The sequence below is a fragment of the Pestalotiopsis fici genome (assembly GCF_000516985.1).
Source record: "Pestalotiopsis fici W106-1 unplaced genomic scaffold PFICI_Scf_5, whole genome shotgun sequence".
Classification (NCBI taxonomy): Eukaryota; Fungi; Ascomycota; class Sordariomycetes; order Amphisphaeriales; family Sporocadaceae; genus Pestalotiopsis; species Pestalotiopsis fici.
The window spans coordinates 986,077-1,220,013 of record NW_006917095.1 but is presented as its reverse complement, the minus strand read 5'-3'; the positions used below and the strand labels follow the sequence as shown (position 1 = coordinate 1,220,013).

The following is a 233,937-nucleotide window of genomic DNA, read 5'->3' as shown; positions in this document are numbered from 1 at the left end:
GGGGGGGGCCGGGCCAAGGTTGCTACAGGTCCTGGCGCTGGTTGACGACGAGGGTGGTCTGGCAATTCTGGGTTTGTCCTCGGGTCGGCCTGTGGTTACGCCGTCTGGCCAGTGGTCAACCTGTGGTGAAAGCTGGGGTCGGGCTGGAGGGCAATGTCGATGTGCGAGACACGGCTCGCTGTCAGTGGTCAGCTGGGTGCAGACAAGCTGCAAGAGCTGCAGGGTCTTTGAGGCACAGGGGAGTCGATGCTCCACTAGCAATCCATTTGGGCGATGGCGCTGCTTACGGAGGGCCGATCTCTTTTGAGGATCTTCTCCATGTGATAGCGCTTCTTCAGTTCTTGGGCGTGGAAGTCCCAGTCAGTGAGTAGTCAAGTTTTGCTGGTGATGACGCCTGTTATTACTATGCCATCCGTCAGTCGCCCTGAAGCATCGGCAGATTATGCGACGGCAATATCGCCTACGCGGGCCACACCGCACCAGAGTTGATAGTCGACAGTCGCTAAATACGATGTCGCCGCCGGCAGTATAATTCACACCATCATTCAACACAAGATGAAGGAATTATTCAATTAAAGGAGGGCCACATGAGCATCAAATTTGCCCTTGATGAGTAAATGCAATGCGACGGGCGCGATCTCGTTTCTTGCCAAGGGTGTGCTGATTGAACTGGCGCCCCAAGCCGGTGCTGCTTCTCCATTAACCATCAGCCAAAGGGGAGCACCCAGCGAGAGATGACGGAACCACTTTGGTAGAACCTGGAAAGCACGTGTCAGTGAAAATGGCACGTACCGACCACCCAAGCCATGTCGGGCTCCTCCATTCCCACTTTGACTGCCCGCAAAAACTCAAACAGGCGCGGGCGGGTTTATGGTTGTCATTGGCCGAGTCCTTTGGCGTCTGGAAGCCAAGCCAGCAACCAAGTCTACTGCGTATTAGCATATTTTCCGTCAGACAATTCACATGCAAAGAAGCAAGCACAGAAAACGAAGAACGCGCTGGCTTGGCGGCTGGCTGGTGCTACGACACGAGGGCTGGCTAAACAGCCCAGCAACCCGGCTTCAGATCCCTCGCAATCCGATCCGCATCCTCCTGCTGCTACGCCGCCAGTCACAAGCAAATTGTATCATCAATCTGAGGTGCTGAGTTTTCTCTGTGCCGCGGAAGCACGTCGTCGTCGTCCTAATTTTCAAAAGTCGAAACAATCATCAGACGAACAAGGTAAAAGCCCTATGGATATGTAGTCCCAGGACAAGCTTTGAAGCTTCGGCGTCGGACAATATCTGATCATACATAACAAGCCTTGGTGGATGCAAATTCTACCAGCGAGCCGGTCTCGCGGATCCCGTAGCCGTGTGCCAATCTCCTATGCACCTGCATTGGATAGGGGCACACGCAAGACGCTTCGAATCCGAAGATCGATACTTCAAGGGGTGGGCAGACATGTTTGCACTTGACATCATGTCCATCATGTGAAAGTTGCGGATATCGGCAAATATGTCCCAGACCTAAAGCCAACACGAACCTAATGCGCTCTTGCGAGGACTAGATTGCATGTATGTAGCATCGCGTGAAGAATAATTCTTCAGTCTGCGAACCAGGACTCAATTGTGCCTGTTTTCATAATCCAAGACCACGATTAGCAAGCAAATAAGCTGTCGCGCGACCTCATGTCAAAATTGCCTGCTCCGTAATGTACCTGGATCATGATGATGCTTCGACCAGCATTTGCTCTTGGCTGCCAGTCTAGACTCTATTGCTGGAATCTTGCGCCATCATCGATCGTAGCATTTCCGGTCAGTCACTATCGTGGCATCGATTTGAGAGTTGCGACCTCGTGGATCCGTCCCAAATGAGTGCTACAGTAAATCATGTCTACTTCATGGAATGTCCGACACCTCTGACACCGCCCGAGCAACAAGAATTTTGCCAATTACGGCGCACTCGGGCAGTTCTTATGGTATCTATTTCATACGAATCCTTCTTTGCGTTGCTAAATCGAATGGAACCAACGGCGAACACAGTCGGAACCAGCAGAATGCCAGTTCCAGTCGTGTGATGAATACCATCTACTGTCTAATGAACGCATGATGTAGAAGGGAAAAACTAACCATCACGAAGCTGCCCACGACGATTTTTATTCAGAGCCGCTGGTGGGGAGCTCCCCGCTTTACATGGTCCAAGCGCCTTCTTTTGATCTTGGTTACGGAATGCGGGACCCAATTGTTCCGCTGTCCTGGCTCCCCTGGGCCCAGGCTCTCTCCTTTCCAGCTTAGCCAGCTGCCATAATGTCCAGCAGACCGCCAAGCTACAGCTCAACCCATTGAACGAGGGGTGGCCAGGTACCGACTCCGTGATCTGTACATACGTATCGCCTTAACTGTAATCACGTCGACCTCCAGGCTTCAGGATTTCTCGCCCATTGCATTGTCCAACGACCACAGCGCATGCGCATACTGGTCTGAATCGCCCCGTCTGGCCTCAGTGCCACTTGAACTCAGCTCTTGCATTATTCCAGCCGTCCTGTATAATTAGCTGCCCGACAAGATGACTTCGGCGCTCTTCTTCCTCGACCTCAAGGGCAAGGTGAGCTATGCATTTCAAATTGACTCTATACTGAGCACGCCAAGCGCTTATTCAACTAACACAAAATGCCCAGACCCTTCTTGCCCGCAACTACAGAGGTGACATTCCCATGTCAGCAGTTGAGAAGTTCCCTATTCTCCTGAGTGAAGCCGAAGAGGAATCATCCGCTGTCCCGCCATGCTTCTCCCACGAGGGCATCAACGTAGGCAAATAAGACAATCTCGAATGCATGCAGAGTACCTAACAAGCCTGTAGTATCTCTACATCAGACACAACAACCTCTATCTGCTTGCATTGACGAAACGAAACACAAACGCGGCCGAGATATTGCTTTTCCTACATAAGATTGTCGAAGTGTTCACAGAATATTTCAAGGCACTAGAGGAAGAATCTATCCGCGACAACTTTGTCATCATATACGAGTTACTTGATGAAATGATGGACTTTGGATATCCACAGACAACCGAAAGCAAGATCCTACAAGAGTACATCACGCAAGAGTCGCACAAGCTCGAAGTACAGGCCAGGCCACCAATCGCAGTCACTAATGCTGTGTCATGGCGGTCCGAGGGTATTAGGTACCGAAAGAACGAGGTCTTCTTGGACGTCGTCGAGAGCTTGAACCTCATGGTTGCTGCAAACGGCAACGTCTTGCGATCAGAAATCCTCGGTGCTATCAAGATGAAGTGCTACTTGTCCGGAATGCCTGAACTGCGTCTGGGATTGAACGACAAGGTCATGTTTGAATCGACTGGAAGGACGACGAGAGGCAAGGCTATCGAGATGGAAGACGTCAAATTCCACCAATGCGTGCGGTTGGCCCGTTTCGAGAACGACAGAACAATCTCCTTTATCCCACCCGATGGCGAGTTCGAGCTCATGAGCTACCGTTTGAACACACAAGTCAAGCCCTTGATCTGGGTAGAGTGCATGGTAGAGAGCCATTCTGGATCAAGGATAGAGTACATGGTCAAGGCCAGGGCTCATTTCAAGAGGAGGAGCACGGCGAATAATGTTGAAATCATCGTGCCTGTACCCGACGACGCAGATTCGCCCCGTTTCAGGACAAACATCGGCAGTGTCCACTACGCACCGGAGAAGAGCGCCATTGTGTGGAAGATTAAGCAATTTGGTGGCAGCAAGGAGTTCTTGATGCGCGCTGAGCTTGGTCTGCCCAGTGTCCGCGGTGATGATGAGCACGGAGGCGGCATGACGGGTGGTTTTGGTGGAAGTATGGGTGGCGTCTCTGCTGGCAAGGGCGCCAAGAGACCCATTCAGGTCAAATTCGAGATTCCGTACTTTACGACGAGTGGTATTCAAGTGAGGTACTTGAAGATCTCGGAACCAAAGGTATGTCATTATTCCGTCAAGTGCCCCTTTCGATGCAGATGACTAATTTTTCTCCCTTTTTTTCAGCTGCAATATCCCTCACTTCCTTGGGTACGATACATCACTCAGTCAGGCGATATCGCGGTCAGAATGCCGGATGTAGCTTAAACAGACAATGAAGATAGTAATCGACCAACCTGGGCAGTGGTCGTGGCTAGAAAAAAGTGAGCGATCTGGGATTGGCATTGCGTAATACGAGAATAGAATCATGATCACTTAATGCTCTCGGTCGATATATCAAATATTACCATGAACCAGCCACAACTTCCAGGCTTACCGACAGTGAAGACAAAGAACGCTTTGGCGGTGGCTACGTTTTATGATGGCCAGGCTGGGGATCTTCACGCAACAAGCCGCTTCCTGAATTTGTGATCCTTGCAAAGCCTTTTCCTGCTCCATTCTATTCATGCAGCCATAGGTATCATCATGCTGGATTCTTTGTTGCCAGGTCGTCATTCGCTTCAGAGTCGCTCAGCCGTAACAGCCCAAAATTCAATGGACCATGATAGACTGATTGGCAGTGAAATGCATGGAGGAATGGTCATTCTCGATATGTCAAGGATGGTGGATCAATGATATGTGAAGGTGATAGCTGAGTCCATGTGCCTACGTCTCGGGTAACATGGGATGGTGAGAAATGAATTTCATATACACATGTAAAAGTCATTCTATCCCATGTCTAGGAAAATCTTTCTTATTTTTTCCCTAGTTCTTCTGAATTTTTACATCTGTTCTTTTACAGATATTCTCTCTAACAGTTTATCTGATATTACACATTTACTCCATTTCTTCTCCATTTTCATCCAAACATTAGGCTGGTGTTAACATACATCACTACAGCATTAGGCCAGCATCAGAGTATCACCAACAGGCATATTCCAAAGTCGCCATGCGTCTCATCGATACCCAGACTCACCTCCTGCTCGAGCCTTGGAAGGCCGCCGGCAAAGAGTACGCCATTCTCTCGCACACTTGGGGCGACCAAGAGGTTATCTTTCAGGAGTGGGAGCAGCTCTACCCTTCGGGTGCCATTAAGGGCCAGTGTCCTCACGTCCGTCATCGTGGTATCGACCAGAAGGCCGGCTACCACAAGGTTATGCAGGCTTGTGAGCAGGCCCGCCGCGACGGTATTCGTTATCTTTGGTGTGATACCATGTGTATCAACAAGGAAAGCTCGGCTGAGTTGAGCGAGGCCATTAATTCCATGTTGTAAGTCGGACGAATTTCACCTCATTTATCGCAATTATCTCCTAATTTATTTGAAATAGTAAATGGTATCGTGACGCCAAGGTCTGCTACGTCTACCTCGCAGATGTGACCTTTCCAAACAAGAAGACACGGAACGGTGTAGGTCTCACCCACTCCAACGTCCCTGGCTGGTTTCCGTATGCCATGGAGCGCAAGAGAGACGAAGATGTTCGTGAAATGAAGTCCCGATTCATGGCTAGTCGATGGTGGACTCGTGGCTGGACTCTTCAAGAGCTCCTTGCACCGGAGGACGTTGTCTTCTTCACTCAGGATTGGACTCCCCTTGGCCACAAGATTGGCATCGCTCATTGGATCTCTGCTTGGACCCGCATTCACAAGGAAGCACTGGAGGATCACTCAACCATCAGCAACTTTTCGATTGCTCAACGGATGTCTTGGGCAGCAGACCGCACAACCACTGTTCCAGAGGACCTGGCATATTGTCTTCTGGGAATATTCAGTATCAACATGCCAATGCTTTACGGTCAGGGGGATAATGCATTCCAAAAGCTTCAACATGAGATAATCAAAGCCTCTGCCGATCAAAGTATCTTTGCCTGGACTGCAAGTCCTGGTGACCCCACAGCAGGAACCGGAGCTCTAGCAAAGTCCCCAGCCTTCTTCAAGCACTGTGGCTCCATTGTGCGCAGTTTCGACTCTCCACAGGAGCCGTATTCTCTCACCAACGTCGGGTTCAAGATGCGAGTTGCGATGATTAACAATTCCTTCGCGACACAGTCTTTCATCGGGCTGAGTTGCTTCCTAGAGCTACATGGAGAGTCAACTCGACAAGAATCAGTCACCGGGACAGTCGAAAAGAACCGGAGAAGAGTTCAAATCTGGATTCCGGTCCGTAAAAGAGGCTATGGAAGCTCTTATGAGCGGATTCATTTTCCAACTTCACATGTATATTTCCAGAACTCTTACCCTATAAACAAGGTCTCAGGAGGCCCCGAAATTCTCCTCTGTGAGTCTCCCTTCCGCGCGTCTCTGACCCAACCCTTTGGCGGCCCAAGCCCAAAGGAGTTATACCAGACAGGAATCGCCGTGGCAGTCGGTTTTGGCAACATGAGCAAGATCAGCAGGGCTTACAAGAACTTGTGGCAACCAAGAAAGTTCCAAACGATCCCCATTGGTACTCGTGGGGCGCGCCGGTGGTCGCACGAAGTGGTTGTTAGCGGAAGCTTTTGTATTATCCTTTCCGTAACTTGGAACGAATTCCAAAAGCCAAAGATGCACATATACACGACACTACGCGATGCCGACATACAAGCCGTCTTATCATGGCTCCATCAGCTGGACCAAACGAAACAGTCCGGGGAACACTTCGATGATGCTGAAATGCTGCACAAGGCGATAAGATCTACGAATCATAGTTCTGTCGTCGCCGTGGAAACCAATCAATCTCCTATGATTATTGTGGAGGATGAGCCCCTCTACGATATGCATCAGTCAGCGTTTGTTATGGTGGATATTATTTTCAAAGAAGACCGTATTCTAGCGGGTGAGCGGGAGCAGGCCGGTCAAGATATCGTTTTCTAGTGATTGAGTCTTCATCTGATTCCTAATTCGAGAAGTTTAGAAAATACTTGTTCTATACTATGCACTCATGAACTTATTCTACATCCATCAATTTTGGGAAGAAGTCTCCTCTCGGGCCCTCCGCACCCCCTAATTGTCGCAGTACAGAAAGCAGGTAGTACGCCTGGTTGCCCGCGTCATCAAGCATGGCCGTTGCGCGCTCAAAACTCCCAAGTTCAGACGCAGCCTCATCGAATGTAGCATGGGGTTGACCTCCGTATCGCAAGCGCCACAGTACCTCGAGGTCGAGAAGAACTACGGGTGAAGGCGATGTCCATTGTTTTTCCAGTTTCTTTGCAGATTCTCTGCCGAATATAACGAGACATAACTGATCACATTGACCAGAAAGGCTCAATATCCAGTCATCTAAGACTGTCTTGATATCATCTGCCGTGATTGTTTGCGTTTTCCCGAAGGCAAATGAGTCGGGGTTCCCAAAGGTGACAACATCCTCTGTCTGGATCTCGAAGTTTTCTTGGACATGCCAATGATACGACATGTTCTCCGAAAGAATATGTTTCGACCAAACGGATAAACCTATATCCTCTATAACACAGGAGGAAGTCGCAGAAGGTTGAATTACGACCGATACGAAAGTGATACGCTGGCCATCTTCCTGGCCGCTCCAGAGGCGTTCGAACGTTTTCAGCGTTTTCTCCTCTGCTTTGGCTTTTGTCTGAAACCAATCAGTGATCAGGTTCAGCCAATTACTCATGGTTGTTGAATTATTTTGGAATTTGAAAAGAGATTACGCTTGCTGTCGTGAGTTGAGAATCGACGTTTCAGGCGTATGTTCGATAAGCTGTCGTTGCAAAGACTACAAGTTTGCAATTTTTCTGTTCTATGATTAGGTCCAGATTCTGGAACATTATCATGATTTAGAGAGTAGTGCAGTCTATATATTCTTGAGTATTTTATCATAACTATTGTCTGCTTTGTTTTCGACTTTGGGGTAGTATTGTTAAGTGGCCATTGTGTTCGGCAGTTAAGCGCCGATGCAAGACATCAATGCCCTCGACGCATTTGGCTTGGTGTCAATGGTCAACAAAGGAGCTGTGCAAGCGCTGGTGTAACAATACTAAAGGTCACAAAAGTCATGTTCAGCCCCATCCAACATGTGTTGTTCAAAGCCGCACAGGCACAGGAGACGGATAAACGTCAATGCAACGTGTTGGATGGTACATCACTAACCTAGCAATTGTGGGGACATGTTCTAACAGCATTACAAGTCACATTCGTTCAATGGCAAGCACCTCAAGTTCACAAACGCCTCCTTTGTATGTAATGGTCGCATTGGGACCATAAAATCTTTTTGTCAGGAGAGAAATGCGGCCAAGGCGATAACCCCCTACCAACACTCTCTCTCCAAAAATAAAAAAATAAAGATAGAGTTAATTCTGATGTGAGCATTCTCCTTTTGAAGTGCACGGATTTGGACCTCGGCGGATCGAAAACACTGTGGTCTTGAGATAGTCAAACACAGTTGTTCTGGACAATAGGACCCGAATTGCTTCTGGCAATTGTTGGAGAACTACCACAAATCCTGATCGGAGGACGAAGTCAAATGAATACTTTTCATATCAACAATAGCTTGGCTGGTCGGCCACATGCCCATGCCTCTAAAAGAATATTTGTCAGTCGATGCCGATGCCTTGACTTTTTATCTGATCCCAGGCCCTGCCTCGCTGTGCCTTCTCCTCGCGTCGTTACGTGGACTAACTTTATCGAAGACCTTCATACATAGTATGCCCCTTTTCTTCAGCGCAACGGTCCAAGTCTCTCACGTTGAATGAGGATGTGTCAATGCGCCCGATAACAATCACCAAACAATTGTGCTTGCTCCACAAACACCATCGAGTTTGCAGATCGATCCCGGCTCGGCGTACGCCGGGTGGTACATACTTGAGATCGATAAAGTGCTCCATGATACACCAAGATTTCAAACCATCGGCCTTGTGCTCCGGTCTTGTATGGCTTCTACGTGAACTGTGGGCTGCGAAAGCGTAACATCCGTGAAAAGGACCGAGATTTGTCGGATCAGACGCCAGGATGTACAAACTTTGCATCGGTCACCTATTTGAACAAATTCATTTAAATCAGCCATTCATCTGGCGACAGCCACATGTTAATGCCAAATAAACACTGATAACCACCCTCAACAGGTGTTCGATGTCCAGAACCCCTTTTAGAAACTAATCGAGCCATGCAAAAGAACCTGTTCATCGGCGCCGTAGCACTTTTCAAATTGGTGGCGGCTTGGAGTTTGATGAGCGACGCAGACAATGGGATATGGTACATGAATCGCGACGGGAATGGGGACCTCAACCTTACAACTCGTCTCGATTTTGAGTACAAGCCAGAACCCTCAAAGAATCACCTTCGCATAAGACAACCATCGAGCCAAGATGAAGATCATAGAAGGCCGGAAGAGGGCTTCTGGCCATGGAAACAATCCGGCTCGTCCTTGTCAGACAGTACCACCAGCACCAGCACCGCAAGATTTAGATTGAGCCCCCAACGCTCAGCAGCCGCCGACACACCCAGCCTCCCCGTCAAACAATCAGAATGCGGAAACCTGGAGCTCAACCCAGCCGACGCATACTACGCCGAGCAGATGATGGCAGCCTACTGCGCCGCCGTCGGGTACGTGGACGCCTACCAGCACCTGGCGTCCAAGTTCAACTCGGTCATTGTCTACATTTGCGCGCGCGGCCACCCGGAAACGTGCTCCTCGGCGGACATGCTGAGCGCCATGCAGTGGTTGGACACCGAGTGCTATACCGCCAAGTCTGGGTGGGTGTATAATAATTACATCCACAAAGACGCACCGGGCAACAAGTATGGTCGAGATGACCAGGGGGCCAACTTTTGCTAGGACATGGGGGAAATGCCGTGTATAGTGCGTGGTGAAAGGGGAGGATGGCAATCGTTCTGAAGGCCCAAATCGATTGAATCTTGGAGAGGTTTTCTTTTGTTGAATTGAAATAGGGTGCCCATGTGTGTTGGTAGAGACTTTGCTAAATACAATGTATACTGCATTTTGATATTTTTCTACTTGGTCATGGCAAACTTCATGCAATCACTCAATCCATTTACTGAATAATTTCTCCGATCAGAGATATATTCTACGCAGGGTTGGAAAGTTGCGGTATCTCATGGAAAGCTCCATTGAAATAGGGTAGATCTGTTACTGTATACCTATTTCCTGACGTTCCGATTCATCTATGTGATGACATCAGTCTCGAAGCTTAGATCTACAGGTGTCATGAGGATCATGTATGTGATGAGTATTAATTGCAATAAGTATGCCAGTCGTCCATGAATTGTGGTTTGTCGTGGTATCCAGCATATGGACTCAAAGTCAACATGGATGCACCCAAGCAGAAATACATGAGCAAAGATACATGAGAGGTTGATGAGTGGCATAATTCACAACTACCTAAGCCAAGTGTATTGCGACGACTGAAATTCTTTTTTTTTTTTTTTTTTTAGTATTTCCGAAAGTTGATGAAAAGAAAATACACAAACATATTGTGCTTCCATCTGTCAATCCTCCTTCGTACGGGATACCAACCAATTTCCAATAGACATTCGGCAGCCAACCATTAAACATTCCATCCGCAAGGCTAGTATAGCACCATGTGCTCACTACTTATAAGGGCTAGGCCTCTTTCGACCCGTGCGGTTCATCCACGGCTGACACTCCGGTCTATCCCACATACCCTGATCGCCAAGGTCTAGATCAGCCGTAGGTCTGTTGACCAGTAAGCGGTTCGCCGTATTGGGGAACCATTTTGGATGGGCCATGTTGCCCCAGCATTGGAGGGTCTCACACATGTCGGCCAGTTTGATCTGGTGGACCAAGGTGGCCGCGACGCCTGCAACGTGTGCCGCCGCAGCGTCGGAGCCGCCGATCTTGTGGTAGCGATTATAACTTCCGACACTGCCAGGCTGGGACGTCCTGATTCTCGAGCCTGGGGCAAATATATCAATGTCAGGATCACCGGCCTCTTCGCCATCCCATTGCCGGCCCTGCCAATATTCGCCCACGGTGCAAACCGATTTCGCGTTCCCTGGCCAAACGGTCGCGGTGTCTCCCACTTTGTAACCATTAGCCGCGGCGACAAAGACGCCGGCCTTGACCGCATCGGCTACCGCTCGCGTAGCAGGCGCACCATCTATACCTTCTGCCCGGCATCCCCACTGCCCAAGGCTGAGGATGGCGCGTCCGAAACCTACAGCGATGGTCAGTCACGGAAACAGGGGATGCCTTGGTGTGGAGAGACTTACGGTTCCTCGTTCTGATATCATTCATTACCCAGTCCATTGCCTGAAGGAACAAGTCCAAATAGACTATATTATCTTTTCCAAAAACATTGACGGCGACAATGCGAGCGTTTCGTGCCACTCCCATGGTCGATCCAGCAGCGATCCCGGCCATCGCCGTTCCATGCTTGCCGTTCCTCTTTGGATGATGGCTGTTACATGGTTAGAAACTTCAAGATCACCATAGCATGCGGAGGCGTCATTGTGCCCTCACAATCGCTCAATTCGCCGAGAGATCAGGGTGTCAACTTACTGGTATGGTCCTTTATGAATGTGCTCCACATGCTCAATGCGGCCTTTGAATTCGGGATGACCCTCGTCGATACCGTCATCAATGATGTAGATCCAAGTTCCTTTTCCACAGCCATCAGGACAGTGGTATTTCAAAGAATCATTTCCAGATATGGCCTCCAAGTTCCAACTCTTGTATTTTTTCTGTAGGTCATAGGTTTCTTCTCTTCGGGCAAGATGAGGATGGATTGACTTGGCTTCCGTAATGTCGTCGTCTTCGTCTTCATCTTCATCTTCGTCGTCGTCGCCGTCGTCATCGTCAGGCGGCGGGCGATGGACCTTTATGTTAGGCACAATGTTTGCTACCCACTGGGAGTCGCTAAGGGCCATGATTGAATCTGCCGGGCCATCCAAGGTGAATCCTCTCATCAGACCAGGCCCCAGGTTAAACTCGTGTGTAATCTGAACGCTAGCATTCTCGGCTCGTTTGCGGAAGTGATGCTTGAAGTTGGAGAGGGCATTGTCGGATACGTTGCTTCTAAATTCCAGGATCCAACTAGGTGGGAGTTCCTCGACGTGACAACCATTCCACTTCCCTGGATAAGCTGTAGAAAACGCCACGAGGAGCGCTGAAAGTAATGCAAAGCGAAGAAGGTCCATTATGCAGAAGGATCAGGCTGGGGAACACCACAATGTTCCAAATAGAAGATAGTGAAGAGAATAGTCGAGCTAGAGAACCAGCCTTGACAGAACACAAAACATTTCAAAGGAAGCGTGGGGGTTTCGGAGGGTTTGATGGTCTTTTATCAACATCTTTTGTTCCAAAGGGGTCCTCAGAACTTCAACAAAACGACAATCAACCCTATAAATTTGAGTTTGCTGCGGAGGGACAGACATGGAACCTATACCAAACGGTGGGGTTGAAATGCTATGCTGCCGTAGCTCAATTCTACCACCAAGATCTTTATTCCGTAGCTGCAGTTTCAAGTTGAAGCGCTGTTGTCGGTTTCTCTAACATCTCCTTCTGTGCTTTCATCGGGATAGTCCTTCTCGCTCGCCGCTGGCAAAAAGCGAGCAGCAACCGTGAAGCCGATGGCAATGAACACAATGATCAGCCATGCAAGATAACCCCAAAGAATTTGCGATCGTACGCCGATAGCGTATAAGCTTGTGATCAGCGCAGGGGAAAAGCTTCGAAGTCCACTGGTGCATGTGAGCGCCAATGCATTCAAGGTTCCGAGCAATTGTGGCGACGGTGATACTATCAAAGTTAGCTCATTCAGTCATCCGGGCCCAAAAAGGTCTGTCCCAGCTGCACGTACCGTCATTTAAACATAATTGAACAGCCGTAAACGCCATGGAAATTCCGGGTGCGGTAAGGCAAAAGATTGGAACAAGCAACCAAAAGACTGATTCGGCTCCTGAGCGTAGTATCACACTCAGGAGAGGGTTGGCAGCCATGGCAAAGGGGTATGCCACACTACAAAGACGCAAAACTCCATTTGTGCCCAAGCGGTGTTGCAATGGGGGAAAGAATACAAGGAGCCAAACTGCTTGGGAGAAGCCCGTTAACCCCATGAATATGCTGATTTGGAACGGGGTAAAACCAAACCCGCCAAGGGAAATAGGTGTGAACCAAAACACGGGCATTACAGCCGTGTATACGATAGCAAGCAGCATGACGTGCCCGTAAATGTACAGGGCCATTGGTACGCTAGAGCTCTTCAAGAGCTGCCTCGTGCTCGTCACCGAAGACTTGGCAGAATCCGATGCGCCGCCCTCGGCGCTGTCGGCCCTTCCATCACTAGGTTGCTTCTTGAGCGTCTCCTTCACGAACAGGGCTGTTGTGATCACAGCCGTCAGGCCAATGCCGCCCACAGCGAAACTCGGCAGCGCATAAGGAAACTCTTTGAAGAAGGCGATATTCCCAAAGACGCCCGGATACTGGGTTGCGGGCTCTGCTAGGGCACCACCAACCAGGGGTCCAAAGAGTATACCCAGATTCCCTGCAAAGGCAAACCAAGCAAAACTTCGAGCTTGAGTTTTTGGCGAGCTGTGTTCCGAAATCATGGTTCTGATGGTAACAATGGTACCAGCAAAGACGCCGGCAAGACACCTAAAGAGGATCATCTGCCACAAGTTCCTGGCCAACCCGAATATGCCCGTGGAAATGGACACGCCAACCAAGCTGGAAACGAGTACCGGTTTGCGTCCGATACGATCAGACGCCAGACCCCACAGAAGCATGACGGACATTTGCGTGAGGCTGAAGAGTGATTCAATCAGGCCCGAATAGAAGCCGACGTCGGATGCTGGAAGGTCCGAGTTGGCCTGAAGCATATTATTGATGTACGGAAAGATTGAGAAGAATGCAATGGGTTCAACGACTCTTGTGTAGCATAGCAAGACGATCTGCGTCTTGTCCAACGGCTTCTCGTGATGCTCTGCCTCGGCACCAGGCGTGGAGTCCGAGAGTGTCGCCGGCGGTGCTACCAGAGTGTCTGCGATTTCTGCATCCTGTGTGGGTGCAATGGACGATGACGCCAGAAGTGGTGTCGTTTCGTCTGCTGCCGCTTTGGGCTTGTCTTGATTCCGGAACATCTTGACAGCCTGAACGTAGCAAAACACACAAAAAACAGTCAACAAGAAAGAAGTTAATGGAGCCGAGAATATGGATTGGCGAGAAAAAGGAGCGAGCTCTGCACAGTAAAGTAGGGAACAATTGAAAGACCTACGCTTACTTGAGAACCAAAAGTATTAACCTAATGTAGGTACTACACATAAACGGTAAGTCCGCGCGTCTTCCGGTATGCCATTAGCGGGCGATCAGTTGGCGAGGTAGCTTACTGGCACCAGCTACAGCACCTAATGTACGTACCTAAGGTTAGTGACCTAGCATCATATCAACAGCAGATTCGCAATGTACAATGCATACACACACATCAGGTCATTATACCTGAAAAATTCAACACTCGCTTATTGTGGGATATTGGATGCAATGTTGCACACTGGTAGGTTACGAGATCACTGATTAGAGCAAAAACGAGTGGTTGATGATAGTATTTGATTCTTGATTTTCTCGGTAGGAGAGTGCAGCCTTTGTTCTGCTGCATATACAATGTACTATACATAACCACGTCTCCCTACGAAGTGGCCAAAAACAACATCTTGTACATCTCATCAATCTCTGTTACGATTGATCAGCCAACGCCTTATCATTACCTCTCGGATCTTGTATTGTTTCAACAGCGAGGGTATGTCAAGCTTCTCTTCCGCTGGTGCAGGAATGTCAACATAGACAAGGACCAATGTCTTCAAGGCGGTACTCTGAACACGGTTCACCATGTGAAGCCAATGCCACGATTTGTCGGTTGTGTCACGGCCCTGTTTGCGCCAGTAGGAACCCGAGTAGGACGGTAGCACAATAACGGCGAATTCGGCATGGCTAAAGGCCGGGCCACGATGGTACAGTAACCAGTCGCAGCCGAATTTGATGCCTGGACGAGTGACCCAGCCAAGAGAACGGAAGTGGTGGTACACAGCGTAATGAACCAGGAATGGGTCGTCTGGCTGCAGATGCGATGATTGTGGAGGGCAATGAGAGAACTCTCTACCGATTTGGAACAGAGAGTCGACAGAAATGGATTCACCAGACTCCTCGTCTTTGACGTCCAACACACCCATACCAAAACTGAGCCACATTGCTTCCTCGAGGGTCAGCTGGAGATGCTCCTTATCAACTAGCTCTTTAGGCTCCGATGCAACTGCAATATGGCTGTTGATCATCTGCAAGATGGCATGTTCCTGGGTTGGGGCTTGACTAGAATCCTGAGATACTGCTGATCGACTGGACAAGATACCATCAGGCATTTTACCATTGCCATTGCCGAGTATCGTCTGACTTGGACTCGGTGGATCTGATAGTTGGAACGTGGTGGATTCTACTTTTGGCGAGAAGCGCACACTTTTTCTGCGCTTGATAGATGCTTGGCGGTCACTGCTGATATCTTGGAGGTCAAGAACAAGCTTGTCCTTTTCCTGTGGCGTTGTGGGTCGCTGGACATCACCGTTTTGTCGTGGAGCAAACGGGGTCTTCTGGTCAATGGCAATGGCAGGGTCAACATCGCTTGAAGTGACGACACGTATGGAATCACTGAGAATGGACTCATCAACACCATAGATCAGCACGTTTAGTTCGCGCTGAGAGTTGGGAAGAGCCAGCAGTCCAGCAACTTCAACAGGTGCAATACGAGCTTCCTCGTACCGCGTCCTAAGAATCGCACCTTGCTCTTTCCGCGCACGCTCCCACTTCATCTGAATTCGCTCCTCACGTCTCTTGTTCGTGAAGACTTCAGCGACATGGTCACTGTGAGCACCTTTTCGGGCTTGCTCTCGCCTGAGCCAGTTTGGCTCACTGCGACTCAAATGTCCTTTGCCATAAAAGCCCTGCTCCCACAGTGCCCGGATAGACTTTGGATCCCTGATCAGCACTGATCTGTGAGCCGGCGACCACACACCCTCGTACACCGCGGCAGGTTCTCGGGGTGGCGAGAGGACCTGTCGAATCCAAGCATACGCGACGTGGAGAAACGACAGCGGGTTACTTGGATAGAACGAGGGCAGAGGAAAGGTGCGGATGGGAGCAGGTAGCTCATGAACCTTCCAGAGGGGAGGGCCTCGAGGGACAGCAGGTGCCTTGGCAGCGTTTGCTGCAGGCGGCATCTGGTCAGCAGATGCTGTTACGGGTGGTGTCAAGGCCCCATTTTGTGTAGTAGATATTTTCGCGTCAGCCATTGCGGCCTCTCAACCAGGACTAGAGAAGGATTAGCAATAAGCTCCAAAACCACGAGTGCAATGCAAAAGGTTTTTGTTGAGAAATTGCAAAATCTGTCGCTCAGATACCGTTGTAGTCTATATTGGTAACACTCATCGAGGGTTTGACGCCCCATAGTTCCAAAAAATAAAAAAGTTGTCATCACCGCGACGTGATATATCAAGATGGGCGAAAATGCCACGGCATAGAAAGAAAGAATAGGACTTACTCGGATGAGGGATATTGTTCCCGTTGCCACCGGGAATGATTGCTTGGCCAGGCCATCCAATGGACAGGTTCAAACAAGACAGCAACCAGCTTGCCTGAATGGCCGGATGCGCGAGGTTGTGAAGGAGGGAAGCCTTTGAAGTCTCTGTCTGGTGAACAGGTTTAAGGGAAAAAAAATATTGCAGCAAAAAAATTCAAGCTAACGAAATGACCCATGCGCCAGCCCTCAATGGTCAGCAAGCCCGGAAAATCTCGGCGGGCTTTTGGGTGGGTGGCCTGAGCTTTAGTACCGCCCACGGCGCGTCCCGCTAAGTCACGTCCAGTGCCAAAGGCCAACAGCCCACTATCCGTTCCCCTGGACTCGCCTGTCGCAAACGCGCTTCGGGGATAACGCGGTGAAAACCCCGAACTTTCTCTAAGGGACCGTGGTCAGGGGACAAGGAGCAACACTGGACTTTTGACATTGCGATCGTAGTGGACCCCCCTGGTGCCGACTGCGCTGCTTACGGAGGACAAGGCTGTTGTTATTCTTGCCAGTCTTTTTGATCTTTGGCATCCTGTCGTTCATTCTGACTTCTTTGCTTGCTCATTTTCCCTCTTTACCGATACACGGTGCACACTACACTAACCAGTCAGTCCTTGCACTCCTGCACAAACCGCCTGGTATCGTACAATGTCGAGATGATTCCCGTGACCCAGGCATTTGGATACGCCTGGTTGTGCTGGGGGTCGATAGTACTTGTTGTACAAGGCATAGGAACATATGGAATGTAAGTACCATTTCGCCCACCCGGTGTTGTCGCTTTTGCTGACCTGCCTTGTTTGCAGCTTCAAGTACTTTTCGTCCGTACCCAAGAAAGCAATCTCACCGACACTTCCAGAAGATGAAGTTCCTCACGTCACTATACTGCGACCTGCCAAGGGCTTAGAACCTTACCTCTACGAATGTCTCAAGTCAACGTTCCAGCAAAATTATCCCAAGAACAAGTTCACAATACACTTTTGTGTATCTTCCAAAGATGATGCTGCATATCCAGTCATGCAGCAGGTGGTCAAAGAGTTCCCGACTCACGATGCCAGGATCTTTATCGAGAATGAGGACCCCATGTTGAACGGGCGCGAGGGCACTATTGAGAACATGGGACCGAACCCCAAGATCCGAAACCTAAGTCACGCCTACAGAGAGGTCAAGGGAGACATTGTCTGGATTGCAGACTGCAATGTGTGGCTGTCGAAAAGCGCCGCTGGAAAAATGGTCGACCGTCTCTGTGGATTCGCCCCTGATGGCAGACAAGAAAAGCCCTGCAAGCTGGCTCACCAGTTGCCCATCGTCGTTGACACGGTATCTTCGCTTGAGCGCAACAGCTCCGAGTCACAGGCACTTCTCTCTGGCGCCATGGATGTGGAACACCGCAAGGAGATTGACAACTCGCTATTGGCTCAGGGCGGCGGTCGGCTTGATGAGATGTTCATGTGTACTACCCACGCCAAGTTCTACTCAGCAATCAACACTGTCGGTGTCGCTCCCTGCGTTGTGGGCAAGAGCACCATGTTCCGCAAGTCGCAGCTGGATTACGCTACAGACCCTGCGCAAAACCCCATCCTCAGCGCGTCCACTCCGCCTTTGCCTACTGGTCTGAATTACTTTTCCCACTTCATTTGCGAAGATCATTTGATTGGTGATTTGCTTTGGAAAACCAAATTCGCGGGCTTCAGAAACCATGGACTGAACTGGGGCAATCTGGTTGTTCAACCTGTCGCTGGAATGTCGGTCGCAGCATATGTTGCTCGTCGTGTCAGATGGCTTCGAGCACGAAAATGGACAGTGCTTTTGGCGACACTCGTGGAGCCTGGTGTCGAGTCTCTACTCTGCTGCTTCCAAATCTCCTTTACCCTGACGAGCGTTCCCTGGCTCAACCAGTATTTGGGTATTGGACAGACATGGGGGACATTGTTCAAATGCTGGGCTGTCGGTGTCTTTCTCTGGATGATCCTTGATAGGCTCGTCTCGAACAGATTGCACGCTGGCTACAGTATAGACATTGACGAGGACACACCCCCATTCGCCAAGGGAGCCAAGCGTGGAGGTACAGAGAGGCGACCTTTTGGCCAGTGGCTCCTTGCTTGGCTGGGACGAGAGCTACTGGCCCTCCCCATCTGGACCTGGGCAGTCTTGCTGGGAACCACCGTGAACTGGAGAGGACGGCAGTTCCGTGTCAGATCCGACATGAGTGTGGTGTCTGACGAACCGGATCGCTCTCCATCCACTTCTTCAGGTGCGCGAACACCCAATAAAATAGATTAGACAGGTAGATCATTTACGCAGTCATGACCACCCATAGACATGAAATTCATAATAATACGATAATCGATAGCAAACACTACAAAATCAACCATAGGATGGCGGTGCTAATGAGCAGAACCGTGCACTTATATGTATAGTGATAGCCTACCCATGTATCCAGTACTGTCGTGGGGTGAAGAATGAAAAGAGTTATGATACATCACTTGGCAGTGCAGAAATTCTGCATCGTCCTCGAATGATAATCGATATGTTTGCAATGTTCTCCAGAGAAGCTTTGGACCATGTCGAAGGATTCTTCAATCAGACAGGTCGTCATCTCGCATGCCAGCTGCCGCAGTTCTTCACTGCAGGGTATTCGGCAGACATATATGATCTGACTGGTATTCTCCATTAAAGTTCACCGTGCCGCATGCAGGTCGCCTTGGTCATGTACTATGTAAAATCGAGTGTACTTTGTCTAATATGGCTTGTTTCAAAAGCTGGATGCCAAAGTCCAGGTCACAACAGCCTCATAGTATCTCGTGATAGTCTCTCATGACGAGACTTTCACGTAAAAGAGAAAATGTTTTCAGAGAAAATGCAGGCAAGGAAATGCGCAAGATTGGGGCACATTGCATACAACCCCCAGTTGTGGGTCAGCCTGAAGGATGTCAACCCATGTGTTGTTGAAGCTGACTGGTTCGTTATACTGGGGCCCCCATGAATTATTGCCAAGAGTATCTACAATATGCATGTTGGTTGCATCACATCATGCTGTACTGCAGAAAACAGAAAATTTGGCGAGGCCCGGGAGTTGTCCAAACTTTCCATCATGTCCAAAAAAAATACAAATGTTTGGTAGAATAGTTACCTGACTAGATTTATGTTTCAGTGTAATTATTCGTCTGGATCATTATAGTGACGATTTTATACTCATCAACTTTCGAGTCACTCCTTTACTCTCGCGCAGGATCACTCCTGGATGACTAGGAATCTGATAGAAATCTCGCTTCTATCATTGATAGTCGTACCTTGCTTGTAACTCATCAAAGACCTGCAAGTATGCCGTAAGCACTCAAAATTTTACCCTGGGGCACTGCCGATGCGACAAGGAAAGGCAAACCGATCGACACAACTCTCACCACATCTGGTCTGTTTCCTGCAGCTCGCGATGTATGCTGTTTCTTTCTGGATAGGACTTCATGAGATTCGGTAGACCGACCTTGCATCCGTTGACCTGTCAAATCTTAACTACCATGTGTTCCGTACTTTTCGTGCTTCCCCAGATTTCGTAAGGGGAAGGCGCGGCAGTAGGATGCCGTTTCTAGACGAGGACTTCTAGATTAAGAAAACCTCGTCCATGGTCTGCTCTGTCTTGTTTCTGGTCCTGTCAGATCAGACTGAATGGTCTCTATTCTCATCTTGAGTCCCTCTTTCAATTCACAAGATGCGTGTTCAGTCCCCTGCCCTGTCGCTGGCCTCTTCGGCAATCCTTCTTGGCAGTCTTCCTACCAGTAATGCCCTCGATGTACCAATCTTGAGCGATCTTGGCGATTTACTCAGTGGTATTGGTGTCTCCATCACGAATCCCATCCTCTCGGCAGTTCAAGCTGTGCTGAATGGCGATGGGATCGTCCAGGGCGTCCTCGGAGCCGTCGAGGGTGCTCTGGGCATGGAGGCAACATATGACTATGTCGTCGTAGGCGGAGGTACAGCTGGAAATGCTATTGGCTACCGACTTGCTGAAGCTGGATACTCGGTCGCTATCGTCGAGGCCGGACTATATTATGAAATCGCCAAGCCCGTGCTGGGATCCACTCCGGGTGGTGATATAATCGGCATCGGATCCAGCATACTCGACTCCATTCCGACCGTCGACTGGGAGTTCCTGACGGAACCTCAGGCTGGCGCCAACAACCGCGAGGTGCACTACGCTCGTGGCAAGTGCCTTGGAGGTAGTTCGGCCCTCAACTTTATGATCCATCACCGTGGTAGCAAAGGAAGTTACGACATGTGGGCCGACGAAGTTGGCGACGATAGTTACCAGTAAGAAAGAACTCCTGCTTTCGTTGCCGTGTGAAATGCTAACCTTTTAATTCCAGATTCGATTCATTCTTACCTTATTTTGAAAAGTCTGTCAACTTTACCCCTCCCGACACAACCAAGCGCCGCGCCAACGCTTCCACCCAATACGATCCCAATGCGTTCGCGACGCCCGGTGGTCCAGTCCAGATTGGATACACCAACTGGGTGTCTGACTGGGCGACTTGGTTGGAGAAGGGAATGCAGGCCATTGGTATGAACAGAACTATTGGTTTCAGCAGTGGAAGTTTGCTCGGATACCACTACTCACAGTCTACCATCCGTGCATCCGACCAGACCCGTAGCAGCTCGGCAGAGTATATCTACACTGCCGTAAACGAGGGTCTCGACAACCTCAAGGTCTACACACAAACTCTGGCGAGGAAGGTCTTGTTTGATGGCAACAACACTGCCACAGGAGTCCAGGTCACTAGTCTAGGCGTCACCTACAACATCAACGCCGCAAAAGAAGTCATCTTGTCGGCTGGCTCTTTTCAGTCTCCTCAACTGCTCATGGTATCTGGTATTGGCCCCAGAGATACACTGGAGGAATACGACATTGATGTCATCGTCGATGCCCCAGGTGTTGGACAAAATATGTGGGATCACATCATGTTTGGCCCAGCCTACCAGGTTAACTTTGACACCTTAGATCGTGTGCTTCACGATCCCGTCGTTCTGGCCGAGACTCTGGCGGAATACGTCGCCGATGGCACCGGTGCTCTTTCCTCCAACGTGGTAGAGTTCATCGGCTGGGAAAAACTTCCTGAAAAGTATCGCGAGACATGGTCCGCCGAAACCCAAGAGGCACTTGCCCAATTTCCCGACGATTGGCCAGAGGTTGAACACATCTCTGGCAATGGCTACATTGGAAACTTCCGCTTCCCTGCTCTTCAACAACCACTTGACGGAAAACAGTATGCGACCATTCTCGGTGCCATGGTAGCTCCAGTTTCTAGGGGCAACGTGACTATCAAGTCGTCTTCGACTACAGATCTGCCTCTGGTCAACCCCAACTGGCTCAGTGCCAAAGCGGACCAAGAGGTAGCAATTTCCTGGTGGCGCCGCATGCGTGAAGTATGGAACACAGATGCTGTACAAGAAATTGTCATTGGTGACGAATACTGGCCAGGCACAGACACGGACACGGACGAGGAGATTCTGGCAGTGATTCAGGACGCTCTCATGACTGTATGGCATGCGGCGGGCACTTGTAAGATGGGCAAGGCGGGAGACGAGACGGCCGTCATTGACAACGAGGCCAAGGTATTCGGTGTCCAGAGCTTGAGGGTTGTGGATGCCAGCAGCTTCCCCATCCTGCCGCCAGGTCACCCTACGAGCACGATCTACGCACTGGCGGAGAAGATTGCGGATGGTATCATCAATGCATAAATGTGAGTGCCTCATAAAATGTTTATATTTATTTAGTTGTACGTAGAAAATAATATCTTTAATCGATTATCTCGGTTACTATTCAATCCTTTTTGGTCTATCCTTTGACAAACATCTTAAAAAATTCTATCCAGGAGCAAATTGTAACATGATAATGGGGCGTACGATCAAGTAGGCCGATTATAATGTGGTGAGTAGGCAGAAAGGGAGTCCCAGAACCTTCAGCCATCATGTCTTCCTTCAGACTTCTTGGAACGTCTGCCAGATGGCCCGGACGATGATCACCGGATCATAGAATATCAAGTAATCAGAATCGTGAGCAAATGGAAAGGCTGGAATTACCAGCGATTTTCTTGTATAATAATAATGCACCATGTCCTCGATCACATGGTTAAGATGTTTGTGACACAAGTGAATTTCATGCAGTTCGCCAGCGGGTATTTGCAGTAGATACGATGAGTTGTTCAAACATTTTTCCCGACCAACCTTGAAAACTGCACCAGAGGGGCACAAGAGTCAAATTATGCCCAAAATTATTGGCTGCTAACATCTCATGAATAAAGGAAGGAGAGAATGGATTAGACAAACAAGGCCGGCGCGTCCATTCAGTCATGCAGTAATGATTCTATTGTAGAGCAGAAAGTATCCGTTGCACAGAATGACTAGGAACGCAGGCAAATCCTAGAGTGTTGCGTTCTAGACAATTGATGGTATGGTGGCAGTCTCAATGAGTATAGTAATAGTAGTTGATTTGCGATTCGTGCCATATGACCTCCATGGTTGAAATTCACGGCGGCAAGACCGGCACAAGACAAATTATTCTCTGAAAACCGCTGCACATCCCATCTCTGATCCATGGAGTTCTTTCCCTGCGACAAGATGACGATGCGTTGCGTTTTCGTTGGTGTTACATCCCATCGATCGCACCATGTCGGAATTTCGGACTGCGAATATCACATCCTCGGTCGATAAAAATCTGTACATTGCCGCCAAAGGCAAGCGACTCGGCATGAGGAATCAAGAGTGCACTTATCCAGTTACAAGTCGAATAACTTGCCAGAAGACTGCTCTTCAAATCCCTGACTTTTTCTTTTCATGGGCGGCGAATGGCAGACACAACGGTCCATATTATAGGCTCGCCTAAGCATGTTTGTGGTGTGTGAAGAGAGGAATTATTGGAGACGCCCATCAATGCCTTAATGGCAACAAAAGACCGGGCGGCCCGTCCCGGAGCTGAAAACCAGAATTGTGCTTTGCATGCATCCAATGAGAAAGCGGCAGTGTACGCTTTTCTTGTAGGACAACGCCGATGGATGCAACCCAATCGCCCCAGTACTCGATGTCTTGATCCGGGCTGATCATGCAAATATCGTGGTCACGACTTTTTGCGATGTATGTGAGGGTGGAATCTAGTTGTATACATGGACAAATGCCTCGGATGCTGCTGCAAGACTGCTTGCTGTGATTTACCAACTATGGATGGTTACATACCCTCTAGACCCCACTGATCTCTTCCCCTGCTTTTGTTCTCTTGAATTTCCAACGGTTGTGCATGTGCTAAAGATTGACCACAGTCTACCCACCTAACTACTATCGTCCAAGCTATCTCTGAGGGTGAAAGGGCGAGGACAAGTCACCTCTGGGGCGATATAGCCCTTGAGTAGTAAAAAAAATTGATTGTTTGGGGTTGTATATGGTGGCACTCCATCGTAAAGTCTGCCAGATCTGGGCGTGGCAGACAGCATAGAAATTGGGGGTGGGGGAATGGACAGCTGGGGCATAGAGACGATTCCGGTACATCGAGGGAAGCTGCTTCGGATCCCTGCCCCCATCTCAGACTCGGGGAAGGAGAATATTGCATGCAGCTCTGGGCGCTACCTGTGCCTGCCCTTTGGTCACACTTCTAGAACCCATGTCGATTCTCTTGAAATGTATTTGCCTGAGAGTGTGTGAATACTGCACTGAATCACGGAGAACACGAATATGATACTCCACACACCTATATCATCTCCCCCGTCTGCCGTCGAGTCAGATGCCTCGAGGCGTCTTTCTTGGCCCACTTTCTCGTCCTCTTTTCAGAACCGTTGACACTAGAAATAAACATGTCATTCGCAGCATAAGACCATGGCTTTCTACCGAGATAGTATTATTGCCGCCCTCGTCACCTTGTTCCTCCTCGATGGCGCCGCAGTGGCTGCCCGCCTCTATACTCGTACCAAGCTCGTCGCTAGAGGATTCGGGTGGGACGATGCGGCGTTGTGCCTGACCTATGTAAGATATCTTGTAATAAATACAAAATTGAACTATTTTCTAATTAGCCTTTACCGATATTAGTTGGGCTTTGTGCTCGTCTGCATTACGTGCTGGACATCGATGAGCTATGGTTTTGCTGCCGAAGATGAGCAACCATACTATAACAAGAAGAAAGCAACAGAGGTAACCATTTCCAAATCTATTGACTATATACGTTTACTAAGAAGATGACTAGTTCTACTTTGCTACTCAGCTTTGCTGCTACATCTCGTCCGGACTCGTCAAACTTGCCGTTGCCCTAGTACTTGTCCGCCTGGCCAACACGAAGGTCTTACGGTGGTCGCTCTATATCTCCATGGTCATTTGCGGAATATGGACAGTAGTCATGACGCTGTTCACATCATGGTTGTGTGCTTCAGGCGGCACCAGCAACTACGCAGGATCACAGACGTGTGGTGTTGTCGGACAGTTTCGCACGATTTCAAACATCTTCATCGACTATTTCTATGCGCTTCTGCCCGTCTGGATGCTCTGGAAAGTCCAGATGAGTCTTCGACTCAAGCTTACGGCCATGTTTCTTTTGAGCCTTGGAATATTGTGAGTTTCTTGTACAGGAATCGTGTAATGAAGCAGATGCAGTGACTAACAGATCGTGATTTACAGTGCCAGTTCAGCAACAATCGTCAAGCTCGTCATCATTACCAGACTCCGCACTGCAAAAGGCGTCGAGGAGAAGAACTTGCACTACCAGCTCCTCCTCTGGGCGGTTATCGAACTTGGTCTCGCTATATTTGCCGCCTCAGCTGCAGCATTACGACCTCTGCTCAAGCGCTACTCCAAATTCTGGGGCTCGTCGCATGGCCATAGCCACGACAAGAGCCATGGCAGCAATCATGAACCTGCAGGACCCTTTCACCTCTTTGACATGAACAGCCATGACAAGGATCGACGCATTACACCGCAGCGGTCTCGCGAAGCAGAGGAGGCAGCCGAGCATGAAAGCTGGACCGAAGCTGAAAAAGGGTGGTCGAATGAGGGATTGGTCCGTGTACATGAATCAAAGGTCTAAATGTTTAGCGAGCGCGCAATAATTTGAATTCTTGACGTTATGACTATAACGCTCCCTCTGTGCGATCAATCGCCAACCTTGCGGTTATGCGTGAAAAATAACTTCACTGGACCATGTGTAAAAATGCCGATCAGTTGATCATGCGACAGTGCATACACAGTCAGGGTTTCTCCAAGCATAAACGACAATATATTGAGTGCGGCTGAGCGCTTCTTGGAGGGTCAGAAAAAATCCGCCCAGGAAAGCCGGGGGGATGCGCGGGTCGGATTGCGATAACCCGTGAACAAGAAGATGCAGGTCGCCTATAAACCGTTGTCATTTGACGCCGCCCCCCGAACAAGCAACAAGCTCTCATGGCAGCGTTGCGCTGGATCCTACCCCCCCTTGCATTTAGGTCGTGTTCCAGTGCATGAAATGCGTGCTGCCCCTCAGCTCAGCCGCAGTGCTACTATCTGGTTGGAGACAACGCATTCCTACCTACATATCGGTCACTACTTTGGGCGTTGGTGGGCAAGATAGGTGTATATACTGGATATGCCGGGCAAAGCATCGTTCGATATGATACGTCGATAGTGGTTTTACGTGGACAATGGCCACCACGAGTACCAACATTTCGAGCCCCTGGATATGGTTTTGAAAAACAGCTTGCGTCTCGCTCGCTAGAAACTGACGAGTAACAAAACAGAAGCAAACTCAATAGCCGCGGTCAAGGTTTGACCGGTCCTGGAAATTATTGTCAAGAAAGCGACGTGATTGCGTAATACGATGTAGATTTAGAGGGACAAGGAATAATAATTAAGCTGCTGCAGCTCAAGACTAATATATCAAGTTGTGAGAAACTGCCATGCTGCCAGTGTATGAATATGACACAATTGATGCAGTTCAGCCACCTCAATATACTCGTCAGGCCCGCCCATGTTGTTGGGCGTCAATCCTACGACTACCGACGGTATATTTTTTGCACGGAACAGTCTGGTGTCCGAAGCGCCGACACGGTTATTGATGGTCGTCTCTGTCGGCACCATGTCCTCTACAACCTTGCAGACATCTTGAACAATCTTCTCGGACGGATTGGTCCATGTCGCGTCATATTTTTGCACAACTTGAAAGGATATACCCTCGAGACGCTGCAGGCGAGACTGCACCGCTTCGAGCAGGGTGGCCGCCGAGACACCAATAGGTAACCGAATGTCGATGGAAGCTTGAGCGTTGTCTGGGACCAGATTTGCAGACACTCCACCTGATATCTTGCCGATATTAACCGTCACTCTTTGCAAGGTTTCCCATTCACCTGCACCACCGAGAGGCTCAGAGATGGGCTTGGCATCTGCCATGACCTGCTCTACCTCGTCCGGTGCCTCAGTTTGTAGCTTCTCCAGGTCTTTGAGTACCATGAGTGCCTCCATGAGTCTCTCGATTGCATTCTTGCCGCGATGCACGTGCGCACCGTGGCAGGCGACTCCCTCTGCCGTGACCTCAAGCCAAACTAGACCTTTTTCTCCGATTCGAACAACGCTCGGTGAGCCAGCATCACCACATATGACCGCATCCGCTTGACGAACAGGCTCTACATGCTCTAGAAGATATGCAGAACCCAGTGATCCCATTGTCTCCTCGTCTCCAGCAAGCGCAATGACGACTTCTCCACTCCACTTGTCGGAGAACTTCGAGAGAACACTGGCAGCCACAATTGATGCAGCTATTCCGCCCTTCATGTCTGATGACCCGCGTCCATATAGACGGGTACCTTGATCATTCAAGCTGCCTCCAAGCGGCGGCATGCTCCATTGCTCCGGGACAAATGGGTAAGCATCCAAGTGTCCGCTGAACAATAGTCTCCGACCTGGGCCGTCAGCTGTCCCTTTAATGACGGCTACAACATTGCGTACATGAGGTGCTGTCTGGTATGTAGTCATTTCTGCTGTCGGGATGCATTCTCGGATGACTTGGAGTGCGGTCGTTGCAATTGCGCAGACATCGCCTGGCGGATTGCTCGAGTCTTCTCGGACCAAGGCTTGAGTAATCTGGACGGACGCATCCAAGTAGCTCTCGATGGCGTCAATAATATGATCCCGTGCACTTATATCCATGTTTGGTGTTTCAACATCCATTTGCTCCGGAAGAAGTGACGGGATGATGCATTCCGAGCGGAGATCTTGTTCGCATGACCCTGCCCTCCTACTCCGACTCCGGCCCGCACGTCAGCACAAGTTTAGTGGAGAATGGAATCGGCAGGGACCGACGGAGGATGGGTGATAAGAGGACCTGCGCGCCGTGGGGGCAGACCGGAGCCGAAATGATCTTACTTTTTTGAGACTGGCTTCTTCTTTGTCTTTCTCTGGTAAACCTTGGCCTTTGAAACCTTGGTGTCTCCTTTGGCGAGAATCTTCTCCCTGTTATACCACCAGCTGATGATTGTAGTGGAAGGAATACCAAAGAAAATGGAAGCGTCCTGAGCAGAGGGTGGTCTATAGGTCTTGCCGTCAATGACTTCATGTGGTGGGCTGCCAGGCAGTGATCTAATGGGATTCTTGGGTCTCATTTCAATTCTGTGGCATTGAAGATAGGCGATCACGTCGCGTTTCGTCTGGAACGTAGATTTGAGGTATCTGCCTCTTTTGAAGAGTCCCCGATTGTCTGCAAGGGCGGACTCGACGGATTTAGACATGCTCATTTGATCCAGTGGTTTGGGCGGCCGGCCTCGTCCTCGCCCCGGTTGGCTGGCCACCAGTGGTGCTGCATTAGGGATATTTGACGATCCTCCAGAAGAAGCAGCGTGAGGTGACTGTGGTATCGGGGTGGGAGACGCAGTGTGCAAGGTTAGTAATGAGGTAGGAGCCTGAATTACATCGTTTGGTCGAGGAGCGCCAAGTGCGGCATTCCCAGAGATGCTCGGGTACCGGGAATTCTGTTGAGGCTGCTGCTGCTGCTGCTGCTGGACTGGCCTTGGCTGCACGGCTGCAGTTGCGATTATAGGCTGTGATGGCAAGTCATGACGGCCCGTGTTCTCACTACGTGGCGCAACGAATGTTGTACTTGGAGTTGGTATGGCTACTGGCATCCATGTTATCTGCTGGGGGGCTGTCGGTTGAAAAGACATTATCAAGACTCTTGGGTTCTCTTCCCACGATGGTGGCAGGCCCAAGATTATCGTAGTCGCGTCTTTGCGCTCGTTAACTTTGCTGTGTAGAGTTCGCGATTCTACCTGTTAGCCCACCCCCGAATTGTTGGCAACTTTTCGCAGACCCATAGAAGCCAGTAGCCCTAATGTGATTCGCCTGTCCGCCAACCCTTTCCGCAAATGGAGCCCAGCAATTGATACGATTGGTTGTTCATCACTAAGCAGCTCAACGAAAAGCCCGGAATTCCCCAGATACTCCCAGTCACCTCTTAAGCAGATTTATGAATGAGCAGGTATACTATTGTGTTTGTCGTATCATGAGGAAAACTATGACTTTCCAAAGTATTCCATCTTAGAATGAGGATATCAACATTATACAATTCCATGCTGCATAAATCGTATCAAATATGAATCACAATCTACCAGACTAATTGACTACTTTCTCAAACCAATCCATGGTCTTCTGAGCCAGGACTGCGACAGCTCCGACCTGGCAATGAGCATCAGAATCATCTGCCTTTGAAAAGACATGGTATGTCGCCTTGTCACCCAGTGCATCGGCCAACTTCTTGGGCTGTCCCATGAAGAAGATGTCATCGTCTGCGTCTCCAACAAAGACCTTGCAAGTCACCTGATTGACAACACCGTCTAGGTTAAACTTTCGAAACTTGTCGACGAGCGCCTTGATGTCGTCTGGGCTCTGCAGGCCCCGTGGGAGCTGCTTCTCGTCAAACATGACCCAGGACCCATGGGTCATTACCCAGCGAAGGCCCGTTTCCGCGTTGCCGCCTTTGATATCCTTCAGAAGTTGATCGGCGTGTCCTTCATCGAGGCGCGCCAATAATGGTCTGGGGATGATGCTATCCACATTCCACACTCCGTCGCATGCAATAAACGCCTTGATGCGGTGCTCGAATGCAACGGCTCGCAAGCCCAGCATGCCTCCCATGCTGTGACCCCAAAGTCCAAGCTTGTCGACGTCCACATTCAGGTCTTTCTGGTGTGCATACAGATAGTCGACTACAGGAGTGACCACCTTCTCCCATTCTGGGATAAATCCAAGGCTTTGATATCGTCTCACAGTTGGCTGGCCCGGCCCTTCGTAGGAAAAAACATTGAATCCTCTCTCTAGTGCTGGCCATCCAATTACATGCAGCATCTCTTCTTGGCTGCCGTCAAAGCCGTTTCCGATAATGAGTGTAGGCCTCGGGCCCTTTTTGCCATCAGATGCCTTGTAGAATGTGGCTGGGACATGAAAACCATGAGGCGTCGGAATCCTCAATCGTTGGGTCTCATAAGGCATGAGGGCAATCCCAGCCTCGAACATCTCTAGATGCTTTGCCCAGAGGCTCATGATGCGAGAGTCTGTAGGGTTTCCATGCAGAAAGAAATCGGCAGTTCGATAATATGTCGCGGCTCTGAGATATGCATTTCTTGCGGAGGCTTTGCCGCTGCTGGTGGAAGGGTCTGATTCGCGTGCTTGCTTCTCAACTCTTTCTGCCAGCTCTGTCCATGCGGAAGCCCAAGACTCAAAGTCACCTGGCCTGATCTTGGGACATCTTGCGAGGACTTCGGCAATGTCAGCGCCGTTTGATGTCGCGCAGCTCAAGACTCTAAGAATCTCAAAATGGAAATTCTCATCAGCGTTGAGCTGGAAGTGATTCGACTCTGCTGTTGAGGCTGACGTCTCAAGAGTGACTGTATCGCGGGCTACTGTTGCCATGGTTCTATGTGAGTTCTTGAAAAATCTTGTTGTTTAATGTTCCTCAAATGGACATCTGAAATTTTGATTGTGTCGGATCATTTGCAGCCTGGAGTACAGGCTACAAGCTGCTTTAATAGATCTTGATGGTTTTTAGCTTTCAGAGTTCTTGCGAGATTCTGATAATTCCTTGTCATGCTATAGGCCGTCTTTGTCACTACACTCATACTTCGCGTTCATGTGCATCACGCGAACAGCCAGCAAGATTTTGACGCTCAAAATTGTGCGATGATACTTGTTCGGCCGCTCGCGCTTACTAGCAACTCAATCCCATCCGCAAAGGTACATGAATTGCCATCGTCGCATAAGAATACCTAAAAATTCCTTTGACTTTCGCTATATTGCGCTTGACGCATGTCATCCAGCTCCAAGTGCGCGGGGCCGATAGCCTAGGAGCTATATGCTGACTGCTATGTTTGTCTCGCCCATTTTCGCACGCAAGGCTCCGGGTAGAGTTTGAACGGATCAGCATTTCGGCCCTCGCTTTTTGATACTGTATCAATTAGTAACTAACCTAGTCTATTCCGAGACATTGCTAATGTTTCAACGGAGACACATCGGGTTTCGCGATATTTCGATACAATTACTTGAGCGACACATTCTTTTGTCCAAAAGATGGGAGCTGGAAGAAATGATCGGGTGAATTGCAATAGACATAATTCAAGTGATGCTAGTCGAAACTCAATATCTCATTGATTTGAAAAAGCTCAACAATACTACATGTGCAATCCACTTATGCTACAAAACCGAACACCGATCCAATAAAAGACAGAGTATTAATCACTTTACGCCTTGATCTCGGGCCAAGAGCCCAGAGTAAACTGCGAATTACACATATTCGTAAGCTCCCAGTCCTCGGCACCCATCTCTCCAGGAATGTTCTCATCTCCGCGACCACCGCAAAGTCCCGCGACAAACATAGTGGCCATGAAGTGGTCATCGGTAGCGTGGGCATCGCGGTACTGAGGGTGCTTCATGAGACTAGTAGCCCGCCTCCGCAGCAACGGACCTCCCGCGCCCTTGGTGCTGCGGACAGCACGGTTGCAGGCGGCCTCGTGCGCCGGCAAGACCTCTTCGTGGCCGGGACAAAGCGCCGAGATGACTTCCTGGCGGAAATCGACAGCCCACGGCTCCGGCGGCGTCGGCTGGGCAAAGTTGTCGCGGTAGCGCAGCATGGGGCCCCAGACGTTGCGGTATAGGTTGTGCACTGATCCGCCCGAGCCGATGAAGAGCGTCTTGTGCTGTTTTGCGCGCAGCGGTCGCAGCGCTGCGCCCACGGCCATGTGAAAGTGCGGGTCGTACTTTTGGTTCATGCTAATGAGCGTCGTCGGCGGGCAGCCCCGCGGGAACATGCGGATGAGAACGAGATAGGTGTCGTGGATCCAGTCAAACTTGGGGTCGGCCTCGGACGGGATACCGGCTGCGGCGAGGTATTCCTGTATGGTCGGCACAAAGGCCAAATCTGGGTTCAGGGCATAGTTCTTGTACTTTGATGGGTGGACGTATGCCACGGGTGACTTTTCTGGGTTCGGGTTGGATGAGATGAGAACTCCCGGTAGCGATGTTGCCCAGTGTGCGCCCTGCAGTGGGTTAGTATACCGGACTGAGAGTATTGTTTACAAATATCATGGGGCTTACCATCATGACTACGTGCTCTATACCATTCTCCAATGCTGCATTTCCGCATTTCTCCCAGTAGTCTGCCGACGCGTGCTCCTCGCCCAACATCATGGTTGATCCATGGGAAAAGAGATGGACGGGAGCCATGGGCTCCTCCTTACTCCCAACAGCCATTGCGAGTTGTGATTATTCTGGACTGTAGATGGTAGATGAGCTGAGGTGGCAGTCACCCAGATTCAGAGGTTAGGAACAGAGCAGGTGGTTTAGCGGATTATAGTCAGATCTGGTGGCTTGAATTGCTTCTTAGGATATATCGAAATGTTGCATATGAAAATAAAGAAAGGAGCTGTGGAATTACCAAGATCTACTTCCGAATATGTCAAAATCATGTAACAATGACTGAATGGGCATTTGCCATCCAGTTAGCAAAGTGCACCCCCAAATTTCCATGTGCTGTCTCGTTTCGGCAGAAGTGGGCGAAGGCGAAGCGAGCAGATGATGGTCGCGGCAGTTCCCCCACCCCGTCCCGGTCCCCGCTCAGCCTCCCCGAGCTTATCGCTAGAGCCTAGCACCAGCGAGAGAGAATGCATGCATGGGCTTTGCTTTTTTTTACCTCTATTTTCTTCTTGTTTTTCGCGCTGGTTTTCTTAATTTTGTGTATGCAATGACCGGTTTATGATTCGTTCATGCATTGGTAGGTTGGGTGTGATTAGGTGAGCGAACAATTTATTCGACTTTGCTCTATTGTTTTACGCTGATCAAATTCTGAGATGGGCTATGGCAATAGTATCTATTCGAAAGACAGGCTCTTGGTTGTGAGGTCGTAGTTCCTAAGCAGACCGACCCACGATACATTAAATAAGTAGTTCTGAGCCGAAAAAAAGAAGACAAAAAGAAAGGAAAGGGTGGAACAAGTGCAAAATTGGCAATTTTCAAAGACCCCCAGAATTTCACTGCATTTTTTTTCACTGCAAGTTTAGCCCCGCCAGAGGGGATTGGCAAGTTTGTTGCATAATAAACCTGGTCACATACTTATCACAGCAGGACTGATTGGTATCAACAGCACCAAAAAAAAAAAAAAAAAAAAAAAAGTCCTTGTGTATACATATTACATTGACCTGGGTCAAGTCGTAAAAATAAATGTGCTCCTCTTTTTCATCATATCTCAATGTCTCCAACGCAACGCCGACTCGAACCCTTTCCGTCCCACCATCCACGAGCTGTAAGCAAGAATGGGCAGTAATCCAAAGAAGGTGATGCTGGCCATGGTCACAAAGCCGGCCTCGAAGAAACCAAGCGACGCGTTTCCAGGCTGCCCTGTAGGCTTGAGCGGCTTGACCGCCAACGCCCGAATGGTCGATGTTGTGGTCTTCTTGGATCCCAAAAGCAGCTCCTCTGCTTTTGTAAAAGTCTCTGCTGGCGGCTCGATAAACTGTGGACGTGCGGCAGAGAACATGTCCTTGTTGTACCGGTAGTAAAAGTCGGCATCGTGTGCTATCGGCGCAGCAGGCCCGACGAGTAATTGAACAGGAATCTGGTTGATGCAGGAGATGTGGCAGGGTAGGTGTTGGGCAATGTACTTGGCGGATCCGGGAGAGGCAAAGAAATATCCTGCTAGTAGTGGATTTCTATGAAAGATTAGTAAATGCATTTTTATTTGTTGTGCGCTTGTCAACTTACTCGAATTGCTCTGTAAAAATGGCATCTACCAAGCCAGAGACACTGGCAATGGGAAGGATACGGCCGCTAACCTTGAGCTGTGTAAGTGGCGATGACCTGGGATTGTCGTTAATATAGGCGTAGCCATCAGTGTCGGTGAAATTCTATAGCCTTACCTCACGGAGACATCCACCAGCTTATACTCGTTTGAGCCAAAACTCGACACTTGCTTCCTGTCCTCTGCCTCTTTGACGGCCTTTCGCGTCGCCTCATTCTGGTTACCACTGACTTTCTTGATTCCAGAGTCCTTGGCAAATGCCAACGTAGCGTACTTGGAGCAAGCCTCGAAAAACTCTTGCTTGACAAACTCATTGACCAATACCAAATCAGGCGCATACGGCGATGTTCCTCCAAAGCTAAACCTTGCGTTTGTAATAGCCTTGGCAGCCAGATCTACATCTGCTGTGCGGTCCACGATAGCCACGGCTCGGGTCGAGGAGGCAGAGAGAAGTTGGTTTGTGAGGCTGGTGGCACTTGCGCTGCTCGTCTGGTCGACAAGTGTTGCGCTCTCGAGTATCGACGAGTCCTTGATTGTCTTTGTCAAGCAAAAAGTATTGAAATCTAGTGCAGCGGGCAGCACTTTGCGAAGGATGGCGTCGACTTGGAGAAGGGTGTCCTCAAGCTTGTGACTCTGTCAGCGCAATGAGACACACATGGAGTTTATAACAGACTTACCTCCACCGCAATGCAATTACCAGCGCTCATGGCAGCGGCCAATGGTGCAATGATGGAATACAGCCGGGTGTGGCTGGTGGGACGGATAATCACCAGACCAACACCCACCCTGCGCGTCGCATTGTCTTTGCCCTCGACAACAGGCGCATATTCCTTCTTGTGTTCTTCGGGAAAGTCGAGAGTCTCGTACCAATGCCTTACAGTGTCCATGGCAAGGTAGTACTCTGTCTCAACCTCTGCACTCGAAGTCTGGGAATCCTTTGCCAAAGCATTGCAAATTGCACCCGCATCGTTGCGCAGAGCGGCATGGAGAGCTTGGAGTTGGTCCTGGCGATATCGAATGTTTTCTGTCCGGCCGTCAATCACGACCATTTGCAGCCGATCGATAGCTGCTTGTTGCGACGCCATGTTTGAAATGCTCGCTTGTAGCTCTTCGTATAGTGGTATACTCAACAACAATGTATAAGCAAACTAGACTTGAACTCTGGAGTGTATACGTTGCAAACACAAAATAAATTCACAATACTCTTGAAGGAATTCATTTACAAAAGAAATCACAAGCGGACAACTTTCTGAGACCGACGTCCCGTTCTAGTGATGCGACCAGGTAGGAGTTAGTAGCTTTGCTGCAATTTACCCTGAGCTACCCCAAACGATAAGAAACTGGGGGATTTCAAGATCAGCGCTTCGGTAAGTGGGGGAGTGTGGAGAAATCCCCTACTATGTACAGCACTTCAACGGAGCTGTCATCCTTGTCTCAACCTGGGCACACGGCTCGAATCCGAGGAATCTTGTCTCGTCTTTCCGGGACCATGGACTAGGTACTGCTACTATTCTTGTCTGACCATGGTCGAATGAGTTTTGTGCATTTGTGGCCAGTTGCAGCAGCAGATCCGATCGTTCCAGGATCAAAATTCCAGTATCGCCATTTCCGTCGACTTCTTTTTCCCAGGCACTTACACACTGGGATTCCGGGAGCGCCCACCATCTTACAACAGCTATTCTTGTTACAACTTCCTCTCGAATCAGCAAACAGATTCGCCAAGAGCGCATCACGGCCTCAAACATGTCGGTGACGACGACAGATAACCCGGTGACCACCACCATTGCCGAGACGTTGCAAGACTATGAAATTCACCTGACTGGCGAGCGCGATCTGCCGCCGCGACACGTCTGGGTCCCTCTAAACGACCACAGAGCACCACCAGCAGACAACCCAGAGGGCTGGTTGAATACCTACCGCGGGGTGCCCAACTACCGTCCCATCAACACCGAGCTGGATAGAACTGCGAGGCCGTGGGGATCCAATGGTGTCGAAAACTGCTTTGTGTTTCTCATGCTGAATGGGGTCTGGTTGACGGGTGTAAGTGGCCGTTTTGCCCAACCTGATTTTGATCCTGCAAAGTGCGACTTTCTCAGGTTTGCAAGTACTAATTAATCTGGGTTAGATCTCAAACTGGCTGTGGAGGACAACTGGCGGGCGATTCAACAAGACTTTTTGGAGATGGAAGGTTGGAGGCGAGTTTTAGGCTCTCATTAGACACTTTCAGCACATCGATTGGGGGAATTTGGGTGATGATCGAGATGGAATTACAGGGCAAGATATGTGACATTTACTGGGCGCATTTACTATAACACAGACTACGAAGAGGCTTTCATTGTATCATCACATCGTAAAAAATAAAACAATCATGATCAATTATTTCAAAGCAAAGTCGCGTTTCGAATTTTGAATGTGAAATCCCCATAGTAACTGCCGGATACTGTGGACCCTCAGGCCTGGGAATGCCTCGTTGGTGTTGCCCGAACCTGGTAGCTATGATCTTGTTAGCGGTTTAGCAAAGTCACATCCCAACCGACGTGATACAGAATGAAAATCCAATAAAATCGTCAAGGACATTTCGGACAATTCGCGACATGCTGCCGGTACTCGTAAGTCCGACAAAAGGCGCCGAAGCCCCGATCAAATATCAATTAGGGGACCTGGAAGTAGGTGGACAAGTATATGCCGGCTTAAGAAGAAGCGCCCCTCCCCCACCTGCGTTCCGGACGGCCTGCGATGAGGGGACTTGTGCAACATCCGGCGACGACAATACGCAATGCCGCGAAATTCTCTGAGACGTTTGGGACTATACCCTCATTTCTTTTGACTTTTTCTTCATCTTCTGCTTCTTGTTCTTATTGCTTCTTCTTGAACTGCTAGTACATACGAGCAATCCCCAAGAAGACGCATCGCGGGCATCACCAATCTCTAGCAACAATGGAAGTCCAGACACCCCCGATCCGTGACATTTCGTCCACTATCGAAGACACGGAGAACAATTTGATCTTCCACAAGAACGTCTCGATTCCGCTCAAGGCATCGAAACTTCCCATTCGTGCCAATGTCTACTTGCCGCTCTCTGCCAAGTCCGGCGACAAGTTCCCCGTCCTGGTCACGTATGGTCCCTACGGAAAGGACATTCCCTACGAGACCTTCTTCAATGGCTCCTTCAACCAGGTGAACCCGGAGCACCGCTCCAAATACAGCTGCTGGGAGACGCCAGACCCCGTCTTTTGGACCAAGCAGGGCTATGCCATTGTGAGAGCCGACGAGCGTGGTCTGGGTCAAAGCCCCGGTTTCCTCGACACCATGAGCAAGGGCACCAGCGAGTGCTTCTTTGACGTGGTCGAGTGGGCTGCTGAGCAGTCGTGGAGCAGCGGCAAAGTCGGCCTGCTAGGTATTTCTTATTATGCCGGCACACAATGGCGTGTCGCTGCCAGAAAACCCAAGGGTCTAGCTGCCATCATTCCTTGGTAAGTTCACATTGTGCGATTACCTTATGACCAAGCCATACTGATTAATTTGACACAGGGAGGGAATGTCCGACTACTACAGAGATCGCTGCCAGCACGGTGGTATTCTGTCCAACAAGTTTATTGGCTTCTGGTGGAACCGCCAGGTCCTGGTCAACCAGTACGGCAAGCCCGGCCGATCCAAGCTGCAGTTCCCTCCAGATGGACCCGGTGCTCGTGGCCAAGAAGACACAATCGAGGGTGACCTCCCCAATGATGTTCTGGTTCAGAACCGCCAGGACCAGACCATTGACAACGCCAAGTACAAGTTCAGAGACCAGGACTACTACGCTAGCAAAGAGTTCAAGCTCGAGGACATTGAGGTGCCTCTCCTGAGTGTAGCCAACTGGGGCGGTATCCTGCTGCACCTTCGCGGAAACGTTGAGGGCTATACCCACGCCGGCTCCAAGTTCAAGTACCTCCGCTTCATCACTGGTCGTCACGACCTGCCTTTCTACTACAAGGAGGAGGTTGAGCTGCAAAAGAGTTTCTTGGACGCTTTCCTCAAGGGCGATGACCGTGTTGGCTGGACCCAGCCTGGCAAGGTTGCTCCAGTCACAGTGACGCTACGAAAGGGCGATGTTGGCTTCAACGATGCTGAAAAGGAAAAGGTTTACGAGAAGCGTGAGGAAGAGGCATGGCCTATTCCCAGAACCCAATACACCAACTTTTATCTGTCGCCAGACCAAGGTCTCGCCAAGTCAAAGCCCACTGTGTCAGAACCGGCAAAGGTTTCATACAAAGCTCTGGGTAATCTCGAAAAGCCAGAGCTCGTCCAATTCACCACGGCGCCATTCGAGCAAGAGACGGAGATCACTGGCCACATTACGGCTCACCTCAATGTATCTCTCACCGCCGAGCAGGCTGCCGGCGAAAAAGACATTGACGTGTTCGTCACTCTGCGATACATTAGTCCCGAGGGCAAAGAGGTTCACTACACGGGCACGGCCGGCGACCCCATCCCACTGACCAAGGGTTGGCTGCGCGCCAGCTTCCGCAAGGTGCACACGGATAACCCCAAGAACCGCCCGTGGCTGCCGCACCGCGAGTACTTTTCCACCGACGTCCTCCCCGTCAAGGAGGGCGAGGTCTACCCCCTCGATATTGAGATTTGGCCTTCCAACGTGGTGGTGGAAAAGGGTGGTAAGCTCGTCTTTGAAGTTGCCAGTGGTGATACCCAGGGTTCTGGTATCTTCCAGCACAACTCTGAGACAGACAGGTATGTTGGCCCTAAATCTCACCTCTCGTGATTGTAAAAGCTAACGTTGTTGAATAGAACAAGTGAGAAATTCGCCGGACAAAACCACATCCACTTTGGAGAGGGTCTCGAAAATTATGTTACCCTGCCTGTCATTCCTCCCAAATAAGAAAGCTATGCTGTTATAGCATTGGATCAATTTGGCTGCGCGGATACCGAACAATATTATAGAATAAAAGAATTGCCAAAATATGTATATACCATGTAGTTCTGTGATATATTGCCAAGTTACGTGACGAGAAGAAAGCATATTGTGAGTGACGTGCTTTGAGATTATAAATTATTTAGCTATAGCAAAGTGTTTTCATAAGGTGATGATTTAATAGACGCGCTATCCGCCAAAAATCAGTTATTAATACATTGGTGCATATTCCGTTCATAGGTACCTATTGCACGTCAAGAACAACCTTGTAGATCAAAACCACCGCACAATGATGCCAGAAAATGTCAGTGCTTGGAGTGTATAATGATATTACAGCATAAAATTCTGGTTTGTAAGCATAAAGTTTCGTCCTTAATCATGAATGGATTTGAAACGCGTTCAGTTCGGTTGGTAATAGGTGTATCTCGGCCTGCTCGGTTCCTGGATCTAGTGCTCCGTAGCAGAAGTAGGGGTAGTGTCTGGCGGAACAGCGGGGGCGGGGCACTGGCTCAAGCCCCAGCCGGGGGTTCTTGTTGAACCGCGATGGGCAGATAGATGGAGGGGATAGAGGAGAGGAGTATTATCTCGTCGCTGGCATCTTCAATCTGACGATTCTCAGCTCATAATCGTGAAATTCTCACAAGGATTGTAGGCCCTTCATTTTCATCATGGCATACTCGGACCACTTTTCGCTTGCCAATATCCCATATGGTATCGCAAGCACCGTTGGTGACGCCCACCGGGAGAGAGCAGTAGTCACCCGGCTAGCAGACAAGGTTGTGTTTCTATCCGATCTGACTTTGGACGTTACCGATCAAGTCAAATCAGCCCTCAAACAAGTTCGTCTGTCTGAAAATATCCTTGTTCTCGAGCACAGAGCTGATTTGTATCCCAGTGCACACTCAACGACCTTGCTGGTTTAAGCAAACCAGAACTACAGCAGCTCAGAAAGCAATTGGGATCGATTCTGGCTGACAAGGCGGTCCTGGACAAATATGGATTTAAATTAGAAGACGTCGAACTTCATTTACCCATCAAGGTCGCCGGGTTCACGGACTTTTCCTGCTCAAAAGAACATGTCTTGAACGCTGGAGAGGCCGTCTTTGGAAAACGTTCAATGCCACCAGCGTTTCTCCACTATCCAGTCGGCTATTCAGGAACCTCTTCGACAATTGTCGTGTCGGGTACACCAGTACAGAGGCCCAATGGAATGTACCGAGCTGGCGAGACGGTGGAGTTTGGGGCTAGCAGAGCCATGGACTATGAGCTTGAATTCGCTGCCATTGTAGGCAAGCCTACCAAGATGGGCGAGAGCGTCAAGCTCGAGGATGCGGATGATCACATTTTTGGTCTGGTCTTGCTCAACGACTGGAGTGGTAAGTCGCCTTGAAAAGAAACTTACCCTTCTTGTCGGACATGGTGATTGACAATAATTCTTTAGCCCGCGATATCCAAGGTCTCGAGATGGTTCCACTCGGACCGATGAACGGAAAGAGCTTCTCCACCTCGATATCTCCATGGGTCATTCCGCTGGATGCCCTGGAGCCATTTGCGACGGAGGCTCCCGCCAAAGAAATCCCGGCGCCGGTGTTCCTTCACGAAAAGAAGGCAAAGCCGAGCTACAACATCAAGCTCGAGGCGGAGCTCCTTCGGGATGGCACATCGACCAAACTATGCACGGCCAATGTTTCCTGGATGTACTGGACCTTTCGAGACTTGGTGGTGCAAAAGACTGTCAATGGCTGCAATCTCAACACGGGTGACGTTCTCGCAACCGGCACCGTTTCCGGCGTTGGCGATGATGAGCATGGCTGTTTGTTGGAGATGACCAAGGGCGGCAAGGTCGAGTTTGCCCTGTCGGACGGAGCAAAGAGAACATATCTACAGGATGGAGATGGTGTGCGGATGACGGCATTTTGTGGTGATGGTGTTGGCTTTGGTGAATGTACTGGCTTCATCACCCCAGCCAAGCCATTATAGTTGCATTGCCATACTGGTGAGCGTTCAGTGAGCATCTATACATTAGTATACCACCTATTATTGATGGACTTTCGAGCAAAAGGGAAACTTTCGTGCCGATGGCTGTTGTCATGAATATCGCCAAATCACGTATCAAACAATGGTAATTGATCAGTGTCAATGGATATCATTGTATCGGTCATCCCTCCGATGCGGCGGATATTGGGACCCTGGTGATCATTCTAGAAGCTCCAACGTTTTTGGGAGGGTGCTCAGCTCTGGACATATTGGAGCTAAGCTTATGTCGAGGCCCCTAAGCGGCCAGTCGGCCAAGCTGAGCGGGATCCACTCTCAGCGTCCAGATTATCGCCGCCTATTGGCCAGACCTTGTCGACCTCCAGGGGGTCAATGGCCACGTTCACACAATAACTTTTTGATGAGGGAGAGCTCCCATATGTAATAAGGCGTCACTTTACTAACCTACTACTGACCTGTCCGTATCCTCTCCGCACTCTTGTCCCGGGTCAATTGACTTATTTCATTGACTCCTTTCCTTCCTCCGTCTTCTTCTTTCTCCCTGACTGCTCCGTCCCAATCTCACTGGTCAATCTCCATCCCAACATGGTCGCTCTCAAGTACTCGGCTCTTGCCGCTCTGGCGCTTCGTGTTGCCTCCGTCTTCGCCCAGGAACACTCTGTAGGTTGCCTCTTCCCCAGCGAAGCTATACCCATCACTATAGTTCGTAAGTGTCAGTGCATTGTGTCGTAGCTAACATGTTTGATTTCACCATAGCCTATCGACGAGGACGCCGGTAACCCTGAGAACACCCCCGAGCTCCGTGCCGATATCTCTGCCACCTTCCCCGAGGCCGACATCTTTGGCGTCAAGCTGGTCAACGGACGTCCCACCAAGGCCGTGATCGAGATTGCCAACCACGAGGACGAGCCCATCCAGTTCGCCTTTGTCGGTGGCTCGCTTCACACCCTGCAGCCTCTGCCCGAGAATGCCCACCCCTCGGTCGGCATTGTCCGCAACCTGAGCACTGTCCGCTACGATGCCATCATCCCCGCTGGCGAGACCCAGTCGCTGCCTTACTCGTTCGTTCTGGACATGAACCCCCAGGACCTTCGTCTCTCCCTTGGTGCCGTCGTTTCTACCCAGAGCGGCAACATCTTCCAGATTGGCGTTACCGAGCAGACCGTCAGCATTGTCGAGGCCCCCACCAGCATCTTTGACCCCCAGATGTAAGTACTTGACAACAGAATGTTGATCCTAAGCTGTCACTAATGGTAAAACTAGCATCTTCTTGTACCTCGTCCTCGGTGCCGCTTTCTCTGGTGTCTCTTACTTTGTCTACAAGACTTACATTGAGGCCTTCTTCCCCCAGGCCAAGAAGCAGAGAGCTCCCAAGAAGGCCAAGGTTGTCGAGGCCGAGCCTCTGTCTGGCGGCGAGGGTGTTGCCACCGGTGCCGAGAAGTTCGACGCCAGCTGGATTCCCGAGGACCACATCAACCGCCCTGTCGCCAAGCGTGTCAAGAGCGGTGCCAGCCAGAAGAAGAAGACTGCCGAGTAGAGCCAGCAGTCTGAACTTGAACAAGGCACCGTTCCTCCCACACCAGTCCCAACCCCAGTGGCGGGCTCCGGGGTGGTGCGGAACAAGAGGAACGCGCATAGACTGGGGAGCAGCAACTAGCTCAAAAAAGAGCTCCGGGACCGGGTTGTACTATTTTATACAATAACGATAGGGGAACGGAAAAGCATGACCAGGCCATGGTTTTTGTGGGCTGGTTTGTATTGGTGTACGATATTATATATAATATGAGCCAAAATCAATCACGACTGCCATGAATGTACAAAGCGACCCCTCTTACTTGCTCTACTGTGCCGTTGCATGTCAATTCAATTTTTGGCAAAGTCTACGTCAGTATAACAGCTTTGTCACAAGTGTTAGTGCTTCTCCTGCCGTTTCGTGCTGGGGATAGCCGGAGCTCCTCTAATGACCGCATAGCTGGAGTATATCTAATATCCACTCGTGCGGCACGAAAGGAAATTCCACAATTTGTGCTCACTTTAATTTTACCTATATTCTAGCCAGCTCACGTCCACTGGACGGGATTTACTCTGGCCGAGCAACTAGAGGGATGGTCGGAATTGTCTCAGGTCTCGGCTGAACATCGCAATGTATCTCACTGGCACCCGTACCGCGCACATATCGAAACATTTTTTTCTCTTGAAGCTTGTTTCATTAGATTTCAGATTAACGCTACTCTCAAAAATGACTCCTCTCATATGGCGGCGAGTACGGCGAATGCGTGCCCGGCGGACTCTGGTACCTGTCTGGCTCCGGCGTGGACGTCCCCGGCAACTCGGCATGGTATGACGAGGGACTGCTCCGTCCATAGGTTGCCGCCGTGTTGGGCGAGAGGGTACTGCTTCCTTCGTGCGGCGCATATAGCTCGACGGGCGCCACCTGCTGCACGCCCTCGCTGCTCAGCTCCGCCAGCAGAGGCTGCCCTGCCCCCGGCACCTGCGCGTCCTGTGGCTTGTAGTACATGCCCGACGCCGCAGACGGCGAGGGCGAGTTCCATCCTGATGTGGCCGAAAGCGGGATCGCACTCTCGGGGTGTGGGCTCGGATGGTGTTGTCCAAAGGCGCTCGTATACTCGCTCGGCGCGGTGCTCGCGGCGGCGTAGGCGCCGTTGCTATCCCCAGCCGCCTTTTGACCCTTTTGATTGCTGCGGCGTCGGTACCACCATATAAAGACGCCAATGAGTCCTAGTCCCACCGCCGCAATGCCAATACCCGCGCCAATACCTGCCTTGGCGCCCGTCGATAATCCCGAGTCGGCCGTCGCCGTGCTGCTCGCCGATGACGTCGTGCTGGTGCTCGTCTGGCTCGCGGTAGAGCTCGCCGTGGCCGCGCTGCTCGTGGCCGCCGAGGCCTGGGCCAGAAAGGCGGCCTCGCCGACGCTGATGGTGACGCCCGTGCCGGCGCAGTTGTTCTCGAGGGTGGCGTAGACGGTCTCGAGGTCCGAGGGGCTTTCTAGGGCCACGCACGATGCCGTGTTGTAGATGAAGTTGCCGCCATTCTTGCATAGACACTCGTTCATCTCGGTACCCGTATCGCCCGTGCAGCCGCTCGAATCGGCCGATTGGGTCAAGCAGGCTTGTGAGCCTGATGGGTAGGCGCTAAAGTCATTCTCGATAGCTGATACGAGACGCGGCGATGTGGTGAGAAGGAGCAGGACTAGAGCCTGGAGTGATTGTGGCAATGCCCTCATGATGTTGAGTGCTACCCGAATTGGTAGCGATTCCCTCCTCCTTTATATGGTAGCAGGTGTTCGGTATGTCCAGGAAGTAATAGTCGATCGCGGTATATGCGGGCCCTTTTGGGCAACAAATTGTTGGTATCGTGTCTCTGGTAGAAAATCGTCTACGATGTGACGTTGAATAATACCATTATACACAAGAGTATAGATGATTTTGATTGGAGTATAAGACAGTGGGGTATATAATGCAACCTCTTGAAAAAGCCAATGCTAGAATTATGCTGTCATGTACTGCCAAGGAAAAAGATAGAGAAAACGAGTGTGTCTAAAAAGTTGTTTTGATTCCTCTCCCCAGATCTAGGAGACGGGCGGCGTGCACAAGGTTTAAGGTTGAAATTTACACTGGAGGGAGAGAGCTGAAAAGAATTGACTGACTGCCCTGACTGCTGGCAGAGGCAACCTTTAGTTTAGGTTGCCAGCTAATCAATCGACCCAAGTGCAAATCGGGAATCTCATCGTTTCCATGACGAAGGAGTGGGGAGGCTTGGGTGTGCAAAAGGGGGGGCTCCCCGGTCTGAATCATGGTCAGCGAAAGGAAAAAAAGCAGATCGCAGCCAATGAATTGCGGCGCCGTGTGTTGGTCGCGATCATGGTACCTGCTTTTGGTGCAACGTAGTCCACGATCTAAGACGGTCTGGGCATGCTGGGTCGTCTCCTCTTTGCACTAAATTGCCATGTCCCAGCCTGTTTGGAGCCACTGTAGCTTGCCCCGGGCGTCTAGATTAGAGGAATGGTTGGTTTGTTATCCCACCCGGCCGCTCGTCTGTTCCAAGGACAAGGCGAGAGGGGAGAGGAAGAAACCAAGCTGAAGGGCAGTGCAGTCAGTGCAGTGACAAACCTGGATATTTGGAAGAGCTTCAATACACGTGTCCGAATTGGAGGTTGCTCATTCTTGGGGAGTGATGTTGCTGGTCAAATCTTCTTACGACAGTTGCAGCAATTTGGACACCTGCTAATATCGCGTGTGTAAGACACTAACGGAGGCTAGCGGACCACTATGATGCCCTTTTTTTTGGTTCTATTTTTGGCTTGTCTTACCTAGCCAAAGGAATTGGCCATGAGGCTCTTAACGTGCGACCTAGCCTCCCTCTTTTCTTCGTCGTCTTCGACTCTATGACCAGATGCAGAAAGTTCTCATCATCAAGTCATGAGAGTACTGAGACACTTGCCAACGGAGATATTGGGCGGCCGTATTTACTCCCAATCCGGATCTGCAAGGCCACGCTTATTTAAGTTTAGATCCGAGATTGTCTTGATATTTGCAATACGAATCCGCTTCGTCTCCTCTAATCTACACTCTTGATTCGAGATCACGGACATGTCACTTATGATTTGCACAGATTCTTTGCACAGGAAGAGAAAAATCCGCAAAACAATCCGACCGCAAATGGAACTCACAGGGCTGACATGGGCAGGACCTATAACGGATCTAGCATGTCGATGGAGCGTCTCCGCAAATCTATTGCTCACAACCGCGCCTGCTGACAATTATGAATGAAACGTGTTAGCTCAAGCGTCAGGTGACCTGTGTATGAGGCATTACTGTACTTGAACTAAACATTTATTTTAATCAATCCGGCTGTGCTTGTCCGCAATTGATGACTGGGAACAGCCGCCGAAACAACGGTATGTCAAGATGGAAAGATATTGGGCATATACCGCCCGAATCGCCTTTTTGAATAGCGAGAAGGTTGGGCATTTTCCCACATCATGTTTGTTTGGGTCGAATATTCATATCGCAAGAAGACTGATCGTCGAGACTTGGTAAGAAGTATTCGCAGCGCACCAATGATATATCCCCGTGCCATCTTTCGACTATGGTTCTCTTGCGTGGGATCATTTCGTATGAGGGCTGCCTAGAAACTGACTTTGCCATCATACTGGTAAATATAGTCGCTTACGCAGGGACTTGATCGGTCGGCAGGGTTTCCGATCCTGGCAAGTTATGGATTCCAACTGACAGGTCAAAACCGTTGCTACGTGCGGCTCAAGTGATCCTTCTTGCCACCGATCCTCTTCAATACAAATATAAATTCAAGCCGCTGTCGTCTGCACCTCCGACCTTGCACAGGTTTCTTGATGTAACATGACATTTGTCGGTGGTTTATGGCAGTAAATATCATCTTAGCTTTTCCTCGTCAGCTACACATATATGCGGGTACAAAAGTGATGATCACAGCTCTATCAAGATATACTCGTGGCCATTTTGGGAACAATTGCCCAATCGGAGGTTTTGCCTTTGAGCGTTGTGTAACTGAGTCAAAAGCCTCAAATATGGAAACTCCACGTGCAAGCCCTGCAGAGAAGGAAAGCCCCTGCGAATAGCGACACCATCGCACGTGGCGCTAGACACAATCAATGCGCATTCCACAAATGACTAAACCGCATGATCATGTTGGCATAAGAAGGGACGTGAAATCGTAATAAGGAAATGATTGATTGGACATTTGCTAGCGTCGGCCTGGAGGTCCGAGGCGACCATTCAGATGACAACAGCCGTTGCATAATCCACTATCAAACCAGTCTTCTGGAGCCGCTAAGGGAGTCTGTTTTGAGACCACCTATAAGATTGTCACCCTCCCTGCGGCACAGCACGCACAGCTATACCTTTTCGAAGAGCATCACCGAAATCAATTTCAGCTGGATTTGCCGTGATTCCCATTGACTCAGCATCAACTGCCGAGGCATCCTCGCATCTGCACGGAAATAATGCTGAAGAATTCTGGGCAAAGGCAGAGCTGAAGTGCCATGTAACACAGGCTATCTGATTGATCAATTCAGCAGCGGAAAATATGTCAAAGCTATGGTACATTGGGTCTTTCTCCTGAACAGTGCATGTCCTTGAACTAGTCTGGGTATTGCTGCATATCGCCCCAGGATCGAGACCCTCTGAAGAAGTGTTGATGGGCGCTTGAAACGGGTCTTGCCGCACCAGGTGGAGTTTTAGAGTTCGCATCTTATGATTTTATAGTTGGCAAGCTCTGCCTGCCCTTCCCTCTTTGTAACCCCCCATTAACTCAAAATTAGAGATTTGGAAGTCGTGAGAGATCCGGCAATGGACATGAAACTGGGCGATATCACGGCCTCTCAGGTCGTGATAGGCTTCGCTGGGGTATGGCTGCTCTACAATATTCTTCAGATGCTTTACAACATCTCTCCGCTTCATCCCCTCCACAAGATCCCTGGTCCCAAGCTCGCCGCCGCTAGCTATCTGCCGGAATTCTACCACGACGTTGTCCTGGGCGGCAGATACACACATGCTATCCAACGCATGCACGAGAAATATGGTATGTGTCGAGCTCGTCGAAAAAAAAATGGCTCACTAGTACTGATGACACACACTAGGTCCTATTGTGCGCATCAATCCCGGCGAGACACATTGCAACGATGTAGCCTTTTCCGATGAGATTTACGCCGTTGGTGGCAGGAAGAGAGACAAGCCTCTTCACCAGATCAACGGTGGCGCGTAAGTATGCCATGACTTCGGCTCAAAGGTGACCGTTTACTTACCAATCCTTCTTTCTTCTCCCTCCTGCAGGACAACTAGCAATGCATTCGGAACTGTGGATCATGATTTGCATCGTGCTCGCCGTGGTCCCGTGGCCAAGTTCTTCTCCCACAACATGATTGCCCGCCTCGAGGGAGACATCCACAAGCTGTGCCATCATCTGTGTGATAAGCTTCTGGCTCGGTCTGGCACCAAGGAGGTCATTGACATTGCCATGGCCTACAGCTGCTTCACCTCTGATACCATCTTTGGCTACAGCTTTGGCGAATCTCAAGGATTCCTGGATCAGGAGAGCTGGTACCCAAACTACCGCATGGCTCTGCTTGCCGTCTTGAAGCCAGTCTTTTGGTTCCGCTTCTTCCCCATTCTCAATGCTGCGCAGGATTTGGGCGTATAGTGAGTCAAGCTGTGGTGTCATTGGGAAGTAACTATGTTAACTCTTTGTTCCTAGCATCGTGGATATTCTCCCCGCAGATATGGCACTGCTCATCCGGTCTCTCAAGATCATGATTCCAAGCCTCGTCACAAAGGCCAAGTCTGGTCTCGAGTCCGGGATCCGGCCTGAGCGCCCCACCATTTTCCACACGATTCTCGAGTCCGATGGCAGCAGCTTACAGCCAAAGACCATGACCTGGATGTCGGAAGAGGCGGCCGCCGTGGTGGGTGCCGGCACCGAGACCACGAGCTGGGCCCTGGCTGTCATTACGTTTAATTTGCTCGACAAGCCCGAGCAGCTGGCCAAGCTGCGCGCCGAACTCAGCGAGGTCGTAAAGGACCCCAACGAGCTGCCAGCCTGGACGGTGCTGGAAAAGCTTCCCTACCTAGGCGGCGTCATCCAGGAGGGTCTACGTCTCTCGTACGGTGTGTCGGGACGAACGGCGCGCGTTCCAACGGGAGAAGACCTCGTCTACCGTGGCGAATTCAACAAGAAGCCCGTCGAGCTTGTGCTCCCGCGGGGCTACGCCATTGGCATGTCGGCCGCCATTACGCACCATGATGAGAGCTTCTTTCCGGATTCGCATGCTTTCCTGCCGGAGCGCTGGATTGACGAGGACGGCAAGCGGAGAAAGGAGCTGGAGAGGGCCATGCTTGCATTTAGCAAGGGCAACAGAGCTTGCCTGGGGATGAAGTAAGTCTTGGTATCCCATTTGCCCTTCAAATACAGTGGGCGAAATCATAATTGAACAATCAAACTGACTTACTGTTTAGCCTTGCTCTATGTGAGCTTCACTTGAGTCTTACCGCACTGGCGCTCCGTGTCATCCCACGCATGGCGCTATATGAGACATCGCTTCGGGATGTAGCATACGATCATGACATGTTCATTCCCCGACCGGTTGCTGAAAGCAAGGGTGTGCGTGTGGTTATTAACTAGATCGTAAGCTGGTTCGGCTCACTTTGGTATCACGAGCACAAGTATACATTGCATACACAATCTGCAGGAGTGGGCAATTCGTAAAATTATAGCAACACATTTGAGGAATTCCTTCTAAGATTCGAGTCGAAAGAATATGAGCTATCGGAAAGGACAGTCTCTAGTTAGCCCCAAAGTACTTGCATTTATCAAGCAGTATTTCGAGCACTACCAAATATACTGACAAGGATTGATGACCTCCGATGGATGCGAATAACCACCCTACCCTTATTTGGCTTGCTGCTAAAGGCCCTTGAGAATATCCAGCGTGGCAGCGCTGTCGACAAACTCTTTAATTTTTTAAATTGATTTTCCGTCGTCGGTTATCTTAAGTGGTTTATTAAGTTCCGCGGTTATACTGCTCAAATTAGAAGTCTACGCATAAGTATTATATGAGATAGCGAGTTGGAAGATTTTCCCAATGTTACACTACTTACTAGGATGTGGTCTACCTAAGCGCCTCCGGATGAGGATGGTTTTCAAGATTCTGCAACTAATCTACTTCATATGGTCGAAGTCCTCCTCTGTTCTGTATTAGAAAGGAAAGAATTATTTTCTCGACTGAATCATCATGACCAGAGGATAAAGACTCAAATGAACCGAACTGTCCATCACATAACTACAGCGAAGAAGGTCTACAAACCGAAGTAGTGTGACTGATCCGCAATGAAGTGATAATAAGCGAGGTGCGAACTACGTTATTGTGTCAAGCGGCTGAGTGGGTGGCGTTGGGGTTGTATGGTGGAAACAATATGGTGGCACTTTTCCAGTTCTCCTAGGAATATGCTGCTATTATCCTATTATACACAAGATTGCCCCTCTTTTCCTTTAAAAGGACACTGTGTTGGCAATAGTAAGGCTCTCAAGGCCTTATATTAATCGTGAAACTTGGAACTTATCCTTTTCTGGTCTGCTTGAGGTTGGGGGCGATAGGCTTGGCAGCTGTTCTGAACACCGCAAGTCCTACCCCGCCTATGTATGATGGCTCAGCTCTGATAATTGCAGGTCTCAACGTTAGGGAGTCCTCAGTGATGGAACCATGACTGAGAAAATGAGGCATTCAAATAGCCTATGAAGCGGCTGAAGCAGAGGCACATTCAGGTCAGTCAGAATACTGTTCAACTTCCGCACATCGTCGACTGATCAGTTCCCTTCAGGCATCTGGAGACCGGCCCCGTGCCATTCACCTATTAGACTCCAGATCCGAAGCGTCTGCACCTCGCTGGCGATACATATACCAACTCTTGCATATGCATGAGTATCTCAAGAAGCATGTTCTGTCAACCCGTCACAACGAACTGATTCTGCGACTGAATCAACTATGTCGCCAATTCCCGAGACTCTCCCGCGAGAGGCTGCTAAGCCCATGCGAAACTCAACCCCTCGACCAAGTCCGTCCCCTTCGGTGGCTAGCATAGAACCTGACAAAGACCTCGCTTTGCCAAGTGAGAGCAATACCGCCAAATATCCTGCTTTTCGGAATAACGACCCTACCTTACACGCCAGCGCCGAAATTGATCAGGATTTAAAGAACAGAATTGATAGAATAGTCGAAGTTTTAGATAAGAAGCCTACCCAGAAGGAAAGTCTAATACGTCCTACCCTCCAAGCCCAAGCCCACGACCCTGACGCATCAACCATATTATGGAATACTCACTTTCCCACGCGAGAGGCGGGGGATCCCCAGCGAAAGCTCAATCCTCGATCGATTCCTTCCTCTTCCGTAGCCGATATGGAAGATGGACTCACAGACTTGGCTTTGGCATCTGAGAGCAATATCACTCGATATCCTCCATCTCTTGATACAGATTCTACCTTAAGCTTTGATACCGCTATCAATCAACAACTAATGGCACAGATTGACTCTATGGATTGGCTTCTGGATAATACGCCTATTCAAATGCCGGGGCTAACACACCTTGCCCTCCAAGCTCATGATTTCAACACCGGAGACTCTGGCTACCACCGTGATCTAGCAGGCTGGTGCTACGGTAATCTTCTTGATCGTTTTGATCACCATGTCGGACTAGCGGACTCGATACTCGTCACTAAAAGTTCAAAAAGCCTTGCTGCATCATACACTAGCTCTTCGTATGATATGCTCTCCGACATTGACCCCGCTGCCGACATGGATCACGACGTTAGTGGAACAGGCGCAGCTTTTATTGACATCCCCGTCCCTGTGCTGGATGAATTGCTAGTGCTGGACGACGACCCAGTAATGGAAGACAACCCAAGCTCCAAGCTCCAAGCAGAATCTGTGAGACTTGTCGAAGAAGATCCCAATGCCCAACCAACCACCAATTGGATCCTCGATAAGGATACAAACCAGCAAGCAGTGATTACTCAAGCAGGACCACCGTATCTCGAGCATGAATACCCTGACCTGCGTGAGCAATACGAGGACGTGGGGCCGCCGCATCGTCTGTGGATTGCCAAAATCTGGTACTGGCTTGCAGCAGTGCTAGATCCTCCACAAGCGGGGGCTTATAGAGCAACTTATACATGTGTAAGTTCAGAGATGGCTCATTTGTAATCAAACAATTGAAACTCAGGATCTAATTTCCCCAGGGTTGCGGTGCGCTCTGTTATATAGATATAGATGATCTGGTACCAGGGGAAGCAGCAAAGTTAGAACAGGACATAAGAAAAGAGGCAGACTCAGTTCGTTGTCGTAATCCTAGCGTTCGTACTTCGCCACACGACAACGTTCAACCGCCAGTACCGGCACATTTGGCCACCTCAACTTCGTCACACATTGGTGGACAGGGAGTGCCGATTCAAGGTCTCCCTTCCTTGGAGGAACACCCAGAAGGTTCCGTCGTGGCAGAAATCACAGCCCAGGAACCAGCAGTTACCATTGCAAACACGGCAAAAAGGTACTTGTTGCTTTGCGTGAATACGAAGCACGGCCTGGTGAAGCTCGTGCATATCGACGTGTCAACTCTTACGAATGATCAATTCCTGTTCCAAGAGATCAGAAACGAGTATAGGATCGCTAGGCAAGGCCACGATTGGAATTTGGCGACGCTTATTCCGGGTACAAACAATTTTCTGCAATCAACGCTGGCATGGATATCGAAAGTTTCTCCTCGCAACATCAAACTCCCCCAATGGATAACCAACGCTCTCCAAGACTGTAGGATATTTTTACCACGGAAGATAGAGTTTATCAAGGTACCCGCTCCTTCGTCGATCATACCTGACTACAAGCACCTAACAGTCCTCCTTACCTAGTTCGAATTGATGCCTGTCCGGTTGACGATATGTGCTGGCAACATTGAAAAACCAGAGATCCCGGGGGTGGAAGAAGTTCAGGTCAAGAGGACCTATATATACGAGCCGATTACTATAAAGGCGAAGATTCAAAGCGTACCCGTTCACGAACTTCTCAAGCCAGGCCCGCATTTCAACCGGTTCTGGTTGAGACGATTTCCGAAGAAGCTTGATACTCCTCTTACCTTTGACGAGGACTTGGACTGTTGCGGGTGGGGAATCCTCATCACTGAGGGCTGGAATAGACCGTTTGTGCTTTTTCTCTCTCTTCTGGCGATGATTATTTTTGTCGTCTTTGTCATATTTTACAGCGTTTTTACAAATAACGGGTCGACTGGAGCTGGAATTGGGTCATTCATGATGGCCATCCTTACATTATACTGCACGTTGAAATACGAGCAGTGGAAGGAGCAATGAATTGTTCCATTTCATGTAGGACTCGAACGCCAACTGAATGATATTCTCTTGACAGCGCTTTTGTGCCCTTTCGTCGCACTTCAGCGCACTGTCATCCCAAAGTCCTAAAGCTCTTCCTCGCCAAAGCCGTGCTCATTGCATTGCTCTGATTTGGTCTGCTGCTAAAAGTCCTCGAAAGTATCACGCGTGGCAACGCCGTCGAAGAACTCCTTGATCTCTTTAATCAACTTTCTCTCGTCGGTCATCTGAAGCAGTTTGATCAAATTACGCGACTATACTGACCAAATGAGAAGTCTACGCACAAGTATTACACGAGACAGCGTCTCGGAATAGTATGGACAAATAATAGATCTGGGACTCATGTAAAGTCATCTCTATTCGTGGTGGAGTGGGACATTATCATTGAAGATGACCCAGAATCCTTCCAGACGACATCCTAGTCAAAGTTGCATATACCCTTGATGAATAGGAAGACGGCACGGAGGATTATCACCAATCGGATCCTTCACGTCAGCTGGCTGAGTTCGCCTTACTATGGTTTAGCTGCTTTTTCGCAAAACTAGTCTTACTATAACGCTGACCAGATAGTAATGACCTATCTCAAACTGCAATCCTTTTTCACCGCAAACATTCGCGGCCGCATCTTCCAGCTGCAGTCCTTCATCCTACAATTTCAAAATCAACTGCAGAATACACCATGATGGAGATAGGATCTGAATTGGGAAAACAGCCAAACTCGATGTCGGGGAGAATAAATAGCGACGCTTGGCACAATGATTGAGCCTCTTTCTCGGCATCACCATTCGAGCTTGGCGCACATCACTTTCCTTTATACGCGGAGCTTGGCAAACCACCACGATGAGACTGTCCACTCTTTCGAGTCCCAAGGCATTGTCAGCCGTCTTCTTGGCACTCCTTTCCTCGGCCGAGCTGGCCCAGGCACGACCGGATCCGAAGATATACTCCAAGACGGAATGGTCCCACAACCGCGGCAAGAAAGTGGCACGCACCGCGATCCGACGTGCCCTCGAGAAACACTCTGTCAATGAGACGATCGTGAGCCCTGGTTTCAACGGAGTCACACCATATGAGACTACGGCCCCATACGAAAATGTCTGGGGAGGGCTGGCAGATGAAGAGGCTGCCTCTGTCATTGCCTGGCTTTTCTCCCAGACTGCGCTCAACCTGACGGTCTCTGAAAATGCCACGAATTGGGACAACTCCATGTAAGACACCCCCTTGCCACTTATTCAACTCGCTCGAATCCCGCACTAATTGACCTCCAATAGTGTCCTCATCGAATTGCAAGTCCCTAACAAGACCGACGTACTCGCCCACATTGACGGAGGCGCTGAAGCACCCGCTCGATTTGCACACGTTGTTCTTGATACCCGTGCTACAGTCGATCCCTACTTCCAGGACCTTCTCGTCGGGCCGCTGCCCATTGACAACACCACCACTTACCAGCCCTTGGAGTTTCCTCTCACGCGCAAGACCGAGGGCAAGGTCCGGAACCTTGCGGCAGACGAGGCCAGGTTGTACCCCGACTGGCTGTGGGTAGTCAGTGCCCAGGTGGCCGACATTACTCTCGACCTTTGGAACGCCACTGCTCTTGGCCTCGATAACGATACCCTAGCCATCCACGGCATCGATCCCATGTGGCAGGACGATGGCCACGTTGTGCGCTGGGACTGCTTCTCCTTTTACCCTGCAGGTCAGTTCGACACCTCGACCCTGCTGCCGACCGGACTGTACTTCAAGAGCGACGTGACGGGCCGCGACTCGAGCGAGTGGAAGGTCCTGGGCTGGCTCTACGACGACCAGTACTTTGAGACCACCGAGGCCTTTCGGGAAGCGTACTGGAGCGGCGCCCTGCCCAAGATGCTGCCCAACGTCGAGGGCGCCTGGGCCCGCACCGACCCCATCGACCCGGGTCTGCCCTACGACACCAGCTACCCGCCGACCATGATTGCGCCGTCGGGCCCGCGGTTCGCCGTCGACTCGGAGCGCAAGTACGTCGAGTGGATGGGCTTTTCCTTCTTTATTGGCTTCTCGCGCGACACGGGCATGGCTCTGTATGATATCCGCTACAAGGGCGAGCGCATATTGTACGAGATTGGCCTGCAGGAGGCGTTGGCACACTATGCTGCCAGCGATCCCGTGCAGTCGGGTGTCGCGTATCTGGACTCGTATTATGGTTTCGGCCCCTATGCATTTGAGCTTGTACCCGAGTACGACTGTCCCGCCTATGCCACGTATCTCAACTCGACTTTTTACGTCGACGAGACGACCCATACACACTTGAATAGCATCTGTCTGTTCGAGTATACTGCCGACTACCCGATCCAGCGTCACAGTACCGCCGATTACGTGAGCGCCACCAAGAACACGTATTTCGCCGTCCGATCGGTTTCGACAGTGGGCAACTACGATTACATGTTCACTTATAGTTTCTTCCTGGATGGCTCTATTTCCGTCGAAGTCCGGGCTTCGGGTTATATCCAAGCCACCTACTCCACGACTGGCTCTGAAGACTTTGGATTCAAGATCCAGCAAGCGCTCAGCGGAAGTATGCACGACCACGTGTTGAACTTCAAGGCCGATTTTGATATTGCCGGGACCGACAACACGGTCCAGCTCATGACCAATGTCCCCGTCTCGCGCGTGTATCCGTGGTCCAACGGCCAGGTCCGGAATACAATGCAGGTACAGCGGACTTTTATCGAGGACGAGTCCGAGTCTCGCTTCAACTGGGCTCCCAACTCGGCCCAGCAGGTTCTGGTCGTGAACCAGGACCAGCCGAACCAGTGGGGCGAGTACAGAGGCTACCGCGTAGCCCCCATGTCTGGTGGTCTTCACTTGACCGTGGAAAACTCTAGTGATTTGGTCAACGCGGCTCACTGGGCTGAATACGATATCCAGGTTACCAGACAGCACGATTACGAACCTAGATCTGCACACCCGTACGCTTCGCAGGACCTGTACAATCCACCCATTGATTTCTCTGAGTTCTTCAATGGCGAAAGCTTGAACCAAGAGGACTTGGTCCTGTGGTTAAATCTGGGAATGCACCACGTACCGCACACTGGAGACTTGCCCAACTCCATGTTTACAGTCGCCCACGCCGGAGCAATCTTCTCGCCGAGCAACTACTTCGACACCGACCAGAGCCGGCAGACAGTGAACCAGGTGCGCATCAACTACGCCGATGGGGCCGCAGCCGAGGTGCAGACCTTTGGGCAGAAGGATGATTCTTTCGAGCTCGACTTTACCCCCGTCGAGTACGACCTTTGGCAATATAAGGGCGACGTGGTGGTCCGCAAGTTCCCTTACGATCCTAACAACCCCTTTTTCGAGACGGACGGCGAGTAAAATCTTATTGTTGTAATATATAATTCGTTCTGGGCTAGAAAGGCAGGATATTAGATATGAGATCTTTGGCTGGAGAGACGCCTAAAGGACGAGGAGGAGGACTTACCATGAGAGATTAATTTTACTACATTTTTTATATCACGTCGCAGAAGTAAATGGTTGTACTCGATATCATGGTAGCTGCTATGACTTCAGATAAATTGGCCCACTTCACGGGACGCACTGTGCTTGTTTGCCTTGTAAAAATGCAGTATGTCGCCAAGGTTATGGAGTTCGCCTCAGATTTACCGACACAGAAGACGTCAGTTGGGGATAAGGTAAGCTGATTTTTTATCTTTTTGTCAACCGCTACCAAACATGATGTATTATGAAGCTCGGCAGATGTCTCTAAGGCCAACCACTTGGTTGGACACATCCCGTCCGTCTTCGAGCAAGGGGTCGCGAGCAGCTGTTCTGCCACTAGCAGTTACAGCGTTCGACCACCAGGAGTCCAGAGTCTTCAACACGACCGACGGATGACGCAAAATGTGTCAATTCTCGACCGCCGCGTTCAATGAGATACTCCTCACATATCTCGTGACACATGACCCAGAGGGTTGGAGCTTTCAAGCTACCATTTATGACCCTCAACCTGTTCAAACATATCCATTCTCTTTTACAGCCACTCTTGCTGTGCTCATCAGGCTGGAGCTTTCAAGCTACCAAAGGACCTGTCCACCATCTCTCTCATGCATGTCAAAGCCATACCCTTTCATCTCCTCGTGTCGCGGTGAGTCTCGTGTGGTATAAGGGGGAAAACGGTGATGTTAATGCAGAAGCTGTGATGCGTGTCGCTGGGGAGTAAATTGGTGTTGTGATCTACTTCATTGATCCGAAAGGATTGGTGTGGAATAGTCGCCAGACCAGCGTGCAAAAAATAATGATACAGCGCACTGGGATATGCACCGCTCGGGATGAGGCGTCGAGTCTGTCATATCAGCCACTCGTTGCGCGCATCCACGATGCCACCACAAAAAGAAAATCGTGGAAAACGCAGAGATCCTCTACATATCCATGGAGTCGCCTCCGTTGGCGAAGTTGAAACCGCCCTGAGCGCCGTTGGTTCCGAAACCGAAAGTTCCATTGGCACCTTGGGCCTGGGGAGCCATGCCCTCATCGGCGTTTTCGTCCTCGTCAGAGAAGTACTTCTCGATGATGTTGTATGACTTCATGTAGATCTCCTCGTTGGCATTGGTCTGGCAGTCGTGGATCTTCTCCATACCACCGCACTCCTCGATGAAGAGAGCATAGCGGTTGATCGACTCAGGACCGTCGCCAGCGGCCTGCTTATCCAGGTCACCAACCTTAAGAATGTTCTCAAGGCCATCAAGAGCAACCTGAATGATCTTGTTGTCAGGGCAGCTAAGGAGGTCGCAAAGTGGACGGATGCAGTTCTGGGAAACCAGGTAGCGGATTTGCTCGGGCTTTTGCAAACCTCCGCTAGTCGCGTTGCTAATGGCCCAGCAGGCCTCCTTTCTCGTCTTAAGGTCGCCGTTCGACAGCAGGTGGATCAGAGGCGGGATAATGTTGGCATCAATGACGGACTGGATCTGCTGGCTGTTGCCGGCAGTGATGTTCGAGATTGTCCAGCAGGCTTCCTTACGGATTCCGTCCTTGTTGGAGCTTAGAAGGGACAGAAGGCAAGGGAGAGCACCGCAGTTGATGATGACCTGAGTCTGGACGTCATCGCCGGTCACGATGTTACCGACCGAACGCAGAGCGGGTGTTTGAACGGATGTTGATGCGTGCATCAACAGCTCTACAAGACGACGGGGGATGCCGGCTTCGATGACAGCCTGGATCTTGTCGTTGGAACCGTCGCTAAGGTACGAGATGGCCCAGCAAGCATCGATCAGGACCTCATCATCCAAAGAGTACACAAGCTTGGCGAGAACAGGGAGAGCAGGTGCAATCTGTATATAATTCAGTCAGTACAAGTCCGGCATCAACGGGGGAAGGTTCAAAATGACTAACCGTGTTCCAGTCAGGCTGGGGGGTTTTGCCTCGACAGAAATTGCTCAGAGTCCATGTGGCGTTCCTGAGCATGCTCAGCTTGCGGCTGTCTCCCAAGAGGGCGAGAAGCGGCTTCAGTGCACCGCAGCTCAGGACATAGTCACGGCACGAGGGGCTATCGCCAGCAATATTGCCAAGAGCCCAAACAGCCTGCTCACGAACATCGGGCTCGGGGCTTCCCAACAGCTCAACGAAAATGGGCACGGCACCGGCCTCGATGACGACCTGGGTTTGTGTGGCAGATCCAGAGGCGATGTTGGTTAGAGCCCAAGCAGCCTCGAACTGGACTAGAGTGTGCGGGGAGCGCAGGAACTCGACGAATCGGGAAACGACGCCAGTCTTGATAACTTCCTCGATAGGAGGGTTGCGCTCCTTGGAGAGAAGCTTTCTGAATTTGGTGGTGGCCTGGATTTGAAGATCGATTTGTTCCGAGAAGACACCTTGGCACATCTGAGGCAGGTCCTCGTTGAGCTATAGCACAATCTTGGTTAGCGCATGATGACCAGTACGAATTTGCAAGTGGCGGAGAGGGTCTGGTATCAAGGTTTGAGTTGGCTGTGGGGTGAGGAATGTGTGGAAAAAAAACATGAATAGACAGTGTGTCATGGCAGCCACTGGTAGGTGGCAGCCAAAGGAAAGCTTCGTTCTGGAATGGTACGGCAGTGGAAGTCAAGGGCAAATGTATGCGCCGGCGGGCAAAAGGCAGCTTGGAAAGCGCATTAAAATTCAACAAGAACTTGACATACCTGAGACTCCGAGGGAGCAGTGTCATCATCGCTATCAGGAGCAGCGCCCAGAGATGCACCGGGTCGCTGGTCGCCAGAGCCAATACCACGACGCTTGGCCAAGTTCTCCTCTCTCTTGGCCTTTCTAATCTCGACTTGCTGCTCTTCGCGGCGACGTCGGAGTTCGTCGGGCTTGAAAGTGTTCTTCGCCTTGAACTGAGTTCGGCGATGCTCGGGGATGTACCGGTCAGCCATGGTTGCGATGGAGTTTGCGCGATGCTGATGCGACGACGAAACCAGTACCAGCGAGATGCTGAAAAGGGAAGAGTTGGCGGTAGTGGTGTTTGATCTGGGAGGTGGCAGTAATTTGTTTTTGCTGGATGCCCAGGAGACCCTTAAAAGGCGGGGTGGTTTGTTTTGATTAACGACGGAACGGGCCTAGAGAAATTGATGAAGGAAGAATTCTTCTCAAGTGGAGACAGTCAAGTCGGCTTGTAAAGTAAAATACTTGTCTCGGTGTGCTGATTTTTTATCTCTGTGGTTTATAATGGCTCAGAAAAAGAAGCCGGAGGACGGTTGGTTGGAATGGATGGTAAATGTAGGAAAGGAAAAGAAAAATTGACCCCAAGCGCTGCTGCAAGGCGAAATTATGATGAGGGGAAAGCCGCAGCGGCAATGCGCATTCACTGAGAGCGCAGTCACTTGGAAAGCTCAACTAGGTGATGCACGTAGGAACGCAGGTGATAGGTACAGTACCTAATGTGGTGCTGTAGGTTGCTGCAACAAAGTCGATAAATGGTTATTAAGTACCTTGATCTACCTGTACCTAGGCGGGGGCTCTACCAAATCTGTATCATGCTACAGGCGGCTGTAGGGGTTAGATTTATTCTACTTGATTGTTTGCTCCTGAGCCCTTGTTCGCCATTTTCAGCTCAAGCAAGCATGCTCATCTCTCGCCTGCTCTTGTCTTCCACTGGCTTCTACAAACCCTCCCAAAAAAGGCGATGAATCCTGTTTAAACACAAATGGTACATCGATGAAGGGGTGTGGGGACGAGACGAGCCGCTCAGCAATGAATTGGACAGATGGTGGCAACCTGGAACGTGGACGCCCCGCGCATAATGGAAAACCCGAAAACTGCTGCAAAATTCCATTTCCCAAGCTCAAGACTTGCCTTTAGTGCTTGTTGCTGACCGAGACACAGAGTGCGTGAAGGTGAGACTGCTCTCGTCGTAAATGGCAATCTTATTGTTCTTGCTTCCATCTATCCCATTCTTACCATTCTCATATAACTGCAAAGGTGCAAGCTATCATCGTCACTGCTAATTGCCCGGTAGGGGCCGAAGGTATTCACCTACGTAGTCCTTGGAGCTAGAGACTGCGTACTCAAACCTATCGACTCAGATAAAGGCAATCTCTAATCCACAATATATAGCGGCACAACTCTGCAACAAGCCATTCTGCGTCCAGTGCTCTGTTTGTCAAAAAGGAAGAAAAAGTAAAAATATGAATCCACCGCGGCGGAAACCGATGCAGTCAAATGCAAAGAATTTGAGAGTCCAGACTATGACAACGGACTCCATTGACACGTGCCAAACTCATGAATTGAAAAACCTGTGTGCAAATCGTAACCCCCACCATGTTAGGTTGCTTGGCCTCTTTTCTCATGTGGTGTATCGAGCGGAGTGCACGGGCCAATCGATCTACCCCTCCTCAAACGGAAGACACCCCTTACCCAGTGCCTGTGCTCAGTGCTGTGGGCTGTGCCTGTCCTGCTGCGTGTGAGGCCTCTACCTTAAGGCTTTAGGTAGGGCCCCCCCCTGTCGCGGCATGTTCTGCCCTATCAGTGCAACGTGATTTGGCGCCGCCGTCGTGACACCTGTCAGGCAGCCAGCACCCGTCAAAGCCAGAAAGTCGCGTCTGCCACTTTAATGAAGACGCGTTACCACGTGTATATTCCGTAGATCAATCAGATACACGAGCCTGGAGCTACAACCACGCCATGTGCAGTCGACAAGACCGCATCTAAAATCCCCCTTTTTTGGAATTGTCAGGACGAGGCGTCATCAGTGGAACTGACACCAAGATGTCGCAATATGGACGTTCCACCTCTCGCCGCTACGGAGCTGAAAAGAGCCTCCCCGACGGTATTGACAGCATCAGATACATCCTTGAGAATCAACGTGGCCATCGCGGCAGATCCGCAAGCGTCATTGGTCTGGTCAAGGACTTCCGGGCACCAATAGCAACTAGAGGATCAGGTAAAACCTCGAATATTTCCTCTTGAAGTGCGGCCCCCGACTAACACTAGGCCAAGATTATAAATCTAATCTCACTCTAGTGGACAAGTCCATCGAGGACGAGTATGAGAGTGGCATAAAATTCAACGTATTTCGACCTGAGGATGAACAACCTCAGGTAGGAGTTGGCGACGTGGTCTTGGTCACCAATGCCAAAGTAGACGATTGGGGTGGTAATACCTGCCTATGCACTGAACCTGGAAAGTCGACAGAAATCATCATTTTTCCTGCTGATGAGATCCCGAGACCTCCCACTTCGGCCATTCACGCAGCGAAACCCACCAGGAAATTGCATAGGGGCAAACCGTCCAGGGCACCAACAGATGCAGAGTGCGACTATGTCTCCTGGATTTATCATTCAAGTAACAAGAGCACGCTGCCAACTGTGTCCGAATTCCAGCAAAGCACTGAGCGCTCTCTCAATATCAGAGACAAGTCAAGTCTCCTCAAAAATGTTGAAGAGGGCAAGTTTTACGACTTTGTTGTCCAGGTCATCAAAGAGCCGTATGATCAGATGGACAGGACCACCATTTGGATCACTGACTATACCGAGCACAACAATTTCTACAATTTTGCTTGGGACGGAAGTGACATGCCAGGAGGACAGGATGGTGATCCGTTTGGCTACATTGCCTCCAGGACAAGCATGGAATCTCGTAGCTGGCCTGGGCCATTCGGAAAACGTTCAATGCAACTCAGCTGTTTTGAACCACATGCTTCCGAAATTCGGGCAAACATCAAGGCAGGTGATTGGGTCAAATTGAGGAATGTACAAGTGAAATTCGGCCGCAACGGAAATAACATGGAAGGATTCCTAAGAGAAGATCGAAACAGCTTCGGTGGGAGGAAAACCGTCGAGATCCTTGATGTACACGGCGACGAACCCCCAGATGAGCTGCTCAAAGAAGCCATTCGACGAAAACGGGACTATGAAAAGACAGCCAAACAGCAGAAGAAGTCATTCGCTGCCGCCAATGGCAACAAGCGGAAAGCAGAGCAGCCCGTGGATGACACAAAACTAAACTCCAGGCAACGCCGCGATGCGAGGAGAGCTGCGAAGAACAAGCAGCTTGTAGAGGCTGAGACTAAAAGGGAAGGGCTGCTCGGCCTTAACGAACTTATAAAGAGCGCGAGCATCGACGAGCCAGTATTTCCGCTGTCCACAATTGTCGAGCAGGTTTCGTTGACGACGAATATTGATGGCGAGCAAGTGCAAATGACGCTACCCTTCACCAATGCCAGATATCGCGCGCATGTGCGGGTTGTCGATTATCGCCCGCGCAAACTCCATAATTTCGCCGTTTGGCGAAAGGCTACCGAGTACGACATGCTTTCAGATGGAGAGTCTGATCCGGACTCGGGAGATGACGATAGGGACACTTTGGACGCCTTTGCCGGAAAAAAGACCTGGGAGTGGCGGTTTGCCCTCCAGCTCGAAGATGCGGGACCCAATGCCGGGAAGAATGGCCCGCCGAAACGATTATGGGCAGTGGTGAATAATCCAGAAGCTCAATACCTTACCAATATGGACGCTTGTGATCTTCTCGCAAATCCCGAAGAGTGTTTTCAATTGTCGGAACAACTCTTCAAGCTTTGGGGCAATCTCCAAGAATACAAGGAGCAGGAGTCCAAGGCGCAGAGTCAGTCGCGCAGACGCCTGGCTGCTAACCAGGCGCCCCCTGACAGCTCAGATGATGAGAATGGAGCTCATCAACAAGATGATGCCTCGAAACAGGTTGCACCTGGAATATCGAATAAGCCTTTTGCGTGTTGTCTGCGCCAATATGGCGTCGAAATAAGCGAGAGCGACCCTAGGAAATGTAATGCTGGCCATGGCAAGCGATATCAGCGAATGTTTGGTCTTTTTGGAACGAGAATAAGTTGATGCCTTCGAAACTAGAGTTCTAGGCTATCACGAAACTGCGATGCACCCAAGCGATTATTGTCAGTGGTAACGTCTTGAGTCATGCCATTATTGGTGAGATCAAAATTGGACATGTATATCTTTTTGGGGGCATTGATACCCGGCTCCGAGGAAGTCATTCAATTTTATCCTTGCAAATAGACCGTTAATGATAATGAGTAATGGCAATGCATTATGTCGCATTTCCACATGGAGTTCACTTGTTTCATACTAACCTGGCCCAGTGAATTAAGCATTCAACTAAAAGTAGGAAAGACTGCCTTCGTACAAACTGCCGGCCGTCCCACCTCAAGTTCTTGTTATCCTCGGAGCTTTGGTCGCATTGATACGACTTCGCTTATTTTCTTCTCTTATGAATCACGGGACTCGAGCTAGGCAGGAATAAACATGACTATCCGAACCACGGCCTCGCAGCCTGTCTTCTTTCGCTCAAAATAGGATGGATCCCTATAAATAGAACGAATCCCTTTACTCCACGGACTGACCTCGACTCCATATCCCATTGGCATTCGCACTAGGCCATAAAACATATGCCCATTATAAAATCAAGGTATAAAGCAACATATAACAGGCTCTAGTTTCTCGGTACTTGTTGCATTTCGTTCCCGCTTGCCTTTTTCTTCCACTTTGCGCATCTAAAATATCAATGCGGTATCACTGATATAGAGATTACCCAGTCCGGCCTGCGATCGACTGGCAGTCTTGCCGGCCCTGCCCCTTGCCATGGCGGTACGGAGCCGACGGTTAATGTCAACGTCGAGCTCGGCAATACGCATCTTTTCACAGGCAGCGCGCTGAGGATCCCAGAGCTCCAGCCAAAAGCCGCGGCGGGCGAGCATATCTCGGCGCTGCCTCCAGAGGGTGTGGAACTCGTCCTTGTCGGTCTGGTCCGCGAAGCAGACGCCGTACATGCGGCAAAACGTCTTCCACTCGACGGGGCAATCGGTCGCTTCGCCCTTGAATAGAAAGCTCCACATGTGTTCCCAGACCCGTCCGGTAATGTAGTCGCTCAAGTCCGTTTCGACAAACCACTGCATGGCACGGGCGTAGACGGCGCGGTCACGACTGCGGATGGCCTCGCGCGTAACGGCAAACTGGGAGCAGCACGGCCCACCCACGGTCTCAGGTACCTCGACGTCTTCGCCAAAGATGGCCCGGAACGCCGGCACCATCCATGGCTCCTCCTGCTTCTTTTTGTATGTCTGGCCGTGCGTGCTGGTGTGGGTGGTGTTGATCCAGTCCGGACAGGCAGCGTGCCAGCTGACGCGCAAGCTGGCGTAGCCACGCTCGACCACGGCTTCGAGGTCCAAGTTGGACAGCGTAAAGAGCATTGATGACCAGAGCTCTGGGTCCGTGTGCCAGCTCTGCTCCTGCGAGTGTACGAATATGCTCACGTCTGGCAGCTCGTCGTAAAACTCGTAGAGGTAGGTGTGGTACATGAGAGCTTCGCGGCCCTTGGCGAGGGGTGGGTGATAGGGCGCCTGAGGATCGTCAGACACGTAGCGTATGATATTGAGGTTTGGTATCCGCAAATGTTCCGTCCAAGAAATGTCTTCCTTGCGGGTGGTGGCAACGACGAGGTTGACAGACAGGTTGCTCCCATAGCTATACGGGTACTCGGCGAGATCAACCTGCTCAAGTATCCTATCTTCGCCCTTTGGCGTGTGTGCGACAATCTTGTCAGCGTCATTGGCGTTGGTAACAGGGATCAACTCATTGCGCAGTGCTGGAAGGAGTTGGTATAACCACATGACAATGGACGGCAGCAGAACCAGGGCAACTACGAGGTTCTTTTTAGTCGAGGGCATCAGGGCAAAAAGCCCGCGACGGGGATGCACAGTGATCATGCTTCTACATAGGTAGCTATTTGATCACGGGCCAATCGAATTGTCTTGATATGTTTGTATTCTGCCATAAAACAGACAAAGAGTCGTTGCCTGCTATGGTGTGTTGAGGCAAATGAGGCGGATTGTTCTCAAGACTAATTGGGCTGTGGTCTAGATGTCGACTGTAAACAAGTGAATTAGTTTCTTGGATAGAGGAGTGAGGTAGCGAGAATAAGTACAAGAAATGGGGAAACGACGAGCGTGTTGTCGTATGTCTTGACATTGTGTAAAAAGAGAGGACGACGCTTGCTTCGCATACATGTAGTTGTACACCAAACTCATGGCAACCCCCTCAATCACTTCAAGACTCAAGGGATTTTTATTAAGAGCCGAGCACAAAGAGATCTGGGGGGGGGGCGCAAATCATTTCATACGGTCATTACTCAGGAAGATGATCAAATCCGAGGCCACACAACGGTCATCCCCAACACACAAACCACTTACATAGCCGAACCTGAGCCACCCCACTCTTAGTAAAGCGTTAAGATGGAGCGAGAAGAAAAGCCAGTGTCAATCGATATGTATATGTGCAACAATGTACACGCTGATTGGCGTTTGGCATGGTAATGCACATGGCATGAATGCTACCTCCTGCTTCTATTAATGTACAGCCCACCTTTGGATTGATTTTCAGTGGTTCTTTCCCCTGAAAGATCGCCGCGCTTGCACTCACGACAGCATTCGAGTCGTTGGCTGGGACTGAATGACGTTATACTACTCCCGGGGATGCAACCTGTTCTTCAACAGACATGTCTCAATATATCGGGCCTGGACCCAGTGTGGAGATTCATACCCCTTGTTATTTTCTCTAGGTTTATAGGGTCTCACTCGAGTCGGGCAGGCCCAAGATCGTGATTGGCGAATCTTTCAATATGGACCTGGGCTTCATACTCGGCCAATGGTAGCTTGATGTTTACCTGGGATGAGTGATGGGGGTGCGAGAATGCAGTGTGCATACCAGTGATACCTAGTTTTTGCCGTTTGCTTGTGTGTCATTAGTTGAAGCCCTTCACAAACAGATGAATCCAGAGAATCGATTCAGTAACCAGCTACATTACACAATACGTCAGACGTAGTTTGTTGTGGGGCCAAGCCTCACACTTTTGTCAATCCCCCTCGTTGCTAATTGAAGATCAGCAAAATTGCCCAAGCTGCCGGTTAATCGCATCCAAAGGCAAATCGAACAACGAAGGACTGAAACGTACCCACATGTGCCTCAAAGCTTGGCAATGCAACCAGTCAACATTTGAATCCCCGAAGCATAGTGCTGCTCAATAGATGATGGGAAAGCCGGACAGCAAATGTCTGGGGTGGGCTCCTTTATACCATACAGCAACAACCGCCAAATATATCTAGACTGGACAAGCCAGGAGCATCATGGACTTTGAATCCTATAAAAATAATGAAACACGGCCCTCTATACAGCAACACCTCATCCCCGGCCAGTGATGGATTCATGATAGCAATAGTTTTCTTTCATCATACACAAATATGCATTGCAACAATGCTGGCTCATAAGTAGCTGCCATCAAGCAAAAAAAGGGCTACAAGATTATCAATGAATCCGGCATTCGCCATTCCTTTCATAGAAGTTGGCCTTCAAACCATTTGTACTCCTGTCGTAACACGAAATCCACTCATCCCTCAACAACGCCTTCCTCACATTCAGTCACCTATCACGCTATCCTCCTCCATTGGCTCTGGTGGCCTCTCATCGTCCTCATCGTCGTCTTCGATTGGGTCATCAAGTAATTCTCTGTTCCGAAGATCCTGCTCCGTACCTTCCTCTGGTTCGTCTTCGCCAAACGGATTGTCGCTTTCGTCATCTTCGTCGATTACCAGCTCTGCACTCTTTGCAGGCTTCTGTGTGCCTTCCTTCTTCTTTGGTGCAGACCTTTTCTTGCCCTCTCCACGCATCTCCTTGAGGTGATCTTCATCCAGGAAGGCAACGACTTCCTTGAAATTGGGGCCCAACTTAGTCTTGTTGCGGAGGATGCGCTTCTTTAGTTTTCCAGCATGAGGGCCTGTAGCATCGACGACTTTGGCAATTATGCCTAGCACAAGTCTGCCTGTTAAGTCGCAAAGGATCTTTTCCGCTTTGAGCTCTGCTGCCTGCTTCTCTTGTCCAGTGAGCTCCTCATCCTCGTCATCCTCCGGCGGCGCATCATCATCGTTGACTGAATCCTCATCGTCGGCCGTCGCGAGGTTTTTGGCTTTATTGGCGCGTTGCGCATATGCCCGTTCAGCAGCATCAAAAATCGGAATGATCTCAGCAGGTATCAAGCCCGAGGGCAGTTCCTCTAAGAGACCCTTCAGCTTTCCATACTTGGCGGCTTGTGGACCCTTGATGTAAGGTCGAAGGAAGACGAAGAGGGCGCAAGTATCGCAGGCTGTTCCCGTGGCAGAGAGACGGAGGTCGTCATTGAATCCACGAGAAGAAAACGTATGGATCAAGTTGGTCACAAACGTCTTGCGTAAATGAACGAGGTTGCTGGCCTCTTCGTTCGGAATGTCCTCCTCTTTTTGTAACGCAGTCTTCAATCTTGACACTTTCCACATGAAATAGACAAGGCAGGACTTGATGGCAAATGCTACGACCTCATCTTCCGGGTCATCAAGGTGGTCATCGGGCTCCTTCAGAAGGCCTCGATGTACAATGTCAACCAGAATCTTGATGATTGGGTCGTTGAAGTCATCAGCAGTTCCTGGAGCTTCAAGAACATCAACGCAATCCGATATGGCAGTCAGACTGCTGATCTTTTTCAAAACGTTGGCCAGTTCAGCGAGACCAGCGCGATCCAGGTTTCCGCGCACTGATAGCTCGCAGGTCTTTTCAAACGTCCTCAAGGCATTCAAGCTGTTGTCCCAGAGAACAGCCAGCTTGCTATCCGTCAGTTCCTCTAGCTCGTCGTAACGTCTTGCGTGTAGCAGTGCAGTGGCTGCCTCGTTGAGGACCGCCTGATCTACGTGGCGATTAAACTGGACCGTGACTGCATCTAGCAGCTTGTCGTATGTTGCCGAATTTTGGCGAAGTTGCCGGAATACATCCAGATCGAGATAGTGCTCCAATCGCAGGATTACGCTAGCAAGATGGGGATCCGAACCATACTTATTGAGCAATCTGGGGATGATATCTGCAAGTTGCACGCCTGTGTCCTCTTGCCCGTCGATATCAAGGCGTCCAGTCCGCTTCCTGGATCGGTCATGTTCGTTCGACTGTGTGAGGCTTTCCTTGACAGCAGTAGCAAGAACCTCGACGAGAATTGACTCTTCTTCAGACGTAGGTGCAACCGCCTTGCGAGTTGCCGCCTCGATTGAGTTGCCCTTGGATTTGGATCTGGATTTTGAGCTCGTCGTATGGTCGAATAGAAGATAACCGGCAAGACTTTGCCAGTTGCTGATCTCTGGCATCTTCTCATATAGAGCTTGAGTTGCTAGGATAATTCGACTCTCGGGTATGTTGGCATTGACAACCTCGGCTGCCACATCCAGGCCATGGCGAAGTTCGTCTTGCTCTTCATCCAATTGTGCATTGTACACCGCCAAATTCTCTGCCAGGGCTTTGACGTTGATCCAGACCTTGTGCAGTTGATCGTAATCTGCCTCTGATCCGTCACCAAAAACCTCATCAAGGGCCTCACTTCCGCCTATTTCGTCGATCTTGTTGACAATTACCTCTTCTATCAGTTCAACAAAGAAAGGAACGACGGCTTTGCGGACCCTTGGTTCAGCTTCGAAAAGCAGCTTGCAAATGCTGTCAATCTCCTGTGGCTCGAGCATGCCTGATGATCGCAAAATGTCAACGACGCTAACAGCGGCAACGCGGACTGATAGATCGTGGTCCTTGGTTGCCATCTCTACCAAGCGGGGTCTGAACCTGTCGATGAAGTGCGCAAGTTTTCCGGCATCGCGCTTAAGGACACGACCCAGTTGCTTCAGCACCTCCAAGCGTGTCGTAGGAGCTACATCAGAAAGAAGCCATCCCAAGTACCGTAGGTACTCTGGGGCCATATAAACCGTGGGCAAGGTACAAATCCAGTCACCAAGCGCCTCGATACATTCGGCCCGAATCTTGGCATCGATGTCACGATAACGGTGGACAAAAATGATGTCGAAAAATTCCTTGACCTTCTCATCAATCAATTGGCGGTTTTCATTTGCCGTATCCAGGGCCTTTTGCGTGTTCGCTATTAGCCCCTTGTTCTTGCCTCTTCGGCTGGATTCGGCTTGGAGAGCTTGACTCGACTTGCTAATTCGATCGTCTAATTGTCTCGTCACCGTGACCATTGCGCCCAGCAAAGCAAGTCCGATAGTTGTGGCGGTATGCCGGAATGGGCGGAGGGAGGAGGATGACATGATACCAATCCAACGCTGAATGTTGTCCAATAGCTCGGTGTCTTGATAGAGCGTGTCGGTTTGGTGAAGCAGAGCGATAAGCGAATCAAAGAATGCAATCAACTGCTGCCGGAAGTCCTTGCTGCTCTTGGCTCTGGAGATCAGGGGGTACTCCGATATACTTGTCTGTGGTGCAGGCTAGTTAGCAGAGTTCAACGTCATAGAAAGTACGCAAGTTGTCCTACCTGCTCGAAGGCTTCCTCCAGTTCTGAGAGCTTATTTGCTGAGTTCTCTGGATCACGAATATCATCCTCGGTCAAGGACTGGTCGCAACCTGTTGCAAGCAACACGCAGTTAACCAAGTCCGTCAAGGCTGCAGCGTCGTTCTCAACATATCGCTGGAACCAATGGGCGGCCACATCGTTGGGTGTGTCTCCAGAGCTGAAGATCTCGGCTTCTGCGGTGTTAGCACAAATTCGTAAGAAGGAAGTGCGAATGGGCATTTCGAGATGCTCACCATAAAGGCCATCGCCGTCTTTTCGCGCAATCGCGACGCGTACTGATTTCTTGGGTCGTTGTGGCAATTGCAAGGCTTTCGCTTGCGCGGGTGCAGCTTCGGCGGGCGCATCGCCATTGATCTTTGGCTTCTTTGCGGCGGGTTTCTTTGTTCTGGACTTTGACTTCTTCTGTCTGGGCACGAGGTCGGCATCGCTGTCTTCAGCGGGTTCTTCGTCGCTGGCTTCCTCCAGGGAATCGTTTGGCTCATGGTTCTCGGCGTCTTCATCATGGTCGCGCGCCCGCTTGCGCTTGGACGACGTGTCGGTATGGACTTCTTCAATGTATTTTTGAGGAGCTCTCACGACGCGTCCCGAGCGGCGGCGCGCCTCAGCCGCTGAGGGCGAGGGAGTCGCGTTGTTATCTTCACTCTCCATGAGGGGCGCTCTAGCTGTTGACATTTACGTGAAGCTTCAGTGATGGGCGACCATAATCCTGGCGGCGACGGATCAAACAGAGGCCTTGGTGGTGAAGTGGCTCAGCGCGTTCTGGGGTTGGTGGTGTGGTAAGTTGGTTGATAATTTGAGGATGGGACCGCGTGTTTGGGGTAGTCAACCTTGAATTTGGCTGGATGCACCGATTCGCTAGGTAGCACTTGCTTCCCAAGCTTGCTGGGTGTTCCTACTGTTGACCCCTGACACGCTAGCAACCCATCACAGTTTAGTGCACGGTCGCCAGGTTTTTAGGCGGCCAGCGGGGGGGAAATGGGGTTTTGCTGTCCGAAATAGTATACATAGATCTCTACCCAATTCGCGTGATTGACTACACAGATAAACAGAGCAATGCGCCTACCTCTTCAAGACATTGAATTCTTCTTGGAACTGTTACGTGTTTTTCTGTCTAAGATATAATTTAAAGAAGAACATGATGCGGATGTATATGCATGACAATCTGGATGACCAGCCATTGAGAGCCTGCGTCCCTCCATTCACTTCTACTCCTCGCAGCTAAATACATGCATATGCAGCTGAATGAATGTGCCACATTGCTCCTCAGTGTGATCAGAATTGGGACACCTCGACATCTTCCCATATCCGGCCATGGTGAACACTGAGGACCAAGCAGCAGGGCAATAATACCCTTGTAAGTCCCTCAAAATGCCACACTCCATAGTCGAACCTTTTCTCTGGGTCTGTCAACAAGACCTTGTTAACCACTTTATATGCTTGCAGTTTTATCGCCGGCGTTATTGTCATTCTCTTATTTATAATGTCCGATCGTTGAATTATGTCATGAAAGATTTTTGCTTTTCTATTCGATATCTCGGAATCTTCGCTATATTTCTGGAATTGCCCCAAATTCGGCATGCTCTGCAACAACAGCCTCTGCGGATTAGCATCAGTAAACTGTTCATCGGAATTCTTGGCCAAACTATCATCTGAGCAATGAACTCTCCCTTCCCCAAGTCCTTGTCCGCAGCCGGAGAAGGACGAATAGTCGTTAGACTTCTGCCCAGCCAAGTTTCAGCACTCGAAAGCATTACGTATCAGTATCCGCTGAAACTTATATCACCCGCATTCAAGGCCGATCAGAAGAGTGTCCTGGTCTTTCTTCTGTCATATGGCGGTGGTTTGGTCGGCGGAGATCAAATCAACCTTGCAATTGATATCGAGCAAAATGCCAGGCTGACTCTTGTCACACAAGGTCATACCAAGATATTCAAGCCGACGACGTCGGGTATCGTGACCAGGCAAGCCTTGCACGTGGACATACAGGACGGCGGTGCCCTCTGTCTTCTACCGGACCCGGTGCAACCCTTTGAAGGAAGCAACTATGAGCAGACGCAGATATTTACCTTGCATGGAACGGCATCCTTGTGTATGTTGGACTGGGTGACTCATGGGCGCTCGGCTCGTGGTGAAAACTGGGACCTTGACAGATGGATCGGTCGCAATGAAATCTGGGCGGCCAGCTCGTCCAAGTCCGTGAAGAACAGGCTACTCGTGCGCGATACTGTCAACCTGGACGGGACGGGAGGCTCGGCACACCCGAAGCCACTCCGAGATATCATGCACTGCCATGCCATCTTCGGCACACTGCTACTTCGAGGTCCTTTGACCCAGGCCCTCGGAGAATTTTTCTTATCGGAGTTTGCTGCGCTGCCCAGACTTGGGTCCAGAGACTTCCGGTCTGCAAAAGAAAAGGCGGAAGAGGCGACTCGCTCTCCGCTTGAGAAGTGGCGTGCAGTCAGACTTCAGCAGGAGTCAATAGACAAGGTTCTTTGGTCTGCAGCACAAGTCAGAGGCTGCGTGATCGTCAAGTTCGGGTCAGCGACCGTCGAAGGTGGCAGAAACTGGATCGGTTCCATGCTCATGCAACAAGGCAGTGTCGTGTCTGAATTCGGCGACGATGCCTTGATGTGTGTTCGATGAGGTATTATCTCGCGAGGACTCATTAATTGTTTTCCAACTTCAAACGAAGATATTCTATCAAGAATGCCTCTCATATCTGGAACAGAATCGCTACGGCCTTGGATGATCATTGAGAAAATTTACCCCGGGTCAACATTTTCGACTGTCTCATGGGGACTTGAACACGTGGCCACTGCTTATTATCTACATAAAGTGCACTCTATATTGTTTAAGTGGTTTCTATGCTCAAAGGGAGAGGCACCCGGGAATAGCATCGAAAGCGAGACCAGTGCCGCCGCTGATCAGACGATGACCGCTTCATGAAAAAGAAGCCGAGAATGCGATGCAAAAGGCCTATATCGGTCCTGAAAAACTCAAATACAGACGAACCAAGTCTTGGATCGGAAAGAGACATTAGAACTGCCGCAATTCATAAGCATGGTCCAGGTTTGCCAGTTTACATGCACTAAATCACTCGCGATGAATAGACAACACTGTTCGTCCTAGTTGTACGATTGAAGAAGATATTTGCTGATGGAACTCAATCTATATATAGTTGTATAGTAGTTTGTTGAGAAAACCATCTGAGTTGAAACTCGCCAGGTATATTATATATAGGTAGTCAGTTACCAAGCATCATCGCATTTACCCTCAGTATCAGGAACTATCGCTCCGCGGTAAATGTTGGAAAGTGCGATCAATTGGAGAGGTGTACAATGACTGACCAATCATTTAAACGTCGGTAGCAAGATAACAAGGACGTCTTTTCTTTTACAAGAATCGACAATGTACCCATATGGTAGTGTTTTCTTTACTTGGACTTGTCTTTCCTCTCTTATCATATCCATTTCCAGTGTCTTTCTGTAAGTGATTACTAGTAATAACACATCTCGTCCCCCACCAAAAAGTTTCTAGAGCGATGACGAACCCCACATCTATCGAGTCACCCCACCGATAAGTCTTTTGCTTCTAACATTTGCGCCCCGATACCGAAAAAAGATCGGTTGCAGCAACAGCTTTCTCAGTACCAATGGTCAGCCACAATGTCTTCTCGCGGTAGCACACGGGGAGGCAGGGGCGCTCGCTCAGGCCGCGGCGCTCGCGGTGCCTCGGCGACAGCAGCAGCTCCTTCAACTCGTCCTTCAATTGAAGGCGGCGATGACGGCGCATCCATTCCCGGCAGCGTGCCTGCGTTGGCACCAGGAAGCTCGGCAGCGCGCGCCGTCACGATAGAATCCAGCCAGTCTGCGCCCAACTCTGCCGCCTCCACACCCGCTCCGTCGCTTCGCGGCGCGAGATTCAAACCCAAAGCCGTCAGAAGAGACGCTGCCGAGCGGCAGAAGCTCGAGGATGAGCGGACCCGAGACTTGGCCGCCAAGATCAAGGTTGAGGAAAAGGAACAAAGGGCGGCTGATCGCAGAGCTCGACGAGGCGCCGGAGGCCGCGGCAGAGGTGATGCTGGATTCATGCGGAGAACCGTTACTGGCCATGGTGTCTTTTCAGGTGTTGGTCAAGGTATGTCTGACTCGACTGTGCCTGTTCATCTTGATCCGTCCGAGTTGCTGACTGACTATTTGGCAGATATGCTTAAACAGGGCGGCGGTTCATGGGGAGGACATGGAGCTAAAAGCGAAGGTGGCTCAAACTGGGGGCCTAGGTATCACGATCGCCGAGTCAACGATTTACGAGTCAATGTCGACACACTGCGGGCCAGTGCAACCCCCGAAGTCAGCCTTGCAAACGGTTCCAAGTCCCCTGGCTTTCTGCCGGTCGGTATCGTTAGAGTCGAACATAAGCAAGAAGAGCTCAAAGTCGCTACGAGCGCTGAGCTTGAGGCTGATGAGCAAGAAGACGATGACGATGACGAATTGTTCGTCAGCGAGCAAATTGGTGCTCTGCCACGCGATATGCAAATGACCGACGACAATGAAGTGTGGAACGAGGGTCCCAAGACCGCTGAAGAGGATAGTGTCAAGGTTAAGCCAGAGCCAGGTTCAGCAGAAGACGATGTCATGGACATTGATGCCATACCAGCCAAGCCCAAGGCGCCGCCCTCGCCAGAGTTACAGAAGAAGCCGCTCGCACAACAAGACCCCGAATTGGATGCTAAGATCAAGGCTAAGGAAAGGAAACGGGCAAAGGCAATGCAAGATACAGAGCTACAGTCGGCAGCACTCGACGCCGCAACACTCCTCGAAGCACTTACTCTCAAAGAGGGTGAAACACAAGCCAAAGACAATCAGCTATTCCTATTTCAGTTTCCGCCAGTACTTCCGCCATTGCTATATGTCAACGAGGACGGAACAGAGGTGGTAGAAGCCGAGGATGAGTCCATGTCAAACGGTCTAAGAATCAAGGCAGAGCCGGGTACATCAGGGGCCGTCGCAACCAACTCCGCTCTTCCACCCCAGGGTGGTTACATTGGAAGACTCAACGTCAGAAAGTCTGGCAAGATAGAATTGGATTGGGGTGGCAGGATATTGGACTTGGGCATCGCTGCCGATACGGATTGTTTGACGACAGCAATCATTGTGGACGAGCAGGATGGCGAGAATCCAGGAAAGGCTACAGGTATGGGCAACGTGTATGGCAAATTTGTCGCCACCCCAGTCTTCCAGGAAGAAGACGAATGGAACCCGGACCTGGACTCTCTGGGTCTTTGGGTATAAGTGGTCCATGCCCCTATGCTATGGAAATATCGGTTCACATGCCATTTCAGCAACGGCTGTGCAACATCCTAGCAGAATCCTGGTGCTTGTGACGACTACGAACTCGCCATCATATACCAGTGACGAGCATCACATAGAACAACGTTTTTGCTGCGCCAGCTCCTCGACTTGGATGACGATTACAACCAGTACGCCACTAGAAACAAGGGGTCTCGGCATGCAGCATACAATTTAAAAGTACCCAGGAAAATCGACATAGGACAATACCCATATCATGTCTGCCTGTCCGCTCGCGGCTCGCATGCCCTGAAACAGCCCTCTTCAGCCATGGCAGATCCGCAAGTCATCTTCTCCACTAAGCCGGTAGCCTATTCCAGCCTGAGGTTTTCTCGGTGCCGTATTTGTGTTGGCCATCAGACCTCGATTTACGATTTGCGGCTAGGCTACATGTTTAGACAAGTAGCTGTCAGAAAACAAAAATACCCACCTGACATAATACCCACAAGCACTGCACCTGCAAGACCTGAATCCCAAGCAAGTCAAGCATGAGGCTTGCGTTGACATGGTTGCATCACGATACGGGGTTCTCTGATGTATGTGTGTAGGCGCCAGGGTTCGCAAACACGCAGTCGTCAGTCATTGTCGAGTTTCTAGAGATTACTGCGTAGTATACAATCTACATATTCTCCACAAATTACCAACCAGCCCAGTCGTTAATTGATTTGTGAATAAACACCCTGTGGCATATCTGATTACCTCCGAAATAAACAAAGCAGAGAAAGGCTGAAACGGTAACCACAGAAGATCTTGCTTCTCTTTGGCTTGCCCCTGCATCTGTTTGTTATTGTTGTCCCCAGTATAAAATCTGTAAAGGGACGACTGCTCCGCGAAACCTCTAGTTTTTTGTGGACAAACAGCCCAGGCCAGTAAGCCAGACCATCTCCACTTTCTTGTTGGGCGGAGCGCGTTTCTTCATCGTCAAGGTAGAATACCTGAGAGTTCTCGGTCAGGGATGGACATTTGTAAGAATACAGTCATTGAAAATCTCTCGTCTTTCCGCTCTGGAGCCACGCATAGACATTACCGCCGCACCGTTTTGAAACTAGTAAGTACTACGACACGTTTTTCTTTTGGTTGCTTTGACATTTGTTGACATGCAGATTTGGCGTTCTTCTTTGCATGTCTGTTGTGGAGTCAATGGAGACTCTTGCATCGCTCCCAGGTCCTTGTCATCAACTGGGGACGTATACTAGGTATTTTGCCAATTATGTACTCATGCAGGTGTAATAGCACGTCAAGCCGGAACCTTGGCCGCCTCTTTGAAGGAAGAAAAAAAAAAAAAAGGAAAAAGCATTGGCCATGGCCCCCATTCTGAAGTGGATGTATAAATGCTGGCCAAGGTTTATTTTCGGTATACTCTTCGGAAAGTGCAACGTGACATTGTCATGCAGATCTTTTTATTTTTTTTTTTTTTTTTTTTTCTTCTCTTCCTTCCCTGCTCCGTACATAGTATAGCTCGTTGGAGTTGAAAGTGGGCAAAGCCAGGTACAAACTCAGCAAAGACTTTCATGGGCGGAGTGAAAGGGCCGTGGAGTCGACAGAATTATTCATTTGTGTTCTTTGCTGGTCATTCGCTATTTCTTCTCATCTCTAAATTGAGAAATTCCATACCTTGTTCTCAACTCTTGGGGTATCTATAACCTTTCTGGTACGCCGCCTCTCCAAGTCCTTGATTCGATCCCTTGCCCACTGCTTTTATAACGCGTCCCTGTAAATATCTAGACATTTATTACGTAATTGAAGCCTCATTGAAAGAAAAAAAAAAGACCTTGTGATTCCGCTCTTGCTCTTGATTTTATTTTTCTCCATCCACTTTATTAGCGCGGAGATCCGAGGCCGATGCGGCCGTCGGATTGCTTTACGGGCTCCATTGTTGCAAGCTCCACATCGGAAGAGGTCGCCGAGTGTCGTGAAGACCAGGTATCGTTATACATGGTGTGTCCTGGCATTTGCGGTGACGGCGGCCCTTCAATGATGTACATTTCGCTGGGCACTTCTGAACGGCGATGATGTAGGCCAATCGTGAGCTTGGCAGTCGCCGAGTCATCCGCGATATCGAAATCTTTGTGACTTGCTTCGGCAATGGGTGACAAGAATCTGGGATTTGGCTTCTGGTCATCCATCTCTGTGCCCGAGGACAGTTCATCTCGGCTGCTCTGAGCAGCTTCGACGTCTATAGTCGTCCCGTTCTTTGAGCCAAAGCCTGGCATCACGCCTGACCTGTTCATGTGCCCATTCGATATGCCACCGGTTCGTTTGGTATTTTCCGTACTTTGGAAACCCCTTACCCTCCACGCGCGGAGAAGGGGTCGAATCGTAATGAGGCTTGACGCGATAATGGCCACGCCCGGTTCGACAATCGTCCATATCATCGTGTCGGTCGTGGCAACTTGGGAGTTGTTAGCTTTGTTATTTCCTGGTTGGCCAGAGAGGACATTGTAGACTTGCATAAAAGATCGTCAAGCTGAGTTAAATCAGCGAGAAACTTGATCCGGATCAGTGTCGCAACGCTGGCAAACACTCCCAACCCGAGAACCATTACTACCGTCGTCTTGGCCTGTTTTGTCATCTTGACATGCCAAACCATGGGGATCGGTATAAGTGCAAAGAACCAGTCCGACAGGATCGACATGACGCTGAGAGAATATGCAGCGTCGACAATTTGGTCGGCTGACACACAAAACGCCGTTTTGTCGTTGTCTAAGATCCTATAGTCCCATTGTGCCTCGACAGGGTGGCATTGGAACAGATTCCAAAAGAAGAGCACGATGCTCCAAATGCTGACGACGAATATACTCCCGTAGATGGTGAACTTGTACCGCCGTTGGGTCGCCAGCCGCAAAAGAAAGATTGCTATTGATAGCTTGATGAACATCATGTTTGCGACGTAGGTCGCCGTAGCCAAGGCTTGGTATTTGAGGCCCTCGATCTCGTCAAGCTGATCGAGAGACTTGTTATGCCGTCCAATGCCATAATAAGCGCCTTTAAATATGAATATACAGCTTATTGTAAAGTTGATCTATCGGTAACAAGGAATGAGTATGTCTAAGCGCTGCAGTCGAGAGAAATAAGCCGACGTACCTGTGCAATCACCATGAACCAGTCGTCGGCCTGGAATCCCTTCAACATTATGGCCCGCACATATGTTCGCAGAAGGACCGACACCCAACTGAGAGCAAGAAAGGCGGCGGCGGTGCTAACGAGAGGGCCGCCATTACTCTCAGTCGATAGACTGGGGTCCTGAGCCGCCATCGAGGCGAGAAAATGGGAAAAAAGAAAATACAACGAAACCTACCAGAGGCGCGTTGACGGGTTGCGACAAGGAAGCGGCTTGCTAATATGTTGCAACAATGAGAGACGTCTGATACAACGCGGCTTCCGAAGAGACCATTTGGCAATGACGGGTGGCCGAGCCCAGACTTCGGTCTGGTGGTGCCGATATGGGCAGGCTCTCTTGTTATGACTATTACCATGTATTACAACAAGCCCTCCGGGGGGAGGGGGAGACAGACATTTGGGCAGAAAAGCGCTTGGCCCCCTGTGGGTTGCCGTAATAAATGACCCTGCCATTCATTGTGGCTACGGGTTCACTAATATGAACATTATCGCCAAGACATGTACATAGATTCGTAAAACGCAGGACTCGGTAGAGTTCCGCTGCCGGTGTGAGACGTATTTTTGCCTGTTTATGCTTGACAGGTTCTTAACTCGTGTCCCCCGACCCCGACCCGCGACACACGATCTACCCTGGTCCTAGCAATGGATGGAGGGTGCTCCGTACCAGCTTTGACGTGATCGTGGTTCTCGAACACAAGCTTGGAGAGGGCACTTTTGGTCGGTACCGGGGAGTCGGCCCACGTTCGCGAACTCGGGAGCTACCGTACAATGTGACGGGAAGTGCTAATCCCATGCAGAGATCATGTTAAAAAGGATCTACTCCCTTACCCCAACCCCTTGCAAGAGAGCGCCCTTGCATATGAACTGCCACACCAATTGCATTGTGCTGGGGTACTGGGCAGCCGTTCAGGAGTAGTAGGTATCAGGACAAGTCGGGAGGCGTCTTTCTTCCAATGCAGCTCATGGCGACATACGTACTGGAGTAGAGCCAAGCCTTCTTCTCTTGGCTGGACTGATCACGTCGACCAAAAGAAGGAGAATAACAACAAGCTCTTGAAAAAGTTGATATGTCTGAGCGCAACAATAGGTATCCATCCATCAGTGGGGGTGAATTACGGAATACAGCCAAGACTATGCCGCAACGGGTATCGAGTAGCTGGCAACCTTGCTGCCGCTGTGGAGAGCTGCCCCATCAGTTCACGTCGTCGAGACCTTAGACTGTGACAGTATGCGGAGATTCAACACCAACAGGACTGGCGAGCAATATATGCCACCGGGAGGCGTCGAGGTCGGCGAATGGTGGGTTCCATATCCAGGAGTGGTCCGTTGGAGACAGACACCAGCCAGGGTCTACAACAAGCCCATACTCCAGTGGCTTGCCAGGCATCTTCATCCTGAGATTCAACTCTGGGACAGGCTGATTTGGGAAGAAAGGTTAGCTTGGTGTTTCACACTAAACTCAATAAACCTCGCGGCTAAGCTATGTAAGTCGGTATGCATACATGCATGCAGGCACCTGGGTAATAGGTAGGTAGTATCTCGATCCACCACCCCTTCTCTCGTTGCAATTGATGGAGCCTTTGTAGAGAATGACAGCGCCGATCTTCTACCTAGAACCTGGTATTAGGGCAAGTGTATATCCATAGTGTCAAATGCGGCATGAATCCATGACGGGATGATATCAGACTAAGAGCCCGCGACCGATGAAACACAATACAACCGTGCTGCGCGCACCCTTTCCGACACGCGCTGTCGACGCAAACCTGATGAACAATAGCAAAACTAACTAACTAACTACTTAGTGTACATGCGGCTAAAGACCTCACCCTTCAGCTGTGCTCGCGTAATTCAGATGATATGCCAGAACAACTGGACTATATCCTTTGTAGAAGTTGCCCGAATTAGTGCATTCAGTTGCACCGGCGCGATAAGACAGAATTGGGGTGTGACTCTGGTAGCCGACTGTGACAGCGGCCCAGCAGTCGGGGGCTGTCAGGGTCGGTCAGCTCATCAATCACGACCTGCCTCGGTTCGCAAGCCAGCTAATATACAGAGATGTTCTAGAATCGCCCAGCGTCCAATTATAGCGCGATGCCTGTGCATCGGCGAATTATGGGCATCCTGCATATGATGATAAACCGGAGGAGCAACGCGTCCGGAATTTATTACCTACCAGGACTACTACTAGCACGTCACCATACTTTGTGCTATCGCTCCCTTCACACGACAGCATAAATGCCCCCCTTGTCAGTAAATGGCAGCCATAGACCACCATAACGCTCGCACGCATGAGAAAACTCCACGGATCGCCGCCGCTACATTTCCATCACATCCCCCATGGTTTATGCCATTTGCATGTAAAACCTCGGTCGCAATCATTGGAAAGGCTGATGGGGTTTTGTTATTTCAGTATGCGCCAACTCTGTCATCTCTCCTGGTTACCATGTTTGATAATTGAATTTCCTCGCAAACACATTGAAGATTTTGCGTTTCGGTGACATGAACAAAAGGAAATATCAAGACTAGGAAAGAGAACGGTGTTGTTAAAAAAAAAAAAAAAAAAAAAACGTCAAAAAGTCAATCATATTGGGGAGACACAAGTGAACAAGCAGGTTTGGGAAAACGAGAAACTGCTAGGAGTTGTGAACTGACTGCGCGCAGACTTATTAATCTGCTTTATAGAAGTCGCACCTCACACCTGTGGCCTCCTTTGTTGTTGAAGACTTTTGAGACTTTCGTGTTCCATCCGGCCGTAGACAAAAGCAAAGTTTCTTGTGGTACACGGAAACTATCCTAATTACTTCTTCTACCAGCCTGACGCCCAATGAGCAGAGGTACCTTGGCTGATCAAAAGTACATTTCGTTACTTCCTGAGTGATCGTTGGCTTAACAACAAACTTGCCTCTATCTTGTCTCAATGAATCTCATGTACGTAAGCAACCATCAGACGATCGGTATATATCAACATGGAGACTAGTCTGAGCTCATGACCTTTCCTGGACTCATCTTCGGGATGTGGCAAAGAGCGATCAACCTCTGTGACAAGTTTGATTGATGACCATCCACTACATATTTTCTAGAAGATCTGCTATGACAGCCGGACAGAACTGATCGATGTAGTCTTCTGATGCAGCCTCCCACGTATGGGCGGTGGGCGGTGGGCGGTGGGATAAGCACGAGAAACCCCAATCAGATTCCTCCATGACCATATAGAGTATTTGCAGAATAGACTGCATCAAATGCACACATGCGCATCCGTTTGGGGAGTCGTACCAGTCAAAGATCTGTACGACGAACATGTTGCCCGAGACATCATGTACTACCAACGCAGCTTATTGCCCTATTTTTCATAATGTCTATTTTCTTTTTCTTCAGGGCTTGGCCTCCTTTTTGAAATGTGGCTGTTCGATTATATATTCTTCTGTAAGCTGACCTGGCAGCCACATCCTCCTGTTCTTTGAGTGATCCAATCCTCTTTGGCGTGTCTATTTCCATGGGAGAGGGTGAGTCTGCACTTTTCTTGCTGCTGTCCAAAGGGCTGCCTTCTTCTAGTGGACGTATTCCAGTCACCGACGGAACGAATATATCTGGACCAACAGATCCTCATCATTAGTACCAAGCGTCTTTTGGCTCGCCATTTATTTGCTTATGCACACAATGAACTAGAAATTTACCAGCGACATGGCCACCGCGACTACAACTACGAACGCAAAGCCCGCTCAGTTCAATCTTGGGCCTCTAACGACCCCATTCGTAGCGCCCAGCTATTGCAACGACGTCATTTCCAAATGCGATAATTGTACATACGGCTGGCTCGCTCAGACATGCGATGGCGACGGCCGCAAGAGCCAGATAGACGATTCCGCGTGCTGGCCACCAACCGCTTTCTATGCACGATCAACATCTCAACCATTCGCTGGCTGGGGTTTCTACTCTCCAGGCACTATATGCCCCAGTGGATATACGCCGAGCTGTTCGAGTACCGCTGGGCAGGCTGATCCTCAAGCATTTGACTTTCAATTCAGCTTGTCTTTGCTAGAAACCGCCGTCGGATGCTGTCCAACGTATGTCTTTCAGCTTCAGGCACAGTAAAATGAGTCCGTGTGATGCTGACAGAATCGACAAAGAGGATTTACTTGTACTCATACATGGGACTCGAATATACAAACCTGCTTGGCTATATTGAGTTCCACCTCGATTCGTACGGGGATTTGTAATGGCCAAGGAGCGACTAGCGTGGCATATATGTACAAGACATTGCCTTCTACCATTAGTACCACCGTGAGCCTTTCTGATGGTACCGATTTCATCACCTCCAGCTCTGTTATCGACAAGTACACCGTCTACGCGCCATTATTTCAGCTCGTACATAAATCGTCAGACTTGACAGGCTCTCCAACAGTGTCTACCGCTACCATTTTGCCTACAAGTACCTCGAACACGACCGGTGGGGATTCATCTCAGGACGCCACAGACCGTATACCGACCAGTGTAGCTGTGGGCATCGGTATTGGAGGGACCTCAGGCTTCATCATTCTCCTTGTCTTGGCGTATTATACATTGAGATGGAAGCGTAAAAGGGACGCAAACAGCAATTCACAAATATATCCGCCACCCAAGTCTGACTCGAATGTTGAGGGCCTTTTATCGACAGATTTCACCCTCACTTATTTAGAGCTTTCTGGTCAGGCGCGTTCCGAGCTCTCGGCGCAAACGCCAGGATCGCGAGAACTATCTGGTCATTCTCGGCCGGTTGAGCTCGCAAACTGGCCACAAAGGTAGCCAAAGTAATTTCCAATGAACCAGGCTTTCATCCGAAATAGGCTTTAGAATAAGGCATGTCCGCACAACATGCTCAAACTGATTATTTAGGCCAGCATGAGTTTAGGCCAGACACGCCGATTTTCCAGCCGAGTACCGTCTTACCAGAGTCTGATTGACACCATAGCAGGCTTTTATATGAATACAAAGGGTCTGAAAACAAGAAAAAAGCTATACAGAGTACTGTTGGCATTATTTGGATCAACTCGACTTCCGCTTCCGAATCCCGTCCTTCCGCTGATTGGTGGCGGCCGATCCGCTCCGGCCGATTTGAGCCCCGCACAACTCCGAGTGGATAATTTGAATCCATGGACTTCAAGGACATAAGTCACTCAGTCGAACAGTTTTTGGAAGAAAAATACATGAACCGAATGGAAAGGGATAGGCACATGACTGTCAACTATCAAATTCTTGCGATATTTTCCTTATTTCTTTATTTGGTACACTACATTATCTCTTGCATATATAGATCGTGGCGTGTTGGCAAAAACATGTCGTCCTCACTAACTTATGAGGCCCACCGTTATGGAAAAGACCATGAGCTGCAGAGAGTAGGCGTCTGGACATTGCCAGACACGGGGTCGCAAAGCAAAGAGCCTTGGATCATGTAAACACCCTCACATCAAGTCAACTGCTGCCGCATCGTTCTGACGCTTTCACTCAGTTACATTCATGGCGGCGCATGGAGGGACTTTCGCATCGACCACAAGACCTTTGGCCCTACCATTGACGCCACCTCTTCGTCTCCCGCCTTTGCGGGATTTGCTTCCGTCGACTACCGGCTAAGCCCGCACCCCAGCTTCCCCCAGGACCCCGCCACCACGCCCGCGGAAGAGTACCGCAACGCCCGGCACCCGGACCACATTTGCGACGTGTGGTCGGCGCTGGCCTTTTTGCAGGGCCGGTACGGCTTTGGCAGCAATTATGTGCTCGTCGGCCACTCGGCGGGTGCCACGCTGGCCCTGCAGCTGCTCATGGGCGCGACGGCGCTGCGGGGCTCGGCACCCCCGGCCGACGCGGCGCTGCCCCGGGCCATTGTCGGCCTCGAGGGTATTTACGATCTGCAGGGACTGGTGGACAGGCTCGGCCCCGCGTATGGGGAGCTCTTTGAGGGCGCCTTTGGCGGGCCCGAGACATGGGCTCATGTCTCGCCGCTGCGGTTCCAGGGCGACTTTGGCGGCAGGGGCTGGAAGGCTGGGGAGCTGGTTGTCTTGGGTTGGGGCCCCCAGGATGAGCTCATTGATGAGCCCGAGATTGACGGCATGGCGAGACGGCTCGAGAAGGACAAGGTTCGAATGCTCGTGCTCAAGGACCTCGAGGGGACGCATGATGGCATGTGGGAGGATGGTCGACCTTTTGCTGATGTAGTGCTCAAGACCCTTGCCGAGCTAAAGAGGTAGGAATAGATAGCAACGGATTAACTCGGTATATGGAGTAGCAATCTTTGGGCATATCATTTCGAGCCAAAGGCTGGTTTACGCGGTCACGATTATGTACGGTGATACCAGAAGAGTTGCAGACTCTGCTTAAAATCATTACTTCTAAATACCCTAGACAATCATTCATGAACAATGACAAACTATGTACCTACTCGCACGGCTGTTCCAATATCGAAAGATTTCGGGGCCCCGATTACCCAACAAACACCTCAAGCAATATATCTAAACTCGGGATGTCTGTATCCAAGATCGGCCTGTTCCTGCTCCGTCAGCCCTTCCAGTCTATAGTCACGACCACCCCGAGCCCGCAGCCGATTTTCCCACTTGCAATACGCGATTCCAGAAAGCGACAGACCCAGCACAAGGAACTGGGCGACAAGATTGATGGTATGGCCAATATGAAAGTCGGGGCCGTCGCGGGCGAGATATGCCCAGACGGCCAAGATACCGCCAGCAGTGCCAATCGAGACAATGTAGCCACCCGAGACAGCGCGAACAGCGGGACCGGCCGAATTGTTGAGACCCCAGGCTAGGAAGCCAGGGCCACCGGGAAAGGCACCGATGGTAACAAAGTAGATGCTCATGTACTTGAGGTTGGCATTGTCGCTCCAGCGCAGGATGGAGAAGCCGACAATGCCAATCAGAGTGAAGCCAGCAAGGTAGATGCCGCGGCGGGCCGTCTTGTCGCTGACAAAGGCAATGCCAATAGCAACGAGCGAAGCCAGAACATAGGGGGGAACGCTGTACAGCTGGGCCTTGGTCGAGGTCCAGCCCAGCTCGGCCAGCAGCGTCGGCATGAAGACGGAGACGCCCTGGACCGTGACGTTGATGAGGAAGAAGCCGCCGGCGCAAATGTAGTTCATAATGTTGAGAACAGCGCGCTTGACGTGCTTGGGTTTGACGTTCTCGTTGGAGTCGGACCGGTGTTCGCGGCGCAGACGCTCCTCGGCGATCCACTGCTCGCGGGGAGTCAGGCGCTTGGAGCTGGATGGGCTCTGAGGGAGGATGATGGGCGCCAGAATGCCTGCAATCATGGTGATGATGCCCTCAAAGAAGAAAATATTGCGCCAGGTTCCGATCCTTGTTGATGCGATTCCCCAAGTCGGGATTCGAGTCAAGCCAGTAGCGAGGAGGCCTAGAGGTTATTGTCAGTCACCAGGTAAAAAAAAGGATGGATTATGTGCGTCTATAATCTCACCTCCAAAAGCACCAGCCATCGAGGCGGCCGAGACATAGATTCCGACGCGAAAGTACAACTCCTTGCGCTTGTAGAAGGAGCTGAGAAAGAATGCGATGCCAGGCATGGCGCCGCCCTCAAAAATACCCAGAAGGGCGCGCATTGCACACAGTTGCTCAAAAGTCTTGATGAATGCCGTGCACATGGAGATGAAGCCGAAACCGACGACGAGACCTGGTATGAAGTAACGAGGGCCAACCTTCTTCAAGATGATGTTACTAGGCACCTCGAAGCACAGGTAGACAATATAAAAGATCGAAAGAGCCCAGTTGAAGCGGTAGCCGCTCAGGTCAAGTTCCTTATCCATGCCCTGAATGCGAGCATTACCAATGTTGGCACTAGAGGAGTCAAAATTAGTACAGGTTCTCAATTTCTTTCTTGCTTGTCGAGTTCATCACTTGACTATCACGACCTGTGAAAGAACAACGACCAACAACCAGTGAGAAGTAAGAAACAAGAATGACATACCGATCAAGGAAGCAGAGAAGATATAGGATGGTCACGGTCGGGACGATTTGCCAATCGAGCTTGTGCCGTAGAGCAGTCTCCTCGGCCTCGGTCCATGATGGTCCTTCGACAGAGTCATCACTTTTTTCAGCAGCCTCAACCTCTGCCGGCGAGTCGGACTTTTCGACGGACATGATTGCGCAGTGATCGAAAGGACCGTTCAGACAGATGAACGGTTTGTCCAAGTCACGGGTTGCGGTGCGCACAAGAAGAAGAAAAAGGGTTTGCCAAAGGGAACAAAGTTATGATGCGGCGACGAGTAGGAAGAGCTTCCAAGGTATGTATTTAAGAAAGTCCCCTCTGCAAGCCTGCAAGGGGCACAGGGATTCGATTGGATTGGCCGCGATTCACGGTTTCCAAATGCTTGGAAAAGGTTGTGAATCTCGTTAGTCCAAGTGTCTGCAGGAGCCTGGACTACCTAGAACAAACGTTGTGTCGCATTCGAGCTCCTCGTCCCCTACCTACTCTGAGCCTGTCAACTGTCTATGCGCTGCTTGCAGTCACTCTGTCGACAAGCTTATTCTACCCACTTCTCTCCGCGGCTGTTTGTCCTCTTTTCTCCAAGATTGCCAGAATACATCCCTCCACGAGGATGAAGGGTAACGCTTGGCAGGTCTCGGCAAATATCACCGGGAACCCATTTTGACCTGTACTTTTAGTTGTCAGTCTCCTCATTCGGCGCCCAGAGTAAAAGTGTCATCCTAGATGGATTCTGCCGTGGCCGAGCAAATGCTACCTGTCCAGGGCTAAAGTGCCACGACTTGTGTCGACGGCAATTGGTCATTTGGCCTCGTCTTGACATGCTTGACAGGGTACCCCGCGATACCAAGCCATTAGTTGGATCACTCGACGGGGCCAACTACCCATGTTGAGTATGGGGTATTATCGTTCAGGGAATCCCTTTATTTTCTTTCAAATCTCTTTGTAATTTGTCTTGTGAGTGGACAAAAAAGTAGACCACTTTTCCACCACAAGACACAAGTCTATTACTATTGAAACAGAGGGGATTTGCCGACTTGACACCAGAGGTGAGAGACACTGGGAACACACAAATTACCGTGCATGTCTTTTGTTGTCTCGGTAGAAGTCATGGTGTTTCGATTATCTGCAAGTGAAAGGCCATTGTTGGCCAGCGTTTGGTTGCCTTGGTAACACATGATGTCTCTCTACTTGCTTTGCGCCACATGGAAAAACCAGTATGCTCTACAGGTGTTGTCGGGCGCGTAAGAGCTGGTTATTGCGTTCGATTGTTCCGCCTTGTTAGGGAAAGTCCTTGTTGCCGTTGACTTTATCCGGGCACCGCATATTGCAGACCAAAGCAATACATTAAAATCCCTCCTTTGCCGCCGGTTGGTCGGTATTGGCTGCTTTGACTGACACAAATCCATGTACACTCGTGGTTGGTGTATTCGCTGAGACAAGTAGGTATAAATTGTTTTTATCGTTATTCAATGATATTGATATCTCTTGATCACGATCTTGTTGATCGATAACTCTGAAGAATAACTCCACATACCAAACACCTTTGGCTGAGAGATTGACATATCGTAACCTGATTAACCCAGGCCACTAATAGACACTATACAATAAGCTTTCAAACCCATGTATTTCTTGGTCCTTACTTTGTCTTGACAGTCTTGGCTTGTCTAATCTAATCTTCTCTCGTCCTCACCTCGTTCAAGGAGAGCCTCTCTCTCCCCTTTGGCACCGTTGCTACCGCGGTAGAGGACGTAGTGCTGCGTCATGAAGCAAATATCGTACAGCATGGACACATTGCCAAGGGCAAACTTGACAGGGTTGCCAGTGATGCCGGTCCAGTCGCCCTGGAGGTACGAGTCGATGCCCTGCTGGGCAATGCTGAGGATACCGCCGGCAAAATCGAGCAGGATCTGCCAGATGCTCCAGCCCTTGGTACTCTGGTTCTGCGCATTATAGTACAGCTGCGGCGCGTACTTGATGAGCGTCACAAAGAGCTTGACGTACGAGATGGCGTAGACGACATCGAGCCAGGCCCAGGAGTGCCGCGGGTCTGCCGCAGAAGACGGGTCCTGTCCGGCCACCAGGGCAATCATACCGGCGACCGTCAGCAAGGAGCCCGTAGCCACACCGAGGATCAGGCGAGATGGCCTGGTACCTGGTGCGCGCTCAAAGCCCCAAAGGGACGGCAGCATATATTGCGACGTCGTGATGGTGCAGACAATCACGGCGTGTAGTGCGAAGATAACGTCATTGAACGCGACGGTCGGCACATGGCCCTCGCCATGGCGGAGCGCATATTGATGTCGAATCACGGGGGAGTAGTAGAATGCCAAATTGGAGGTCAGATATGCGCAAAAGCCTAGAAAGCGATTGACTTGTTAGCAAAGTGTTTGTACATGATCTGCATCTACTCTCGAATGGCCTCGACCTCGAGAGGATCGTCCAAGCGCAGGTACCGGGAACTACTAGCGGGCGCATGGGAAAGGGGCAATAGGTATGTGTGTACCAAATGTGTTGATCAACGGAAAGTCTACAGTCGTCCCAGAGGTGGACTTTCTCCGATAGCTCAGAAGCGGTTGACTATAGAATGAGGCGGACCAGCAGAAGGTGTAGACCCAGCCGAAGACGCCCGAGAGAAAGACGAGAAACTGCATAATGTACGTTGTTGAAGAAGTCCCACACAGGTATCGGGTTGTTGCGGGTCTGACGGGATGATGGCTGTTGGTGTCGCTGTCGCCGTCGAATCAATTGCGCCGTGCTGTAACGGATTTGCTGACATTCAAGAAGCGGATTGATATCCCAGGTCTTGTTGTTTTTTTGGTCAGCGCGACGACATGAATTGGCTGGCGACCGGGGAAATGCCTCCGTATGACAAAGACGACCAGAAGACCACCCTTTTGGCGATGGGGAAATGACCTCGTGGAAGGCGACTTGAGTCGTCGGCTGAGAGACTTAGAGTTTAACGATCTTCTGGCGGCCCATGGCGCCGGATCCGAGGGGTCGCCAAGGCGCGATTCAGTCGCTAGATCACGTCTACGATAAGATAAGAGGGAGGAAAGTAGGAAGGAAAAGAAAAAAAAAAAAAAAGAACAAGCAAAGAGCTTTGTTCCCGCTAGAAGCCTGTCATTGAATGGGCTGTTCAAGCCCTGCGCCCTCTGAACCACCTGCGCGGCAGCTACCGGAGAGGCGCTCCGGGTTTACATCGTCTCGGTACCTCGTTCTTAGCCCCCAACAAAGGCTTGTCTCGTCTCGTCTCGCTTCCAACTTCGGGACTTAAAAAAAAGCCAATCTCGATGATCTTCTTGTTGGGTCGCCTTAAAGCGCGTCTAGTTCAAGAGCGAGCCGTCCTGCAAGGGGCACTTCAATGCGACGCTGCTTTGCAAAGTGCAGTGCGGCGGCTCGCAGCTGGGTGCTGGTCAACAATGGATCGACTGACTATGATGATATGATGCCTCATGAAAGTCCAGGGGTCCAGGAGAGTGAGTATATGTGGGCCACGGGCGGTGGTGGGTCTTGTCGCTAGACTTGATCTTCTTGTACAACGCCTTGAACACCATCTGTCGATGGACAGTCGAGCATGTGTAACCGACTCGGCAGAAAAGAAATCATCAATTTGCCAACACGATCTGAGAATGCAATAGTACAGAGTCCAAGCAACCTCGCCGTCGCCCTGTACTCTTGCCCAGGATCAGTTAGATCTCCGATGGCGGGTTGGGCTGAATAGGTCATAGCATAAGTCAACTATGTAGACATGGCCGTCCATGACTCGGCGAGGTACGGGTTTAATGCTCAAGCACAAAAGACACCAAGATATCACCGGCACTTTGCTAGTCAAGTGCTCAGATCAACAACAACAACTAGAAAGTAGGTAGTTATTTTCTCTACTTTTTATTTCAAGTCTCGCAACGGTCTGTTCTAGCCTTATTCCCCTGTTCCTGAACGGAAATCCCAAGCGGAAACGTTGCGTAGTTGCTTTAATCTAGACCGGGAGACCTGGGCTTTGGGCGCCTCGAGATCCCACTTCTTATCGGCGCGACTGAGGAAATGTCACACCACATTCTGCTGATATTCTACAACAACACACCGTAGACACCCGTATGTCCCACTTTATCCAAAGAAGATATAATTATAGAGTATTTGCCATGTCTGAAGTTGTCTTGTTGTTCTCGTCCATTTTATTACCCAAAGACACTGCTATCGATTACCATATTTCCACCTATACTGAACACGGCGATATCCTATATCACGCCTCCAGTAAGACACAACAAGCACAACATCAATCAGATTACCCAACGTTCTTGCAGTCCTTGTATCTCAAATTCTTACATACACCATGGACGATAATAGTGAGACCAAATCACTCGTCCAACATGACACACACCGGCCCCGGATAGGATTCCTATCTCTTCCCCTCGAGATGAGATGGGAAATCTACACCTACCTCCTCTTCCTAGTCGACCCCATTAACACAGCCGGCCACAGCCATCCATCCAACCCCAAGGTGTATCCGCAAATCCTGTCCGTATGCCGGCAAACCCACTGGGAAGCGCACGAGATGCTCTACCGCCTCAACACCTTTCTAGCACACCCGTCGCTCCTCACGTCGTTCCCACGGCTGCGCGAGGACTACAGCCCCGTGGTCTCGTCCGCCATGGCCTCGCTGGTGCGCCGCGCCGTCCTCCGGGTACGTCTGGACATCAAGCCGGGCTTCACGCGGGCGGCGGCCGCCGAGTCGCTCAGCGGCCTCGAGCACCTGGAGGTCGAGGTCTGGCAGGCCGATTACCGCTGTGCCGGGCGCGAGGTGCTCGAGCTGCTCGAGGATGTGCGGGGCTGCCGGTCTGCCGTGGTGTCGGGAAGCACTGGCGGGTTCCAGTGCTATGCGCGCTGGCTCGAGGAGACCATGATGAAGCCCCTCGGTGCGCCACACGAAGATTACGACGGCGAGGTTGGAGACGTCAGTCCAGTCAGCCCCTTGAGAGACTGATCGAGTCTTTCCAGGAAGGCGACAGATTGCGAAGGAGCCAGAGTAATGAAAAGTGGTTTTCCGTCAGTCGACAAGCTACTTTTTGGCGAAATTGATTATTTTTCGGGAGCGTTCAGAGGATTGTCATGTACAAGGCAAATCCAGCTGGAGAAAGAAAAAAGACAGGCGTGGCGTTTGGCGTTATGGGGCTTTACCATTATTATAACCAATTGTTTGAAAGACGGGCTAGAGAAGACACTCTCGGATAGCATAGAGGCCATGCTATGGCACACTATATATGAATACCTGAATGATATCATAATCATAACCCCTCGCACTCAAGAACGTATTTATAGCATACTAGAGACGGGATGATAAAATATTATTCAAGTCATATTCCCATGCCCAGAACCTTGGCTATCATCATTGGGCCCCAAATGTGTGGATCTGAATGTAGAAAGCCACTGATTGTTGTCGGCAATGGTTTGATCCCATCCATCCTGGCTGCCGTACACCAGTCGTCTCGATTCATTCTGAAACATTTCATCTGATGGAACAACGCCGAGGCTCATTTGTTGACGAGCAAATCGTGCGAGCCCTGACGTGAGGAAATGCACAAAATTCTTGGATACCGCAGATTCAGATTGCTGAGCCCCGGTCTCGTCAACTTGTTCCTGATTTGGTATCGGGTTCGACTGATGGCTCTCACCCCCTCCCAGCTCGGCTGCCCATTCATCATGAGATTTCATAATTTGGTGCAAATGATCTTTGGTACGGGAGGATGTGGCAGAGAATGGCACCAGACTGCGGGATTCCGCTCCGATCAGATATGGGGGTATCGCATTGTTCACCTGTGAGGCGATTGGCTTTTCGAACCCGTGATCTCCTTGCCAGTCGTCCATGGTTGACCCATCCCGAAAATGACGGGCGAGATGATCCGCCCGCTCTTTCCAGCTGTTTAACTGTGTGTTGCAAAAACCGCAGCGGCAGGCAATGGGAGGAGCGTCAACCTTCCAGTCGTCAATGCATGCCGGGGCTGCATCTATCTTGTGGATTTGCCTCAGGTGTTGGACGAGATGATCTCTCCGACCAAATTCTCGTACCTGGTTTTCGCCTTCACAACTGCCATGTGCATGTGTTTTCACAAGATGCTCCTGGGACACATCAGGCAGGTTGCAGTACACGCAGTGGTTCTGGCCAGTCAATGGCGACACAATAGCGCCCCCGAATGGTGTGCAAATCCATCTCTCGACCGAGAGATGCAAGGACTTTTCGTGCCGGGACCAGTCATACTTGTTCTTGAATGTGTCGCAACAAAAGGTGCACTGGAATATGCGACCGTTTTGGGCACCGGATTTGGACCGGTTGAGTGTTGTTCGTGCCCTCGATGCATGCCTCGATCTTGGCTTTTCTCTCCGTGATGTAGTTGACCTAGATGAGGCAATAGACTGGGAAGAGCAGCCCGTGTCGGCACTGTCGAGGCTTGTATCTGAAGTTGCTACACTCCATCTCTTGGTTTTCAACCTTTCTGCAGACCTGGTGTGCCGGGGACTATTTCTCAAGGCCCCGGCAATGGCGAGTAAGGAAGCGCCCTCGGTTTCTGGCGGAGATTCCTGCCATCGCTGCATCGGGTTGAGGCTCGATTGAGCAGGAGTGACTGGCTCGCTAGATGCATTGCGTGCACTTCCATTGCGTAGATACCGGCTTCTCCGGCGCGGCAAGGTCTGGTTGGAGGCCAGCGCCGGGACAGGAATCGCTTGAGATTCGACGAGAGGAGCGTGTGCCTGCCACGGCGCTATCATCTCCAGCGGTTGACTTGGATAGTCTGACAGGCTGTTGTATTGCACATCATGCTCAGTCGGAAGCACATTTTCATCTACGAGCAAGTTTTGCAGGTTCTCAAGCTCCTCTGTAGTGATGCTGGAGTGGTAGCCGAGCGATGTTGTCTGCAGTGAGTTGAGCAAATCTGCTTCGGAATAGCCAAGGTCTATTCACATTGGGCGTTAGAGAGTCCCACCTTGTGATAGGGGTGGGTATGTGGCTTTCAACTGACCGTGCGAGCTCTCCATGTTTACTTTTAGACGGCTCTCAATTTGCTTCAGCGATTCTTCAGTCCATGTACGAAGTACACGCCCAGCAGACAAGGAATCGTATGAAGTCAGATAAAACCACCCCGCGATATCGGCAGCAGACGGAACCGCATGTGTGGTGGGGTCTCTGCTTATGAGACTAGATAAAAGTCTAATGATAGCAGCACTATGAATTACCTATTCCGTATACTAATAAGTGGATTGAATTAAAACAAGTACCCAAGTACTAATGAAATCTATATCATAAACAGTCATCATGCTTCACGTGATCCAAGTTCGCGGACTCTGTAGCAATTCAGTTATGGTTGATCAAGACTGTAATTGAATTGGAGTTTGTAGTGGCTCAGTATGGAAAAGTTGTCTTGTGAAACCGACTTCATGGTCACTATTCATTGACTACGACGCAAGAGCATTCACGATAGAGGCGATTCCGTAGACAAGATCAACCATTCAAGTCTCCATGACACCTTTCACGACCTGTCATTCAAGGATAGAGATATTGAAGGGAGCTTGCCATGACTATATGCCCATGTTGCTCGATTAGGCCCGAGGTCGGCACAGCATCAAAGTCAAAAGTGCCATTTTGGCAGGGTCAATATTAATCGGCTTGCGTTGAATTGAGCTGGTGACTTGCCTCGTTGGCTCCATTGATAAGTTCTCATCAGGGTTTCTGGGTTCAGAGCGCAAGGCACCATGTTTAGGGCGTAGGGCGTAAGGGCGTTGTGTAAGGGCGTAGGGCGTGGCGGGTGTAGTCGTAAGTGGGTACATCCATATCTACCCCGGTGAGTCAAGTTGCGCGGTATACTGCAGAGAGATTGAGAATGGATTTGCTGATGTGATTATTAGTCTTTCGACTCATCGGCCGAAGTCGCTACAAATAGCAATGGATATATCATACCTATTTAGATGCTCATGTAAATTCACTGTAAACTTGCCTGATATTGCGTTTACCATTACCCACGAACCGTGTGCCTATAACAATGGAGTCTTACGAAGCTTTATTGGCCAGAATCCAGGCAAAAAGAGTCCAGGATGGACGCATGTCTGTCGGATTTGCTGCATACTCGGATAGTGATATGTTCAAAACCAATGTACGCCATCCCCAGGGAAGTCCTTTATGTCTGACTAACATATCACAGACTTCCACTAAGCCTTTGGCAAAAGACTTTAGCGGTATGTACACTGATACGCGATTTGATGATAAAATACCTGCTTACTTTTGCAAAAACAGCGCATTTTAGTGCAGAGAGCAGTCTGCGTACTCATTCCGTGTTAAAGCAAGCGGCGGCAAAGCACCTCAAGACTCCCGGACTAGTATCGCTTGGAGGTGGGCTTCCATCTAGCGAATACTTTCCTTTTTCAGAGATCTCTTTGCGTATTCCAGATCCATCTACAGACTCGTGTGCCCCAGATCATGATGTAACAATCTCCAAGCACGACAGCAGGATAGGTGCCTCCGAATATGATCTTTCGCTTGCCCTCAACTATGGGCAGCCAATGGGATCGCCACAGATGCTTCGATGGATCACGGAGCATACCGAGATGCTGTTCAATCCCCCATATGCAGATTGGCGGGCCTGCCAGACTGTCGGAAACACGGGCGCCCTCGAACAGGCTATTCGTTTGTTGTGTGACCGTGAGCGAGGCGACTCCATCCTGATGGAAGAATATTCGTTTTCCACAGCCATTGAGACAATTGCACCACAAGGCATCAAGATGTTTGGCGTAAAAATGGACGCAGAAGGTCTCTTGCCTGACTCCATGGACCAAATGTTGAGAAACTGGGATGCAAAGACTCGTGGTGCGAGAAAACCTCACGTCCTGTACACGATTCCCACGGGGCAGAACCCGACAGGGACAACCATGAGCCTGGAGCGTCGCCAAGCCGTGTATGCGGTTTGCCAAGAGCATGATATCTTCATTATCGAAGATGACCCCTACTACTTTCTGCAAATGCAAGATCAGTTCGACGGCCGCGGGATCGATGACGACGACAAAAGTGCGCAAAAGTACTTCGAGAATCTGGTGCCGACTTTTCTGAGTCTCGACACAGACGGCCGTGTATTGCGCATGGACTCGTTTTCCAAAGTCGTAGTACCAGGTGCAAGACTCGGATGGGTCACAGCGAGTGCACAAGTCATTGAGCGTTTCCTCGCCCATGCTGAAGTTGCGAATCAGGGACCTGGAGGCTTCTCGCAGCTCATGTTGTGGAAATTGCTGGATGAGACTTGGGGCCACGACGGATATATGAAATGGCTTTGTCAGATGAGCAAGCACTACCAGAGACGGCGCGATGTGCTGTTGAATGCCTGTGAGGAGTTTTTGCCTCGAGACATTGTCACTTGGGATGTTCCACAGGCAGGAATGTTTGTAAGTCCTATAATTTCTTTCCAACATTCCTTTCTATAGTGACTGTTGGTTACTTCAGTCGTCTCTCTGATGGGGGGTCTCATATCTTTTCCCAGTATGATTCCACCCTGGTTTGTTGTCTGGGTGAAATCATAACAGTATTCGGTGGCGCATTTCATAGCCAGCTCGAGCTAAGACATGTTACAGATATGGATCAAGGTGCAACACCAAAAGTGCTCAAACACCATCGAGTCGACAGCAATAGAGCTGGAAGAGAAGATATTTGACCATGCTATTGCAAACGGTGTACTTTGTGCTCGGGGCTCATGGTTCCGGGTTGATTCACAGAAGCCACTTCAGGAGATATTCTTCCGCATCACGTTTGCCAGTGCAGAGGAGGAGACTATGAAGGTAGCAATACAGCGACTAAGTGCAGCTATTCGCCAGTCCTTTGGAACGGAGAAATAGTGAGCGAGGCGGGAGGCTCCAAAGACCGAACACAGTATAAGTCTACTCCTATGAAGAATATGTATAGACTGAAGAATGATAGTCCATCTGGCTGTTGGTTGAGCAGAGCAACACAACGACTCGACTTTTTCAGCTTGGTGCCACAACGCAACCTAGTTCTTCAACATGTGCCTGTTCCTGGACTTCCACGTGGCTTTGCGTTGCCCATCTAATCAACTCTGCTTCCTTTGCCGTGTAACGGTCGCGCCAAAAACTCAAATTTCGCAAATAATGTGCAGCAAATGTTACACACAAACGTGTTGAGGTGGAGATGGAAAACCTAAAAACACCTACAAGGGATATATGGTCGCTTCGAATTTCTCTTTTCAATAATGTATTGAATCAAGCATGTATCAAGTATTTCAATAAGTTTCTTGAGTCATCCTGGATGGTTTGTAATCCCAGTCCACCGACATTTGAAATCGTACTTGATCTGTTGCTTCTTATACTCATCCTGGTAATTTCAGTCATATCACCTAGGTACTGCCTGGTAGTACAGAACATGCCAACTGGCATCCACCCGTATACCCACGTTGCCCGCAGCGGCAGCCCAGAAGTTGTGCATTGTGTTTTAAGTTTTGCTTAGCGCAGTAGTATGTCGAGCGGAACATGTAGATAGTCTTCAACACCCATAAGAAGAGACAAAATTTCTTTACCAGACTACATACCTAACCTAGGCTACATAAGTCGCCAGCTAGGTACGTACCTAGTGCCTAGTGATACGTAGTTTAGATGAACTTTGGGGGCGGGGAGCGATCCCGGCAATGACAGTTGGGCCCCACTCGCCATTTCCCAGGGTCTCAGTGTCCGATCTCAACCAATCACGTCATAGTTTGGCCGATTGTCGTCAGTCAGCCTTGCTGGGTCGCAGCTCCTCTCAGCTGTCCCTTGGCTCTCATCCCGCTCTCCGAAATCTGGCCGGTTCAATCGTGCATACGCTAAACAAGGCAGGCACTCGCCAAACAAAAGCTGCTTGCTGCTCGCTGCGCGCCCAAATTCAGCGCTGTCGTCAGACCATCTAAAATAGCCAAACTTCTGAGTCGACATCAAACGGCGCTGCGGGCAAAAAAAGAAAAACGCACACGCGAAACAGCACAAAAACACTATTCAAAGAAACCTAAAAACCCAAAACCAAACAGAAGACAATATACAATAAACCACCGAAACCCCATTTGTTTGCTTGGATCCTCATCCCCTTGATCGACAGACGAAAACACCAAATACGTCCTACCAAACTTGCTCGCGGTCCCCCTTTCTCTTCCCTGCGAGCTAGATCTATGGCGACTTTAGTCGACCCCTCGATATTGTCACGATAGTATCACATCCTGGTACTTTTCTCCTTCTTTCTACCTTTTGTTCCAGGTAGAAGATAATCTACCAACTCCAGCCCATCGCCATGTGTCGCTTTCTCGTGAGTCATCCTATCTGGTCGCGTGCTCGTTCCTTGTTGGCTTGCCAGACCATTATACTGACCACTCCTCGGCAACTTATAGTTATACCGGGGCAGCGACGAGATTCTGCTCTCCAAGCTCATTCTCGACCCGACTCATTCAATTCTCAAGCAGTCCTTTGATTCTCGTTTGCGACTTGTAAGCATGACCTGCTCCGCACCGGCCTCGATCGATTGTACACACAGCTGACAGCTCATACGTGACATAGGACACGAGAAGAGGCCAGAACAATGCTGATGGGTTCGGCATTGGTTGGTATACCGACCCAAAGCTCGGCGAAGCTCCCTGTTTATTTACATCCATCATTCCCGCTTGGAATTGCACCAACCTACACCGACTGGCTACGAAGACAGCCTCCCGACTCATATTCGCACATGTCCGGGCTACCACCGAGGGTTCGTTGAGCGAGGATAATTGCCATCCCTTCACCCACGGCAGTCTCATGTGGATGCATAATGGCGGCCTCGGAGGTTGGAAATACATCAAGCGCAGACTGGGCGAGAAGCTTCACGACAAGTGGTATCTCTCCGTCCAGGGTGGCACCGACAGTGAATGGGCTTTTGCCCTATTCTTGGATCGTCTGGAGAGATTGGGTGTTGATCCGAGTTCGTCGCCTGCCGAAGGCTTCAGTCCCGCCACACTGCGAAAGGCGCTCCTGCAGACCATTGAAGAGATCAATGAGCTTACCACAAGCATCCCCGAAAGTCTCATTCAGAGTGAGAACATTGACACCAGAAGCTTGCTCAACTTTGCCGTCACCGATGGACACAGTGTCATATGCACCAGATACGTGAGCAGTAAAACAGACGAGGCCGCCAGTTTGTACTACTCGTCTGGAACACAATGGGAGAGCAAATCAACACCAACGCCAAACTCGTCGAGCGGTCACGATTACCAGATGCAGCGGCGCGACAAGGGCGCCGATATCGTGCTTGTCGCCAGCGAACCTCTCACTTTTGAACGAGGTGAGTTTCATGTCTTCCTATTGCATATATAATTCCAATGTTATACTTTATACTAACATATGCACAGAAAACTGGGTTAACGTACCCACCAACTCTATACTGACGATCCATCACCAATCCGTCATGGTCCATCCCATCGAAGACGGCTTCCTCTCAAGAGATCCTTACCACACGCGATCTTCTGCTTTTGCAACCACGAAGGGTCTCACAACCAACGAAAAGTCGGCCCCCAGAGTCCCAGAGAGTGGCTTGGCCACACCGGGCCTCGAGTCTGAGCCTGAGCCTGAACTCCAGAAACGGTCTTTTGCCCCTACGATACCGACCAATGGTCGAAGTCGCGCCAAGACTGCCGAAGACGATAATCTTCTTGTTCCAGTGGTGCCGTACGCCAGATCGCCTCTTGGAGCAGGCTCGTCACTGAGCGCAGACGGGCGACCAAGAACAAAATCGTCTGGCGCGCGACCCGATCTGGGCTCGAAACAAATTAGTCAAGGCAATATCAAGAAGAAGCGCCGCACCTTAATGACCGGCGAATGGCCCCATCCGACGGAGATCCTCGACTCGGAGGGCCAGCAGCTCATCATACCCGATAGTCCACCCTTGCGAGGTACAGAATATGGTAACAACGAAAAAGCCGCCAGAATTCTAGGTTTGACCATTTAGGAAACGCAAAGTGATCAGGGTTCATCACGCTCTCAGTCCCGAGCGCATGACACAAGCAAGAAAAGAAATACAATATAAATACAACAAAGCGAATAGATTTCTCGGCGTTCAGCGTTTGATATCAAAGGAGATGGTCTGCTTTTCGGCTTCATTTTCTTACGATTTACAAATTCATACTGTATGAATTTGAGGCACGGCGAAGGCGTTCATGGCGAGATGAAAGTATGATAGACTTAAACATAGCGGAAATCATATTATAACTTGATGATGACATGATTATTCAAAATGATTACATGATGTCGCATGCACCAGACCTAGCTGTGGCTCCGGAGATGAGAGAATCCGATTGAATGACTTTCTTACACAATGATTATTCATACAAGAGGGATAGTCGACAGGGACACCGCTAATAAGGCGCGTGGCAATCATCAATATGTACATTGTATTCTTAGGGAGGATATGGGAAGCTCGAGAAGGCCAACACCAAGGGCAACTCCTGGAGAGACTGTCATTGTAAGGCGTAGGTAGACTTTCATCACCCAGAAGAAGTCAGGGAGTGGTCATAGTCCATCATGATTACATAAAATTGTGTTGCAGATTCGTTCTAGAATATGAGAAAGAGAATAGAGGCTCAGTGTTGATACGATGACTCCAAATGAGAAGCCGCTTGACTACAGGCATGACCTCAACGGGCACCATCTAGATGGATTCACCCAATCATGTTGATTGTACTTTATATTTGATTTTAGTTCAGCCATCTTCTCCCAGGGAGAATTGAGACAATTGTCGACCGACAAGTAACTATACCTTGATATACTGTCTCTGGCTACGAGAATAATCCATGTACTCTCGATGTGCTGTCCTTCAAAGCCTTCAAAGTTGAATATATCGACCATGAATATAAGATTTGCCACAACTGATGGATCGTCATGAATTGGGCCCCTCTGGCCATGTACGTGCAGAACTAGATTGACATCTCATCCCACAGAGTCGCAATAGTGCAGAGCCAATGGTCTGATGGTCGTGGTAAGGAAATACCAACCCACAATTTTTTTTGGATCGTATAATACGGGCTTGACGAGCTAATAATGACGAGCCATCATCAGCTGAGATTTTCAGGCAGGCATAACATCATGTCAGATCTCATTGTGGCTCCCGCGTCTTCCCGTGGACAAAATCTCTGGAGAAGGGTTCATTGCGGGACGACCCCATGTCATACGTTCCAACGATGCTGCAAGGCATGGAAGAAGAAAAACACAGCACATTCAAAGAGGATCACTGCTGAGCGGGGTTGGGTAACCGCTTCATAGAATCTAGTGTTTGTAGACCCTGAAATAAACAAAGACAATATCGAGCTGGATGGGCTATGGTGCTTTGCTTTGTTTTCGGTGAACCATATGGCGCACAGCTTGCGCGATTGGATGCAGGCCAAGCAATATGCGAGCACCAGATGCGCCTCAAGCGGCATGGTTGATTCGTACAAGAGCCGCAGGGCCGCTCTGTCGCTCTCTCAACCAACTTTCTACCTATTGCATTAGCATCGACATATGGGACCAAGACGGCAAAAAATAGCTAGTATTGTTCGTTTTTCTTGCGCTACCGAGTCATGGATCGTTGTTCTGCGTGTTTCATTTTAGTTGTTCCCAGTGCCCGCAAGGGGATGATCATAAACCAAGAGTGAGGATCCACGGAGAGGATTCCCCCCCATCCCCCTTGCTCCCTTCCTCCCATGTAAGACGCTGTTCTCTCACTGTTCTAGTGCTTCGAGAGAATTTCCCAGCTCGCTTGTAAGAGAGCGGGAAAGAGGGCGAGTCCACTCACCGCTCTAGATCTCCTACCACTAACAACCGGACGACTTCTTCCTAAACCCATTGCTCTCGCTCTCTCTGATGATCGGACGCAGTCGACGGCACCAGTGGCGAAATCAAGTACGTGCAAATCGTGATTTCTCTTTTCTTAAAAAAAAAAACACACACCCTGGTCGTGATGCCTGGTCTTCGTACATGTCAACCTTTGAAACAACAAGCTATTCGATGGAAATCGGCCAACGAATACACTGTCCCATAAATGCACTACATGATATCTCCACTACTCTACTACTGCACTTATTACTCCGCGATACGGTGTGCACCACTTTAGTAGGTGACGTGGTCCGCAGTGGCGCTGGGAGAGAGAGAGAGAGAGGGAAGAATGAAGGCCTGAGGGGAAAGAAAAGGTCATGGCTTACCATCTGAAGTGGATTCGCAAAAGACTAGTTTTACGCAGTAGGTTAGAAAATCAGGAGGAGCCACAGACGGTCTTTCACCGTGAGAGGGGGGGGAGAAAAGCGCAAGACGGCCGCGTCGCAAATCTGTTGCGACGCTAGCGTGAGCGCTGAATGCGACAGATATTCCTGAAAACTATCATGGAGAATCTGTCGACTTTGAATGTGTTTGGATTATACGCAGCAGACAAGTTTGTTTATTGGTTGGACGAAGTTCGCTGGCTGTATTTGCGGTTGGCGCATTTCCAGTAGGGACAGCATTGAGGCTCCGTGGTCACGAATGGTAGCAGGTATATAAGCAAATAGCACAGACGATATTACGTTGGTCGCAACCTGCAAGTCCTTAGTATCTCTCGACTGCGCATTCGTCTGCCACCCCTTTAGTTTGAAATGGAACAAAAGCGATCCAGATGACTTCTTCTTTCTTCACACCATCTTGAATAAATCAATTGATGCGACGCGATTCAAGCAATCAAGCGCTAGGCCCGGGCCCTGGTTGGTAGCTGGTAGGTAGGTACCTAGGGAATGATGGGGCAGCAATTGCTGTCAAAGAAAAAGAATCACCAAGCAAAAGGGCAGGTTCGGGTGTGCCCGCCTTGCGCTAGAGTCAGGGAGCTTGAAAGTGCTTGCCAAGTGCTTCTCCGACTGGCCCCTCCTTGCCCTCCAGCAGTTGAAAGCCTCATTTTGATTCGTCGCGGTGGGTCCGATTATACACTTTCCCCGTCCCTGTGGCTCGTGCCCAGAGTTCCCCGTTTTGGCAACTGGCGTTAATCCGCCAAGCCCGTCCTCTTGCCCCCCTCCATCCCGTTGGGAAGACGGAGAGGGACATAGAGAAATAGGTAGACCAGACAAAAAGTTCAAGCCCGCCGAGACAGGGCGGGAGCTATACACAGGTGGGATTCTGTTTTAGTGGGTAGTAGAAGATAGTCGGAAAGAGAGGAAAAGAAAAACAAGTCCGTTGAAAAGGACCGGTACGGTGCGTCCCTCTCCTTCCCATCTAAGCTTGTTTGCGCTTGTAGATTGGACTGGATCCCCCTTTTGGTAGGTTCTGGTCCTTCTGCGACGCACACACTTTTTTTTTGTGCCCTTTTCTTCTTCTTCTTTTCTGCTTCCATGGGCGCGCAAGGGAACTGCGCTAAGCCTAAAGGAGAGGGGCTTTTTCCAAAACTCGCCTACCCCCCCGGCCGCACCGCAGAAGTTTAGTTCAACGTCAATACAAGAACGTCATTTTGAGGTTTTCCTTGTCGCAAACTGTCGCGCATCGCTATTCACCACTAAACATGTTGCGCAATTGTACCGTAGGGCGGACGAGACCCGTAGGCGTGGTTGGAATCTACTTGCGACAAAAGGCGCTGCCGAAAACCCGGGTTTAAGCACTCCGTCGCGGCAGCTTTATTTCGTTGGGGGAGCAAACCATTGGCTGAGCTGGGCTCCCATTTGATGGCCACGATGGCCGCCTTGCAGTTTGCTGCGCTGGCTGGTAACTTGAATCGCGCGCACAGTCTTGGCTGAATAGCTTCAGAAAATTTGCCGCGTTGATTGAAATGCCCGTTTTGTAGTCCGCCCTCAGCGGTATCACCGTTAATGAGATGAGACGCACCACCCACCCATTGATACAAAGTTTCAGGAGTTGCTGTGATCATAAGGCGCTTCTTGATAATGGATGACATACAGGTTGTATAGTCGCAATGATCTAGGACGCTGCGCTTAGGGTGACCAAACACTCCCTTGGAAACAAGCAAAAACCATCTGAATACAAGCACAGGCGAAAACATGGAAGCAGTGGCAATAAGCAGGCAGGCTAAACATCTTCAAATCACAACTATTTACCTTTCAACATAGGAGATGAGAGAACGACAACGTCCTCTCGAGCGACTTTTTAGCTGTAGAAGCCATTTCTAGAGAGATTCAAAGTCGCAACAGCTTTCCCTTCCAATCCTAACCACCCGCTCGGGCCAAGAAATGTCCTCTTCGTAGCTTCCCTCGCTAGTCCACCATGTATCTTGACACCATTCTTTCTTCTCATATTTTATTCTTGATAAGCGTTTTCCAATACAGCATTTGCTCAACGACTTGGTTGCTTTGGTTCGTCGTGCAGCACTAGGACGTGCGTAGTGGCCTTTGGAAATTAAAATAAACCAAGCCAAACGCCTCAAAGACCAAGTCTGAGTATGAAGGAGCGGATGGCCATTCCAAAAGGGCCGTTTCAAAAATTCCGATCGCCAATACGCCAGCCACCTATCTGAACTCCAGTAAAAAGACCATGTTAAAACAAGTGATGGGCCGGACGCAGATAGATGCAATACACGAGCACTTATGAAACCCAATTCGGAGTTCCTCGAAATGCAAGATGACCGGATTGTGGGGCGACCCGGACATGGTTTGGTTGGACTCGAGTGCTATCGAGTGTCACGCCTCAGCTGACCACAGCTCGAGCATTGTTCATCGCTTGCGTTTCTTATTTTTATCACCGAGGGGAGGAGGCATTGGGGCGGTGATCGGCGCAGCTGGGAGTAGAGTAGGCTGAGGGACAGTCTCGACCGTCTTGACGGGGACACCCATGTGGCGTCCATAACGACCTTTACGACCGTTGCCTTCGTCCTCGCTGACACACTGATCAGCGCTGAGGCCAGCATCCCGGCAACGCCCGCATGGCCGTTGACGATCGCATCCCTTCTTGCTCTTACGGCAGCGCTGGCATCGGGGCTTTGTCGAAAGGTCGGGTTGATCATCCTCTCCTGGCTGGCCAGGCATGAGCCCGGGGCCTACAATTGAGGGTTTGCGTGATTGCGCTGGCAGAGATGTGGGCGACATTGGCCCAGAGGTCGAGATGCTATTCGACTTCTTGACCTTGGGGCCGCTTTGGGACTTGGGGGCCTTGGACTTGGGCTTGGCTGTGCCCGTCTTCAAGCTGGGCAGCCGTGGTTTCTCCAGCTTGGCCTTGACACCATTCACAAGGTGCGAATCATCGTTGCCATCTTCGTAGTCAGCGTCATCGCCACTGGTTTCACCTTGGGCCTTGAAGTGGCTCTCGGTCGTCTGATACACTCGTGCGCTGCTTGCAAAGGTCTCAACCTTTTGACGGCGAGTAGGAGGGAGGTCATCCCCACTGTCACTTTCGCCATCACTAGTAGCGCCAGTAGAGGAGGCAGCATCAGCTCTACCACTAAAAGTATCATCCAGAGTAGAAGCAGAAGTCCTCCCATGGGAGACATTGGACATATCACCGAGCCTCATAAGCTGCAAGGCAACATCCTTGTCCTCTTCGGACATGTTACTACCAATCGTAGGGTCTGGAGTTGGCAAAATTCCGGGCGGGTAGCCAATGCTGTTGCGATGACGCCTCGAGTCGGTGCTGGGTGTAGCGTACATGCCGAAGTGACTATAGCCGCCATGGCCGTAATGCTGTGGGGATTGGAGAGGCCGTGGGTTGGTGAAGGGATTTTGTCCTGGGTGGGCGAAAGGAATGGCGGCTCGGTGAGGGTCTGTTCGTCGAGCAGGAGACACAGACGGATTGGAAGTGGCAGCCGGCATCTGAGGCGGCGCAAATAGAGGAAGTTCCTATGATTTGCACACCAGGTTAGAGAATGCCTCGTGGAGTGGAGATCAGTTGGGAGGGGGCTTAGTGTCAACAGTAGACTCACGGAACTCTCAAACTTGGCACGCTTCCTACGACCACCCTCAACAATATTCTCCAGGCTTATATCTGTGTTGCCAATGGGTTCCTTTGCCTTGCTTGACACAGAAGGAGAGTCATTGTCGCCACTGCTATAGCCGTTTAGGCTGTCGCTGTGATTCTCGTAGTTCGGGCCGCGGGTCTTGGATGAGCGAGACCTGCCCTTCTTGCCTGCTGTAGGGTTGGGGCCGATTGACGTGCTACGTCGGCCACGTTCGCCATTAGGAGAGACACTTCGCTTTCTGGAAGTCCGCGAGGCCGGTCTGGAGTGATGCTGGTCAAAATGTTGTGTCGATTGACCAGAGAAATCATTACTGCCAAAGCTCCGGCCTGCAACGGTGGCAGCTGGATAACCAGAAAGGAAGGGGACTGCCGACTGCGGCGAGTCCTCAATGATTCGTACATAGACGACCATATTATTGTGAAAGTTCTCATACCCAGCAATAAGAGTATTGCCCCGGTCGTCCTCAAAACTGATACCTTTGCCCCCGGTCGGACCCGAATATAAGCCATAGAAGTTTTTAACCGTTGTCACAATCGACTCGGTGCTGTCATGGGGATATATCTGCACTCTCAATGGGAGGCGCGCTTTGTAATGAGGTGACTCGGGGAAGAGAAGCTCGAATGCGACATGCTTGGAAAGCGCGGCGGGCCTCACGGGTGACTCGCTACCCATGTTGGAGCGAGCGGAATGAATGGGAGCCAAATCAATGGGAGAAGCAGAGGTCATATAGTTGGGCAGGTCCATTCTATATGGTCCTGAAGCCGGCCCGGGTGTGGTCGGTGGAAAGGAGCCTTTTAATTTTGGAGTTGGCTTTGTGGTAGAGAGGTGGAGTCGCAGGAGTCGCAAAGCGGTCAAAAGTGACGTGTGAATCGGTCGGCGGATCGGTTAAGCATACGGCATTCGACGAGGGCTCCAATTGAACTGCCAAAATGCATATCATGTCAGTTTGTTTTCTTCATGGTTGCCATTTTATCACAAAAATGGAATGTTGTGAAAAAGAAGAGCCCGTGAGAGCCGGGTCTGCCACCACCTGCCCACAGGAATAGAATCCTCGAGTAACCCGGGGAATACGGAGTGAGGACAGCAAGGCAGGAGGTCATGGCATTCTGATTTGGTCGAGAGACATTGATCGCAATGCAGTATAGAAGAAGATTTACTGACCAGAAGGCAAAACTGATGGCGGTGGCTTCCCTACAGATGCATTGAGCGTCGTGCACCGGATCTCTATGCCCGGCAGTCGAAAGTCAACACAGGGACAGGCGGATCTGGTGGGAAGCCGGGACACAGTATAGACAAGGGACTGGTATGGAGAACAGAAAAATTACACAGGCCAAAGAGAGACAGGAGATGCCGTTGGATGATCAGAGGATAATCTTGGTGGTGTTTCAACAGACTGCGTATGGAGAGGAGAATGTGAGTTGGGCTTTTTGTGACGGTAGGAAGAGGAGGAGTGCAACTGCGACTGTGCGCAGTCAGTCAGTGGACTACCACCGCAGCAGAAAGTGGAGGGCAGGCGCAATGCAGCTACTTTTACTCACCAGGCCCGGCGCACTAGAAACGTTGGCCAGCACGTTTATTATGTACGGTATGCGTGGTCGATCGAATGCGCCAGAGAGTTTTGCGACCACAGAATTTGTCCAACTTTTGATATTCTATATTCTATATTCTTCACAACTTGGGATCGCTTCCATGCCCTCCCGAGAGCCCTTTGATGCTTTTTCTCGTGTTCTTCGTGGGGGGAAGCGCAACCTACCTGCCTGCCCCCTCCAGGGCCTGCTGATAGTAGAGAGGATTCTTGCCGTCGCCTCCACTCACTCTAGAGAAAGTCGCTGGTTGGGCTAGCCGCCCAGTGAGACTCCAGCAATAAATAGATCGTTACTAAACACAGTTTGGAGTCAAAACCTTGATGTCCCTGTTACTAGGACTGGTTGAACAACTACTACATAATCCAAGAGTATGCTGTATTTTCATCACAAATTTCTATTGATTTATTTCCATTTCTCTAACCTGCTGCATCTGGCTATCCGGGTTGTTCATTGGGACAGTGCCATGTCATGTCACTGGTGAATTACGTCCAAGTGCGACAGAAGTACTGTGGACTGTTTTGCTCTTGCACGCCGCGGAACTCGGGCCACCCTTCACTGAAGCACCAGGCAAACAATGACCATTCGAGGAGGGATGGAATTGCGAAAAGGATAGATACAGACAGACGACCTAGAAAGCCAGTGTGTATTTGGCCATGGCTGATATTTTCTGATGATGTTCGTTTCATTATCTAGCCACAACCGTCGACCATTAGTGAGATGAAAGTGCTCAGCAAGGAAGGAGTATGGGCACTGGGACCACAGACTGTGCAGCAGCCAACCACAAACTGTGCACAAGCTCTACCGGCATTGAAGGGCGCCCAAACGGTGCGTTGGCACGCATTGGACCGTTCAAACCATGTGTCCCTACTGGTATGTATCTAGGTAAGAGAGAGACAACCGAAGCGCTGGTTCGCAAATCGGCTTCTGCACTGCACCAGCAGGTCTGCTGCTGAACCAGTTTGACTATAGACATTACCTTGGTACATCTGAATCTCTTCGCCATTAAAGAAAGTAGTAGAGTGAGAGATCTTCGACAGGCACATATCTAGTATGTGAACCGTCAGGTGGTATTCACTCGCAATGGCGGGAGGACGGCATATAGCCAATAAGTAGCGAGTTCCGCCCGCATCATGCGCGCCAGCTTGTCTGGGACAAGGGTTGCATCGTTGTAGATATGGATTCCATTGGCTTTGGATACCACATCGACAACCAACTCTGGACCGCGCGTCATGAAGGTGAGGAGGGCTCAACAACCTGGATGGAAGCAAGATCCGGGCCAGCAAATCCCCCTCATCCAATTCGACACACCCACCATGCCATCTATCTGCCCACGTTTCACCGTTTCGGCCTGTGAACTAGAAATAAATGACTGGAAGCAACGCCTGCTTCAAGTCGAGGGGCACCAAAAGTTGGCGGACAGTGTAAATTGCCGCCGGCCTCGAGCGCCATTGGCCGGAAACTATTGTCTCAATTACGCGCGAACACTGATTGACGAACTGGGTATCAGACTCGGGCAATTCTTTACAGTAATATTCAACTCGATCAGGATTGATAGCAAAAGCCAGGAACAGCGCATCGCAGCCATGGCAAGGGATAGAATCTCAACCATCTATCTCTATATCAATTTGCGCCCACTGAACTTTCGCATTGTTTCTGAGCCTGTCAATTCACGTATCTTTTAGCCGGCATGGCTGGTCGACCGGCGCTCGCGAAACCCAAGCTCGAGTATGAAAAAAGGGTGACCCACCAATTGGCCCCGGCCGGCCTCTCGCTTCTTGTTTCATATCGCAAAGCTTCAGCTGCAGGTGATCGCTCCCCATTCGAAGTTCTTCAGCGCTGGCCAAGTAAGGTCGCCCATTATCTAGACCGTCTACGAGTTGACATGTCCAATAAGAAGCCCGGCCAAGCCAGCTTTGTTGTTGTGATGTCTGTTGTTTTCTCTCATCCGGGGGGGGCATCTGATGGTTATTCGCGCGCGAAAGCCCTCCGGATACACCGCAGCTTCTTGCAGCAAGGTTGCCGTGTTCTGTACTTCCTTTTTGTCCCATACACCGTAGATCGCTCGACGATTGCCTACCAGACTCCGTGATCTCTTGATCTCGCCCATAATCACTGCGCCATGGTCATCTCAATACGTGCGATCGGCGTCTAGGTAGTCGACTGCGCTCACAACCCTCTCCGCGGGTGGAGTGCCTGCGACGAACTAGCTCTGCCACAATTTAGCTAAGGTGATGGAGCATGCCAGACTCCGCAGTTTTGTCATGCTGCCACGATGATTCTGACTTTTCAAGCTGCATACGGCCAAATGGGTGGGAATGCTCACCACACAGTATCAAAGCCCGATGACGACCGGCTTCCAGCAGACCATACAGCCATTGTTATCGCAATCGCGCATTGCTTCATAGCTGAAGCACAATGATTCGCTGTAAGTGTCAAGCATGGTTCGACGCTTGATCCTTCAGTCTCAAGCCGAAGCACAGCACTTGATTGCCAATGGCTAGTCAATTGCCCCAAGCACCTCGAGGACCGAGGGATTTCTACTGAGATATACCTGCCGGCCTTCGTGTGCTTGGCCGGCGGCCAGCATCATATATTATCCAAGGAACAAAGCATGGCCGCTTAACATGGCCTCATCTCAAACTTCTCCTCAGCAGTATTCCCTCGTTTCTGCCTTTCGGGTTGTGGCCATTCCCTCGCACTGGCCGGACGTCGCAACCACAGCCCAGTAATGCCATCGCCACCATCGCTTGCGAGCGCATTATTTCCAGTTGTCGCGCAAGGTGCGCATGCCTCTGAACAGGTTGCGCTCATCAAATACAATCTTGAAAACGTACAATGAGTTTTGAAAGTCCAACTGCGCTTGAGTTATGCGACACAGTGAGGCGGATTTTGGTACAACCCATTAAAGTCACATGACCTCGTGTCAAAGTCCCGTCATCCCTGGTAAATTGCCCGAATCTCAACTACGGAATCAAACAACCAAGAAATGAACGAGAAAAAAGGTCGCATTCGCTTTCTATAGTTTATGCGACTCTTCTTTCATATTTTCACTCGAATTGAATCAAGCGTGGTTCATGAGCATTGCAATGTTCACTTCGAGCGCGTTTGGTAGACCCGCGTTTATAGAAGCTCACTGCCGGATACGTCATAGCGGAATCGTCTCGAAGTTTTCCAATGCTATAATCACGTGATAAGTCACGTGAGTCTTGTCGGATATAATCTTGCACTAGTTTATGTAGCTGCCACGGGCAATCCCTTGAGGGGAATAGTTCTGCTTCGTGCATGCCCAAAGCTGCAATCCCCTCGATACATGATAGGATGAATAAGGTTTGGCACAGAACGACCATTCCTTGTGGTGATTGCAGATCATGGAAGAAGCACCCGAGTTCCGCCAACTTGAAAAGCCCGCTACCCCCAAGCTATCTTTTGTTATTTTGTACGTACGCAGGATCCAAGGCCAAATTGCTCAAATTTGAGACAATCATGCAGCTATTTCTTTTCGCCTTACCCTGTCATTATTTCTGAAAAAGGCAAAAAGTCAGACTCCAGTTGCTGTGGAATCGGTGACCATACTCGAGACATCATAATCATATGTACTCTGTATATTTGGCTCTACGACATAAACTGACCTAATGGCTTGAGAGGAGGATTAGAAGCATACATGCCAACATGCAATACATACTGGTTGCACAATTGGACCAGAGACATATTAGAGTATACAAAACCCCATATTCAGTAGACGTTCCAGAATGATCATGAAAGCAGGGCAGGCAGGGCAGGGCATTCATTCCATCTGATCGCTTGATCGCTGGACGGACTGTTTTTATTCCCCAGGTTTGCAGTTTCTTTGGCTGCATAACACAACGCCGTTGGCTAGCCAGTCGAGCCAATGCTACGTTATGTACCGATGTACACGGAAACATCCCCACTTCGCTGCGTCCGATTGGCTTCTTCTGGAATCCTTAGCATGGAACCCTTGCACTTTACATCCCCAAGGTTTGGACATGAGCTTGGTGCTGATAAACAATTGGAAGGCCGTCGACAACAAACAACAATAATAACAGAGGGGAGAAGGGGAAAAAAGGCACATCAAAAAATCCCATTGCCCAACGACCGCAGTCTTGGCCCATTTCTCGAATTCTTTCGCATTGCGAACAACATCGTCCATACATTTTGCACTGCACCTGCTTTCTCGAGAAATCACTTTCCCCTCTGTTTCCCCTTTCCCAAGGTCCCTTTTTCTCCGCCAGGGTCTACAGGGTACGCGCAATAGACCAGGTGCACCTCACTGCTAGCCTGGACCTCATTCAAATGTTTGATTACTACTTACAACACGAGCCACGTTCGGAATGAGCAAAGCCTACTACTACTACCTACTACCTTCTTGCCCATCAATTTTGGACGCGACTTCAAGACGCAAGCACAACGCGCACCAGCAGTAGCATCATCACCATCAGCATTTTTGAGCAGCTCTGTCGAAGTATTTGATCTGCCTCAGTTTGCGCCCGTCTCCGCGGTTACGAATTTTACACTACTGCCGACCCGGCGCCCAGGAGCCTCACTACCTAACCTAGTATCATACATTGTACTTGAAGGAGTCGTTTAAGGGTCCTGCTATCTTGGTGCAATCGACACCAGGATCAACTATCGCAATGGATGCAAAGGTAAGCAATCGCGCGCTTGTGGGTCTCTTTTTTTTTTTTTTTTTTTACTGCGAATTCATCGCTTGCGACATGGTCTCTCTGGGGGTAAAAAAGGGAAAAAAAAAAAAAAGTATTTGGCTGTATCTTGAGAGATATCGGCGCAAGCGTCAATTCACCGCCTGGAGCCTTTTTGCGGAGTTTGATATTGCATACAAAAACACATCCATTCTTCTTTCCAATCCCAATCAATCTACCACTTCATCTCTCAGCCTTGCATTCTGTCATCACAATAACGAATCACCGGCCATTTATGCCTCAAGCCCGCTGGTGACTTGGTCCATACTCCCCAATCTCTGCCTCATAACTCCTTGGAGTACTACTCCTTTTGATTTAAGCATTGCCCAATTCCACAGTCTTGGCCTTTCTTTCTTTCTTTTTTTTTTAGTTCTTGTCATCTATTCTTCCCCTGACGATCGATCGAATGCACAATCAACATCCCTGGTTCCCTTATTGACTGAGCACATTTGAATAGCCATTCCGTCCTCCGCGCAAATTCGGCGTTGCGAATAACGAGAACCTCCCGCCTGCCAAACAGGCAATCCATCAACGGCACAAGTCAACTGGAAACCTTCGCGGCCAACCCACCCTTGCCGCAAACACCGTAGTGTCACAAATGGCGCCAAAGCGTGCCGTCTTCGCCGACAAGAGCAACACCCTCCGAACCACGACCAGTTTCAAGGATGAGTCCAAGGTACCAGACGTCAAGGTCCAGGTCGTGAAGGCCCTGGAGAATCCCATTCCAGCCAAAGCTACCCAGAAAGACGCGTTCCTGCGTCCCGCGCAACGACCCTCTTCCAAGGGCAACACGTTCCTTCCCTCGGCGCAGAACAATGGCTATATCCAGCCATTGACTGGTGTTGTGTCAAATGCCCCTTCTCAAGCGGCCACCAAACTGCCCAAGCGGGCTTCCACTTCCATCTACAACGACAATGATGACAGCAACAACAGCAACAACAACGATAGTCGGCCCACGACTGCAGAGTCAGGCACCGTCGTTACCCATCACATCGAAGCTGCGGACGCGGTCCGGACGACTTCTACTATTTTCCCACGTAAACCTCGACACTACCAGAGCCAGCCTGCTCTCAAATCTATGCAGCAGAAGCAGCAGCAGGTTGTCTCCCTTCTCGACACCGACATTAACAACTTGGCTCACTGGGAACCTCTGCCTGCCGCCAAGAATATCATCGAGGACGACGTCGCACAGACTCCCTATTTGGACGCTGTGGAGGAGCTATCACCCGAGCAGTGCCCCATTTTGCAGCCACGTAAAGTCGACTCTTCGCTTTCAATTCGCGACCCCGAGTCAGAGCCAGAGTCTCGATCCGAGTCTGTTATCCACAACATCAACTATCAAGACGAGTGCCTGATCTCGGCAGCCGATCTGCTCGAACACGAACTTTCTGACCACGAAGACGAGGACTTTTACGACATCGATCAAGGATATACGACTGCCCATACGTATCGATCCACCGACGACGCAGTTCACCCCGACGTCGGTGACCTGCTTGAAGCTGAGGCTGAACCTAGTGTCACTATGACCGTCATGGACGCACCAAAGTTCTCCAAGCAGACGCTCGACGAGATCGAGGCCGCCCGTGTACATGTCGAAAAGAATCGTACGACGGAGGAAGTCGAAGATGAGCGATGGGATATCAGCATGGTCGCCGAGTATGGAGATGAAATCTTCGAATACATGAAAGAAATGGAGGTAAGTGTAGAACTTTCCAATGTAGTTCTTCTGGTGATTGAAGCTTACATGAAATCCTCCAGATTGCCCTCCTTCCGAGTGCCCATTACATGGACATTCAGACCGAGATTCAATGGTCTATGCGCAGCGTCTTGATGGACTGGGTCATCCAGGTCCACGGCCGCTTCAATCTGCTACCTGAGACTCTCTTCCTAGCAGTCAACTTCATCGATCGATTCCTGTCAGTCAAGGTAGTGTCTCTGGGCAAGCTTCAGTTAGTCGGCGCCACGGCTCTTTTCTTGGCGGCGAAGTACGAGGAGATCAACTGTCCCTCGGTGCAGGAGATCGTCTACATGGTCGAGAATAGCTATTCGGTGGACGAAATCCTCAAGGCGGAGCGGTATATGCTCAGTATGCTCAACTTTGACCTTGGCTTCCCGGGGCCCATGAGTTTTCTCAGGCGTATCAGCAAGGCTGACGATTATGATCTCGAGACGCGAACTCTGGCCAAATATTTCCTCGAGGTGACAATCATGGATGAGCGCTTCGTCGCATGCCCGCCCAGCTTTCTTGCAGCAGGCTCACACTGTCTCTCGCGACTCATCTTAGAGAAGGGCAAATGGGTGAGTATTCCTTCCAGAGTTGGCGTGATAGCTTTGACTGACCGCTATATGTAGACTACTGAGCATGTCCATTACTCTGGTTATACGTTTGCTCAGCTTCAACCAATGATCAGCATGATTCTTGAATGCTGCACCATAGCAAAGAAGCACCACCAGGCAGTCTTTGAAAAGTACTCGGATAAGCGCTACAAGCGTTGCGCCGCCTATGTCGAGAGTCAGTTGAAGTCGGGATTCTACTTGGAAGCCCCTCCTCAGTCGATGGTGCCAGCACCAAATGGCCGCTACGAAAGCTTGCCACCCACGTGGGGGCCCTCGACAGTACCTTACGAACGCAGCTACATGCGCATGCCTATTCCTCTCCAAGGTTGACCTTGGAAACGTCACTTGCAAACAAACAGAGCTTTTACAACAACACAATGCTCACTCGACAACTTTAGTCACCCTCGGTCAGTATGTATAATGGCCGCGCTGCTTCTGCCTTGAAGTGCACCATTGCAACCCCGAGAACTTTGCATAGTCTGGTGCCAAATCCTATATCAACGCGCAACAGATGCATCACGTCTGTACAGCGCTGAAGATTGATTTTCTGGCCGAGGAGCGCGTGAGCTATTTGCACCTACGCAACCAAACAACACTAATACGGCCACATTTTTGGCCATTTTATGACGCTCTACGAAGCTACGAGACATGTCTATACCCACAGCAATGGCTTTGATTTGGTTTTTCACCCCACCCAAGAAGCATTAATGGTCCGCTCTATGGCGTCTTCTCGCAACAATACTGCCAATAGACGACAATTGACACATGCATCACCCCCCCCAAAAAATTCGACCTTCAAGAGTGCACGGCTTGGAGCACACCAGAAAAGAGTAACAGGAAGAGGAGGATATTGCAGCGAGCGGACGCCATGAGATTTCTTCTCGATGCATACAAACCTTTTGGCATCATGTGCTTCGCAACGAATGGCATTGCGGCCATCCGCTACCCCAAGAAGCGACCCAGAAGCAGTGCAAAGTCTGGATCTACTACAGCTGGCAAGGAGATGGTTTCCTCTCAAAACGAAGAGTAGTCTCGCCAAGCTGGCATTTTTCTAATTGCAGTTTTTGTTAGAGTATACATCATTTCATGTGCATCAGGGGGGAAAGGCGAATGGCATCAGAGTATAATTTCTCGTACATAGTTGATCATGGATGGAAACTCAAGGAGTAGGGGCGTCCCGGCGTACATAGATAGCCTCTCAAAATAGAGGAGAGAACGGCATTGATTCACCGATTCTGATAACAATCTTGCAATATTGCTGCGGATGACCGTGAACCATAATGTCACACCTCAGCAGTTACAGACCGTACGGCCATAATCTGGGTCTTCTACCCACCTAAATAATGCCAATGTGCATACCTCTTAACACGAGAATTATGGATGCATCCTTCGAACCTACCCGAGAAGAGAGAATGTTGACATTTGCATTTTTAAACGCTTCAGGACTTGTTATGGCCACGAGCCACCAGATATGTGCAATGAATGCATCCCCCGCGCTTCCATGGAAAGTCCTTTTCTGGAAATGGAGTGCACATTGGTTTTTGTGATATGCTGTCGAATATTGAAGAGGAATGAACTTATCAAGCAAATATTTTCACTCTTTGTAGTAATCTCAATAGATATATGAGAGGAAGTTTTCTTATTTTGATTTGCGCAGCAACACAGTTCCTGATCAATAGTAACAAAAGACGGTTGATTTGTTGTCTCTCTGGTTAAGGTTTGGTCACATGGAACCTCTGATTTTAGCAATGACAACAATGTCGTAGTTTAAAGACAAGACTTGTCTTCTCCTTTTTGTCTTCCTACTTTTTCCGTAAACAAATTGCATACGTTAATATGGGAGTTGATTCTGCGCGTTTGCCTTGTAGAAGTAGCTTGGTCACGACTGCATCTGACCCTATTCCAATGATATATGGTTGATATTTGAATTGATCTCTGAGTGCTTTGGTCTTTACTGAATTGCCAGAAAGGCGGCGAGTTCTGTTTTGTTTCTGGAGAGTGAATCGAAGCTACCTACCGTACAGCGCGGCCGTGTTAAGACAAGCTGCACAGGGTACCTGGAGAAGTACCATGCAATGGGCGCGAGACGCGGTGATTTCTGTCAGTTCCAAATGTCTCGTGACGTTTCTCCTTGAACTCTGGCAAGAATGACACATTGCCTGTTCTTCTGTTTCATTATTGAATATTGATATTCTTATCAATCAGCACTTTTAATTCTTCGCAAGTACATTCTATGGTGGATAATCCAGTATTTTCCGTAGACCTGGACGCAAGCAAAAGGCGAATGTGTAAACGTACATGTACCGTTTCGAGACGGTGGCTGTTAACTACTTACTACCTACCTACCTTGAGTTCCTGCCAGGCACAAGGGACAGAAACAGGGACCTGCCGAAATCCCAGAGCTGGTGCCGGAGCTGGAGCTGAACGGGTGGTTGGCCTATTAATACCCCGCGCTAAAGGGTTTTTCATCGCATCACGTGGTCGGCTGTTGGACGGGAAGGGAGCTGGAAGCAAGCGAGCGAACTAGGAGGGAGGGTCGGTCAGATCCCATCAGGGCCTGGAGAGTACCTGAAGTGCCTTAAGGTCAGGGTCATGCAGGCGCCTAGGAAACTTTGGGCCAGCTGGTTTGTCACAAAAATTTCAGAAGAAGCGCGCAAGTAAGAATCGCGAGTTTTGTTCGTCTGACCTGACCGCACCCCCAATCCCACCATTTACGAGCCACTTGATCGGCGAATTGTCATCGTTGACAACTTCAATCCACAACACAACTGTTTGGGGGTATTAGCACGTCCTCTCGTTTCCACTTCCCCGCCATTGTAATTTCTCCTTTCCGCGCCTGCCCAGATTCCGGGGACCACCGATCTCGTCCCTTCGTCCGTCCCGTCCGCCGAGTCATTTCTAGCTCGAAAACATCACCAGACTAGAGAACAGCAAAGTCTTGTCGCACAGGGGCTGTTTTCATCTCATCAGGAACCGGTGGCACCCAGAGCGTGCTCTTTCACCCCTCGCACTCATTCGACCATCTTTTCGCGCCCTTGAAGTATCTTTCTTCTGATTTCATCAAGTCAGTCGCAAGCATGTCGGCACCAGCCACCATCAAGGAGGCTGTCAAGGAGAGTCTCCTTGGCAGCGAAGACCCTGCGAACCTCTCTGCAAAGAGCAGAGCGACATTCCTTAGCCTTGCCAACAAGGATGCTGAGACTGGCGAAATGTTCATGACTGAGGAGCAGTTCATTGATGCTGTCGCACCTGCTGACGAAGACTATGTATGTGCACCTTAGACCATTTGAATCACGCATTGACAGCAAACTAACACCTCTTCTTTGACAGGGCAAGATCAAGCGTGAGCAATACGGTCTCCTCTTCCACGTCGCCGATCGCAAGCGCAGAGGTCGCGTTAGCATCGCTGACTGGGCTGCGTTCAACAACTTGCTTTTCAAAGCCGACGCCGAATACGAGATTGCTTTCCGTCTTTTCGATGTCGAACGCACTGGCGCCGTCACATATGACAACTTCCGCCGACTCTACGAGCTGAACAAGGGCGCCGACAGCATCCCGTTTGACTGGGAATCCCAATGGGCCAAGCTTTACATTGGGGACAAGACCAGACGCCACAACTTGACATACCATGAGTTCTCGCAGATGCTACGTGGTCTCCAGGGCGAGAGAATTCGACAAGCTTTCCTGCGTTTTGACAAGGACGGTGATGGCTACATTGAGCCAGAGGACTTTGAGCGCATCATTCGCGAGACCTCGAAGCACAAGCTGTCGGACCACCTATTGGAGAACCTGTCTACTCTCTGCAACATCTCCCTTGGTAGCCGAGTTTCCTACGCCAACGTCAGAGCCTTCCAGAACATGATTAAGGAGATGGATCTGGTAGAGCTCATCATTCGCAAGGCGTGTCAAAAGAGCACCGACGGCAAGATCACTAAGGCTGAATTCTTGAACGAGGCTGCCAAGATCACACGGTTTTCTCTGTTCACACCTATGGAGGCTGACATCCTGTTTCACTTTGCCAGCCTTGACGAGCCCTCTGGCCGTCTCAGCTTGATGGATTTCGCCAAGGTGCTCGACCCGTCTTGGAGAAACCGTGGCTTTGTGGAGGAAAGTGAAGCAGGTGGTCAGGCCAAGACAGCTGCCGGCGCTGCTTTGCGGCAAGCAGCCGAGTCCGGTTACCACTTCCTTCTTGGCAGTGTTGCTGGTGCCTTTGGAGCCTTCATGGTCTACCCCATTGATCTTGTCAAGACGCGTATGCAGAACCAGCGAGGCGCTAACCCCGGCCAGCGTCTGTACAACAACTCCATTGACTGTTTCAGAAAGGTCATTGCCAATGAAGGTTTCAAGGGTCTGTACTCTGGAGTTCTGCCTCAGCTAGTTGGTGTTGCGCCCGAGAAGGCCATCAAGCTGACAGTCAACGACTTGGTCCGCAATGCTTTCACCGATAAAAAGACTGGCAACATCTGGGTTGGCTCTGAAATTCTGGCTGGTGGTACAGCTGGTGCTTGCCAAGTCGTACGTATATGCTCTTGATGGGCTTCTCATGTTTATCTGATCTAACATTTGGTTCTAGGTATTCACCAATCCACTTGAAATCGTCAAGATTCGCCTTCAGGTTCAGGGAGAGGTTGCCAAGGCTGCTGGTGCCGAGAGACGCTCAGCCATGTGGATCGTTAAGAACCTTGGACTGGCAGGTCTCTACAAGGGTGCTAGTGCCTGCCTGCTTCGAGATGTTCCCTTCTCGGCCATCTACTTCCCAACCTACAGCCACTTGAAGAAAGACCTGTTTGGCGAGTCGCCGACCAAGAAGCTTGGAGTTGTCCAGCTGCTCACTGCTGGTGCTATCGCTGGTATGCCCGCCGCTTACCTGACAACTCCTTGCGATGTCATCAAGACCCGTCTGCAGGTTGAGGCCCGCAAGGGTGACACCAACTACACTGGCCTTCGTCACGCTGCCCAGACCATCATGAAGGAGGAGGGTTTCCGAGCCTTCTTCAAGGGTGGTCCTGCTCGTATCTTCCGTTCTTCGCCCCAGTTTGGTTTCACTCTTGCTTCGTATGAAGTTCTTCAGAGTATGTTCCCTTTCCCTGGCAGCAAGAAGTCGGAGCAGGTACACACTGGTGTTGCCGAGGTGATTTCGTCCATCAAGGAGAAGGACGTGGCCTCCCCTCATGCTCGTAGCCGCAATGCTCTCAAGATCATTCTTGATCTCGATGAGAACTTTGGCCGCGTCAAGGTCCCTGACCAAAAGGCCTGGAAGAAGGTGCCCTCCTTTTTGGGCGGCGCTCAGGCATAGAAGCAGTCTGCTCTAGACATTAGAATGTCCTTCATTAGAGGCTTGGAGAAATAGATGAGATCTCTAGTTTTAATGGCGGGCAATGTATCTGGCAATTTGATGCCAGATTTGTGAAGACAAGAAGAAAAAGGGGGGGTGAGGCGTGGTCATATTTGCATGGACAAATCGGCGTTCAAAGGAAAGGCAGGGTATTTTACGATCTCTATTTTGTCAATTTCGTGTCTCGATCCCAGACGATTGGGACAGTTAGCGTTTCTTGTGTAGAGATTTTGAGAAGCGACAACGACGCCCGAAGATCGCTTTTGGTTGATCTCTCTGATGTTTGGTTCCTTGTCAAGGTTTTACAGTATATCGAGTCGATGGGACAGGAGCCTCGCAGTGTGTAAGAGCCGCGAGATAACCACTTGAAAGCACCTTAGACTAGACAAGATTCTAAAACTTTTTTTTTTGTTCCAGATGATGGTTGTTTCTTGGAAATTTGTGATCTTGCCCAATTTTTAAAAGACTCTTGACACGGGCTGTACATTAGAAAGTAGTGGTGTATATAAATACTAGTTGTGTATGGCAGATCAAAACTGTTTTGGTAGATATGGTAGTCGTTGATCATTTTGCAAATACAAGAAAGGTAATCTGCATTGGGCGCAAAATGTACAAACTTGTGACATGGTCTACATCTTCGTCTGGCAATCTCAACGGCAAAAGCCATGACCTCATCGTCTGTGTATTTGCTTATACAATTGTGGCATCAAGATGGTGATAGCGGTAAGCACTACGGTTTTAGTCGCTGGCAACGATCAGGGTCCGAGGGTTTGGGTTCCTTTCCAGGGTTTTAGAGGTTATTGGAACGTCCAAACGTCCCATTTCCAATCTATAAATGGAATCGGGTCAATCTATAGGTGGCGAAGCGGTATCCAATCAGCAAGCCCTTGGACGACGATTTTAGGTAGTTTGCGACGCTTATGGCACTTTAGGGGGGGATTTTGCATCATCCCAGTTTGACTAACTGTAGTATTTCCTTGCGGATGGATGTCTCGTGGTGCCTAAAAGCAATGCAAAATGTCACGGCAGTAGAAAAAGCGGGCGGTTGTCACCACATGGTCGAAAATCTGCTCTGCTTTTAAGCAACAGAAACTCTCCATTAAGAGTTTCCAGCTCTCTATAACAAAACTGACTGGGTACTTGTCGGGTTACTTGTAAAGAATGTCTTCGAATTACCAGCCGGTCGGCATTCATGCGTCGAATCGTCATCTCCGGGACGAGCACTATAGCGTATCAGACATCACTGACACAGATCATGTCCAATTACACGACTTGCCACCATATGCCTACGGTCAAGAGACCAAGACTATCCCGATGACGGCGGCACAGGCTGGAGAGCGACAGCAGCAGAAGCAGCAAAGACAAAGGAGGGCCAGAAATTCTCGCCTCTGGATGTGGGAGTTGTTGGCTTCGGCATTCAGCTTGCTGTGCATCGCCATTGTGGTTATTGTCCTCAAGTACGAGGACGGCAAACGTCTGGACGGCTGGGCCCTCATGATTGGGCCCAACGCCGTCATCTCCTTCATCACCACGCTCGCCAAGTCGTCTTGTCTGCTGGTGCTCGCCGAGGTGATTGGACAGCTGCGATGGATCTACTTTGCCGGGGCTCCGCGAGTCTTGAATGATCTCCATGTATGCTTCCCCTGTACTCGTGGAAAATCACTGTGTCATGTGCTAAATATTTTCAACTACAGCTATTTGATTTGGCTTCCCGTGGGCCCTGGGGTGCGCTGGAGCTGATGTTCCGGATGAAGTCGGCAGCGCTCCTGGCTTCGTGTGCCTCGTTACTAACCATTGCCGCTCTTGTCATTGATCCTTTTGCCCAGCTGGTTCTGACTTTTCCTACCCGGCCGACAGCAACGCCTGTCCAGGTTGCCTCGATCAACATTGCCCAGGTCTACGATGCCGGAACCGAGATTACTGCAAACCACGGTCCTCCATATCCCGTTGGTATGTCATATTGGGACTTGACGTCTTTATGTTTGGTGCCAGGAGGCTGATCATGACCTGTAGCACAGAATGCGCCGTTCCAGTTGCAGAGTGCCGTCATCTCTGCAGCGTTTGGTGTCGCCCCTGCGTTTGACCTTAATTGTCCTACATCGAATTGCACGTATCCGTCTTTCAGTACCCTCGGGGTGTGCAGCACGTGTGAGGTAAGAACAATCACAGAATCAGTATCGCCAGATATAGGAGATGTGGATAGATCTGCCAGCAGCCATAGCCTCGGAGCATTGCCAGCACATGACCGTGGCTAATTCTTGCATGACAGGATGTGACAGCCTCAACGAGTACTGCCTGTGGTCTCGATGAGAGTAACTACACCACAATATGCAACACAACCGTCCCATATCAGTTGCTGCCAGAAAGCAATTTTACCTGGCACATGGCAACCGACGCAGCTGGGAATTACGCCGATTTGTGGAATTCGTCAACCATGTCCGTGACGCCCGAGTACGCCGGGACGAATACATCGTTTGGAACGCCCGCCATCCTCGCCGCCTTTACCTCTTTCAAATTGAACCGAGAATTGTTTTCCAGTACAGCTTCAGACAGACCTTCGAACCCATCATCCGTCAACCAATGCATGTTTGCCTACTGTCTCAAGACGTACAGCGACGTCCGAGTGCTCAACGGAGAAACCCAGTTTGGATCCATTAACGAATCCATAATGGAGGTATCCAGTCAAGAATGGTTCCTTGACCCCCCTGAATCCCAAGGTAGTCCCTATTTCACCATGCAGGCGTCAGTCGGCGGTCAAGTGTCGGGGCCAAATTACACCATGAACTATTGGGATCACCTCAATCTCGGCCAGTACATGCGCGACGTGCTCAACAGCAGCGTCTACCTGTTCACGAACACGATTGCGCCCGGCGACGGCGGCCACATGGCCCCGTCGTTTGGCCTGGCCATGTACAATGCAGATAACCTGACGGACATGGTCCACGATATTGCCGATAGCATGACGAATTCGATGCGCAATTCGCAGTCCAATGTCACCACGGTCAATGGCACCGCCCTCGTCCTTGAGACGTTTATCCACATTGAGTGGAAGTGGCTGGCGCTGCCGATTGCCGTCTCGGTGCTCTCGTTTGTGCTGCTTGTGACTGTCATGATCATTTCCAAGTCACATAACGTTGAAGGTGAGTCTTTCGGTCGCCTTGCCCAGCCCTGTTACTGGTCGGTGGAAGTATATTCAGTTTTACTGACCGCTTACATATTTGTAGCTTGGAAATCGTCCAGTATGCCGCTCTTATTCTACGGTTTAGAGGGATGGGGTCAAGAATATACCCATGGGTTCAGAGATGCCAGAGAACTGAAGAAAATATCCAAGAACATGAAGGGACATTTATCTTTGGAAAGTGAACATCGGGTCTTTGTCAGGGAAGGCTTTAGTCATACAGACGATTCTAGCTACTAGAGAGGGTATTCGTGCACATGATACGGTGCTTCAGGTGCTCTATAATGAATATTTGATTCATTTGACGAAGCGCCACTCTGATGGTTCTATACTACTTTCTCGAACCTCCATTCCCTAAACCCCAGCCGGTGTCCGTCTACTGGCATGGACATACATGTCAGAAATGACCCAGAGTCCAATAAGACTGGCAGATTTCCACGGCTTGGCTGGATTGATCAGTCCCATATCAAAGTTTCGGACCAGCTGGATATTCGATTTCGCATTAGTAAAAATGACCAGTACTCAAGAATGCAGATACACGACTGAAAAGGCTGAGCAGTGTCCAGGGAAGGAAAAAAGAAAAAAAAAAGCTCACCTCGAAAACCGTCTTGTGAATTTCGATCATGGCTACGGGTTTGCCCAGACAGGAAAACTTGCCATGGCCAAACATGAGATCATTCGTCCGTCGCATGGCCCGGAGGCGTTCCTTGTCGGGCTGCTCGCTCTCGAGCCACCGTTCAGGCCGAAACACGTCCACGTCTTCGCCGTACAGGCTCTTGTCGCGGTGCATGGAGACCCAGCTGGGAACGACGCTGGTGCCCCCGGGGAGGAATATCTTCTTGCCGTCCACAACCACCTCGTCCCCTTCGGGCTGCACGTCCCGGGCAAACGGGTCCGTCAGCGGCGGCCAGATGCGGATGCCCTCGCGGACCACGGCCTGGAGGTACGGCAGGTTCTTGGTCTGGGCATACGAAATCACGTCCCCCGACCCGGCGACGGGGACCGTTCCGTTGCGGACGGCGGCATCAGCCTCCTCCTGGAGAGCGCGCCAGACGCGCGGATGCGTCAAGAGGTAGAGAAGCGTGCCCCGGAGCGCGCCGGCCGTGGTGTCGGAGCCCGCGACAATCTGCAGCAGCGCCTCGGTCTTGAGCTCCTGGCCGAGCAGGCCATTCTTCATAAACGAGGCCAGCATGTCGGCTCTCTCATTAACGCCTCCGGCCTTTGACTGAAGGTTTTGGCGAAATTCGCGCTCCCGCCCCTCGACAATGTTGGTGCTAATGTTGAGCATCTTTTCGAATCCCGTCTGCTTGCTCGGGTCTGCCGTGGCCGCGCTCCAGAGGACGAGAATGTTGTTGATCCAGGAGATGCCCAAACTCATGATTTGGTTGCAGCGCCGCAAGCCGAGCTCAGTTGATCGAACTAGGAGTCGGATATCAGCCTATTGGAGCCATTTGTGAAAAGACAGAGGTATTAAGCCATCGATAAGTGAAATGGCAACTGGCCATGGTCGGGGGCTCACTTCTCTCGACAGAAAGAAACAAGAAAACAGTAAACACTTACCAAACTCATCCGGGTCATCATCGATATCAAGCAACCCAAAAGACTTGCCAAAGCCCACCTGGCCAATAACGTCGAGGGTCATGAACTGGAGCTTCTTGCCCAGGTCGAAAACGCCGCCGTTGCCCGTGTGCTTGTCATCAGTGTAGGAGCCGACGAGCTGGAGCAACTTGGCCACGCACGAGTCGACATCAGCCTCGAGCGTCAGATTCTCTCTTCCGGAATACTATTTTTCGCATTGGACAACATTAGTAAAAAAAAATGAAAAGTACCCTGTTTTATTGTTTCTTGCAACGTATAGCCAGGGGACCGCATTTGTCCCCTTTCCCATGACGGAAACATAAAGACGCAGTGTCATCATCAACTTACCCCAGGTGCCATCATTTTTCGTTTGGCGTCATGTTTGTCGACATCGATTGAAGTAAAGACATTGTCGTGGGGCCAGTCGAAGCGAGCGGCCTTGTAGAACCACTCGGATCGTTTATAACCAGGTTTTGCATTGGCCGACTCCCAGAATTCGGCCGAGGAAGTCAGGACAATGTTGGGTCCAATTCGAGCAAATGGTCCTGCAAGGATGAAGAAATTAAGTCTAGGCTTAGTATTCTTACATCTATTCTCCGAATGGGAGTTCGCCTGTCCATTTTGAAAACTTACCATATGTATCGCTCACCGAAGTGTACCACTGATAGGCATGTTCGCCCAGGCAGGCTCGAATGTGAGCAATATCGGTAAATCCACTCCCTGGCGGACCTGGAATATGTCTGAGTCTGAGATAGGCTCTCACTTTGGTGGCTACATAGGCCAGCGTCAACGCCGTGGCCAAGACAAGCCACTTTTCCTGAATCGTGGCGACCAGATCGGTAAACATTGTTTATGTATCTCGTCTATACGGGGATTGCGTGTATCAAGGCTGTTGCGAAATGCAGTGTTCGCCTTTAAAGTCGTACTTGGAGCAAAAGAGCAGCAGGCAGCGAAATCTTTTATAGGCAAGACACAGGATGGATGGGCCCCGAGGCGACGGGAGTGTCACACTTCTAAGCAAATGCAGAATCTCCCTTTCCCGTCTCCTTCGGCCTTTGACTTGCCCAGATTTTCCAAAGAAAAACCCACCCTCGGCATCTCCAAACCACGACCTGATTGTGACATTATATCATACAGGTGCACGCAAGTGCAATGGGACCAAAGACCGGTAGGATCGACCATTCTTGATGTAACCCCGAATGCAGCCGTGGGTGATACAACAGCTCTTTCCCCTCAATAGTCAACATCTCACACGGGAAAGGATGAGCACCAATAGCAGTAGAATCAAATGATCACCATAATGAGTAATTTACCTGCTTGTTATGTCTGACTACAGTCTTTGATAAAATGCATCTCCACTTGCATAGTCTTGCACAAAGGGGTTGCAAGGTACGACCTGTTTCCGCCACAGCCTCTGAATCACTGCGCAAGCCCATGAGAAGGTCTTGCTTTGTGCTCAGCATGAGCCGTTGTTACACAAGTAGCCCATCCATGACAAGATTGGTGCTTACTCCTCGTGGGCTGCTAGGGTGCAGTATGTGCTGCGGACGCCGGCAGCCTTCATCCAATGACGAAAAAGAATCATTGGCTTGTCTCCCAACATGTGTGATCGCAAAGAATTGCAACCGTTACTAATAGCCAAGTCCTTTTTTGACCCAACATAAAACCAAATCGGAGATACCGATTCAAGGGATAGCCTGGCATTTGCAACCACGGAGTCTGCAATGAATGCAGAAGGTTTGTAACATATTGTGATAGGGCACGCATATTAGTGCCATAACTAATATACACTTGCTAGGGTAGACAAACAGCTGGACTATGATTGGTTCGCCTATTCCTCGTGTCAAAACAATTCATTTTCACCTATCCACATCTCGGACTGAGTGCGAGTCGCTGGTCCAACAGTAACTACCCTATTTATTGCCTTTCAAGTCTTCTTGAGAATTCATGCTCAAATATCCTGAAGTAGTGGTATCCATCCATCTCGACCTTTACGCCTGATATAAGTACCGTCGCTCACCGAATCAAATTTCTGGGCGTATTGTAATCAAATTTACAACATGGTATCCCAGCCGTCGAGCAAATCAGCCCCACCGCCGACAGGTCCCAATGATCCGAAAATATCATCATCGCCCAAGCCAAGTCCACCATCAGCGCCGCCCATGTCCAAGCCCATTCCAGAAGGGTCGGGGCCAAGGTCCAGGTCCATACCCGTGTCATTGGCTACCATGACATCGCCCTGAGCAGCAGCAAGGGCATCGTCGAGTGAGGCGGCTGCATTCTCGTCCAGGCCAAGACTCAAATCAGTTTGCATCATGGCTGGAGCTGGCTGGATTACAATGTGCATCTGTGCCTCGACTTTTCGGTGCAACCGCACAATATGTTCTGCCAAGGCTGGGTCCACTTTCTGTATCTTCTTACAGTCCTCGGCCTCCCATCTGAGCATCTGGCGTAATGCTACACGCTTCTGAATTGAAGACGCCTGTTGGTTTGGGTCATTCATGAGTGCTGGAGGCGGTGCAGGCGGCTGGTTGGTGACATCAGGAGCACAAACTAGAGCCATCGCAATGTCATAGGCATAGCTTGCACTACCAGCTTCGGAATAACTCTGCTTGACTTCGTCCAGGATCAACCTCAGCAGTTGTCTGGGCCCTAACATCTTGAGAGCGGCAATCATTTGACGATGTGTGTACGAGGTCGGCATGACGTTGAGACCTGGGTGGAGGCTCCATTGAATTAGGCCTTGGATGGTGTGACGGACCGAGGCAGCCAGACCGCCGTTGGCAGTGCCTGTCCAAGCCTCGAGTTCTTTGGAGTCGGCGCCAGCCGTTCTCGGAGGTACTTGTGTGTTGTCTCTGATTGCTTTGAGCAATGGCTCGATATCCTGATTCTTGGGATCATGTCGTTGATGGGATCTCAGTGCATGTTCTAATGGCTTTGCGACAATAGTAATGACAGCTGAAAGCATTGTCTGTGCCTCATTTGACCCTTGCTTTGTCAACAAAATAAGTTGCAAAATTCTGATGACAGCCTTTGGTTCTGCTGCCCGACTGGTTCTCAGGTGGTTGGCCAAAAAAGTCAAAGCCATCACCAAAGATGGTAGGAGGAAAGTGTCGACCAAATCTGATGAACGTTAGCAGCCTGGAGGACTGATGAAACAGGTGAACTCACATTCAACTCCACTCTTGAGGCTGTCTTCTGTCAGCCGATCCGTGCTAAATGCCAGGACGGTCTGATAGAATAGCGAAGAGATCAAAAGATGAAAGTCCTGAGGTGTGCAGGAAGACATCAGCTCGTCGCCAAGACCTCCACTGTCTGGATCAAAAAGGCCTTGTATCCAGCCTCCCAGTTGGTTCTTTTCTTGTTCGGACAGATCCTCATATTGCCTCGGCAGGTGACCACTACTGAGAAGTTTGGCCGTAAAAGAATCCGAGGCTCTGGTTCCCAAATCTGCGATATCCAGGTTATACCTGTGCACAAATGCCAACACGAGCAGTAGAATCGATCCAAACTCTTCGTATACTGGTTGATATTCACCTTGCTCCTCGTCGTACCTCCAATTGTCGAGCAATTCGCAAAGCGGGTGTAGAATGGTGATGGGCTTTTCAAAGAGCAATATCACGTCGAGAGATAGTGGCTTCTTGGCGAGCTGGCTACAAAGCTGTTTGAGAGTGATTGTCTCTTTACTAGCGCACAGCCGAGTAATCACCTATCAAATTCAGTGAGCTCATCTTTACTCGAAGGATATTTGAGTATATAAACAAAACTTACCTCAGCAAGAGCTTGGCAGACGGCACCTACATTCCCGTCCATTTTATCAAGCTCATTCACGAGGCCCTGTATCCTCTCGGAATCTGACATGCACTCATTCACCAATTTCTCCTTGACCCACTTGCCTCCCTCGGGAAGTGATTGGTACGTGATCTCGCCCAGGAGCACTTCTATGGCTGATTCAGGTATGAGTCCATGTAAGCAGCATGCCCAGCAAAACTCTTGTCTGACACTGTCGGTAAAGGTGTTATTGCTACTCGATATGTCAAACATGGCCGAGAGCGTGGGAAATGCATTGGTGTCGACCTGGCTCAAGGCTGTTGTGATGCAAAATTGTGGAGTCACTGGCGGGAATAGTGTCGATAGTGACTGTGCCAGATTCGCGAGCAATACAGGCAGCTTATTGATCAAGTATGAGCGCAAAAGGTGAGCAGTTCTTGATCCCTCGCTGCGAAAGACTGCATTGGCCAAGACATCGAAAGAAGCCAGGATTAGATCTATGAAGCACGATTGGTAGTCACCCTGCAAATGTTAATTTAATAATCTTGATGTGACCACAGCCAAGACTCACATTGTATCGATTTTGGAGATAGCCATATAGAAAAGCGTCGTCGATAAGCGGGCGTCCAACCAGCTACATGACGTCAGCTACATTCCAGGCAGTGAGTGCCAGTCAACATACCGCAGCATTTAGGTAAATATACAGACCGGCACGCGTGTTCATGACCGGCAGTTCAGAAACAGCCAAGTTATCGAAACCCAACGTGGAATCGATAAGGTCATCAAACTCTGCCTTGGCGGCCTCATTCTTCTTGTCCAGTGGCTCAAAGCTCGCAAGGGTGCCGGTGCGAAATGATTCGAGCCTTTCAGCGATTTGAGAAGCGCCACTTTGCATTATAGAAGGTATGAAACTACTCAGACTTTCCGATAGAGCCTTGCGCGCCTCTGATGTATGAATCCATTAGCTCACCATCACTTACGCAACACTGATCCTGGTTCATCATCTCACCTTTGGCCGAGGGACCGCTCAGCGCTCTGAGCACTGTTTGATTTTCGCAGACGCCAAGAAGCATCATGACAAAGGCAGCCCGCGACGCCTCCATGTCGTCCTTGGCTTGCAGGCTGTGAGCTTGACCCATAATGTCTTGGGCAAAGGCCGCGGCCGCAGAAGTGAAGAGGGACATCCATTTGGCTACGACTTTGCAAACGGCAATGGCATCACCAAAGGATTTGATGCCCGTACCCAGCGCGACAGACTTGGTAAGGCGGTAGAATATCGTTTCCTCCTGGCCATAGGAGTTCTTCCACCTAGTCTCGGGAGTCGCCTGTGCGACTTCTGGGTCGGCATGGCCGACTGCTTGCGCTTGGGTATGCGACGTGGAATGCTTGTAGAGGGCCTTGAGTATCGATGGCGTGTCGATGAACCTCTTCTCGCTCAGGATTTGTACGTATCGCGGCACGCGCGGATCGAGGTTCTCTCGGTTTGTAGGCTGCGGCTTCAGGAAGACATCGGCGACGGCGGCGGGCGGCAACGGGTGCCTCGAATGCAGGACCGTAACATAGGTCTCGAAAGGTTCCGGGTCGAGACGCTTGAGTATACACAAGGCAATGAACTTTTCCCACTCGTCGATTGAATGTTTCTGGTCGAGCGCCGGGCCTGCGCCAGCTTGTTCAAGGCTGGTGCTCATGTCGATATCCATATCCATATCTATATCCATTGTGGACAGCTGCGTTGCGGCAGCCGCGTGTCTGATGCCCGCTACACCGGACTCTTCCTTATCTTCTCAAAACCATTTGACCTGTGCTCAGTTGTACAGAGTAGCAGACGGGAATCGAAATGTCCTCGGTATGAATAGTCGAAGCTGAGGCGCATCGAAATGAAGTGCAACAGCTCGAAAGCCTCGCGAGGCTGAGAGGCAACTAAAAGTTGGGTGTGGTGGGCAGACAAAAACAGTGCTGGGGAGCCGACCGTGCTAGGTTACAATGTATGCGATTATTGGTGGTGTGTCGCATGCTGACTGCTGTTTGCTGCTTTGCTGGGGTACGCGGATTGAGGTACCGGTAGTGGGATGTTGCTTCTTCATTAGCAGCTAGTGCTAATTGTTAAGGTACCTACAAGCGTGCAAGGTAGATTTCTAGCAGCTAATGTACCCTGGACCAAGGTGGGCGCAATGCAAAGAGCTAGCCGAAGTGTGGCCTAGATTCGCTACAGCCGATGAGCCTATCAGACTGTCGCCGGAGGTACCCTGCCAATGTGGCGCTTTTAGGGGTCCCCTATGCGATGCGGAGGTGAGGCCGACGACCTGGTTGCCTCGCGAATGGCATCGTTAAGTTCGAGACCGCATGCAGGTTGCAGGTACCGGAACGTGTCTTGGTCGGACAAGAGTCCTGTAACGGACTAACATGATGTGCACTCTCTTGCCAGATTCTTCGTCAGCGCTGCAACCGCTCAGTCTCAAGCGTCATCGGTCTTCGGTAGCACCCTCGATACGCAGCCGTCTCGAAGGGAATGCTGGGTTTGTTCATTGACACGATGGCAAGTCTAGTGCGGCTGGGAGCGGGAAGCCTTACATCGGTGACTTGTAGACGGGGATGTGTTTGAGCGAAATGGTGGCCGAGGTAATATGGTCAGCATGGATCAGGGAGGAATTTGGAATCTTGCAACACACGAACGAATGCATGGCGTCATTAGCTGCTGAATTGTAATAGTGTAGTTCATTCAACCATATTCCTGGGGGCCCTCGGGACGCTAGTTGTAATAGCCTATACTACACCACAACTTGTAACAAAACCGAGATTTGTCTTGTCCATTCTCGGTGGCCTTGCTTGAGACTGTCTCCGTTAAGGCTGGTATGGGCAATAAAGGTTACAAAACTCAAGCAGAGCACATATTCCATGCTCTCCTTTATTTCCCGTCTGGCGAGCCCATGTATTGTCACCCTGGTTGATTCTCACATACCTTGCCCATATGCGTCTTTGTCATGTGGATAGTACGAGGTCATCTTTGGCAAGATCTTGGTGAGTATGACTGTCAAGTAGAAGAGCTGTCAGATTGGTTCAAGAATCCGAGCCTTTCGTCGCAGTATAAACGAGCATTGCCTAGTATTAGTCAACAACATGGTAGCGACCATGCCTGTCGTCTGGGGGTTCCCGCTTAAAACGCGGCGGCGAGTTGCTGGTGCCCGATCCTTCAAGGTTGTCCAGTGATCTTGGCCCTATAAGCCAGTCCTGCATGGCTAACCACTCACTCCAGTGCGAATCAGCGTTGGCAATCTCCTCCTCTGTCGAATGCTGCAACGGCCGGAGAAAGGGGACAGTTTGTCCCTCGCCCTCATCGTAGTGACGCTTGACGTCAAGCCAGCACGCACTCTTTGCTGCAAAAAGATAGTTCCGGCGCTCGACCTCGTGCATTTGACCTACTCCTGCCACCCAATCATCCCCGAAAAACCCATGGAGCACTCCCGGAAAATCAAACCCAGTTGCCACAAGACGTCGGATGTACGGGGTCAAAGTTGCAAGGCTGCCCGAGGAACTCGACAGTGGTATTGTCCCACCAGCCCGCGGTGAGGGCGATGGTATCGCCGAAGGAGAGCTTCCTGATCTTGATGACAGCGCGAGGTGATGAGAACGCTGATAGGGCAACTGTATATTCACAAAGGCGGCCACGGCTTGTACGGGACCGCTGAATTGTGCGTGATCCAAAAAGTACCTCAGACAGGATTGGAACTGTGGGTACCATTCAAAAATATCAAATTGGCCATCCTGCAGCCCAAGCATTGGGCTTGGCTGGAAATGGCCAAAATCAGGCATTCCTCCATGCCCGCGGGTCGTGGATGAAGATGGCTGAGGCGAGTTACGAGATCTGCCCTGAGAAAACGGCATTGCGAATGAAGATGAAGATGAGGGTCCACTGCCGCCGCCACCGCCGCCGCCGTGAGGATGATACGCCATAGTTATATCCGTAATTGGCGTTTCGAGGACATGAAATTGAGTTTTCTTTTCTTCTCCCTTTGGTTCGAACTGGTCTGCCAAGGGTTGCTGCCGAGCAGAGAAATGTCTTATCCTGCTCGATGGGGTTTGTATAATGGCGAGCGGCCTCGATGTGTCTAATAACACTAGAGAGAGGGACTTGTAAGACCCAAGGTTATTGTTAGTCTGACCTTGAATGTCAAGCCGTTGAGAGTGGAGCAATGAAGTTATGTATGCGTTGCATGTATGTAGGTAGTAGGTTCAGTGGTTTGCAGACCAGCCAGTCGGCCAGGCGAGTTTACTTACCAGGTTCGTTCCTTTTTCACGCTTAGAGCCGCATGAGATCACCGGCCGAAGTGTCTAACTACTTACTGCCGACGCCGTCCCCGAATCGAAGACATAGCAATGGGGGTTACCAGAGCCTCGGGTGTGAGAGCAATGGGATTCTGGCAAGGTTCAGTATTATATATACTTGTTGTTGGTCGGCGCAGGGTGGGCTGGGCTGGGGGTGGCCTCTTCTGCTATCATTCCTCTTTCAGTCTAGATCAGCCTGCCTTGAAGGTAAAGATGGATGCACACATTTTCATAGAAAGAAAAGCGAAAAATGACGGGTTCTAGGGGGGTGGGTGGGAAGCAGAGACCGGGGCAGGGTCGGGATCCAGCAGCTGAACCATGACCGACGGCCAGGGAAAAAGAGCCGCCCGTCCATCTGTCTGGGTTTCTGCGTCACGCCACTCACTCGAGGGGAGGGACAAAATGTTCCTGGTTGGCAGTCGCAAGATGCCGGCTGCTGCGGAGAAAAACCATGGGTACAAGGTACGTTAGGGTGAGAGGTTGAGGTTGGTCGGTAGGCAATAGGTATGTTTGGCCTGCAAGGGCTCCTTGTGTGTATGAGAGAGGGAGAGGGATTGAGCAATTAGGGAGGGAACAAGAAAAAAAAAAAAAAAAACCAAGGCGACGTTACGGTTGCGTTTAGCAAAAAAAAAAAAAGCACAGGGACTACAAAGTACCTACTACCCAGGTTACTGAGGTATGGCTGGTAAGCAATAGAAGGTAGGCTTAGTAGGGTCATGTCGCCGTTCCATGGCCTCCACTATACTACGTTTGTACATTCCTACCTACCGATAGCTCGCTCCCTGCATGGCCGGCGGCTTCGTTAGGTTGGCTGACTACCGGACAGCTTCGAAATAGAGGGTTTCTTATTCCCATCTTTCACATCCGATTGTTCCATTGAACGAGCATGTTTTTGTCCCGCGGAAGAAGTAGAACTGTCCATGATGCATCCACGCATCATCGTTAGCAGTGGCCAATCGGAGTAGGAGTTTTGATCAATCTCGATCTTGACTTAGAGTATAGACACGGGATTGTAGATATCCATTGGTGAGCAGCTGCATTGCTGTAAATGGCAGCTTTGCACCATGAACATGATGGACTTCAGTTTTGCCGGACTGCTATGGGCTGAGTAATCACATTTTAATGTCACAAACTCGGAAATTTTCCTTTCTCTTTTCAATGGTACTCTCTCCCTGCTGTTGAGGCGGACCCTTCTCTATTTCGAGTCGATTAGTTTGTGATTTTATTTTCTTTTTCTTCTTTCATTTCGCGTGTCGTGCAGTTTACATCTCAGGTATGGAGGGATAGTAAGATGAGGGCTGCCCACACTAGCCTAAAAGTAGCACTATAGATGACGGCACAGCGTCCGACAGGCTGTCCTTTGGGGATTAGTTAGTGCAACGCCGCCCCGGCGCAGCGGCAAGCATTAGCATGGGCGCATTGGACCCTGGAAATCCATCTATTTCATCAATTGGAGTATGTAGTAATGTAATACGTAGACACAAAGGGCATACGTACTGTAGTAGTAGTCCGGGAACATCTCAAAGCTCCTTCCTTCAAACAAGCAGCCGAAGGCTACTGTCCAAGCTACCTAGCCCCCGCCCTCTATGAAAATTTCCCTGATGTCCGCGTGTACCTAGTATGTATGCGCTGCAGTATGGGTGTTTTCCCTTTTCTTTTCCGTCCTACACATCTTTGCTTGTGATGGACCCAAGAATTCAGTCTTGGGACATTGGTATCGATTGCAAGGTTCTTTGACCTATCTGGGCAATGGATGTGCAAAGTGTTGGGCTGCCGCTCAAGTCTCTCATCGGTGAGACATACAGCTTCTCCTTCCGGGTACCCGGTACTGCACCAAAGCTACACGGACAAGGCGATCTGCAACGTCTGCCGGCGGCCTCGCCCGCAGCAGCCATCAATCCACATTCCGCCCAAAGACTTTTGCACCATTGAACGAACGCGCTTCCATCTCGAAGAAACTGCAGCTGCAAAGTCGGGCTGTGACGTTACGGCAATATCATGACAAATCCGAGCTCAGCCGAGCGCATCGACGACTCCCGAGTTCCTGGGCGCCTACATGCAATCACTGGAATTCGTAACCATCAATTCAAACCCCTGGTCTTGTAGGGCTATGATGGACGATCATGACCCAGGAATGTCCACAATAGTTGCTTACCATCAAGGGGACTACGCAAAGTATCGCACGAGCGCATTACAAACTATATTCTCCAGGATTGTCGGCCCTGGGGCACATTCCTAGGTATGCAGCTTGCATATGGTCAACTTTTTTTTTTCCTCTTCTCACATTTCATATTCTGCCAAAAAAATTATTCCATATCTGGCCTTATTACCATGTCAAGGGTCCTCAAAAAATGACCAAGATGAGAAAGAAAAAGCCTGTTCCATGTCTGGATTTGGTCATGCCGATGATACCAGGTGGAAGACATACTACGTACATACCTAGCCGTTCCTGATCAACCGTGTCTTCCCTCCCTTCGGGCGTTCCGCATCTGCATGCGAGGCCGGCTACCTCCCGGTGCCCGTCAGCCCCTTGGCGATCTCCCAGACTATGCCAAAGTCTTCGGACTTAGGCGTTTCGAGTACTTGCTGCAAAGCCACCTACCGGCAGCATCCGACCCGCAAAACCAAACAACCGCTTCACACCAGATACTGGAAGATTTACGATATGATCATCACATGAGGGAGCTTCAATCCGGGCCGTTACTCTTGATTTTTCCCCCCCATCTCCCGCTGCAGCAGATGCCGCGCGTCACAGCTGTTTTTTCGCCATTGTTTCTTCAACTCTCTGCATTTTATTCCTGCCGCCCGACTTCGGGTCGCGGCTATACGATAAGGTTTTGCTGGTATCGCGGCGCAACTTGCAAGCGAGGGCACAGGTAGCATAAAGGAGCAGAAAAAGCAACGACGCTCTCCTCACTTTGAGTACCTGTCAAAAGACAAGGGTCTGGTAAAAACCGCGTCACTTTAACATCTCGGCAATCTCGCATAGACGTTATGTCTCGATTTGACCATGGCACTAAGTTCATCCATGGTTACATCAATCAACTCATTTTGTGAAAGAAACGGTACGTACTTTGGATCTTCTGCTCGAAATTCTACCCCATCTAAAAACATTGACATGGGTTGCCGACACTGTGTCCTAGGCTTCCTTGGCCATGACGCTTTTGTAGAAGCATTATTGGTTTACCGTGAGAGTGATCGGCTCTCGATCTTCATGTCGGCGTGGCCGCTTCATACATGACAATTTGCGCTCTCTCTTTTGCTACTTTTACGAGACGGTAAATCTATATCGACTGCGAATGGTGAGCCAATAGAGATCATTGCAGCCTCTGTTGGACAACTCAAATATGAGTATGCCATTACAGCCATCGTGCGGATTGGACGCGGTTCCAATGATATCCGTCAGTAGTGCCGCCATGGCTGCAGATCCGTGGATCAGTGTGGGTGTGTTTCTTTATACACAGAGATCTTCCATCCCCCGACTGCATCCCGACTTGTAGCTTGGCTGCCTCATCAATTTTGCTGACTATCATTATTCCTTCACCGGTGAGTACCCCTCTGTTCTTTTTGTTGTCTTTAGTTTCGGGAATGGATGAGGAATGGGGACTATTCTTGAACAAAGAAACAGCCGAGCTTCGCTATGAACTCCCATTGATGGAAATACTCTTTGTCCTCTTCCCGAAGCCAATAAGGTCGACAAGACTCAGCACAGACTATTGGTATTACTCGCACTCCCTCGGCAAGCCGAAAACTTACATGTGCCCCAATGATATGGAGTCCAGGCATGTACAGCGATGTCGAGGTAGATCGCTATCATGATCCATCCTATCAAACCTCTCGTTCATGACTGACTGCCTCTCCTACCGAATTCTTTTTCTGATTGATTCGCCAGTATACGTGTTGGCAGTTTTCGTCGGCGATATCAAGCTCAATAACGCAGACTCTGCAGCGGATATCCGGATCCCGGCTGCAAAGCAATCACTCAACTATTCGCAATGGCGTCTGCAGAGTTCGATAGCCGAGTTCAGCCTCCTTAGGGCAGTCCGTCATAGCCAGTGGGCTTCCCTACACTCATCCCATGGCGGCTCCGACAAGGATACCGACAGCGTGCCGATTTCGTGTGCGTGATCGAGACCATACACGGAAGATAAAAAGCTTGTCTCAAATACGTGACTAGGTGATATCGCCTGACCTCTGGCACCAATCACCTGGTCTGAGACATTCTATATACTCATTTGCTGCAGCTCTCACACAGAGCTCTTCTTATGAGACATGGTACCTCGTTTCACGTACCCATCATATCCCGAACACTATCCTGATGTCAGAGCTGGAATTAATCGGCTGTACTGAGTGGCAACAAGCCGACCGACAAGCGTTCGACCTGTGGACATCGTTTTCGATGGCTGGTACTTCTGTCTAAATCGCATCTGCTAATCCCGCCACTAAATTACGGACAACCGAAGATATTTATAACTTTGGGATTATGGAAGCGCAATGTGTCCGATGCATACTGTCATGGGTAGATCAAGTAAACACTCACCAGCCGGCCAGAAGTGTGCGTACCGGTGCCGTATAGCTATCAAGTGAGAACTCCAATGAAGCTGACAACAGCGTTTCGACTGGAAAAGCAACCCTTTATTCGTGAAGGCTCATCGACAAATTGATCGTTTAATCTTTTCCTTTTTAGTCAGTTTCCCTTTCTTCATATGATATTGGTAGTCAATAGAGAATAGGTAAGCTTGGTTGAAAATGCTGATTCTGTATCTCTATGCTTGATGGGAATTCCGGCTTATACGCCCCAACCAAGGGTTTATGGGAGTTGTGCCAATACATTCTCGCCCATTGAACCCGAGCCTCGCACCAAAAGCACACCAAGTGTCTCATCAAGCGAATGACTCGTTTCTTCTCGTTTCTTCAAGTACTAAGTCAGACTACCATCTTCTTTCAATGCGTGGAAGTGCAATTTTAGCTGGTAGTCTGGCCCCTTATCGATGCAGACCACTGCTACTTCACGTGCATAGAAAGAAAACCAACTTGAGGAATTGCGGTGTTTGTCCTTCATGCAACCCTGTGGCGCAAGCAGGAACCGCCGCAAAGGAAACAGCTATTCGCCAGCAAACAAATCCTTGTCTCGGATATCTGTAGATCTACCCGCAATGCCGCTACTGCCGGCGCAAGCCACAAGTAAGTGAAAAATCTAGATCAGGCGGACTCAGTCTAAAGATCGCATACACACATGATATAACCTCTAGATTTCCCAGCAGGCATCTTCATATGAGCAGGGGGGTCTCTTCATACTCCAGAAGGACGGTGATGGTATTAGATGCAGTAAGCATTTAGCCAAGTTCGAAAACCCACCCCCAAAGGCTCTCGTGTAACATTCTCGCGAGTCGGACTCTCTCTGGCGACCGGTGACCTGCAGCCGGCAAAGCTCTTGTCCCACAATGTGTTTAATCCCGGTCTTTTTTCCTTCTGAGCGACCGGTAAGGCCAAACGCGTGCTTTTGTAGAAAAGAAAGAAAGGGACGGCGCGTGGGAAGGTGATACCAGCGGCTTGGGGCGGGGACTCGGTTGCATTTAAGTCTTTTTTTCCCCTCCTCCGGAACGTGGGTGACATTTCCCGTGAAACAGACATGTGTGTTTTCCCCCTTGCGAATTGATCCTGCACGTAGCAGCAGCAACGCCGCAATCGTCTGATGTGTGTTAATTCTTGCAACGGTTTTGACGTGTCTGATACGTCACGCAGCATCTTGATCCCTTTCAAGAGGCCATGAAACTCTGATCACTAGGACACGTGAGTGTCTACTCTGTAGCACAACAGGGAGGGGAAAAAAAGAAAGACTTTTCTGAAGTTTTATATACTAACAATATTGAGGTGGTCGCGAACTTGCACAACAGAAATATCAGAGACCGCGGGCATCGCACGACCACCACTGAGCATTCCATGAATTTGGCATGCCTAGGAACGTGTTGAGAAATAATTAGTGCTTGGCTTGGGCTCCTACAAGACTTGAAAATCAAAACAAGTACACCTTTGACAGGAATACGATACAATTGCCCTAACTGATATGATAGAAGCTTGCAATGGAGTTGAGAGAATACCTAGTTGACTAGTCGCTTGTCAAGCTGAAGATGAGACACGATATTGACTATAAAGCAAAAGTCATCTGCACAGGTACGGAACCACACCCAAAAAGTCCCCATGGTAGTGGAACTTCAACCCGAAGAGCAGTCTTTCTCAATGGAGATAAGCATTCCCTGAAAAGAGAACGGAAGACATGATCAATTTGTCAGGGTCTCCGTCCTCCACATTCATGACTCGGCCCACGGCGGTGCTCCTCACTCTGACTATTTGGTGCAGACTAGACCCAAAGAGAGAGATGAACAAGACTCATTCGGCTTGCCTGTTGATCTGTCAAAAAACGAAGGATGCCCTTATTTTTGCTAGCCCAGGGCAGTCACCCACCCGGCGACGGTCCTGGCAAATGAGGCCAACTCCTCATTGGTCTCTGGGACGGATCAGCAACAAGACGACCTCGTTGCCAAGACTGGAACCTTTCAGCTGCTCGCTTCCTTAGCTGCTAGCTTATCTGCTTGAAGCTTAGTTGGGTATAAGGTTAAAGGTTTCGCGTGCCCCACAACCCACCCCAACGCGAACGAACCAGTTTTTTGGAGCTATTTTGGGATACATCGCGAGAAACCTCAACGAAGCGGTGGGGATAAGGGGGGATTCCTTTTTGGTTCGATGATTGGAAGACACGAGCGAGGGAAATCAATTCGAGTAACATGAATAGAGGCATGAACACATATCTAGAAGAAATAGCAATGGTAACGCGAATAAACAGATAGTAAACAAATTGAGACTCGGAACGCGGCCGCTGGGAGAGGAAAAAAAGTGGTCATGGTGGAGCTGCATCTCAGCTGAGGCAGAATTTGGCGTTTGTCCTTGCAAACGAACGGCCCTTGCTAGACATATGGAACCTGGGTAAGCAATCTAACTACTTGCCTGCCTAGCAGCTACATTATCTACCCAGCATGTAGAAGAATAAAAGTTCCTGAGGGGAACATTACCCAGCCGTTGCTTGGCCATTCCGCGTTGTCGTCTTTTTTTCTCTGGTTTTCCTTCTTTCCCAAGGCAACCACCGCTCTTTTTTTCCCCTCCCTCTCTCGGCATTGTGGAAAACAAGCAGTCAAGGCGACAATCACACAATGGCTTCGATCTCGAGGTTGACAATCCTCGGCTGCGTCGCTGCAGTCGCACGCGCACAATTTGTCAAGCGCGGCACCGAGACTGAGAGATGGGAACCGGCGCGCGAAACGGATGGAATCATGAACCTGGACCCCATGGGCTGGACACCGAAGCCAACATCGGCTCCGGAAGCCAATGCAGTCGAGAAGGAGCTGCGAAAGAGGGATGGCACTAGTACTTGCGGATACTATTCCGGATACTCATCTTGTAAGTCCTTTCTGGAATATCCACTGTTGCTTTCTTTCCTCAATACTCAAAAAAACGACCTTGACTGACTCTTGATATCAAAGCTGCCGCTGTCGTCTGCCAAGGCTCAGCGCAGTGTATTGTTAATGACTGGGATGCGGTCATGGGATGTTGCGCCTCTGCAGACATTAATGACTGCAATATTTATACTTCTTGCCTTCCCTCGCGATCTGCCGCCTCATTTTCGGGAACCTACTCAGACTATACGCTCTTTTGGTAAGCATGCTAGAACAAGATTGCGCCCATAGGCAGGAGCACTTACACTCTCGACAGCACGGAGTCAGATTATCCCAACTGCGTCACATATTCTTATGACAGCTACGACCCCTTGTACGCTGGATATAGCGCGCTCGGCTGTGGCTATGCTGCCGGCGTCTACTCGGTTGAGTATTATGCTCCCATCCTGGGAAGCGCATTGACCGGCTCCTCTACAACCAGAACCACTCACACGTCTTCGAAGACGCGAAGCTCGGCAACCTCTGGCGACGACAGCCTTCCGGGTTCCACATCAGCCTCCTCATCGTCGATGTCAACCACCAGTAGCGGAAGCACATCAACCTCGACTGCTGCCGCAGCAGCATCTTCTTCCTCGGGAGGTTCTACCGGCGCCATTGTTGGAGGTGTTGTCGGAGGTATTGCCGGCCTGGGATTACTTGCCCTCGGCATCTTCTTCCTCATTCGCCAGCACAATAAGAACAAGCAGCAGCAGCAGCCCCCACCGCCAGCCCAGAACAATGGCTATTTCCCGCCGCCGCAGCAGCCCAGTCCCGGACCCCACGACTCCATGTACGGCTCCGGCCAGCAAATGGCCCAGGCATCTCCGCAGCAGTTTGCCGGCTATCCCCAGGCAGCCTACATGCCGGGCCAGGACCCGCGCGCCAGCATGGCCCCTTCGACGTATTACGACCCTCATTCGCCCAAACCTTCCCAGTACGACAGCATGATGACCGGATCCGTCAGTCCGACTGGCAGCCCCCCACCCCCCGCCCACACGCCGCCTCTGGCCGCGGGCGTCCACCAGCCGCAGCAGTATCAGGCATATAATCCTGCGCAGGCTGGTCAATATGCTCACTACAACCAGCCGTACGGACAAGTTGCCGAGTTGCCGGCCAGTCGACCGGACGGTGAGCTAAGGGAGCTCGCATAGAAAGACGGGTGTCGTCTATTTTGACCTTGCTTTGATCCGAGCTTCATATTATATAATTCTTCGGTGAATCCCGCCTCGAGAGGGATGCTCATCGTTTTTGTAGCGGATTGATTGAGACTTGATACCAAATAAAGCACCTCGGAATGCTCCAAACTAGAATGCGTCAAATTCTTCTCTCAAGTTTCTCCCTTACGTGCCGAGACAATCGGGGGTCTCTTATGTTTCGTAGCCTCAGTTGGCTGCATTTCATGCATGAGATAATTAATCATGATGGTATATGCCTTGGAACAAGAAGGCACAGTCTCGTGTCGGCATTCAACAAAGAGCAGATGATATGAAGTGGTAGCGCTGTCCCAAAAAAGATAGATTCTGTCACTGTCTATGTAGGCTATTGATGTATACTAGCAAGACACCCTAAGATAGCGCCGTCCAATCGGCAAACTGACTTTGTCAGCCCCCACATGCTTGAAGATAGTGATCAGTTTTCCAGGTCTTGTTCTCAACTTCATTCAAGAGATAAGGCTTGTAATCGCTTGCGACTCATTACTACTCAGTCTTTCGAGCAGACACATCAACATGGCAACACTCCAAGCACTCCCAGAAAACTATGCAGCCGGCCTAAGACTGATAGACGAGGCCCATGCCACAGACCCCCGGACCACGGCCGGCCAGGGCGGCAGCGACCCCATGGCGTATGAGCTGCACTATGCGCAAAAGATGACCAAATGGTTGGCGGCACGGTGTCCAGACGCATCGCCGACACTACAGCTAGCCTGCCGAGCTCAGCACTTCAAGAGGTAAAGGGAAATGAAGATGGCTTGATTTTGCGAGAAGGAAATAACAATTTCATCACTAACAAGATTATTCGGGACACATACAGATGGGAGATACCCAGGAGCTCGTATCCCATGACTCGCCCGGGCTACCTCACTTGGCGGACCAAGCAAAAAGCGCAGGCCGCACAGCAGGTCGCCGAGCTGCTCCAGTCCCCCTCCATCACGCCGGCGCTGGCTACGGAGGATGTGGAGAGGGTGGCGGCGCTTATTCGCAAGGAGAATCTCAAGAATGACGAGGAGACGCAGGTCTTGGAGGACACGGCGTGTCTGGTATTTCTCGACGACCAGTTTGATGACTTTGAAAAGAGGGACGAGATTGACGAGGAGAAGATGATTGGGATTCTGAGAAAGACTTGGGGCAAGATGAGTCCCAAGGGCCAGGAACTCGCGCTGGGGATGCAATTGAGCGACAGGGCAAAGAGCTTGATTGGAAAGGCATTGGCAGGTTGATGAGAATCTACATGTACTGTACCTATACAGCCAGGTAGGGTAACACGAAACATACAACTCGGCGCTGCGTGGCTATATTCAGCTACCTACTTCCGAGTTGTTGCAGCATACCTACGTGAGGCGATAAAGGAAACTTGTAATTGGGTAGCTCGGAATTTCACCATCAAGTATACATCTCAAAAATTGGCCTGCTAAGAGCCACAGATTGATCATGTCTTGCCACCTCAAGTCAAGCGGATGAAATGATTGAGGGAGACGAACCAAAGGACTCCTAAATTTACCCCTCAGACTACTCGGCATATTTGTAGCCGAGACAGCCAAAGTCCGTCAACTTATAGCGATTATAGTTTGCCCGAAGTCACGGAAATAATACTAAGCATCCTTGCAATGTGATAAATGATAGAAATTTCATCACATTCCTCTACCGGCAATATCGAACTCAATTTAGTCTGAATGCAATTCATATACATGGTCACATTAAGATTGCACACTGGGAAATAATTGACGAAAGCGATATGCAACAGCGCCTCATCTCTGTCGAGGAGATCACCAAACACTCCTCAGTCGACGACTTGTGGCTAGTCGTGGACGGTACAGTCTACGATGTCACGGCATTTGCACCTAATCACCCCGGCGGCGTCAACATACTCTTACAGTACGCCGGCAGAGATGCGACCAAGGCGTACTCGGAGGTGCACTCTTCCTCTCTCATCAAGACGACATTGCCATCGGCTTGCCATGTGGGAAGACTCGACACAAACACAATCACAGAATCGTGGAGTACACCGCCGAGTAAGAGCACCTCACCACAAGATAAAGGCGAGATCCTAAAGCCGCCGCTGGACAGTCTCATATGCGCTCATGACTTTGAGCTGGCAGCTGAAAAGAGCTTTACTCCCAAGGCGTGGGCCTTTGCCTCTTCGGCTGCCACGGACTGCTATACGCGGGACAGGAATCGCGAGGCATATCGCGACATCATCTTGCGTCCACGTATCTTGCGGAACGTAAAGGATGTGGATAGGAGCACGAGCATGCTGGGATTCAAGATGAAGAGCCCAATCTTTTGCTCCGCGACTTCAATGGGCAAGATGTTCCACCCCCAGGGCGAGAGGGAGATTGGACGGGCGTGCAAGAGCCTCGGCATCCCGCAAATGGTGTCGACGAGCGCTTCGTATCCGTTTTCCGAAATCATGGACGCACACGAGCAAGTCGAGCTGGCCAGCCACGAGGAGACACCCGTCTTTTTCCAGTTATACATGAACAAGGACCGCAAGAAATCTGAAGAGCAGCTCAAACAGGTGACGGAGCGGGGCGCCAAGGCCATTTTCCTCACGGTAGACGCACCAGTCACGGGCAAGCGCGAGGCCGACGAGCGCATCAAGGCCGACGAGAGCGTCGCCTCTCCCATGACGGGACTGCAGGCCAAGAATGACAAGAAGGGCGGCGCGCTAGGTCGCATCATGGGCAGCTTTATTGATCCCACGACGGTATGGGACGATATCAAATGGATCCGCCGGTGCGCACCTGGCGTGCCTGTGGTGCTCAAGGGGGTCCAAACTGCGGCCGATGCGGTCAAGGCAATGCATGCTGGCGCCGACGGGATTCTGCTTTCCAACCATGGCGGACGCAGCCTAGACACGTCGCCAGCCACCATCTTGGTTTTGCTAGAATTACAAAAGTGTTGTCCACAGGTCTTTGATCACCTCGAGGTCTATGTCGACGGCGGTGTTTCAAGAGGAACCGACATTTTCAAGGCCTTGTGTCTGGGCGCCAAAGCTGTTGGGATTGGTCGAGGGTTTTTATATGGCCTCAACTATGGCAAAGAGGGTATTCAACATTATATTGACAGTGAGTCACACTTTTGCACCTCAAGAAACAAACCATGTCTAATACTTTATAGTTCTCAACGACGAGCTGGAGACGACAATGCGCATGTGTGGTGTCACGAGTCTCGATCAGGTTCATCCCGGACTTTTACACACTGGTGCCGTCGATCATTTGATCCCTTCCGGGGAAGACCATCCTTATGCCAGATGGCATCCAAAAGTGAAGAGCAGGTTATGAAGCACTAATACAGTAGGAGCCAATGAAATGACCTGGCTTAATTTCACGGGGCAGTCAATGTTTCCACGTTATTATTCCACAAATAAAGAAATTCTCATATCGGCATTGGGCTGCAAACGACAATAATCAAACGGCGTCACCGGACAACCACCGTCGTCTAGCTCTAGAAAGGTCATAATCTCCTGGCCAACAACATCACACAATCCCATCACCGAGAGGTGAAGCAGTATTTATTACTTGAATCATATCTCATCATAAACGCCCAAGGAGTGTTCGACTTCTGGCCGGGCCCCCTGATTTCAACCCGAAAGCACACGGCAGAACAAGGTCTCGCCAAACGCCCACCACAAGTCATCAAGTCTGGCCTATACATCGAGAGCCCTGAATACACAGGACAGGTCAGGCCAAGCCCGTAAACAAATCACAAGCCATGGCCGACGACGACAAAGACAACGCGCGCGACGCGTCCGCAGACCCGATCCGGGACAATAGCCAATGGACAACGGACCAAGACGGCGCCATCTGCAAGCTCAAAAAGGACGGCCTGACTTGGGCCGCCATTGCCATGTCGGTAGGCCGCAAAAAGAACCTCGTCAGGCAGCGCTTCCAATTCATCCGCTCGCAAATCGAGGCCGCGGGTCTGGACACGGACTCGATTGGCGAAAACTGGGCCGAGGACATGCGACGGCAAGGTCAGGAGATTCCGTCTCCGGAAAAGCCCATTGCGTCGTCGCCGCCAGATGAGGTCGTAGTGGTAGCAGAAGAAAACAAGGAGGATGATCAAGAGCAGAACAAGAAAATCGCCTCGCCGCTCCAGACTGCCATTGATCTCACGCAAGCCCTCGACGAGTGTGTCAAGGTGGTGAAACAACAAGCCAAGCAACCTGTCCACGCTAGAGGCGGAGGGGGGAAGAAGAAGAAGAAGAAGAACAACAACAAGTCATCCACCTCGGCCACTCCCGAGTCGGGCCAGATCAAGCTCTCGGGCCGGGTCATTGAAAGGAACGGCGTGCGCTTTGCCGAACTAGCCAACTCGTCCGACTCGGACTCGGACAGCAGCGGTATCGGCAGCACCGACAGCGACGACGACTTTGACCACGAGGCCGAGCGCGAGGAGCAGAAGCGCTTCGTCTACCACGACTACTGGAGCGAGCTGTACCCGGAGCAGAAGACGTACTCGCCGGATCGGCACTGGACCGAGGGCGACTGCAAGGTCTTGGCCGTCATTGAGGCCAAGGATGAGGCTCTCAAGTTCAAGCGCATGCAGGCCGATTTCTTCAACGCTACGGGTCGTATGGTTTCCGAAGAGGTCATCAAGTACAAGATGCAGCAGGCAAAGTGATATGGTCAAGAGGCCTCACGGGAGAGTCGTTGCCATGTTTGACACTGTTTGCAAAAGAGGGGAGTAGTTGTGGTATAAGAAGCAGGTGATCGTTCGTGTATTGCTCAATATCTACCAAGACTCGGTCAACAACAGAAAAAGGAGACCACGCGAAAACAAATTCCTGTTCAACGTGGATTCCCTGGCACGGGGTGGCTATTGTCTTCTCTGCTGTTGGGAATTGGTAACAGGAAATCAATACAAAAGTGCCGTAAACTTTACAGAGACATTTGCTGGGTGGTTCGGCTCGTTGCCATTCACGTCACACTGGATGCAAGGCATGGGTATGTACTTTTGAAAATAGTAATAGCATTATCAATAATTTGACCTCTAGGCCATGATCTTCACCTCGCTTGTAGATGTATCTAAACGCTGAAAGAATTGAGGTGTCCCTTCATTCTCCACCATGTGCACTGCAATTTAGTAAAATGCAGTCGACAAGATATCCTGAAAGCTGAAGTGTCGCCAATTAATACAAAGTGCCCCATTGACCAGCTTAATCGTGCTGTATATGGAAATGCAAACAAGATGCTCCTGTAAACTCCAGCCGGCTATGCAAACCCATTTTTGGGAAATAAAACAGGGCTCAAGCAGAAACGATAACAAACGCCAAATCTATACACATTGCTTGGCCTCTCCTGGCTAGCGCTTTACCCGTTGATTTCTATGAACAGAAAAAATCAAATGGGATTCTGCATGCCAACAGGAGGAATTGCTGTGGCCACGCTGTCGGATCGAGATGGGGCAATGGGTGCTGGGCTTGGACCTCGACTCCGCGACGGGTGGCCCGACCCCAGTCCCCGTTTCATCATCTTGCCCAAAACGGTCACAAGTTCGCATGCATCGTTGAACATGTCGTCGTCCATGCCCTCTTGTGCGTCGTAGACTTCGGCTATTGTCCTCTTGGCCAGTCGGCGGCTTCCTTCAACATCATGCACGCATTCGTATAGAAAGGCTGCATATTCAGTCTTTACAGAAAGCCGCAAGGAATGAGACCCCCACAGGTGTTTGTCAGCGAGCTCGACAGCTTGTTTAAAGTAGCCATGGGCTGTTGGTAAGTAGTCAACGTGGGGAAGGAGAAAGGATGCAATGGCTTCGGGTGCCGGTGGGCCAAAGCCGGGAGGAGGACCAACAGGTCCGCCCTCGAGGTTATGAGTAGGTTGCAAGGATGACCTGGCTGTCTCGGGTAGGTCGTCATCCCTGGCCACACCTTTGCCTTTGTCTGGTCGTGTTGAGCTCAACGTTGAAAGTGCAGCCGCAGTCAAGACCTCGGGCGTCATGGTCGAGACGGGTGGGTTGTTATGGAACAAGACAAAGATGTGGTAAAAAGAAGCGCGGAGCTTATATGCAAGCACTCGTAGCTCGATATAGTTTCCCACCATGGGCAAAACGTATTGCTCCAGCATTACGAGGCCTTCCCGCGAAAGCCATATTATGTGCAAGTAGAGCTCGAGCGACTGCGTCATACGCGTCGTGTCTAGGCGTCTTTGTTTTCGAGCCTTTAGTAGATGATTTGATAAGTTTATGGAAAGACCAAGGATTTTGTACAGCATCGAGCTCAGAAGCGCATTGCTGGGTTCGACAGCTTTTGCAAGCCTGCCGAGAAACTTTTGGTCCACCTCGGAGGATGCCATTGAAAACAAGCAGATCCGACTGCCTCACACCTGTCTGGCCCTTGGTTAGCTCAGCCTCTCATCAACTTGGCTCGCCTGTTTGAAAGAGACGTTGCACATATATATCAGGTGAATTTGCAGCACGTAGTAAAGCTTGGCGGATTCAAGCGTGTTGCCGTGACTGGAGAATATATGTGGTCATGGAGGAATGAGATTGTCATAATGGTCATACCTTTACCCAGTCGTAAGGGCTCAATTGGTTGGTTGCCAATTTTGAAAGGCTCGAATAGTGAGGAATTGCTCCGTCCACGTCGATCTGATGTAATTGATACGCCTTGACGTGGCCTTCAGAACAGTGAATGCCAAGCCCGAATGCCTTTATGATATTGGCTATCAATATCGAATTGTCAAAACGAATGATTGCCGATCGGATGAAACGAATGACAAAAGACACTCAGGTGCTGATCCGGGTGTCTTGAGATATTGGCTGCGGCCAGTAAATTTGTTAATGAGCGGCAGCTGCAGAATTAGAGGTATGATTGCAGACTCTGTGTATCATGCAAACCCCAGGATTAAGCCCCAGTAGACAAATTCCCGAAAATGAAATAGAGCTGCATCCATTGTCAGCTTGAGTTTGTAGGTATATCATATGGCATCGAAGGAAAAAAAAGAATGGTTTGGATGGCTTAAAGCAACTGACCAATATGACACAGCCAAGAACCGCAACGCCGATGGACTGAGTTTGAAGATTCAAGTAAAAGAGACCAAGGATCGCCTTAATGAGACAAGTATATCAAGATGAGTGGGTCGGTTGGAAGAGAGGCTATGATGAGGGAGGATGCGGCGGACGGTGTTGCTGCGTTCCGTCTGTCATGAAGCATCTCGGCGTTGTCGAATATGGCCTATGACGATGATGGGGCCCAAGGCGCTAGGTTAGGCGGCTGTATATATATGATCGCCACGTGGCGGGGATCTCCTTGATACCGCAGCCGACGCACGCTGACTGAATGAGGTTTCTGGTGGCGGGAGGCCTTTCCAAAGGCGGTGTGCGGTCCACCAGCTGATTTTGGATCTTGTAAGTGCACTGGTTGACGATGTGGAGCAGCCGTTCGTCGAAGCTCTGTGGCTTGGCTGAATCCAACTATCGTGAGATGGACTGGCTGACTGACTGGCCCGAAGTTTATCGAGGTCGATCACGGACAGCAGGTGCAATGGTTTGAGCACCCGGTGAGAAAAAGGACTGACTTTTAAAAAGAAAAGTAGTCACAGACGTAGGGTTACTAGAAGATGTATGTACGTCCGGGGGGTACGCAGGTCATTATGTATGGGCCTCCCAGTATTTGCAAGGAATGAGTGGCAGGTTGCTTCCAATGCATGAACGGCAGTGGGTCGTCGTGAGAGCCGTGCAGTACAAATTTGGTCGCTAGAAGACGAAGAAGAAGAAGAAAGCTCCAGCTTTCGCCAGGCCTTGCTTGACTTGAATTGACCCGGGTTGTTGAATTCGAATGGCGGGTAGCCGAGCACAAGTGGGTAAATAAAATGGGTAGTAGAAAAAAAAAAAGGACGCCAGGCAAAAGAGTGAAGAGCGTCAGAGCGGCAGTGTAGTCCAAGGCTTAGTTAGGCGTTGGCGTAGGTAGTAGGAGTACGTAGTAGTACGTAGTAATAGCAGGAGGTCGGCTGGCAGGCCTCGAGGACGAGACGGACTGCGCGATTGACAAGCCCTGGTTCGTGACCTTTGACGCTTGTTGCCTCTGGTCTGCGATGCGAACGTCAATGGACCAGGGGAGAGTCAGGTAACCTTCAAAAAGAAGAGAAGGAAAAAAAGACGAACAGGCCGCCCCTGCCAGAAAAGATAGATCGGGGCCCTCGGAAGACTGGGGCAAGCGAATGAACGAGTGAAGGAATGAATGGAAGCGCAGTCGAAGACTGAAATTTTGGTCGAGGGCGCGGATGCGTTCGTTTGATGCAAGATGAGTTGTCCAAAATGTATGTATGTAATAATCCCTCCCCTCCTCTATTTCGTCGTAGTACTAGGAAAGGAAAGGGCTCGAGAAGCAGGAGAGGCGAGACGAGCGACGAGACGAGGATCCAGAGAGCCGGAGGCGGCCAGGTGGAGCTCTGATTGGAACCAGCAATCCCGCCTGCTTATGTACCCTGGGACCAGGTACTCTATGTAGTAGATGGGCGGTCCGGGGCCGACGAGGTTCTTTTCTTTTTTCCCTCTTTTTCTTATCCTCTCTGGCAATTTGGAGACCCCAAGCAAGCCCTCGTCATAAATTAGCTGATTGACCGCAGCAGCAGCAGCAGACCAGGACTCGGATGACCGAAACAGGGTTCAAAACCTCGTCTCTCTTGTATCTGGCCAGTCCGTGTTCCGGAATTCAAGATGTCTTGGGGATGGGCACTCGGAATAGCCTGCGTATAGTATCTCCTGTCGCAACAAGTCCTCCCACGGGATGATCAGCTATCGCCGTGACACGTCGGACGCGATGCGATATCAAGCCGGCCAAGTATATCGTGAGAAGCTGGATGCGATACACCAATTTGGCGTGGAACCGACGTCGAGAGCTTGCAGTATCGTCTTGCCGTCTTTGCAGATGTCAAATGCTAGTGCACACTGACCTAACGAGTTGACAGTTGAGCTACTGTAGTTAGGGTTGGTGTCATTTGTTTTTGCAAACCCGTTCTTGAAAGAAAACATCCAGATCGCAAACTCTATTTCACTGCTCAAGTGAGGCTTCTCCATGGCAACGAAACGCCAAAAAAGACGCCTCGCGCGCAAAATTAACTTTTGTTCCTACATGGGCGGAGCGCAATTGAAGATGCAGGCAGCCCAAGGCCAAGCGGGTGTCCCTTTTTTTTTTTTTTTTTTTTTTTGGCTTCCTTCCCCACGAGGGGAGACACTCTTGTCTGAGACATTGAGACCGTCACGGTCAACGGGAAAAGGGCAATTCCCTTGCAGCATACTCGCGCCTGTACGATCCCACCACCTGTGTGTCCGTTTTGCGTCGCAGTCTTCATTATCGGGGTATCTAGTATGATTTTGATGGACTGTTACTTGGGCGAGAAGGCAGTACATACAGCGATGGTGGGCAGGTGCTAGGTACCTTAGGGACCTTAGGTAACACGACAACTACCTTCCGTGTCACACCAGTGCATTACCTACCATGAAACTCGACCACTTTTATCAAGTATAACAATCATGTAACCCGCATTCCGTCTCCCTTCTAGGGGGGGTTTTATTTGCCATGAACTCGACAGGTTCAAAGATGCCGGGAATGTAATTATCAGTTCTTGCCCGACGATTCCCTTCAAGCGCTGGGCGCATTGTGGATACTACGGCGGATTGCCATCTGGACACAGGCCCCCTGGTATTTGGATCGATCGGGTTTCATGATATCGAGGAGAGGACGGAGTTGATCCAGTCTCAATTCTCAAATCTCTCGAACCCTTGACGCAGCTGCATAGGTCAATCTCCCGGTGCATTGCAGACCTACATGCCCGCATACTGCCTCCTACAAACATACACAGCAACTTGCAGCGCCAAAATACCAGGGAGAGCTGCATCAGACACAGAGAGGCGCGCGCAAAAAAGATATTACAATATGTAGGCGCTCTAAGCCTCTGGACATGCATCTTGGACAAGACGCAGGGATCTAGACATTGCCCGCATATGACCGCATAGCTACCTTGAGGTTTAGGTACATTACCTCACTGGACTATGCCACCTTACCCCACGTTCGTACACTAATGGTAGTCCAAGGGCCTACCTTGAAGTACATTAGGGGGGGTCCGTTCGTTTGGTTTCGAGCTCCCTCCGCTCCCTCCCAGCCCCCCAATTTTTTCCCCTTCCACAGCGGGAGCTAGTAGGCAAGGGACGGGTTCAGGCTCACCTTGGGCAGGTAGGTACTTGTCAAGCTCTAGGTGATACGGGCGCCTGCCAAGTACCTTACCCTGGGCTGGGCATGGAAGGCATGGCTAATGTAGCACGCCGGCGTACCTAAATGTGTGTGAGCCTTGGTTGAGATTGGGGATAAGAATAGCAGCCGCTTTGCTGGCCTCGATGTATGCCGCTGTCTTCGTCCTCGTCGGTCCTCGAAAAAAAAAAACCTGCCTGTCATGTCATCGGGTTGTCTTGTCACTGTCAGTGTCATTGATGATTACATTTCCGGCCCGTCACCCAACCAGCTCTTGACAGCGCACCAACGCCGCCACTGACCATAAGCTTTTTCGCAGCGGAATGACCTCACAGAAGAAAGCAAGTGCCGTCGAGCAAAGAGGGAACCAAAGAAAAGCAAAGGAACAAAAAAGGTTTCCCGCGGAAGACGGAATGATGGAATAAAAAAAAAATAAAAGGTCATGTCCCCTTGATTACTCGTGCATTTGGCCTTGAAATATGCGGCCATCCCCTCCATGATTTTCGCAAAATATCTTTGTTTTTGCAACCTGCCTGTCGCACCCGGAAGTTGAAACCCCAGATGCCCGGGCTCGCTAATTTACACCTGCACCCAGCTCTATATTTGGCTTATCCCATTCCCATCCGATTTTCCTCATTGTTACCATGATCATGTCGTGAGCATACAGACGACGACATACCTACATGACAAACTGGCGGTGAGGATGCACATTTCGCAACTTCTAATTGATCTCCAACACTACTTCTTTGCTGCGTCGGCACCTTGCTGTTGTTGCTGTTGTTGCTGCTTTTACTGTTTTGAACTCGCCCAGTCTCCTCCGGAATTGCCAGCAAGGTTGTGAACTTGCACGACACCATGGCCGCTCCTCGGGTTTGCTTTCCAGAGGTGCCCAGCGTGTCACAACAGGTAATTATAGTTGCCAACTCAATCTAGGTTGCAAGTGTTTCCCTCGCTCACTCTACCGATACTCACTCCAATATACAACTTGTGCAAATGGACGAAGACTGTAGGCGCAACAGCTTTTGAGGTGCCAGCATTCTAGGTTTCCAGTATTATCTCATTTAATGCCCATCAATAAAACACCAACTTTCAAAAGAAATGGCCTATACGGGTCAGATTATTGCCAGCAATCACCAAGAATGACTCGTGCGTACATGACATGGCTGCCACGAAAGAGTTGTCGAGCCTCGTTTCGGGCGCAACTGACATACTTCCGCCCGCCGGCTCCATACAGGACAAGACGAGTATAATACGTGCGACCTGTGGTCAGCCCAAATGCAAGCCAGGTTTTCACCTGCGTCAAACACAGCTTATCAGACTGGAGATCCCCACACCCACATCTATCCCATATCCTCGGGAACAAGAGACGTCTTTTCTTTCATATTGCACCACGTTTTCCTCTCCCTCTCTCCACCTCCATGAGGAAAGCAAGCACATGTCCGTCTGTCTGTCTGTCCGCGACCGTGCCCAAGAAAAAAAAAAAGGTTCCGTGCACACACTTCGTGGCCAGACTACATATCCGCGGACCTTGGGCAAAAAAGAAGAAGGCTACCTACAGGCCTTGGGTCTCCTCGGCTCGGAGGTTTTGGGTCGACAGAAGGAATAGAAAGCTCTCTAATTTACATTCTGCCCAAAACTTCCTGTCTGAGGCATATGGACAGGTGTCGTTCGCCGAGCGACCGCCCTATAACTCGTCCATGATTCGCCCATCGTGTCTAATCTTCACATGTTGTGGAACTTACTCAGCCGTGCTGAAACAGGCTACTCGCAACCGACTGCCGTTGCCAAATTATGATCCAGGCTTGTCGTCCCAATCGGGGTCGCTTAAACTGACGAACATCACGGCCTATTGCCAAAAATTGACAAACGTAGCCGGATAGGTGATCCTTTTGATTGACAATATAATCAATCTCTGATGGAGTCATACCGACAACGTCTTGCTTGCTTGCTTGCTTGCTGGCAGTGCTTGATTGACTGCTTGACCCTTTGGGAACCACCCGACCCGGACCTCTAAAAGTAGAAGTGATGCCTGGCAGGCAGGTATCCATCGTCACTTTCTAGATCCCCATCCAGTCCACTTCCAGTCCAACAGGTGGTTGTCTGCACCGTATCCGTAGTGTACCAGCAAAGCAGCAAACTCCACACGCTTCAGACAAGAAACAACATTTAAGAATAGCACCCAGACACTCTCTCGACTCTTTTTTTGATACTCCTCTGACTTGAAACGTTTCCCGGACCTTTTGAATGACTCGCACGGTTGCAGCCATCAACTTTGTTGTCCGATGTAATGATCAACAACCCCAGATCTGGCCATCTTTTTTCAGACTGTTTCTCTGACTCTTGCTTGCATACGTCGTTGTCGTCGCCGCATCATTGGTAGCCGGTTATCCACATCCACATTCTCTCTCTCTCTCTCCAGAGATCAACCACACAACCTTATTCGGCAACCTTGCTGCCCAACAAACAAAAAAAGCAAACCTGCAAGGCTCGCCACACACGTCTTTTGAGCTACGTCCCCTGAGTGGGCGTATACCTCTCATTGCTTATTAGCATACACGCGACCATAAGAACAACCCATCAACCACCTTCCCTTGACAGAAAGAAAAGAAGAAAATCATTTCAGAACGACAGTAGTCTCTCACTTGCTTCGACTCATTTCCACTCCTTTACTCTCATCACACCGACATTCACTTATTTCAATTGTCCATTTTCCCTCGGATCTGACCATTCATTTTGCCATTTAAAACAAGACAAAGAGTTCTTATACAACACCACACTCACTCACTCTCACACACACACTCTCTCATACACTACCAATCTTGAGCCAACTCTTTACTTTGCCACCAGACTACAAGCCAAACAGTTAGACACGACCTTTATACACACACAAACAAGACCATCAAACCTCTTGATATAAAAGGAGGCAACAAGAAAGCTCTCACCCAAACTGTTTACCACCACCACCATCGCCACCATGTGCAAATACTACGCCCACGCCTTTAGCTGCAAGCACATGTCCTTTACCTTTGCCCGGTTCTGCAACCCAGCCTCGTTTACTCAGACCCCTTGCGACAAGCGCACCATTTGGCACACCATTGGCCTCGAGGAGGCCTGCGATGAGTGCCAGATCTGGTGTCCCGACAAGTGCCCGCCGCCGCCGCCCGTCGTCAAGGTCCGCCGCGGCGGCGGCGGCGGCGTCAAGATGAGGAGATCGTGAAGGAAATTTCAAGAACAAGACTAGAATGCTTTCGACTCATTCTTTTTCTTTCCTTCTCTCTCTTTTATACGTTTTCCTGCAAGATCTGACGTTCCTTTCTTACTACTGAGGCGTCTGATGTGTTTTCTCATCATGAGCACGTCTGGTGGATCAAGAACACACCACGGAACTCGTTATTCCTGTTTGATGTTCATGAAGCGAGCAGCGGACAGCACTTGTATACGAATGGAGGACACCAAACGACACCATATATTATCACGAACCTTTATTTACGACTTTGGGTTTTGAGCCAGCGTGGGATAGACTGTGGGACCCGGCGTGGTTTGCGGAGTTTTTGGGCGGGTTTACCTGGTTTCATTCTTTTTTCCAATCCTTCTGATCTGGGTTGATGCAATTTTGTTTGTGGAGTTTCACTTCTATTTGGAGCTTGGGAGATCAACTGGGCTTGGCGTTTATTCTCTCTTCTTGTTATTACATTTTCATGTCGGGCTGTGACGGATTTCAATTGTGTATGATTGCTGGCTCAAGATACACACACACACAACAGTAGAGGAATGACAGTACAAAACAAGAAGGGGGATTGATGAAAAGGTATACACAAAAAGGTCTTGGGGAACAAGGTTGCGTTGCCAAGCAAATGAGCATTGCTGGTAGCTAGATAAGATCCGGGTTATAGACTTTTGAACTTTTTCAGTGTGCAGGATCTAAATCATTATAATTCATGTCTGCGTGTAATTTGCTTTCTTTTTTCCTCTGCAGTAGTATAGACTGCTGAGGACCTTTCATCATCCAAGTAAAGCCAACCATATAAAAAGCGCCTGTGCCCATGAGGATTTGTATAGACGTGATACTAGTGGTATCCCAAGTGAAGAAATAAAGTGCCCGTGTATGTACGACGCCGAATATGCTGTCCCTGTCCGTGTTTTTTTCCAACCATTATCCATACCCATATGAATTAGTTTATAAGTAAGTATATACAACGCCAGATTATGCAATTCGAGTGCATCATTTCAGCAGGGCCGCAGGTCTACCTCTGAGAGTCGACGGCTTATTACGTCTTCGACTCATGATGGTACCTAAGCCGTCCTCCAATGCTGAAATTTCTTCACTCCCTTCGAATCGCTCGTTGCCGACTAATATCACTTTGATGACATTGCTAAGCCCGATTGCGACGCTGCCTCTTCCGACGCGGACCATTGGTCCAGTCTTGGTGACAAAGAGATGTTCGTCGTCAGTCTCCCGGCATAGGGGTAAAGTGTCCCAGGACTCTTTATTGTCCGCCTGGGAGAGCATCCATATCTCCCACATGTCCTCCATTTTGACAGGAGATATCGGTTTCGGCGTGTGACTGGGTCGCCGCCGGCGGAGTTCTCCATTGCCATTCTGATGAGCACTTCCATTCTCCGTCCGGGCCTTGGGTGAAGGCTTCTTCCTTACACCTAGTAATATCCTGGAAGGAAGTGCTTCCCATGTGCCCGGGTCCTTGACTACACTCCTGCGCTCTTTGGTTTCGGGCCATCGACAGCATGTCTTGCTTACTGGCTGCCCGGGTTCACGGAAGCAAATAGACGCGCCTTCGTCTTGCGGGGTGTACGTTTGGACGACTAGATCCCGGGTGAATGCATTCAGGTAAGCGAATGTGAGATATTTGAGACCGACGGAGCCACATCGCATCGTTCTTCTCTTTGAGTGAAAACATTTCAATGTTTTCGGTTGTATCGGATCAGTCTTGAAGGAATGTATAGCACAATATGAAGTGGCATCAACCAGATCGATTGATTGCACTCTGACAACAAGGATGAATCCAAGCTCGGGCAATGCCACAAGTGACATGAACTCTTTGTCTCTTGGTCGTGGTATGTCAACTGTGTTGCAGTTCCAACCTGAAGCTTCTTGACTCAGGCAGTGGACTTGACCATTACGGAAGGATGTAATAATTTTGGTCGTGGATTTTGCTTCAATAGTATTAGTAGATAAAATAAAGATGAGTGCAATAAATGAGGAATCTTTACCTTTCTCGATAAGAGCGCCGACTGAGACAAGGGCTCCTTCGGAGATTTCATAGCTGACAGTCGCCAGCTGTTCCGGTTTGATCTCAGTCATGATACCATTGCGACGCAGTAATATGACTGGATGGACTCCCTCAACCTCTTGCGCAGCAAAGAAGAAAGCTTCAGGTCGGTGACCGTGATCAGCCACGGATATAGTTGGGCCCCATTGACACTCCTGCAGGTCCCACAAGAGGACGGTTTTTGTCATGAGTAAAGCTAGCCACCGGGACTCGTCGTCGATACACATGGCAAGAATCGGAAAGACGATCTGAGCTGTTTCGCTCCCTTGGAGATCGTAACTCCCACCAGCTTTCACATCCCAAACTCGTATGGTTCTGTCCAGTCCAACAGAGACGACATGCCCGTCAGAGGACGCACACAACGCCACAATATCCAGCAAGTGACCTTGACCCAACGTCTTCACGGTCAAGAGGGGCTCCTCTTCCGAGCCGTGTAGCATTATTGTATTTTCAGACATTTCATCGTAAAGCAGATAGTTCATGAGAATGCGCACCAAGGCGCCAATAACCAGAACGGTCACAACAAAGGGCAACGTTTGGTGCCGTACAAAGTCATAGACTGCGGGTAGAAACGGGGGCTCTTTGGTAGAGAGCATTCGATCGGCCCCCTTTTTGACAAATATAATCGGGTCGAATACCCTGGCAACGTAGCTGTGGGCTTCTGGTTTCACCACATTGATGACTTCTCGGGCCGTTTCGTGATCTTGCAGTCGCAGCCAGGATGTTGGGCTCCTGGCCTGATGAATATCAACAAGTAGTGATGACTTTGGTGTATGGTCTTTGTATTTCCTGGTTATCATGGTGATGCGACCCAAAGTTCTCAGGAGGCTTTCGTTTTCGAAAAAGTGCCATTGCGCAATCAGCACGAATCCCACCATGACAATGGTACCAGCGATTCGAGTTGACATGGCAATCTTGCCCTGCAATAAGGCATCGAGCCATGTTTGCCGGGCTTTTGCTTCTGCGGGCGTTCGATGATTGCGAATGGAAGCCTTTGCTAATGCGTCGCTGAGTTCAGTTCGGCGGACATCCACGCTGAGAACCGAAAGAAAGAAGGTTGATAGGTAAAAGAAGTCGAATATAATGGCTATGGCGGCAAAGGAGCAGAATGCTTGAACACCAGGCGACACAATATAGGACAATCCCCATAGGATGAGAAGATTTTGGCCAACGCTAGCGAGCGCAACATGACTGGTTGTGCCAAATGCATGGCCGATGCGATTGCTGGTATTGCTTTCAGATGGGGTCAGAATGACGGCATTGATGAGCCTGAAAATGTTTTCCAGGCTCATGGAAAAGATGGCGACGGGATATGCCAGCTGCGGGATCTTTGATAGATCGATTTTGAATATAGCGCAGAGCGTAAAGCTGGATAGGATCGAGAGGACGAGCTGCGCCATTACTGTTACAACCAGGCCAATCTTGGACTTTACGGCTCGCAATTTGGTGAGGCTGACGACAAAATAAGCAGTCGTGAGAAGATAGGCAGCACCCAAAGCAAGACCATCGTGCAGCGACATGGGCCGGAACTGAAACTCGTATATCTGGCTGCGATAGCTAGTTCCATCAGATGGATATACGTCCCATTTGTCAGCCATTTTGCGGGCGAGCTCTTCGGATTTCGCCTGCCAGATGCGGCCAACGGGGGAATTTCGTCGGTGAATCAGGGTAATAACAAGAGCATCAGCAGCCGCTAATCGACGATCTTCAAATCGCTTCCCACTAAACACTATCGAATGGCGTAGGGTGACGTTGACTGAAGTGTGCTGCGTTTTCTTGTTATTGACCGTGGAGATGATGTCCGGATCGGTTTCAACCTTGTTCATGTCGCATGACCAGTAGAGTAACGGCGAGTGAAAGAACCAAGACTCGTCTGTCAGGCCATTGATAATGTGAAAAGTATCGCGCTGCCGGGGGTTCAAATCGAGGGCGGTTGTATGCGAAAAGTCTATAGTCTCGAGAGGCAGAGGGAGCTGGCGAGGACTAAAGTCAATCGTTGGCCCGAGCAATTCGTTTTGCAATTCCAGAGCGCCCATCAGCACATCTCGATCGAGAGCTCTCATGTAGTCGCCATGAACCCAGATGTAGCGCATCATGACATCGGGCTCAATGCCGCTCTTCTCTTCAAGCGGTTGCGCATCGGTCCAGACATGGTGAGGGAGATTGGAGGCGCCATTGGTAAAGTCAGTGGTATATAGGAACGGGAACGGATATATCAGAACAGCTGCAACAGTGACTGATATTAATAAGGTGGTAATGACATGACGGGCAGCGTATCTGCCGTATCGGGTGAAGGCATCGCGCAGAGGATGGGTCGGACTGAGTACGGGGGCTTCGGTCGTTCTAATTCAGGTGTCAATAGAGTTCTGCGGGATGCGGGAGGGAGCAGCAGCAGCGCCAGGGCTGGGCAGGGCAAGACAGGAAGGGCTGGATGAGAAGGAGGGACAGCAGATATAAAGCAGCAGAAGCCAATTTACGCACCCTCTAAAAGGATATAGCAAGTACCAAATCATCCTCTCGGCGCATTGGTGTGTATGTGTGAGCGGGTTGTTCTATGGATTGTGATGTCTGAATGGTGGTTCTGATCGGTTTCGCCACATATGGCTGTCTGTCGCGAGAGCAAGAGGGGGCATGATCTTGAGGAGTTGAGGACGAAGAAAGGCGCCGCTAAAACCCGAGGCGCAAGTCGAGCTTCATCAAGTGCTTTCCTCCTCTCGTCGGTGAGTAGGAAGGAAACCTGGAAAGGGTGTAGGCAGGCAAGTTATGTAAGGTAGGTCGTAGCAGTAGGTAGTAGATAGATAGTCGGCGGCTTGAGACTTTTGGTGGAGGAAAAGAAAGGACCAATGTCGTTAGCCCCAAATATGTTCGCCAAAAAACCACTTTAGCAGTCGGATCCGAGGCTGTTTTAGGCCTAACCGCCACCAAGTCGTGAGATGATCGAGAGAGAAGGAGAAGGAGACCCAGACAAGTGATTTGTGCGCTACTTACATCTAGGTACGCAGGCGATCGGTGGGTTTGGATTGGACCAGACCATTCAAAGAAAGCAGCCAGGCAGGAAGGTCTGCTGGAGTTGAGCACGAACTGGGCACGAGCACGTAGCTGCATTTGGAGATGTGGGCAGCGGTGCTTCTTTTCGGGCGGGCGGACGAGTAGGTAGACTGTCTAAACTACGGACGGAGTACCAGGCTTCGGCTTACGCTAATCAATGTACCTATCTACGCTAATGCGCCGGGGAGGCTCATGTCATTCACACTCATCCCGTCAACTGCCCAGCGTGCCAGGTGGTTACTGGAAGTCTCATCAGTCAGAACCTTGCAGCCCATTCAATTGAATTGGAGGTCACTAAAACAAGGGGCCCTTGAACACGCCAGCGCTTGGGGCTACCTTCAATTGCAGTGCAAGCTAGGGGGTCCCCATGCTGAGTGGCACCTTGGCGGGGTGCTGCCCGCTTCCCGCGCAACCTGTCTCCCGTGCGTACCGAGTGGCCGATCCTCTGTGAAGGATTTGATTGATTGACCCAAAGTGTCCAATTGCTTCCTCAACATCTTCTACGGAACAGGTTCCGGTACATGTATTCATGGTGATCAGCCTACCAAGCGTACATATTGGGAGTGTACGAACTGCAGTGTGCGTTTGATGGAAAGCGAAGCGGGTATGCACAGACGAACCTTGATTATAGAAGCATGTCATATAAAAGGTTCTTCTGCGCATATGGGCATTCAAGACGAGAAGAACTTCTCCTGAAGTTCAGCAACGACGTAAGCTCTCCCTGAATGGAGTAGCATGCCCTATCAATGTAGCCTAGCTCGGCCCCTCAGGGTCTTGGGTCCCCCCAGCTGAAAGAAGGAGTCCAAGACAAATACTCTATTTGCTGTAAGCAATGCGAAACCTGACTCGTGGGCTGCTGATCGCATCCCCAAGAACCTTGGTCTTGGTAACGAAGTTACGAGCCTGCCAACATTGATGCCCGACAGCCGCTGATAAATGGTGACAAAGAAAAAAAAGTCGGTGTCCTGCAAGACAACTTGACGATTTGCTGTCCGTCTTATCAATTGGCAAGCGTCGTCACACATACATATGTAAGTATATCAAGTAGGTAAGAGTAGGCAAATGTTCGGCGTAACGGACGTTGCTTTGCCCCACCACCAAAACTCATCGCAAGCGAAGGTCATGTACGAATCAGTAGTGTCAACATTGTCTCTGGTTGCACAAGAAAATTTACTTTATGACTTGGAGCATGACCCATTGTCCAAGGTACTTCAAGGATCTAGAATTTTGTGGCCGTTGAACTCGACGTTGCAACTTGGCCTATGAGCCATGGAAAGGATATATTCATATTTGTTTTCCCCATGACTGTAAAAAGAATGCAATTTTGAACAATAGCATGTCTAGAGAGCAATGGCAGCACAGCGCAACCTGTGCTGTGATTTAAGGTATTCACTCGTCTGCAAATTCTCCCATTGGCCAGCACGGAGCGAGAAGATGGAGACTCGCCGGGCACCCGGGCCCGTCCCACACAACCAACCAATTTGCGGAATTTGTACCGTAGGTAGCCTCATCAAGCCAGTCCAGCCAGCCTAGGACAAAACATACGGCTATGGCTGCCACTATCTTACACCATCGCCTTTTTGTCACACCCTCCATTGCAGCGCAACTCAAAAAAGTCTTTCATTGATCGTACGACAAAATTCCATAAATCGACTTGCCGGAATCGAGCACGCTATCTCGGCCGAGATCTCCGAGAGATCTGCTGGGTAGAGCCTTGTGAATCCTGCCGCCGGCATAGAGATCGATCTGCAGATCCTAGCTCAAGCCTTGGACAGGGAACCCGCTTCTGCTGAATCTGATTTGGGAATCAAGAGCTGGTCGAAATGGCATTGGCAAACGACACGCTCCAAGAACTCATTGTGAGCTACAATGAGCTGAACTCGTCAGTCATTGAGGAGCTGGACGAGGAACCAAGTCCTCTGGAATTCATGCGCTTCGTAGCAAAGAACACGCCGTTTGTCATTCGCAACGGGGCAAAAGACTGGCCAGCCACCAAGCAATGGAACGTAGAGTATCTAAGGGAGGCGCTGAGGGGCCATCAGGTCAATGTTGCAATCACGCCGTACGGGTATGGGACCATTCTCTCTTCCAGCCGTCATATAGAGGCAAGCAAAGCAAGGACGGTAGCTCACACGGCATTTGCAGGAACGCCGATGCACCGACGCTCTATGCTGACGACAATACCGTATTCGCCAAGCCACACGAGGAAGATCAACCCTTTGAAGATTTCATCGACTACCTGACGAAACAGGAACTAGAATCGCCCATTGATCCCGTCGAGGTGAGGTATGCACAAACACGTGGGTTTCAACTACCAGCTGCCTAAGCAAGCCACCATCTCATGTTTGTGCCACAGAGAATGATAACCTACGCCACGAATACTCGTCCTTGTTTTCGGAAACCCTGAGGTCTATTCCGTTTGCACGCATAGCCCTGGAAAAGGAACCTGATGCCATTAATATGTGGGTCGGCAACTCGTTTTCGACAACGGCGATGCATCGTGACAATTATGAAAACATTTACGTGCAGATTGCCGGTCAGAAGCATTTTGTCCTGCTCCCGGCCCTCTGCCAGCCCTGCATCAACGAGCAAGACCTGCGTCCAGCTATCTACGTTCGGGACGGAGACAAACTGGAGCTCAAGCTAGAGGATGGACCTCATGTTCCCTTTGCCGTGTGGGATCCCGATCGATCTCATGCAAATACGACTAGGTATTCTCACCTCGCACAGCCTATGCGAGTCACGCTGAATCCGGGAGATATGCTTTACTTGCCAGCCATGTGGTCAGTTCACTACATTAGTCCGAGTCTGCTGGACAAGGTTTGCAACTAACACTGTCAAAAAGGTATCACAAGGTATCGCAGTCTTGCTCAGAAGAAGGGCTCTGTGTAGCCGTCAACTACTGGTATGCTCTACATGCTGTAAGAATGCTTGAATGTCTCTGTTATTAATTCCACCAAAAGGTATGATATGGACTTTAGCGGTCCCTTGTATCCCTTGACATCGTTTGTCCGGGACACGGCACGTCAGACATAGATCAGACACAATTGCTTGTTCCAATATCATTTGGCAACTCCATGGTCGTTCAGTCGTAAGTCTTGTTCATTATAGTGCTGTCAATGATCTCATAATACACAATCATGATCCTGAAAGTTCAGTTTGATCTCTATTCTGTTTCATTCCGCTTCATGCTTCCAAACTCCTCGCCTTTCCAACCCATGTTCCAACAAATTCCAATCAAGGGTGCTTTACATGTTGACGCGTACACCCAATGGATTTCTCAAGTTATCTTCCACGAACCTGCCCTTGTCATCGCAAATCTTCCTCTTGAACAAGGATAGGTCCTTGAGCAACTCATGCATGTAGTCCTGCATCTCGTTTGCCCGTTCTTCGTGAACCTCGGGGATGTAGTCATCGTCGTCGTCGTCGTAGTATTCGTCCGACTCGTTTCCTGTCTCCGAGTCTGCTTGCTTCTCGCCCAAGTCGGGTGGATTGGCATTTTCCTTGTCTACACCAACCGCCTTGAGTGGGTCATTTGTGTTGATAACAACTTCCGGGATTGGGTTCTTCAAGCTGTCGAGTGCCAATTTAAGGTGTAGTCTTAATGCTTCATTCTCCGTCTGCAAGCTGCGAATCTTGCCCTCGGCGACCAGGCTGCGTTCTTCCATCATGCGCTGCATGGCTGCAACGCGATTCTGGTATTCTTCGAGCTTCTCCTCGCTATCCTTTTGATCCTTCTCTCTCCTTCGGGTATCCGCGACTGATTGTTGCAAAAGCCGAATCTCTTCAGCCATGGCTGCAATCTGCGCGTCTCTCTCGGCGGTGGAGATTTGGTCTTGATTGACCACGGCGCGTGTGCGGATACGCTTGGCTTGGTCGGCGTAACGCAACGTCGAGAGAGTTTCTTCATAATCGGACGGGGCAATGCAAGCAATCATGGCCGTCTTGCTGTTGCCACCCAACGAATCCTTGAGCAGCCAGGTCAGGATTGAATCTCGGTATGGGACGATATCGCCCTTTCGTTTGCCCCGGCCGTGCTTTGGATCTGCCAAAGCAGCAATGACGCGACCGAGGGTGGTGAGTGACTTGTTGATGTTGCTACCTTCGCGAAGCCGTGCCCCAGTTGCCTCGGTGGACTTTGCCCTTTCGCTTCCAGCCAAATCGACGAGTCTGATTCTCGAGCTGCGCTCCGTGGTTTCGTCCGTATCCATATCGTGATGGATTTGCTTAAGCATGATGGTAAAGACTGCGTGGCTTCGACTACTGGTGTCGTTCATCTTGGTACTCGCCGTCGTCCGGGATGAGTCGCCCATCTTCATATACCGTAAAATCTCGTTCAAGCTTCTAACAGGGACCTCGGTCAAGTCTTTCACATATGGGCCTTCGGCCGGTGACTCGCGGATCTTGAGATAATACGGTGCTTGATTGGGCACCACGGGGACGAGCAAGTCTCGCACATGTTCGTTGTAGACCTCAAAGTACGACGCGCGAACGTGATACGAAATGTTGGGCGTTTCTTGCTGTGCTGACTCGATGCGCTGGAACAGGTCCTCGCAGGTTCGTGGGATCAGGCCTGGCTGATCGGGTGTTCCCATCATGGTGTACGACTTGCCAGATCCCGTTTGTCCGTAGGCGAAAATGCATGTGTGGTATCCCTCAAAGTTGTGGTCCAGGAATTCCTCGCCCAACACATTGTAGACATCTTCCTGGTGTGCATAGTGTCTGTCGCCTTTGTCGTGACTCCAAAAGGAATTATCAAAGGTAAAGTTCTTCTCTTCGACCACCTTGCGTGTCCTGGCTTTGCTGTTGGCCGGGTCGCTGTCATTTGGGACGTGCAGAGTGGTTGATTGCATGATGGGGTCCATGCTAATGAGGCATTGCGCTCCCCTCTCGATTTCTATATTCGTGTTAGCTGACAAGGTCCACGATTTCATACAGTGAAGCCGACATGGTCGGGACAAGTTTGCGCACCTCTGGGCAGGAAAGCCCGAACTCTCACGACCACCTTGACATTACCACCCCCGTCCATCTTCATGTGTGAAGGCAGTGCGCCATCTCTCGAGCGCAGCGACGGCGTGGAGGCAGAAGAGCGAATGACGCTCGATCGCAGATCCACCGAGGCCATCGATTCGGGACTGTAAACAGGAGACTCTTCGGCGTCGCTAATGTCTCTTTCAAACAAGGGATGATCCAAATCAATCACACAGATTCCAGTCAGTGTCTCGCAAATATCGTCGACAACGTCGCGGAATCGTAGTCTGTGGAATGTGCCGTACATCTATTCCGTGATATTCGACCGTCCTCAGCAGCAGTAGTTGCACATGTCAAGTGGGGTCTGAGATGTTGACTGTGGTTGCCACGGGCAGCGGGGCGTTGGTGAAATGGTAAACTCGCACCCAGCTTGGGGGGTTAAGTTGTGTGGGGAAGGGTGCTGAGCTGGGCCGGCTTTGGGCTCTGGTTTGTTGTGTGGGTGTGACGTGGTGGGCGGATTGACCAGAGGACCTGATCTGCGCTGGGATTAGGTATTTTTAGGCACGTACGAAGGCATATTTCAAAAGTTTATCTTATGGTCCGTGCATGCTCATGTGCGATTACTGCCTTACCTTTACCCTAGTACTGTACGGTGTACTTGCCTCCACTAGAAGCCCCCTAAGGTCCATTATAAGAAGTCCTTATTAAGTGGTATTTCTAGGGCATGCCCGCTAAATAATCTGCTGGAAAATACTGCTCGACACTACTAATTTGAACCACAAAACAACGCCGCATCGAACTTTCATTAATTTCTATAGTAAAAAGAATCTATCGCGGCAAGGTTCCATTAGAATACGTATATAGTGATTTGAATCAGAAATAGAAGCTGTATTTGCGTAAAAGTGCTAAGTACCCTAGGAAATGCAGGGACGTTTTCGCACGGTAGAGCGTGCACGGTCCATGAGATAAACTTTTGAAATATACTATCGTAGAGAGAGCCCCAATAGGTACAACAGTGTAGCGTTAGAAAACAGCCATGACCAAGCCGTGGTGCCAGTGGGACATTGTTGACTTTTACGATCAAGGGGAAAAGATTTGCTCCGGGCAAGAAGATCTAGAGACAAGAAAATTCAAAAGGTAAATATGGGAAGACGGAGATTGTACAACCCTGGTCAAATACTAGCTTCGTCTGGCAGTTTTGGGTTGCGTTGATGTTTGTTTTGAAAGTGCCGAAATCAAAACCTTGATGCAAGCCTCCAAGGTGTTTGTAAGCGACATGACTAAATGACCAGATCCAGCATTAAGAGTGATCAGCAAAGAGAGGCATCTTGCTTTTTCGATGTTGATTTCTTTCATTTCTCTTACACCTGTGGTACTTTAATGCGCGAGATTGATGCAATTTCGTGTATAATAATATTATCCATCATATGTCGTTCTCCCTTTACTGGAATAGATTCCCATACGAAGAACTTCCTTTGCACCAAGGTCGATCTAGAAAAACAACAAGCTCTGGGCAGTTCAGCCATGTTCCTGTCATATATAGCACTCAAATGAATGTACTAGTAGTGCTGTCAAAGCGACTCTTTTTTTTTACTTGTTTTTTGTAGGCTTTTTAAACAAGATTATCGCTCTTGCTCACCGGATCTATCATTTCTGATTCAATGGCTATTAGAGATGCTCCCATTGAAAACCATGTGGGAATTCATGTATGGGCTTCTGAGAACGGTTGAAATTATTGCATTGCAGACGCCTTGGTAAACATCTTGGAGGCTTGTATGCAGTATATCAATCGTGATTTCTTATCGTCTTCAAAGGCGCAAAACCGACCAAGCAGCCTTCGCGTTTCAACAAGTCAATCTCATGAACACTCTGTTGAGCAGTGAAGGCAGGGTCAAGTATTCGGATTTCGGCAGATTTGACCTTGCCTTGGGCTTGAGTACCTAAACTCGCCAGAAGTCGATGCACATGATTGAATATTTTGCAATAAAGATGCGCTTATCATTTTTATTACGATCGAATTCACATCAATTTATTCTCCTCTCCCGGTAGTCTCTGAAGCGCCTGTCATAATTGGGCATAACTCATATGGATTTACACTGGCATCTCCTACACCGCTTGAGCCACACTTCCTTTCATTTCTTCCAGCTTATTTGCTGCCTTCTTGGCTTCCAGAGCTGCAAAGTTGCGTTTCATGGCCGCTTGGGTGAACTGTGTTCCCGTGACTACGGGGTACTTTTTCAAAGGTCCCTGAATCTGACAGTCGGTATTTGGCTGGTTGAAGTACGCCATGCTGTATCTGGGACCATAGTAGTCCACCTCTGGGTTTGTGGGCGTCTTGACGCGGTGGAAAGTCGACTTGAACCGGTCGTCACTCCATGACATGAGGAGATCCCCGCTTGATCATGTCAGTGTCCCGTAGTAGTGTTCGTCTCTCTGGCCAAAGGACTTACATGTTGCAAACAATCTCGCCCGCAGCAGGCTCAACCTTTGTCCAAGTATCACCCAGCCCAAAGGCAGTGAATGCTTCCCTGCCAGGGCAAATCTCCAGTCCGCTCTGGCCTGGTCTTTGGAATAGCAAAGTCAAAAAGTCCCAGTCCGCATGCGCACCAGCGCGGCAGTACCCATCGGGGGTCGGCACTGTTGGGTCGACTGCAAAATAGTGCAGGGCCCGGAGGACTGTTTGGATGTTTGGCCTGGCGATATCGTGCACCTTGATAAAGTAGTCATCAGGGAATCCCAGGCCCCTGGCAAAACACACCATGAGCTTCTCGGAAACCTTTTGCACCTTGCGCATGAATCCCAGGCTTTGCTCCTTGAAGCCCGGGATGGTGTCCTCGGAGAGCCACATGCCGTCCATTAGCTCGCCGAATTGCATTTGATATGATTCTTTCTGATCAGCGACTCCCGTGCTGGGTCGGATCTGGGCCTTCTTTTCCCAGCCCGTGTTCTTGTGGGAAAAGGGGACTGTGGCCTTGACGTCGTCGGGCAGGGAGAAGAAGCGCTCGGCGGCATCAAACTGTGCCTCGACTTCCTCGACCGGGATGCCGTGGTTGACAATGGCAAAGAAACCGTCAGTCTCGGCAGCTGCAACGAGCTGGCTTGTGATCTCGTCTATCCTGGACTCAAAGTCATGAAGAGAGATCTTTGGGATGCTCCGATCGGAGTATTTGGTGTCGACCATATTGGCTGCCCGGCAAATGATGGCAGATAGCGAAATCACACAAATGTACGAATGGAAAATGTATGAATTATAGGAGATCGTCAGGTCTTGAAAGAAACTGATGAAACTGAGCCAGTCCGAGATGGTAGGTGCTGAGAGGTGATTATGACTGAAATATATACGCCCGCGGCCTTCCGTTCCGTTTGGTGAGACTCCACCATGTCGGCCGCTCTCATTATCAGTCGCGGGCTCACCTTGTCTTCCAATCGCCTTCGGAATTGACCCATAGCCAGAGCAAAGATTAAGAATTACCCGGCTTACTCGGCCTGCTCCGGGTGTGGGGAAGCTCTTGTGTGGTTACCTGCCGAGCTATCTTTAGGCACGAAATGCCGAAGTCTTTATCAGCGACGGAGGCGACCGCTTCACTTACCACTTAATCTACTTGGCTGCTCTTGGACTAAGAGTAAGTTTACCATGTCGGGTCTCGAGCATGCAAGCTGGCAAATTACATTGAGAAGAATTTGCAAATTTCAAGCGGTTCGAAATTCGACCCCGAAATAGGATACTTGGTGGGTTCTCTAGTAATTCTAGCAATTGGAACTGAAGCTCGAGTATCGAGTATACTCCGCTCCTACTTTGAAGTACGGTGCAATAGGTTGAAGCAACACTCCGCCGTCGACAACCGGTTCACTACTCCTCCAAACGATGAGAATGGATTTCGACAAGAGCCATCCTGAATATTCCATTTTCCATTATCTGTGTGCGAACTCGGGGCTTTCAGGGGATGCAAATGCAGGCAAAAGCAATTTTATACTTGCCCCTGACCTCCCAAACATCGTGTTTGATCATACATGAGGGAGAGGGCAATAAAAAAAAAAAAAAAAAAAAAAGGAAGCTGACCATCCAGTGTCGCATTTCACGGTCAATGCTACATAGTATTGTGCTTTTTTATTAGCCTGTTTGGCATTGGAGGATGGTGCACGGGCCCGATCCCATACATGTATGTCAATTGATGGTGCTAAACATTGAGGGTACCTCGAGCTCAGAGAGACGCGCCATCAATGCCCACCATCATCGAGGAGCTAGCAAGTCGCGTTTGTCTATGGTAGCTAGAAAGAAAGCTCTTGTGTTGCCGCGACCTCCCCTTCATTGTGTCTCGACCGGCACCTTATTTTTTTTTTTTTTTTTTTTCCCATTTTTTCCACACCTCCCATCAAAACAATTGCATCCGACTTCCATTTCAATCCTGTCGGCCATCCATTGACAAATCGTTGCGACTTGATGTTCTATTTTTTTTCTATTTAATTGAAGCTCAGATTACCCATTCAATGGCTCCTTCACGTACGCGCGCCCGGCCGACTGGTCGCGAACAACGCGCCACAGCCAAAAAGGACGAGCCCATCACAGCAGCCGAATCCGGCGTTGCTGCAGGCGGCGAAAAGCCTAAGCGTGGTCGCGGCAGACCTCCCAAGAACGGTGTCAGCAAGGTTGTAAAGGTTCCCTCTGGCAGACCCCGTGGTCGTCCCCCGAAGGATCCCAATGCGCCTCCCAAGCCCAAGCCCGCTGCCGCCACCACCGCGGCCACTGGCACCGGCCGTCGCGGTCGCCCTCGCAAGTCCGACGCCGCGGCGACTCCCAAGAAGTCTGCGACACCGAAGAAGGCCGCATCGGCTACCAAGCCCGCCGGCAGTGGCAGACGCGGCAGGCCGCGCAAGAGCGAGCCCATTGAGGAGCCCGAGGACAGTGGCGCAGAGGAGATTGTCGAGGGTGCTGAGAGCCCTGAAGAAGATGGAGGTGAGTCTCTGAAACCAATGCTGCGTCTCCAATCGCAGTCGCTGCGCCGCGATTGGAGACGCGATTCGTCACCACAACGTGACAGCTCACATCCCTTAGATGCTGGGATTGATACGGGAGCCGAGGCTGATGTCGAAGTGGGTGATGCTCTAGATGGTGAAGAAGTCCCGGCCGCAGAAGAAGAAGAGGATGACGATGAAGATGCCGTTGCCGAGGATGACGACGACGCAGAGGTAATGCTAAAATCTATGATTAGACCACTTGCCGCATTCTAACCAGAGTCCTCTATAGGACGAGTAGTGCAACCGCCTTATAACCCACGCTATTGTGGCAGGCTTCGCTCTCAGTGCCTTTAAAAGGATCAGAGAGAGGAGAGGGTTGTAAAACTGATACGGCTGGTCAACACCCATCGCGTCTTGTATTTTTTGCTTGTTTTGTGCTCTGAACCGGTTTCATAGGAAAGATGTACATCTATTTTGAAGAACTTGGTTAGCCGGATGTGCTTTGGGGGAAAGGAAAAAAGGTTCCCGTCATTGTCATACGCACATACCTGCAGTGTGTCTATTAAGTTATGATCAAAAGGCATCCAGTCTCTTGCGTATCTCCCAAAGAGAGATTTGTTCAAATCCTAGTTTCATCTTTGATATAGTCCTGCACCAACCCTCTATGCTCTTGGTCCCTTTTGCCCAGGGTTACATCAGCAATCATGACTGAAATGATGGGCCATAAAGATATAGAATGCAGTAGCAGGCATTACGGAACCAGCGACCAGTGTAGGAGGAGCATATTTTACAAGCACTATTTATATCTCATTACAGGTTCCTGTGTAGCTCTGGTATCGTTATGTACATCAACACCACCGCTCATTCTCTGGTCAATGACCCCGAGAACTGGGTCACTCAACTCAATCAATGAGATGATAGTCCTCCGCACCAACGCAGACGTTTATTCTCTTTTCCATTGCTCAAACTCCTCTGCCAAGTGATCCTTCAACTGTTTGAACTTGTTGCCAAAGTTCTGTCCGCACCGCCAACACACGAGATCGCTATTGAGGTATCCGGCGCGACCTGGGTGACGCCGGGGGTCGTCCTCGGCGAGTGGGAAATCGGCCACGTCGACGAGAAACGGCGTATTGAACGAGTTGTAGTGCTTGCGATGCCGCATGCAGTCGGACGACATGTCGCGCGAGATTACGTGGACGTGCAAGTCGCTCATGCTTGGGTGCGCATGGATGCCGACCTTGACCTCGCGCTCCCAGTCGCGGCCAGCCGGTAGATCCTCACCATCTTGTAGTTCAACTTGGCCGCTCAGGACCGCTTCGCGCAGCTTGTCCGCTGCGCTGTATTTTCCAAATTGGCGTTGTAGTTCCTTTGCTACCAGCTTTCGCAGCTTGGTGGCTTCGGCTTGGACTTTGGCCAAGAACTCGGCATCCTCAAAAGCTTCGAATGGGTGCTGCTGGCTATGCGTTGGTGACCTCGGCAGCAAGAGCGTATGAACTGCCGATTTGGGATACAAGTCATTGATCACGACAAAGTCATTGTCATAGTAAATGACCCGACTTGAAGGAAAGGCAGCAGGGTCGTGAGTGTATAGTCCTAGCCCGGCCCTGTTCTTGAAGCTGTGCCCTGCGGTGGATGCCTTGGAAGATGAGGTTTTCGACTGAGCAGGGACTTTTGGCTTTGGTCTCATGAGTTCTGTGACTGAAAATATCTTAGTATTCATCGCCAAGACTGGGAAACATAATGACATGCATGCATTGCTTTTTGTAGTGGTCTTGGTGAGTCCGGCTTTGGTTGGTGGTGGTGCTGAAGCTTCACCAGCAATCTCCTCTTTTGTAATGGCATCTTCATTATCCGAATCTGTCGTTGGCATTTTTACGGTCGAGAGTGATTAAATTGGCTTGTGATTGTATTCCTATGCGTTCTCAGAGATGTGTTGTGCTTTTCCTGTCTTTGTTAAGTTGATGCTTGGTTTGGCAGCTGAATTGTTCGCATTCACGAATGATCCAAAACCACGGCGTCACCAATACACGACGTAATACTGCTGAGAAGTAATCCCGCACTGTGAGACTCAGGCAGGATCTCGGCTATCAAGGCGCTGATGCCGTACAACGGCGCTAATACAATACAGTATTTCGCATTTCTAGGCACTGTCTGAACAAGTGTGGAGAATTGCGACTCAAGGAATTTCAACGTAGCTCGTCCTCAATGATCACTCGAGTCTCTGGCGCCTCATTTCCAATATTGGCTTGCGTTACCTAGCTTGTTACATGTACATGCCATGACCTGAGTCAAAGTACATTTCTCTGGGAGCAGCCTCGCACTGGATCATGGCGAAGAAGGGAAAGGAGAAGGCGCCCGCAGCTGCCCCTCCAGGTACAGCAGGTACAGGCTCAGCGGGGGCCAACTCGTCCAAGAAATCATCAAAGCAAAAGGCTCCAGCACCCAAAGAGGACGATTTTATCGTCTTTACCAACTCTGACAAGGAGCCAAAGGCCAGAAAGAAGCAGAATGCTGGCTCTTCAGGCAATACGGACCCTGCAGACGGTCCGCCGGGACCCCCCAAGCCGACGGTGAAGCAGATTGTGGGAGGGGCCAGTTGGACGGGCAAACTCCCGGTGAACCTGCTGTCGGAGCACTGCCAGAAGCAGAAATGGGAGAAGCCCAGCTATGACAATGTGAGAACTTCCTGGTCTTTATAAGATGTACCTAGTTAATAAAAGAAAAATCTAGATGCGCAAGGACAAGGATACTGATGGATTCTGTTGCTTTGTGACACTCAGTGCCAAGCATCCCAAGACGCAGGAGATGCAGACACTGCCGCCTTTCAAGATTCCTGCTAGTCATAAGCATCTCATCACCAAGCCAACGGCACTCGAGGCCAGACATGCAGCCGCCACGTATGCTCTGTTCCGTGTCTGTAGCATGAAGAATATACACACGACGCTGCCTCCGGACTACAAGTCGTTGTGGAAAGAGTTTGAGGTTCTGAAAAAGGAAGACGTCAAAAAGGATCTCGCTTGGCAGTATGCCGCTGACCCATTTGTAACCATGAAGGAAAGGGAGGACGCAAAGGCTGCAGCGGAGAAGAAGCGGAAAGAGCAAGAGGCCATCAAAGAAAAGGCAAAGAACATGCCCGGCGCTGCTGGTCTGGTCCTGCGCAGTAATGCTGCCAACAGTTCTGGCGGCGGAGGATCGAACCCCATGAAGGGTTGGACCACAGTTCCAAAGATTGAAATGGGAAGAAAAACTCGCTCGCAGCTTGAGGACTTGCTCCGTCGAGAAGTGGTGTGGAACCCGTATGGCGTCAAAATGTCGGCATCTCAGAAAGAAGCCATCGTAAAGGAGTTTACCAACTCGGGCTTTCGAAAAAGTCACGTCGAAGAGGCAGTTGACGAATGCAAGGATCGCGAGGAGTCTCTGGAGTGGCTTCTGATCCACGTTCCCGAAGATGATCTACCGAAGTGGGCTCTGCCTGAAAGCTACAGCGCCGGCGTGTCAGTCGCGGCGACGTCCGACCTCAAGCGAGAAGCTGCCATCAAACGGCTTTCGCAATCCGGTTACTCTGTCGAACTTTGTCGAAAGGTGTACGATGAGAACGGCGGCGATGAAGGTCTCACTGCCGTAGCTCTTCAGCAGATCCTCCTAACCAGTGGTGATGGCCAAACTGAGATTGAAAATGCAGAAGAGCCTCTCATCCTTGGGACTCCTGACGAATGCTGGACCGATGAAACAGAAAGCCTGGAATCGGTATTTGGCGAGCATTACAAGCGGATCTCGGATGATATTTGTCAGATTCGTATCGACTCCGTCGCAAATGGGCCGAAGAAGGATATCGAGACCTATGTCCAGATTCGAAAATCACCAGATTATCCGACAGATGTCATTGTTTCTATCGTGTCCGATCTGCCTTCATATATCAAGCTCAGCATTGTCAAAAAGACGCTTGCTTATATGAAGGAATCACTTGGTGGCGAACCAATGAAGGTCTACTTTTTGGTGGATTGGGTGCAACAGAACATCAACGACATTATACAACGACCGGGGAAACTCAAGGATATCTCGGGCGTTACCTCGACAGCCTCAGAGGTCCGAAATGTCGTTGGAAAGATGAAGAAGATAGCCAGACATCCAGCACCGTTGAAATGGATTGTTGACGCTAGCAATAAGGAGGAGTGGCAAGCAAGACAGGCCGACCCGTCTTGGAAGCAAATGCTCTCGCAGCGCCAAAAACTGCCCGCCTGGCAAGTCAGGGAAAACCTGGTACAGACAGTCTCTCAAAACCAGGTGACAATCATTGCCGGAGAAACGGGTAGTGGCAAGTCGACACAATCGGTTCAATTCATTCTAGACGATCTCTACAGCAAAGGCTATGGCCGGGCTGCCAACATTATTTGTACACAGCCTCGGCGGATCTCGGCTCTTGGTCTCGCAGATCGTGTGAGCGATGAGCGTTGTACAAAGCTGGGTGCCGAGGTTGGATACTCGATCCGTGGAGAAAACAAAGTCAGCAAGCAGACTAAAATCACATTTGTAACCACTGGTGTTCTGCTAAGAAGGCTTCAAACCTCTGGCGGCCGGACTGAGGACGTCGCGGCATCGTTGGCCGATGTCAGTCACGTCGTGATTGACGAAGTTCATGAGCGCAGTCTGGACACGGATTTCCTCTTGAGCATTATTCGCGATGTCCTCCGGCGAAGGAAGGATTTGAAGTTGGTCTTGATGAGTGCCACTCTAGATGCTGCGACATTCAAGAACTATTTCACATCCGAAGGTTTACAAGTTGGACTTGTAGAGATTGCTGGCAGAACGTTTCCCGTTGAAGATTATTACTTGGATGATATCATTCACATGACTAATTTCACCATCAGTGGAAGCCGATATGACGACTATGAAGATGACTCCAAGGGCACTGCTCAGGACCCTGTCAACAAGATAATCCAGAAGCTCGGATCTAGAATCAACTACAACCTCTTGGTCGAAACCGCCAAAGCCATTGATACACAACTGCACCAAACTGGAAAGCAAGGTGGAATTCTCATCTTTTTGCCAGGCGTTGCAGAAATCAACCGAACGGTCAGAGAGCTTCAGGCTGTCTCATCTCTGCATGTATTGCCTCTCCATGCATCCCTAGATACTCGGGATCAAAAGAAGGTCTTTGCCAAGCCGCCACCTGGTAAGCGAAAGGTCGTGGTCGCAACCAATGTCGCTGAAACGTCCATCACCATTGATGACATAGTTGCCGTCATTGATACAGGCAAGGTCAAGGAGACGAGCTTCGACCCACAGAACAATATGCGTAAGCTCGAGGAGACTTTTGCTTCTCGGGCTGCTTGCAAGCAGCGCAGAGGACGTGCTGGCAGAGTCCAAGCAGGCAACTGCTATAAGCTCTACACGCGCAATCTCGAGCAGCAAATGGCCGAGCGCCCGGATCCTGAAATCCGCCGTGTGCCGCTTGAGCAGCTGTGTCTATCAGTCCGAGCAATGGGCACCCGTGATGTTGCTGGTTTCCTTGGAAGAACACCCACACCTCCCGAGTCAACTGCAGTTGAAGGAGCCATGAAGCTCTTACAGAGAATGGGAGCTCTGGACGGAGACGAGCTCACTGCGCTCGGTCAACAATTGGCCATGATTCCAGCTGATCTACGGTGTGGCAAGCTCATGGTTTACGGAGCGATCTTTGGCTGCCTAGAAGAATCGATTTGGATTGCTGCAATTCTCAGTACCAAGAGTCCGTTCTTGTCCCCTCCAGACCGGCGGGAAGAAGCCAGGGAAGCGCGTAAAAGGTTCTCCAACGGCGATGGAGACCTTCTCACAGATCTACGCGCCGTGCAGCATTGGAACTCGATGATGGAGGACAGGATCCCTCAGCGACAAGTTCGAAACTTTTGCGACGACAACTTCTTGTCATACCATACTCTTTCGGATATCGCGACAACTCGCACACAGTACTATGCGGCTCTGACTGAGATAGGAATTGTGCCTCCGTCCGCCATTAGCGATGCTCGCCGCTCTGGCCAAAGCACAGCGTCTACTGCAATAGTGCGAGCCTTGACGGCCTCTGCGTTCACCCCCCAGATTGCACGCATACAGTTCCCAGACAAGAAGTTTGCTGCATCAGTGACGGGAGCTGTAGAGCTGGATCCCGAGGCCAAGACTATCAAGTACTTTACGCAGGAGAACGGAAGGGTCTTTATCCACCCGAGCAGTATGCTCTTTGACAGTCAGGGCTTTTCGGGCAATGCCAGTTTCGTGTCGTACTTTACAATGATGGCGACAAGCAAGATCTTTGTGCGGGATTTGACTCGTGAGTTGACCTGTCTTGCGCAGAGCTATTGATTACACAGCTGACGTTTTCGTTCACAGCATTCAACGCCTTTACACTACTCCTATTCTCTGGTGCTATCGAGTTGGACACCCTCGGAAGAGGTTTGGTCGTTGATGGTTGGCTAAGGTGAGTTGACTTCTTTCGAACAAATTTGTTCACATGATTGTATTGCTTACCTTTTACTCTAGATTGCGCGGCTGGGCACGCATTGGAGTGCTGGTATCCCGTCTCAGAGGCATGGTGGACAATGTCATTGCGCTCAAGGTCAATGACCCACAAGCAGGTGTACAGGACAATGAGGTTATCAAAATGGTTACCAAACTCATAGAGCTAGACGGTCTAGATGCATAAATGAAGAATAAAGGTACATTTGGTTCATTCAAATCTAAACTGTCCAGAAATTTTGCCCATTGGCATTATTCCTACCTCTTGATCGAAACTGAATATGTATCTAGTATGGGAGTACACTACTAGCGCGAGGACCCTGGCACAGGGGTCAGCAACACAGTGGGGCGGAGAGCTAAAGCTGGAGCTGGAGCTGAGCTTACCTAACTTGCCCCCTGCCTTAGGTAAGGTAACTCAAAACGGCCCCCGGCTCAGCGTCCCCGCGATGACACGGTTTCTAAACTGACTCCAGGGCTGCGACAGGAGCTAGAAAAGCATCCACTTACTTCGTAAGCGCAATTCTCAGCCGTCTGTCTTCCCATTCATCATCATTGTTTAGCAGCACAGATTTGGGGCCATGGATTTCCTCCAGGTGAGTCAAGCTCAATCAACATGATCGCATCTTCATTTCGCATACTAATCCAGTGTCTGCTCAGCGGCTCGCTCGGTTCATCGACCGCCCTCTCTTCCCCTGGAAGAAGGTCATTATTGGCTTCTCCATTGGACAGTACCTCTTCGAAGAATTCCTCTCCTACCGCCAATACCAAGTTCTCAAAAAGTCAAAGCCTCCCAAGGTCCTCGAAGCTGAAATCTCGCAAGAAACCTACGACAAGAGTCAGGAATATGGTCGCGCCAAGGCAAAGTTTGGCTTCATCAAAGGTCTCTACGGTCAAATCCAGAACATTGCATTCATCCACTTTGACGTTCTCCCCAAGCTCTGGTCATGGACTGGCCAGCTTCTCCTCAGTATTGCCCCTGCTCGGTTCACTGGCGAAATCTCGCACTCGATCGTCTTTATCCTGTCCTTCATCATGATTCAGCAAGTTCTCTCGCTGCCAACGTCAATCTACCACACGTTTGTTCTCGAGGAGAAGTTTGGGTTCAACAAGCAGACACCAAAGTTGTTCGTTACGGATATGATCAAGTCCAACATTCTCGCCTTTGTTCTCGCCCCGCCGATCCTTGCCGGTTTCCTCAGCATCGTCAAGAAGACCGGTAACCAGTTCTTCTACTACCTCTGGCTCTTTGTCGCTGGTCTCCAGGTCTTTATGATCACCGTCTACCCGATTGCCATTCTGCCCTTGTTCAACAAGCTGTCCCCTCTCGAGGAAGGCAAGCTCAAGAACAATGTCGAAGATTTGGCCAAGAAGCTCAACTTCCCGCTCCACGAACTCTTTGTCATTGATGGTAGCAAGCGCAGCGCCCACAGCAACGCCTATTTCTTTGGTCTCCCATGGAAGAAGCACATTGTAATCTACGATACTCTGATTGAGAAGAGCAAGGAAGAGGAGGTCACGGCCGTCTTGGCTCACGAGCTCGGTCACTGGAGCCTTGGTCACACTACTAGACTCTTTGGCATTTCTCAGGTATGGTCAAGTCATTAATTATCTGTAATGCACCACTAATATGTACTAGGTCCACGTCTTCTACATCTTCCTGCTGTTCTCCATCTTCATCAACAATGCATCTCTCTACGCCGACTTTGGTTTCGTCAAGGAGCACCCCATCATCATTGGATTCCTCCTCTTCTCTGACGCACTCGCACCCATGGATCTCATCATCAAGCTGGGCATGAACATTATCAGCCGTCGCTTCGAGTTCCAGGCCGACGAGTTTGCTCGCAACCTTGGCTACAAGAAGGAACTTGCAGCTTCCCTGATCAAGCTCCAGATCCAGAACCTGAGCACCATGGATGCTGACTGGATGTACGCCAGCTACCACTTCTCGCACCCCATCCTGTCCGAGCGACTCAAGGCCCTCGAGTGGGTTCCAACCGAGAGGGTGGCTGAGGAGAAGTCAGAGGCCGAGAAGGCTTCTGGCAGAGAGCTATAAACGATGCAAGATGCAAATGTATGCAGTTAAAATGAAGAGCATACCCAGGCTCAGATGTAAGTCACGGAAATGTACTAGATAGCTAGGTGAATAATAAACATCAAGTCAAAAATCATTCAATGTGTCAGCATCCTAATATCGGGTGTAAACAAATAACACTTGGTCAAGTGCAAATTTCATCTGTAATGGGGCTTGCCTATCGATAATGGATGTTTGTTAGGTGGATATTAGGTGATCTAATAAGACTGACTAGCACATACGACCATAGGTACTAGAAAATACGGCATCCCGTCCGCTCTGCCCTAGTCAAACTAGTAACCGCTGGATCAGTACTCAGATCGGTGACGGCTGGGGAATCCCCGGTGTTGTATGTTTTTGGATTTGCCTATGCTATTCTTTTTTCTTTTTTTTTGGTGCTTCGAAATTCGCAAGTATTCAATAACCGTTGTTTTGGTATCACGATCCAAAGATCTTTAATGGTAGCGGTATATTAAGTGAAATACTACGTGCTACCTGAAATCAATTCTTTTCTCCTTAGTCGGGCTACTGCTAGCCAACTCCGAAATATCCCCTCTGCTTTCGATAAAAATATGGCTATTAGTATGGAGGTCAAGCTCGGCAGGCATTTTACTAGCTTTACTTGGCAGCTGAAATACTCCAGGGCGACTATTGAGCTCTGCATAATACTACTGCTGCGTGTGTGTTTCTGCCGTGTAAGGTAGTGAGTTCTGTTCTATTCCTTTTGCAGCGCCTCGCTGGCAACGGCAGTTTTTCTGATCTTGCTTCTGTGCTGGCGCAGATACCAAAAGCCGAATACCAAGGATCGCCCCGAAGGAGCTGTTCCATTACGGTCGGTTATGCACGCATCTTATATTATCCGATCACCGTCTGCTACAAGGAATTGAGTCTACAGAAATGATTCGTATTGTTTTGACTGTGCAAATTTACTTTGCAGAAAAGTGTTGGGCCTTCGTCACAAAACGAGCAGCAGCCCATTCACTCCCCAACACGTGAGATGTTGATAAAGGGGGTGTAATACGTCCAGGGTGTATTGATGCCAAGAGCTCATTCTGATTGGTTTTTGATGCATGTTATCGCGCCCCGAACCCATGTTGAGGCGCTCGAGGGATTAATATTATGTTTCCCGTCGTTTGTGCTCCTATGATAGGGAGTGCATAAGGCTGAGGGCGGTGAATACATGAAGCATGTTTTTCAAGGATTGGTTCGGTAATAGTTCTATATCAAGGTTTACCATCATCACTGGTCAGCTAATCGGAAGTGTGGCTGCTCCTGCTTGATTATTGGCTGACCACCTCCTCATGTGCGCTCCACGGTAAGCGGCAAAACATGGAGTGGTGTGTAGGACAGGCTGAGCTCTGGAGAAGAAGAAATCTGAAAATTTCGCAGTGGCTCAACCTGGCCCATCCAACTCAGCTTTTTTCTACTCTTCTTCTAGCTTCCGAGTAAATGCTTCGAACACCATGTCAGAGAGTCGCACACGGAATAGAATCATTGCCTGTGTCGATGGGACATGGTTCAATGCGGACGGGCAAGAGGGTGAGCAAGAACATTTGTTTACACATTGACATACCGTGATGACTCATGCAGCGCAGGGCAGGGCCAAGGAAACAACAGCAATATCTCTCGTATCAACTGGTCTATCAAAAATAAGACCTTTCGAGACGCGGATGGATGCGAAGTCAAGCAGGTGAATTGAGCTCCTTGTGATTCAGAAAACACTGACGTAGCATTAACAACCATGATCGCAGACGGTGAAGTACTTCTACGGCATAGGGGTAGGCCAGTCTGTGCCAGCGAAGCTCAACGCTGGCATAACCGGCAAAGGCTGCGATGAGCAAATTCATGCAGTCCATGAGGTAACGATGACTTTTATCGAGCTTTTGGTCAATGAGAACTAACTTTTGTTCAAAGTTTTGCGTCAATCATGCCGAGGGTCCCAACGACGAATTCTGGTTCTTTGGGTTCAGTCGTGGAGCGTGTTTGTCATAATTTCGTCTGCCTACACTAGGAAAACGCAGTGCTGACTTTATGTAGATGTGGTACGTGCTGTTGCGAAACTGCTCAGTGGCGGAGTCGTGAAGAGGTTCGAAGACTCCTCCGAGAGGAAAAGATGGAAGAACATGATTCTGGGACGGCGGAAAAACAAGAATAACGGTGAGAGATTTGAGTTCTCGTAAGCATGCATCCAACCCATCCATGACACTCTCCCATTCCATCTTAACATACTTCATGCTAGACGCACACATTCTTCTTACGTTCCCGTCATAAAATTCCTCGGGCTATTCGACACCGTCGAAATGACGACGCTGAACTACGATATTACGATTCCCGGAGGGTGTATAGAGACCATTCGACACGCCATGGCCCTGAACGAGCATCGATTACTTCGTCCACTCTCCATGGTCGAGAATCCTGGTGTCGCGCTACAAGAAACGCAATCTACCATACAAGCATGGTTCATTGGCTGTCATGAAGATATGGGTGGTGGAGCACTCCATGATGGCTTGTCCCTGTATCCGTTGCAATGGATTCTCCAAGAAGCTCGCGCTCGGGGGTTGGTTCTGGAACATCCTAACCACCTTCCACAAGATGTCGACGATCCTCTGGATCTTGTGTTCCCCGTACCCGACGAAAACACTGCAAGAGCCGTGGGGCCGGCTTTGGGTTCCATGTTTTGGCATTTCCGATATTCAAATGGTTTCACCATTCCCATGCATGACCTTCGAGCAGTACACCGTGAAGTCGACCTCGCAGACCAGTCACGTAAGCTCAAGAAAAGGGCAGCCTTATCCAGAGCAGCCACGCATGACATTCGTTTGAACCCTGGTCGATTTGACAGCATGGAATTTGGAAAGAGGGCCATATTTGTGAAAAACGGGGAGTTGGGCGAGCTTGTTGGCTATTCAGGGAGCTGTGCGTAACGCATCAATTCCATATTAGTGGTGTATACTGACCTTTTTGATAGCTCGTTCCGGGACCATCATTCATCCTGCTGTCTACTTTCTCATGGATGCCTACTATACGCGATCGCTCGCTGCCAGTTTGAAGGGCATTCAGAGCCATTTGGAGGTATTCAGAGAAAATGCATCACTAAAAGCCGTTAGCGAAGATGGCACTGCCTCCCTGGATACGTATCCCTGGATCAAAGACTTCACTCCGTCAGTCGCCTATCCAAGCTGTCGTATCTTGATTTGTGGGAATAATGGAGTCGGCAAATCTACTCTGCTGAACCGCGTGTTTGGCTTGCCGATGGTGAGTTGTAGCACTTCCATCCCTGCTCGACATACTAATCCGACTTATTTAGTCTGCAATTAGCCATGGCAAGGCCGGTGTGCATGATATAGAGGAGGGATTCCAAGATGCGAACCATCCTGGTATAATCATTCATGACTCGGAAGGTTTCCAAGCTGGAGGGACCAAGGAAGTAAAGGCGTTCAACAAATTCCTTGCCGACCGATGTGGACAAACTAAGCCAGAAGAAAAGCTGCACGCGATCTGGTAGGTTCTCTACAGAATCGATGGAATTCACTGAGTAACATCTCTTTGTCTCGCAGGTTCTGCATTGAGTCTGGCTCTTCTCGGCCTGTCCAGACTGTGATGGCAAATGTTCTTGCGGCTGTGGCCAAGGCCGCTCCCAACATACCAATCATTATTGTCTGTACAAAGAAAGATGAATATTTGACAAAGCATGATGTAGGATTATCGTGGGATGAGGTTAAATCCATCTGTCGAGACACAGTCGATGAAGCAAGCCCTCTCATGAGAAGACAGCGAGAAATTCTCGATCTCAGGCAAAAGGCCATCATAGAGATCATCGAGGGAGGAGAAGCTGGAAAGTCTTGGAAACAGCTCCAGGATGTGCATTTTCAGTTCGTGTTTGCTGGCGTAGGGTCGGGGGATGCCTCGCTCTCCCAACTCTGTAAGTCAGACCATGAGTTCATGACTTCTACTGCTTGGAAGTTACAGACTGACGAAAGAGGCTAACAATGGTCAGATGACGCACGATCTATCAGAGGGTTGATTCAAACGACCGTTGCTGCTATTGGTCACACCTTTGTCACTGACGGTATGATTGCGGCTCAAATCCAGGACCTTGAAGCCAAGATTGACCTTGCGATCGAGAAAACGCTCCAGTTTCTTCGCAGAGCAATCATCAACTCCACAGCTGGAGCAGGTCTTGTTTTCTCAAGTGCGATTGGCACACCAACGATAGCTCGTCTTCTGTGTAATGAGATTGTCACCAACTGTTACGGCATTCCCGAGTACATGGCAAACAAGGTCGAAGGCCTGCTCAACAAGATTGTCGGCCGTAACACTCTCATATTCTTGGCTCAGTCGCTGGGCCAGAGTTCTCTCATATGGGGTGGAGTCGTTACCATGACGCTCTTCACGCTCTTTGGTGGCATACCTTTGGCATTGGGAGCGCCACTTCTCGAGGCGCCGCCAGCTGCACGAATGGTCCTGAAATGTGCATGCGACCTCATTATAATATTGGACCGCGCGTTCAGGCTTGACGGAGCCAACAAATTTGTCAGCTACGACAAGATCCGTACTGTCACTCTCGGATACGTGACAGCCACCGGATCCAGGGACGACGGCGGACCAACACGATCAAGGAGATCAATGGTCCATAGCGCTGTCAACGAGCTCATTCCTCTGATATCAGATATCTCGATGAAAGGTTTCAAAGAAAAGAATGTCACTAGATACAGAAGTGGTGTAAAGGAAACCATCATGAAGCATCGATACAGTGATGCAGATAGCAGGTCCATTGCGTCAGAGACGAACGAGGAGCAACGCCTATCCTCTGTAGAGACCCTCGAAGAAGATCAAGAAGAGGAGGTTCAATTCGGGAAAGTCATAACTAATTCTGAAGGTGGTAAGTAGGCCTGTAATTGCGTCTTCTATATATGGAGTTGTTCCTTTCAATGCATAGTCAATCCATCTACCCTAGCTTGACATCCGAATATTTGTACTTTATTCGATGACTTGTCGATGAAAAGGTGAGCTGCTAAAGCTTGCACGAAACCTGCATAAGTGGCTTTATACTATAATACATGCTCGGGGGAGGTTTTGACTTGGCCATCCTGCCATAGTCAATAGCTAGCAACTTTGCCTGTGTTACTGCAATTTGGAAGCACGGCTCCTAGATAGCACCAGTCAACATCAAGTCAAAAATCATATGTGTCAGCATCCTAATATCGGGTGTAAATAAATAACACTTGGTCAAGTACAGATTGCATCTGTAACGGGGCTTGCCTATCGACAGCTAATTTATACCCCTCTCTGGCTGCTAGAATCGCACCTTCCAACACCCATTAGCCACAAAGCTTGTGGCTGGCTTTTGTCGTTGTTCCTATTCGAGAGAAATCCCAAAGTGACCCCAGCATAATCAGATTGCTAACCCTGTGGATCAGTGATATTACCATACTACAAGGCACCGAGAGGTTTGCCATTAATAACACAAGTAGGAATCGTTTAATGCTTTGCTGTTATCACACGATGCTGTCTCCAATCCGCTTATTCGGAGCCACTCACCAGCTCAGAATTACAACACGCTGCTAGCCCCATAGTAGCAGTTGCCTACAGCTAAGCCCTTTCGGATGGGATCGCAACGATCTTTTAGTCGCCACGAGATGAGTTCGGAGTAGTACCAAAAGGTATTTCGATCCAAAATCGCAACCATCTAGGTTACCCAAGTTCTAATCAGGAAACTGAATGTCTTTGCTAAATCGTTTCATAGGTTTTTGTTGAAAAACAAGCCATTCGGTCGGGTTTCAGTGCGCTCAGTCCAGCTAGCCCGTACTTTTATCAAGGCAGCAATCCGATGTTACCGTGCAGGCTATCGTCGATATGGCAAGTCACGCTTTATACAAGGTTCCTCCGATCTAGGCAGCGATGCGCCCTTTATAATAAATATCAAATATTGCTTCTGGCACCTTCTAAACCCTCACAACCTTGGCAGCTCAAGGAGAAAGTTTATTTCTAATAAGACCGTTCGAAAACCTTATTCTTATCTTTCCTCTAGCTATTTAAGCAACATGGCCACCTCTTCTTTCTTCATTCGTTGCAAACAGTTCTCCCATTAGAATAGCTTTTGCAAAGTCGTGTGTAGTACGGTAAGATACGAATAGCAACTCTCATGGCATTGGGAAGAAATACGGTACGTTTCACATCTACTTGCCGATAAGACTATTGGATATACTTACGCTGCACAGCATTGTTTCGTATAGCCTCTGTTTCCAGTGGTTCAAGGCAAGCTGATTACTGGTACACGCTTAAAACCCATTGCTATGATGGAGAGTCAAAAGCGACGTGTTCCTTTTTTGGCATTTTCCGTACAGTAAGATACACGCGAAGTTAGGTGGAACGATGAGCGTCGGCAAGAGTTTGAATTGATGCTATGGATAGCGAAAGAGAAGCACTGCAGAGTCGTCTTGCATACGAAAAGCGCTGGAGCCGTGCGGTAATTATCTACGCCTGTGCCATATCTCCAATCAGGCTCAACCACGGGTGGTTTCGGATCGATCGATTGCTTGGCTGCAGTTGCAGTGCTTGTGGAAATGGCCGGAAGTTCGGATTTATTCACCTGAGCGACTGGGGTGCTTGGCTGCTGCACATCACCAACCGTTTGAGAACCTGTCACTTGAGACTGATCAGCATTGGGCCAGATAGAAAATTCAAGCAGGTATACTCCAGAGTAGGTTTGGCCCAGGAGTATGGGTTTTGGGACTTACCAGTCTGGTCGCCGTTCAGGTTGATCCTAAAAGTCGGCAGCATTATTGTTTTGTAACCGAGACATGATCAGAGCTATCCTTACAGGCAGGCCGATCTCATTTCGAGAACGATCAGGTCTATTGCATTTGTATTGGGTTTGGACGGGCTGAGTATTGAAAACGCCCTCTTGTTTTCGAATGTTGGCTGACTTTCGACAGTTGCACACTGCAATGCTGGAAGAAGATTCTCGAATCGGACGGTTTCCAAGCATCCCACTTGTCGCTCGTGCTTTGAGGCATCTGGCACCGAAGGTCGCCAGTGATGATCCTATCAGTGTCGTGTGCCAGCTAAGTCATACTTGACTAAACACTCCCGACCACGATATCTAATCTGAGGTGACGTCGGGTCGGAACGGCGGGCTAGCAAAAGTATGGTGCGTTAGCCTAAGCTAACGTCTTATGGGTGCTATCAGATCGTAACAAGGTGCGTATTTCCTTATAGAGGGCTCGGGGGCACCCTTATCGTCCTCTTAGTAGCAGCGTTTTTTATCCGAACCCACCTTGATGCTATTTCGTTTTGAACAAGAGATCAAGGGCGATGGGTAATGATCAATGATGATTGACCTAAGGGTCTGGCTTCCGAAAGCACCCGGAAGGGTAGAGCTGAGCCAAGTATAGCAGTCTGAGATTAGGATTGTAGTCTTGGGGTTGGGCCAAGTGGCTCTAGGTAACTAATCGGCAGCAATCTGGTTGAATTGATGTATAATAAGACCGAGAAAGAAAATGTCTGTGTTGACTGGGAGAAATAATAATGATGCTGTTGAAGCGTCGTGGAGATGGACCACGAAATGAAAGAGATGTTGATACTTCAAGGTTGTTGAATGAGTGGCACGGAAATGGTGGATTATTTTAATTGAAAGCCTGCAGCTACTTATAGCACTCAGAGAATGAGGTAGGTATCTACCGTCTGAATTCTGTAGCTACTACCAAGAATCAAGGAGAAAGCGCTTTCTATAAAGCCGAGCATGCTATCAATTTTGGAAGTATCGGCTCATGCTTATGCTACACTGGTATACATAGCACCTACCTTAGATCAGCCTGCTCGGATATTCAAGATGGCTATATAGCAATTTGATCCCTCCTTTGGCAGCTTAACTGAACCATTCAAGACGTATAAGCGCGCTATCCTTTCTATAGTTATCTACTTAACCGTGGCAACGAGGAAGGGCTTGCAAAATTTATCTTTACTCTTTTGGAGAAGATTATATTGCGCGGAATCGTGTAATCAGTGCAGTGGCACGCGGCCATAGACGTAAAGCATAAGGTGAGATCGAGGCCGTAAGGCATTTGCAAAACCTTATAGATGACAAAAGAAGGGGCGCGGAAGAAAGTTACGCAATCACCTTAAAATATCTTGGTGGCAATGGCCCTCCTTCCCTGTAAATACAGTCCGCCAGGATGTTTTTTGCTAGTGTCGAATTCTACCAATAAGTCTCCCGTTTTTCGCAAATTTCTGGAGTGAAAACTGGGTGAAATTGGGTGAAATCTGGAGATAATTCTTGGTAATAGCATAACTTTTTGCCACCAGGGATTAGATCTTATTTAGCAATCCAGACCCAATGTGCATGTGGCCCAGGAGAATATAACTGTGCTGTTCTACTTCCTGGGCACTTTCGGCCCATGATGACTCAATCTGCGCGGTCGTGTAACCTCTGACGAAAATCGAAGCTGACAGGTGCACAAAAAGTTGGCGCAGTTCCCCCTAAAAATAGTGCTGTAACATGATAACCATCCGCCTGTGTATGTACGTACCACAACAGCAACTGCTGATTGCGCCTCCTTCAGCCCCAAAAGGCTGTCGGCACACATTTACTGACACCATCTTGGACGCAGTAGTGCTGCAATGTACATCTCCTTTCACAGGTCCCCTTTCCCTTGAGTTTCTACTCAATCACTTCATCGCGAGAAGGATATTCTTTGTCCGAAGCCGCTGCGTCTCAAAATCTCAAATACAAGTAATCCTCTGTCAAATTACTGTCGTAACATTGTGTCAACTATACACCCGACGATCGTCCGCCTGCACCACCATTCTCGCTCGTTCCAAAGAGTAGCAGCGGCGAGACAGACTACAGTGGTTACTCCGGGTGTCTTCGATGAATCTTCTCCTATACTCTGGGAGTTCAACATGAAAACACAACACTACGAATCAGTCCAACATGAAGAACCTCCAAGTTTGTCAGTTGACTCGTCCAGCACCAGAAGAGACGTACCCGCTCCCATTTCTCCCGACTTGAAATGGCGGCCATCTTATCTTCGGCGCCGAGTCATGGGCGGCTTTTGCTTTACCTTTGCTATGGTAGTCTTGGCACTAGAACTATTGCTTGTCGCATCTCACAAAGATAATGGCATTGCGACGGGACACTATAGTCAACACTACGCCTGGACTTATGGCCCAACTGCTTTCTTTACAATCATAGCCGCCGCATTCAGTCGAGTCGAATATCAGAGCAAATTGATGGCACCATGGATTCGAATGGCAAAGCAGCCTACTCAAGTCGACAGGTCACTTCTTCTCGACTACATTTCCCAGCTTCAACTTTGGACCATATATACGTCTCTCGCTAACAGAGACTTTGTTGTTGCAGCAAGCACTATTGTCTCCCTCTTGATCAAACTTCTGATCGTTCTCTCCACTGGCTTGATCACTCTTTCAGCCATGCAAATCAAAACAGACTCTCTTCCAGTGGTTGTTCAAAGCCAGTTCTTGGACAACAATACGCAGCTGCTGGACACAAATTCTCTTCCATACTACGTTATGGAATACTCGCTAGCAGGGAATCTGACATATCCTTCTGGGATGTCCAAAGAATTTGCTTTCCAGTCAGTCAAGTCTGATGCAGGCCAGATCCAGATCACGGTAGAGGGATTGACAAATTCCCTTACTTGTGAACCCGCCAACCTGACAGTGGAAAACGCCGGTTTCTTCATGGTTGGGAGAGACTGGGGTAGAACCACATTGAATATTACAATCAGATCCCCCAGCTGTGTTATGAACGTCGAATTCCAGGGACCGTCACCGCCTATGGCAAACGGTACCGGGCCCCCAAGGTTTTTTGGTCGTTTTCTGCACGGACAATGTGACGGAACATCTGATGATAGCGGAAAACGTGTGGTGGTATTACTTGGTCATATGACTGACATGGACTTGGACAGCTCTACCCAAGTACTGTGCTCACCTTCGTACAAAATCATCCACGTCGACCTTGTCCAAAATGCTAGCCATATCGAAAGCGTTACCCCTTCTTCAGGCGATTGGAGTCGTACACTTAGCCACGTCAGTGCCTGGAGCATTATGCAAGGACATCTCAACGCATATCAGAACCAGATCGTCTTTGGAGAATCCGACCCATATGTGGAAGTAGGACAATTGCAAATCAGCGTGGACACATATACGGAATCCATCTATCGTAGTCAGCTCGACCCCAGCGTCACTGTGTCACTCTTGAGCGACACCAATATGCTCGAGAAAATTGCTTCGGATTACTATCAGCAATTTGGTGCCATTATTGCACGAACGTCCCTGATGGAGACTACGCCTATGGATGCCTTCGCCAAAGGCATTATCAACGAAAACCGTCTTGTTGTACAAGATTGGGCCGTTCATTGGATGGCAGGGTTGGCTGCGACGTCTTTCGTCCTTGTATTTGTCATTATGCTCACAATACCGGGTCATGGAGTCTTGCCTTGCAACCCTAGCACTTTCCCTGGAATGGCAGCCATTATGTCTCATAGCGATCACCTTTCCACTACGCTACAGGGCCACGGGGACGCTGACAAAAAGGCCTTGCATCGCGCATTACAAAGGATGAACTTCCAATCAGAGGCGACCAAAACGACTGAAACGGATCGTCCTCAATTTGCAATCTTGGACACTTCGACACCTACCACAGACGATAATTCGAAAGTTCAGCAAAGTATATCCGTACATCCTTATCCGTGGGCTCTCCATCATGCATCACGCCTCGCTTTGTGTCTGACTCTAGTCGCAATCATTATTGCTTTAGAATTAGTACTGAAAAAGTCCAACCATGGACGTGGCCTTGGAGATGTGAGCGATGAGATATATATGCACTACCTGTGGACTCTATTGCCTGGCTTGTTATTCGGGACTATATCCATGGTTTTCTCTTCCATCGACTCGACGGTCAGAGCTGTGGTCCCTTATACCATGCTCAGAAATTTGGTGAGAACCGATGTCTTCATGGTGCTCGACTTCCTCGACATGTCAGTACCCCATGCGATTTACCACGAAAGCAGGCTGCGGCATCTCGGAGCCCTGGCTACGACTGCGACAGTTCTTGTCGCATCGTTCTTCACCATAATTTCGGCGTCGCTCTATCAGGCAATTTCGATCCAATCGGAATCTCCTACGACACTGCGAGCGACAGACTCCTTTCCACACATGCTTGTAGAATCGCAATGGGATAAGACCAACGACACCAGTTTCAAGAATGGTGTTCAGACAGCGTCTATGATTCTGGTGGGCAACCAATCGTATCCAAAATTTACCTACGAGGGTCTGGCATTCCCGCACTACGTACCAGAAACGCAGACGGCGGGTAGCGAGGTGTCGAACTTATCGACTCTACTTTTCAACGCGGTCGTTCCAGCAATACAACAGAGCCTGGTTTGTCGTCAGTACGACTCAGCTCAGATGAACTCCACAAGGCAATTGATTAACTCAGTCGACTACTTTTCCATTAACATCACTGACGAGATATGCGACTTGAATTTTTTTGAACCAGACAGAGGTTTCGTGAATATACTATCAAATATGTCCTATTTTGGTGTAGGATCTCCAAGCTATCCAATGGGGAGTTGTAGCGACTTCGTCTTCATCTGGGGATATTTATCGCAGTCCCACCCCCAAAACCCACAACTTTTACATACATCAGGCTTGGGATGCAACAAATCCTACGAGGTTGTAGATGTCAACACTTCCTTTGTCAGCACTGATCTGATCATTGACACGCAACGACCACCTACGCCTCTCAAGGAGACTAGGAGGAATTCATCGGCTTCCTTTGGATGGTCCACCTTCGTCGGAACTTATGGACACCTCCTCCACATGATCTCAAGCACAAATGACTCGCTTGACCCCTTCTTCTCACTTCTCACAACCTCTCAATGGGCCATACCCGTGTCCATGCTAGGGGATCCGACCAAGAATGACATTGTCGCAGAGGCTATTCGATTTCAGGACGGTATAATCTGGACACAGATGCTCAATGCCAATCGAAATCCTGCCGATATGACAAATGCGACACTCACAGACCCACCACCAAATGTTCAAGATGGCAACGATGCACGCTCATATGCAGCTACTCTGACTGACTCTAACGTGCGTGTCGTACAGGACACCACATCAACGCGCATCCTCGAGGCGCTGCTGCTCGTGGCTCTCTCCTTGCAGATTCTGAGCTGGGTGTTTATTCCAAAGGCCAATGTGCTGCCGAACCGCAGCCCGACGACAATCGCCAACATGGTGGCGCTGCTGGCGGGCGGCAACGTGTTAGAGTTACTGCCAGCAGATTGCCAGTCAATGAGCACCGATGAAATCAAAAAGTCGCTGAGCAGAAGAAAATTCTGGATGGGGTGGGGGAACATGCCCGATGTCGAAGGACTGATGAGCGGGAACGAGAACGAGAATGGAGTCAGTCGTTTTGGCATATTCGCTGTGGACCCAGACGAGAAGTTGCCCAAAGAGAGCCGTGGTAGAAAATGGTTCCGGCTCTGAGATATATGAATAGCTCCATTGATGGCGGGCTCGAGTTTGGCGGGGAGATCGTGTTGGCGCTTCTCGGCGGAATCACGTCTTGCACCGCCGCTAGTCCTGGCGTGAACCTGAACTCTCGGCGCCCGCTTCAATTTGTGCACTCAGCTTGATTCACTGCCTGTAGATAGTCGCCTGCGCTGACTTGATGAACAAAGATCTTGACAAGACATTCCATGGGTCCGTCACTCTTGCCCATCTCGAATGGCAGCGCTCCTTGGCTGCTGCACATACGTTTCGGCTCTCGGATCATCACTGGCCTCGGTGATGCAACTGCTCGAAACCCCATGAGGAACTCGTGACTCGTACTCCAGGCGAGCGTTGCCGGGGGTCGGTCGCGATAGTCTGAACAGTCAATCCTGCGCAAGCTCGGCAGGCCTTTCACTACCTTCACTCGGCAGCTGAAATACTCCAGGGCGACCATTGAGCTCTGCATAATACCACTTATTTCTTTTCTATTTCCTCTCGCATCCCCTCGCTAGCAACGGCAGTTTTTCTAATCTTGCTTCTTACCTTGCCGCCATTCGTCACGTTGACGATAGCTCAAAGTTTTCCCCATGCCGCCGATGGACAGCAGCTGGCTACCAACAATCACGCACTCATTCCATGCGCGTTTAGTACCATTCACGTCGAGCTTGAACCAGGCGAAGGCCGGAACGGAAAGTATCCATACGTCTTCGTGCACGTCACTTCCTAGAGATGAGCCTTTGTTGTACTTGAGGCCACCGTACATATAACTACACAAGGTCAGGATTCATCCAATACCATCTTAATGGAACAATAGACCGGTACAAACTTACATGTCCACTGATCCATTCCGACTGCGAGCACTTGTAATACAAGCTCGATCTCTGCGCAGAGGCGCTTCGCCAGAAATACTTTGTTGCAGCCATCTGTCCCCTTCAACATTATAGAGTGAGAGTATATTGGTTTCGATTATATTTGCGCCATTGTACTCGAAATTGGTTTGAAGAACATCAAAATGAAGACCCGAGACAAAGTAGCCACGACAATCTAGCGCATCACGGCAACCCAGGGCATCACGATCATTCACAGAAGTCACCCGTAACAGCAGCACCGGCTTCCCCAGTCACTGAATACATGGATGACAGTTCGGACATGAATAGGGGTAAATGGACTCTCCTTCCAACCGGCCAGTGGCATCTCACGGGGCAGCATTCGGCAGGTATCATTGAACACATCGGTTCCCTATTATAATAGCATAGGGGCTAATTATAGAGCCAGGAAATTGGTTTGAAGAACATCGCAATAAAGACCCGAGACAAAGGAGCTGAAAGGCTTGATGAGAGTACGAACGGTAAAACACACGACCAACGATGTTGTGAGGACAATGAATGCGTTGAGCAAAGCAATTATTCCATGCACTTTCTCAGCCACTGAGCTGGCGTATGGCGTTCGTACTGAATTATCATTTCATACATACCTACTCATCTAAATTGTGTATTGATTGAATCACGCGCATTTTGGCAGCATTGAAATCTCTGTTACCACTTTATCTTCACCGCATCCACCAAGTCATGCTTGCATATGTTCCTCAGTCATGCTACAAGTTTGTCTTTGCCGTCAATGTTGTAGGAGCGGTACTGCATAGTCTGTACTAGTGCGACAGAAACAATCGCGAAATACGGCTCGAAGGTTTGCGCTGGCCGCACTCGGTACTGGCCACAGAACCCAGCCACTATCGACTCAAATACGGTACATATCCACGATAAGCCGCCATCCAGCTGCCGTGATGCAGCGCTAGCGGGCGGCAAGGCACTCAACTAAGCAAGATTTATGGCTTACCATTGAGGCGCTCTGTCTTCAATGAGAAGAAAAGATCCAAAGGCGTTCTTCCCCAACTTTCGGACCATGAACGCAATGCTTGACGACTGATCAAGGGTGCGCGAATACAATACTGTATCCCGGGCGGGACACCAGCGCTTGACGTTCAGCAGCCAGCTCTATTCAGGACACCAAATTGAGTATCCAGGCTGCCGGATTAGTACTCAGATCGGTGACAGCTGGGGAATACTTGGTGTTGTATGTTGTTCCCCCCCTCTACTCTCCAGCTACTCACTGGAGCTTGATAGCCCGTGTAACTTGATTAGCTTGACATCCGAATGTTCATACTGCATTCCATGACTTGTCGATGAAGAGGTGAGCTGCTAGAATTTGCACGAAACCTGCTGCACAAGTGATTTTATACTATAATACATGCTTGGGGAGGCTTTGACTTGGCCATCTTGCCATAGTCAACAGGCAGCAAGATTGTCTGTGCTACGGACTGAGACCCGACTCCTAGACGGCAACAATCATTGGTTCGAATGTAGACACTCGTTTGCTCTTCTGATTTGTTCATTGCCTACACTGCCTCGGGCGAGGAGCTGCATCGTGCGGCATCGTGCACGTGATTTGCACAGCCTGATCATGAGACGATATCTTCTTTCGCCAGCAAAGATGGTGATCCTGAACACAACACCATTGTATCTTTATAATTGAAGCTGTCAACAACTATGCCCGAAGAAATCACTTTCGCTTATCAACCACTCTCTGCAGAAGCGGAAACGCGCATCATTGAGTTGCAACCGGCACCTGATGCGTCGTTTCCGCTGCAATGTCGTATTGCAGAACTTTGCCTATCGAACAAGGACCTGACAGAGTACGAGGCAATCTCTTACACGTGGGGCGGACAAGTCCTTTCAGAATGCCTTTACGTGCTTGGAGACGACGGCGGTGGCCAATCCAGCGTCATCAAGATCACCGCCAATCTACGGGATGCCTTGCAACGATTTCGACGGCAAGACCGAGCACGCCGCATCTGGGCAGATGCTATCTGCATCGACCAGCGAGACGACTCCGATAAAGCCAAACAAATCCCGGCCATGGCGCAAATCTTCTCGGGTGCCTCCTGTGTGCTTGTTTGGCTGGGGTGTTGGTCCGAGGGGCAGCGCTCTCTTGCAGATATCAAGAAGGCCGTGCGGTTCAGAAGCACGAGCGACACGGAGATTGATGCCCACATGTTGAACCTGGAAAGGTCCTTCTTGGATCTGGTACAACTCCCTTGGTTCAGTCGCCGATGGATTATACAGGAGGTTACGTTGGCATCCGATGTTCTCATGGTCTGCGGCTCCGAGGAAGTTACGTTTCTGCACCTTTTGCGTGTGATGAATGGACTTTTACGACACATGAAACCCCGAAGCAGCACAACCATCGACACAGCACTTGCATCATTGTTGGCCATTTCGCAACTTTGGAAGACGTGGGTTTTCGACTCGAGCCAGGAAAAGGGCCTGCGGCTTTTTGATCTTTTGAATTCGTTCCACGACTCTGGTTGTGCGGATGATCATGACAGAGTATTTGCACTCTGCAATTTGGCATCAGATTGCTCAGTTGTCAAGAATTTGGACGAGGCCCGACCACTCAAGATATCGCTCGTGATAGACTATGACCAGCCGGTCGGAAGCCTTTACAAATCGGTCGTCAAGCAAATGCTCGGTCTCAATCCCGATAAAAGTTGGATCCGCAACAGCGATGACCCGAGGTTGAAGGAGATCATGATAGCCGTACTGGAGCGTTGTGACGGCATTCATCGAGATGGAATTCCGGCCTGGGTTCCTGATTGGCGCTTGCCTCAGAAAAGAGTAGCATTCTTTAAGGTTTTTAAAGAACGGGACGGAGAGATTCACCGTAACCTTCTTGCGAGAGCGCTGTTTAGTGGTCGACTCGAGCATCTGATGAACGGTAGACTTATGGGCTTGGTCACCTCGGTTTTTGAACCATTCCCTAAGCATATGGACATGCTCGAGATCAAGAACTATTTGCAAATTTTGCGGATCAGTTTTCAGAGTTGTACAAACGATTTCTCAAGGGAGTTACCTAATTCTACAAGACGCCTGAATCAGTACTTTGATCTCCATGACTCACCACTTTACAACAGAGCAGATCATATACATCGAGACAGCGCTTGGTGTTTGTTCCTGGCACACATTTCACTCCACTGGCTCAAAAGCATGGCACCAGGCTCTGTTTCCGGAAACATGAAACTACACGCGCCCGCCTCTGCTCGGAACTTGTATCGTCTGAGTTTGGGCAACACCGACGTTGATACTGGCTCGGAATTCTGTTTATTTTATTGCTCAGTTTTTAGAGGGAGACGACTGTTTTCATTCAAAGGGGATAGTGGCGTCAGGGGAATATTTGGAGTAGGCATCGGTCCTGACCACATGGCAGCAGACACCCGTTTCGAAATGAATGACATGGCCGTATTTTGGTATGACGACGATGCGTATACAACACTACTATGGAATTCTCAAGCTGAGCCAGCGCACGCTCTTGTCGGTGACGTGTGGTACTCTGTAATAAACCAGGGTCGCACTGATCGTATCATTGAGTCATTACAGAAGTATGAGCATTCTTTGCATGGGTAAATAGAGGCAGGGTTCCTGATGTATGGTATAGTAATTGTAAGTGAGGCTAATGCAGTTGAGCCTATGAACGTGAAATCCAAGGTCTCTCAAATTTTCCGATATTTTGATCAAAACTCAACAATGACTCAACAATTATACATGCTCAAAATCCAGCGATCATACGTCAATGAGACCATTCAGGAGAGCAAAATGATTTCCTAGCACGGGTAACTTTTAATCCCTTGCGCTTGCAGGATCAAATAGGGTATGTAAAGTCAGGGAATCTACTTCTTCTTCATGACCGCGCGACAAGGCGCAGTGCACAACGAAAAAGACAGTGTGAAAACAAAAATTACTCCGACTACGACCCCGAAGGATAGTAGAGAAGGTAGAACACCACGCTGTGCAATGCAGATTCCAACCATCTAAGACCTCATATGCTTGATCATGAGAGTCTCTCAAAAAGGTAAGTATGAAGAAAAGAAAGGAGGAAGAAAAGGTCAAGAAAGCTGAGGGGATGTGCAGCTTTTTATAGAGGCTGGAACAGGCAACCACAGCGGTGAAAGTTGGCAGAATGTTGGCTAGGCAGCAACGGCATCAATTCAGCCTGAGGCAGGAACACTGCTCGGCTTGTGTCTGGTTGTTTGCGAGAGTCGTGTACGCAAACGCTTATGGAAGGCGCTCCTACTGCTATCATGGCAAGCTGTTTGGAGTCGTATAATCAGACAAAGGATAATTATGGGTCTACACATGTGGGACAGAAGGTTCAAGTAGCTGTATGACAACTAGTACTACTGGTCCATGCACTCATACGTATCAACTGCCACAAAACTACCTAGTGTATGTGTTGGCATAAAAGTGTTTTTATTTCAAATCCCTTGCACAGAGAATTCTTGATAATTCGCTCAAAACGTTGAATTTGAGTACGCTTATCATGAATGCTGTTGAAACGAGATACTGTTACTATGCACTACCACATGGGTTGTCCTAAACATGGGTACAAATACAGCTTGTCGCTAGGCTAGTGTGACCTCATATTGTCTTGGCACGTCGCGCGAGACCCCTAATCACTTAATGGGCCCCCCAACCAAAGCACGGGCCACTTTGGCCTAAACGCGACCCTTTTCCTCGTCGACGCGTGGAAATCGCGTTTCTCGTCGTTTCTCAAGGTCCCTCTTGTCCCACAAACGTGACCGACCACTGCTACACCCATTCCATTGCATTGCACCGTACAGAAAGGCGGGAATCATCACCAGCATCTTGACTGTCGCCGCTGTTTGCAGCTTTGGTCCGGTTTTCATCAACTTTTGTCTTTTTTTCTTTTTTCCCCTGCAATTCCTCCCATTGCACACACATACACTCTGCACAATTCTTGGGAGCTCCCACAAGCACAAGGCGGCGACCTCGCACAGAGCTTGGAGCTCATCACAAGACATTCCAATGCCTTTGCATGAGATGTCCCCCAATATTCAGGAATCAGAACTATCCTCGAGAAAGAGAAGCCACGATCAATTCACAGAAGCTACCTTCAAGGTCGAGGATACCTCGGTCGAGAATCATTTAGAAATCAAGGCTGAAGATGCCTCGGGCATAAACGGTGCACTTCAAGGTGAGTTACTCAAATGAGCATGCCTCTTGTGTCCATGCCTGTTTTCTGACATGTCTTCTGCAGATATTCCTCTGGTGTCCATTACAAAGCACGACGCCAACAAAGCCAGGAGTGGCAGCCCTGCCCCGTCAGTTGACTCAGAACTCTCCTCAGTCAGGAGCTCGCCGTCACCAATGCAGGACGACTTGACCCCATCCACGTCACCAATGGCGCCCCTGCCTACCGGCACAGCACCACAATCAACTTCTGCAATGCCACCCTCGGCAGCTCCCCCCGCCAAGAAGAAGCGGAAGACGGCGGAGGAGAAGGAGACAGAAGAACGAGAGCGTGCGGCCAAGAAGGCCAAGAAGGAGGAGGAAATGGCCGTCAAGGCCAAGGAAAAAGAGGCAAAGGATGCCGCCAAAGCAGCAAAAGTTGCCGAAAAGGAGGAAAAGGACCGCAAGAAGAAGGAGGAGGAGGATAAGAAGAAACGTGCTCAGCCGAGCATCTTTGGCTTCTTGAAAGCCAAGCCGGCTGCTTTGGGAGAACTCTCTCCCAACCAGCAGCCATCGAAAAAGGCTGTCGATGGCTCTCCCGTTCGACCGAGGGCGCCCATTGTGATGCCCATCACAGCAAGCCCATCAGCCAAGGAAGCCAAGCCTCAGAAATCGGCTTATGATAAGTTGTTCCAGCCCTTTTTCGTCAAATCGGATGTCAAGCTGGCGGTAAACCCTTTCCAGATGGATGAAGAGACAATGGCCGCCAAGTCTCGAATCCTGGATGAGCATATTCGCGGGGATCGTGGCGAAGTGGCAACGAAGCCATTCGATCCAGTCGCTACATTTCAGTTCAGTGGCGTGCCAACGACCCGAGGCAAGCAACATATTGCCGTGAAGAAGATAATGGCAGAAATGTCTGGCGACACTGTACCAAGCCACCAAAGTGAGTCGCAGCAGCTGCGGCTCACCAATGCTCAGGACCAGCTCAGGTCCATCCCTGTAAAGGTCTTGTCCTTCTTCGAGGACGTGCGCCCGGCGTATGTTGGAACTGTGACGTCGACGCCCAAGGTTCACTTGGGAAAGCTGGCAAGAAGGCCTACTGGACGCCTTCTTTCTCTCAACTACGAGTATGATTCGGAAGCTGAGTGGGAGGAGGAGGAAGGTGAAGACCTGGACGAGGATGACCTTGAAGATGAGGGCGAAGAGGGCGAAGAAGAAATGGGCGATTTCTTGGATGATGCCGAAGATGTTTCTGCCACCCGCCCGGCGTTCTTGACTGAGACCGAACCTGTCAGCACGGGTATTTGTTTTGAGAACCGGACGAGACTGGCCCATAATGCAGATGGTGAGGTTTGCCCGACCGTCTACAAGTACAGGATGGAGTTTATATTGGGTAAGTACCTCCAGACGAACCGCACCTTTCTCGCCTTGTTCTCCGATTACATTAAAACCTCATCCTTTGATTCTGAATTCTGTTTCTACCTGTTTCGGAATGACTCCAATTGCTAATGGTTGTTTTCAGACTCACTTGAGCATCACCATTCCATCGATCCGTTCTCTACAGATTACTGGCAATCCAAATCTGCACCGGGACCTGCAAGCACCCAACAGTCCAAGCTCACAAAGACAGCCGGCAAAAACCCACAAGCAGGCATGGCGCCTCCTCCTCTGCCCGGCTCTTCACCAGCAGCTACATCGGCGTCGGATCAACCCGACTGGAGCACTCTGATGCCCAAGTCCATGTTTCCAGAGTTCAAGCGCGCAATCATCAACAAGGAGTATAACTTCCTCACGAAAGTGGGCATAGTAGACATGCTTTCCAAGAAGTTTCCGACGGTGAACAAGGGCCAGGTGAAGGCCACGCTCGACTTCTTGGCGGAGAGATCAAGTCTTCCCGGCGCCAAGAAGTCGGCCAAGGTCTGGGTCCTGCGCCCTGAGCATGCTCTGGATAAGGACTAGAGCATGCGGGAGCTCTCGTGTCGTGAACGTCGCTACACATTGTAAATTTCAGTTGCGATGGGTGTCAGAGTATTCTTTGTTCTGTTGGCATTTGGGAAAAAGGGGGTCAAAGGTTACGGTCGGTCCTGGCATTGATGATCGATCAGGGGGCAAGGCGTTTTCTTGGAGTTGATGTCATACATGCATAATACCTCGATAGAGCAGGTGCTGGTAGGAATGATGATGATGAACATGTATAAATTGCTACATACAGTATCATGGTGTTTGCTAAACGTGATTTTCATCGATATGCTCTGTTGTCAGATGTCGAAGGCGACGTGTCATATGACTCAAGTCAGTCTATGCAATCAACCAAGCTGTAGACTGGTTGACTGGATGCTGTCGCAGTTGACGTATATACTGGATAGCCACCATTGAGCAAAACCACTAGAGATGATATCCACGCCCTTGGAATAAAAGCCGATGCATCGTTCCCTCTGGCCACGTCGGAAAAGGAAGGCGGGTCTGTTTTGTACAATGTCCCAGTGCTTCATGGCTATTGCTACTGGTGTGTACATAGCCATGGCCATTATCTTGAAATCATCTAGGATTCGAATGTGGTGTGGAAGAGGGCAGATGGGCGGGAAGAGCAGAAATGATTATGAGATTATTCAGATACTGTATATATATATCATCTTTGTTCTTGTTTCCCGGTCATCTTTCCTTCAAATGTTCTCCGTCTATTTAGGTAGGAATGGATCAGCTGACAGCATACGGACAAGTCACGGGCATCAATTGGGATGGGAAAGAAGTCATTTCTAGAGCCAGCGTTGCGCAAATGAAATTTGTTCCCTAACTGAAACTCTCTTCTTTCATGTGCTCTTGCCCATTGCCTGTCCCCGAAAACACTGCTATAGTATCTCCTTGGAGGACAAGCCAAAGCTGGAAAAGCTGATCTCATCACAGGGCCCATGGTAGTCCCCATTTCAAACCAGCAGTTACCTGACCAGCAATCATCCGCCTTTCGCTGAAATCCCAAACCGATCGCTATGAGAATGACCCACTGATGGTATTACACTCATAAAATACAAATGGCTCATGTTTTGGAGCAATGTCATCCACACATGTTCAACGAGCACCTTTTTGTGTGCCAAAGCAACCAAGCCCGCTTGCTACAGCCAGACTCGGCTGCTTGTTCGTTGAAAGTACCTCAACTCATGACTCGTTCATCAAGTTTCCTCGAGAAGTCCCAAACCGGGCCGGGATCCAAATGCATCAACCACGGGTCCGTCCCTTTAAGCAGTAAAGATCCACTATGCTCTCTGCTCTTCGTGTGACTGCCGGTTGTTGTTGTGGTTGTCGTTATTATTGTTGTTGTTGTGGCGTTTATCGCCGTGATGGTTGTTCGCCGCACGTTCGCGTCGCTGCTCGTCAATGGTGGCTCGCTGAGTCAAACTTTCATCGTGACTCTTGAAGTCGAAGCGTGTGTTTGGCGGGCACTTGAGAATGGACTTCATCGACTCTCTGTGGAAATCAAAGTCAGCATCTGGAAATTGAGGAAGGGGAGAGTCTCCAAAGAGATAGCGTACCTAATCTTGAGAACCTTTCCTCCAGTCGAGGCGGTCCAGATAGAAATAACGTCTTCGCCATTGCGCACACTAAGCACAACGCCGTTGATCTGAGAGCCATCGTCGCAAAGCTGCCCGCCAATGCAGGCAAAGAGAATGTCGTCCCAGTATCGGTCAGCCACACCCTTCTTCAGACGCAGCACCCACTTTCCGCCTTCCTTATTCTCCTTGTCCTCCCATATTGGCCGAATGCCATTCCTGAAGAGGTGGTAGTCGGTCATCAACGGGACTTTGGAGGGAGGCTTGAGACACTTGTAAATGGCAAAAAACTCTTCGACAGACGAGCACTTTGCCATGGGGTGCAGTGTCTTCTCGTAGGCAATGTAGCCATGTGCCTTGCCAATCGGGGGACGAGTCCAGAAGACCCAGCTGTCGGGCAGGAGGTGAATTCCGCCTTGCTGGAGGAGTGCCGGGGCGTCTGATGCGATCGAGTCATCACCGGCGGACCTGGAGGCTTCCTTTGCAGACTTCTCTGCCGAGGGCGTCTTGGTGCCGCTGCTGCCAATAGTTCCCATGGCCATATCGAAGGGGTTGCCAGTGGCCTTTGGGGTCTTGGCCGATCCAAAGGATGCAAAGGCGCCTCCAGAGCCCAGGGCAAAAGCATTGGAGCCTCCGGTGCCAATGGGTGATGCTAAACCACCGCTCGGTGTCGTTGCGGCGAAGGGGTTCGCGCGGCCATGGGACGATGTGGCGCCATTGCGGCGGGACAGAGACGAGAAGTCTCTTGCTTGGGTGGTAGAGCCCTCTTGGTTCGTTGATAGAGACAAATTACTAGTGCTGCAGAAATTATATATCAGAGAATTGTTCATATTTTGGGATAAGAAGCAGGCAAAGGTTTGGGCGCGGCAAGGACAGCAGAGGGCACATCGGGCTACTCACTTGGGGCGGCGGCTCCAAATGGTATTCTTGTTCTCCATTGAGAAAAGGTGTTTTTTTTTTTGTTTTGGTTCTTTTTTTCTTCCGGACGAGCGACCAGGCGGGGATCGAGATTGCGTCTTCTCTGCTTCAGTTCTCTTCCCCCACGTGTAAACGGTCCGATCTGTCCAAAGTTCTTGTGCCTCTCGTCGGAATTCACGTGTTGAATGTGGTTCGACTTAATGCGCCACGGAGAGAAAAGAAAAATTAGAGGTGTGATACGCCTCTAGTTCTGCCTCGTCGAGACTGTGGCGAGATGAAAGTCGGACTGTTGAACTGTCGGCACGGGGGTATACAAGACAAAAACGCACTCGCACGCGCAGCACACACACACACAAACAGAGTCGTCGGAGGCGTTGGTGATGTCAGGGATGTAGGGTAGGGCGGCGGGTTGGGTGATTATCGCTTTGGGATGGCGCTGGACCTTGCTTTCTTTGGAAAGTTTACGGGTATTGCAGATACGTGATGCACGTCTATGCGATGACTTTGGGGAATTCGATACGACGATGCAAATTCAAAAAAAAGAATCAAGAAGTATGTATGCTTTGTATGCACTGTTGTTAACGGGTATGGGAGTCTCAAGAAGGTGGGCGGGTGAGAGGAGGGAAGGGAAAAAAATGTGTCGTCTGAAGCGGTTTGGGGACTTTGGTGCAGAACAGAAGGCAGGTTTAGTGATTTTGGCAGTGCGGAACGACACAAAAGACAAGCGAGGTGACTGGAGTCTGGTGCTTGATCAGTTTTGCATATGCGCCCCAGTTGGTTCGCTCCATCATCCTTGGGCTATGTGGTACCTAAGAGAGGCTTGGGAAGCTACAGAGTACTACCTACGTACAAGCTTGGGTACATGGATTACACCAGTAGTCTGGTATGTAATAATAGTAGTCGGTAGTAGCTTGATGATGAGGCCAGGTGAAAGATGATCGGATGCTTGGATGGCCACCGCCAGACACACAAGAACACAGACAGGCCTACCCAGGTATATAATGTATCAGTAAAGTGTCATTACTACCATTATCATTATTAGCAGTTGGAGGTGACTGATGAATCTGCATCCTTGCACGCGCTACAGTCAACAGTCTTTCTCTCTTTCTCTCCCCCCGGGGCCATTCATTCTTCATTGTTTCCTTGCATTGGCCCCACAATGGAAAGCTGCCGATTGATGCACAGCATTGATCCCCAAAGGTGGCATGTCTGTCGTCTTTTATTAGGTACCTACCTACACACGTATATAATCTGCCTGTCCATCCAATTCGTTTACAATTACATACTTTGACTGGATAACTCTGTACCTAGAGTCGCGCCTGCATAAAATTTAGAGGCAGCATTAGCGTCTGCTTAATTCCGAAGCACGGAAATTCTGTGAGTGACTGAGAAGCAGAGGTCCAAAGAAGCCAAATAGACACGAGGCTCAAGGTCATGAACAAGCAAGCCTCTCCACCTGCGTAGGGTACCTAGGTACCCAATTCCAACGTCGTCGCCTCAACCTCTGTCTTATTTTTTTTTTCCCCTTCCCGGCCCGGCCATAGCTGGCTCCGGCTGTAGGTGGGGCAAGCGGGCGCGCCGTTTGACTGGGTCCCCTCTTTAAGCCTCCAAATTTTTTTCTCAGACGGCGCGAGCTCTTCTTCTTCTTTTCTTTCTTCAATTATGCAACGACCACCAACTCAAATCATCGACAGCGTGCACATGATTTCTTCTACGCTGCTGCCGACTCCGATGTGTGTGTCAAGATTGAATAAAAGCCCTTGCTTAAAACCATCATCACGAGGGCCCCATGTGCGCGCTTCCATGATGCGGTGATGACCTGACGCAAGACACATTTCCTCGCAAAGAAACCCTTAATTTTTTTCCTCACATCATGGATGATTTTAACCCTGCTCGTTGATGACGATGACGATGATGCCACTCAGCTGGCACTGTAATATCTGCTATTCCTTCCTCCTGACCGCAGGTGCCAAATTGACACAAGATTGCCACGGTCAGCAAAGGTAGGACTGTCTTTCGCATAACCATGAGGTCTGGAGATGAACCTTACGCCTGCTCGCAATGATGACTCTGTATTCTGGTAATCCGACTCAGCCCACTTCAATCTTGAGATCAGCATTGCTGCCTCTAGATGCGGTTGAACATGTCGAGAAATGGCAACGTCTGAGCGTGAGCCCGCCACTATGATGTATCCATCAACTCATTTCTGTTCATTGATACCTACAGTCAGGCAAAAGAGATTTGCAAAAATTGACTCGCAGTCCAGCAGAAGTCTGCGACCCGTCCCTCAACTCACCGGTCCACAAAAAAAGACCTCCGTCACAAGTTGACGATAGCCAAGCACGCATGGTGAAAATGTTCCCATCTTATTGACAAACTATGGATCAACAGCTCTGTACCCGTCAAACGGAATGTATCTGAGGAAGGCCCATGTCGCAGGCGTCTTATAAATCATAACCATTACCCATCAACCATCACACCAAAACAAGTCCGTCGACACATTCTTCTTGCCTATTCACTGATGGCAGTTTTCTTGAGGCTTTCATCACACCCAACCAAGTCATAACGTCCGAGATGAGCACCTTCTCATTACGCATTCTTGTGTGAGGGAGGGAGGCTATCGTAGAATGCCTTCGGGATGATGTAACGCGGTGTTCCATCGGTTAAACGATCCCTCGAGCTGTTCAGTCCGTCTAACATGCCACCTGTAATGTGACTGACAAACTTGCGAAAGTCTTCTGTCTCGCGGATGTTGCAGACTCGCGTGGCGTTCTCAACATGAGCCATGGCCGCGGCCATAGACTTGTACTTGCGTAGGCATCGGGGGCACGTGAATTCGACGGTAGACCTGTGAGCTTGCGATCTGAGATGGGCGATCAAGGCCCCGGATGTCTGGAATTTAGCTCTAGAAAGCTATTAGCAAATGAGGAAATCCAGAAAAAAAAAAATCGGAGAAAGAAATAAGAAAAGTAGAGAAAAAGAGATAAAGAGGACGAAGAGGGGGTGTAGAGACAGGAAGAGGAGAGAAAAGCAGACGTACTTGCACTTTGGTGCATAGGCACAGTTAAACTTGCGCAGAATTTCGTGATAGAAGACAGCAGGGTTGAAACGATCGTCATCCGGATTGATGACTCTCTCATTGGGATCGATGTCTTGAGTTGATGGAGTAGCTGCCGTGAGATCCTCGAGCTCCTGAGGCGAAGGGCGGACGGCAGGAGTAGCTTGAGGAAAGAGCTTTTGGTCCTTGCCCTTCTCCCACCGATTCTCGATCTTGACAGCAGGTGGGATGGTCAGCTTCGTGCGAGGCTCGCCAGTCAACAGGTCCGGTACAGCAGGGTAGCCATTGCGGTAATCCTTCAGTTCCTTGCCGAGCTCAGGATACTGTTGAGTGTAGGACTCCTGAGAGGCCAAAGTGGCTTCGTCGGGCATCTGCTGTGGAGGATGTTTCTCATTCAGATTCAGGTGCGACATCCCCTCGCCCAGGCCAAAGCCTCGACTCATGGGATTCAGTTGACGTAGGCCATGGTTGAAGGTAGCCAGCTTCTGTCGACGCTCATGAAGCATGGAAGGGAACATGCGAGGGCACCGGTTGTTTTCAATGTGTCCAACCAAGTGCGAAGCAGCCGTGAAGGTCTCTGCACAGCCCGGACACTTCAGGTCTTGGGTCTGTCGGTGGGTCTATAAAACAAGCTTGCTTAGTTACGATGAGGCAGGATGAACAAATCATGAAATCTGAGCACTTACCAGTTGGAAATGGGTGGAAAGAGCCTCCTCATCGGGAAAGTCGGTGAGGCACTCGAAGCATCGCCAATGGCTCATGAGCTTCTGATGTTTTGTCAGGTCGGCCTCACTGCGGAAAGTCAAGCGGCATCCAGGCTTGGGACACTGCCACTCGGGCTGTTCCTGCTGCTGCCTCTGGTGCTTGGAAACAGCTTTGTCGAATGGGCGGGCGGGAGTGTTTGGGATGTATTTGCGCAACTCGGGAGGGATCCAGGTGCCGGTGTCGCCAGCGCCGCCAGCGCCGCCGCCATCGTTACCGCCGCCGACTGAACTAATTGTCCTGTTTGGCATGATGGGTGTACTGAGTGAACGAGTCTCGGGTTAAGACGATGTCATCAGTGTTGTGCTTAAAATTGGAGAGGGCTCAATCTGCTTCAGGTGTTGAAAATGTCAATTTCAGAGTAGAGGTTGTTTTTTGGGAATGGGAAAAGGACCGGAAGAAAAGGTGGGAGACATCAATTAGTAGCCCTGTTCTGTTCACTTGGGCAACAAGAAAAGGAAGTGACGACCAGGCAACCGACGATGGCCCTTGAAGGCAGCTTCTGTTTCTCGTGACGACTTGAAACATTTCCAAGGGACAATCAGTGGCCGGTCAAGTTAGCATTTGTTACAAGCAGATCGTCACCATCAAGCCAGCATCATACACTCTTTGTCCAGCATCGTTTGCGACTCGGGCAACATATGTATTCACAATCTTGTGAAATAGTACGCGATATGAAGGCGCAAGACCAAAGCACCATTGCATCTAACACACACAACTAAGTGTATCTTGAGATTGGCCGATGGGCACTTGCTCCAGATCTCGGACCGGAAGCACTGGCAGAACCTTGAAGATATTGTCCTGAATTGCCGGGGGAAAAAGAAGGGAGAAAAAATTCCCTCCTTCCTATAATATAAATGTTCTCACAATGAATGGTGACTACAACTCAAATTGACCAGTACAATGTCTCGAATTTTGCATTGAAACTTGCTATAGTCATCTGCACTGGGTATCAGATGATGTTTGTTCCCTCGACTCCATGCCATGTCCATCTTCTGTAACCAAAACGCCGCCCAATGCAAATCCATGCTGACCATTGATTGATATACGCCTGTCCTGCCCTGTCAACCATGTGGTGGTCTTGGGACTTTGAGATCCATGTACATTTGTCCTGCTTCTTTTATTCCAACACACTTCTACCTCGACTCTAACCTTTTGCGTTCAGCCTGAACATCACTGAACAGTGTTTGCATCTGAGCGAGTAGATCAGGTTCGTTGCTGATTGAACCATTGCTCCTGACTCTCTTTCGAACGTCGGCCGATGCTTCACTCCTGTACGCGGCAAGATCCTCATCCTCGGCATCGCCGGCGTGATAAGACGCCCGCTTCCGTTTCGACGATATATTAGATGCGACCGACGGAGATGGACTGACGCGGCTTCTTCCAAGCGCTCCCAGCATCAAAGATGGTCTGTCTTCAAAGAACTCGTCATCGGCGGCAGCGGATCCGCAAGGGGATGCTGATGCTGATGGTGGCAAGCCGTAATCTCCGAGGCCACGGAATCGTTTGCCCTCTCGAAGCATCGGTAGAGCCAGCGATTCATGAAGATACTCTCCATTTGGCATCTGCACCATCCCATTGGCCTTGAGACGCCAGTAGGGATCTGATACTCTGCTCTTCTTGGTCTTGGACACCCTGCTGCTGTTGACACCTTGACTGGACCTGTAGCTCGAGCTGAGGGTCGAGTTTCGGAAAGAACCCGTTGATATTGACATGGCGTCTTTTCCGGAAAGTTGGGCCCGAAGCTTGGCTGATTTGCTTCCTTCCTTGTAAATTCGAGGTTGCTGAAGCCGATTCAAAGGTGGCAGGCCATGCTTCTCTCTCCGTCTGGTTTCTTGTTTATAGAGCATTTCCGATGGGGACAGCATCTTGCCCATGTCCGAATCCTCGTCCATGGCAACCTGTCGCGCTGTTGCCTTGGGGTCCCGCATCCCATTGAAGATGCCGCTTGCTAGTAACGCATCCTCCACACTGGCTTGCGATCCGGTCGAGCGGCGCAAGCTGCTCTCCCTCGATGCCTGCTCTCTTGCTCTTTCTTGTATCAATCCAATCACTGCCTCGCGCTTCCTCTTCTTGGCATCCTGCTCGGCTGCCTCCCGTTTCGCTACATTCTCCGGCGCATTCCACTTTCGGAATTTTTCCTTCTCCATCTTGATACGACTGACCACTCGACGTTTCCTGAAAATTTCCACCCAACGGTAGAAATACTTGACTGATAAGCTGTAAATTCGGAATTTCCGGGCTTCTTCCCACGACTTCTCATCCTCTTCCTTCTTTCTTCTCTCCTCTTCCATCTCGACAAATTTCGTCCAGACGTCTCGCAAGAGTTCTTCCACCACGTGTTCTTCCAGATCATGCAGTAAACCACGATCGGCACAGACAAACCACTCGGCGATCTTGTCGAGTCTCTGCTTCTTTGATGGCTGCTTTGGTGCGGCAGTCGCAGTGATGCCAGGTGCACCGAACGTGGTCGTTGGCATGTTTTGAGATGAGGTTATGGCCGGGATACTTGATTGCATACCAGAGGTGGCTGGCGGGGGTGCCGATTCCAAAGGATTTGCGCTGAAGATGCTGGAACTAGTAGTAGGCTGCGAATCCGAATTCGTGGCAAAGATGGATGGGTTTTGCTGATGTCTGGAGGTATCGATGGTATCTGCCGGAGTTTGCACACCAAATGGAGATGTACCTCCAAACAAGTCCTTGCTGGCAGGCTCGCTGGGGCCAGGAAATTTAAAGCCCGAACCTACCGGTGCTTGTGACCCGGCAAAGATGGATTCGCCTCCTCCATTCTTTGGTGCAGAAGGGTTGGCAGCATTTGTGGGAAACCAAGAAGCACCGTTTGTGTGTGGCGTCGTCACTGGTGGCGCTGTATTGCTGGAGTTCGTGTTGAGAAAGTTGAATAACCCTGCCGATGGGCTTTTCTCGGCATCGCCACGAGACTCTATGTATTTCACAGACGTCTCCCCAAACGTTACTTTTTTTGCTGAATCTGTAGTCTCTGGTGTCCTTGCCAGCCCCGGTGCTCCTGAGGCCTTGCCAAAAAGACTCATACTGGCGTTTGGAGGGGTTGTGCTGGTTCCTACTTCACCAAAGATCGTCTTTGGCGGTGTAGATGTTGTCCCGAAATTCGAACCATTCTTTGAGAACAAGGAAGGCCCATGTGAGGTACCAAAAGCGGGAGATTGAGACTGTGCTGGCGCCACTCCAAATAGGTTTGCCGAACCGTTGCTCTGTGCATTGGGATCTGTTGAGGTATCTGTGTCCTCTAGGTCCGACTGAGCAGCCGCCACATCGTCGACCGCGTTCATTGATTCTTTCGGCGACTCCACGAACAGAGTGTCATCATCAGTACCAGCGTTCAACTTGGTTGCACTAGTGTCCTCATAGATGGTTTCGTGGATGGCGTCTGTGAAAGGACGCTCATTGCGTTTGCGCTCGACAATGTCGTGGGAAAATGCTTGGGTCACACGTGGTCTGCTGAGCTGAGTTTGGGGATCAATGAAGAGGTAACGCGCCCCATTTTCCTCCCTAAATTCAAGGTTGTGCTGCTCCACGAAAGCTACGGCGTCGTCTTCCGTGTCGAATCGAAGTTTCTGCCGAAGGAATCCGGCAGTGATGTCTTTGGGTGAGGCCCTTGGACGTGCATACGATCTGACAATCGTCTTGAGCATTGCTTGACGAATGACACCAAAGTGAATCTCGGCTATGCAAGCCATGGTATATGAGATGTTGGGGGATGCCACAATACTGAAGAATACCGAGGCAGCATTCAAGGCGACTTCCGTGGGTGATTCTGGCTTTAGAGGGCCATGCGACATGGTTGTGTTTTGCATGGACTCGATAATGCACAGGGCTGTCTGAATGGCTTCAGTGGCATTCAGCTCATCGCCCCAACTTTCGACGGTGTCTTTCAATGATGAAGTCCAGCCAAAGAAAACAATGTAGTAAGACAGAAACTCGGCTTCGTTATCGCATACGATACCCATGTCGGCGCAGTCCTTGTATCTTTGCTTGAGAGTCATCAACGCCTTGCTGAGCTGTTCAACTTCTTGCTGCTCAGAGTAGTCCTTGTAGGTGAACCAGGATCGCGCAAGCAGATGGGCGGAAGTTGCATGGAATCGTACAACGGTTTCCAAGCAGTAGATTTCATCCTTGATCTCGTCTGGTGACATGGAGGGTGTTTGCATTGACAAATCAATGCGTATCGCCCGGGATCGATCCCAGGCAAAGTGGTGGTAAGTCGGCAATCGGTCATCCACCGCAATGAGCTCGTCAATCAGATAATCCAAGGTCCGCCTGCAGGCTGCTGGTGATCGAACATCCATCGGAAGCGCTGCTTCTTGGCCGGCAGCGGAGCGTGCCAGACGCTTGATCATCTTGTCTGGGACGGGTACCCGACTTCCATTTTCATCGTAGCCCTCGGGGCCCCAAAGGCCACTCTCGACGATGCGCTGTATCTTCTCCCACTCCGGGCACTTCTCCTCGCATATGCCCTTGAAAGGCAAGGCTTCATCTAAGCGGCGCCGTTGGTCGGGGTCGTCAATGAGATTTGCCTTCATCAACGACTTTCGGGCCTTTTCTCGGTACGCACGATGCGCTTGGCGAAGATCATCCATCGCGCCTTTTTGCCGCAGTGCGTTTGGATCTTTCGGCCATGCCGGCGCCTTGATACCATCTTTCGCCAGTTGCTTAAAGATCTTGTTTGCAAATTCACTAGGTGGCCCCCTTGGCTGAGTCTTCCGCTCGGCTTGCCGCCCATGGTGGTCATTTTTGCGAAATGGCGCTCCTTGAGTACTAGATGGGTTCGTAGCAGACCCATTCGGACGTTTTGGGCCTGGAGGTGGCTTGAAGCCGCCAGTCTTTGCCTGACCATTCCCGTTGGCGGAAGGGGCAGAGCCGAATGATGGTTTGGGCTCGTTCGACGTGCTGCCCAGGAAAGGGTTCGACTTGTTGGATTGTGCGGCCGCAAATGGATTACTTCCTGAAGTCTGGGTGACCGAGTTGCTTGCAGGTTGTTGAAAAATGTTGCTTCCTGACTTCTGGGCAGGCGCAGTCATGTTCGCAAATGGGTTGAAGGGCGCCTGGGACTGCCCAACGGAAGCAAAAGCTATAGTAAAGAAGACACGTCAGTTTAGCATGGATATTTGTCATACCTTTGAAGTCATCTGCATGTCGATCACTGTAGCAGTTCATGGACTCGGGCCAGTAGAGCAATTCCCTTGCTATCAAAGCCCTGGGAAAAAGCGATGATCTTGCAAGCTTCCGGAGCAGCCATGGCTACAATCCCTAAATAGCCATAGCCAACGACCATTGCTGGCGCGTCACGCGCACCTTCAGTCGAAATGAAACATGAAACTCCAGATTCCGACTGGGTCAACTGGCCTTGCTGCCAGCTCGCACGTGGCTCCGGTGCTGCCAAATGCATCGTAGATGGGAGTCGCAGGATGGGTTTCACGATGTACCAGTGATGTCGCCATCGTGTTGGCTTGAAAGAGAGGCGTGGAACTCACGATTGTTGGTAGCCATAGCTTCAGCTCAACACCAGCAGCAAGGCTGCGGGTCAAGACTACAGAACAGCTATCCCCGTGGTCATTGATGGATAGAGCGTGGCGCAAACATGAGTCGGTGCTGGCGATTCGATACTTGCAGTCGTCGCGGCAAGGAAGCAATCGCGGTGCGGAGGTGTCGAGGCTGAGGTGCTAGTTGTTGACAGTAGTAGGTTGCAGAGGTTGGGGGTTCGTGATGGAGCCAAACGGACGACCCAACAGACGCGAGCGCGCAGTGTAACCGTGATCACCGTCGCGCTGATGGAACAAGAGCGCGCAATGACTCTGATCTATCAGTCGCGACCGAGTCGAGTGTTTTCGGAGATGGTCGCGGCTCTATTTTCATGAATGAGGCCAGGTTCTATTGTTCTTGTTGTCGAAGTTTGGAGGGGATTACAAGGCGACTCGGGACTCTCCCATTGAAGTTCCAGTAGCAGCAAGCTGGATGCGGAAGCTACCAACCAATCCGAGCTCGATTCAGCCGCTGGGCTGGCAGAAAAGCCCCCACTTTCGAAAGCCGCATTTAGTCTGGCCAGACTCTTTTGACTCTTGAGTGCTCGGCTCTGACCGCCTAACTAGTACTGTACGTACTGCAACGGCCCAGGCTCAATGTCAGTTACAACTTTTGCGTTCCTGGCAGAGAACCTTGAAAGTGCATTTAATTGCAGCTCAGGTGCACTCCCGAGGTCCTCAAGCTGCAGGTACTACTTTCAAGAGCCGTGTATGGTCACAATGTCGTAAAAGTCACTCGGATTGTTTTCAAAATAGGCCATTGAATAAAGGGATACACAAGACAAGAATCAAGGTGCAATGCTACGGAGCCGCGGTGGTTGTCACGTAGATGATAAAGTTGCTTCGCATCAACCCTATTCCTCTCGACTCGACATTGACCATACCTCGAGTTGTGCTGTAGGAGCATAGCTCGAGACGAGTATCAGAAAACGAGTATTGCGCATTGCTTGCCTCCTCGGAGCATAGTCTTTGTCTGAAAACTCAATAGCTTGTGATCAGATGGCAGCGCCACAAACAGATTGAATCCCTTAAGTTCTTTCCATATTTAATACACTAGACGATTCCCGCCAATGAGGTCATCGCAAGCCACTGGCGAAAAAGATAGAAAAATGCCGGGAGAATTAAGGTAAGGCTGTCGGCGGGTTTAGCTCTTCAAAGGGTATGTAGCAGGACCCAATCCCTGGCACTTCCGCGACCCGCGCGACCCCCTCGAGCCCCTCCCAATTGAGTTGAGGTCACCGCTGAAAGCACAGCTTTGGTGGCACCTTGAGCCCGGCCCCAAAGCTGCAACAAAAAAGACCACCGAATGCCTCCCACTCTCGTCAGGATCCCCGTTGCGGAAATTACCTACACTGCACCAATGTTTGACCAAGCCGATTGACTCTTGCGCAACCGTCAGCAATCGCCAGCGACAGCCAGCCTGTCGACATTGCATATAATTGTGGCCAGGCACTTTGGAAATCTGATGGACACGGCGAGCGCCTTCTTCTAAATTACGACCTTTTCGCTGACGGGCGCATGTTGCGATTTACGACCTGCAGACGGCCGAGCGATTGCGAGCACCGCGCAGCACCGATTATTATCTTGAGCGACCTTGCGGTGCGATTAGACTGGTAGTCTTCCGACTACAATTCTTTGGGGGTTTCTCTGCGGTGTCTGCCTTGGATCTGGCAATACTAGATCGTCTGTCGGCCATTGGTGCCCGATATCTTTGCTGGCCGCCAGAATGGCTTTCCTGGAAGACCCTCGCCTGCGCCAGCGCTGGAACCAGATTTCGCACACCACAGAAGCCGTTACTGAAAACGCCGCCGCCGGGATATGGAGTTTTGGTCATCAGTACATAAATCCCTGCCTTTCGTCGTTCGGCTCTGCGTTTAAATCTTGCACCGCACCCTGCTTTGGCGATCAAGAAGAACGGGCGCGTCGGAAGAGGGCCGGCGAGCGAGCTGCGGCAGAGTACAGCTTTGACTTTTATGACGATTGGGATGACGATCTTCTGGGCGACGACAGCCAAGGTGGCTTTGGAGGATGGCGCAACGAGGACTGGGACCGTTTGATAGGAGGGAGTGGGCGAAGCAAAAAAGCTGGTCCCAGTGAGGTACATGAACAGCCGCACGGAAGAAAACGAGGCATGAGTTATGGAACAAGAGGGGCTCGGCGGAAATCTAGTGTAACCGTCGAGGATCCAACCATTATCCCCAGCACGCAGCCCATTGGATTTCTCGGAAGGTTACCCTTTAAGATTGGAGGAACCTTGCGATACAAGCCCAGCGCCGCAAATCTGCAAGAACATCCTGGTGCTTTGAGGCACCATGAAGGAGAAAATGAGCCGTTATTGAGTCGGAGCGACGACTATCACCCACAAGCGCCGTTGCTGCAGAATAGGAAACGCAGCAGTACGGCAGGCAGTGGGGACACCAGCGACTCCTACAGATCCAGAGGAGACTTGTTTCCCAGCGATGGTGAGGGAGAAGAAGATGCTGTACCACTTGATGATGAATTTGCCGTTGCCTTGGATCGGGTGGACGACAGATCGAGCAACAGAACGAGAAGCAGCAAAGGAAAAAGGACAGAAAGCCAGACCATACCGAGGAGTTTATCTAGAGCCACACTAGACTCCCTCACCCAGTCCCGGCCTTCCTCTTTACGACTGGTACAAAACCACATGGTCGACGGAGAAGACGCCATGGAAACGTCGACGTTGTCACTGGAAATTTTACGGCAACAGGAAGAGCAAATGCAGCGTGAGGAAGAAGAGGAGATACAGCGCAAGCGGCACGCGGCAACCCAACTGGCTGCCGAAAGAGGGCTCGATCACGGCAGCAGTATGGACTATGGATTCGTCCCCGAGGCCAAGCCAGAATTGGTCACTGTTGAAGATGTTCCAGTACCTGGACAGGCCGTGCTGGACAATGCAGAAAACCCGTTGCATTCGCCTACAATGAGGGCAGACAGCCCCCAGTCGTCGGCGGCTCAAGTCCAAACCTCGAGCTCGCCGACAGATGACGGCTTTGTGCCAGCACGCTTGCCTTACTTTAGATGATTAAACCGCACAGACCAAGACTGAGGGATAGTCTGGCATTATGAACGAAATGTACGCTCGTGACGATTTTGTATACCCATGGTTTAAGTAGAGTTTTTTTGGATCATATTTAATTCAGAGCCAGGTGTAAGGTATAATTGAGCATTGTCTAGAGACCGTTTGCGTTTAACATACCATCAAGTCGCTTGATATTGGAAAACTTCCCTGTGCTTTCAGCTGTGCCAGCTCAGAAGCGGCGACCAGCCTCAGATGTATCGACTTTGATGCGTTCAGCCGGACTACCTAGGTAATAATCGGGCCAAGATTGGAACAATCTGCGACCCAACTGCTCTATCTCGGCAAGCCTTGTTATGCTACAAACACATCAGGCTCCCTCATCGGTGAGCTGTTATTGCTCGAGTAGCTGACTTGGGCTTGGGAAAGCTAAGATGCCTCGGCACCTATAATCCCCCGCAACTTTACCCCGGACGCCCCACTTTGAGTTCTCCATATTGGGGATGCTATGCGGACGCCAACAGGGTCCTTTCCGCAACGTCAAGGCATTATTATTTCATGGTGTCGACCGCCACCGTGAGCTGATTGTTTTATTCTACTTGACTGTTGTTTACATTTCAATAATCCTTATCAATTACACTCACCCGGCAGTGATCAAGTGGTTCATCACGCAATATAAACGACTTGATCCATCCAGGTAGTGTTTGCATGCACTCTATACCGGAAAGTCTTGAAGCACAACGCCATAATAGAAAGAAAGGGTCTACATTTAAAGTCGTAACCCGAGGCTTACCGGCAACATGACGTCCACAAACCCATCACTGACGCCCACGGGCCCCATCACAACGCCTCTCACAACGCTCCTGGGGATCCAACACCCCATTGTCCTGGCAGGAATGGCACGAACTTCTGGCGCCGCCCTCGCTGCAGCCGTGTCAAACGCCGGTGGTCTAGGCGTGATTGGTGGCTTCATGTACACGCCCGACCAGCTGCGGGAAATTGTACGGGAGATGAAGACGCTCCTTCGGTCGCCGGACCTCCCCTTTGGCATCGACCTGGCGCTCCCGCAGGTGGGCGGCAACGCGCGCAAGACCAACCACGACTACACCTCGGGCAAGCTGGACGAGCTCATTGACATCACCATTGACAGCGGAGCCAAGCTCTTCATCAGCGCCGTGGGGGTCCCGCCCCGCGGCGTCATTGACCGCCTGCACGCCGCCGGCATCCTCGTCATGAACATGGTCGGCCACCCCAAGCACGCCGTCAAGGCCCTGGACCTCGGCGTCGATTTCGTCTGCGCCCAGGGCGGCGAGGGCGGCGGGCACACGGGCGACGTGGCCAACTCGGTGCTCATCCCGGCCGTCGTGGACGTGGCGCGGCGGTACCGCCCCGCGGCGCTCAAGGGCAGCCCGGCCCTCGTCGTGGCCGCGGGCGGCATCGCCAACGGGCGCGGACTCGCCTCGAGTCTGATGCAGGGTGCCGCCGGGGTCTGGGTCGGTACGCGCTTCGTCGCCTCGGCCGAGGCCGGATGCTCCGAGGAGCACAAAAAGGCCGTCGTGGCCTGCGACTTTGACGAGACGGAGCGGACCCTAGTCATCTCGGGCCGCCCCTTGCGTATGCGCACCAACGAGTACATTTCCAAGTGGCACGCACAGCCGTCCCGGGTCAAGGAGCTCTGCGATCAGGGCATTGTGCCCATTGAGTGGGATTTCGACCAGGGCAACGAGGTCGACCCGCCGCACCTCATGGGTCAGGTCGCCGGCTCCATCGCCAAGGTCCAGCCCGCGGGGGAGATTGTCCGGGAAATGGTACAAGAGGCCGTCGAGATGCTCAAGATTGGACGAGGATATCTCTCGCCCGAAGGCAAGAGCAGACTGTAAATCCAAAAAAGGGCCGAATTGGACGTCGAGAAAAGACTTTGTACTTGCGACGATTGCTTACGTATATGAGATCGTTTGGACAAGAGATTGGACAGAGATATATACAATGACATCAACCCATTATTGAGCGCGCCTCTGATATGCCGTATAACGTTTGAAAGTCAATTCATGATTCCACACTTTAAATGTTTAAAGTAAAAGACCCGCTCCGGCCGTTTACAAGCAGGTAGTGCTCCGCAGCAAGGTAAAGTGGAGCACGGAGCAACGGCGACAATCGACTATATAGTATTATCTACATCCAGAGGACCGGCCAAGTCAGGGGCCGACTCGCCGACAATGTGATACCTAGAGTTCATATCATGAAACAGGACCGTTAATCGACATGCGCGTCGTTTGGCTTGGCGAATAAAAGGCTAGGTTTTCCCCTACGGCCCTGTGGTGTGACTTTTCGGCTTGGGACGGGGGGATGACGGAGGCTTTCGTTGCGGGAATGCAGTTTTATAGTTGGGTGGAAAGGTATCACAAGGTCCCTATGCACAGCTTTGTGTTTCGCTTTTCGCGTCTTTTCCCATCAGGCCCCGGGGGGTCCCAATGCATTGTTGTCCCGTTTGGTATCCCAGACCAGCAGATCGTAACGAAAACCACTTTGCCTTGCGTGATATCGGAGTGAGGCGTGGGGTTATGATCAACATATAATTCACCACATACGTATTCCTTACCATAAAAGGCTCAGCCACGAAAGAAAAGCCATGCAAAAAGCCGTCGTGTTTGAAGCAATCGCCATCTAGCCAGCCTTCGGCACTTGAGACCTGAGATTGCCGGCAGGAAAGGGCCTAGAGTAGCTCGACGTCAGATGTCTCGTGGCCCCTGGGTAGCGCAGAACAGTTCAAAGGCCAAAAACCATGATGCAAGCTTGACTTGGGGGAAATAGAGTTGCCCGCTGCCTTTGGGGGGCCCGTTCGTTTTTGCCCCTCTGGCGGAAGACGCGTGTTGGCTACAGCAAAGTGAGTTCTAGCGCTGGGGTGTCGTAGAAAGAACGTGGTTTTCACTCGACAGTGAGACCGCTTCGCGTCTTAACTCGCACTTGTGTTGCAAGCCAGGAGGACTAAACTGTAAATTTCCCCATGGTCGACTAAGCCTCTTAGACAAAGATCAACCTGTGTGTGATTCGCACGCCTGTTTCTTCCAAAGGGAGGGGGATTTTCTTTTAGTGGAGAGACTTGTACAACTTTCGACGAATACCGACGTGGATACTCGAGGTTCGGAGTTCAAAAGTGATCGGCGGTGCCTGTATGGTGGGGAGCGCCGACGTTGAGCCTTGTACAGACAGATATTGATATTGCACAAACCCCAAGAACGGACTTTGGGGTTGAAGATCTGCTTTACCCTGCGTTTGCTTGCTCGACGATCATAACCGTCATAATCAGGAGACAGACCAGGTTGAGGCTGGGTTACCATGCCTCGGCAAGGGTAAGGCTGGTTGGTGCATGTGTCGGCATGTTGGGGGGGCGCACGATCAAAAAAGATCAATTCAGTCATCCCGTACCATATGAACGTACGTACCTAGCTCTCAAGCTGCAATGATCGTCAACATGCAGGGTAGCAAAAGGGTAGTTGTTGGAGAGTGGGGAGGGGTAGCCAACGGTAAACCATAAAGTTTATGACCTTGGGGGACAGACAGCAGTTGCAAAAACCCCACCATGTGATGGTACAGTGAGATGGTGGTACCCGAGTATGAGGAGACGTGTTGCTTTTTGGCCAACAAAAGGCAGACAAGTTGGGGAAACATCACGTATCCATAATAAATCGGGAAATCAAGAGATGACATTTTGGTTCCTTGGGAAACAATTGGAGTGCTTATCAAGCGATTGCATTGTTTGTGTTGTAAACTGCCAATTCGAATAGAAAAACATTGATCGTAGGTATCAACGATTGGGTATCATCTAAAAAGGTCTAGGTAGGAGGTATTGGTCGTACAAGTCGTGACTGAAAGTGCCCCGCGCCTCTCCGTATCTCGCTCGCCGCCTCAAAACAATTGCGATTGCGACTTTTACGCAAAGACTGCTGTTGAAATAATTGGCTCCTTTTCCCATGTCGTTGGCAAAACCATCATCAGTGTTTCCAGTTCGTCCCGCGCAGCCTGCATGCGCTGCTTCATCTCATTCTCAAGGGGTGCCTCGGTCGCTTCTGGTTCTGGGAGTCGTTGTGCCTGCTCAATGCGCTCCACCAGCTCCTCTGCCTCGTCCTGCGCCTTGTCCTCCACGAGTTCCATTGTAGGACCCAGCTTCAGCTTTTCCGTGTCGTGAACAAAGGTGAGCTTTTGTAGCCTGTCAAAGTCGATCTTCTTCCAGCGCAATACTCTCCAGGCTCCCTCGGGAACGACTGCAAGTCTCTCAATCTTTTCCATGTCGTTGGTCTTGGACCATAGTGATGAGCACTCTGGCTTGAGCTCTGAGCTGCCAAGGAAAATTGTGTCTCGTGTAAAGTCGACATAGATTCGCGGCTGATGTTGTCCGACACTGAGGGCAAGCTGGTAGCGCTTCGAGGCCTCGTGCCGTGCTTCGGCATTAACATGCAGTAGAGCTGGAATTGGGGTATTTGATGTCCAGGTTTTGGTGGGGCCGTCGGTGTGTACCAATGCCTCTTCTAGTGACGGAGGAGCATCATCCTTGGGAGCATAGGGCGACTTGACTACAACAGTCCGAGCTTCAGGCATTGCTGTTTGCCAGATCTTGATGCGCAGTTCTGGAGGAAGGTCGTTGAACTTGGAGAAGGAGGGAGCCATGGTTTGACTCATGGTATCTTGTGTGGGTGATGTGAGCTCCATGATGGGTCGTTGTGTAAGTGTGTTGTAAGTTGTTTGGATAAAGATTTTAATCGCTCGCAGGTCACGGAACCAAGAGCTAGGACATGAAGGTATATAAGATAAAGCAGAGCCAGGGGTCTTCTTCTAGAAGGTTGGGATCCTGAAAGTTTGTAGAATCGGCGGTGCTCTTGGTATGATATAAGTGTGTACGCGGTCGGTCGGTGGCAAGGTATTAGTGTACCGACTTTTCGAAAGTAATTTGTACTATGGGTATATAGTATACTAGGTACGCCCCGCAGAAAAAAAAAAGTAGATGAGAGACACGACAGGCGCTAAGGTTACTTAGCACAGAGTCCAAGAAAGATGATCGTGTCGTGTAGTACCAAGAAGAGATCAAGAAGAGGCCAAAGAGCTGTGCCACGTCGATTGAGGGCGTGGAAGCGGCGGTGTATATATGTCAAGTGTCTGGTCAGCAGAAATAGGCAGACAATTCATATAAGAAAGACCCATGAAAGGGGCCCTTGGAGTCATCACAAGCCAGCAAAATATCCCGGCTGATATGAGAGATATGAGAGGGTCTCATCTTGTAGGGCGGGCTTTTCCCTTCTACTACTATGGCCTCCATCTGCTAGGTATGATACTAGTGTGATCAGCCAGCAACAATCACAGCTTAGGGTAGCTACCTACCTTACCCAGTCCAGACCTGCAGCCCAGATCGGGAAGCGAGCACCAAAGGCTTTCGGCCCCACCAGTGGAAGTGCCAGCCAGGCCAGGGTGTTTGAATCTGTTCCATAGCGACGGGCAAGCTGGAACGTGGTTTGATGACCAGGTATACGAGTACGTACCCAGCTACCTAGTAAGCCCAGCCTAGCATCACCAATATACGTAGTACATGCAGTGCAACTCCGAGGCCAGCAAGAAGCGAACGCCGATTTGACCGTGACCACTTGACCTGCTGCGGCTGCCGAGGGGGGGACACGCAAGGAAACCCTAGCAAACCACCTAGTTCAGGGAGGGGATAGGTAGGTAGTCAGGTAGTCCAGCCGGGACGTGGTAGACTCCGCGGACCGCTTTGACGCACCTCGCAAGTCTGTAGTTAGTGAGTATGTTGGTACACTACTACTAGTAGTAGTCGATGAAGATGTACCTACCACCACTATTTACCTATCTACCACCACTCAATTCAACCTGCATGACAAAAGAAGGGAGGGTTCCCTGGTATCATTGGCGTCGTCGCCATTCAGGTAAGCCCCATCCATACATGCCCAACATAGACTATCCAGTAGGCATGTATGCTGTGCATCGCGTATGGGATCTCAACTGAAGAAAAAAAAAAAAAGGCATAAGCACTGGTGGCCATGGTGGCCCCAGGTGCGGCATCGACCGCGTACCATTTTGTGGCAGAAGCCTTGGCCCGCGGGCATAGCCATTCTTGCTACCCTCTAGTCTATGGTGAGATGATCATGATGGTAGTCATGGCATTGTAAGGAATCCATTCACAAGAGTAATGTAGTACGTTGGGCGAGAGACGGCGGGCAACGGGGCAGAAATCATTGACCCAATCATGCAAGAGAAGCTGTTCTTTTTGCAACGGCAATTCTGACATATACTTTGCCCATGCCCAGGGTGTATAGTAAGGTTACTAGGTTAGCCAGGTATAGATGCATCTATGTGCTCGAGCAAAAGAAAGAAAAGGAAAAGAAAAAAAAAAAAAAAAAAGTCTTCAGTCTTGCCCTCGAACCAACGTGGCTCGCGACGGGTAGCGAATCGTGACAATGCATGGCTTCTGCGTGCTATTCGACTCGGATTGCCAGACTAGATGCTAGTCGTGGGCAATTAGGAAAAGAAAACGAAAGCTACTGTAGCTCTACCCGCCAAAAACGGCAACTTGACTCAAGTCGGCATTTCCGGGATCTCGAGGCCGACAATTGGCTTCCTTTTGCTAGTGGGATGCGAAAAAAAAGGTGGAGGTTCGGGCGGGTGTGTGGACGGGCGCATAGTTGATCAATTCTTTTCTTCATCGATCGACTGTCTTCGGTCCCGGAGATCAAGTTGAGGGCGTTTCTTTGTCCATGACGTTGCCGCATTGGTTATGAGCATTGCATACTCCAGATTACAACATTTCCCAATGAAATTGCGATGGAGGCCCACTGTCGACCGAGCGCAGCATTATCTATAGAGTCAAATTACCCACACACTTACGTAGGTGTATAGCCAGCAGGGCAAAGAAGAAGAAGCAGAAGAAAGAAAAAAAAAACCTTGCAATGCTGCTGGGAATTCTTGCATTCATTCTATTTCGTCACTCTATAATCTTAAGATCAAAATAACGAGGAATGTCCCGGGTTTGCAAGTAAACAAACCTGCGACACTAGGAAACCCAAGATTACGCCTATACTTGCCACCTTCGATGAGCTGAAGCATTCCAGATCTTGTGGCTTGGATTATCTCGGTTTATGCACTCTTATCCTCTGTTTGATGATTGCATTGTCTTGCACCAAGTGTCTCGACTTGCATCACTGTTTATAGATTTCACGGAATGACTCGGATGTTCATGTCAAGCATCTGGTCACGAGAATGCGGCCGCGTTGCCCGCGCGATACTCTGTCAAGAAGAATGACGCCGCAACAGCCTGCCAAAAGATTGAGCTTGGCGTGAGACCCTCAAATTCTTAAAAGCTGCACTTTCTGGGTCACCCGTTAATGCATATTTGAAACGTTGGGCAGGAAACTCTAAAGACCAGTACATCAAGAGACTGGGATGCCTTGGGTTCGAGTACTCAAGACTGGTGATGCTGGAGCTCGGTGCACTGGCACATATCGGAGCCGATCACCGACTCTCCGTTATTCTCATCCCATCTTCTATCCCCCCTCCCCTTTCCCCCTCTCTCCCAGTAGAGAACAAACCTCGTCATGGTTCCGTAGCACGATGAAAGGATCATGAGGCAACATTTAGACCCTTATTTTGTGCTCGAGCCAACATTGTCATTTTGGAAAATGCCACTGCCCCATTGCTTCCACATACACGATGTTTGAACACGACGAGCTTGCGCAGCTACCAAATGCACAAGGTCACACGCCGCCACAATGAGTCGTCAAGTCACACTTTAACTTGACTGGTTCCAAGAACAATGGCAATGGAGAAAATCTGGATGCACAGACTCCGCGGGACTTGCCGGTGTCGAGATTATTAATTGCTTGCGCTCAATTCTCTCTCATACCGCGCGGCAGGTACCTAGCATTTTACTGGTGATTACCTTAGTATCTCATGCAAGTTTGCTGGTCAAATCTCCAATTCTACTACCACAGTCAACAGCACAGCCCTTTCATATTCACGAGATTGGCGCCAGAAGTCAAAACTGTCTCGGCTAGGGATAAGAATCAATCTCTTGAAATTCAATTTTCTGCAAGATTTCTCGGTTACCAAGTTGCATCGTGTCAGATTAGTGGTCCAGTGATCATGCAATATCAGTCTGAGCAAGTAAGCTTGGTTGGGTATGAAGCAGCTGCGTGACAGGCTGGCTATAGCTCCAAACCCCCCTTGCTTGGACTCTTGGAGTATTTCCCTCCCCGCATTCTTCTCCTGACGATCTGGTGATCAGGGTAGCATCCCGATCCAAGCCAAGAGAAATGGAATGGGCCCCGTCCCGTCCAATCGGAACTTCCCAGCGCGAGTTGTCCATTGCTTAATGCAGGCGGTTCTTTCTCTACTGCTCTGCACTAAACTATACCATAGGACGACGGTAGGCATGGACGGACGTTGCCATAAAAAGCAACCGCCGTTGGCATCTACTCGAGAAATGGAACATATTGGCTGGCATACACAAATACACCAGCAAGAAAGCTCGTGAATGGCTCATCTCCGAGCATGTTCCGCATCTGCATAATCGACCGCATCAAAACATACCTCGAAACCAATAACGCATACCCCATGCCGAGGATTCCGATGAAACATCTCGAGTGAGAATTGTCTGCCTGGAGAAGCAAAAGTGCGGCGCGGGTTGGGGCTGACTCGGCTGGCTCTTCATCTCGTCTATTTGCTTTGCGTGTAGCACATTGGGTATCGTCTTGCTAACAATGCACGCGGGAAAGTCTTGACGGAATATAGCATGGCAGGTTTTCTTGCCTTGAATTCAGCCGGTACTCCAGAGACGCCCATATGAGCGCCCGCATGACAGGGCAACAAGTCTATCGGCCCACGATGTCTGCCATCCTACAACCCGTTGGAACTGCGCCTGCTTACACTATCGACTCTGCCTATCAAGAGTCGAGATGGGATTGGAGAAACCGACTCAATCTGGATCCAAATCTCGATCTCGCCCAAAAGACGATGGCCTCCAGGTTGACAAGAACCACCAGCTGCAACATCAATGCAAGCCTTTGTTCCGTCTGTCTGGTCGAGACCAGGTAGTGAACACCCTCATTTTCATATTAGTCTGAATCGTCTCGATGCGTCTGCGAAACGCCATCTGTAGAGACACATTTCTGTTTGCCTTGAGAGCAGCCAATAGCTCAGCCGCATTATTTCTGTGGTCAGCCCTCGCGTGCGTATCGTGCGCGCGTGCGGGCATGCTTTTTCTTTCTATACTGGCGAGGGACTAGCGAGAGCCGGATCCCTCTCGAGGCGTTGAATGGGAACTCGGGCATCGCCGTTGGCAAGTGTCAGCTATACTAGCTCTCATTTAACCCTCTTTTTACTCGCTCTCTTACTATAAGGTAGCATGCTGTGGCTGAGGCGGCTACACTGACTTACAACGACTAGAGTCTAGACCTCTCGAGCCTTTTTGCCTTTGAGTTGTTCCCAATTCCGACTTGCCGCCCCCCCGTCCTTCCCCCCCTTCGTCCCAGCACTCTGGGATTGTGGGGACGGCCGTTTCGCAGTGCATGGGATGTGTGTGTGTCTTTGCCGGGAGTTCGCTTGGGACGGGTCTAGATCGCCAGAGACCCTTCTTCTAATATGCCATGTGCTTTGAAGATGCATCCTGCAAGCCACGGAATGCCAGAAAACGATGCGCAACAAGGGGGATATTCATAAACCTGTTTCTCCTTGCTTCCCTCGCCCAGTGTCACGCTCTCCCACACGGGGCGCACACCCAATTGGAGAGCTGAGCGAGGGTTGAAGCGTGGCGGTCGTTTTTTGGAGACGTGGGTTTGGGGGGAGAGAAAGAATAGATTACTGATACTGACTAGACCACCACTCGGAGGTTTTTGTTGTCTGGCTTGCATCCAACCATCGCTTCGAGACAGAGACGGCACGGCCATACTCCTTTTGGCAAGCATTTCATCGGACGCTATCGTGGGATTCTGAAAACAAGCCCTGCGCTATTGAGCATATGACTGATCGGAAATGGAACATTCCCATTCGCTCCGCGCCTGGCCTTATCGCTGCGGGCAGATAAAGATGAGGCCATATTGATATGCGCGGAGTAGTATGCCGAGGACTATCGCTTGCGCTCCTGCATCAAATCGATAGACGATTCCGGCGGTCCAGGGTCGACAAAAACCGCCATTCTGCAGACAAGACATTTCTTGATGGAATTTCCCGTTTTTTCCCATATGGCAAGGAGAGAGCCCGTCCAAGCCCTCTTGGGCCTCCATGTAAGCCATATTTTGCTTATTTGGCTGCCTGCCTGTCGAGTTGCACCAACATTTATATCCCGCAAGCCATCGCGACTTGGGACAAACCTGTATATCGACGGGGGCTGCTATGCGGCAACCTATCAAGAGACGGTAGCCCGACCTCGCGATGTTACCACAGCGCGCCACAAAAGTAAACATCACCCCATTTTGTTGCGGCGAAGCTGGCACCGTACAGTATAATGGTAAGGCGAGAGCCAATGATCTTGCGGGAACGTCGCTTGAATTCATGCCCTACTACATGGAGTCCAAGAAAAGAGGCGCCATTCTTATTCTCGTCTCTGGCAGTGGCACATGAAATATTGATTTGAGGCATCGTCGCATGTCACGACGTGATTGGGCTGGTAAAATTATTATCCATCGCGTGTAAGCAAGATGGGAAAGTATTGTTGCTTACCTCTTTGCGATTTCAATCCGACTTCAAAGAATATCTCAATGATTGCTAGGTCGGAAGAGCGAGGTGAGATACTTACTATGAAATACCTTCCGTTTACTTGGCACGCCTTGGAATGAGAATCATTTTTCACATGAACAATATCTGCCGCATTTGCCGCACAATCATTTCATTGAAACGAGGACTCTAGAGCGGATCTACTCAGCCTTGTCAATGTCCATTGAAACATTCTTAGGCTCATGCAAGGGAGCGTGACACACATTCAGGTCCCGCCTGTTGTCGTTACACCCATCTCCGTAATTGAGACGTGAAGCATCACAAGTAGGTATTTCCCTATTGTCGCAATTCACATCTGGCTTCTCCGACATCATTCCGGGAGTTGAAACAAAGGTGGGTATATCTTGATTCATTTGCTTCATATATAAATTATCGAAGCTATTCTGGTGTTGCCAGCATTGTGCCACTGTACAGATTGTGGGCTTTTCTTTGCCTGCAGTGCAGTTGGTAAGATGCTCCTAGCAGCTTCTTACGGGGAACAATACAGTCTGCTGATATTCTCTACATCCTCGCCTTGTCGTGTTAAATACACGCCCAATTACTTGTGATGACATGGCGTCCGGGAAAGCTAAGCCAAGCGCATGTCTCCACGTTCATCCACGGTGAAGTCTCCTCAAGTGCTGTCTTTGCGAAGCATTTCGGCAACATCTGCATCTATGCCATCATCACCACCGAGGTCTGGGAATTCCTCTCCAGAGTCAAGTCGACGCTTCTTGGAGCCATTCATGGTAGTCGGCATAGAGTTGTAATGAGATGCGAGGTTCGAGAGAAGCTCCATTCCTTGAGCAGTGCCCTGTTGGGTGGGCTTGTCATCAGGCACAATTTCCGAAGACCACTGGGCCTCCTCCGGATCCTCAGGTTCATCAGGTCCAGCAGCGGGCGGAGTAAGAGCCTCGACTTCTGGCTGCTCTGGCTCAGGTGCCAACGGCTCATGAGGACCATTCGGAGCTGGCGAGTCCGAGTCGGAAAGACCTTGCATGATGGCAAACTCGACATCGCGCTTCTTATCGTCGACCTCAACCTTGCGCTTCTTTAAAGTAGATAACTGCTCCTCATCTGCGGCCAAGGCGGCCTTGTTGGTGTCCAATATCTTTTGTAGCTCGCCGACCAGAGTTCTTCGAGCTTGAACACATTGCTCAACTGCGCCTTCGGCACTAGCAAGAGTCTTGAGCAGACCATTGAGTCTAGCAGCATAGACTGGGGCAGACGGAGGCGTGGCCGAAGGTCCCATCAACTTGTCGTAATCTTGGTTTGAGCCGCTGATGGCTGTCTTGGTGGAAAGAAGCAGCTTGGAGACATTCTGCTGAGGAGTTGCCAAAGAAGATAGCTCAGATGGCAAAGACGAGGACGAACCGAAAATGGCTCCCGCAAAGCCGGCTTTGGTGCTGCCCTTGGCCTTGTCCAGTTCTGCTCAATTGTAAGTACGAGTACTTGTGAGTTTGTAACGGGCGTCCTACCTTCAATGCGCGTTTCTATGGCGGTTTGGATGGGCTCCTCGAAAACATGACGCTCCTTCCAGACATCAACAACTCGGCGGATGCGCTGCTGGATATCTGACGGTGCGCCCTTGTAGGCTGTTGCACTTGCTTCGGCAATCACAGGCGAGAAGGCGACTAAAAAGTCTTCCTTGTGGCGTACCTTGGATTGCTGGCAGACCTCTGCATTGATGTGGCATATCAGCATGTGTTTCTAGTGGTGAAGATTTCAGATGAAATAGAGTATTCTCACCATTGGCCAAGTAGACGAGATTCAGTCTCTTGTGACTGGAAGAGTCCTTAAGTCTCTGAAGCCAAATCTGCACTGTACGTTCTGCATGTCGTCTACAAAGGATGGTTAGTTGTGAAAGAAAGATACGACATTTGATCCGTTGACTGGATGACCTACCGATGAAACATGATCCATTGAGCAACAGTGACTATACTGTCCTGAGTCTCAGCAAGTGTCGACAGCTTTGCCAGCACTGCATCGTCGGTATATGACATCGTGGTGATATTGGGACGCGGGATGCGTTGGAGCTAGTAGTGACGGTTGGTTGGTGCTTGGCAGGCGACGCCGATGGCAGTACAAACAAGCAGCAGGCAGATGGCTTGCGTGTATTTGTGCCTCGGCGCGTTTGGCGTCAAGAAAACAAGCGAAACCTGCGCGTTTGGCGGGGTTGTGCCAAAGACAATGGCTGTACTTTACTCAAGCTTTTGGGCGTTGGTTGTTTACTCAAGATCACACAATCTCATCTACGATAGTGGAGCAGCAACAATGTGAGCTGGAGCAGACACTGAGAAAAGTGCCAGTCTAGCTATTCCTATGTCTGCCGACCACCAAAACAAACCGCCACTGATGGGGTGAAGGGCCAGATAATTGGTGTGAATGTTGAGACAGATGCTTCAAGTACCAGGGCAGACAGGAGCACAGTTGGTGGCTTCTGTCTGGAGAAATTGGATTGCGGCTGTCCTTGATGTTGGCGCAGGAAAGCTGGACGATGCTCTTTGATGTACATCAAACACAAAAGATAGGGTGGATCTGCTGGGATGGAGCTAGAGTGCGGATTGAATTCCACAAAACAAGCTCGCATCAAAGTAACACCGAGCCGCCCATGCCTTCCGTCACTGGTCTTGGCCCATCTCCAGCACGGCGCCTGCCTCCACCTGGGCGGTCCACTGCAGATGGGGCAAGCAATTGAGCGTTAATGGCCTTGGGTAAGGTACGTACCGTTCACTAGGCGCTCTGTCTGCCACCTTGAATGAGGCTCCAAACGAGCTCTGGAAAGGAGGCCAGTGGGCCAGCTACAGCACCCAACCGTACCTGCTTAGTGGCCTTGCGATAGCGCATCCAAGTAACCAGATACTCCAATAACCAAGTTGCAATCACAACGACGCAGGCGTTCCATAAACAACCACAGTCATTTCGCACTGCGCATCAATACCATTTCTTCTCGCCTACCCTTAATACCAGTGCAACACGTTGCATAACCACATACAACTCATCATGGCGGACCGCTTCCCGTCCTTGGACGACTTTGATTCCGGTGGTAAGACATGGCAGCTGTCTCTATCCTTGCATTGCATCACGATAGGCTAACTTCAGACTGTCGTAGCTCAGACTGATGTCAAGGACGTCTCGGCATCGGCAGACGACTTCCTCGCGCGCGAACAAGCTCTTCTCGGTGACGACGCCGCCCAGTTCACTACCAGCAATGACTCGGCTGCATTTGTAGACACATCCGACGACCTCCTGGGCGGTGGTGGAGGCGAAGTCTCCCATCTCGAGCAATCGCAGTTCCAGAACCAATTCCCCGACATCAACACTGGCAACCAGGTAGGATCACCTTCCTAGATATGCCCAAGCACAGACGTTGAGCTCATCTAATAATTGACAACAGCAAGTCGGACCCAGCGGTACCATTACTGGCCCATCAGTCAGCTACAATTCTGGCTTCCAGGCATCAGTCGACGAGGAGGAGGAGCCCGAGGTCATCAGGCTATGGCGCGAAAAGCGCGACGCTTCCAATGCCAAGCGAGCAGAGCAGTTTGCCCAGCAAAAAGAAGAGACCATCAAGGAGGCCCAGCAGAACATTGACGACTTTTACGAGAACTACAACAACAAAAAGGACAAGGGCATTGCGCAAACCCGCAAGGAGGCCGAGCAGTTCCTGGCCAGCCGTGAGGACACAGTATCTGGCGGTACCAGCTGGGAGCGCATCGCCAAGCTCGTCGACATTAGCGGAAAGGGCCAGAAGGGCGGCGCCAGCGGCTCTGGCAAGGAGCGTTTCCGCGAGCTCTTGATGAGCCTACGCAAGGACGAGAAGGCCCCAGGTGCCGAGGGCTTCTAAATTCCCAATTTCTAGATACTGGACATGAGAGATGCTTCGGATATGCCTAGTATCTGATCTCACCAAATGACAGACTCAGATTATCATCAAAGCTCGAGGTGGTCAGTATGACTGAGCAAAATGTAATGTAGACTTTCTTCGATGGATCAAGATACCGCGAATGGCATTTCCGGCGGCGTATGAAAAAATATGGGCTGGTTTGTTAATTGACTTTCTGGAGGCATAGACGTGTGATTTGAATTCTCCATTTTCTGGTGACATAGGAAAGTTGTTCTTGTTCGTGTGAAATGCCTGTCTATTCAGTCACTCTATCGACACACCACCCACGGATTCTCTCGTCCACAGCTTTGATCGATATGTACTTCCATGGCCCGTCTACTTGCTCTAAAATGGTACATTTAGTCCTTGCCGAACCAGGTGTTGTAACCGGCAATCTTGCGGCCCATCATGTACAGGGAGGCTATAATCCCGCATTAGTATCTCGTCCGACACGATCTAGATTTGAACATACCACTGAGAGATCCCCAGACAAGGACCTTGTAGGGGAGGAGCAGGTAGCTGCTGCGGGATCCCTGCGTCATATAACGTTAACCAAGTTGTTTTCTCTCGAGCGGCTAGGTGAATCGCAATCGCTTTGACGTACAATCTGCCAGAGACGGGTGTGCTGGGCGTAGGCAGCCTGGTAAGACTTCTGGTGCTGGGGCACCTTGTTGGGAGCGTCGACGAGACTACAAGAGAGGCTCTCATTAGCGACCGTTTATCGACGAAAGACTTGGTTTTGCGCGCGTGGGATCGTATGACGATGCGGGTTTCGGGGGTCGCGGCGAGCCATTGAGCACGGCGCCGTATTCGCAGAGGTCCAATCGCGCCGGATGAAAAGGCTTACCCCATCTTGACGGTAGTTGAGCGGAGATTTGGAGGCGTTGGTTTGGTGAGAAGTCTGCTGGTGAGCTCTTGTGAAAGCTTTGGGATGAAGCAATCCGAGGCTTCCAATTGACAATTGAGGTCCATCGAACGAGCAGCAGACGGGACCCACTAAAATGACTAAGCTCCCTTTTTGCCGAAATCTGCCCGAGCTTTGGCTTTCGCCGCTGAGCTTAAGCTTTGGACTGGGCAACTTTTTTCTCATGTCAATTTGTTCAACGAGTCGCGTTTCTAGACGGCAAGATATTTCCACAGTCAATTCGTCTCAATGAGGTGACGACAGTTGTTGTAAAATATTTGCGATATTGCTGCAATGTAACCGGCGCAGTAATGCGACTGGTGAATTGGACAATCCGAGATGTGAAGCCGGCACGCCTTGCTATCAACCCACGTCTTCCCCTGACATACCAGGCGTTTCGACATTCGAGTCCCGCGCATTGCCATAAAACATGTCCGGCTTCTTATCTGCGGTCATATGCCACCAGTATCGAAAGCCATACTGATCTGGTCGCATCCCATCATCTTCCTCGATCCTTGCAAGCACTTGCACTTGCCGAGAAACCGAAGCTGCTCAAGAGCCACGTCCAGGATGCTGCCTCGTTTGGAAAATGGCAGTGGCTCATAAACGAACCGAAACGACTAAGCATCGAGACAGACTTTGACCGAGAAGGTGCTGCAAAACACTTGGCAAGACCTCTTCTCATTGACCGCTGGGACCACCATGGCGACTTCGACCTTTGGAACTGTCTGTTGCAGCACCTTCAGAGGCTGGAAGGTGATCAAGGCGTACACAAGTTATGGCGCGCATTCTGGGGCAGAAGGTCATTGTACCAACTGAAGAAGGCGTCACAAAAGATTTTCTGGACCACCATAGTGGAAGCAGCCCTGCGGTTAGAGGATGAAAAATTCCTGGACAGCGTCTACACATATGCCGAGTACATGGTGGAAGTTCATGATACGCAGTGGCCAGACCTGTATATGAACATTGTTCCTTACTTTTTGCGCACCGGACAACACGACAAGGCTATAAAATGGCACATGAGGCTCGCTCCCAACTACTATCCCGGCTCGCAGGATTTCATTGCCATGATTCGGGAATTCTCATTCGATCACAAACTGGCTGCATCCTTTACGCTGCAATCGTTATATATTGCCAGTCCGGAACGGCGCTTTTACGACGCAATTGTACCATACCTCTATGGACGCGGACAGGCAAAGCTTGCTAGAATGTGGCGGGTGACATGTATCAAACAGGAAGACGGGCCTCGACTGCACGCTCCGTCGCGACAATTTCTCCGATATCTACTTGGGTATTTTTACCAAATCGATTTGCACCCACGTGAGGCCGCGGTCGTCAAGGAACAAACTCTACCACGTCCCGAAGAGAGCGAACAGCAAGTGGAGATATCTCGAGAGTTCATGAACCATGTGCACGGCAAGACCTTTGGCTTTACTGCCAAAACTTACAACGATCAACTTGGGGCCAGGTGGTTTGCAAGCTCTTGGGTCGGATTAGAATTGGCTACATCTGTGGTCGTTGCTCTTGGAGTCCAACAAATCGGGCCCCTGTCTTTGCAATCCATCTGCCTTCGAGAAGGGACTGCGCAAGGTGTATTGACGCGGATCAGGCAGCTCGAGGAAGCTGGCATCTCAATACCAGAGTCAGGGTACTCCAAGACCATCCGGCATTTCGCCAGGACTGGGGACGATGAGCTCCTCATACGCCTTTTGCAATGCGACATACACCCAGACGTTTTTGACGATCTTGAGCTGCAATCCAAGCTCATGGCATCTAGAGCTGCTGCCGGGGACATGTCCACATACACCTTGCTTCTTGCATCGAGAATGGCATGTGTTGCCGATTCAGCGCGGACAACATCCAACGCCATGCTTCGCAGTCATTTGTTGCGGCGCAATCATGAAAGAGTCTTGCATATTATCGATGACATGCAAGGTGTTGGTATTCCGCTCGATGTTGAATCGTGCGACTTTATCTTTACTTGGATAAAACGCCGAGTAGGATGGCACTCAACTCAGCGAAATCCACACCGGTTACAATATTCATTGGCTCTATGCCGGCGGCTCAGCTCTATGGATATCCCCGTCCCAGTTGAGGTGTGGACTCGCATCGTTTATGGCCTGGGCCAGGGTCATTTCTTTGATGATCTCTACAACCTTGTCCTGGAATTGACGGATTTCTATACGACGCGGCGCTCGTTGCGTCCTGGCTTCGTACCGATCAATAAAGTCGACGTCCCCCACAAAATCACGAGGCCGTTGAGTGAGGTGGAGAATCTGATTGGGCTTTACATCCCCATGGATACTCCAATGAACCTTACATTGCACCCTCTCAACCGAATTTTCTCACGAAAGTGGCAAAGCGACCTTTTGCGGTGGTCTTTTGCGCTGCTTCCTTACCGCCGAGGAACCGACAGCGAGCACCAGCAAGAAAATTTTCAACATGCTATTAATGTTTTGCGCAGGCTTGAAGATCGTGGCCTGCGTATTGACATTATGAAAGTACGAAAAGCCCTATACATCCGTCTTGCCGAGATTTTCGGAATCAACCCCGTGGCAGCCAAGACCCAGCAACAGAGCAGGCAGCAGAACATGTTTTCATTGACTCAAGTCAAGACCATGATTGATGAAGCTTGGGGTAGCGAGCTCCTGCCCCCGATTGATGAGCTCAAAGTTCATGTCAGAAACATGGATGAGAGATTGCTCAAGAGATATCACAATTATTCAGTCAAGAACAAGGACGCATGGCTGGAGAAGTATCCTCGGCAAGTCTTGGAGGGAGCGGAGAGCGCTCGGAGGCGGAAACGTACAATGTTGTAGTGTATATACTCATGATACCCATGTGATGAGACTTTTAGAAAGTTGTGCCATTCCGGCAGTACATGAAAAGAAACAAGAAGAAACATTCATCCCCGTCACTCACTGTGCCTTTGATATGTAAAATCCTACCAAGAAATAGTCCCTGTAGGATAATTAGGTCTTCATGTGAAGTGAGGGGAGAACGCTGACCGGTACTAAGTTGACTTCACGGCCACTGCCCAACTATGATTCAATTCTAGAGAGTGATCTGCTGGACAAGAACGTCTCTTGGGTCAATGTGAGCGACGCCCGTTGGTACTTGACAATGTGACACACGGGCATCTGCAGTATCTTGTGTTTCTAAATGGAGAACTACCCGCGAAAACAATTGTAGACTTAACGGGTTGGTATTGATTAATAGAATGGCCATGGTGTACATACACAAATGAGAATGCGATAAGTCGAGTAGCAATGCAACAATCAGAGTGGTAGTATGCAATGGTTCGGAGAGAGTGAAGTCCTGTTGCCATTGCTGATGCTAGATAGGGTATCTCAGGACCATAGAAAGATCTCCTGTCGACCATGGAGCAAGTCCAAAACACGAGAGGGCGGAAGGCGACAACAGGCCCAAGCAACAGACAGTGAATATTCAACAAAATGTGGGACAGAGTATTGAAGTGCAAGTAGGGAAGAAAGTGACACTGTATACAAGATGTGTGTGATGGCAGAGTATATTCCAAAGCCAGCCATGTGTCTTTGGGTTAAGTAGAGCTCAGGGAATGCTTCCCCAAGCTCAGCCAGTCTTGTTGAAAGGCTTCATGATACCGTCGATCTTGATTGCCATCTTAGATTCGGCTAACTTCTTGATACTGTTGTCGGATGTCGTCGCCGGCTGGTTGAGCAACATCACCGAGCGATTTCCGTCTGAAATTGGTTCTTCGAGGTAGCGATCTAACCGCCGTGTACGAAGGGGCTCTTGGTGAGCTGTAGCAGGGCCGGATAAGGACCCTTGAGTTCTACAGAGATCAAATATCAGTTACAAAAGAGAAAAGAGAGAAAAGAGAGAAAAGAGAGAAAAGAGGCAGGGCGAGAACCTTAAAATATAAGAGGGCATGGTTGGTTTTAGTGACTTTAGCGAAAGGGTATGGAAGGTTTAAGAAGAGGAAATAGAAGTATTCCCGCCGGAAAGCAGTATGTTGTATAGGACAATATATTATAGTATCTGGAGACTAGGGACGTGCAAAATAAATGTGTGTCGAATTGAAGAAGAAGAGAATGCTTGAGAACTCAAGACGGAACGAAGGACAGAAGTGACAGCAGGAAATCAATCCTACTTTATAGGATGTCCATAGTGACGACCAGCATAATAAGGCAACCTTTTGACGGACATGCGAAACCTTTCCTTAATGCTCAAATATATGAAAACGACGAACTGTTGTACACCGAGGATACCTGCCTACGAGTATGAATCATGTGTGGAATATCATTCAAACAGGGTCAATCATCCACGAGCACATGGGGTATTCTCAAGGTAACCATGAGTACCAGATTGTATTGTCACGCGAGCGTGGTGCAGAGCCCGATTTGTTGTTATATTTCATGCTTTTGGTTGTTTTCTGCGCAATTCCAGCATTTTCAAAATTTGAGAGCTTTTCCCATGTCACATCGACATGATGGGATACAGAGTGGAATTACCAGGGCGGCCAATCAATAGTGTTATCTCTCCACCCTCACTCCTACGTGTGGGACGATGACGGACATGCTCAGTGCATGAGCGCCAGACCAGCAGCAAGTAGGTCGAGTACGGACCTACGTACTGTACAAGGGTGCCAAGCATACCCGTGGGGTCGGACCATGGATATAGCAGTTTTACTATGTAGTCTACTGGCGCGCAGCTCCTCCCTCCCTCGTTCCGTTCCAACCCTTGCAAGAGCGTCTGCCAGGGCTCCCAAAGGGAACTGTGCCGAGACCCAGGAGGAAGTGGATGTGGGCAATGGAAAAGAGGCGGCCAGGCGCGTGCAAGGTGCATAGTCCATGGCAGGTACACACCGATCCGCGAGACTTGGAGGATACTCGACACATTTGCATCCCGTTTAGGGTCATTCTCCAAGATACCTATCTTCTCGCAATGAGTTGATAATCAAGTGAACCGGGCGTCACGGGCGTCAGGTGTCGCAATGTCTAGGTATGGTATGAGACGGCATCTCATGACACCACAAAACAACATGAATGTTACTATATCCGTCCTTCGTAAAAACCCAGAGAATATATCTCAGCCCAATTCCAGCCTATGGTAATATACCTACCTACATGGAGCAATGCTCAACTCCGCAAAATAAAAATGTAGATCCCCAAGCTTATTATGGTGGGAAAAAGGGAAAGAGCTCCCCCGCCATCGCAGCCGCGACACAGCTGCTGCAAGTACTGCAAGCATAATAATCATCAAGCACGATGAGGAAAATACATGTGGGAAAACACACCAAAAGTCAATGCAAGTGTGTTGAGCTGCTGCAAGCATAATAATCATCAAGCACAATGAGGAAAATAATTGTGGGAACTCAAGGCTGTCTGTAGAAAGGCCTAGGCAGAAAGATCGCTGCGCTGAAGAACAAAGTGCGCAATGCCAAGCTTCCACAAAGAGTATACACAGCCCCCAGCGCCAGCGGGACCCTCCATAGGCCTACCAGTCACAATACGGCACTAGTCTAACGAGGAGCAAGCCATAGGATGCGGCTTGGGTGTTGCACTCATTTCAGCTCCAATCGCCGAGTGGCCTGGACTTTGAGAGCTACTTTAATGCGTCATCAATTCCCCTGTACACTAAATACTCCGTTACAACGAAAGGGA

The 233,937-nt window shown here is 50.1% G+C and overlaps 73 protein-coding genes across 73 annotated transcripts; 41 read left to right on the top strand and 32 right to left on the bottom strand.

Moving 5' to 3' along the window:
* Positions 1 to 2,547: 2,547 nt before the first annotated feature.
* PFICI_07693 (AP-1 complex subunit mu-1) lies at positions 2,548 to 4,083 on the top strand (the record flags this gene model as incomplete). The annotated part of the gene is made up of 4 exons (XM_007836274.1): positions 2,548 to 2,586; positions 2,660 to 2,788; positions 2,842 to 3,936; positions 4,003 to 4,083. The coding sequence occupies 4 exons, from the start codon at positions 2,548 to 2,550 to the stop codon at positions 4,081 to 4,083; spliced, it is 1,344 nt and encodes a 447-aa protein (XP_007834465.1).
* Positions 4,084 to 4,864: 781 nt separating this feature from the next.
* Positions 4,865 to 6,765, top strand: PFICI_07692 (uncharacterized protein; the record flags this gene model as incomplete). Its single annotated transcript, XM_007836273.1, has 2 exons — positions 4,865 to 5,184; positions 5,244 to 6,765. 2 exons carry the CDS (start codon positions 4,865 to 4,867, stop codon positions 6,763 to 6,765), a joined length of 1,842 nt encoding a protein of 613 aa, XP_007834464.1.
* A 73-nt stretch (positions 6,766 to 6,838) lies between these two features.
* Positions 6,839 to 7,519, bottom strand: PFICI_07691 (uncharacterized protein; the record flags this gene model as incomplete). The annotated part of the gene is made up of 1 exon (XM_007836272.1): positions 6,839 to 7,519. The coding sequence occupies one exon, from the start codon at positions 7,517 to 7,519 to the stop codon at positions 6,839 to 6,841; it is 681 nt and encodes a 226-aa protein (XP_007834463.1).
* A 1,488-nt stretch (positions 7,520 to 9,007) lies between these two features.
* On the top strand, positions 9,008 to 9,679 carry PFICI_07690 (uncharacterized protein; the record flags this gene model as incomplete). The annotated part of the gene is made up of 1 exon (XM_007836271.1): positions 9,008 to 9,679. One exon carries the CDS (start codon positions 9,008 to 9,010, stop codon positions 9,677 to 9,679), a length of 672 nt encoding a protein of 223 aa, XP_007834462.1.
* Positions 9,680 to 10,452: 773 nt separating this feature from the next.
* Positions 10,453 to 12,021, bottom strand: PFICI_07689 (uncharacterized protein; the record flags this gene model as incomplete). Its single annotated transcript, XM_007836270.1, has 3 exons — positions 10,453 to 11,039; positions 11,095 to 11,282; positions 11,384 to 12,021. The coding sequence occupies 3 exons, from the start codon at positions 12,019 to 12,021 to the stop codon at positions 10,453 to 10,455; spliced, it is 1,413 nt and encodes a 470-aa protein (XP_007834461.1).
* A 323-nt stretch (positions 12,022 to 12,344) lies between these two features.
* PFICI_07688 (uncharacterized protein) lies at positions 12,345 to 13,962 on the bottom strand (the record flags this gene model as incomplete). Its single annotated transcript, XM_007836269.1, has 2 exons — positions 12,345 to 12,622; positions 12,684 to 13,962. The coding sequence occupies 2 exons, from the start codon at positions 13,960 to 13,962 to the stop codon at positions 12,345 to 12,347; spliced, it is 1,557 nt and encodes a 518-aa protein (XP_007834460.1).
* Positions 13,963 to 14,541: 579 nt separating this feature from the next.
* Positions 14,542 to 16,155, bottom strand: PFICI_07687 (uncharacterized protein; the record flags this gene model as incomplete). The annotated part of the gene is made up of 1 exon (XM_007836268.1): positions 14,542 to 16,155. One exon carries the CDS (start codon positions 16,153 to 16,155, stop codon positions 14,542 to 14,544), a length of 1,614 nt encoding a protein of 537 aa, XP_007834459.1.
* A 928-nt stretch (positions 16,156 to 17,083) lies between these two features.
* On the top strand, positions 17,084 to 18,707 carry PFICI_07686 (uncharacterized protein; the record flags this gene model as incomplete). Its single annotated transcript, XM_007836267.1, has 2 exons — positions 17,084 to 17,172; positions 17,231 to 18,707. The coding sequence occupies 2 exons, from the start codon at positions 17,084 to 17,086 to the stop codon at positions 18,705 to 18,707; spliced, it is 1,566 nt and encodes a 521-aa protein (XP_007834458.1).
* Positions 18,708 to 20,133: 1,426 nt separating this feature from the next.
* PFICI_07685 (uncharacterized protein) lies at positions 20,134 to 22,160 on the top strand (the record flags this gene model as incomplete). Its single annotated transcript, XM_007836266.1, has 2 exons — positions 20,134 to 20,732; positions 20,789 to 22,160. The coding sequence occupies 2 exons, from the start codon at positions 20,134 to 20,136 to the stop codon at positions 22,158 to 22,160; spliced, it is 1,971 nt and encodes a 656-aa protein (XP_007834457.1).
* Positions 22,161 to 24,284: 2,124 nt separating this feature from the next.
* On the top strand, positions 24,285 to 25,482 carry PFICI_07684 (uncharacterized protein; the record flags this gene model as incomplete). Its single annotated transcript, XM_007836265.1, has 4 exons — positions 24,285 to 24,431; positions 24,495 to 24,596; positions 24,649 to 25,010; positions 25,077 to 25,482. 4 exons carry the CDS (start codon positions 24,285 to 24,287, stop codon positions 25,480 to 25,482), a joined length of 1,017 nt encoding a protein of 338 aa, XP_007834456.1.
* Positions 25,483 to 26,306: 824 nt separating this feature from the next.
* PFICI_07683 (uncharacterized protein) lies at positions 26,307 to 27,572 on the bottom strand (the record flags this gene model as incomplete). The annotated part of the gene is made up of 1 exon (XM_007836264.1): positions 26,307 to 27,572. The coding sequence occupies one exon, from the start codon at positions 27,570 to 27,572 to the stop codon at positions 26,307 to 26,309; it is 1,266 nt and encodes a 421-aa protein (XP_007834455.1).
* Positions 27,573 to 27,784: 212 nt separating this feature from the next.
* On the bottom strand, positions 27,785 to 28,582 carry PFICI_07682 (uncharacterized protein; the record flags this gene model as incomplete). Its single annotated transcript, XM_007836263.1, has 1 exon — positions 27,785 to 28,582. The coding sequence occupies one exon, from the start codon at positions 28,580 to 28,582 to the stop codon at positions 27,785 to 27,787; it is 798 nt and encodes a 265-aa protein (XP_007834454.1).
* Positions 28,583 to 29,030: 448 nt separating this feature from the next.
* PFICI_07681 (uncharacterized protein) lies at positions 29,031 to 30,326 on the bottom strand (the record flags this gene model as incomplete). Its single annotated transcript, XM_007836262.1, has 1 exon — positions 29,031 to 30,326. The coding sequence occupies one exon, from the start codon at positions 30,324 to 30,326 to the stop codon at positions 29,031 to 29,033; it is 1,296 nt and encodes a 431-aa protein (XP_007834453.1).
* Positions 30,327 to 31,150: 824 nt separating this feature from the next.
* PFICI_07680 (uncharacterized protein) lies at positions 31,151 to 32,159 on the bottom strand (the record flags this gene model as incomplete). Its single annotated transcript, XM_007836261.1, has 2 exons — positions 31,151 to 31,945; positions 32,004 to 32,159. 2 exons carry the CDS (start codon positions 32,157 to 32,159, stop codon positions 31,151 to 31,153), a joined length of 951 nt encoding a protein of 316 aa, XP_007834452.1.
* Positions 32,160 to 33,150: 991 nt separating this feature from the next.
* On the bottom strand, positions 33,151 to 34,787 carry PFICI_07679 (uncharacterized protein; the record flags this gene model as incomplete). Its single annotated transcript, XM_007836260.1, has 4 exons — positions 33,151 to 33,613; positions 33,666 to 33,761; positions 33,821 to 34,326; positions 34,380 to 34,787. The coding sequence occupies 4 exons, from the start codon at positions 34,785 to 34,787 to the stop codon at positions 33,151 to 33,153; spliced, it is 1,473 nt and encodes a 490-aa protein (XP_007834451.1).
* Positions 34,788 to 35,445: 658 nt separating this feature from the next.
* Positions 35,446 to 35,813, top strand: PFICI_07678 (uncharacterized protein; the record flags this gene model as incomplete). The annotated part of the gene is made up of 2 exons (XM_007836259.1): positions 35,446 to 35,742; positions 35,799 to 35,813. The coding sequence occupies 2 exons, from the start codon at positions 35,446 to 35,448 to the stop codon at positions 35,811 to 35,813; spliced, it is 312 nt and encodes a 103-aa protein (XP_007834450.1).
* Positions 35,814 to 36,639: 826 nt separating this feature from the next.
* PFICI_07677 (uncharacterized protein) lies at positions 36,640 to 38,581 on the top strand (the record flags this gene model as incomplete). The annotated part of the gene is made up of 3 exons (XM_007836258.1): positions 36,640 to 37,175; positions 37,234 to 38,433; positions 38,491 to 38,581. 3 exons carry the CDS (start codon positions 36,640 to 36,642, stop codon positions 38,579 to 38,581), a joined length of 1,827 nt encoding a protein of 608 aa, XP_007834449.1.
* Positions 38,582 to 39,282: 701 nt separating this feature from the next.
* PFICI_07676 (uncharacterized protein) lies at positions 39,283 to 40,594 on the top strand (the record flags this gene model as incomplete). Its single annotated transcript, XM_007836257.1, has 3 exons — positions 39,283 to 39,453; positions 39,510 to 39,990; positions 40,056 to 40,594. The coding sequence occupies 3 exons, from the start codon at positions 39,283 to 39,285 to the stop codon at positions 40,592 to 40,594; spliced, it is 1,191 nt and encodes a 396-aa protein (XP_007834448.1).
* Positions 40,595 to 41,194: 600 nt separating this feature from the next.
* Positions 41,195 to 42,146, top strand: PFICI_07675 (uncharacterized protein; the record flags this gene model as incomplete). The annotated part of the gene is made up of 3 exons (XM_007836256.1): positions 41,195 to 41,269; positions 41,366 to 41,817; positions 41,873 to 42,146. 3 exons carry the CDS (start codon positions 41,195 to 41,197, stop codon positions 42,144 to 42,146), a joined length of 801 nt encoding a protein of 266 aa, XP_007834447.1.
* Positions 42,147 to 42,842: 696 nt separating this feature from the next.
* Positions 42,843 to 43,853, bottom strand: PFICI_07674 (uncharacterized protein; the record flags this gene model as incomplete). The annotated part of the gene is made up of 1 exon (XM_007836255.1): positions 42,843 to 43,853. One exon carries the CDS (start codon positions 43,851 to 43,853, stop codon positions 42,843 to 42,845), a length of 1,011 nt encoding a protein of 336 aa, XP_007834446.1.
* A 3,103-nt stretch (positions 43,854 to 46,956) lies between these two features.
* On the top strand, positions 46,957 to 48,784 carry PFICI_07673 (uncharacterized protein; the record flags this gene model as incomplete). The annotated part of the gene is made up of 5 exons (XM_007836254.1): positions 46,957 to 47,188; positions 47,247 to 47,367; positions 47,440 to 47,805; positions 47,861 to 48,538; positions 48,619 to 48,784. The coding sequence occupies 5 exons, from the start codon at positions 46,957 to 46,959 to the stop codon at positions 48,782 to 48,784; spliced, it is 1,563 nt and encodes a 520-aa protein (XP_007834445.1).
* A 1,360-nt stretch (positions 48,785 to 50,144) lies between these two features.
* Positions 50,145 to 51,359, top strand: PFICI_07672 (uncharacterized protein; the record flags this gene model as incomplete). Its single annotated transcript, XM_007836253.1, has 1 exon — positions 50,145 to 51,359. One exon carries the CDS (start codon positions 50,145 to 50,147, stop codon positions 51,357 to 51,359), a length of 1,215 nt encoding a protein of 404 aa, XP_007834444.1.
* Positions 51,360 to 53,374: 2,015 nt separating this feature from the next.
* PFICI_07671 (uncharacterized protein) lies at positions 53,375 to 55,888 on the top strand (the record flags this gene model as incomplete). Its single annotated transcript, XM_007836252.1, has 2 exons — positions 53,375 to 53,742; positions 53,806 to 55,888. The coding sequence occupies 2 exons, from the start codon at positions 53,375 to 53,377 to the stop codon at positions 55,886 to 55,888; spliced, it is 2,451 nt and encodes an 816-aa protein (XP_007834443.1).
* Positions 55,889 to 56,931: 1,043 nt separating this feature from the next.
* Positions 56,932 to 58,920, bottom strand: PFICI_07670 (Importin subunit alpha-1; the record flags this gene model as incomplete). Its single annotated transcript, XM_007836251.1, has 3 exons — positions 56,932 to 57,840; positions 57,902 to 58,411; positions 58,687 to 58,920. The coding sequence occupies 3 exons, from the start codon at positions 58,918 to 58,920 to the stop codon at positions 56,932 to 56,934; spliced, it is 1,653 nt and encodes a 550-aa protein (XP_007834442.1).
* Positions 58,921 to 60,751: 1,831 nt separating this feature from the next.
* On the top strand, positions 60,752 to 62,850 carry PFICI_07669 (uncharacterized protein; the record flags this gene model as incomplete). The annotated part of the gene is made up of 2 exons (XM_007836250.1): positions 60,752 to 60,926; positions 61,007 to 62,850. 2 exons carry the CDS (start codon positions 60,752 to 60,754, stop codon positions 62,848 to 62,850), a joined length of 2,019 nt encoding a protein of 672 aa, XP_007834441.1.
* Positions 62,851 to 63,524: 674 nt separating this feature from the next.
* PFICI_07668 (uncharacterized protein) lies at positions 63,525 to 64,697 on the bottom strand (the record flags this gene model as incomplete). The annotated part of the gene is made up of 1 exon (XM_007836249.1): positions 63,525 to 64,697. One exon carries the CDS (start codon positions 64,695 to 64,697, stop codon positions 63,525 to 63,527), a length of 1,173 nt encoding a protein of 390 aa, XP_007834440.1.
* A 1,743-nt stretch (positions 64,698 to 66,440) lies between these two features.
* PFICI_07667 (uncharacterized protein) lies at positions 66,441 to 70,042 on the bottom strand (the record flags this gene model as incomplete). The annotated part of the gene is made up of 3 exons (XM_007836248.1): positions 66,441 to 69,296; positions 69,356 to 69,564; positions 69,628 to 70,042. 3 exons carry the CDS (start codon positions 70,040 to 70,042, stop codon positions 66,441 to 66,443), a joined length of 3,480 nt encoding a protein of 1,159 aa, XP_007834439.1.
* Positions 70,043 to 71,050: 1,008 nt separating this feature from the next.
* Positions 71,051 to 72,037, top strand: PFICI_07666 (uncharacterized protein; the record flags this gene model as incomplete). Its single annotated transcript, XM_007836247.1, has 1 exon — positions 71,051 to 72,037. One exon carries the CDS (start codon positions 71,051 to 71,053, stop codon positions 72,035 to 72,037), a length of 987 nt encoding a protein of 328 aa, XP_007834438.1.
* A 1,022-nt stretch (positions 72,038 to 73,059) lies between these two features.
* On the top strand, positions 73,060 to 74,685 carry PFICI_07665 (uncharacterized protein; the record flags this gene model as incomplete). Its single annotated transcript, XM_007836246.1, has 2 exons — positions 73,060 to 73,531; positions 73,598 to 74,685. The coding sequence occupies 2 exons, from the start codon at positions 73,060 to 73,062 to the stop codon at positions 74,683 to 74,685; spliced, it is 1,560 nt and encodes a 519-aa protein (XP_007834437.1).
* A 1,877-nt stretch (positions 74,686 to 76,562) lies between these two features.
* On the bottom strand, positions 76,563 to 77,997 carry PFICI_07664 (uncharacterized protein; the record flags this gene model as incomplete). The annotated part of the gene is made up of 4 exons (XM_007836245.1): positions 76,563 to 77,134; positions 77,190 to 77,209; positions 77,265 to 77,764; positions 77,827 to 77,997. 4 exons carry the CDS (start codon positions 77,995 to 77,997, stop codon positions 76,563 to 76,565), a joined length of 1,263 nt encoding a protein of 420 aa, XP_007834436.1.
* Positions 77,998 to 81,543: 3,546 nt separating this feature from the next.
* Positions 81,544 to 82,644, top strand: PFICI_07663 (uncharacterized protein; the record flags this gene model as incomplete). The annotated part of the gene is made up of 2 exons (XM_007836244.1): positions 81,544 to 81,926; positions 81,990 to 82,644. The coding sequence occupies 2 exons, from the start codon at positions 81,544 to 81,546 to the stop codon at positions 82,642 to 82,644; spliced, it is 1,038 nt and encodes a 345-aa protein (XP_007834435.1).
* A 530-nt stretch (positions 82,645 to 83,174) lies between these two features.
* Positions 83,175 to 84,083, top strand: PFICI_07662 (uncharacterized protein; the record flags this gene model as incomplete). The annotated part of the gene is made up of 2 exons (XM_007836243.1): positions 83,175 to 83,290; positions 83,348 to 84,083. The coding sequence occupies 2 exons, from the start codon at positions 83,175 to 83,177 to the stop codon at positions 84,081 to 84,083; spliced, it is 852 nt and encodes a 283-aa protein (XP_007834434.1).
* A 248-nt stretch (positions 84,084 to 84,331) lies between these two features.
* On the bottom strand, positions 84,332 to 86,000 carry PFICI_07661 (uncharacterized protein; the record flags this gene model as incomplete). Its single annotated transcript, XM_007836242.1, has 3 exons — positions 84,332 to 85,257; positions 85,321 to 85,697; positions 85,828 to 86,000. 3 exons carry the CDS (start codon positions 85,998 to 86,000, stop codon positions 84,332 to 84,334), a joined length of 1,476 nt encoding a protein of 491 aa, XP_007834433.1.
* Positions 86,001 to 87,512: 1,512 nt separating this feature from the next.
* On the bottom strand, positions 87,513 to 88,499 carry PFICI_07660 (uncharacterized protein; the record flags this gene model as incomplete). Its single annotated transcript, XM_007836241.1, has 2 exons — positions 87,513 to 88,204; positions 88,352 to 88,499. The coding sequence occupies 2 exons, from the start codon at positions 88,497 to 88,499 to the stop codon at positions 87,513 to 87,515; spliced, it is 840 nt and encodes a 279-aa protein (XP_007834432.1).
* Positions 88,500 to 90,178: 1,679 nt separating this feature from the next.
* On the top strand, positions 90,179 to 90,829 carry PFICI_07659 (uncharacterized protein; the record flags this gene model as incomplete). Its single annotated transcript, XM_007836240.1, has 1 exon — positions 90,179 to 90,829. The coding sequence occupies one exon, from the start codon at positions 90,179 to 90,181 to the stop codon at positions 90,827 to 90,829; it is 651 nt and encodes a 216-aa protein (XP_007834431.1).
* Positions 90,830 to 91,194: 365 nt separating this feature from the next.
* Positions 91,195 to 92,877, bottom strand: PFICI_07658 (uncharacterized protein; the record flags this gene model as incomplete). The annotated part of the gene is made up of 2 exons (XM_007836239.1): positions 91,195 to 92,795; positions 92,862 to 92,877. The coding sequence occupies 2 exons, from the start codon at positions 92,875 to 92,877 to the stop codon at positions 91,195 to 91,197; spliced, it is 1,617 nt and encodes a 538-aa protein (XP_007834430.1).
* A 1,001-nt stretch (positions 92,878 to 93,878) lies between these two features.
* On the top strand, positions 93,879 to 95,715 carry PFICI_07657 (uncharacterized protein; the record flags this gene model as incomplete). The annotated part of the gene is made up of 4 exons (XM_007836238.1): positions 93,879 to 93,989; positions 94,038 to 94,071; positions 94,130 to 95,268; positions 95,455 to 95,715. The coding sequence occupies 4 exons, from the start codon at positions 93,879 to 93,881 to the stop codon at positions 95,713 to 95,715; spliced, it is 1,545 nt and encodes a 514-aa protein (XP_007834429.1).
* Positions 95,716 to 97,150: 1,435 nt separating this feature from the next.
* On the top strand, positions 97,151 to 98,833 carry PFICI_07656 (uncharacterized protein; the record flags this gene model as incomplete). The annotated part of the gene is made up of 4 exons (XM_007836237.1): positions 97,151 to 97,165; positions 97,248 to 97,343; positions 97,414 to 98,170; positions 98,238 to 98,833. 4 exons carry the CDS (start codon positions 97,151 to 97,153, stop codon positions 98,831 to 98,833), a joined length of 1,464 nt encoding a protein of 487 aa, XP_007834428.1.
* A 4,705-nt stretch (positions 98,834 to 103,538) lies between these two features.
* Positions 103,539 to 105,448, bottom strand: PFICI_07655 (uncharacterized protein; the record flags this gene model as incomplete). The annotated part of the gene is made up of 2 exons (XM_007836236.1): positions 103,539 to 104,657; positions 104,741 to 105,448. The coding sequence occupies 2 exons, from the start codon at positions 105,446 to 105,448 to the stop codon at positions 103,539 to 103,541; spliced, it is 1,827 nt and encodes a 608-aa protein (XP_007834427.1).
* Positions 105,449 to 111,678: 6,230 nt separating this feature from the next.
* On the top strand, positions 111,679 to 113,747 carry PFICI_07654 (uncharacterized protein; the record flags this gene model as incomplete). Its single annotated transcript, XM_007836235.1, has 3 exons — positions 111,679 to 112,776; positions 112,839 to 113,378; positions 113,433 to 113,747. 3 exons carry the CDS (start codon positions 111,679 to 111,681, stop codon positions 113,745 to 113,747), a joined length of 1,953 nt encoding a protein of 650 aa, XP_007834426.1.
* Positions 113,748 to 116,494: 2,747 nt separating this feature from the next.
* Positions 116,495 to 118,713, top strand: PFICI_07653 (uncharacterized protein; the record flags this gene model as incomplete). Its single annotated transcript, XM_007836234.1, has 3 exons — positions 116,495 to 116,683; positions 116,748 to 117,932; positions 117,991 to 118,713. 3 exons carry the CDS (start codon positions 116,495 to 116,497, stop codon positions 118,711 to 118,713), a joined length of 2,097 nt encoding a protein of 698 aa, XP_007834425.1.
* A 1,200-nt stretch (positions 118,714 to 119,913) lies between these two features.
* On the top strand, positions 119,914 to 122,115 carry PFICI_07652 (uncharacterized protein; the record flags this gene model as incomplete). Its single annotated transcript, XM_007836233.1, has 5 exons — positions 119,914 to 120,384; positions 120,447 to 120,702; positions 120,766 to 120,905; positions 121,022 to 121,929; positions 121,977 to 122,115. 5 exons carry the CDS (start codon positions 119,914 to 119,916, stop codon positions 122,113 to 122,115), a joined length of 1,914 nt encoding a protein of 637 aa, XP_007834424.1.
* A 169-nt stretch (positions 122,116 to 122,284) lies between these two features.
* PFICI_07651 (uncharacterized protein) lies at positions 122,285 to 124,355 on the bottom strand (the record flags this gene model as incomplete). Its single annotated transcript, XM_007836232.1, has 5 exons — positions 122,285 to 122,413; positions 122,526 to 123,349; positions 123,491 to 123,713; positions 123,857 to 124,053; positions 124,142 to 124,355. The coding sequence occupies 5 exons, from the start codon at positions 124,353 to 124,355 to the stop codon at positions 122,285 to 122,287; spliced, it is 1,587 nt and encodes a 528-aa protein (XP_007834423.1).
* A 1,206-nt stretch (positions 124,356 to 125,561) lies between these two features.
* On the bottom strand, positions 125,562 to 128,997 carry PFICI_07650 (uncharacterized protein; the record flags this gene model as incomplete). The annotated part of the gene is made up of 6 exons (XM_007836231.1): positions 125,562 to 126,631; positions 126,680 to 127,217; positions 127,280 to 127,801; positions 127,851 to 127,913; positions 127,962 to 128,224; positions 128,289 to 128,997. The coding sequence occupies 6 exons, from the start codon at positions 128,995 to 128,997 to the stop codon at positions 125,562 to 125,564; spliced, it is 3,165 nt and encodes a 1,054-aa protein (XP_007834422.1).
* A 1,387-nt stretch (positions 128,998 to 130,384) lies between these two features.
* On the bottom strand, positions 130,385 to 131,230 carry PFICI_07649 (uncharacterized protein; the record flags this gene model as incomplete). Its single annotated transcript, XM_007836230.1, has 1 exon — positions 130,385 to 131,230. One exon carries the CDS (start codon positions 131,228 to 131,230, stop codon positions 130,385 to 130,387), a length of 846 nt encoding a protein of 281 aa, XP_007834421.1.
* Positions 131,231 to 138,810: 7,580 nt separating this feature from the next.
* Positions 138,811 to 140,243, top strand: PFICI_07648 (uncharacterized protein; the record flags this gene model as incomplete). Its single annotated transcript, XM_007836229.1, has 3 exons — positions 138,811 to 139,057; positions 139,141 to 139,312; positions 139,370 to 140,243. 3 exons carry the CDS (start codon positions 138,811 to 138,813, stop codon positions 140,241 to 140,243), a joined length of 1,293 nt encoding a protein of 430 aa, XP_007834420.1.
* Positions 140,244 to 140,819: 576 nt separating this feature from the next.
* On the top strand, positions 140,820 to 141,529 carry PFICI_07647 (uncharacterized protein; the record flags this gene model as incomplete). The annotated part of the gene is made up of 2 exons (XM_007836228.1): positions 140,820 to 141,040; positions 141,124 to 141,529. The coding sequence occupies 2 exons, from the start codon at positions 140,820 to 140,822 to the stop codon at positions 141,527 to 141,529; spliced, it is 627 nt and encodes a 208-aa protein (XP_007834419.1).
* A 515-nt stretch (positions 141,530 to 142,044) lies between these two features.
* Positions 142,045 to 143,593, top strand: PFICI_07646 (uncharacterized protein; the record flags this gene model as incomplete). Its single annotated transcript, XM_007836227.1, has 2 exons — positions 142,045 to 143,377; positions 143,430 to 143,593. The coding sequence occupies 2 exons, from the start codon at positions 142,045 to 142,047 to the stop codon at positions 143,591 to 143,593; spliced, it is 1,497 nt and encodes a 498-aa protein (XP_007834418.1).
* Positions 143,594 to 144,023: 430 nt separating this feature from the next.
* On the top strand, positions 144,024 to 144,935 carry PFICI_07645 (uncharacterized protein; the record flags this gene model as incomplete). Its single annotated transcript, XM_007836226.1, has 1 exon — positions 144,024 to 144,935. The coding sequence occupies one exon, from the start codon at positions 144,024 to 144,026 to the stop codon at positions 144,933 to 144,935; it is 912 nt and encodes a 303-aa protein (XP_007834417.1).
* Positions 144,936 to 145,654: 719 nt separating this feature from the next.
* Positions 145,655 to 146,608, bottom strand: PFICI_07644 (uncharacterized protein; the record flags this gene model as incomplete). Its single annotated transcript, XM_007836225.1, has 1 exon — positions 145,655 to 146,608. The coding sequence occupies one exon, from the start codon at positions 146,606 to 146,608 to the stop codon at positions 145,655 to 145,657; it is 954 nt and encodes a 317-aa protein (XP_007834416.1).
* A 6,870-nt stretch (positions 146,609 to 153,478) lies between these two features.
* PFICI_07643 (uncharacterized protein) lies at positions 153,479 to 153,721 on the top strand (the record flags this gene model as incomplete). Its single annotated transcript, XM_007836224.1, has 1 exon — positions 153,479 to 153,721. One exon carries the CDS (start codon positions 153,479 to 153,481, stop codon positions 153,719 to 153,721), a length of 243 nt encoding a protein of 80 aa, XP_007834415.1.
* Positions 153,722 to 154,726: 1,005 nt separating this feature from the next.
* PFICI_07642 (uncharacterized protein) lies at positions 154,727 to 158,305 on the bottom strand (the record flags this gene model as incomplete). Its single annotated transcript, XM_007836223.1, has 3 exons — positions 154,727 to 155,676; positions 155,734 to 158,135; positions 158,274 to 158,305. 3 exons carry the CDS (start codon positions 158,303 to 158,305, stop codon positions 154,727 to 154,729), a joined length of 3,384 nt encoding a protein of 1,127 aa, XP_007834414.1.
* Positions 158,306 to 160,663: 2,358 nt separating this feature from the next.
* On the top strand, positions 160,664 to 161,876 carry PFICI_07641 (uncharacterized protein; the record flags this gene model as incomplete). Its single annotated transcript, XM_007836222.1, has 5 exons — positions 160,664 to 160,908; positions 160,986 to 161,140; positions 161,197 to 161,623; positions 161,686 to 161,745; positions 161,804 to 161,876. The coding sequence occupies 5 exons, from the start codon at positions 160,664 to 160,666 to the stop codon at positions 161,874 to 161,876; spliced, it is 960 nt and encodes a 319-aa protein (XP_007834413.1).
* Positions 161,877 to 162,088: 212 nt separating this feature from the next.
* On the bottom strand, positions 162,089 to 164,118 carry PFICI_07640 (uncharacterized protein; the record flags this gene model as incomplete). The annotated part of the gene is made up of 2 exons (XM_007836221.1): positions 162,089 to 163,737; positions 163,812 to 164,118. 2 exons carry the CDS (start codon positions 164,116 to 164,118, stop codon positions 162,089 to 162,091), a joined length of 1,956 nt encoding a protein of 651 aa, XP_007834412.1.
* Positions 164,119 to 165,917: 1,799 nt separating this feature from the next.
* On the bottom strand, positions 165,918 to 166,992 carry PFICI_07639 (uncharacterized protein; the record flags this gene model as incomplete). Its single annotated transcript, XM_007836220.1, has 2 exons — positions 165,918 to 166,206; positions 166,262 to 166,992. 2 exons carry the CDS (start codon positions 166,990 to 166,992, stop codon positions 165,918 to 165,920), a joined length of 1,020 nt encoding a protein of 339 aa, XP_007834411.1.
* Positions 166,993 to 168,299: 1,307 nt separating this feature from the next.
* Positions 168,300 to 169,040, top strand: PFICI_07638 (uncharacterized protein; the record flags this gene model as incomplete). The annotated part of the gene is made up of 1 exon (XM_007836219.1): positions 168,300 to 169,040. The coding sequence occupies one exon, from the start codon at positions 168,300 to 168,302 to the stop codon at positions 169,038 to 169,040; it is 741 nt and encodes a 246-aa protein (XP_007834410.1).
* A 670-nt stretch (positions 169,041 to 169,710) lies between these two features.
* On the bottom strand, positions 169,711 to 170,637 carry PFICI_07637 (uncharacterized protein; the record flags this gene model as incomplete). The annotated part of the gene is made up of 1 exon (XM_007836218.1): positions 169,711 to 170,637. One exon carries the CDS (start codon positions 170,635 to 170,637, stop codon positions 169,711 to 169,713), a length of 927 nt encoding a protein of 308 aa, XP_007834409.1.
* A 457-nt stretch (positions 170,638 to 171,094) lies between these two features.
* On the top strand, positions 171,095 to 175,443 carry PFICI_07636 (uncharacterized protein; the record flags this gene model as incomplete). The annotated part of the gene is made up of 4 exons (XM_007836217.1): positions 171,095 to 171,442; positions 171,507 to 175,071; positions 175,131 to 175,218; positions 175,281 to 175,443. The coding sequence occupies 4 exons, from the start codon at positions 171,095 to 171,097 to the stop codon at positions 175,441 to 175,443; spliced, it is 4,164 nt and encodes a 1,387-aa protein (XP_007834408.1).
* A 391-nt stretch (positions 175,444 to 175,834) lies between these two features.
* On the top strand, positions 175,835 to 177,309 carry PFICI_07635 (uncharacterized protein; the record flags this gene model as incomplete). The annotated part of the gene is made up of 3 exons (XM_007836216.1): positions 175,835 to 175,849; positions 175,914 to 176,843; positions 176,893 to 177,309. The coding sequence occupies 3 exons, from the start codon at positions 175,835 to 175,837 to the stop codon at positions 177,307 to 177,309; spliced, it is 1,362 nt and encodes a 453-aa protein (XP_007834407.1).
* Positions 177,310 to 178,790: 1,481 nt separating this feature from the next.
* PFICI_07634 (uncharacterized protein) lies at positions 178,791 to 182,217 on the top strand (the record flags this gene model as incomplete). The annotated part of the gene is made up of 10 exons (XM_007836215.1): positions 178,791 to 178,866; positions 178,923 to 179,017; positions 179,079 to 179,186; positions 179,242 to 179,308; positions 179,365 to 179,503; positions 179,567 to 180,243; positions 180,296 to 180,582; positions 180,635 to 180,828; positions 180,885 to 181,249; positions 181,325 to 182,217. The coding sequence occupies 10 exons, from the start codon at positions 178,791 to 178,793 to the stop codon at positions 182,215 to 182,217; spliced, it is 2,901 nt and encodes a 966-aa protein (XP_007834406.1).
* Positions 182,218 to 186,231: 4,014 nt separating this feature from the next.
* PFICI_07633 (uncharacterized protein) lies at positions 186,232 to 189,843 on the top strand (the record flags this gene model as incomplete). Its single annotated transcript, XM_007836214.1, has 1 exon — positions 186,232 to 189,843. The coding sequence occupies one exon, from the start codon at positions 186,232 to 186,234 to the stop codon at positions 189,841 to 189,843; it is 3,612 nt and encodes a 1,203-aa protein (XP_007834405.1).
* A 2,552-nt stretch (positions 189,844 to 192,395) lies between these two features.
* On the top strand, positions 192,396 to 194,309 carry PFICI_07632 (uncharacterized protein; the record flags this gene model as incomplete). The annotated part of the gene is made up of 1 exon (XM_007836213.1): positions 192,396 to 194,309. One exon carries the CDS (start codon positions 192,396 to 192,398, stop codon positions 194,307 to 194,309), a length of 1,914 nt encoding a protein of 637 aa, XP_007834404.1.
* A 1,434-nt stretch (positions 194,310 to 195,743) lies between these two features.
* On the top strand, positions 195,744 to 197,834 carry PFICI_07631 (uncharacterized protein; the record flags this gene model as incomplete). The annotated part of the gene is made up of 3 exons (XM_007836212.1): positions 195,744 to 195,897; positions 195,961 to 197,268; positions 197,398 to 197,834. The coding sequence occupies 3 exons, from the start codon at positions 195,744 to 195,746 to the stop codon at positions 197,832 to 197,834; spliced, it is 1,899 nt and encodes a 632-aa protein (XP_007834403.1).
* A 1,292-nt stretch (positions 197,835 to 199,126) lies between these two features.
* Positions 199,127 to 200,358, bottom strand: PFICI_07630 (uncharacterized protein; the record flags this gene model as incomplete). Its single annotated transcript, XM_007836211.1, has 3 exons — positions 199,127 to 199,337; positions 199,403 to 200,218; positions 200,321 to 200,358. 3 exons carry the CDS (start codon positions 200,356 to 200,358, stop codon positions 199,127 to 199,129), a joined length of 1,065 nt encoding a protein of 354 aa, XP_007834402.1.
* Positions 200,359 to 202,927: 2,569 nt separating this feature from the next.
* Positions 202,928 to 204,409, bottom strand: PFICI_07629 (uncharacterized protein; the record flags this gene model as incomplete). The annotated part of the gene is made up of 3 exons (XM_007836210.1): positions 202,928 to 203,243; positions 203,379 to 204,016; positions 204,083 to 204,409. The coding sequence occupies 3 exons, from the start codon at positions 204,407 to 204,409 to the stop codon at positions 202,928 to 202,930; spliced, it is 1,281 nt and encodes a 426-aa protein (XP_007834401.1).
* Positions 204,410 to 205,294: 885 nt separating this feature from the next.
* Positions 205,295 to 209,215, bottom strand: PFICI_07628 (uncharacterized protein; the record flags this gene model as incomplete). The annotated part of the gene is made up of 1 exon (XM_007836209.1): positions 205,295 to 209,215. The coding sequence occupies one exon, from the start codon at positions 209,213 to 209,215 to the stop codon at positions 205,295 to 205,297; it is 3,921 nt and encodes a 1,306-aa protein (XP_007834400.1).
* Positions 209,216 to 211,442: 2,227 nt separating this feature from the next.
* On the top strand, positions 211,443 to 212,759 carry PFICI_07627 (uncharacterized protein; the record flags this gene model as incomplete). The annotated part of the gene is made up of 1 exon (XM_007836208.1): positions 211,443 to 212,759. One exon carries the CDS (start codon positions 211,443 to 211,445, stop codon positions 212,757 to 212,759), a length of 1,317 nt encoding a protein of 438 aa, XP_007834399.1.
* Positions 212,760 to 213,553: 794 nt separating this feature from the next.
* On the top strand, positions 213,554 to 214,633 carry PFICI_07626 (uncharacterized protein; the record flags this gene model as incomplete). Its single annotated transcript, XM_007836207.1, has 1 exon — positions 213,554 to 214,633. One exon carries the CDS (start codon positions 213,554 to 213,556, stop codon positions 214,631 to 214,633), a length of 1,080 nt encoding a protein of 359 aa, XP_007834398.1.
* A 2,050-nt stretch (positions 214,634 to 216,683) lies between these two features.
* On the bottom strand, positions 216,684 to 217,460 carry PFICI_07625 (uncharacterized protein; the record flags this gene model as incomplete). Its single annotated transcript, XM_007836206.1, has 1 exon — positions 216,684 to 217,460. The coding sequence occupies one exon, from the start codon at positions 217,458 to 217,460 to the stop codon at positions 216,684 to 216,686; it is 777 nt and encodes a 258-aa protein (XP_007834397.1).
* A 6,676-nt stretch (positions 217,461 to 224,136) lies between these two features.
* Positions 224,137 to 225,505, bottom strand: PFICI_07624 (uncharacterized protein; the record flags this gene model as incomplete). The annotated part of the gene is made up of 4 exons (XM_007836205.1): positions 224,137 to 224,930; positions 224,981 to 225,181; positions 225,252 to 225,343; positions 225,408 to 225,505. 4 exons carry the CDS (start codon positions 225,503 to 225,505, stop codon positions 224,137 to 224,139), a joined length of 1,185 nt encoding a protein of 394 aa, XP_007834396.1.
* Positions 225,506 to 226,505: 1,000 nt separating this feature from the next.
* On the top strand, positions 226,506 to 227,349 carry PFICI_07623 (uncharacterized protein; the record flags this gene model as incomplete). The annotated part of the gene is made up of 3 exons (XM_007836204.1): positions 226,506 to 226,548; positions 226,615 to 226,835; positions 226,900 to 227,349. The coding sequence occupies 3 exons, from the start codon at positions 226,506 to 226,508 to the stop codon at positions 227,347 to 227,349; spliced, it is 714 nt and encodes a 237-aa protein (XP_007834395.1).
* Positions 227,350 to 227,747: 398 nt separating this feature from the next.
* On the bottom strand, positions 227,748 to 228,240 carry PFICI_07622 (uncharacterized protein; the record flags this gene model as incomplete). The annotated part of the gene is made up of 4 exons (XM_007836203.1): positions 227,748 to 227,809; positions 227,861 to 227,921; positions 227,993 to 228,077; positions 228,236 to 228,240. The coding sequence occupies 4 exons, from the start codon at positions 228,238 to 228,240 to the stop codon at positions 227,748 to 227,750; spliced, it is 213 nt and encodes a 70-aa protein (XP_007834394.1).
* A 363-nt stretch (positions 228,241 to 228,603) lies between these two features.
* Positions 228,604 to 231,111, top strand: PFICI_07621 (uncharacterized protein; the record flags this gene model as incomplete). The annotated part of the gene is made up of 1 exon (XM_007836202.1): positions 228,604 to 231,111. The coding sequence occupies one exon, from the start codon at positions 228,604 to 228,606 to the stop codon at positions 231,109 to 231,111; it is 2,508 nt and encodes an 835-aa protein (XP_007834393.1).
* Between the last annotated feature and the right edge of the window lie 2,826 nt (positions 231,112 to 233,937).